This window comes from Sciurus carolinensis, chromosome 8 (genome assembly GCF_902686445.1).
Source record: "Sciurus carolinensis chromosome 8, mSciCar1.2, whole genome shotgun sequence".
NCBI lineage: Eukaryota > Metazoa > Chordata > Mammalia > Rodentia > Sciuridae > Sciurus > Sciurus carolinensis.
The window spans coordinates 146,452,897-146,703,512 of NC_062220.1; the positions used below are offsets into that span (position 1 = coordinate 146,452,897).

General features: G+C 46.7%; 4 protein-coding genes, 1 long non-coding RNA gene, 2 other non-coding genes and 2 pseudogenes across 26 annotated transcripts; 5 read left to right on the forward strand and 4 right to left on the reverse strand.

The window, feature by feature from the left end:
• Nucleotides 1-28,597: 28,597 nt before the first annotated feature.
• On the forward strand, nt 28,598-28,838 carry LOC124991139 (40S ribosomal protein S27-like; annotated as a pseudogene).
• A 1,306-nt stretch (nt 28,839-30,144) lies between these two features.
• Nucleotides 30,145-52,467, forward strand: Rnf34 (ring finger protein 34). 2 transcript variants are annotated; one of them, XM_047561176.1, is made up of 6 exons: nt 30,145-30,271; nt 40,770-40,988; nt 42,064-42,471; nt 45,197-45,286; nt 45,566-45,767; nt 48,075-52,464. In XM_047561176.1, exons 1-6 carry the CDS (start codon nt 30,266-30,268, stop codon nt 48,263-48,265), a joined length of 1,116 nt encoding a protein of 371 aa, XP_047417132.1. In that variant the 5' UTR covers nt 30,145-30,265; the 3' UTR covers nt 48,266-52,464. The 2 variants fall into 2 exon arrangements, with proteins under 2 accessions (XP_047417132.1, XP_047417133.1); XM_047561177.1 differs by lacking the exon at nt 40,770-40,988 and having other exon boundaries at nt 30,181-30,271; nt 48,075-52,467.
• Nucleotides 52,468-53,071: 604 nt separating this feature from the next.
• Nucleotides 53,072-168,637, reverse strand: Kdm2b (lysine demethylase 2B). 11 transcript variants are annotated; one of them, XM_047561163.1, is made up of 23 exons: nt 168,484-168,637; nt 167,075-167,219; nt 164,127-164,205; nt 162,737-162,783; nt 139,391-139,569; nt 139,008-139,114; nt 128,693-128,786; nt 127,551-127,704; nt 121,050-121,165; nt 115,386-115,512; nt 112,234-112,706; nt 98,936-99,022; nt 71,631-71,855; nt 66,474-66,617; nt 65,259-65,345; nt 64,823-65,092; nt 64,500-64,613; nt 63,871-63,909; nt 63,023-63,702; nt 62,286-62,449; nt 62,038-62,199; nt 61,168-61,386; nt 53,072-53,785 (listed from the first exon to the last, which is right to left on the reverse strand). In XM_047561163.1, exons 1-23 carry the CDS (start codon nt 168,556-168,558, stop codon nt 53,604-53,606), a joined length of 3,969 nt encoding a protein of 1,322 aa, XP_047417119.1. In that variant the 5' UTR covers nt 168,559-168,637; the 3' UTR covers nt 53,072-53,603. The 11 variants fall into 11 exon arrangements, with proteins under 11 accessions (XP_047417119.1, XP_047417121.1, XP_047417123.1 ...); XM_047561165.1 differs by having other exon boundaries at nt 64,823-65,083; nt 168,484-168,636; XM_047561167.1 differs by having other exon boundaries at nt 64,823-65,083; nt 168,302-168,613.
• Nucleotides 168,638-169,231: 594 nt separating this feature from the next.
• Orai1 (ORAI calcium release-activated calcium modulator 1) lies at nt 169,232-207,296 on the forward strand. Of its 2 annotated transcripts, XM_047561179.1 has the most exons (6): nt 169,232-169,584; nt 173,255-173,327; nt 176,362-176,600; nt 185,754-185,824; nt 186,287-186,504; nt 206,311-207,296. In XM_047561179.1, the coding sequence occupies exons 5-6, from the start codon at nt 186,310-186,312 to the stop codon at nt 206,908-206,910; spliced, it is 795 nt and encodes a 264-aa protein (XP_047417135.1). In that variant the 5' UTR covers nt 169,232-169,584; nt 173,255-173,327; nt 176,362-176,600; nt 185,754-185,824; nt 186,287-186,309; the 3' UTR covers nt 206,911-207,296. The 2 variants fall into 2 exon arrangements, with proteins under 2 accessions (XP_047417135.1, XP_047417134.1); XM_047561178.1 differs by lacking the exons at nt 169,232-169,584; nt 173,255-173,327; nt 176,362-176,600; nt 185,754-185,824; nt 186,287-186,504 and adding an exon at nt 194,470-195,006.
• Nucleotides 182,042-182,148, reverse strand: LOC124991993 (U6 spliceosomal RNA). The gene has a single exon (XR_007110008.1). It is a non-coding gene; the product is annotated as a U6 spliceosomal RNA (small nuclear RNA).
• Nucleotides 197,724-202,417, reverse strand: LOC124990790 (uncharacterized). 3 transcript variants are annotated; one of them, XR_007109807.1, is made up of 5 exons: nt 202,340-202,387; nt 201,919-201,953; nt 201,091-201,232; nt 199,341-199,650; nt 197,724-198,128 (listed from the first exon to the last, which is right to left on the reverse strand). It is a non-coding gene; the product is annotated as an uncharacterized LOC124990790 (long non-coding RNA). The 3 variants fall into 3 exon arrangements; XR_007109805.1 differs by lacking the exon at nt 199,341-199,650 and having other exon boundaries at nt 197,724-198,305; XR_007109806.1 differs by lacking the exons at nt 199,341-199,650; nt 201,091-201,232 and having other exon boundaries at nt 197,724-198,305; nt 202,340-202,417.
• Nucleotides 207,297-210,062: 2,766 nt separating the features above from the next.
• On the forward strand, nt 210,063-210,133 carry Trnaa-agc (transfer RNA alanine (anticodon AGC)). Its single transcript has one exon. It is a non-coding gene; the product is annotated as a tRNA-Ala (tRNA).
• Nucleotides 210,134-210,161: 28 nt separating this feature from the next.
• Morn3 (MORN repeat containing 3) lies at nt 210,162-223,062 on the reverse strand. 6 transcript variants are annotated; one of them, XM_047561185.1, is made up of 7 exons: nt 222,973-223,053; nt 219,983-220,156; nt 216,631-216,788; nt 215,554-215,713; nt 212,792-212,976; nt 212,538-212,624; nt 210,162-211,618 (listed from the first exon to the last, which is right to left on the reverse strand). In XM_047561185.1, exons 2-6 carry the CDS (start codon nt 220,125-220,127, stop codon nt 212,544-212,546), a joined length of 729 nt encoding a protein of 242 aa, XP_047417141.1. In that variant the 5' UTR covers nt 220,128-220,156; nt 222,973-223,053; the 3' UTR covers nt 210,162-211,618; nt 212,538-212,543. The 6 variants fall into 6 exon arrangements, with proteins under 6 accessions (XP_047417141.1, XP_047417140.1, XP_047417139.1 ...); XM_047561184.1 differs by having other exon boundaries at nt 210,162-212,113; XM_047561183.1 differs by having other exon boundaries at nt 210,162-212,624; nt 219,983-220,138; nt 222,983-223,062.
• Nucleotides 223,063-232,756: 9,694 nt separating this feature from the next.
• On the forward strand, nt 232,757-243,527 carry LOC124991735 (40S ribosomal protein S6-like; annotated as a pseudogene).
• The last annotated feature ends 7,089 nt before the right edge of the window (nt 243,528-250,616 follow it).

Here is a 250,616-nt window from a genome sequence, read left to right on the forward strand (position 1 = left end):
AAATGCCATTTGCACACAGCCAAGTCAGGTTACATCATATATCCTTACATGAAAGTGAAGGTAAAGAACAACACCTCCACACCTCCCTGTTGTACATGTTTCCTGACTAACAAATTACAAACTTCTTAGTCTGGTATTCAAAATCCTCCAAAATCAAGCCCCAACCAATATTTCAATCCCATTTTTCATAATTCCCCTTCATCTGCACTTCTCAAGACTCTTGGTTCTCTGTAGCCTGAATTATTACTACTAATGGTTTACCTTTCCTAATCGTTTTCATGGCCCTTGAAAGAAAAAGGATGTACTCTTTGACTTGGGCTACACACAAACAAACACTTGTGCCTGACTTTTGTTGCCTCAATCCCATTTGTTTATGAATCAAGAATTTAGATATAACTATCATGAGCAGTGAAATGTGAACTGATAACACAGCCCTTAATGAACAATGGCGTTAACTGTAGAACACCAAACAGGTGTACTAACCTGCCAATAAACAAGGGGAAACAATTAAGATATAGTCAGAGAAAAAAGATCAGTGGAGTTAATTCCTGGCAGGGTCTGCAGAGGTCATTGAAAATTCAGGATTTGTGGCCATGGGTTTCCCAATGAATTTCAGAAGTGAAATCTTATTATTGGTGCAGGAGCAGTAAGATAAAGTCTGCCTGGCCATTGACCCCAGCACCCACTTTCACATAGAATTGACTTGTAGATGAAGTCCTCCTGAATAGGAAGGTCACCATGACAATTCCAGAGAAGATCCTAGATGCATGTGAAGGAGAAGTTATACCTCTGACTGGGAAGACTGCCGAAGATGACCCAGCTCTCGGGACTAGCATCAAACTTGGAGGCAGCATTGTTTCCTTAGTGGCTCTCAGCTGACTGTTTTTTGCTTGGCCTTTGCTTTCACTCATAATAAAATTCTCTTTTCATGTCTGACTGTAAGTGTTCTTTCTTCAGGACACAGGAACTGAGGTTTGGAGCTTCAGCTTCCCACTCTCCTGTGACAGATATGTGGGATTCACAGCAACAGAAAAGGAGGCGAATACATATGGGCTAAAACACACAGAAAGAAAGCTGCGATGGCTTGGAATACAAGCGAACTTCCATATCTTGAGAACTCTATATTTTAGTTACCTTACACAATTATGATATAACTGTCTTTTATTTGTAAATGGAGAAGCTGGCTTTTCGCAGGAAATTAAATATTTAAATAACTTTTTTTTGTTTTGTTTTGCCTCAGTTTAATTCCCTCCCCTTTTTATGAAAAAAGCATACAAACTCACAGCTCTCAGGATCTCTTTGTTTGTATTTGGCATTAAATAAAGTTTGACAAAAGGTATCTGTGGGACAGACATCTAGGCAACCTTAAAATCATGAATAGAAACACTTAACAAATGGAAAGAGAAAAGTAATTTTACAAAATCTTAAATAATTTTAACTCACTTATAAGACTTTCAATTTTTTAAATTAATTAATTAATTAATTAATTGTACTGGGGATTGAACCCTAACCACTGAGCTACATCCCCAGCAGGTTTAATTTTTTTTATTTTGAGACAGGGTCTCACTAAATTGCTTAGGGCCTTGCTAAATTGCTGAGGCCACCCTTTAACTTGCGATCCTCCTGCCTCGGCCTTCCCAGCAATGGGATTACAAGCAAGGGCCACCAGGCCTGGCCATTCACTCATTTAATCAATAAATATGTGCTGAGTTTCTATTGTATTCAAGTCTGTTCTAGGTGTTGGGGACCAAAAAGGAGTGAATTTCTAGATCAGAAATTGCAAACTGGTGATCTCTGAACCAAATGTGACCTATTCAACATTTTTATTTGCCTTATATAATGTTTCCAACACTTAAAATTGGGAAATTTCAGTTCCCCTCCCACCAGATCTGTATGTCCAACTTCACTTGAAAAATTAGAAAATGTGGCAAGATGGTTCATTCCTCTATGGTTAACAATTGACTGATATAAGCAGTAAAAGAAATCTTTATTCAAGGCTCCTGTTCCCATCTGACCACAGTCCTCATTATTCTTTATGGTTCCCCAAGAGAGAGCTTGCTTCACACATTTACCCTATGTTACCCACTGACTAGCTTCACCAGCCATCACTGGAGTTGGTAACTCCTGTTTTATACTTCTCTGTTTGTATATACAGTAGCCCCCCTTTATCAAGACCTCTAGTAGATGCCTGAAAACTCAGATACTGCCAAATGAAGTATACAAGTACAGTAATACTTGACCGTTGATCTAGCAACAGAGACAGCTATTATATTAGTAACAGGAAGGTAGCCTATACAGTGTGGATACCCAGGACAATGGGATGATTCATGCCGCCATTGGGATGGAGCAGGATGGTGAGAGATTTTATCACACTACCCAGAACAGTGCACACTTTTAAACTTATGAATTGTTTATTTCTAGAACTTTCTTTCTTTTTTTTTTTTTTGGGGGGGGGGTGCTGGGCATCGAACCCAGGGCCTTGTGCTTGCAAGGCAAGCACTCAACCAACTGAGCTATCTCCCCAACCCCTATTTCTGGAACTTTCTATTTGGTATTTTCAAACTATGGTTGACCATAAGTAACTGAAACTGCAGAAAGCAAAACCACAGGTAAGTAGAGACTCTTCTGTCTGATTTTAAGAACATTAAATATTACCAAAAGTCTGAAAAAAGCCTGGTGCAATGGCACACACCTATAATCCCAGCAGCTCAGGAGGCTGAGGCAGGAGGATTAGCCAACCTCAGCAACTTAGGGAGGCGCTAAGCAACTCAGAGAGACCCTGTCTCTAAATAAAATATAAAATAGGACTGGGGATGTGACTCAGTGGTCAAGTGCCCCTGAGTTCAATTCCCTATATCCACCCTCCAAAAAAACTCTGAAAATATTTTAACTCCTAGAAATACACTCTATTTCCTTAGAGATTATTGAGCATCTTTCTATAATTTTTTCATGTTTCATTTATTATGTGCATAATTTTATAAAATTGGTTGTATAAGTAACTACCTCCTCTGATGGACTGTGAGTGCCTCAAGGACAAGAACTTGGTTTTGCTTTTGTTTTTCAGTCCTTGCATCTAGGATACGCTCAACTATTGCCAAGATTCCTTTGAGTCAGATGTGCTACAAATCCTCACTATTCACTCAACCAATATTTTGGAGTAAATACTATGTGCTCGACATTGTGTTCAGTTCTAGGAACACAGCAGTGAATATACAAACTAGGTACTTGACCTCACAGAGGAAAGACAGTGTCATAGGACATCAGCCAAAAGTGCCTTGACGAGCCAGTCTCTGTCTCCACAAGCCTAAGGAGGACCTGCTGCCAGAGCAGCTCTTCAAGGCAATAAAGGAAACAAGGCTTTGCAACTGGTAGTGGACTTTAACGTGTGTTAATTTTATCTGCCTACCATGCCCTACCATCCTCCTTGAAAATGTGTTGTCTTTAATTTGCATAATTCCAGAATATTCCCCTCTGGATATAAGGATGAGCATGTGGCCCTACCACAACCAATCAGATATTTCTCTGGGATTGCTCTGTGGACTCTGGAGAAAGAAGTGCTCTCTTTCTTCTGAGATTTCTAAGCAGGTATATAGACGCCATATTCTTTGCTGCCTGAAAAAGACCTACCATAGAAAGAGCAAGGCCAGTCCACAAAGAGAAACAAAAGCAGGCATACTAAGAAAAAATGTGATTCAAAGAGTTTTCTTGTTCTTATTGTTTGTTTTTGGTACTGGGGATTTAACCCAGGGGGGCTTTACCACTGAGCTTACATCTCCAACCCCCTTGTAATGTTTTATTTTTAGACAGGGTTTTGCTAAGTTGTTAGGAGCTTGCTAAATTGCTAAGGCTAACCTTGAACTTGTAATCTTCCTGCCTCAGCCTCCAAAGTCACTGGGATTACAGGTCTGCATAGATTATTATTATTTTTTTTTAGACCTACATAGATCCTTGACTGATGAGAGAGCAGAGAACCCATCTGAGAATCAGAACCATTTGGTTTTAGTCTTGGTCTTGAAACTAGCTCTGATTCAGGGGACCACTTAGTCTTCTCTTGAATATAAGTTAGATACATTAACAATGAAAGCTTTGGACTAAATGATATGTTAAATCCTCTTTAGTGCTAAAATTCTGTGACTCGTTATTCTATTTTTTTTTTTTTTTGGCAGTGCTGGGGATTGAACCCAGGGCCTTGTGCTTGCAAGGCAAGCACTCTACCAGCTGAGCTATCTCCCCAGCACTATTTTTATTCAAACTTTTTATTGTGAAAAAATACATGTAGCATAAAATTACCATTTCCACACCTTGACATGTACAATTGAGCCTCACTTAATACCTTCACACAATGTACAACCTTCACTACTACTTACTACTGGCACGTTTTTAACACTCCAAAGGAAAATCATACACATTAGGAATAACTCCCCATGCTCCCCACTCTCCAGTCCCCGGCCACCTTGAGCCACTTTTCTTCTCTATGAATTTGCCTATTTGAGATATTTAGTATAAACGGAATCCTACAACATGCGACCTTGGGAGTCTGATTTTTTAAATTTGTGTAGGAGGGGCAGGCACTGGGGACAACCCAGGAGCACTCGACCACTGAGCTACATCCCCAACCCATTTTATTTTTATTTTAAGACAGGGTCGTGAGAAGGTTAGCCTCAAATTTGCTATCCTCCTGCCTCAGCCAAGTAGCTGGGATTACAGAAGTACCCCATACCCAGTACATCATTCATTCCTTTTAGTAGCTGAATAATATTCCATTGTGAGGATAAACCCCATTCTGTTTATGCACTTATTAGTTGGTGGAAATTTGTGAATTTTGATGCTATGAAGCTACTTCTACAAATTTCAGAAATATTTAATCTTCTCAAAGGGCCGAAAAAGAAAGTAGTGCTTAACAAAATTTGAATGGCTGAATTTCAACCATTGGGATGGAGCTTTTTGAATACCCTTTAGACCACCCTCCCCTTGGCACATATTAGACAATCAGTACCTGTTGGTTGAGTGTTTACTCTCTCTCTCTCTATATTTGCCTCCTCTGCATTTTAATGAGGACCAGGAACCTAGCTCACTATTTAATCATGCATCATATTCAGAAATGTCATGGTTATAAAATAAATAAAAAATATCAAAGATTTAAAGATATTCTGAGGGGCTGGTGTTGTGGCTCAGTGCTAGAGCACTTGCCTAGCATGAGTGAGGCACTGGGTTCAGTTCTCAACACCACATAAAAATAAATGAACAAAATAAAGGTCTATCAACATCAAAAAAATATTTTAAAAATAAAGATATTGTGAGTAATGGATGCTTATAGTCATGATCTCATGTATCTCTGAACACGGTATATCCTGGTGAGGACTGTGGTGAGTAGAAACCATTTTCTCCGTGGCTCGCCAGAAGTTGAATGCTGACTTGACACATGCAGCTCCCACTACAGATGGCAAGCCAACAGCGTCACAGAACAGCACGCGTTAGCTGCTGCTAATCAGATCTAAAACTTCTGAGAGTGGCAGTCTCTACCCACGGTGGTTGTGCAATTTTAAGACATCACGTTAGAGAAAACGGGCGAGGGCTCTGATTTCTCCAAACAAGGGGAATGTAAGTGAGCCAGTTCTCCTGCGAGCATACGTAAGCGCTGCCTTTTGATAATCCAAAAGAACCCAGCTGAGAGGGAAGAAAATAACTCCTACTGAATAAAATGAGCCCTGATTTTGAGGGAGTCGTGCAGAGTCTCATGGCTCAATCAATACAGAAAGTTCTGGATGACTAACTGAACTGCTAGGGAAACTTGATGGCTAGCCTGGCAAGTGTTACTAAGTGTTTCCAGATCCAAGGTAACATTCCAGCTTCTCAAACTCAGTGGACCCCACTCCTGGGGAAGAGAACTCCTCATTGTCTCCGGACTTCCTATTTCATCCAAAGTGGACATCGCCATCTGCAGTTGGGAGGATCAATGCACATCAATGCACAAATCAATTTTGTCACTTGCTTGTTTGAACCCCCTTCCGGTATCTCTTCAGTGAATATCTGCGAAAGAGAATTCACAATTTTCACAATTTTTTTAATGGGCATCCTGACTTATTCTCAATATTAGAGTAACTGGCAGCATCCAGTGGAAGTAAAAGCATTATTTGATCCTTGCCTTTGCTTATTTATGGGATGTTAATTCCCTGGTTTGTAAAAAATTTCAGACATTTCACCTTGGAAGTTTCTGGACCTGTGAAGTCTGGTGAATGTCTAGTGCCAAATAGTGGCAACATGTCAGTTCTCTGCTCCCACAATAATGCTGTGTAACAGCCGTGACAAACGTCAGGGGTATAACAAAGAGCTTGCTTGCTGGCGAGGAAGCCCTGCTGCTCTTGATGGGAGGACTTGATCACAGATCTGGAGGCTGGCTGACTGGATGATCTAGTTTGGATGTGGTTAGGGACAACTGGGGTGACTTTCTTCCTCCAGCCAGGGAGTGTCTTGTAGTGAAGGCGGCTCAGCCCAGCCACACTTCTGCCGTTCTCCGGTTTAAAGTGTAAGTCAGCCCAGATTCAAGGATTGGGAAAACAGACTCTGTGTCCTTAGCTAGAGGAGCTGCAAAGTCACATGGCAAAAAGCCCAGATACAGGGAAAGATGAAGAATTGTCAAAAGTCCAACATACTCAAGATAAGTTCCTTTTCATCTTTTTTTTTTTTTTTTTCTTTAGCAGCGCTTGGAACGGAACCGAGGTCCTCCAGCACACTGGGCAAGTGCTCTACCATTGAGTTACATCCCAAGGCCCCGCTCATTGCTGGTTCCCAAAATGGAACTTTTTTTCCTCTTATTTTTTATTTTGAAGCAGGGTCTCATTAAGTTGCTAAGGGCCTTACCAAGTTGGTGAGGCTGGCCTCTAACTTGCTATGCACCTGCCTCAGCCTCCAGAGTCTCCCAGCAGTTAGTCCATTCTTAAACCTCAGCTGGTTTAAGCAAAGCAAAGGGTTGGAGCCAAAAGAAAAAGATGAAACTATTTTTTAATCACAAAAATATTTGCATAAATAGATTTGTGGGATAAATTTCATCACTTTAGATTTACTGTCCTAATTCCTTTTTGATTCTTTCCCCCAAATATATTCCTTACTTCTAATTGGGGTCAGCTGTGAATAAAACTTCATAATATTAGAAATCAAAGTCAGAATTTAACTTTGCAAAGTCTTAGTAATAAATCAGAACAAATTGGAAACGTGTCCATAGCCTTTATACATAGTCTTTAAAAACACCCTTATTGGGGCTGGGGAGATAGCTCAGTTGGTAGAGTGCTTGCCTTGTAAGCACAAGGCCCTGAGTTTGATCCCCAGCACCCAAAAAAAAAAAAAAAAAAACACCCTTATTTTTATAGCGCTCAGGATCTAATATGTGCTTGATCTAATGCCTAACCTAATTTTGAGGGAAACATTAACAAGTTCTTGTGAAATCACATTTATTAGAATATTCAAAATGATTTCATGTTTCCAAAGCAAAGCATTGGAGCCCCTGTTTCTCATAAGGTTCTGGAACTTCTGAGCCTTATTCATTCCATCTTCAAAGCTGAATGATTCTTGTCGGGCATGTGGCACACATCTGTAATTTTTGTGACTCAGGAACCTGAGGGAGGAGGATCACAAGTTCAAGGTCAGCCTCAGCAACTTACAGAGGTCCTAAGCAACTTAGAGAGACCCTGACTCAAAATAAAAAGGGCTGGGGATGTAGCTCAGTGGTAAAGTGCCCCTGGTTCAATCTCCAGTACCAAAAAAAAAAAGAAAGAAAGAAAGAAAGAAAGAAAGAAAGAAAGAAAGAAAGAAAGAAAGAAAGAAAGAAAGAAAGAAAAAGACCTGAATGATTCTTTCACTGCTTATTTTCACACCTCCAATGGTCTTAAACCACAAAAGCAATTAAGTTGCCAGAGAACCTTTCAAGTACTGTACTCATTTTAAGTTCTTTGAGAGGTATTTTATTCATTTTGTGTGTAAAGCTCAAAGGATGGGAACTTTGTTTCAGGAAATTAATTTGTGTCAATTGATGAATAAAAAAATGAACTCCTCCCCCCCTTTTGTAGTGATGTGGATCAAGTCTAGAACTTCATGCATGCTAGGCAAATTCTCTACCACTCAGCTACACCTCTCACCCCAAGAATGAACATTTTTTTAAAAAGGGAGAAATCTTCAGAGAAGGAACTCTTTAACTGAGAGGGGAGAAAAAATGAGATTAATTTGTTCAGAGAGTGCTTTAAAGATGGACTCCTATTTATGGAATCCTTCAAGCCTGGCTTTCCACCATCCACATGTCTGGAGAAGAATAATCCTGGGAACAGACATTCAGGGAAGCTATTCTCAGGGCAAAAGCTTTATTGATAAATTTTAATGAGCAAAAGAAAATGTTAGAGTTTTCTAGTACAGGATTAGGGATGTAGTTCAGTGGTAGAGAGTTTCTGGACTCAACCCCCAGTACTGAAAACACAGTTTTGGAATCATTAAACAAATACGTTTAATAATACTAATATTTTTATAAGGAATGAATGTATGAAATAAGACCTGGATTTGGTGGTGGTTTTTTGTTGTTGTTTGTTATTTTTTGTTTTGTTTTTAGTAATGGGCATTGAAGCCAGGGGCACTCTACAACTGAGCTTTAATTTTTATTTTTTTTATTTTGAGACAGAGTCTCACTAAATTGCCCAGGCTGACCTCGAACTTGCCTCAGGTTCCCAGGTATCTAGAATTGCAGGTGTGGGCCACCATGACCAACTGGATTTGGTGACTTTAATGCCAAAATTCATTCCTTTCATCAACTGTTTCATGTTTTAAAATATTTCTGATTCGTCCTGGCAAAATATACGTGTGTTGGAGAGGATTTTACACACACACACACACACACACACACATGGCTTGTCAAACAGTGGTGCCAAGTTCAGCCCAGGTTTTTACTAAATTCACAATCTAGTTCAGACATGGACAAATCATAAACAGGTACACTCACACCAGTGAAATGACCAAAGTAAATTATGCAGACAGTAACAACTGTTGGCAAGGATGTGGAGAAACTAGAACATTTGTATATTGTTGGTGGGAATGCAAAATGGTGTAGCACTGTTGGAAGAGCCAGATGCAGTGGTGCGCACTATAATCCCAACAACTTGGGTGGCCGAGGCAGGAGGATGGCAAGTTCGAGGCCAGCCTCAGCAAATTAGTGAGACCCTGTTTCAAAATAAAAAATAAAAAGGGCTGGGAATCTAGTTCAGCAGTAACGCCCCCTGAGTTCCCCAGCACTCCCCTGCCACATACAAAGCTAAAGGCAGAGTTTACAATCTAAACATAGAATTGACACAGCAATTTCACTCTTTGGTATATAACAAAGAAAAATGAAAGCATATGTCCACAAAAATCCTTTACACGAATGGTCACAGTAACATTATTTATAATAGTCAAAAAGCAGGAATGATTTAGCTGCACATTAGTAGAGGAATGGATGAAGTGGGGTCAATCCACACAGTGGATTATTATTCAGGAACAAAAAGACAAGAAAGTTCTGATACACATACAACAAGGATTAACCTCCAAAACATTATATAAATGAAAGAAGCCAACACAATAAAGCACTAGTGTTTAATTCCACTGTTTGGAATGTCCAGAATAGGCAAACCCATAGAGATAGAAAGTAGATGGTTTTTTTTTTTTTTTTTAAATTGGTGCATCATAGTTGTACATAGATGGGGGTTTTCTTTTTAAGAAGATTTTTTTTAGTTGTAGATGAGCATAATATCTTTATTTTATTTATTTATTTATATGCAGTGCTGAGGATCCAACCCAGTGCCTCACCCATGCTAGGTAAGCACTCTAGTGCTGAGCCTCAGCCCCACCCCCAGCCCCACCCCCACATGGGTTCTTTCTACCTTTTCACTATTGTGAATAATGCTGTTTGAGCACTCATGTGTGCTTTTTTGGGTGAACATGTTTTTCCCTTGTGGTTGTTTTTATTTTGCTATTGTTGTTTTGGGTTTTGGTGGTGCTGGGGATTGAACCCAGGGTCTTGTGCTGCCAGGCAAGCGATCCACCACTGAGCCGGCCCCTGATCAGACGTTTCCAGTTCTCTTGATTGTATACCTAGAAGCCAAGGTTGTATACCTGTATCTTGGTTGCAACCCTAGATAGGGGTTTTTGATGGATGGAAGAAAGGAAAACTGTCTAACAGTACAATGTTTCCTTTTGGGTTGATGAAAAATGTTCTGAAAGTTAGAGGTAACTGAACTGTGTGATTTAAAATGGTGAATTTGGGGCTGGGGTTGTGGCTCAGTGGTAGAGCACTTACCTGGCATGTGTGAGGCACTGGGTTCCATCCTCAGCACCACATATAAACAAATGAATATAATAAAGGTCTACCAACATTTAAAAATAAATAAGTAAAATAAAGGTATTGTGTCCAGCTACAACTGAAAGAAAAAATTTTGACATATAGGAAAGGATTAAGCAGAATAGTAAAACTGACTGTCATTCCACAATCCAGTGATAAATTCCATGTCGTCCTGATATTTCCTTTACCTCTGCTCAGTGTTCCACATCCACATTTATACCAGCATCTAGCATGCAGTTGGTGTAAGCTCGGGGGGCATGGTTAGCGGCCAAATATAATTGGACAGAAAGTGGCTGAAGCAAGCTTTATTGGAATTTGGCTCTCGGTTGAAATTCCCAGACCCCCGGGGTACAGCTCAAGTAGGGACCCAGAGAAAATCGCGCTTGGCCCTGGCTGCCCAGGGTTTTTATAGGCTGGAATGGGAGGGGGTCCTGCTGAGTGACAGGTGGATGTTAAGAGTCAGTGGAATTTTCTAGCCCACTTGACCGGTCACCATTTGGTGGGCTGGCCTTTGTCTCAGCTGCTCTGCTCTGCCCCCTACAGTCGCCTAAATTCCAATCTAACAGTCGGCTTGCAATGATTACTTGTTATTGGATCCCTATTGAGGGAAAGTTAAACCGAGCAAAGTCTACTATAAAGACAGTTGGAATATAGGTATTATTGTGTTGACTTTGGATCTTCTGATTTTCAATTCCACAGGCTGGAGGAAGTACTAGAGAGAAGCCCAAGACACACAGAAGAGGTGGGGGTATTCCGTGCCAAGGAAGGAGTCTTCTTGAAGTTATTTGTTTGCTGTGGTACTGGGGATTGAACCCAGGAGACTCTACCATCTGAGCTACATTCCCACCCCTTTCTCTTTTTTTCTTTCAAGACAGGGTCTTGCTAAATTGCCAAGGCTGGCCTCACATTTGTAATTCTGCTTTGGTCTCCCAGGTAAAATTCATTCATTTAGAATCCTATTCAGAGGTGGAACTCTAAAATGTTTGCTTTTTTTCTTTAATATGGTATTTTTTAAGAGACAGGGCTGGCTGTATGGCTCAGGCTGCTTTGGAACTCCTGGTCTCCAACAATTCTCCTGCATGAGCCTCCTGAGAATACCGCTGAGACCACAGAGGTGTACTTTCTTGAATGTACTCAAGCTGTAGCTCACATAAGAAAACAGTCTCTTGCTGATTTGGAAGCTACATTAACTTTCTCTGGACTCTGGAGCATGATTTGAATTATTAAGGCTCTTTTTCTGAAAGCTGAGTTCCTCAAGCATAATGGACAGATCTTTTGATGGTGAATAAATTTTCCAGTGCCTGAAGGAGATCACAAATTATGACTGATGGAAAGTTGTTAAGTAGGTAAACATGATGCAACACAAATTTTTTGTAAAGGCCTGAATTTATATTTATTGGGTTGTCTAGGGTGGGATAAGGTTGAACTACTTCAGTCATCTGATAACTGTGATTTTTAAACTTTAAAGTGCAAATGAACAGCCTGGAAAGTGTATTAAAATACCGATTCTGATTTAGTGGGTCTGGGATAGGCTGGGATTGTGAACGACTAGCAAGTCCCCAGGTGATATTGAAGTTGCTGATTCTCTGACCAAATTTGAGAAGTAAGGTACTATCACACAAAGCTGAAGAATAGCCTAACTGATGTCCACTATTAAAATTTCAGGACAACAAATAAATAAAAACCTCAGGGTTCTGTGCTATAGATTCAACAGAAGCATCTGGCTGGGTTTCATATTAAGTTATCTCTTTAACTGACCTAAATCATCTCTGTGCATTTTTTTTTTTTTTTTTTTTTTTTTTGGTGGTGGTGCTGGGGACTGAACCCAGGGCCTTGTGCATGAAAGGCAAGCGCTCTATGAACTGAGCTATATTTCCAGTCCCTGTCCAGTTTTGAAGTGCTAATGAGTAAACAAAGCCACATAGTTATTTTCTCTCTTTCTTCATCTCTTCTTGAATTGAGGTGAAATTTCATAACATGAAATAAATCATTTTATTTTTAATGGTGCTGCATCAAACCCAGGTTCTTGCAGATGCAAAGCACAGGCTCTGTCAGGGAGCTACAACCCCAGACCAAATTAACCCCATCAAAATGAACAATTCAGCCAAATGCAGTGGTGCACACCTGTAATCCTAGTTATTCAGGAGGCTGACGCAGGAGGATCATGAGTTCAAGGCCAGCCTCAGCAATGTAGCGAGACTCTAACTCAAAAAAAAAAAAAAAAAAAAAAAAAAAAAAAAAAAAAAAAAAAGAACTTTAAAAAGGGTTCCGGATAAAGCTCAATGAGAGCACCCAATACCAAAATGAAAAAAGAAAAAAAAAAAAAAAGAACCATTCAGTAACCTTTAGTGCAATGTGGGGCAACCATGACCTCTATTTTATTCCAAAACATTATCTTGACCCCAGAAGGAAACCTCATACCCAGTAAATAAACTTCTTCATTCCTACCTCACTCCAGCCCCTGCCAACCAACAATTTGCTTCCCATCTCTATGGATTTACCTATTGTGGATACAGTATTCCATATCCAGATGAAAATGAACTGAAACTAGATAGAGGTAACGGTTCCACAACACTGCGAAGGTTCTAAATGCCACCAAATTGCACACTCCATATGGCTAACATGGTGAACTTTATGTTATGTGAATTTTACCATGGCAGGAAAATATGGACATCTGCACTTTCTAACTAAAGTCTCTTTCTGATGATCTTTTAAGAAACAATTTGAGGTCTACATGATGAGGAACCTAGATTCCTTATTCCCTGAGTCCTGCTTATTTTCAGTCAATGGGGTATACGCATATATGTATATATATTTATATGTATATAAATTGTATATATATATTAATTGTAGATGGACACAATATCTTCATTTATTTATTTTTATGCGGTGCTGAGGCTCAAACCCAGCATGTGTGAGGCAAGCGCTCTACCACCGAGCTACAGCCCCAGCCCAACGATGCACTTTTGACACAATACTTTATTGCATAGCAAAGAAACCAAAGATCAAGATCTACTCTTCAAGGTTTGCAATCTAATTGGAGAAACGAAATTGTCACATGAGAGCAAACAACCTATCAGCAGATGTAAAATAATAATATATGCAAATAGAAAACAGGTAAACATTAACACAGTCTGTGAACCCTGCATGTGTAGCTCCAAGGATTCTGTCAGCTCGGAGGATTCTTTCCTCCCTGCCTGGGAAGCAGATAAAAGGGAATAAACCACGTAAACCAGAATAGGCAATGTGTTAGCCTATTCAAAATGCAACATCTCTGCTCTGAAATCAGTGATGAACTTACTACTTGTAGTGTTGTACTTAGAAGTAGGGGCCATGTAATTGGACTGCCTGCGTTTGAAGCTGGCCTTCCCACTTACTGTGTGGGATTTGGACAACTTCTTAATCCTCTGTACATGAATAACTCAGAGTTATTACACAAACTTGACTCTACTGAAAATCATGTCTCTTTCAAAATTATCATAATTCAGACTTTTCGCTAGTTCAGATAGACTTTTTCCCAATCAACACAAATTATTGGGATTTTATTTCATGTTAAAAGAAACTAATGTGTTGCTGGGTACAGTGGTACATACCTGTAATCCCAGTGACTTGGGGGCTAAAGCAGGAGGATTTTAAGTTGGAAGCCAACTTTGGCAACATGATGAGTCTCTGCCTCAAAATAAAAAATAAAGACTGGGAATATAGCTCAGCAGTAAAGTGTCCTTGGGTTCAATCCCCAGTACCAGGCGGAAAAAAAAAGATACTAGTGTGCATTTTTGCTCTTCCAGGAATTGAACAAGATTTTCTAAGTCTCTTTCAAAATCAGGTTGAAGGAACCCAGACACCCCCTCCCCAAAAAAAGACCTTATAAATATGATGGCATCAAATTAGAAAGCTTCTGTACAGCAAAAGAAACAAGAATGTGAAGAAAATACCTACAGAATGGGAGAAAATCTTTGCTAGCTACTCTTCTGACAGAGGATTAATATCCAGAATATATTTTTAAAAACTAAGAACACTTAACAGCAAAAAAATCCCCCCAAAAAAGCAAAATAATAACCCAATTAATAAATAGGCAAATGAATCAAAAGATACTTCTTTTTTTTTTTTTTTTGGTACTGGGGATTGAACTCAGGGGCACTTTACCACTGAGCCACATCCCCAGCCCTACCCCATCCCTATTTTGTGTTTTATTTAGAGACAGGGTCTCACTGAGTTGCTTAGCACCTCACCATTGCTGAGGCTGGCTTGAAACTCACAGTCCTCCTGTCTCGGCCTCCTTAGCCACTGGGATTATAGGTGTGCCCCACTGTGCCCGGCTCAAAAGACACTTCTCAAAAGAAGAAATACAAAGAGCCAGGAAGTACATGAAAAAATGTCCAATGTCATTAGCAATTAGGGAAATGCAAATCTAAACTACACTGAGAGTTCATCTCCAAACAGAATGGTAGCCATCAAGAATCCAAACGATAAGGGGCTGTGGCAGAGCGCTTGCCTAGCATGTGTGAGGCCCTGGGTTTGATCCTCAGCACCACATAAAAATAAACAAAAATAAAGGTATTGTGTCCATCTACAACTAAAAAAAATTTTCTTTTTTTTTTTTTTTTTGTGGTACTGGGGATTGAACCCAGGGCCTCATGCTTGCAGGGCAAGCACTCTACCAGCTGAGCTATCTCCCCAGCTCAAAAAAAATTTTTTTTTTTTTTTTTTTTTTTTTTTTTTTTGTGGTACTGGAGATCGAACTCAGGGCCTTGTGCTTGCGAGACAAGCACTCTACCAGCTGAGCTATCTCCCCAGCTCACCCAAAAATTTTTTTTTAGAAAGAACATAAACAATAATAAATGCTGGAGATGAGGTGGAGAAAAAGGAACAATTTTACATGGAAATCAGCATGGAGTTTCCTCAAAATATTAGGCATAGAACCACCATATGATCCAGCTATACTACTCCTCAGTATTTATCCTGAAGAATTAAAATCATCATACAGTGAAACATGCATACTCATGTTTATAGCAATCCAGTTCACAATAGCCAAACTATGGAACCAGCCTAGGTGTCCATCAACAGATGAATGGATAAAGAAAACATGGTATAGCATGGATTGTGGTGCATGCCTGCAATCCCAGTGACTTGGGGGGTTGAGGCAGGAGGATCCCATGTTCAAAGCCAGCCTCAGGAACTTAGTGAGGTTCTATCTCAAAATAAAAAATAAAAAAGGGTCTGGGTATGTGGCTCAGTGGTTAAGTGCCCCTGGGTTCAATTCCAGAGTTGGGGGAGGAACTGGGTGGACTAGGTGAATATGATCAGGAAAAATATTTTAGGTAAAAGATCTGTTATTTGGGAAAAAATGGGGAAGCGTAAGAGGGCCAAGACAAGAATGATAGTAGGGAGAGAAAAAAAAAATCGGCAACAATTGTGTTATCTCTTCAAAGGTTCTGGAGTAATATCCATTTTCTTCTTAGATGTTGTAATTAGTCATTTTCTGATGACACAGCTTGGGGGTTTAAGCAAAAGAAATGTACTTTCTTCCAGTTCTAGAGGCTAGGAAGGTCAAGGCCAAAGTACTGGTCAGTTCAGGTTCTCCTGAGAACTCTCTTCCTAGCTGCAGAGGGCTGTCTTCTCACCATGTTCTTACACTGTGGGGAGTGAGAGTTTGCTTTCTCCTGGTCTTCTTCTAGGGACATCAATCCTCATATATCCTGTTAGATCAGAGCTGTCCCCCATGACCTCATTTGACCTTAATTTCTTATTAAAAGACTTATCTACAAATATAGTTAGAGCTTCAATCTATGGATGGGCGAGGCACAGTTCAGTTTATAGTATTTTCCAAATTTTTCTGTGGGAGGGAGTGGGTACTGGGAATCCAACCCAGGGGCGCTTGACCACTGAGCTATATCCCCAGTCCTTTTTATTTTTCATTTTGGAACAGGGTCTCTATAAGTTGCCTTGAACTTGCTATCCTCCTGCCTAGGTCACCCAAGTGGTGTTTACAGGCATGCACCATCATGTCCAGCAACATTTTCCAAGATTCTGTGAGGAGCATTCATTACTTTTATGAGTGTTTGCTTTCTGCAGTGCTAGGGTTTGAACCCAGAGCTTCAAGCATGCTAGGCAAGTGCTCTACCACTGAGTTAGATCCACAGCCCTGTTTGAATATTTTAAAAGACTGAAATGGAAGGAAAGGGGGTACTCCTAGAGGTACTCAAAGGAGTTGGTGATCCAGAAGAATGTGAAATTACTGCCTAAAGTTAAACTTAGGGACAGGGAGCCTTTTAGATGTACAGGTCAGGCAAGAGTCCCAATTCGAAGGATAGGGTGGTGAGTTTCTCTGTTTCACCTGAAGCAATGACAAGGTCTCAAGTGTCTGCAAGAAAAGTCATGAGGATGACCATAAAAACAAGGCTGGGGACACTGGACAGGTCAGATTATCTCAGAATCTCCCCAGAAAGATCAGGTTGAAAGCAGATCTGACCACTCCAACTAGGATGATTACTTCCTCCTTGGAATTAATGGACTATCAGTCCTTGCCACTCATTTGGCACATCTGCATGTATTTATTCATTCATTCTGGAATACTTTATGAATACCCTTGGTTCAGTATCACTCAGGGTGGGGAGTACATAGACCAGATTTGGGGTTCAGCAGTGAGTAGGGAGGAGAAAGAAGAGATGGAGATTAATGCAAGAACCATTTGGGGATTTTCCCCCTGACAAATTTCAGACACCTTCAAAATTATGCCATTGATGGCTAATATGTCTCACACAAACGATAACTATTCCTTCTTCATGCAAAAATAAAAGATGTCAATATAAAAATGAAGATAAAATGTATTGGCAAACAGGTGCCAAGCACTGGCTGTGAAGATAACTGAGCATTTCATGCTTTTCCCCATTGATGATGAAAGTAAATGTTCAGCTAATCTCTTAATTCCTCTACAGTCACCCTAGAGTGATAGGAAAAAGATGGTAATCATCTGAATTTGATTCTTCCTTCCAAGTACAAATTATCTTGTGAACATCAATTACAGGACTTTATCTTTTTTTTTTCAGATAAAGCATTGAGGAGGAAATTTAAGTTGGAAAACATTATGTCAGTAATTTTCTTTTTCTTTTTTTCATTTTTTTTTTTTTTTTTGCAGTGCTGGGGATTGAACCCAGGGCCTTGTGCATGTGAGGCAAGCACTCTACCAACTGAGCTATATCCCCAGCCCCAGTAATTTTCTACATATAAACATTAGTGATTAAATAAGCTTGAAAACATAAACATGTTAGGGAAAGTTAGAATATTATGACCACACTATATGGAAGAGTTTGGCAAACTTTTCCTAAGACCAAAATGAAAGACTAATTCTTTAGTTCGTAATTTTTCAAAAAATTGAGATGAAGTTCACATAATATGAAACTAACCATTTTAAAGTGATCAATTCAGTGATATTTAATATATTCATCATGTTGTACAACCCCCACCTATATATCTTATTCCAAAACATCTCTATCACCCAAAAAAGGAAACCCTAGACCCATTAAACTCCCGCTCTCCAGAGCACCTAGAAACCGCCAATTGACTTTCTGTCTTTGTGGATTTACCTATTGTGGATGTTTCATACAACTGGACTCATACACTATATCATTATGTGTAATATTTTGTGTCTGGCTTCTTTGACCTAGCATGTTTCCTATGTTCATTCATGTTGTAACATATATCTGTATTCATTCCTTTTATGGCTGCATAGTATTCCATAATGTATCTACAACAACTTTTTATTCCACTCCTCAACTGATGGACATTTGTGTTACAAGTATCTTTTTGGCTATTATTTTAGTGCTGCAAATAACTTTTACAAACAAGGACTTGAGTAGCTGTTTTCAATTTTGGGGTTATATACCTAGGAGTGGAATTGGTAATTCTCTAAAGAATTTCTCATTGCTCTTAGAATATAGCATAGTCTAGGCCTGAGCTGCTTGATGAAGCAATTTTTTTGACATAAGCAAATTCCTTTAGCAGGGTAGAGGAATTCTGTATATCAAGAGCTTCAGTCTAATATATTCATCAGATAGAAAAAAAAATTATCAAGAGATCTGCATGCAATATATTTAAGAAGATATTTGAACTGGATGTGGTGGAGCACACCTGTAGTCTCAGCCTGGGAAACTTATCGAGACACTGTTCTAAATAAAAATAAATAAAAATACGTTTGAAAATGTACATTTGAAAGGTTGTTGCTGTTTTGGGTGTCAGGCACTTAACCACTGAGCTATACCCCCGGCCCTTTTTATTCTTTATTTTGAGACAGAGTCACACTAAGTTGCTTAGGGCTTTGCAAAGTTGCTGAGGCTGGCTTTGAACCATGATCCTCCTACCTCAGCCTCTCAAGTTGCTGGATTTACAGGCATAAGCCTCTACACACAGCCACTTTTGATAGTCATAGTAGCTACCTTTCATATTCAACAATCAGTTCCAAACTAGACACTGTTGAAAACATGTTTATTTATTAAAACACTATTTGTCCCTCGCATATGTAACACATTTAGCTTGGTGAAAAAATGTTCAACTCAAGACAAATAATGCATAATTTCATTATATACAGAATCTAAAGAAATTGAACTGATAGAAACAGCAGAAAGTTGATTGACCAGATGGGGTGGAAAAATAGGGAGGGTCAAATGATACAAAGTTTCAGATATAGGAGGAATAAATTTTGGACATCAAACATATAGCATGGTAACTCTAGCTAATAATAATGGATTGTGAATCTGAAATTTGCTCAGAGAACAGATCCTAAGTATTCTCAACACACACACACACACACACACACACACACACACACCCGCACATGCGCGCAAAGGAGCTCAATGGGATGATGGACGTGTTAAATAGTTTGTGATGATCATTATAAATGTATATGTATACCAAAACATCACAGCATAACCTCGAGTATATACAATTTATTTGTCCATTATACTCTAATGAAGATGAAGGAAAAGAAAAAGAAAAAATAATCAGCTCTGGGCTGGGGTTGTGGCTCAGTGGGAGAGTGCTTGCCTATCATGTGCCGTGTTTGATCCTCAGCACCACATAAAAATAAATAAACAAAATCAAGATATTGTGTCCAACTACAACTAAAAATATATTTTTTAAAATCAGCTCTACTAAAAATAAAGGAGATGCAAACCAAATCATGAAAGATGATATTAATTAGATGTAATATTAGTCAAGATATAAATAAACTGATGAGTAAGTGATAATCATGGCACAAAGAATCATGTTAGCTGGGGGCAAGCTTGTAATTCTAACTACTCTGAAGACTGAGGCAAGAGGATCTCAAGTTTGAAGGAGCCTGGGCAATTTAGGGAGACCCAGTCTCAAAATAAAATTCAAAAAGGGTGTACACCTGTAATCCCAGTGACTCAGGAGGCTGAAACAGGAGGATCATAAATTCAAAGCCAGCCCAGGCAAAGTAGCAAGACCCTGTCTCAAAATAAAAAAAATAAAAACAGCTGGGGATATAGCTCAGTGGTTGAGTACTCCTGTGTTCAAGCCCCAGCATAAAAAAGAGAGTATTGGGTCCTTTCTTTGCAAAATTGATAGGTTGATAGGAATGCAAATTGATACAAACTTTCCCTGGACAAACTCTATAGTTCATATCAAATTCCTAAAAAATGTTTATATTCTTTGAGTCCATTTTCCTTTCTGGGCTTTAAGAGAATAATCATGAATATTTATGACACTTTATGAATTCATCATTCATTGAAGTGTTCATTATAATGAAAAATTGGAGGCTATCTAGAGTCCATAAATAGGGACTTGGTGACATAAATTATGGTTCATTCATAGGAAGGAATATGGTGAGGCCAAACTATTTTGTATAAAATATGTAATGACTTGGAATAATGTTAATGTCATGATATACTTCTTTTTTTGGGGTGGGTACCAGGGATTGAACTCAGGGACACTTGACCACTGAACCACATCCTCAGCCCTCTTTTATATTTGATTTAGAGACAGGGTCTCACTGAGTTGCTTAGCACCTCACTTTTGCTGAGGTTGTCTTTAAACTCACCATCCTCCTGCCTCAGCCTCCCGAGCTGCTGTAATTGCAGGTGTGCTGCACAGTGCTTGGCATGACATATTTTTCTAGGATATATATATATATATATATATATATATATATACACACACATATATATACATATATATATTTAAATATATAAATATTTTAAAGTTGTCACTGGACCTTTATTTTACTTATTTATTTATACGTGGTGCTGAGAATCAAACCCAGTGCCCCACACATACTAGACAAGCGCTCTACCACTGAGCTACAACCCCTGCCCCATGATATACTTTTAAACAGAAAATAATACGTACACTACTATAACAAAATTTTCCAAATGGATCTATGCATAGAAAAAAGTCAGCTTCCCTGCTCTAGAATAACACTATGCACCTCATGTAATGGTTAGAAGAATAAAATGAAAATATCCAAGTTCTAATGCTTCTCCTGGTGCTTAGGTTATCTAAAGAACTCTATATATATCCTGAGTATCTGGAACTACAGGTGTGAGACCCTCAGTAAATGTTAACTGTCACTATTATAGTTGTCAAAGGATGTACATCAACATGCTAACAGAAGTTATCTTTAAGTGGTGGACTTGTGATTTTTTTTTTTTTGGGTGCTAGGGATTGAACCCAGAACCTTGTGCTTACAAGGCAAGCACTCTACCAACTGAGCTATCTCCCCAGCCCCTGGACTTGTGATTTTTTAATTTTCTTTTGTATGCTTTTCAGTAGTTTTCACAATTAACATTTTAATTTCATAATCAGAAAAGTAAAAGAAAGCATTAAAAGAAAAAAATAAGACTTTAGTCTTAATTACTATCTTTACAGCCATCTCTTCCAGCAAGATAATTCTGTTCAGGATAAATCTCATTTCCCAGGGAGAGTGATTTCATAGTGGACACCATCAGGTTTGGATATTTTGGAACAGCACCCTAATGTCTGCTAGTGCCTCTTCAGGTAAGAGTAGATGTAAACAGCTCTATCAAACAACTGAAAAATACTTCTATCAAGACAGTTCTCCAGCACACACACACACACACACACACACACACACACACACACACTGGAATGCAGATTAAACCCAGGGACACTCTATCACTGAACTACATCCCCAGCCCTCCAATCCTTTTTATTTTTATTTTGAGGCAGGGTCTTGCTGAGTGGACCAGGCTGCCTCGAGCTTGCAATTCTCCTGTCTCAGTCTCCCGAGCAGGGGGATTACAGGCATGTGCCACCAAGCTCGGCTTCTGTGTGATATTTTTATTCCTAGACATTAAAAAAAAAAAAAAAAAAAAAAAAAAAAAAAAAAAAAAAAAAAAGACGTGCAGAGTACTGCTTTAGAGGCTGATCAAGAATTTTAGAAATTCAGGGATTAGGACAGATCTGGATATTCCTTCCCGCACCTCCCAGTAAGCACTAGGAACTAAAAAACTCAATGATGAGTCACAATTTACAGAAAAAAACAAAAAGCAAGAGAGTTGCATTATATCATTCACCGACTTTTTTGACACCCTCTTTGCCTATTCTAGTAACTCTGTATGACTCAGCCAGGCATTTGAGGTCGATTCAAAGATATTTTTCAGAGTGACTACAGATGTGGATTTTTCTGAACCTAAGTATTGGAGTTTCAGTTTTGAGACTTTAAGTTCACACCCAGAAATAAAAGCGTCAAGGGAAAATTCCAAGAACTTTTCTCTGGTTTTCACTTCCAATGCATGTACTTCAAAGGAAAATGCACAAACCATTCACGGAGATTCCTCTACTTAACATTGGGTAAGGTGGGGAAGTCCCCAGATTTCCCAGCATTTTGGTTGGGTGAGACGGGCACTATTTTCAGCCAATGAAACAGCTCCTATTTCTCAGCCACAGTGATTGGTCCAGTCATAGGCACATGACCCTTGTTAGGCCAATCAGGAGCAACCAGATTCAGTCATGGGAGTTTTTGGACACTATTTCCCATTGAACAAGAATGGGAAATGTTGTGGGCTCAGAGCTGGTGGCTCCCATCTAGACCCTTGCGTGGGAAAAATTTACTCGAAACTGGAACCTACATGGCGAACTTGGAACTTGCGAAATTGGGAAATAAATTGAATTCTGGTCTCAGTGTGAAAGCGCTATTTTAAGCTTGGCCTCAACGAGTCTTGCTGAATTGGCCTGTTAGTCAGTTCTTCCACCCTCTGTTTTTGGTGCAAGCATATTTGGATCGGTCACTTACAACTAAACAATTCTAACTGACATAGAAGGAAAGAGTGTAAAAATTCATAATCATGGGCAGGGGTAGCTCAGTGATAGAGCACTTGCCTCACATTTATGAGGCACTGGGTTCAATCCTCAGCACCACATAAATAAACAAAATAAAGGTACAAAAATTAATAATCATAATTAATTGAAAATACACTTCATTATTTAAAATCAGATAGAACTGTTTCCCTATATTGATAATGTATACATATCTCCAATTGTGGCTACTTGAACAATGTGCTGTATCATAAATAATTTTAACATTCTTCTCTTAAGTCTATTCTTCACTGCTTTAAGCAACCTAACCTGGGTTCATTCCCAGTACCAAAAATAAATTTAAAATAGACTTAACCTAGAACTCTTTCTACTTTAGTGTTTTTTCAAGTGTCAAATGGTGGAATAATAAAAGAGGCCATTCTAAAGAGCTAACTCAGAACTGAGGCAGTTAAAACAAAAACATCTTCAATGCAAGGCTGGAAGAGCTATATGTTGGAAATCTTGCCAAGGGTGCTCAAAAGAAAAAAACCATTTTATTTTGGCAAAGACATAGTCAGATATGAATATGATATTTGGGAATATCATTCAAATTCATGGTCTATAATCATGGTATATAAAATTGCTACAAGTATTGTGATCCTAGAAGGTGTAAGGGTTTCAGAATGAGGCTGGATAAAAGCTTGACATTTGGGGGAACAATTAGGAGATGTGTATATACTTGTATGACTAAATGAATGTGGTGATTGAGTACTAATCTTTTTAGCTTGTACAACCTGAAACTGGAATTTTTAAAGCAACTCTCCTTATTACAATATATTCATCCTACTGTTTGCCTTGTTCCTTTATCAATTGACTTAATGTTTGTATTTCAGTGTGTCTATCCAGTTTGGCTATAAACAGGCATGAGCGTCAGCCTGTCTGCCTTGGATTGTAAACTTTAGAGGGGAGAGACAGGGTTTAGCTAATTCTCTCTGTGAATCATTTAGCATGACATAGCAGGGCACACAATTATGGATTTAATAAGGGTGTTGATTTTGATCTTTAGAATGAGGCTTAGTCCCATTTATTATCTTCTTGATCCTGCCAGTACTTCCCAAGAGTGTGGGGCAAGTTGACTTGATGTACTTTTAATACATTGTAAAGCTTATGTTAAATAGGGTAACAGATCTGTCAGTGATGTCTATTGGTAAATGTCTGAAGTTTTGTATTTTCCCACTTCTGTAGCTGTTTGATGTGATATTTATATGTATATAAACTTGAAATAAATGTTTTAAATTTTGATTCACTTCACGTGAAACTCAAAATTTGTGTTATTCAAAGTGATAATGTTTAAATAGAGAATTACAAATCTTCATCTGAACTTTTACCAATTGTTGTTGGGAATGGAATGCTTAACCTTTGAAACTTGAAAATTACTTATTCCTATGATTAGAGTTATTCTGGAAATTGGACCCAGGGCCTTGTGCATGTTAAACAAGCACTCTATCCCTAAGTTACAACCAAAGGCTTTTAGTTTATTTTTTTTTAACATATTTTTTTAAATAGTTTAAAGTTATCAATGGACCTTTATTTATTTGTGGTACTGAGGACTGAACCCAGTGCCTCACACATGCTGGGCAAGTGCTCTACCACTGAGCCACATCCCCAGCCCTTAATATCTTTTTTAGTTGTTGATGGACACAATACCTTTTATTTATCTATTTATTTTCATGCGGTGCTGAGGATCAAACCCAATGCCTCACACATGCTAGGCAAGTGCTCAACCACTGACCTACAACCCTAGTCCATAACCAAAGGATTTTAAACAGGAAAAGACAAGGTCCAACTATGGTATAGGAAGCTAATTTGTTCTCAGGGTGGAGCATGGATTGTCAGAGTAGGACTAGCAGAGGAAGGAAGGAGAGTGGAGCTGTTGCAAGAGACATGGCCTGAGCAAAGGTCAGAGGCCAAGGGGATGAAGAAGTGGATCGATGTGGGTGGCACAGAGGGGATGGAGTTGCCTGGACATGGGATTTAGGGAGAAAGTGAAGGATGACACTCAGATCCTTGGTATGGTTTCTATACACCAAGATGAGGCACCCAGAAAAAACAGCAGAGTAGGAGGGAGGCGGGGTAAAGAGAGGATGGATTTATAGGCAGCTGAAGATGTGGATGGTTAGGACATAGGAGACTGGTTGACAGATCTAGACTTGGGGGCTAGGGGTGTGGCTCAGTGGCAGAACATTTGCCTAGCATGTGTGAGGTCCTGGGTTTTATCCCTAGTACTACCAAAAAGAAATAAAAAAATCAAAACAAAACAAAACACCCAGATCTAGACTTGGAATTCTTGAGAATGATTATGGTATCTGGAGTATCAGGGCCCACTGGATGAGGTCATCCAGGGAGAATCTATAGAGTGAGAAGTGGAGAGGCCCAAAGAATTCATGTGAAGATCACAGGTCAAAGGATGCGTGGAGGGCTGGGGATATAGCTCAGTTGGTAGAGTGCTTGCCTTGCATGCACAAGACCCTGGGTTCAATCCCCAGCACCGCAAAAACAAAACAAAACAAAACTACACAAAGGATGCGTGGAGGAGACCGAGGAGAAACCACTGAGAGATCGAGAGGAGACATTGAGAGAGAAGAGGACCAAGACAGCAGGTGACAACAACATCCAAGGGAAGAGACATTGTTTGCATATGTGCTGATTGTTTGCATCAATGGTTCTCAACTGGAGTGATTTTGCCTTTTAGGGCACATTTGGCAATGTCTGGGGACATTTTAGATGGTCACAACAGGGAAGGGTGCTACTGGAATCTAGTTTTTAGAGACAGGGATGGTGCTAAATATCCTATAACACACAGGACGGCCCCTCCCCTCTCAACAAAGTATCAGTATTGCCAACATTGAGAACCCTGGTGAAAATGTTCATATTTTCCTTAGTATAATGCTATGTACAGCATTATTTCAGAACCATATTATTTTGTTTTGTAGTAGCTAACAGTCTATTATGTGCCAGGTACTTTTGAACGCACTTTTAAAAACAAACACTTAGCCAGATATGGTGGTGCACACCTGTAATCCCAGCGACTGGGGAGGCCAAGGTAGGAGAATCACAATTTCAAGGTTGGCTTCAGCAACTTAGCAAGGCCCTTAGCAACTTAGTGAGACCATGTTTCAAAATAAAAAATAAAAGGGGCAGGGGATGTGCCTCAGCGATAGAGCATCCCTGGGTTCCAGCCCCAGTTAAAAAAAAAAAATCTGAATTCCATGGAGGAAGTGTTCTGACCCTGCATTTATTTCATGGGAAGTGAATTGTTTCTCTGTACTCTTCATTGTTGACAATCACCATTAAGAGGTTGTGAATGCAGATTTACTGTACAAGAGTAAACTTGTTTTGCAAGATCTCTATATTAGAAGAATAAAAGTACAAGTGAACCTGACGTTGGACTGGGGATAAGAGAGTTGGCAGCTATTCTCACTTTCATCACTGCTCACTGTTCACTACGCCTCAGGGAAGAGAGTTCAGTAGTGGTTCAATTTCCCAAGATATATATATATATATATATATATATATATATATATATATATATATATATATGAGAAACCCTGTTGTGCCTAAGGAGGATCATGGAGGGGGAGCTTGTAAAATTGTCTCTACCTTATTTCTTTTATTCTCTGGAAACCACTTTAAAGTTCTGTTTCATTTTCAATTTTTTTCAACCATTCAGCAAAGTTGAAGACATGGGCTGCCAGTTAATAATCCTTATCTCCATTTTACAGATGGAAAAATTTAAGGCAGAAAATTACAGTTTCAAGGCAACGAAGTAATTCACTGGCAGAATTCCACAAAGATTCCATGAGCCCAAACCAAAATGATTCTCTGGAGCCATCTGTTCTCCAGTGGCAGAGATGGTTCTCTAAAGTGCAATAAGTATTTGTTGAAGCCATTTTTAATGTAGTGGAAGTCCAACAACCCCTCCAGGATTCAGATGAGTCCTGGCTTAAGCAATCAAAATGAAGGGGTACATTTTCATTCTACCAGTGAGTAGACTTTTAGGACTTGTCTACAACTTTGCCAATGCAAACTCAGGTTAAACCAGGATGGTCTTTTAAATCATAAAAGTTAAGCAATAGCTACAAAGAAGATGGATCATTGTGACTAAATTAAATAGTTATGCTTGTGAAAGTGACCAAGGACAAATAGAACATCGTGAACTAGCTCAAATTCTCAGATACCTTCATCTGGCTCATATCTAGGCAACCAGAGTCATGCACCCATTTAACGATGTGATTTAACTCAGATGGGGGGTGGGTGGGGAGTGGGTAGAGAGCCACAAGTTCTGGAGATGAGACAAGAATGACAGAATGTAGAGAACTGTTAAATCAGGTGATGGGTACATGGGGGTTTCATTATACTAATCCATTTACTTCATATATATTTGAAATTTTCCACACTAAGTTTAGTGCAGCAAATTGTTAACCAACTTGCAAAAGACTCATATCTTTCTCCTGTGACTTAATATTTTGAGGGATTCAGTTGCTAGACTAATAATGGTGAGGGTTCTGCCCTATTAGCTTATGAAGACATGAGATGTAGAAAGAGATTATTCAGTAACTTAAAAATTAAAACAATAAAATTTCTGCTTCTTCTTTAATGTGTAATAGGGTTCTAATTTTTTTTGTTATTTTTGTTCTTTTGTTTTTGAGACCAGCTCTCCCTATATTGCAAAGGCTGGGATCAAGCAATCCTCTTGCCTCAAGTAGCTGGGACTATTGGTACATGCCACTGTGCCCTGAAGTTATTTAATTGGTTTTTCGAACATTGTGAATTCAATAAAATAATTTTCAGGAATACATGTTTAAACACATCACACAGTACCCCATGTATATGGACACTATTTATATTTTAGCGTATCAGTGAAAATTAATTTAAGTTAAAAAAAATAAAAGGAATGATTTTAGGGATTAAATAACAAAGCAATTCAAAGAACAGCCCTACAACAACCTAAACAAATAGTTGAGCTGCAATAAATTATCCCACATGTTTTGGCAATTCAGTTTTTTGTTCCTGAAATACAATGTATTAGGTTGTTATGATTATAAGCCAGCGAGCCAAATTTTCCTGAACTACAATTGGTACAATTAGTACAAATTTAAAAGAAGGCTGTTGTTCCACAAAGTTTAAAACAAAGACAATAATTTTGATTACATAAGACATCTCTTTTATTGAAATTGTGTGCTGTTTAAGCACAAAAATTTTTCAAGCTTCAGGTCTCCAAGTACTTAAGAATTTTGAACTCGTGTGTACTCTATTTACATCCTTATGACTTAAAAAAATATTCCTTCTCCAATCTTCCAGAAAAGAATAATTAATTCAGACACTGGGGTCTTGTTTTATGCTAGGCACAGATCTAATTATTTCCCAATAATTGCACTGTTTTAAAATGTTCCCCAATACTTACATCTCTCCCTGCCCTTGGTTGTTTTAATCCCTTTCCGGTGGCCGCTCTTCAGCTGCATTACATTTTTGTATTGGCGTCACTCAGTAGTAGTGTGCTTATCATGCTTGAGGTCCTGGGTTCAATCCCCAGCACCAAAACAAAACAAAACAAAACAAAACAAAATTTCATATTAATTGTTCTTCAATGTTATTATTATAACAGCTTTATTGATGTATAATTCACATAGCATAAAATTCACTCATTTAAATTGCACAATTCAAATTTTTACTATATTCACAGTTTGGCAACCATTCCCACAGCCAATTTTAGAACACTTTTATCATTCAAACAGAAATGTGAGCTGGCCAGTCGTGCATGCCTATAATCTCAACTACTTGGGAGTCTAACCCAGGAGGATTGAAAGTTCAAGGCCAGTCTGGGCAGCTTGACAAGACTCTGTTTCAAAAACAAAATTTAAAAAAGTGTTGGGGGGACCTTTCTGGTGGTGATGATCTCCCCATGAGAACATGCCTCTTGCAAAAGACTCCTTCATCCCTCTCCAGAAGAAAAGAGGAAACACAAGAAGCGCCTGGTACAGAGCCCCAATTCCTATTTCATGGATGTGAAATGCCCTGGATGCTATAAAATAACCACAGTTTGTAGCCACGCACAGTTTTGTGTGTTGGCTGCTCCACTGTCCTCTGCCAGCCTACAGGAGGAAAAGCAAGACTTACAGAAGCATGTTTCTTCGGGAGGAAGCAGCATTAAAAACAGCCAGAGTCAAGATGAGTGGGAAAACATCCCAATAAACAGATTTTGGATTAAAAAAAAAAAAAAAAAAGTCGGGGGCAAAATGTTGGGCATAGTGATGCACTTCTGTAATCCCAGTGATTTAGAAGGCTGAGGCAGGAGGATAGCAGGTTTGAGACCAGCTTCAGAAATTTGGCAAGACCCTGTCTCAAAATTAAAAACAAAAAAGATAAGAATGGATGTGGCTCTGTTTTTAAGCGCCCCTGATTTCCATCCCTAGTACCAAAAATAAATAGATTTAAAAAAAAAATGCAAGCCAGGAACACACATGTAATCCCAGTGGCTCGGGAAGCTGAGGCAGGAGGATCGAGAGTTCATAGCCAGCCTTGGCAACCGCGAGGTGCTAAACAACTCAGTGAGACCCTGTCTCTAAATAAAATACAAAATAGGACTGGGGATGTGGCTCAGTGGTTGCATGCTCCTGAGTTCAATCCCCGGTATTCCCCACCTCCGCCACAAACGACAATAACAAAAACCAAAAACAAAAAAACAAAAAAGGATCCTCGCTGAGAGAAAGAAAAGGGTAGGAAATACAACCGAGGGCCTCAATTGAGTCCAGCTGAGATACTGATACCTTAACTTACAACCTCAATTTTTCTGCCCCGCAAAAATCAATTCTGAGGGATGACACAAATTCTTCTGTGCTAGGATTTTGGCTATTTTGAACATCACTTTAAAAGGGCACCTGGGATTTGAGAACCCATGGTTGTCCAAGTGTTTCCAATAAACCTTGTTTTTAAAGCTCAGCCTCCCACGTGCAGTTTCGCTACCTGAAGAGACCCTAGGTCACTATCCGGTGTGTGCGGTGTGAACTACGCCGCGACCCCCTACGCTCGGGCGGGGTGGGACAGGGGAGACCTGAGGCCCTGCTCTCAGGGTTGTAACAAAAGCCTTCCAACCTAAGGCGCTTTCATATTCACCACGGCCCTTCCAGCCCTCCCGGTCCTGGAAACTTGACCACCCACTCCAGCGAGCGGACGGCTGAAGTAGGATCCTCAGCAGACGAGGACTCCCATTTCAGCCTCGTAAGAAAGAGACTACGGAAAGCGCCTTCCGCCACGCCCACACCCGCTCATCTCCGCTCAGGACAGAACAGAGTCCCCCTGGGTCCTCCCGGCTGTGCTGGAGGCCCCGCCCCTCCCCTCCCCTTCATTGGCTCTGTTGACCAGCCCCCCTCTTTTTGGCTGCCTATTGGTCGACAAGGCCGCCGCTCATCTTTCTTCCCGGGCGCGCGGCGAGCGTGACCACGCCTCTTACGTCCGGACGCTGGGTCGCCTCGGGAGGCGCCGTAATCACCGCCTAGGAGGAAGGAGGTCGGCTGTTCCAGGAGCTGCTATGGTGTTGAGTTCCTCGGTAGCGCCGGCCGAGCCGAGGCGGTCGCGGCCATGAAGGTGAGGGGCTGGTGGAGCCGGGCAGGCCCTCCTCACCCCTCCTGTACGACCCGGAGCGCCTCCTGTCTTTCCGCTTTGGCGGGCACCCCGCCGGCTCCTCGGAGACCTCAGCGGAGGGTGGTCGCCGGCCGGCGTCTGGGGCCCTGGGCTGAAAGCCTGGTCTCCCGGACCCTCGAGCTCGCCCCGCACCTCGCACCGGCGAGTCCAGGGAGCGGGGAGAGGCCGGGTGGGCCCTTCTCTGCGCCGGGCCCTGGATGCTTTCCTCGGGGGCCGGAGGCAGAACCAGTCGTGCCCGCTCCAGCCCTCCGTGGCTCTGCCCACGGCGTGCCCTCTCCCGCCCCGAGTCCTTGAACTAACCCAAATGTCGGGAACATCACGGGACCGAAGGGAGAAGGAGTGCCGGGAGCGAGGAGGCTGGGCCAGGCCAACAGGCTGGAAATGCCTGGGGTAGGGGATCCCACCCTCAAGGAGTTCTTGGTAGGCTTAAATGGGGACCGAGACCTGGAGCGCCTGCACGGTAGATGCATCGCCACTAGGTACGCAGCAAGTAATTGACAGCTTCTCTCCCAGGTGGGAGTGACAGCGTGGGTGCATCCTTGATGAGAAGTTTGAGAAAAGGGGGCAGAGGGGAGATTCTGGCCTACTTTTCAGAGACGATTCTCCCAACTTGGTCGCTGAGAGTTCTAAAGAGCTCCTCCATACAGCGATCAATTCAGGTATTAATCACTTGCCGAACTCAGACCGAATGGGATGAGTCATAAGGTGGAGATAGCTTCCACCAAGGACGGTTTCGTTCATCTCAATGAACAGTGTTTGATGTGGGTAAAGAAAATAACTGTGAGCTGTTAGGTTAACTCTGCCTTCACAAAGCGTCAGAGATTTACTGGGGAAGATTGAAAAGGGGTAAAGACATTAAGCAAATATTTTCTTGAGCATTGTTTTGGCCAAGAGGAAGACATGGTGAGTAGAAACCAAAATACAATCTCATCTTTTAGTAAAGAAGGATTTTGCCAGTAGAAAGGGAAGAGACATTCACTTTGCAGCTAATTACATTACAAGGCAGAATGATGTAAGTTATTAAAAAAAAAATCCTCAGAAGCATGAAAAGATACCTCTGATTGCAGGAAACAAGATATTTGGAATAGGTAACTTTTGAACTGTGCCTTGAGGTATGAGGATATTGTAAGAGTATTTTTAATTCCCATTTTAGTTATATTTCAACTTAGGATACTATTAAAATATCTAGATGTACTTTATTTCCTGAAAATCATCATCTTACTGTTAAGATTCAAAAAGCAGGAAAGAATAAAGCAATAATAAATTAGGAGATATATAATATACATACATATATAACACACACACACACACACACATATATATATATATACACCTCAAAAATGTCACTGACATTAAATTTGTGTTAAGGAACTAGATATGGAAGGAGAAATTTTTAAGTATGTTCTTTAAAAACAAGTGCTTTTGAACTTAGGTGGAAGATACTAAGTTGAAATTTTTCGAAATTTACTTCAATGATAATTGAAAATGTAGAAAAGGTATTTTCTGAAGCCAATTACAAGCTTGAGTAGTTATCAATCTATGCAAGATGACAGGAATCTGGCTTTCATTTTTGGTTTTGTGAAACGATTCACAAAATTTAGGATTGGACTTTGTAATTGTTATTACTTTGTATTGACTTATTGATAACTGTATAATTGTGGATATTCTCATCTAGATTTCTGGGCAAGATCAGTGACTCTTGATGTCATGGAGTTCTAACATGAATATTCATGTAAGCAGATACTTTGAGTAGGATTAAAATCATTTCAAAAGCTGATCAACTAGATAAGTACATCTTCATTCAAACCCAGGAATATGTGGAATGGGTATTTAATTTTTGTTGGTTTATTTAGAATCTGATGTTTTGGAATGGGTTTACTTCTTAGGTGTATGTAGCTGTTTTAACTCTAGAATTCGTTTACTTATCTTCCCACAAAGAATTTTTTTAAAAATCCAAATTATTGTCCTATGTTAATTTGATTTGCTTCTCCTTCCTGTTTTTCCATGTTTGTATTGATCTTATTCTTAATTGTGCTAATCATGTTCATTATTCCTAGCTCAAAATGAGGTATTGACGATAAAGTAATCTACTGACTGTAATTCCCTTTTTTTTTTTCTCTGAAAGGTGGGGGAGTGGTGTTAAGGGTCAAGTGTACTGTTTTAAAAGAAGACAACCCAACATGAGGAAGGCAAGATTTATGGTTTATACTCAGATTATTGTAAAAATCTATCAATTTGACCAATGTCTTGCCTATAAATGTTACATTTTAAAGGTCTACATCTGTTTTAGGATGTAGAATTTCTTTTCTTGTGGTTAGCTATTTGGTTGTTAAAAAGGCAGAGTTCCAATCCTCTCTCTGGGTGGACATGGCATTTTAGAACTATTTACCAGAGAATGAGTTGACTACTAAAAATTTCCCCAATTTTTATGAACTGTTAATTACTTGAGTATTTTATAAAATGCCTATAGCTCGGTTTTAAAAAAAGGCAGAGGGCTGGGAAGATAGCTCAGCTGGTAGAGTGCTTGCCTTGCAAGCACAAGGCCCTGAGTTTGATCCCCAGTACCACAAAAAAAAAAAAAAAAAAAAGCAGAGTAGTAAGTCCTTCATATTCTAAGGACTATGTTTCTCAGCTGGCTCTAAATAGGGTAAAGATTTTTTTTTTTTTTTTTTTTTGGTGCTGGGGATTTGAACCCAGGGCCTTCTGCTTGCAAGGCAAGCACTCTACCAACTGAGCTATATCCCCAGCTCAAGATTTTGTTTATCCCTACTGCTTTTTTCTGTTTTTCTTTAAATTCTTTAGGAAGGTTTAACCATACTGAAATTTAAACTATAAAATGTGTCCTTTTATATCACTGGTGCTAAGATTTGAAACATCTTATTTTTTTTGGTGCTGGGTATTGAACTCAGGGGCACTCAACCACTAAGCCCCAGCCCCAGCCCTATTTTGTATTTTATTTAGAGAAGGGGTCTCACTGAGTTGCTTAGCGCCTGGCCATTGCTGAGACAGACTTTGAATCGCAATCCTCCTGTCTCAGCCTCCAGAGCCGCTGGGATTACAAGTGTGTGCCACCACACCTGATCTTTGAAATGTCTTTTACTTATCTTTTAACAGAAGTGCATTCATGAATTTTAGCAAATTTAAAGTTGTCCAGAATTTAAAACAACCTGTAGGGAATGAATTCTCTGAGGAAGCTTTTCTTGGTGGAAGAACAATCCTTGTATGGCTTTTGTAACGTCTTAATATCTGAGCCGGGCATGGTGGCGCACGCCTGTAATCCCAGCGGTTTGGAAGGCTGAAACAGGAGGATCGCGAGGTTAAAGCCAGCCTCAGCAAGAGCGAGGGGCTAAGCAACTCAGTGAGACCCTGTCTCTAAAATACAGAATAGATCTGGGGATGTGGCTCAGTGGTCGAGTTCCTCTGAGTTCAATGCTTGGTATCCCCCCCTCCCAAAGAAAAACTGAGAAAATTAATATTCCTGAATATGAAACTAATATGTTCATCCTTAAAAAAACTGTAAAATATTACTGTATTAAAATTTAGAATTTTAGCAAGCAAAAAACACTCTTAGGAGCTGGCATTATTACTGCTGTTTACTTAATGAAAAGCAAATGACTTAGATATTTTGTTTTCATACCCAGCTTTCCCTGCCCTCTGGGCATGTGTGCTCTCTCCTGTCAGTCTTCATGGAACCCACCATATCCTTTCTAATTCTTCATTCTAGTCCGGGTAGTTAATATTATAGTTGATGAAATCATTAAAAGGGATCCTGTACCAATGCATTTGAGAATAGGATCCAAAATTTGTAGTAAACTTTAGTTAATTCTTTAGATTATTTTGGAATACTTCCCCCTCTCCCCCACATGAATTTTAAAAGGACATTAGATCATACACACAATCAAAACCTGTAGAACCTTGAGGCCATTTGAAAACTGGCACTCTGCCAGAAAGAGGGCTGGTCTTCTGCTCTCGTAAACAAACAACACATTTCCTCTTGGTTTGTTTGATTGAAATGATATAGAATGAGTTCATCTTGTTTGAATCTAACTGAGGAACCTGAGAGAGTACTTATAACTTTGGTGGTTTATTGTCCTGGAAATGAGTCACAGTGCTGGCAACTGTCACCTTCATGCAAATTATATGGGTTTGTGGGTAGTACCTTTCTTTCCCTCCTGCTGAGGGGAAGACTAGTTTGGGAGGAACACTTTTAGGTTTCCTGCTACCTTGAGATTATAGAGGGACTTTGATGTTGGTGAGTTTGAGAGAAGGACTAAATATGTTTGGCTCAGAACTTTCAGGATCTGCTTATATCTGCCTTCCCAGAGAGGATGACATTTTGATTTCCACTCAGCTAGGTGGTAAACTGGCCTTGATTAATTATGCCAGTGGCTAGATGGCATATCATCAAGACCAGTTAGTTGGCTGCAGAGCTAAAGTCATGTTCTCCAATTGATGTTTACAGTACAAATGCAAACATTTTAATTTCCATTTGTTTATCTGTTCACACTGGGAGTTAAAAAAAGGTGTTATGGGCTGCTTTAAAATCTTGGTGCATGGGCTTTAGAAAAAAAAAGATGAGAAATGTCATTGGATGCTAGAATAACATAAAGAGGTCTAAGTGTCAGGGGCACTCCAGGTAGGTTTTAGAATTTCTCACTACAAAGCCATGTAAGTTTTTAATATGATGTCTGGTTCTTAACTGATACTTAAGTCAGGCAGACAGACCATGGTCCCATGACTGATTTATCAGAAGCAGTTTTGGTCAAAAGCTTTAGGCAGAAAATAAGCTGCAAACACAGCTAAATATTCTGAGGTTGGGATTTTGTGCCAGGCATAAATTATTATGTTTCAAACTACATTCGTGGTCAAGGGAGGAAATTTAGCATCTTTGCAGATTCCTGTCTAACATCTTGGACTCATGTGGTATAGCCTATATAGCCCTGCTGTCAGCCCTGAGTAGGGCATGTCAGTTCCAATCATGACTTCAGTTTCCAGTGATCCTGACTTTGGTTTCACAAATAAAGAATAAATTTTTTTTAAAAGAATAGATTTTTTTTTTTTGATAGTGGGGATTGAACTCCCGAGTGCTGTACCACTGAGCCACATCCTTTTCCCTTATTTATTTATTTGTTTGTTCGTTTATTTGTCGCTAGCTGGGATTGAACCCAGAGGCGCTTAACCACTGAGCCACATCCCCAGCCCTTCTTAAAAAATGTTTTATTTTGAGACAGAGTCTTGCTAAGTTCTTAGGGCCTCAGTAAATACTCTGGATCCTCCTGCCTCAGCCTCCCAGGTCGCTGGGAATAGGGGCATGTGCTACCACGCCCGCCTTATTTTATTTTGAAACAGGAACTCGCTCAGTTCCCAAGGCTGTCCTTGAACTTGCACTCCTCTTGCCTTAGCTTCCTGAGTTGCTGTGATCACAAGTATATGCCACTGAGCCTGGCAAAATGAAAGGTGTACAGGGGAGCCAGGTAGAGGGAGTTGAAGCCTGGGGATATTTTCTTTTGGGTGGATTCTTCTACTTAGAGGTGAAGGACAAAAATAGTTTGAACTGTGGGGTTGAACCCGGTGGTGCTCTACTGCTGAGCTCCATTCCCAGCCCTTCTATTTTTTAACACGGGGTCTCGCTGAGTTGCCTCAGCCTCCTGAGCAGGAAAGCACCACCATGCCGGGCCAGTGGCTGCTTTTGATAGACCCTGAAGTAGCTTACTTGCTCTGCATAGTGGAGATTTCATACAAGAAAACAGGCAGGAGGGTTAGGAAACAAAGGTTGGGGCAAAGAGCAAAGAAAATGAAGAAAGTCACCAAATTTCAACAGAAGAGGGAAAGGAACTACTTAATCAGATTAAATTGTTAAAAAGTCAGCTGAGCATATCTGCAGGGACTGAGGGCAACTGTAGACTGAAGTGAAACTCTAGGGACACGTCCCTTAACTGCAGACATGGCTGAGATATTTGTCTCGGAAAGCTAGAGGCATAGACCTCAGAAGTACCTGTAGCCCCTTTTGTTCAGGAGTCTGGAGGGTGATATTCTGGGGGAAATAGTGTAAGCAGGAAGGAGAAATTGTCCTCTGACTGAATGGCGTTGACCTTGGCTCTATATCAGAATCACCTGCTTCCCCCCAAGACTGTACTCCAGACCAGCAAAATTGGTCTCTAGGGCTGAGACCCAGTCATCGGTAATTTTAAGGACCTCCTCGTGAGACCACCACTCGCTGTTTTTAGGGTAGTTACCTAGCCAGAGGCAGGGACCACAGCCACTGAGGTACAGGACTAAAACCATCTACTCCAAAGTTGGGAGGTCAGATCACTCATGAAATCACTTCCATGACCTCATCGGGATGCCAGGAAACAAGGGGTTTAATAGGGAAGTGGAAATAAGTTTTTCAAACACACTTAATGGGAAAAAAAGGTATTTCACATAAAACTGGTGACTGGGTCTTCCCGTTTGAAATTTATGAACTCTCAAGAAGGTTGGAGTGGCCTGGGGTGTGGCTCAGTGGTACAGCGCTTGCTTAGTATGCGTGAGTCACTGGGTTCGATCCCCAGCATCACATAAAAAAACAAATAAACTAAATAGAAGTGTTGTGTCCATCTACAACTAAAAGTATTTTTTTTAAAAGCTTGGCGTGTTGCAGATGCCATGAGGAGGAGAGCGGTGTGTAGATGCACCCTGTCAGTATTCTGCTAAGTTATATTCCTAGTGCGAGATTTGTTTTCTTATTGGGATATTTTGTCCAAATTTAAATTCACAGATCCTAATGAGGCTGCAACCTAGATTTCCTGGTGTTGTTTCTTGTATTCCGGGATGTCTTTGGCGAGCAGCAGTAATGGACATCTGCACTGTACTGAGTATTGGGTTTAGCAACATACTCTTGCCTGGGATATTTTGGAGTTTATCTTGGGCTTTTTTGTTTTTAAATTCATATATGACTGACAAGAGATAGAAGTATTCTTTTTTGTTATTTTCCTTCTGGGGATGCAGAGGAAATTCCCCTTCTCTTGTAGAAACATGAAGAAAGGGGACTGGGGATGTGGCTCAGCAGTTAAGCGTACCTGGGTTCAATCCCCAGGACCACCTTTCAAAAAAACAAAAAGATGAAGAATGGGACAACATTGTTATCTTCCATGCATTGTTGACCTCTGCATAGAGATTCCACCTGTTTTCCCAAAATAAATTCTCTGTTCCCTTCACTAGACCTGTGTAGATTAAAAAATATTTTTAGCTTGAAGAATTTTGATGATCATTCTCGTTAACATGGTCTGAAAATTGTATCCTTCCTTAACTCCTGAGATTATCTCTGGTAGAAAGGGCGAAAATTATGACTTTTTAGAAGTACTGCCTTTAAGAGGAAGTTTCATTGAGATTCTCACCTGCTAAACCATAATCTTTTACCTTAATCGTTTTTTACCAGGAAAACAATTTGAACTGCTTAATAGTGTGCAAAATTTAAATAATGTTACGTTAGTGGATAAGAGGTAATTCAAAGAAACCCTTTACACAGTTGTCAGCCATGTGGAAATAGAGGCCTTTGGAGAAAGAAGTTTGTGCAGAAGATAGTTTGCTGTGGTCGAGGAAAGGCAGGGAAGAAGGGGAATAAAAGCAAAAGGCCAAGTAGCCAATCAGTAGCTGCATCCGCAGGGGGCTAAAGCTTCCTTAAGACTTTGCTGCTTTTGGCTCCTAAAATGAAGTGAAATTTACCCCAGTGGTAGTTCTGCAGTTGAGGTATTCCCTCCTCTCTTCCAAATTTTTGTGCAAACTGCATTTAAAAAATTTTTTTTTAGTGTTGACAGACCTTTATTTTATTTATTTTATGTGGTGCTGAGGATTGAACCCAGTGCCTCACACATGCTAGGCAAGCACTCTACCACTGAGCCACAACCCCAAACCCTGCAAATTGCATTTTCAAAAACAAAATGTTTTTAGTTGTTTTAAGAGGGCTTACTTTTTTTTTTTTTTTTTTTTTTTGGTACTAGAGATTAAACCCAGGGACTCTCTAGCACTGAGCTCCATTCCCAGCCTTTCCTTCCTCCCTCCCTCCCTCCCTCCTGTTGTAGGTGGACGCAGTACCCCTATTTTATTACTTTTATGTGGTGCTGAGGATCGAACCCAGTGTCTCACATGCTAGGCAAGTGCTCTGCCACTGAGCCAGATCCCCAGCCCCCATTCTCAGCCTTTTCTTTTCTTTTCTTTTCTTTTCTTTTCTTTTCTTTTCTTTTCTTTTCTTTTCTTTTCTTTTCTTTTCTTTTCTTTTTTTCTTTTCTTTTCTTTCTTTCTTTCTTTCTTTCTTTCTTTTTAATATTTTTTTGATTGGGTTATTTTTTGGGGGGGAGTTCCTCTTTTGGAACTAGGGGTGGAAACCAGGGCTTTGTGAATATGCGGTAAAGGCTCCCTTTCTCAGCCCTTTATATTTTTCATTTTGAAATACAGTCTCACCAAGTTGCCCGTGCTAGTTTTGAACTTGTGATCCTTCTGCCTCAGCCTTCAGAGCAGTTGGGATTACAGGTGTGTGCCACTATGCCAGGCCAGATAGCTTACTTTAAAGGAGTGCACACAAATCCTTAGAAGAACAATCACTCTAACTTTTATTAATTGGAATGCTTTTAAGTAACCATGGTTCTAGAGTCTGAGGTCTAGTGTCTGAGGTGTAAACTATTAATTATCATTTTACCTGAATTTCAAAGGCATCACTTTCTTGAATTACAGAATTACAGGGTATGAAGCCATATAGTACTTAAATCAGTGATCCTGATACTAAAATTGTTGAGCTTGTATTGTGGTTACTTATTACTTTACCTACTTCATGCATGCTAGACAAGCATTCTACTACTGAGCTACATCTGCAGTTCCCTTTAAGGTTGATTCTTTTTTTAAAGAGCTTGTTGAACAATCAGTGTATAACAGATAAGTAAAATAAATGGAACTGTGTTATTTTCTGTCATTTTGACTAATAATACCTCAGTTGCGTGAACTTCCATCACCTATCACACTATCTAAATTGTAGAAAATGCTCAAGAATTAGGACAAGGCGCAAAAACCTACTGGTACCAAACACTGTTGCTTTTATACATTAAGCAAGGGAAAATGCCTTTGGTCCTCATATATGAACATTTAAATCTATTTTTTAAAGTCGTAGTTATTACATTTCTGAGACTGCAATGGAAAAGGAGATAGGTTGCTGTAGGTAGGTATAGCTTCACCACGGAGGGTTCACAGAGAGGGAAGAGGCAAGGAAAAAGACACAAAGGCAGCATAATAGTTATGGGGCATTTAGCAGAGTGGCAAATGACCTTTTATACCTTGGGAGGTCATCAAGGTTATCAAGTATTTTCAGTTTGAAAAGGTAGAGTAACGACTGTTTTAAAAGTACTTTCCATGAAGTCAAATTAGCATTTTCTTTATGAAGAATTTGGAAAGTAGAGAAAAACTCAAAGGAGAAAATAAATTACACAAGATTATAATTCATTTGTCATTTTGATGTTTCTCTCTTGGTCTGCGTCTCCCTGCCCCAGTTGCTGGGGCTGGAACAGGGCCTCACAAATCCCAGGCAAACACTCTTACTGCCAAGCTATAACCCCAGACCTTCCCTGTGTCTTTCAGTAAAAATATGATGCCACAGTACATATAGCCAAGCCACTAATGAGAGAATAGGATTAATGAAGTCAATTTGAAGTTATGTTCTTTCTGCTAAATAATACCTGGGAAAATCTGCCTCAGCCTGTAGTGCTGTCTAGTACAGTAATCTCCATCAGCCAACATTGCCAGAGAAAATACTCAGGTGCCCAGGAAATTTGAATTTCAGATTAAAAATGAATAATTTTTTAGTATTAACATATCCCTATTATTTCATAGGACATGCCTTTTTCCCCCTTCAAAATTTGGATCATGTTGTCTATTTTTGTTGTTGTTGTAGATTGACATAATACCTTTATTTTTTATTTTTATGTGGTGCTGAGGATCGAATCCAGTACCCACACATGCTAGGCAAGTGTGCTAGCCATGACTGCAGCCCCCATTTTCTTTTTATTTAACAAGAGTATTGTCAGTGCCAGATATTCTTTGGTAATACCAGAAAATTATCTTTCCAAATAGCTTGAAATTTTGGTGCCTAGAGGAATGCAGGTTGAGCGTCTCTTACCCAGAATGCGGGGGCCAACGTGTTTCAGATTTTGGTGTTATCTGTGTAGGCTTCTGTCGAGTATCTCCTATTCGAAAATTCTTTGAGCATCTCTTATTTGAAAATCCAAAGTCTGAAACTTTGAGCATCGTGTTGGTGGTTTCACATTTTCAGATTAGAGATGCTCATCTCTAGATGTGAGAACTGTGTTCTCGCAGTTATTTAGGGCAAACGTACCCCTCCAGAATGGCATTCCCTGAGGATCCCGGACAGCCCAGGTTCCACTTGGCTTTAAACTGTGGCACTTGTGTTCCTTTTCAGGCGGGTGCCACATCTATGTGGGCTTCGTGCTGTGGGCTGCTGAATGAAGTCATGGGAACCGGAGCTGTCAGGGGCCAGCAGTCAGGATTTGCAGGAGGCACTGGCCCTTTCAGATTTACACCAAACTCTGATTTTTCCACCTACCCACCAGCAACTACGGAAGGGCCTAATATAGTTTGCAAAGCCTGTGGACTTTCATTTTCAGTCTTTAGAAAGAAGGTGAGTTGGATAAAATGTTACATACAAGACACATGGGATGAGAATTATTAATCATAGTTTATTTTGAATAGGTAATGAATTTTCTTTCTTATAAAAGTATGAAGAATTAGTCCCACTAACTTTTTCCCATTTAGAGAAGTATGCAGTTGAAGGGATTACATTCCCGTCACGTTTTCTGCGCAGACATCCTTGTGTCTCATGTTGAGCTCTGACCTTTCGTCTGAGCTCTGACCTGTTTGTACCATTTCATTCTTCCTGATTGCACTTATTTTTTGAAGCAAGAGATTTAATTAGCCTGCGGTTTTTTTCAGAGATGATTTACTGTAACTGTGATCTCAAGTTTCAAAAAATTTGTCTCTAACCATGCTCTTAACTCTCACATGAAGAAATAAGTGTGATAAGCTAACTATTTAGAGGCTCAACATAAAATAGGCTAAAAACAGCTATTTTCACTTTTCTTTGATCTTCATTTCAGTCCTTTGAATATGCAGAGAAAAAAATATGTTAGCTCTTGAGAACAGTGCACCAGGCTAAAGTGACAGCTTAGTGTCCTGTGAGGTCCCTAGAAGAATGGCGTGGATTGTGATTAAGGTGTGTGGGTGACAGCTTACTGGGGTCCTCTCTCTTAAATTGACTTGGAGAGATCAAGGGCCTTTCTCTTTATTTTCTGTGTTATACTTTTTCTCTTTTCCTCTTTAAGTGGGGAAGTCATTCACATAGGAGAAGACCCGGCAGAGAGTTCGTGGCTGTGCTTCCTGCTCCTTGTGGTTCAAGTCAGCTGTGTTCTGCTAATTACATGTTTGCACCAGGGGGTGGGAAGGTTTTAATTCATTAGCACAAGAGTGTATGTTTTCCTTAAAGTGCAGTATTTGTTGAACTTCAGTGAATCCAACTGCCTTGGTGTGGTCCGTTTTGATTTTCATGGCTTTTGGAACATTAAAATTCCTGTGAAAATAGTGCCACAGGGGATTTCATAGGAACTAAAGTTTAAATGTTAATAAAGGCAAGAAGCAGCCCGGGTCTGCATGCTGGCTTGTATCTTGTATCAGTAAATGCTTCCCTTCTGTCTCTTCAGCATGTGTGTTGTGACTGCAAGAAGGATTTTTGCTCCGTTTGTTCAGTCCTGCAAGAAAATCATCGTAGATGTTCTACTTGTCACTTATTACAAGAGACAGCCTTTCAGCGCCCTCGGTTGATGCGACTAAAAGTGAAGGATCTTCGGCAGTATCTCATTCTTAGAAACATACCGATAGATACTTGTCGAGAGAAGGAAGACTTGGTAGATCTAGTACTGTGCCATCATGGACTAGGCTCTGAGGATGACCTGGACACAAGCAGTCTGAATTCTTCACAGTCGCAGACTTCTAGCTTTTTTACACAGTCATTTTTTTCAAACTATACAGCCCCCTCTGCTACGGTGTCTTCCTTTCAGGGGGAGCTTATGGATGGAGACCGTACCTCCAGACCCGGAGCGCTGGCACAGGTATGAGGGTGATGGGTTGCCAGGGAGCCCTGCGTGCTTACTCTTGGTTGTACGTGGTGGCCTATAGTGTCTAATGACCTCAGATAAACCGGAAGTTAGGATTCAGAGCAGTGGTGTCGCACGGGGCTGAACCCGTGCACTTGCAGCCTCCTGCTGTATGGTCTTGGTATGTCCATGTGAGTTGGCCCCAGAGTCCACTTCCTGAAGGGTCCAAAAATAGCTCATCGATCTTGACCTCAGTTGGGCACTAAAAAGTAATGACTGAAGCTGGGCGTGGTGGCACACTTGGGTAATTCCATTACACTGGAAGCTGAGGCAGGAGGATTGCAGGTTTGAGACCAACCTGGGCAACTTAGATCTTGTCTCAGAATATAAAATGGAAAGGGCTGTGGGAATAGCCAAGTGGTAGAGTGCCCCTGGACTCAGTCCCCGGTACCAGGTGCACACACACACGATGACTGAAAAAGTAGCATGTACATACTTGCACAACTATTTGTACAAGTGTCAGTGACCATAGAAACGATCAGTATATATATTAACCTGATGCCCAGCTACCTTGGCATTAAGGAAATTTTTCTAGTTTAGATAATGAAAGAACCATCTAAATAAGTGAAAAAATGTGGTTATTTACTAATTTTAATTTGAATAGTGTTCTAATGAGGTCCTTGAATATCCTGATTGAATAACATATAAAGACTTGTAGTTGATATTCCCTGTGTGTGTGTGATTCTAAGTAGTTGATATTCCCTGTGTGTGTGATTCTAAAACATTGAATTAAGCTGGGCGTGGTGACATGCACCTGTAATTCTGCTACTTGGGAGACTGAGGCAGGAGGATTGGGAGTTTGAGGCCAGCCTGGGCAACTTACCAAGACCTTTCTCAAAAAAATCTCCAAACATAAAACGCTGAACTGTTTTGAAAAATTTTCTCCACATTTAATTTTCTTCCCTGAAGAAAGGGGTTATTCAAAGTAGATTTTGGGCTGGCGTTGTAGCTCAGTGGTAGAGCACTTGCCTAGCATGTGTGAGGCACTGGGTTTGATTCTCAGTACCAAATATAAATAAATAAATAAATAAAATAAAGGTCTACTGACAACTAAAAAAAATTAAAAAGATTTTAATCTGCACTTCAAATACTCAAAAGTAAGTCAAGTTTAAACTGGGAAATTTTATTATTTTCTCAAATGAAAACTGGAACAAGACACTTCTGACTTTTGTACCACTTCTGGATATAAGATGCCATTTGGGAAACGTGGGTGTTTGGGTGCTACAGAATGGTGCCTGTGAATCGGTCAACTGGGAATCGACCTAGACTATTGTAGAGCTGTGGTCGAAATATATTCAAAAGAAGAGATGAGCTAGGTGTCGTGGCATATGTCTGTAATCTCAGTGACTTGGGAGACTAAGGCAGGAGGTTGGCAAGTTCCAGATCAGCCTCAGTAACTTAGTGAGACCCTGTCTCAAAAAAAAAAAAAAAAAAAAAAAAAAAAAGCTCAGTGGTAGAATCTGTGTTAAAAGAACAGGGCTGGGGCTCAGTGGTAGAGCGCTGCCTAGCACATGTGAGGCACTGGGTTCAATCTTTGGCACCACACAACTAAGTAAATTAAAGGTATTATGTCCATATACAACTTAAAAAAAAAAGATGTGGAAGCTATACAATCCAAATTAAAGGGATTTGTTTTCCTTAAAGCAGACTGATTGTTGAGGATTTTTAAAAACTAGAACCAGCACAAACCCTCCGTGAAACAGCTTAGAAAGCCTTCTTTGGAATTAGAAGTGTGACCCAGTGGGATTGAGACCTTTCAAATTGGATGCTTATGACACAGGGGCTGATCTTGGTCAAATTTAGCTTTTTTTCTGTCAAGTTAAACCAGCCTTTTCGCATAATGTAGTGCCACCCCATATCCTTGGGGGCTTTGGCATTCCATGATGGGACCTTTCTCAGGGAGTTAGTCCTTTGGTTTTATTACAAATTGACACACACAGGAATTTGTGTTTCCGGATAACTCGATGGAAGGTAAATTCTTTTTTTTTTTCTTTAATATTTTCTTAGTTGTAGCTGGACACAATACCTTTATTTTATTCATTTTTATGTGGTGCTAAGGATCAAACCCAGGGTCTCACATGTGCTAGGCAAGTGCTCTATCACTGAGCCACAACCCCAACCTGGAAGGTAAATTCTTTACAAAGTCATTAGGGCCCAACTCTTTGGTGGGGCAGCAGCCTTAAGGATCCATAGATGTGGGGTGTGCAAGGTGTTTGGGTCATTCTTTTTTTATATTTTTGGTACCAGGGCTTGAACCCAGGGGCATTCTATCACTGAGCTACATCCCCATCCCTTTATTGTTTTTATTTATTTTTTAAAATATTTTTTAGTTGTAGATGGACACAATATATTTATTTATTTTTATGTGGTGCTGAGGATTGAACCCAGGGACTCACATGTGAGGGGCAAGTGCTCTAGCGCTGAGCTACCGCCCAACCTTATTGTTTTTATTTTGAGACGGTCTCAGTTGCCTAGAGCCTCCTGGCTGAGTTGTGGAGGCTGGCCAGGAACTTGCCACCTTCCTGCCTCAGGCCTCAAGAACTGTGTTACAGGCCTGCTCCACCACACCCAGCTCGGCTCACTCTTGAGGATGATCATTGGAAAACTTTTCTCTTAAATGTGGGTTGATAATGTTGGCAAGCTAGGATTCCTGACCTAACCAGATGCATTGTGTGTATAGGTACAAAGTGAAATAGCTTCAGCGAACACAGAAGATGATGATGATGATGAGGAGGAGGAGGAGGAGGAAGAGGATGATTTGCAGGATCGGGTGAGACCACTTATAAAATTTTTCCCTAGGGCTGGGGACTAGCCGGAGGTACGTCGCTTGCCTAGCATGCATTCTCTAATATTAGTGAGCCAGCAGGAAGGGCAGATGGATGCCCATGGATTTTCTCTAGGTTAGCACTAGTTTGAATGTAGGACAATACATTAAAACCCTTCAAGGTCTTCTGAGAAGTCTGGGAAGAACATCCAAGGCCAGTGGGGACTGTCCAGTAATAGGGGTCGGATTCATGGGAATAGAGGTAATGAGACACTCTGATTTCAGACCCTTGGGCTCTCCAGGAAGAGAGTAAGAGCTTCGCTGTCTGACCTGTCGAGCCTGGAAGAGGTGGAGGGGATGAGCGTACGCCAGCTGAAGGAGATCCTGGCTCGGAATTTTGTCAACTATTCCGGCTGTTGTGAAAAATGGGAACTGGTAGAGAAAGTTAACCGTTTATACAAAGAGAATGAAGAAAACCAAAAGTCATGTAGGTTTACTTTTTCATTTTTTCTCTACAGTATCTTTCCTTAGGCTTTAAAAAACTGGGTTATGTCAGATTTAGTTTTGAGAAAACTATTCACTTTTTACTGAGTCTGAACTAGTTATATGAGCCTATTTATAGAACTGTCAAATATAGTAAGTTCATTGTGTGATGTTGGCACTGAGACCACCCTTACCAGGTGAATTAGATAAATCCTTTGTTGAGTTTGGTTTTTCCTACCATAATTAACTATTAGAACTCTAATGAAACTATGTCTGTAAGACGCTCATCTTCTCATTAATCTCTGATTTTCTCAGTTGTAGCTTGTAATCCTCACCTAACAGTGAGGGAAAAATTCACTGTATCTAGGTTATAAATAGTTCTTAGCATCAGGTAAATCTATTAGATTTACTCAGAAAACTTCTGAGATGAGAACTTCTGTTTATTGATGAATTGTTTATTAATGAGAACTGTTTATTGATGAAGGGTGGCACAGAAATCCTCAACTGGTAACAGAGCCAAGCCACAGAGCATTTTGGGCAAGAAAATAATAATTGGGAGGTGTACAGACCGAAAGAGCTTATGTTCTCTAGACTTGAGGGTCCTTTCATCATTCACTTTATCATCTAATCTTAAAACCTGGCTGTGATACAGCATCTGTTAACAAATTTTATGCCCATAATAGGCAGAAAGTCCTTTAGCACATTTACCTCCAGGACAGTGCCACAGTGGCAGGCTCAGGAACCAGCCAGCCCACAGAGCCTTTGGAGGCCGGAGGCTGCTGGCTGAGGAATGGCATCCTGGCAGTGCAGGGTAGGCGGGTCACTTCTTCAGTGTAAGTACCTGTGTAGTGCTTGATGGAAATGCGTGGAAGCCCCACCTTCGGGAGTTTTTAGTTTTTAGTCTTTCTTGGTTAACTGCTTACTCTAACCCTGGGTCAGTCTGTTTCGTGAACACACACATTTTGTTTTGAGCACAGCTGGGACTCTCCTAGCCTGACTGACTTGAAGCCACTTATGCCAGTCTCACCTCATAGCCCTGGTGGACTCTCTTAGGCCTATAAGTTGTAAAGAGTTGGGAGGAAACTTCCTACCCAGGAGAGGGGGGGCCAAGGTCCAGGTTCTGATCTTACCTAGAGTACTCAGATGTCTTCTCCACCCACTCATCTGCCGTTTCATCCCACAGACCTTCCCCCAGACCCACACCAGTCATGGGCCATGAACTAAGACCCCACATTACAAAGATCCTTTGACATGGCAGGCTGTGAAGTTTCTCTCTCTCAAATCCAGATACTTCAGGTCCTTCAAGTTTGAATTCCTGTTCTGTCCTACCCATGATTCCCCTCCCTGACCTATAGAAAGGGAAGCCTCCAAATCTGTCGCTGAAGTTAACTTTTTAAGCTCATTCTTTGCCTTTCTTACTCAAAGCCTATATTTTCTCAAAATCTGAGTATGGGCCATGGAGCCAGAAAGGTCCTTCCTATTTTAGGTAGATGGACTCCAAGAGTAAAATAACAAGAAATATTTCTCAGGCTGCAGGGGAGGGGGCCTTCCACTACTTGATATGTGATTACTCCCAACTTTCCTGAAATGTGGAGATAAGGCTCCCAGCTGGGCAGGTGCCTGAGGCAGTAGGGTCACAAGTTTAAGGCCAAGACTGGAGATGTAGCTCACTGGTAGAGCACTCCTGGATTTGATGTCCAGTACTAAAAAGAAAAAAAGAGAAGGAAAAAAGAAAAAGGCTCCTTTTTCTACTGAGATGAAATTCCAAAGTGGCCCGATTCTAAAGTGGTCAGGTGCATGGTGTTGCACACCTGTAATCTCAGCAACTTGGGAGGCTGAGGCAGGAGGGTTGCAAGTTGAAGGCCAGCCTCAGCAATTTAGTCTCAAGGGATGAAGTGTGGTGGTAGAGTGCTCTGAGCTTCGTTCACAGTACCGAAAAAAGGAAAAAAACCCAGTGTGGCCTCACTCCTTGGCGAGGGTTTGTTTCTTTTTGCTAAGCACAGAATCAGTATATTCCTACTCAAACTCGCAAGTTGTACCAAGCTGTAAAATAGCAACAAGTAGCTCACAGTCGTCATGCATTTCTTACCTGGCTCCAAGCCAAGCACTTCTCATTAAACACAAAACCCTGAGGAGTGGCATTGCCATTTCTAGTGAAAAGAACCCAAGTTCAGAGAGGTTAGGGATGGTCCCTCGGACAGCACAGGGCTGGTAGTGGGCCCGCGGCCGTCAGCCAGCAGATGGCGGCTGGCTTTGGGCAGGGCGGCAGGGCGGAGGCCTTGCGCAGGTCTCCAGCTCCGTTGCCTTTCAGATGGCGAGCGGCTGCAGCTGCAGGACGAAGAGGACGACAGCCTGTGCCGCATCTGCATGGATGCCGTCATCGATTGCGTCCTACTGGAGTGCGGCCACATGGTCACCTGCACCAAGTGCGGCAAGCGCATGAGTGAGTGTCCCATCTGCCGGCAGTACGTGGTGCGAGCTGTGCACGTGTTCAAGTCCTGAAACCGAGGCTCTCCCCAGTGGGACACGCACCCCAGACTCCATCCCAAACATTTCAGTGCACAGAAGGGACTGGAAACGTGCAGTTCAGAGGCAGAAGCTATTTTTAAAAAATATTTTCATTACTAACTGGGGGCATAAAGGTTCATCCTAAGTTGAAGAAACATTGGTCCGCGCCACCACCTGCCTGCCTGCGGACACGAGCGTCCCAGGTTTTGCCGGGCTTTATCACGTGTCCCTGGTGAGCACTAATTGTTGAAGTCAGACTGTCCATATGTGGGCATCAGCTCCTGCTCTCTGGAGTACTTACCCCATTCTCGTATTTCCCCTTCATCCTGTGTTCACCACTTCTTTTCTCTTCGGGTGAGGTAAGCTGTCTACGGTGGCTGATGTGGAACATGCTGAGCAGCGGCCCCTCTGAATGTTCACTTTATTAGTTATGTATATTTTAAATGCTAATATTTGATGAATGTAAGTTTCCACATTATTGCTATTTCTGCGTTTAAACATAATTGGGAACAACTGACACTCTAGTCAACTGTAAGGGCCTTAGATTAAAAATGTCCATTTTTGTTCAGGAACAGTGTTTTATAGCAAGGGCTGCATCTAGCTTCGGACATTAGGAGTGTGTGTGCTAGAGTCTTTATTAATGTGTAATCAGTTTACACTGTTTTGTATAGTGAAGGTGTATTTTTAGTGCTACCTGCTAGCTAATTTCAACTTTAGGAATAAAATTAGATTTAAAGAAAATGCTTTAGTTTACATCGTCTCAGTCAGTTCGTGATTCACTTGCATAGTCTGAATGGTATTTGCAACCTGGTCTTAGCACCCTCTTCAGAAGAGATGAGAGCACCTTCAATCATAACAAAGTGCAATGCTTATCTTTGCTGCTTACTTAAACCAGAAAAGGTCAAGTAATGCTTAGCTATTTGCTATAACCAGGTATTGTGCTGGATGCTACGTAGTTTCCAGCAGTTCTCAGCATCAATCTGAATAGAAGATTAAAGGACTGAGAAGTTAAAGGACTGTACAAAATCTCAGTTAAAAGGTGGCTGTGTCAGGAGCTGGGGTGCAGTTCAGTAGTGGAGCACTGTGGTTTAGCATGCACAAGGCCCTGGGTTCCATCTGACACTACCAGGGAAAAAAAAGTGGTCATGTCAGAATTTGAACCTAGCTTGGATGTTAGTTTATTTTAACCTCTCAGTACCACACAGCAAATAAGAAAGTTGAGATATTAGCTTATGTAGACAAGGTTCTAGAATCTTTCCTCTCAGGTCTAGTTTGAATCAGGGTGTGCTTTTGGTTGAGACCAGTTGTGGATTCTTCCCATTAGTAAGGGGCAGATGTTTTTAAGAAATGGCCTTCTCATGAAGTCTCAGGTTGCTTACTGACTGTGCAGTTGTTAACTCATGCCCTTATGTACTGGGGGACCTATTTACTAGTAGACCTGAAAATAGCTCTGGACTCAGGGAGGCAGAGAGTCTGTCCTGGAGCTTAGGGCAGAAGTTTGGCTAACTGAAGAAAAACATGCTCTTCTGCCTTTTTTACTTTTGAGGGTCAAAGCATGTAAATCAAGGCCTTGAGGGTATTTTCAAATGCAGAGCCCAGGCTGGGTATCTGCCTGCCACAGTCAGCAGATCATTTCCTGTGCTTTGCTGCTCACTCCTTGCTATAGCTGCAGGGGCACTGATGCCTTGTCTACATGTCAACAGTGAACTCTTGAAATTTAATATTTTCTCCCAAATCCCTAACTCGGTGGTGGGAAGCCTTTAAATTCAGGCCAGCAAACAATGATACCTAAATTTAAATAGAAGCATAGAAGCAAAACAGCATGTGCTGGTTTTGTCTAAAGTTAAATTTAAAAATTCAGATTTATTTAAGTCTCAACTTAAAACAGGCTTTTTACTGTTTCCTTTTGGATTTATATATTAAGTCTTAGGTTTAGTGGTGGATTTGTTTTTTTAAGGTAGTGCTGAAGTCACTTAGTTTAGTGACAAGCTGACAGAGCTGTTTAGTGCAACAGGATTGACAAGGTACAGACAGCCCTTTGTATCTGTGGATTCAACCAACTGAGAATGGAAAATATTTGAAAAATTATACTAAACATATACAGACTATTTTTTCCTTGTCATTAGTTCCAAAACAACTAGTTGTTACAGCATAACAACTATTATGTAGCATTTACGTTGCATTAGGTATCATAAGCCATCCAGAGATGATTGGGAATGTATAGGAGGATGTGTGCAAGTTATGTGCAGTTGCCACACCATTTTAGTAAGGGACCTGTGTCCCTGCAGACACCAAGGGATGACTGCAAATTTGTTTGGCAAAGGCAAGTTGCATGTTTGAAATGGCATGCCTCTTTACATTAATTTCTTGAATAGATAATGTCATAAGGATAAAATTCTGCAGGTCCACAATGGGATACAGTGAAGCACACTAACTTTCTCCTCACAGTGGGAGAGCAGTCATTTGAAGCTCACTGTACCTTCCTTTGCCAACATCAGAGCAGAGCCTCTCCCAGGCTGGGGTTAGGTTAGGGTTCCATGCGGCAAGCCTACTCAACACGTGAGCCTTGGGCTTTTGCTACTATATCCGGCCAGTGTGCGTGCCCACAGCTGTTGGCAGCGTGTAGCTTAGGTTAGCCTCATCTGAAGCTTATTTTTAAAAGGTCTGTACACAGAGACCTCGGACTTGCATTGGGGTGAATCTTTCAGGGCTGTTCAGTGCTCTTGGGGGGAAGCTCTCCTGTGGCCTCCCTTGCGTACCTGGAAATATGGTGCATCATTACTGTCTGTCCCAGTGGTGGCGTGGCCCTCTAGCAATTGGCAGCCCCTCTAGAGGCACCTTTTGTAGAGCTGTGTGCTTCAAGAAGCCTTCCAGGAGAGGAGCTGCCTTCTAACCTGCTATATTGTAAGCAGTCACAGCTGCAGCCATAAGCCTCAATGTTGGCTGCTGACAACTAACTACAAGGGCCTCTGAAAACCACACTTACCCTTCAAGCTATCCCCAAGGAAGAGAATAACCCAAATAGCAAAGTAACTAACTGTCTTATTTGGAAGTCCAGAGAACTAAGGCTATCAAGGAAACAGAACTTGTACCTTTCCATATTGAACCATCAGAACAGCAAAGGTAAGTTACATTTTCATAAATAAACCATAGAGCGTTGACCAACCTTGATTCTGTTAAGCGGATCACCCGAGTTACACTGAGGGTGCAGTGGCTTCAGTGTCAATTTGCCAGAATGGCAAAATAAAGTAAAGGTGGGGCAAATAAAAAACCAGACTTGCTGGGCATTGTGGCACACACCTTTAGTGCCAGAGACAGGGGAGGCTGATGCAGGAGGGGCTTGTCTCACGGGCCAAGGTTTTATGTTGTTTTGATTACTGAGAAAAGAAGCTGGTTATCTTCCTCATCTTCAGATTTGCCACAGCAGTCATTTCTGTATGTGATTATGAGGTTATAAGACCCTGTTTAAAAGAAAATTCTGCGATCTAAAATTAGTTCTCACTAAGAAGCCAGGTGTGGTGGAATACACCTATAATCTCAGTGACTTGGAGGCTGAGGCAGGAAGATGACAAATTTGAGGCCAGATTCAGCAACTTAGTGAGACTTTGTCTAAAAAAAAAAATAAAGGCTGGGGACGTGGCTTAGTGGTTAAGCACCTCTGGATTCAATCCTTGGTACCAAAATTAAAAAAAATTATTCCTCACTAGTTTTTCTGCCTGTCACCTGGGTAGGTCACCAGATAACCAAGTGTCTTCCAGCCACTCTGCAGGAGGGGAACCTCTCCTTGAGTTGTCTTCAGTGGGAGACTGAGGAGATGACGCCCAAATCTGGGAAACTTCTAGGGACAGGTGATGCCATGCTGCCACGGATGTTGTCTGGCACAGGTATGACAGGAGGCCTCCACACAGGAGAGCCACCCCGACCCTTAGAGAAACTCTGTTCCCTGATTTCTACATTTGGCCATTATTGTAGCGTAGTTCCTTCCTGCGACCTTTACAGGCCAGAAACAGCTGAAGAAGAAAAAATCATGTACTATGAGGTTGCTACATTTTTCAGATTAATGAGAAATTATTTATTTGGTCTCAAAACAACGTATAATAGTATTGAGACTCTATTGACCCTGGGATTTTCAATTAAAACTTCTAGTCCTCTCCTCAAACAAAAACCCCCAAACACCAAGAGTGATTTTTTTTTTTTTTTTTTTTTTTTTTTGTACAACTGTTTATACAAATTCAACAAAGGTAAAATCGCATCAGGGAAGGTCTAGGAATCACCACCACACGACAATGGCACTTATGAATGCAGAACATTACAACTAGGAAACAGCCAGGTTACGAACCTAAATGAGAACTCAACTCACTTCAAAGGAGGGAAAAAAGGAAAGGAGGCTGTGTGGGCGTGTTTATTCTACTTCTTGGCTCACGGTATAAATTAGGTCTGTGTGGAGTACAAGAGCTCATGCTGGAGCAAAACCCTCCTGAGTGAAAAGGCTGAAGTCTGAATTGTAAAAATTTCGAGGAAAAGGTGAATTCTCTACAGAGGAAACTTGGCAAAGTGTCTGACTTCGACTGTAGTTAGGTCTGTTCACACCATGCTTGTGCAGCTTCTTGACACACCAAGCAGGCTCAACTTCCAGCTAAACATGCTTTTAAGCGGAAGGTCTTGGCCCACTCTGTCAGATCTGGGCACATCTGTAGATGAGTTCTTTGTGTTGATGAAGTAGAGGTTAAGTTCTCTCCTACCTGAAGGAAACCAGGAAAGTTGGCAATCTCAAACAATAAAAACACTGGTATGCATTCAAACCTTGCATAAATAACTTTTAAACAATTTGTACAAAAATAGTTCTGCATAATGTAAGATGTAACAAAACCAACCAAACAAAATGTGTCAAGACGTCAGCAGATGTGGTGTGTGGTCCACTTTTATGTTGACACCAAAAACCTCGGCATTTCAAGGAACAAGGTGTCCAAAACAAAAACACCACAGGGGTTGGGGGCAGGGAGAACCCCTAAAGCTCATGCTTCTAAGAAAATTCCTCCAAAGCCCATCTTCCTCTGACGGGAATGTCTTCTTATAAAGGCCGCTTAGACGTGGTCCAGAAAGCAGTGCAGTTACAATGCAGGAAGTCCAGAGGAAAGAGTCTGGCTCACGCATCCCCAAAAAGGGTGGTTGAACGGCTTCTCCCTTGGCAAGACTTGCAAACTGGAATCATTCTGTGATCTGTTGTTCCAAGTTCCATGAGAAATAAAAGCCCTCGTGTTTTTGTGAAGTCTTTCCCCTCCCCGGCTGCGCCCACCCCCACCTACCCCATATTTACATACTTGTCCTTGGACTAACTCAGTTTTTGCAGGAGTTTTTCTTCCACTTGCCCAAACTGGACACTCACAGACATTTCAGCTATGAACTGCTCACAGCCTTCCTTGGTGACTTGCTTGCAGTACCTCAGGTCAATATGACAGATATTTCCACAGCGTTTGAAGAAGGACAGGCACTGATCAGTGACCTTATTGCAGTCTGCAGGAAAGACAATCATGTTTTAAAAAAAAAAAAAAGGGAGCTGGGGTTGTGGCTCAGTGGTAGAGCAGTTGCCTAGCACATGTGAGGCCCTGGGTTTGATCCTCAGCACCACATAAAAATAAATCAAGGTATTATGTCCATCTACAACTAAATATTTAAAAAAAAAAAAAAAAGGTGTGGGGGGAAGAAGTGCAGTGTCCAAAGGCTCCCAGACCCAGCCACAGCTCTTTCTCGCTCTGCAGTCTCTGATGCCCTAAAGGAAAATATTATTTCATCAAAAGCTCTCTCCAAATGGGCATGGTTTCATCCACCAGTTATAAAAGTTTCATTCAGACTGGGCTGGGGATGTAGCTCAGTGGCAGAGCACTTGCCTAGCATGCTCAAGGCCCCTAGGTTCAACCCCCCAGCACCACACACACACACACACAAAAAAAATCGGACTACATCAAGTAAAAACCACTTAGACCACAGTAAAAACCACTGCCTCTTCATGTACATTCAAATAAATCTCCTGCCTAACCTGTCTTAGGCACGTCAAGAAGTTTTTCCATCTAATATAGTTTTATATTTCTATATGCATTATTGTACACTCATCTGCCTGTTCCCTTCAGATAAATGCTTAGGGGGACATGGCTGGATCAGAGAGAACATTCCATAAGGCCATCTTAGGATCCTCTGCTCCTCTGCTTCCTGGTGCATTCCTGACGCACAGCCCCTGTGCTGTTTTTCCCCTTAATTCTGAATGTCTACGTGTGCAAAAGACCAATATGTATGCCCAATATGCTGGAAGGGGATGGCAAGATTCTGTCCAGAGAGCAAGAGAGAATGCGTAACCCTTCACATTAGGCACACCCTTCAAATGCACGTGTCCATCAATTTACACTTTTCTTTCCTCCTGCTATTTTCCTTTAGAACCAAATCCACAGTCAACTGGCTTAAATGCCAATCAACACCTAATTGAGATTCACCCTCCAGCAAGAGGACTGATTTCTTCTGGGGCAAATCAAATGGAGGAGACAGTGATTCCTACCTTCCTCTAAATGGCATCAACCCACTAAGTCTCAAGCTTTCAATTCCACAAATACTGCAACAATTGACACAGGTGCATTAAAATAGGTTGGGAACCATAAACAGAACACAGGGCCAACATGGTATCTTTTACACACATCAGCTGTCCTATAAAGAGGACACGGCAAATGATCCCTGGGATGCTGAGATAGACTGGCGTTTTGCTTATTGCTAATACCAGCACTTTTGTTTTTCTATTGAGTGGGAATAAAAATAATGGTAAAGTGACAATGCATGGGAGGCCTGTGCAGCAGAGATGGGTGAGGAAGAAGCACCACACAAGTCAAGTACCCCAGGGGCTGACCAACCTCTACACCATCAGCCTTGGCAGAGGAGCCCATGGCAGGACACCTTCACACAGATGCCCACCAATTCTTGGATGCACAGTTCAGATCATGTGAAGAGAACTCTTGTCTCAAAAAGGCAGTAGGAATTCATGAACATGGAACAGGGGCAGCTGGGAAGCTGCCTGCACCACCTGCAGAGACACTGACAGTGAAGGACCCTGGCCAGAGGCTGCCTCTCACGCTCTCTAGGGCATCCCTTAATCTAACTAATCCATCAGACACTTCCTCAAGACGGCTGACCCACTTTATAATCAAATGAAGGGTGTTATATATGCTAGCATGTTATTCCTTCAGAAAAATCATGCCCTCAAATCAATACTTGATTAAGTGTAAATAAGGGATTTTGCCAGTAATAAAATATACTTCATTTTTGCTCCAGTTTTCACTACTCATTTTGACATGAGGCCCCATATTGGATGGGTCTTTTTTTCTAAGATCCAATTGTCCTAGTAAGAGTTGTTTACAGTGTTCACCTAACATGAACAACATGAGCACACTCAATGGGTAACCAGGCAGTCAGGGGCTCTAGTGGGGAATGTTGTCAGCAGGTAGGGCGCACCTGTCCGTGGAAGGTCTGAGAAACCAGGCTGCAGTGAAGTCTAATGTACAAAAGGAACCAAGGGACTCCCCACAGGAGAGTCCTTTCTATCCAGCTTTTTTAGGCTCCAGCTTCAGGGACTTCAGTGATCCTCCAAGGAGGGGCCAAGGCTGTCTGCAGGAGCCGAGAGGACCACAGAAAGGTAAGTGCCAAGACACAGCTGAGGCCCTCCCAACCACCTGACAGCTGTGGGACTTGTCCAGCAGGCCTCTCTAGCTAGGGACTGGGGGGACCATTTCATGGGAAGAATGGTGATGGAAGTGGGACTGGGGGTGGGAGTATAGCAGAGCAGGGCCTAGCAGGGAAGGAGACACATTCTGGGGGTGCAACTGACAGCTCTGGGAAGGCCCTTCTGGAGGAAGGTGGGTGAGGCTGGAAGATTCTCAGGAGGGAGAGAGGGAGGGGCCAAAACAAGGTGCCTGAAAGTGTCAGGAATGGCAACCAGGATAAGGGACCGCCTGCAGGGGTGGGGCCATCCTCCTAGGTCATGTTCCATGGCTGGGAACTCACCCTAAAGAACGCAGTATACAACTATCACCTGCAATGTTTTCTTGTCAAAAATATCCAAATTGAATTTAAGCAAGCCTAACTACAGTTCATAGGAAAAATAAAAACAGAACAAGTTAAAACACCATGAAGTCAACAAATTCTAAATGTGCACATTCTTCTAAGAAAACCATGGAAAGACTAGGGGGGACTGTAAGGTCAATGTCAAAAGTAGTGTTTGTTTTTTTAATATTTTTAGTTGTAGATTGACATGGTACTTTTATCTTTATGTGGTGCTGAGGAACATACACAGTGGCTCACCCGTGTCAGGCAAGCGCCCTGCCACTGAGCCGTAACCCCAGTCCTAAGCCCTCTTTTGAGAATGATTTTTTTAAGGGCTGGAGATAGAACCCAGGTGTCATGCATGCTAGCAAAGGCTCTATCACCGGGCTCATCCCCAAGTTCCTTATCTAAGGACAACTGACTGATAACAGGAAGAGGCCTGTTCATTGTGGATGAATAGTGAAAAACAACAACAAAAAAATACGGACATAAGCATATTTCATCAACAGTTACGATCCCTCTCCCAGTCATGCTTTTTGTCATTTGACCTTTGCAGTCAGATTATAAACAGGGCCAGTCATCTTGGGGGGCTGTGGGGGACTCATTAGAAGAGTGAGGGACGCCTTTAGAAAAAGTGGTAGGTGACATCTTGAAGCATCTCTTTAAGTCAGTTTTCCTGTCTTCAGTTTTACTGAGGAACAGAAGGGGTACATTTTGTGACTTTTAGTCTTCTGAGGTGTGGTGGTACTGTAGTTAAATGCCCTATTCTTAGCAAGTGTACACAGAAGTATTTAGAGATGTTTGGGGATGAAGGGGTGAAGTGATGTTTCTAACCCTTCAAACAACTAAACAGAAAAAAGCGAATGGAGAAATAAAGCAAACGTGACACAGTATCCACACTGCTGTGTCTAGCTGGAAGGAACATGACTGTTTATTATACCATCTTCGTTTCTCTGTGTTTGAACGTGTTCGAAGCATAGACTGGTGGTGCGGGGAACCCTATGGATAGGCCACAGTAGGCTGAAGGAAGATGGTTTTTCCTCAGCCTTTTTAACAGTGAGAAGTATAATTCCAACGAAAGGAAGATGAGTAAGACTTAGGAACCTCCAGCAGTGGAGTCCGTAACAGATACACTCCTACATGATAGCAAAATTCTAGACAAAGCAGCAAGTGTGAAAAGGTGCACTTACAGAAGTGAATAAAAATGATCTGTTTGCAGATGACATGGACTTACACAAAGAAGACCCTAAGGATTCCACCCAAGAGGTGTGAAGGAGGGACCCTGTTCTTTTCTAATAAAGGTTCAACAAAGTTGCAGGATACAAAAACCACACAGAATGATACCAATGAACGATTATGAAAGGAAATGAAGAAAACATTTATAATAGCATCAAGAAGAAGAAAAACTTAGAAGTAAATTTAAACAAGGAAGTGAAAGATTTGTACAATGAAAACCATAGAACAGTGATGAAATTAAAAAAATAACGCATTCCATATTCATGGACTGTTCATATTTGTGGATTAGAAGACTTAATACTGTGAAGATATCAATGTTACCCAAAGAGATCTACAAATGAAATGAAATTCCTGTAAAATCCCCAATGTGTTTTTTGCAGAAATAGAAAAATCCATTCTAAAATTGATGTGCAATGCAATGGACTCCAAATTGCCCCAAACTCTTGAAAAAGCTAATTTAGGAGACTCTTACTTCCTGATTATGAAACTTAACTGCAAAGCTAAAGCAATCAAAACACTTGGTACTGGCATAAGGACACCAAGGAACTATAACTGAGAACTCAGAAATAAACTTAACTGTATAGTCAAATGATTTTGACAAGGGTGTCGACAACATTCAGTGAAGGAACAGACAAGTCTTTTCAGCAAACAATACTGAGAAAACTGAATATCCACATGCAAATGCATGAAGCTGGACTCCCTACCACACACCATACACAAAAATTTAACTCAAAATGACCTAAACATAAAACCTTATAAAGATGTAAAACTCTTAGAAGAAAACAGAAAATCTTCATAAGATTTGGTAACAATTTCTTCTATATGACAAAGTGGGTGTGTGTGTTTAGGGGAAGTGGATTTCATCAAAATTTAAAACTATTCTATGTAAAGGACACTATTGCCGGGCATGGTGGTACACGCCTGTAATCCCAGCAGCTCAGGAGGCTGAGGCAGGAGGATTGCGAGTTCAAAGCCAGCCTCAGCAATGGCAAGGCGTTAAGCAACTCAGTGAGACCCTGTCTCTAAATAAAATACAAAACAGGGCTGGGGGTGTGGCTCAGTGGTTGAGTGCCCCTGAGTTCAATCCCCAGTACCCACCCCCCCACCCAAAATAATGGGAGTAAATATTTGCAAGTTATTTTATCTGATAAGAGGTTAATATCCAGAATACATAAAAAAACTAGATTACCTGATTAAAAAGTAGACAAATGACTTGAAGACTTTTTGCCAAGAAAGACACACAAATGGGCTTATGAGCATGTAAAATGATGTTCAATGTCTAAATATCATCAGGGAAAAATGAAAGTCAAAACCATAGTGAGATACCACTTCACACCCAGTAGGGTGGTTATTACTAAAAAATGAAGGAAGTGTTGACAAAGATGTGGAGAATCTGAAACCTTGGTGCGCTACTGTGGGAATGTAAAGTGGTACAGTTACCATAGAAAAGGGATCAGCAGTTTCTCAAAAAAAAAAAACAAAAACAAAAACAAAACCACATAATCTAGCTAGCAATTCCACTTCTTTAAATTTAAAAAAAATTCAAAGGAGAGGATCACACATATGAACAAAATATGCTATATGTATGACATGTAAAATAATACTTTTTGTCCTTAGAAAGGAAGGAAATCCTATCCTATGCACCACCATGAATGAACCCTGAAGGCATTATACCAAGTGAAATAAACCAGTCGGCCACAGAAGGACTGTGTGATTCTACTTCTTTGGGGTGTCTATAGCAGTGGAATAGGGTTGTTATGGGGACTGCCTAACGGGTACAGCCTTTTGAGTGGGGTGATGAGAAAGTTCTGAAAATGGATAGTGATGATGGTTGCAAAACTGAATGTACTCATAATAAGTATACAGCAACTTAACCAAAAATGAGAAAGAAAAGAAAAAAGGGGGAGTGGCTACCAAGAGGATACAGCAGCAGTAAATCTTCATGTTCTATAATATCAAGTTAATGAAGACATAATGTCTAAATGGAAATGGCAGCAGAGGTTTATTCTGGAAATATGGTGGTAAAAACTGGGATAGAGAACTTGAGCTAAGGATCGCCTCAGAGGGAGGATGAGGGGGTGGAGAAGGCAAGGAACTGCCTTGAGCATTCAAAAAAATACTTCTAGGATGAAATATGGCCTGAGTGACAGCAGCGAGAATTGCAGTGTCATTTATCATGAGACCAGATCTTCCAACCACATTTATGGATTATGAACATGTCAACTGCCATCTATTTTGTGGCAGAGACTTATTTTATAATCAACTAGTTACTGATAGAAGAGGAGGGGGGGAACACCAGAAGAGACTCCAGAGATATACCTGAATATGCTTCACAGCTACTAAGAGCAATGCAGATCCATCTGTGTGTACTGAGATGAAAAGAAGACCTCAGTGGTGGAAAAATAAAATGCCCAAGATGATGGACACCCCCCACCCCTTTTATGAGCTACACCCTTAAGGGAGGATTTAGACTGAGATCTCCGCAGCACATCCACAATAACTCAACTAGAACACAGTGAAGAGTCACTATCATATCAATCACTTAGAACAAGACACCTTCCAGGCCCTTCTCCAAGAGGCAGGTTCATCACCAGTTCAAGTCAATGAATAGAACTTTGAGCTGGTGTCACTAAGGAGAATCCTCACTTCAGCACAGCTCTCTTCTTTGCCTCTAGGAGTGGGACAATCCCTGTCACCAAAGTTTCACGAGGAGGAAGGATGACCTCCAAGGGACCTTGGTACAGTGATCTCACCCAGCAGGCAGGCCTGGTGCGCAGCATGCATGGTGGGGAGGTGTTCATCTGTCATGAACAGGGGATGTAAAGATAGGTGACAGTTAAGGAGCATGAGAACCCTGATGGAGCAAAATACCAAATGGAGTCGCGTCAAAATGGAACTTAAATGAAGTGAGGGTATGCTTTAATACTTAATAATTTGATGGGAGAAAAAATAAAGACTCAAGTTTCTTCTTCTTCCTCTTCTTCTTTTTTTAAAAAATCTCATCCAAATGTGACATCCCAACCCAGACCAGACCATCCTAAGCCATCAAACCAAAACTGGGTTAGCTGGGATAAGGACAGGCAGCGCCGCCTCTGTCCACTGTCCCGGTCCTTCAGAAGCAACTCCCACCCCATTAGTAAGTGAAGGAGTGGGGATTCTGTGGTGTGTGACAGACAAGGAACAACAATGGAACTAACTGTGGATTTTTTTCTCTCCAACAACAGGCCCTTGATAGCAGGGTCATGAGGGGTTCACACAAGCGACAACAACAAAGGCAGAGACGGTTTCACTGTTTCCGCCTGGCCACTGGTCTGCAGGTAGAAGCCCTGCCACTGTGACCCTTGCCCATGGCCTATCACTGTCCCCACGCCCTGGTTGGCAGGCATCAACTCAGCTGCCTGCCTGTCTTTGGGTCAGAAACCACTGCCATCAATACTATTTTTTTGTACATTTCCCCTCTAGACTAGGCTGTCTCATTCCCTGGGATATCCTAGCACCCAACACTGAGAACAGTGGGCACAACGTTTTCAACAAATATGAAACTCCACTGTTCCACAGACCTGGGGGGAGGGGAATCTCACCTGACAGGTTGATCTCGGTTAGAGAGTCTCGGGTGGTGGTGCCGACAGCGGTGAGCAAGTTGATGGACTGGTCGGTGACGTGGTTACAGTAGCTAAGATGGAGCTTGGAGAGCAGGGGCATGTGGCGGATGATGAGCCGCAGGGAGGCATCTGTGATGTCCAGCCCTGCCAGGCGCAGTTCCACAATGTTCCGGAGCTTGCTCCGATTGTCCATCTGACCTGGTGGGACAGAAAGGAGAGGGGCAACCCATCAGCCTGACCAGATCAGGTCATGCTGACATGACACTTGAAAAGGCCTATAGCCAGATGTAACGTTACATATTTCATTTAGCCACAAAGTGCTTCCTCCTAAAACCAGAATTCTAACATTTAAAAATCAGATGAGTGTTAGACTTTTAGATTTCCTAGAAAAAGCAGATCTAGAAACCTGAGTCCACCTTACACTCAGCAACAATCAGCCAACTGGAACAGCGATGGCCCAGTATCCCTGCCTCCAATACGCTGTGCACCATGTAAACTATAAGGGTCACTAACCCAGACAGTGGACAGGAGTGGGCTCTTCTGCAAGCCCTCCCCCAACGACCTGACCCAAGGCTCCACAAGGTCAAACCAGCAAAAAGGCAAGTTAACATGAAAGCAGCCAGTGTGCTGAGCCACGTGCGAGTCTTGGCATGTGCAAAGGAGTCTCTGCCTCCTCCTGGATTCCCTCTGAGCCCAAAGCGGACTTAGAACACAGCAGCAGGGACTCTTCCCTGTGTCCTCCAGAGAAGGGCTGAGACTTCAGGAGACTTTAGGACACATTCACAGGATCCAACAGCACGAGTCACCCCATCCACAGGCCCTCCTGGGCATTCCCAGCCTGGAGCTCACCTGGCCTATTATCTGTGGGTGGAGACAGAAGATCCCGCATCTGGGCATCCTTTAGTCCTTCTACCCACTGAACATCCAGAGTCCGGAGCAATGGACAACTGGAGCTACAGAGGGCTGAGACTGCGATCCACGAGCAGCCTGACAGCACCAAGTCTCGGAGCCCTGGAGGGACAGGGAAGGAGTCATGGGCCAGGTAATACACCCCAGCACCCACTACTTCACATTTGGGTCCCTTGTCCAGAGCTCACCAGGCAACCGGTTGATGAGCCAGCTCAGCTGCTTCTTGGAGATATTGGTCCAGCTGAGGTCAAGGGAGACGGGCTGTCGCCGAATGATGCCACTCAGCATCAAGGGTGTGATGGACTTGCAGTGGTTCAGGTCTATGCGGGTCCACAACCGCTTATCGCAGCACCTGGGGGCCCAGCAGGAAGGACATCATCAGAGGCAGGGGCTCATTTGGGGAGCCCCAGCATGGCCACCAAATTCAATGAAATCTCAGTCCTCTGCACTTTCTGTTTAGTACTCATCCTGTCCACATCTGGATACCTCTGCTCTGATGGCCACAGACCCCCAGAGGAAGGAGCTGGCATCCTCTCTGCATCAGATACTTCCTGTAGGCCTTACTATGTTCTCCAAACCACCCTGTGAAGCAGGTACCATGCCTGTTCATACATGAGGGTAAGAACTTGGCCAAGCCTAGAAAGTGGATAAATATCAAGCTGGGATTAAAGCTAGTACCAGCACACCCACTCTGAACCTAGGCTAACTCTAGAGGCAAGGACTCCACTTGGTCCTTACTGAGCTCCAGGGAGTTCAATCAGGAAAGAACAGGCTGAGAGGGAATCTGTGGTGGGTAACAATTAGGCTCTAGGCTCAGAAGGAGAGAGCACCATAAGTGACTGAACTAGGGGCACACACCCACGTGGGCCATTCTGCGCTGAGCCAAGCCTTAACCTAGAGTCCCCGACACAGGGCAGCCCCTCACCAGCGGTTCCAGGTCCGGCAGACCCGCATGCAGACACACAGGTCTTGGTGGCTGAGGTAGCTGAAGACGGCCATCCACACCTCCCTGTGCATGACATGGGCTGCCCCATCGTCCAGGGGCAGCGAGTCGGGCGGGGGGCTGATAGGGGGTGGCCGGATCACGTGGCGCTCCATCTGGATGCACTTGGGCGGGGACACGGAGGGCGGGGGCCGGGAGATGACTCGGGGTGGACTGCGCAGGCTGGGACCTAGCGGGTGCCGTAGCTCCCGTGGGGTACCATTGAGCCCCTTGCTGAAGCGGTGGGGGCGCTCACAGAGGCCCAGGGGCCGCTTGGGCTCCTCGTTCTCACTCTCCGGTTCTGACTTGATAGGCTGGTGGTTCTCGTGGGCCAGGCTGCTCTCTGTCTTCTGGATCTCATGGTTGAGCTCCTTGCTCAGCTCCTTGCTCAGCTCCTTGTTGGGAAGTCGCCGTTTCCGGCGCATCTTCACCTTCTTCTTCTCCTCTGGGCCCTCAGCCCCCTCATTGCTAGGCCCAGCAGTGGGCGAGCTGGAGCGTGAATGGTCACTCTCCCTGGTCTTAGGGGGCGCTTCAGGCAGATCATCCTCTGGTTCCTGCTTGAAGCGCCTGAGGGGCTTGTTGGCCAGTGCCATCCGGTCCTCTGAGTTTTTCCAGGACCTCCGCTGCAGAAGAGAGGGGCCAAGGGCCAGTGGTCAGCCCAGAGTTCAGGAAGTTGCCCACTACAGACCTCCCAACGCTCTGCTGCGGGACTCATGGACCACCCAGATGATGCCTACAGCTCTGACAGCTGGGAGTGGCCCAGGGCACAGGGAGGAAGGGGAAGATGGTACCTTTTTCCTGAAAAGCTTATCTTCTTTGCCAGGTTTTAGCTGTCACAGGGAAGAAAAGATGCAGAGTTTGCTCTTGGGCTAGAGGAATATAGTCCCCTTTATATCCAACCCCACCACAAGCCAGACTAGAGCAGGGGCTGGAGGGATGCCTTTCCCACAAATGCCATTTCCTCCTTCCCATCTGACTTTCAGCGGGCCTTGCCTGCTGCTTTCAAGGAGGAAGCTGGAAGTAGTTTGGCCAACCATTCCCACCCAGCTGACATCCCACCCCGGACAGACCCAGAGAATGCAGTCACCCATCATATTAGCCTCGGCTGCAGGAGCAGGCCTATGAATATCCCACAGCCAAGACAGTGGACTGAAGCCAGGAGAGGTTCCAGGCGCCACCTTGTGGCCAGTGAAGGCAAGGCCAGTGGTTTGAGCAGGGCCATTAGGATCCTCTGAGGTTCCTGGGACTTCAGGGCTTCCTGGGCAGCCACGGCTTCAGCTTCGATCCCAACCAACCAAGGCTCTCCTCAAAGAGAGCTCCCACAGACCTTGGGGGTCAGACCTTGGCAGGGGGGCAGGGAGGGGGGCAGCCCGGGACTCGCAAGTCTCCAGGGCCCTGGGAGGGTGGGGCATGGGAGCACCTGCTGCTGGAAGTAAGTGAGACTGGATCTCCACCAAGGGCTGAGGCTGCTGCCTAGAGGGGGCCTCGGCGAGAGGTGAGAGGAGGAACCGGGGGACGTTTGAAGCGTCGAGGCCTAAAGGGGGTGGGAAGAGGAGTGACTTGCTGGTTTTTCTCTCCCTTTTGGGATGGGCTCTCAGGACTTGGGTGACCTGCTCAGGGCAACAAGAGGCCAGGACCCAGACCCTGAGTCCTACCCTCTGCCCATCCCTACCCCCACCCTCCGCCCTGCACCCAGGACTAGTCAGGTCACCCCTCCACTGCCCAGGGTCTGCCCATTCGTACTCGTTTGCGTCCACTCAGCTCTTGGGGCTTCTCGTATTTCCGCTTCCTCCTCAGGTGTACGTCGTCAGATTTTCGGCGCAGGATGCCATCCGGGGGCACCTTCTTGGGGTGCTCATCCGACCTACGCCGGGGAGCCTCTTCACACTCACTCCTCCGCTTGACAGGCTCCTGCCCTTCCTTGTTGTCCCGGTTCATCTTCTGCTCCTTGAGCAGGGAGCCGGGCAGGTTGGAGGCATACTTAAAGCCAGGGCCACGCTTTTGCTTGTAGGCCAAAAAGAAAGAAGAAACAACCCCACTGTATATCTTTGGACTTGCTCTTCCTCCTCCCCAGGCTGCCGCACCCCACCTGCCTGACCACCCAGGGACAGGTTGGTCCTGACAAGGCCCTGCCGGCCCGCCCCTCTCCCGCAGATTGGGACTTGGTGCCCGCACTCACTTTCCCGGTCTTGCCGGCATGGTTACACTTCGGACACTCCCAGCAGTTTGGAAGCTCGTCGTTGACCACACCCTCTGACTCCTTAATCTGGAAGGACAGGCCAGGACTCAGCAGGCAGGGAAGGGTGCTGAGATGGGGCCTGGAGGCACGGGGTCTGTGTGTCTTCCACCCCTCCCAAAAGCCATGTCCATCCCATTTATAGCCAAAAGAAAATTCAGCTGTATAGAGCTGGCCGAGATGGGCAGTTCTGGGTTCAAATGCTCACCCTTTTCCCTCTGAACAGCTCAGCCATCCTGAGCCAAGCACCTCATCTGTGGCCCAGTCCCCTCGACCATGAGATGGAGTTAGCGTGCTCATCTCACTGGGGTTTGAGAGAATTCAATGAGGGTAGGTTAATCAACAGCTCAGGGTCTGGCACCCAGGGCTTAATGCAAGTTGCATCATGTGTACGAGCTGGGGCAAAAGCGAAATGAGCAGGTGATTAACAGGAAGGGCTAACTTCTGAAGCCCCAGAAATCACAGCACCCCTGTAGAGAGGACTGTGTGTGTGAGAGTGAGAGTGATGGGGGACTGATGCAGAGCTGAAGGACTGTCCTGGGCAGACTCACACAGACACACAGGTTCTGACACTGCATTCTCTTGGGACAGAGGCCACAGCCCAGAGTGGGCTCTTCCTTTCCAAAGCAAAACCTACTGCCTGAGTCGGGAAGGTACAGAGGTCACCCAGAAGGCAGCCCTGCCCTGGAACCACCAAGGGAACCGGTTCTTGGTGCAGAGGCACAAGAAGGCAACCATCTGTCATTCAGGATTCACCCTTCTTGGCCCAGGCATGGTTCTCCCAGAAGCCAGGAGCCAGAACTCCAGTGAATAGCCACCTCACATCTGCCCCTGGCCAAGGGGCAAACAGGTAGCCCATGTTTTCTGTCTGCCGAAATGCTGGGATCCCTCTGTGGGTCTGAGGCACTAGAAGGTGTTGTGGTGAGGGGTTCTTCCCCTAGGATTCTGCTCCTGACTCTTCCTGCCCTGGGCCTATCACTTGACACAGAATCGCCCAGATTCAGGGTCCTCTAGGAATTCAGCATGCTACCTGCATCCCACCACCTCACCAGTGCTCTCCAGGAAGGAAATCTAACCCTACCCCACCATGTCATCACCACCAGACACCCCAGAGTGGGGTGAGGAGACGCATGCCCAGTGCCCCCCAGGGCCACTCACCTTAAGGCATCCAGGGTGGATGATCTCATTGCAGATGGAGCACTCCATGAGCATGAGGTTAAACTTTCCCTCTTCCTCTTCCACTGTGTCCTCCTTCCCCGCCTCGCCACACACGAGGCACACAGCAGTGTGGGGCAGCACTGGCTGAGGAGCCGGGAGACACACAAGTCAGCAGGAAGGGAAGACACACCCTCCTGAGGACTCAGTCAAGGGCACTAAGCTACTCTCCTGTGCCTGCCAGGAGACTCCAGAAAGCTAGCCTAGGCACATTCGTTTATTCATTCACACTTACCAGACTGTTACCTCTACATGCCAGGTACTCTGTAAGAGCCAGGAATATAGCAATGAAATAGATAGATCAATATGTCTGCCATCCTGAGCTCTCAGGTGAGGGAGGCACGCAAAATGAATAATGGAGTATGTTAGATGGAACAAGAGATACCAGGGAAGACCGGAGTAAGGATTAAAGGGAGACTGATTTTAAATGTGGCGGTCTCCCATTTGGAAAAGACCTGAAGGAGGTGGGGTGTGAGCCTAGTACAGATGCCCTGAGGGCTGAGATTTACCTCACCAGCAGGTATCAGAGCACAGTCCAGAGTCTGGAGGTCCCTGAGACCTTCACAGGGAAGGTTGTTAGGTCAAAATTGTCTTTAGAACAAAAGTAAGAAATGTATTTCCCTCTGCACTGTGTTGATTTTTGCACTAATGGTGTAAAAGCACAGGTGGGTGAAACCACTGGCTCCTCCGTCAGCAGGCCAGGCCCAGCTATCCTGGCAATGCTGACTACTCAGGGTCACATGCACAGTGAGAAGACCACCAGCTCCATTCAGGAATTGCTGTGATTATTAATTTTATAAAAACCTCAACCCTTGAGCATATACCTCTTGCACAGGAAGTACACACACAGCACTTCTGCACACTGAGGAACTGTTACTCAAGGAAACACATTTGTGGCTTAACTTGTGAGCTCAACTGACCATCTTCTGCACAGAACATCATTTTTTAATTGAAATAAAGACTGAATAAACCCCTGGATATTGGAATATTCTCCTGAAGACAAAATAAGTGAAAATCTGTTGTTCCCAGGGGAGGAGGATGGGAAAAAAAAAAACGGCAGCATTTGGTGCAAACAACAAAATTCAAGTATTTGAAGGAAAATGAGAACTTTGGAAAACTTACATGAGCCACCACAAACTGGAAGGCTTCTCAATACTGAAAGGCTTTTCTGATGAGACTGGTGGTGGTATTAACAAATGTTACATATCTATATATCTATAGATAGATAATATAATGGCATGCACCAGTATTTTGGAAATCTGCCTCAGTGAACCAATACTTTACAAGTGACCAATGAATAATGTTACAACATCCTGCATGAACAGATGAGCTAGTCAAAGGGTAAGACTAATGACTTGTAATGTAACAGTATGAAAAGTCCTTGATACAGTTTCAGACTCTGCATTGCAACTAACCTTTAAGAAACTGCCACCTGTTCTAATGGAGTATCAGAGTATCCATGATTATGAAGGGCTTTTAATATACTCCTCCCTTATTCAACTACTTATTTGTGTAAGGTTGAATTTTCCTCATCCTCCTTCTAAAACAACGTATCCCAACAGACACAATATATAAGCAAACATGAAAATCCAGGTCTCTTCTAATGAACCAGACTTAAGAGAGTTATAAAAACAATGCCATTCTTCCTCTAGTTATTTTAGTTATGGAAAAATGTAATCGGTCCTCATAAAAATGTGATTTTGGTTAACATATAACAGGTTTTTATTTTTTAAATGAACTTAAAATATGTAAAATTTTTGTTTTAATTTTTTTATGTAACAAGAGATTTATCTTTATTTTTAATCTGAGAAACAAGTTCCTTTATATAATTGTGTGACTTCTCAAAAGTTTCTATTCAATAAGTGGAAACTGTTACCCATCTATGACAGAAGCATATGTAGTGAAGACTTTAAGGTCCATGCCTACCACCTCTTAGACTAGTTCCATGGTAGCTCCCACACATACAGTGATTTTTTTTTCATGTTCTTTTTGTTGTTGTTCTTTTGAGACATACATGACAGAAGAGTGTACTTTGACATATTATACATATACAGAGTATAACTTATTCTAATTAGTATCCTATTCTGGTGTTTATACGTGATGTGGAGTTTCACTGGTGGTATATTCATATATAAATCAGTTTTAATTTTAAAAACAGCAAATATTAGTAAGTAAATACCTCACATGAAAACGAGCTCTTTGGAGCCCTCATAAATTTTAAGTCCACAAAGTCTGAGTACTATGTACCTGATGATATGCTCCCTAAGGAGAGGGGCCAGTTCAGAACTACTCTCCTTTCTGTTCTTGCCTGGCCTCCTAGCACTGATTAGTGTCTGGAATGTAGATGAACCACACGGTCGGTTTTTATTAAACTTCAAATAAGCTTGGATATACTCCACCAATAAGTGTGCTGAAGATGAACCCAACTAGGGCCTTACATAGGTTAGGCGAGTGCTCTACTTTAAGTCACATCCCCAGGTGTGACATGGATATTTGAATTCAAAGAGAACACTAAAGGCAAGAGCACCATCAACTGTTCACCAAATACTCAGGGAACACTTGCAGCCTGAGCAAGGTACCCAGGGGCACAAGAACCTAGGAGACAGCTGCTCTCCTGGAGATACCTGGGCAGACAAAGACATAACTCACCAAAATCCAAGGAAACTTGGAAAAGTTATGTTCAAGGGCTACCTGAAGCAGCAGAAGCTGATTTCTGCAGAACAAGAAAGGCAGAAGGAACCTCAAGGTGAATAAGGCTGGAGAAGGCTGTGCAAGAAACCTTCAGCATGGGGAGCAGGCCAGAAAGCAGACCCAGAGAAAATGGAATTAGGGGTGCAGGGTGAAGAACAGCCTGTGGCGTAAGAAGAGAGTCTGAGACAGGGGACTGACTGAGATGGGTATAGGATGAGAAGAAGCACCAAAGAGGAAACTATTGCAGAAATCCATGAGGGAAGCCCAGCCTAGGCAGGGAAGGCAAGGTCATGAAGGAAGCCAGTGGGGACAGGGAGCCAAAGCAGGGAAGGCTGGCACATCAAGAAAGAAGGGCCAGAAAAGGGGTGGGGGCCAGTGGGGGACACTGACAAGGCATAAAAACTGGAAGAAGAGTCAGAAGGGTTTGAGTGGTCGCAAACAGCTGAACAGGAGACAAGCAGAGTGGGGTATCCACTTCCCACACGACCAAACAGGTCAGGCCCCCTGGTTACAAAGACAAGGTAACACATCATACAGATCCCCTATGACTAGGTCTGAGGCAAGGGGTAGAACAGAAAAGACGGTCCTGGCTTCACTGCCAACAGGCTAAACTTTAGGTGACACTGTCCTCAAGGCTAACCGTTTGTTTCTATAGGCAAACCCCTTAAAATCCTGACAGAATCTGATGGGTCACCTCAACTCTCTCTCCAGAAAAATGCACATATACAGACAAAAATCTATATTTAATCTAGGGGGTTAATACTCAGAAAAAAAAACTTCTATAACTCATCAACAACAAAATACCAAAAGATCCTATTTAAAAAGGGGCAAAGGAATTAAATGGACATTTCTCCAAAGAAGATACACAAATAGCCAAGAAGCACAAGCTAATGTTCTAGGTATGGTGGCACACACCTATAACCAAAGCTATCAGGGAGGCTGAGGCATAAGGATCACAAGCTGGAGGCCACTCTGTGCAACTCAGTGAGACCCTGCCTCAAAATAAAATAAAAATTGTAAAGGCTGGGGATATAGTGCTTGCCTAGCATGTGTAAGGTCCTGGGTTTAATCCCCTGGAACCCCTCTGCCCCAAAAAATTCTGTCACAAATTACAACAGGGAAGAACCTTGAGGATATTATACTAAGTGAAACAAACCAGTCACAAAAGACAAACACTGCAAGGTTCCATTAAAATGAGGTACCTCGATTCGTTAAACTCTTAGCATCTGAAAATGGAACAGTGGTTGCTGGGGGCTATGCAGAGGGAGAAGGGCAGTAGTTGTTCAATGGCTGCAGTGTTTTGGTTTTGAAAGATGAAAAAGTTCTAGCCAGGCATGGTGGTGCACATCTGTAACCCTAACAACTCAGGAGGCTGAGCCAGGAGCATCTAAGTTAGAGGCTGGCTGGGCAACATAGCTGGAGATGTAGCTCTAGCAGAGTGCTCCTGGGTTACTCACCCCCACCAAAAAAAACAAAACAAAACAAAACAAAACAGGAGATCAGCTACGCAAGTGTGAATATATGGTTACCACCACTGTGTCCTTAGACATGGTTACGAAGATAAATCTTACGGTATGTTTTTTGACCACAAATAACAAAAAACACAAGCAGAGGGTGTGTGCAGGGTGAAGGAGAAGGTGCTGCTGGGCTTGGAGGGGCATCAGTACCTAGGGAGAAAGGGGTCATCCTCTGCCAGGCTGGGCCTGCAGATGAGCTCACCAGGGCCAAGGAATCCTGTCCCTCCAGCTGAGCCGGCTTTTCCAGGGAGCAGGGGGATGATCACTCCCACAGGGAGGACCACTAGGCCCCAGGGAGCAGTGCCCCAGGGAAGGCAAACTGTGTGGGCATGTGGAGGAGGGAATCCTGAGCAAATCCCTTGCCAGTCCACTCTAAGTGGCCAAAGGCTGCATCCACAGCCTGATCCCAGGTAAGGCCAGTGGCCCTAGGCCACTGCAGAAGTGGCAAGGCAGTTTGGAGGGGCCTGCTCTGCATTACTCCTCTTTGGGGCAACCCCCTCCGGAGGGACAAGCACCTTCTACATAGACTCATGTCTCTGAAGGCAGGACAGGAAGAAGAAAGGGCCCAGACCCATCAAGAACTGGACCACAAATGTTGGCAACAGAGTCAGAACTAAGACAGGCTGCCCTCACAACTTCAAGGGGAGGGACTTTGAGGTTCTCGGCTACCTCAGGAAGGGAGGAGTTACAAGACCATCAGACCATGAAGACACAAGAACCTGATGTGTGTTCAGCAATGGGGGTCTCAAGAGCCCTGGCCTGAGCCCCTTCCCACCCACAGGGAGCACCTCTTGGTGGACAGGCCAACGCCCGTGGGCTATAAAGGCTCCAAGCAGCGGGGTGACCCAGGGCTTGAGGCCAAGAGCTGCGCCTTCGCTGCCGCCGCACTCACCGCGATGCACTGCCGCATGATGCAGCTCTGCTTCATCCGCCCGGGGCCCCCGAACTTCTTCATGTCCTTGCAGAAGTGGCACTCTCCGCACTCGGTCCGCAGGCAGGCCTCGCACTTGCGGCATCGCGTCCGGCGCCTGCGAGCTCCTGCTGTGGTCCTGTTGGCGGCCAATTTCACCGCGGAGGCTGGGCCCAGCTTGCCCTTGGGCCGACCCACTGCCCGGTTCTGCAGGAGAACAGACAGGATGGGTGAAATGGGAGGCTACTGGGGTGGCTGGTCCCCCAGGAGAGAAGTTTCCAGATTGAGCTGGATTTCTCAGAAAGAGATGCTTTAGTCCTAAGCCCTGAGGATCTCAGAACATGACCTTATTTGGACAAAGGGGTCCTACAGAGGTAATAAGGCTCAAGGTCATGAAGGTGAACTCTAACTCTGTATGACTGGTATTCTGAAAAGGGGAAAATTTGGACACAGGCAGACACACCGGGTGGGAACACATGTGAAGACATAAGGAGAAGTGGCCATGTGACTGCAGCCTTGTCTATAAGCCAAGAAACACCAAGTATTACTGGCCAAAACCAGAAGTCGGAGAGACAAGGAAGGTTCCTTCTCTAGAGCCTTCACAGCAAGCTTTTCCCTGCCTGCGACACCTTGATTCAGGCTTCTGGCCTCTAGAACTGTGAGAGAACAAAGGTCTGTTAGGACAGCTCTAGGAAACCTACAGGGAGCCTCCATCTCTGCTGGCAGCAGGCCCTGCCTTAAGACCCTTCAGGCCCCATACCTCAAGACAGGCCCCCAACAACCCTCCGGCCCAGGCTGTGCTTCCCCAGAAAGGCAGCAAGGAGCCACCCAGTTGTCCTCTGTTCCCGCTGCAAAGGACACCAGCCCCCTCCCCACAGCACCTGGCTAAGCCACACAATTCTGCAGGACCAGTTCATACACTGCTTTCTTCTGGAAGCCTTCCTTGCCCGCCTGTGCTCATTCAGGGACCCTGCCATGGGCCCCATCACAGCACTCATGAGCAGTGAGCAACTGTCTCGAGCAGATCTTCCCTCTGAGATGGGGCACAGGAGAACAGTCATCACTGGAATCTCAAACACAGCTATATTTCCATGAGATGGCCTGTCACCCCAACTCCTGGGAAAACAGGAACCTCCAGGGTCCCTAACTACTAAGACCACAGAGCAGATCACAGAAAATGATGCTAAATGGTAAACAGTGAACGGAGAGATCCACAGTTCCTGCCTCCAGTCCCTGCCTCCAGTCCCTGCATGCTGGCCCCAGCCTCAGAGCCTCCTGCAAACCAGGACGCATGTTGGAGCTGCTAAGCTGGTGGATGCTGTCCACCAAAGATCTGAGGTGGGCAAACCAAGATGACAGAGTTAGATCTGTCTGAAGCATCCTTCTCAAGACCATATCTTTGCTAGGACATGATTCCTCTGTAGGGGATACACAGCACTTAGGCCGAAATCCTCTAATTGGCATCTAATGCTAAAGCCTGTTTTAGTCAACTGATCACCCTTCAGTACACTGCTATCCTTTCAACTTTCATTGTTTATCGTACTTGGATGGGGCACCTTCTGTTAAAACTCAAATTCCTAAGAGTTGTAACTGCCCACAACACAAACAACTCCCCAGATACCCTGGAGGCAATGTCATTTGTATGAAGGGTACAAGAGGTACAGAGAACATGGCTGCTCCAGAGCAGAAGCCCATGGAGGTTCTCTGCTCTGTGCAGCCCACCATGCTTTCTGCTTTCCCCCCTATGAGGCTGGTGTCCTGTTACCAACTCAGTTCTCAAACCTCTGAAAACTAGGCAATGACATGGGCTCTTCTGAGAGCCTCAAATTAGATACAGAGAGGGTAGAGTACTGTCCAGCTCTAAGGACAAACCCTGAAGGAAAGGGCTCAAACTCAGAACCTTAGAGCAGGAGATGCCAAAGACCAAAGGTGGAAAACTGAAGAAATTCCCAAAGTCCAAATGTCTCGTATCAAGAACCAGCGAGGCCAAGGGGCTCACCTCCCCTCACTTCTCAAAGTACATTCCCATCCAAAGAAGAACATTTCCAACCTATGGAAAACAAATCCGCCTAGATTTCACTGACAGCAGAGACATTCTGGAAAATGACAAAGCAAATGACAGGCAATGCTTTGAAAGCAGTCCTGTTTCCAAAGGTCTTTACTTCTGCCCACCAAATCAAGCTAGAAATGCTTTCCCTGCAGTCACCAGTTGGCTTGTCAGGAAGAAACTGAGCAACAGTGAAGTGCAGCTGCTAATAAAAACCAATGAAAAAAAATCGACAGGTGAGAAAGTCATTAGAGGGTCTTCATTAAAAAGTCCAACTAGAACTCTGATGACCCACCCGGAAATCTGGTTAGGGCAGAATAACAGACAATAGTGACACAAAAGGAATAAAAAGGAAGGTGAATTGGTCAAAATCATCTCATTCTGCCATGAAGCTTCTGTCTTAATATCTTTGGTATGGTACCCAAAGTTTCAAACACCAATTCTAACTTGCCCCAGCAAAAGGAAGGATGGCAACCAGACGTTCACTCACAAACCTGTACCGTGACCCAAGGCCACTTAATGATCTTACCCAGCCCAGCTGGTAGAATACTTGTCTCACAAGCACAAGGCCCGGGGTTCAATCCCCAGCACCGAGAGGAGAAAAAAAAAAAAAAAAAAAAAAAAAAGCATCTCCATTAAAAGAAATATTATCAAGGTCATTCACTCATTCGTTCACTCATCCCACCAATACTTACTGAGTTCCTCTCAGATAGGGTCCTCTAGAAAATTTATGGGTAGAACCTCCTCAATCCCTCCCCTCATCTCAAAAGTACGGTGCCATGGTGCACACATGTAACCCCAGTAACTCAGGAGGCTGAGGCAGGACGATCACAAGTTCAAGGCCTGCCTTAGCAATTTAGTGGGACCCTGTCTCAAAAAAATAGAAAGGGCTGGGGATATAGTCAGTTGATAAAACTCCCCTGGGTTCAATTCCCAGTACCAAATGGAAACAAAAACAACAACAAAAAAGTCAGGGCTGGGAGTGTAGCTCAGTGTTGGAGTACACATGTAGCATTAGTGAGGTTCTGGGTTCAGCCTCCAGTGCACAGAAACACACACACACACACACACACACACACACACAAGGAGAAAAGCCAAGGGCTCAAACTTCCCAGTTTCAAAACTAACTACAAAGGTACAGTAAATGAGATAGTAAGACATAGGGACCAACATGGATTGATGGAGAGAGATCCGAATCCAGAAATAAACTCACTTTTTGACCAACTGATTTTCAATAAAGGGTGGGTGCCAAAATAATTCAATGGGGAAAAGAATGACCTTTTCAACATATGGTGTTGAGACAAATGGACATCTACATGCAAAAGAATGAAGGCAGAACCCTACCTCACACCATATACAAAAATTCTCTCAAAAATGGATCAAAGACCTAATGCAAAGCTAAAATGACAACATTTTTACAAGAAAATATAGGTGTGAATCTTCATGACTCTGAATTGTCTTGGATGTGACACCAAAAGCAAAAGTAGCAAAAAGAAAAAAAAATAAGGTAGCTTAGACTTCAAAGGACACTACACAACATGATTAAAGAGCCCATCAAATGGGGGACATATTTGCAAATCATCTATCTAGTAAAGGGCCTGAATCCAGAATATAAAAAGAACTCTAACAACTCAGCAATAAAAAGACAAAAATGCCAACTTAAAAATGGGCCAAGGATTTAAATAGCTATTTCTTCAAAAAAGTTATACAAATGGTCAATAAATACATGAAAAGATGCTCAACACCACTAGCCAACAGAGTGCGATCTGCACATGGGATTCATTCATTAACCCCCTCATTCACACATTCACCCACCTACCCACCCACCCAAGGGCTTTCTGGCTCTGAATTATATGCCAGATTCAATGCTAAATGCTGGGACTACAGAGATGAGTAAGATGTGTTCCCTACTCTTAAAGGCATTACAGCCTGAAAGACATGTGACTACATAAATACAATGCAGTGTGATTATGAGATTACAAGTTAATGCTGATTGAAGTACTAATCAATCTTCACTGTTTGTATCAACAACCAGTGAGGTAGGAATTACTACTCTCTCCATTTATAAATGAGGAAACTGAGGCACTACACTGTTTAGTAATCTGTCCAATGTCACCCTGCCAATAAATGAGGAAGTTGAAATATGAGCCCAGGCAGATAGGAGATATGGGGGCAGATATGATTGCACATCATAGGGAAGGCAGGTTGGGAAAAGTACCCCAGACCACAGGAGCTGGTGATTAGGCAGACCTTGGAGAGAGAACAGAACTCTGCAGGCCAAGGCTGGGGGTGGGGTTAGAATGGATATTCTGGGCAGAGGGAAGAGTAAGATAGAGATGTGAAACTACATGACACATTCAAGGAACTGCAAATAGCTCAACAGAGCTGCTGGAAAACAGCTTTGAGGCAGCAGGAGCCTAACCTGCAGGGCCTTATATGTCACACTAGGGAAACGCACCCTGTACGACTATGAAACAAGCACAAATGCACAGGAGCAATAGGACTGTGTTCAGGCAGCAGTGTGGGAAGTGGGTATTTTTTGGATAGTGAACGAAAGGCAGATCAGATGAAGATTATGAAGGTATGAACGGAAGCAACAGGACGACAAGAGGGGATGATTCAGGAGACATTTTAGAGCACAGTGGCAGAGCCCTTGCCAGGTTTGTACAAGGCCCTGAGTTCAATTCTTAGTACCATAAAAACAAAACAAAACAAATAAACAAACAACAACAACAAAAAAAACAGGAACTATTTTAAAGAAGACCTTGATTTAGACTCAAGTGACTGAGGGAATATGGGAATGCAGACAGGAAAAATCCTGGAAGACTGAGATTTTTGGCTTAAGGAACATGGGGGGCTCAGGAAAGGAAGGGAACAGTGAGTCTGTAGTGGACCTGTGGAATCTAAGGGACGCATGAACATCCAAGGAGGGCGAGAGACCAAAGCTAAGATACAATCTGGGAATCAACATCACATAGATGTTGTGTTAAAGCTGGGCAGACCGATGAGGCTGTCTGAGGAAGTGGGCAGAGTTAAGTCTCATGGAACCCTCAAGACTGAAAACATTCAAGATGAAGGCCAGAAAGGCTGCGCAAAGGCCAGAAAAGCAGGAGAAGCAGCAGGAGGCTATGCAATGGCAAGGGCCAGGGAAGCGTCTCCAGAAGGGAGTGGTCAGGAGTTTCCACTTCAAGAGTAGTGAGAAAAACAATAAAACGTTACTAAATGTTTTTACAGTTAAGATGGTTCAAAGTTTCCCGCCAAACTACCCCTAAGGACAGCACACCTTCAGTCCCATGGCTTTCTCCAAACATGTTAATGTTGCCTCCTGCTGCTTGACAGTCATATTTATTTCAACACTGTCTGTCCTCAAATCCTCCAGCATAATGGACATCCCAGAAAAGCCTGGATGTGACCAGTGTTGCAGGCCCTGAATATACCTGCCAGACTCCAGGGAAGGTTCTGGTTTGTTTATGTACTAACAGTAGGAAGAGAATAAAAACACAACAGTTACCAGAATCCTCAAGGGATGGGGATCTCAGGAGAATCTGGGGAAAGATAAGGACTTTTTCCCCAGAAAAATGCACATGGGCACAAAGTCACAAAAGTTTTACACACATTTTTGGAAAGGTTCAAGGACCTCTGTCTTAAAATTTTATTATTTAAGAAGCTATGATGGATAAGACAATAGTATGACCACATAAATTTCTGAGGGATTTTCTTCTCCATAATTCCCCAATTATTATTTTCAGTGACAAGTTGCAGTCATTTTTATTTGGGGGGTGGGGAGGTACTTTTACTTCAGGGTTAAAAAAATGTATACTCCAAGATGGAACAAAAATTCTTCTCTGAGCTGGGGAGATAGCTCAGTTGGTAGTGTGCTCGCCTTTCAAGCACAAGGCCCTGGGTTCAATCCCCATCACAGCAAAATAAATAAATAAATAAATAAATAAATAAATAAATAAATAAATAACTTCTTCTCACCAACAGCTCTTCTTTAAATGTGCGGGGGCTGGGGGCCGGGGTGGTGCACCTCTTCAACCTAAAAAGCAGAGCTTAAGATTTTTCCAACACATTCTGTACCATAAGTGCCCATGAGCAGAGTAGGCAAGGGATCTCCTACCAACGTGGTTCACTGATCATCACCCTCTGGCTATTCCACAAGCTGTGACACTCGGGAAAACCCAGGAGGCTAAGAGAGGGCATGGGGCAGAGTCCAGCCTAAGGAAGCCCGATGCTGCCCAGGGTTGAATGCTAGTCTCAGGTGGGGATGAGAGAAGAGCAGACTTTAGAGGTGGGGCGGCCAGAACTCTGATGAGGAATAGGCCCTGGGCTCCACCCAGCTGCAGGGATGTCCAGAGCAACACCAACTCCCCTGGAGGGTCTGTGGTCAGCAGGGGGTTGATACTCATGCACTTCCACACTCCAGGACTTGCACCACCTCCTCAAGAAGTACCTTGTCCTTTGGTGCCAAATCCGTCAAGAGCACAGGGTGGGGCAGACAGGGAGAAAGATTCAGGAAAGAGCCAGGTCTAGGGCCTATGAACATGGAAGTTGAAAATACCTTTGCCGTTCTCAGGGGAAGCACCTGTTCTCAGGCCCAAAATCCCTCAATGGGGAAAAACTGCAGAGCAAAATGGGTAAGGCAAAGGGCAGGTGAGCTACAGCCTGCAGTGTCGCCATGTGTCGGGTACCTGAGCTGACAAAAGCTCTGAGACTGAGAAAAACTGCTGCTTAGTTGCTGGGCTTGGACGTCATCTCCCTCCAAGAAACCTAAGCGGGGGGAAAAACAACGACCTTAAAGTGAATATCAAAACCCAGAGAGAATTTCTGTTGCTAAACGCTATGGAAGTACCACGATCTGGCAGACCATGGGAACAGGAGGAAAAGTACCTGGCTACAGGAGTGCAGGTCCCCTCCTAATGGCAGTCTTGCTCAGGAGTGGTAGGACTTGAAAACATTTTTTTAAGCCCAGACACATAAGTCTTATCCTGTGCAGTGTCAAAAACTTATCTACCACGGGTCAGAGGGTGGGATCAATTTTTTTAAAAACAGGTAAGAAGTCATGCACAGTGGCACACACCTGTAATCCCAGCTACTCGGAAGGCTGAGGCAAGAGGATTGACACCTCAAGTCCAGCCTGGGCAAGGTAATGAGACCATGTCTCAAAAAAAAATATAAAAAGGGCTGGGGGTATAGCTCAAGTGGTAGCATCCCTGGATTAAATCACCAGTACTACCAAAAAAAAAAAAAAAAAAAAAAAAAAAAAAAAAAAAAAAAACGTAAGGAGCAGTTCAGTCCTGACACACCAAAGCCCACTGGATACTGACCAACAACACCCTATGAATGACCAGATACCACGGGAATAGTAAACTATTGGCAGGTTAGGCAGACCCAAACCATACTGCAAATGTTCAAACCAAGAATAGAGATGTGAAGGATGTCACAGAATTTGAGAGACGTTCACACACTGTGCTACAGAAGCAACAGAAGTTCCAAGGCAAAATCGCTTTCCTGGGTTAATCCAGCCAAAAGACCAGTGAGATTCAGGACCACTGAGAAGGTGCATATGCTGAAAAATGTACAGCTCAGCCCAGAAACCAAAAGAAAGAATTTAACTTTGTTAAATAAAACCACTTAACAACAGGCATGATACGATTTAAGTGCAGTCTATGTAGTACTTCCTCGATGACGTCTAATGTTAGGAAAAAAGAGTTCCCACATTTTTGATTGAACATTCCACAACATCTTTATTCCACCAAGGAAATGCAGCAGGATTATAAATAAGCATCTTATTCACCCAGTCCATCCAAGGCCCTCAAGATAACCCATCCTATTAATTCCCTGCATAGTCCACCTGGCCTGCGTCTTGTTACAAGTATTATTTCGCTGATCATACTTGGTAAAACCTCAACTTTCTTCCCCCGCGTCCTAAACACGAACCTTCCTGGAGTAAATCCACGCCGTAAACACACCCAGGGCTTTGTTTTACACACAGATTTCTCCCGTGGTCCCGGGAGATGTTCCTTTCCTTCCGAACCCCACCGAGGCCGAAGCCTGCCATCTGGGGTCAGGGCTTCCTCCGCCGCCGCCGCCCGGGCGCACTCGCCGGGTTCCGGATGGCCCGCGCCGGCCGCGGCTCGCACCCCTTCCTGTCTCCGCTGCCCACGGCGGGCCGGCGGACGGACGGCGAGCGCGCGGTGCCCAGACAAAAGCTCGGGCCGTCGGGCCCACGGGCCGCGGGCGTCCTCCAGGCAGAGGCCGAGGGTCCCGGCGCAACTTTGCCAACAGGGAGGAAGGTGGCGCCGGCGCCGGCAGGTCCGGGTGCGCCCGGGGCGCCGGCACGCGCGTGGGCCGCGGGCGAGGGCGCCGGGGAGGGCGCGGCGCGCCCCGCGGCCGCCCGCAACTTGCCCGCGGGCCGTGGCCCGCGCCCGGCAGGCCGGCCCGACGGCGAGGCCCGGCGGCCCACATTGTCCCCGCGGCGCCCGGCGGCCACCCGTGCGCACGCCCGCCCGCACACGCCCCCTGCCCGCGCCGGCTGCGGGGCCCGCCCGCCGCGCTCCTCCATGCCCCGCTCGGGCCCGGCCCTGGCGGCCCCGCCGCCGGCGGCTGCAAAACTTTCTCCTCATCGCCGCAGTGGCGGCGTCGCGGCCGCCCTCGGCGCGTCAGGCAGGCGGTCGGGAGGTCTGGCGGCGGGTCCCTCCCTCAGCCCCACCCCGGGCCGCCGACCTGGTCCGGCTCCGATTCATAGTCGTCGTCCTCGGCGCTCACGGACATGGCCATGGCTCATGGTGGGCCCAGGCTCGCGCGCGCTGACATGGCTGGAGCGGCGCCGCCGCCGCCGCCCGCCGGGAGCAGGCTCGGCTCGCCCTGGCTCGGGCTCGGGCTCGGGCTCCCGCTGCCGCGAGGAGGGAGCCGCCGCGCGCCTCGCACGCCCGCGCGGGAGGGGGCGGGAGGGGCCGGCGCGGGGAGGGCCAGGGCGCTCATGCATATGCATGAGGCGAGCCAGGAAGGGGCTGGCCCCCCGGGCGGGCGGGCCAATGGCGCGGCTGCGGCGCTCGGGCCGCACACAAAGGGAACCCGGCCTGCGGTGACACGGGGGCGGGCCCGCCGAGGGCGGCCCCTCGCGGCCGGCGCGCGGGGACTGGGGCTGCGTGGGGGCGTGCCCCGCGCGCCGCGGGATGCACATGGGTGGCTGCACGCCGCCGCCGCCGCTGCAACAGGAAATGCACGCCCGGCCTGGGGTGGGGTCTTTTGTGTAGTCCTGCGGGGCGTTGCACTGGAGCCCCCAGGCGCACGGGCTACGGGGGGGCGAGGGGGTGGCCCAGCAGGCGATGCCAGGCGCGGGTCTCTAGACCCCCTGCAGCAGGCACACGGGCTACCAGGTTTGCACACGCTCGGGGAGCAGGACCTGATGCCTGCCGGTCTAGGCGTCCTCTACCCAGAGCCTGCGGGCCGGCCTGCCTGGATAAAATCTGAGGACCTGGGAACTCTGTCCCCAGGGTTGCGTTTCAACGTCAAAAAGTGGGGTGGTGCAGGCTCAAGCCCTCTGCCGTGGGAGCTGTCAGAACGCCCGGACTCTTCCCTGAGGTGCTTTCTGGCAGGAACCTCGCTACCTTCCTCCTGCCTCGGAAGGGTTGAAGGCGCTGCAGACCAGAGCCCAGTGCTCCTAGGAGACTGGCAGGTCCCTAGGCTGGCCCGGAAGGTGTGGGTTTCTTAATTCTTAGGCCGTAAAGGTTCCCTGTGCCTACTTCAAAAGCAGCCCACTCCTGCAGAAAATTGTTGCTAGAAATCCAGATTGATCTTCATTCCAAAAGAAAGTAAGTCTATCCAGCACTTATGCCAGCAATCCTTACTGTGAAAGAGCTCATGACCCCCTGAATGGCAAATGAATCAAAACCATGGTTAAACACCACCTATGGAGAGGGTGACTTAGCTGGAGAGATGGCACACATATCCATCTGTTCATAGTGACAGTAAATGTGCACACCTGTACCTACTCAGTTTCTCCACCTATGAAATGGGAAGGATTTATGGAGAGATGGGTAACTTCTGTAAGAGATCAGAGTGTATCCGAAGAATAAGTCTATTAGCTGTGAAATCTGGTGACAGCTCTGCAACAGCCATCCAACACTTACTCATGCTTAGGCCACTGGTCAAGAAATTCAGCGGACAGAAGGGACTGGCAGACTGGTCATGGCCTGGGCTTTCAAAGAAGGAAGAATGTGTGTGGAGACCTTGTAAATAAAACTTGGGAGGCTTCTAACAGAGTCGGCAGGAGTGAATAAGCAGGGATGTCAGTTTTACTGAGTGGATTTTGAAAGTCTGTCTGAAATTTATACACCCAATGACACTATGGAAAAAAACCCAGTACACTTGCTCTTTACTGAAACGTCTCTCTTCTGAGTTTCCTTCCTAATCTCTTTTATTTTTCAAAATCCACTCAAAGTTACAACAAAAACAGCTGCAAAAGAATACCACCCTTCCCCAAAAGGTAATCAACTTTTTAAAAACTACTTTTTCTGTGCTAAAGTCTATCTTCTGAGCTCTTAGGTACCACTCCACCCAGGAGGGAGCCTTCTGAAGAAATTGGAAGGATCTGATAAAATGCAAACCATTGGGTTGGGGGGCAGGGAGCTAGCTTCAATTCCCAGCACTGCAAACAAAAATCAACTAACCAAGGACTTTGGTTGTGGCTCAGTGGTAGAGTACTTGCCTTGCACATGTGAGGCACTGGGTTCAATCCTCAGCACCATATAAAAATAAGTAAATAAAATAAAGGTATCTACAACTAAAAACTTTTTTAATTAAAAAATCAACTAATCATGCTTTCTCTTCATTATAATGAGTCCAATCTTCAAGGGCACAGAGGCATCCAGATGATATAATATATCATGAGAAAAGCATGGAAGCAGGAATTTATCCCACAGGTCTCTCCTGTTACAAATCAGGAATGCAAATCTATTTAATAGAATTGTCCTTTGAGGACATTCAAAAGCTCACTCCTGTATTTAAGGCAGTAAAATGACATTGGCACCGTTCTCAAGGATCATGGTTCAAAGAAGAGAAAGGGAAAGTGTGGACAAACAGAAGCTGCAGAGAATATAAACACCCTTCCCCATGTTACAGCATTTCAGAGCTAGAAGAGGCCTTACCAGACACCACCCCCCAACTTCACAGGTAAGGAAATGGAGACCCCCCAAATTATGAAATAGCTCACAAGCCCAGAGACCCTCATATAACACCATCCAGAGACAGCCCCCCTCCAGGAATCCAGGCAATAATAACAGCTAACAGTACCTAAGCAGGCTTAAGGGCTAGACCTGGCACTTTGTAATGATCATGATCTCACTGAAGGCCATAGGAAGGTATAGTTTAAACCACCCTGTGAGCTGTGCACTTGTTCATCCACTTTGCAGATAAAGACACTGAGGCATGTTGCTGTTATGAAGTGAAAGGACCTGGATCTGACCCTGCGGGCCACCCCAGCTCTTCACCATGCCACTCTAGTGCCTCATGCCAGAGGCAAGAGAGGAGGATGCCAAATAAGATCACTGTCATAATTGAAGTGACACACTCAGACTTGCAAATTCTGTATTCTCGGTTCAAATCCAGTTCCTTCCAAGGTGGGTAGATACGGCTTGGATGGTCAGCCTGCTGTCTTAATCTGGCCAGGATCAATGGTGGAAACAGGAAGCTATGATTAGGACTGGACAATGCACTGGGTTCTCTCCAAACAGCAAGAAGGTGCCTGCCAGCCATTATTCTAACATCTCCCACAAATCTTCCTGATGCTGGCCAAAAGTTTCTTCCCTCCTCTATCTGCCTTAACCAAGTTTCCTTTAGTTAACTGGTACACACAATTATCCAACATCTGTCTTGTATTGATAGCGAGCTGCGCTGTATGTAAAATATAAATTATGCTACCCCATCTGGTACGATTGCCACCTTAAAATGCCTTGTTTACGCTGAGTCTTCGGCTGGTCCTTTATGAAACCCTCTTGATCTCAACATGAGTGACCCTAAGGACTGAAAGCTCTCCCTGCTCACAGGGCCAAAACTTCCTGATGTTCTTAGACAGAGCTCCCCAAAGCAGATGCCACCCAGGCAGTTGTGCTTGCCCTGAGCCAGTAGGATCCAGAACTTTCACCATGTGGTGAGGAAATAAGCAAGAACAGACAGAGGCCAAGTCCTCCTTGGTCACAGGTGCCACCCACTTCCCTGCTTTCTCTCTGGATGTCACTTAACTTTTCTGGACTGCCTATCAGATCGTGAGACCTCAGGAATGGCCCCTTGTTGCCCAGAGGTTCTGTTCAGACAGCCTTGCCCCAAGGGCAGGGACAGACAATATGTTAAGATGAAAAGAGAAGAGAAGAGGTAGTGTGATCCCCACAACAGGGACGGTTGTATGTGCACGGCAGCATAGCCATGATGTGGAACACGAGGCAGCAGCCTCTACGCCCAGATTTATCACTATACTTAAAAAGCAAGTTACAGAAAGATATGCACAAAATGTATCATTTTACATTAAATATGCATCTATAAATGATACCATATATTCTGGTGATTCATATTTGGTATATGTATGTGAATCTACAGTCAAACACCTGGAAACATCAACTCCAAAGTAATTACAATGAAGAAAGATTGAGGGTAATGAATGAGGGTAAGACCAGAATGGGAAGTGATAGGACAGGGGGATTTGGGTCTACGCAATGTTTCACTCCTCTTAATAATTCAGATATTCGTGAATTCTTTTTAACATTACAAATAATAAGAAGTCATCATATAGGTTTATTCATATTCTACTTTATTTTTTTCTCATAAAAAAGGGAGGAAAGGCTGGGTGCAGTAGCGCACGCCTGTAATCCCAGAGGTTTGAGAGGCTGAGGCCCTAAGCAACTCAGCAAGACCCTGTCTCTAAATAAAACATAAAAAGGGCTGAGGATGTGGCTCAGTGGTTAAGTGCCCCTGGGTTCAACTCTGGTACCAAAAAAAAAAAAAAAAAAGAGGAAATGAAAAAAACCCCTCTTCATCTTCCTAAGGCTTTGTCCTAAGGACAAGTGCCTCCCTCCTCTGGGATAACACAGTGTTTAGTTTACACTCCTCTAAGGGTCCCACTCTGGTTTTATCACAGTTACGTGCCTTATTTTTTTTTTTTTTTTAATTATTTTGGTGGTGCTTAGGATTGATCCCAGGGCCCTGTGCCTGACAGGAAAGCACTCTACCAACTGAGCTACATCCCCAGCCCCCTGGTTACACGCTTTGTTTAGCTTTTTCCTTTGGTGCTAGGGATGGGACCCCATCCTTGCACATGCTAAGCATGTACTCTGCTGAGCTTTGGCCCCAGCCCGTACAGTTATGTGTGTTCTGCCTATTTCAGTAGCCTGTGAATTAATGTTCCATCCCTTTTTATATGTTCTTACGTCCCAGCAAATTATAGTAAAACATCAATAAATGTTTATGGATTTATTTTGAATAATAAACTAAAGAAATCATGTAAGTAGCCAAAAAATGAACTATGAGGCCCAGTGAAGTGTTGTACCTCTGAGTCACACTCCACCCTGACACGCACCGCAATCCTCATCCTCTCCTACCCTCTAGAATGGGCAGGGAAAGGCAGACTAGTCAAGGCCCCACCCCTACCTGGACTTTGGGCTTACTGAAGCGGGAGGGTCTCTCCAGTGTGTGTCCCCTTTCCTTGTACCCACGACCCAAAGGCCACAGTCAAAGCTTGTGAACATTATTTTCCAGAGATTCAGGGAAAGAGAATGAATTCTCTTTGTGTCAAGTCCGATGACTACCCTCCTGAGTCAATGAAAACCATTTGCAAACGTGTCCCTCAGGAGGGGACAGAAATGACAGAAACACACCTGCAGAAGACCACTTCCTGACGCAAATCACCGTTCAAGCTTAGCAAGCAGTCGAGAATGCATTTTTCAGTTGTTTTATTGCAGCATTTGTCTCTCTGTTCTTCAATAGGTTTCCCCTGGCTTAAGAGCAAAAGCAAAAGGTCTTTTGGGGAGATGTTATTCTTCAAATCTCACAGGAGGAAGAGGAATTTTTGAATCTCATCTTGTAAGAAGTTAGGATGGAAGGGTTACCTGGATAAAACTGTGGTTCACTTGTATGGTAGGGGTTGCAGTGAATCTTATTTAGGAAACTACTAACACTACTTAATTACTAACACTATTTAATTGCTTTTTGTATTCACCCTGCAGAGTCATTCCATGAGCATTTAAAAACTTGTCCTGCAGGTCCCTCTATACAACTGAGCCTTCTATTCAATGGGAGTTCTTCTCCTCATCATGTCTCCTCACATCACCAAATCAACCAATAAATATTTACAATAAAGGAAGATGCGTGACTATGCACAGGATGTTTTAAAACATCAACTCATTTAACAGGCCACTGGACTGACCTGGGAAACGTTTCTCTACCATTCACTGATGCCCTCAGTAACCTTAGAAAGTTACTTCCCTTCTTCATTCATTCCCCCACCAAACTCCTCACCAAGCATGAGTGCTCACATGATTTGAATGAAATTAATGAGTTTACTTTAAAATCCCCCCCTCCAGAAGATGCAGGTGTGGCAGAGGGCAGAGTGTGAGGTCTCAGTTCCATCCCAAAACTATAAAGAGGGAAAGAAAGAAAAAAAAAATACACAAAATGTTTTTGTGTATATATATATATATATATATATATATATATATATATATATATAAACTCATGTATATATTTACAGACCAAAGCTGCCCTTGGTTTCCTTGCTAATTGGAATGCCTCTCACACTGTCTTGCCTAACCTCCCCAAAGAAAGAAACAGGATCTTGAAGAAACAGGATCTAAAGTTCTATGGAACTTGGATTCAAAACTAAAAGACTGAGTCCAAAGATCACCCCAAATGGGACGATACAGGAGACAGTAAAGGAGCAGAAGTGTGAGTAAAATATGTTGATCACTTACACCCCAAAGATGGACATCACTCAAATGCTCATCAGTTAACAAAGGATAACAAAGCCTGGCACCACAGGGCTCCACTCTACCCAGCCTGGAGGTACTTTGGTTGTGGCTCAGTGGTAGAGTACTTGCCTTGCACATGTGAGGCACTGGGTTCAATCCTCAGCACCATATAAAAATAAGTAAATAAATGAGCCCTGAGGGAAAGAAGCCGGTCACAGACAAGCATGTACCGCATGATCCTGTGTTTATGAACTGCCCACAGCAGGCAGATCCAGAGGCAGAAAGCTGACCATGGGTGCTGGTGCCAGGGGACAGGAGGAGCAGGTAGGATGGACAGCTGATGGGTCCAGGCTTTCCTTTAGAGGGTGATGAAAATACCTGAATTTAGATAGAAATGGTTGTGCAACATTGAGAATGTACTAAATGCACCAAAATGTTCACAGTGACATGGCTAATTTTGTGTTAGGTAAATTTTGCTTTAAGAAGAGGCACATTGTATATGTATATGCATACGTATACATATACACGATACATATCATATATATGTAGACTTTTTTTTTTCATCAGCCACGTTTTCCCTCGCTTTATTAGCTAAACTGGTCAAAATGGAAGCAAAAAAAGTTGTATTCAAATTTGGGGATGAGGATTAGCCTGATTCCTGGGCCTCCTCCACCTCCAGGTCTTTGAATGAACTTCCTTTGCTTCTCCCTAGGGTTCTGTCAACACCATTCCCATTTCTATTCCCGTTCCTGAAAGGAACCCGGCTAGGAAGGCTCACCTCCTAAAGAGCTGCTAACAGTCACCGTGGGGGGCTGGAAGGGATAGACTGCACCTGCAGGGCTCAAAGACACACAGGTCAGTACAGCCAGGAGCCAGGATCCGAGAACACACCCTCACGCATGCGCTCTAGCTCCTCTCTCCCCCATCATGACCTTTCTTCATCTACCATTATTATGCTTAGTCTTTAAAAAAAGGCTCTAGTGGGACAATTTGCCTCAACAAACTCCCCAGACCTATGAAAAACCATGAGTTCATCATGACAGCCAAAACAGAAAAAGCCACCAATCTCATCTGTCACTATGTGAAGCAGCCACTAAACCCCTTTGAAAATTGGCATTTAAGGGGGGGGAAATCAAACATGCCTACTGCCTTTGCAGGAGGAACTATATTTGGGGGCAACCTTGATCAATGAGGGAACACTCTGCAAAAGAATGTCCTCTGGGGGCTGGGGTTGTGGCTCCGTGGAAGAGCGCTTGCCTGCCTGGCATGTGTGAGGCCCTGGGTTCGATTCTCAGCACTGCATATAAATAAATAAATAAATGAATAAATGAATAAATGAATGAATGAATAAAGTAAAGGTATTGTTATCATGTGATCTGGCAATTACACCTGTGGGCCTACACCAAACAGAATGGAAAGAACTCGAAAAGATGTTTGTGGTAGAAGAAATCCGAGTGTCCAGGGACAGATGAACCGATCAACAAAAAGTGGTACCTATACACACCAAGGCATTCACACCAGGGAATTCAGCCTTGAAAATGGAAACTCGGACACAAGCTACACAGTAGAGGAATTTGGGTATGAAATAAGTCAGGAAAAGTGGAGAGAACTGTATGAGTCCACCTATAGGTGGTCACCAGCGCTGGCAAATACATAGGGCCAAAAAGTGGAACGGTGAGCTGGGGTTGTGGCTCTGTGGTAGAGCACTTGCCTAGCACATGTGAGGCCCTGGGTTCGATCCTCAGCACCACATAAAAATAAACGAATAAAATAAAGGTATTGTGCCCATCTACACCTAAAAGTATTAAAAAAAAAAAAAAAGGTGGAATGGTGGGTGCCGGGGTCTGGGAGAGGGGTGGGGAACAACGTGATGGGGACAGAGTTTCCACTTGGGAGATGGATAGTGGTGACAGCTCAATGTCAATGTACTTAAATGAGGCTGAAAGACTCACTAAAGATGGTTATGTTATGTGTATTTCACCACAATTTCTTTAAAAATGTGATAAAAAAGAATTAACAGTAACTCCCACCAGAAGATCAGTTGGGAATGCTCAGGTTCATTCCCAGACATGCTCCTGTCACTAAATGAGAGGAAAAAAAGAAGCTACCAGGCAGAGAAACGAATAATAAAATAAAACTTCCTTTTATATGAGAGATTCCCTGGGAACCTCCTTGACGCTTTGCTGCTGAGTTATTTGCATTGATATTTCCAGTGATTTCCAGCTGGTCTGACTGTCACTTAAACTCCTGACCCAAGGCTCCTTTCCTGAGTAATTCAGGATCCCTCCTCCCATCAAGAGCATTCCTCTTCCCCACCTTTGATAAATGAAGCCACATGAGACAAAACATTTGGGGGCTGGGGTGTCGTTCCACAGCAGGGCACAGGAGTGGCATGCTCACGCTCAGCATGCTCCTGCCGCAGGATTCTGTCACCAGCACCACAAAACAAATAAATAAATTTCCTGTCTTCACCCAATCTTGCCCTTTTTGTCTTTAGATCACATAAAGTGGAAGGATTATCTAAAGGTATCATGTGGCCAAACATACACCCATTTTCAAGACAACTAATTTGCAATATAGTTGGCATTTGATGACCTCCTCCCCAAAGTCTGAAGAACAGGTCTTTGTAATGGCGAATAATCACCTCCAGTGCCCTGTGGGCTTTCTAGTAACTCCATCAAAGGCAGAAACACTCAGCATCTCAGTGGCTCTCCAAGAATTTGTCCCTGGCATTATTAACACAAGACAGCTGAACAGGTTATCAGACTGAAAAAGAAATCTTTGTGTACAGACTTTAATTATAGGTTATTTCAGCTGAACTCTATCTTAAAGTTCCAATAACATGGTTCTAAAGGATACAAATAATGGCTGGCTGAAAAATCCCAGATGTGATAAGATCTTTGTAAGTCCAGTAGGATAAAGGGAAATGCCTCTGTTTGAGGGACAACAGGGGTTAGGAAGTTAGAGATGTCTTCTTACTTCTCTTCCAATTAGTGTCCTTTTAGCAGCTGGCTGGGACTAGGACAGAAAAGTTCAGGTATGGAGTAAGTAAAGTCAACAAAGAGGACACAGAAGCATTGGAGAAGCAGTGGAAAAAGAAGAGATGGAAATGAATTTGACTTCATCTTTTAGAAACTCCAGGAAAATTTTGCTATTGAGTTAATTCATTCATTCAAATATCTCCCAGGCCTTGCTACTGTGAGCAATCTTGCATTAATAGGATATAAAACGGATAAGGAACAAATATATATAAGAGCTCAAGTCTCAAAAGCTAGGGGATGCTTAGCACAGGAGACATCGACAGTGAACTAAAACACAGAGGAGAATGTGAAAGTCAAGAGGGAATAGAAATTGGGGAAATCTCTCCACCAGGATCTTGGCCGGAAACAGAGGACTAATGTCATGGAGGAGCATTTAATAGAGGCTCAACTTCTAGAACATGAATAAGGTTAAAGGAAACCCACAGGGGCTAGTTCCCATGCCCAGGGACAATGATGAGCCGTCACCTCCCCTTGCCCAGTGAGGAAGAGAAAGCGACTATTAACAAAAACACGGGAAGAGTTGAGAATGTCACATGGTAGAAGCTGTTGTCGTCCATAGTGGGAGAGTCGATCTGCAATGATCCTACAGGAAGGAAGCCGCCATCTCCATCCTACCTTCCCTCAGCTGCTGGTGCCTCCTGCCCACTGGCTGCACCCAACCAGAAGCCAAAGGCAGGGAAGCCCTTTGTGGCAGCCTACAGAGCAGGTGAAGGAGGAATCTGGCTGGGCTGGAGCAGAGGAGTCTGTTCATGGGGAAATGAGGAAGACTTTTTTTGGGGGGGGGGGCAAGGGTACCGGGGATTGAAGTCAGGGGCCCTTGACCACTGAGCCCTGTTTTGTGTTTTATTTAGAGACAGGGTCTCGCCGAGTTGCTTAGAGCCTCACCATTGCTGAGGCTGCCTTTGAACTCATGATCCTCTTGCCTCAGCCTCCCAAGCCGCTGGGATCACAGGCGTGTGACACTGTGCCCGGCTATGTTTTTGAGAAGAGAAATAGTATGAGCAAAGAGAGGGGCAGGCAAGGCAATGGAAACCATGGAGAATCTGGTTGCGCTGCGATGGGGGGGAAGGTAAGAGGCAATCCTGAGACCCTACTGCAGAGCTCCAGCTGGTGACAGGGGCACTCAGGGATAGGCTGAGGACTCGGGAGGTGATTTTAGAGAAGACAGAGATTGGATAACAAGGCTAAGGGCTGACTGTGTTGGCCTCAGAAATTCCCAGGGTGAATTCTCATCCCTGGAACCTCACAAGGTGACTGTGTTCAGACAACTTCACAGAGGTGACTAAGTTAAAGTGAGCTCATCAAGGTGCTTGGAACCCAAAGACAGGTGTCCTTGTACGAAGAGGAAGTGAGGACCGAGATGCGTACGGAGGAGAGATGATGCAGAGACACAGGGAGGTAAGGGCCACAGACGGGCCAAGCGCGGCCTGGAGATCCTCCCTCACAGCCCTTGGCAGGAACCGGCCCGGCCAGTGCCTTGAACAGCTGTCATCTGAGCCTCGCGATCTGTAGTGTTCTGCTACTGTGGCCCTGGCTAACGAACAAGGTTCAGATCAGATCCAAACTTTGGAGGTTTAGACAAAGAGCTGGGGGGAAGCAAAGGAGCGGCTTTCAGGATGTTGAAAATCATCCCATGGTGGAGTTTCCAGGGAGAAGAGAGGACACGAACCCCAAGTACCTCCAGCCTCAGCAAATGGAACACCGGGGAGCCATGTGACGCTCCCCCTACCCTAAGAGCAAAATAAATCAACCCTGGTCCTGTCCATCCATCCCCAATAAGCCAGCACCCTAACCCAGTCCAGACCTTGAGCCATGGTCTCCTAACTGGCCACAGCTCCAAACTGTTCAGTCTTCCTGGCCCAGGGGGGTCCCACCACTGAGCTCCAGCCCTTTCTAATCTCAGTCTTCAAGAAGTTTCAGTGCAGGGCCCAGGGGAAGGGAAGAAGGGGGAGTGAGCGTGAAATGGTCCAGTGTCTGAGTCCAGGGCATGAAAAGTCACAGAGATGGACGGTGGCGACAGCTGTGCAGCACGGCAAAGGCTAACACCAGCTAACTCTACACTCGACAACACTGAAAACAGAACTTTTATGCGACATACACTTTACCACCATTCATAAAAATCACCTCTCCAAAAAATAATCTAATTATATCCTTATTTGTGTGGCATAAAACCTCTACGTTCCATGAGGACAAAGAATAAATCTGTTTCTTCTTCACCCAATATCTAACCCCGGGCCGTGTACAGGTAAAGGTGAGTCACTCATTCATTTGGGAAGGCAAGCAATAAAGAACGACAGTCTGGAGCTGGGCTGTGGCTCAGTGGTGGAGCTCTTGCCTAGCACGAGTGAGGCGCTGGGTCCCATCCTCCCCACCACATAAAAATAAATAAATAAAGGTACTGTGTCTATCTACAACTAAAAAAAAAAAAAAAAAAAAAAAAAAGAATCACAGCTGATTCTCTGAACTCGCGGCTGCTGCATTCTATAAAGTCACTGCAAATGCTAGGTTAGCGAACCCCAGGCTCTCTCCAAGGGGAAATACAGAATTAAGTGCCTTCCAGCCTCTGGTCCCAACATTTTCCTCAATCAATCAACGCATAACCTTGTTTTTGAGTTTCTGGTTTCTTTGTTTTTTTTTTTTGTTTTGTTTTGTTTTTTTGAGTTTCTGTTTGAAGATGCCTTTTAAATATATATTGCTGATCCAACACCATTGAACTCAGGACCAACAGCACCATAACCCATGCCTGAACGAGGCTCACCTGACACCTGGCTTCTCTGCACCGCAGAACCTTCTTGTACTCAAGAACAATAGACACCACCACAGCACCATGGCTGGGGGGCACTTTCATTGGGGAAAACACCAACCACAACAACAACAACAACAACAACAACAACAACAACAACAAAAGAAATTTTGGAAAATGGGGCACTAAAAGGACACTTCTTGACAGCAGGAGGCCTGCTTGACTCAGCTTGAACGCACACGTCAGTGGGTTCAAATTCTCCCTCCTCACAGTTTCTGGGCGTGTCTGCAAGTGACTACAAAAGTGCTCTGGATATTGGTTTGGGGGCAACAGATAAATTTTATGAAGTATGTGAGTTCCCAAATATAAAATCCACAAACGATGAGCCTTGGCTATGCTTGAAAATAAGCCACGACCTTGCTGATTCCAAGGCTAGAAATCTCACCTGCAGAGTCAGCAGGTAGAGCTACTGCCCATCCTGCCTCAGTTTCACACATGCTGTGACCCCACAGACTTCCACTTTCTGGGTTTTTTTTTTTTTTTTTTTTTTTTGTGGTGCTGGGGATCGAACCCAGGGCCTTGTGCTTGAGAGGCGAGCACTCTACCAACTGAGCTAACTCCCCAGCCCCCACTTTCTGGGTTTAGTTCACTCCACTAGAAGGGCCTGAAGAGATCTTCTTCTTCTTCTTTTTTTTTAATTTTTTTGGTTGTTGTTGTTGATAGATCATTATTTTATTTATTTACATGCAGTGCTAAGGATCGAACCCAGTGCCTCACACGTGCTACGCCAGCGCTCTGCCGCGGAGCCACAACCCCAGCCCTGAAGAGATCTTTGATGGGGCTCTGTCTAGCAGACTTGCCAGCAGGTTCAAAATAACGGGGTTTCCCACTAACAAATCTGGAACTGGAGCCGACAGGGACCACCAGAGTCCTGAGTCTCAGCTCCTCAGAAACTGGGGTGTTCCAGGGTGGCTCTGGGATGTCCCCTAATGGTCCATGTGTTACAGGCTTGGTCCCCAGCTTGGCACTGTGGGAAGGTGGTGGAAATTTTAAGAAGTAGGGCTTAGTGGGCAATATTCCAGTCACTGGGCTGTGCCCTTGAGAGGGACATTAGGACCTGACCCCTTCCTCTCTCTCCCACGTCCAGCCATGAGGTGAGCAGCTTTGCTCCACCAGGGCCATGATGCATGACTGCACTGTAGACCCAAAAGCAATGGGAACAAGTGATCATGGCCTGGGACCTCCCAAACTGTGAGCCAAAATAAACTATCCCTCTTTTTAAGTGGACAATCTCGGTATCTGTTACCTGCACGGGAGGCTGGCACATGGGGTATCCCTTTACCACCGATGACTTCCTCTCAACTGGATTTCTGTGTGGTTCATGTTCACATGTGAAGGTCTTGCGGGTTGCAGATCAGAGCCCCTCACAGCCCCCTCCCAGGGTTGGCTTGCTCTGCCTGCCTGCCTTAGCCCTCCTGGGCTCCCCAGTTCTGGCCCAGCTACTTCTGTTGCGTGCCTCTTCCCTGCATGTTGAACTACGCGGTCCCCCTCAGAGGTTGCTCTCCCGAAAGACGCACAGGGCCTGTCCCGCTCCCTGGAGGCTGCAAGGACAGGGCAGCTGAAACCCCTGGCCCTTCATGCCCCTTCCTCCTACCTGGACCCCACAGCACAGCCTGTGGCCTGGGCTGCCTCAAGCCCCCAGGGGCACCCTCCTCCTGGAAGGGCCTGGGGCTTCTCCCTGCTGGGCCAGTGTGGCAGGGAGGAAGGAGGAATGGCTTTTTAAACCCGTCCCCATCCCCCCAGGAAATATCAGTCCATTTCAGCACAGCCACAACTGTTTCAAAGAAATGAAGCCATCGAAGTGACCACTCGGGATCAAGAGTTGCACAGGCAAATCACAATCCAGGGATGTGAGCTGTCTCTGTGCCCTCCGACCCCACTTTGGTGTTCTCTATTTCTATAGGAAGCTGGGGTGGGGGGCAGATTCAGGGTTACCAGTCACATATAAATCATAATTCTGAAAAATTACAATAGCTACCACTGCCCGATGGCCACTGCAGAGGCATTTCACAGAGAGCATCTCAGGGATCCTGCCAGGATCACTCTGTGAGCCCCTTTAACAGATGAGTAAACTGAGTTTTAGACTTGCCCAAGACCGAATAGCCAGTCAATCCCCTGGTACCTCTGACCACAAAGCAAGCACACCCTGGTCATGCATGAGAAAGAGCTGGAAGCTTTCAGAAAGCCTACTTCAAATCTACTGGATCACCATGCTTGGGGCAGGTCCCAGGAAGTTATATTTTTTAAAACAAGGTCCTGGTGAAGTGGACGCCACCAGCCTGAGGACTGGTCGTCATTAGACCACAGGCCTTCCTAGGAAAGGATAAGCCCTGCATAGGGGACATTACAGGGCAGCGGCTGCCACAGCTGCCCCTCCTCCTTGTCAACTGTACATCGTCAACCTAATGGCTCTGTGACAGGAATTGAGAGGAGGGCACAGTGTGAGACAGGAAGTATACTCGGGGGCCTCTCACTGAATGATGTGCCTCCTCTTCTGGGACAGGCTGCGTGTCACACCTACGGGACCCCAGCTGGATCAGGCCTCCCAGGTCTCCCTGCCCCACTGCAGAGGAAGGGAAGAGAAACACACCAAGACCACAGGTGGCTGGGCAGCGGGACGTGTGTCGCTTCTTCCTGTAGCCTGCCATGTCCCCATAAGAAATCTAATTCAGTAACCACTGGAGAGGGTTGTCCCACGCCCTGCAGGGCCCCTGTCCTACCCCGGCCCCTCTGCTCCTTTACTCCAGAAAAACTGCCAATAATCGAAATTCAGGCGGCACCTGGTTTGGCCGCAGTGACGATGGATGAAGAAGCAGCCACCTCGCCCCGCTCACTTGCCAGCGGCAGCCCCGGCCCAGCCCCTCCTTCCTCAGTCCACTCCTTTGGGAATGAACCAGCAAGCCGCCCGAGCAGGTCAGCTTGCTAATAAGGCCAAGGTCAGAGGCCGGGCTTCAAATAAGCCCAGCTCCCTTGCTTTGCCTCTGGTGTCACGACAGGCCCCGAAAATCCTGCCACCTGGTCATAAAAGGAAGCGGCCGGAGTGTAGACAGATCAAAACAAATCCAACGCCACTCGTGAAAGCAGCCAATCCGGTGAAGGGTGATGGACGGTGACTCGGTGGCATCATGGATGTGAAGGACACCGCATCAGAAATGACCTCAGAGCCTAATCAGTTCCAGAAAAGGGCTTTGTTCTCCGGGGGGCAAGGTGGGAGATCAAAGCATTTCTTGCTAATCACCACTGGGCATTAATTACTCGTTAAGAAACCCGACCCTGCGCAGCACCGCGCCGCCCCGCGTCCTGGCAGCCTCACGAGCACCCTTGATCTTTCAACCCAACCTGCATCAAATAGGAGGAAGCAGACGGCAGCCCTGGGAACCCAGAGACCCCGGCGGCCCAGGCGGCCAGTCCATCAGTTACTTCTTCCTTTCCTGTTAACTTTTTAACCCCACCAGCCAGGAAGTGCATAAGCATAATGGCTTCCCCTCCCCCTCCCACCGCCACATTTCATTAGGTTCTCACAGAAAGCGTGACAGAAGCGGGCAGATCCGGGACAAACACCTCACTAAGCTGTGTGGCTGAGGCATACCCAGGAGCCTCTCTGAGACCCTCGGTCTCCTTGACTGGACTGTGAAGCTGAGATTATTCAGCACCTAGCCTCATTGTAAGGATGAAGTAAAATCTAAAAACTGCATCTAACACTTGGTGCAGGGCTGGAGGTGTAGCTCAGTAGAAAAGCACTTCCCTAGCATGCATGAGTGAGGCTCTGGTTCCATGCCCAGCACCACAAAACAAAAGAGAGAGAGAGAGAGAGAGAGAAACACAAAACAACATGGTCTATCCAGGTAATGGAATATTATGTGGCCGTAAAGGAGGAGGACTGGTCCATGCTACTTGACGGTAAACCTTGAGAACATGAGGCCAGATACAAAGACACCTCCCATGTGAGTCCATTTATGAGAAATGTCCGCAACAGGTAAACCCATGTTTTGTTTTTTTTTTTTTTTTTTGCGGTACTGGGGATTGAACTCAGGGCCTTGTGCTTGCAAGGCAAGCACTCTACCAGCTGAGCTATCTCCCCAGCCCCAAACCCATGAATGAGACAGAAAGTAGAGGAGAGGCAGCAGGAGGAGACCGAGAGGGAGGGGCCGAGTACTGATGAGGTTCCCTTTTCCTTTTGAGGTGCTGAGGATGGAGCTCGGGGCCTCACACACCCCAGGCAGGTGCTCTGCCCCTGAGCTCCACCCCAGCCAACTGATGAGGTTTCTTTTTAGGGGTACGAATGTGGCCTGACACTAGATCACGGTGATGGTCACATAAATCTCTGACTGTGCCAAGAAAACACTGAAAACAGGTGAATCCCCTGTTTTAGTAAGCTAAATAAAAAGGGCTGCTGGACACCCGCAGCCCTCCCTCCTCCTGCCCGCTTCTCTCCCACCAGGCCAAGAGCTCCCGCTCCTGGGTCCTCCCTGCAGCTTGACCACTCCAGCCAGGCCCAGGCGCACACAGCCACGGCCAGAACCCCAGAATCCTGGATAAGGTCTGCATTACCAGAAGTCATCTTCCGATTCTAAGCTTTTGGAGAAAAGGGAACAAAGGTTTGTTTGTCTGTTTGTTTTAATGCTTATAAAGCCCTTGGCAGGTGGGCTAGGGTGTCAGCTCTCAGAGGTCCACTGGGCCCCTCTATTAATTGTCAGATGATAGTGGACGAAGGCGGGTTTGTCCTTTCAAAATCCTGCGTTCCACAGGCCCGAATGCCCCTCCAGAACACCTGACAGCCGCGGGGGCAGGCAGAGCCTTGCTTTCCTCTTTAGCTGCACCGCACCCGTGGCCCGGCCAGCTGGTTTCAGGATGCTGTCTGCAGGCCTTTGTGGCCTGATCAACGGCCGGGTGCTATTGCAAATGGAGGGGAAGCTAGCTTTGTAACCCCCTGCACCCCACAAACCGGCAGGAGCAAAAGGCAGAAGACACAGAGGGGAAGCCCTTTCCACGCCCACCTCCACCTGAGGTCCCACTGGGCTTCGGAGAGAACTCATACCCGCAAGTAATAGGCTCCTTTCCAGCCACTTCCACACCCAGAACATATCCTCTAAGGAGACCTTCAAAAAAAAGTGAATCATCTAGAATAGCACTCTCCAAAAGAGATATAAGGTGAGCCACGCAGGTGCTTTTGAATTGTTTTTTAGCCACATTTTAGAAAAATAAAAAGAACCAGAAGAAATTAATCATATTTGGTTGAACCAATATATCAGAAATATTGCCTTTTCAACTATGGTTGCAACTAGAAATACAGTGTGTACTTCATGACATTCCACGTAAATGAGGAATTCTTTTGAACACAAGCATAGCCCATGCTACATTTGGGATATACTTATACAAAAAAAAAAATTATTTTGTTTATCTAAAATTCACACTTATTTATTGATTTATTTTTGTTGGTACTGGGGATTGAAATCACCTCGGGCACTCTACTACTGAGCTACACCCCCAACCTGTTCTAATTCTTATTCTATTTGAGATAAGGTCTTCACTCAATTGCCAGCTTGACCTCAAATTTGCTATCCTCCTGTTGCAGCCTCCCAAGTAGCTAGGATTACAAATTTAAGCCCAAACCTCCTCTTACACATGAGGAAAGTCAGGTTCAGGAAGTTTACGTAACTTGCCCAAGAAAAGGGCGAAGCCGAGTTGCAGACGGATGGATGGTAGCTGGAACCATCTATTCACATGCCACCCAGTGTGGCCTGTGGAAGACTGCTCAGCAATACATCACTGTTTTCTCTGCCTGGTGGATTCTGAGGTGGACGCCCACCTACCATCAAGCACTTGACTAGTCCCAATAAGTGACTTTACCTTTTTAAGTCTTAGTTCCCTTTTCTATAAAATCAAAGTCACTATGGTCTACAACCCCAGAACTGCTGGAGTCCACAAAACACAAGGGATGCAGAGATTCAGACAGCAGCAACTTGCTCTTAATAAGTCAGTGATGTAAATGTCATTATTCTTCCTAGTCTCTTCATCCTTTTCTGTTTGACTAGATATTTTTATGTTGTGCATTGATCAGTTAAATGAAAAGAAAGAAGTTATATTCAAAATAAGGGAAAACAGTCCATGGACCAGCTGGAGGAAAAGGGATGATGGAAAGAAACACGTAAAGGAGAGAGTGAAAGAGAGGATTAAAATCCACTTAATGACCAAGTAGACATTGCTTCCCCGCAATTATCAAGGTGACCACCAGGGGGCACTGCTCGCAGCTTTCACAGTAAAAATGAACCCTTTCAAAAAAGAAAAACTTGAGATGAACAAACATATCACTGAAATCATTCATGGTTAACTGGGGTGCACTCTCCCAAGAGGCCCCTGGACAGATGTCGACATTCACAGAAGGTGTAAAAGGCAGTGGGAAATGGTCTCCCTGATGTGCACAGTCTGCATCTTACCTTTGGAGTCTTCTTTGGCCAACTGACCACAGGGACACCAGTGATGGCCAGATTGGGGTCGTCATCTGCATGTTCCTTCAGGACATTCTGTGGCCAAACAAAGGAGCCATATTAGCCCAGGGTGAGGGGAGGTCTCTGAAAGGAGATGAAGGCTGAACCTAACCCAGTAGAAGGCTGAAAACTCTCAACAACAACAACAAAAATCAGTGCCTACCCACCACCACCCACTATGCAATAAAAACCAAGTCACCAGGGTCCCACACAATATCCTCTGGGCACAGTGGTGCACGCCTGTAATCCCAGTGGCTTGGGAGGCTGTGGCAGGAGGATCATGAGTTCAACGTCAGCCTCAGCAACTTAGCAAGACTATCTTTTTTTTTTTTTTTTTTTTTTTTTTGTGGTGCTAGGGATTGAACCCAGGGCCTTGTGATGCAAGGCAAGCACTCTACCAACTGAGCTATATCCCCAGCCCAAGACTATCTTAAAATAAAAAATTTAAAAGGTCTAGAAATGTGGCTCAACGGTTAAGCACCCCTGGGTTCAACCTCTGGTACCAAAAAAAAAAAAAAAGACTGTGAGGATGGAATTCCCCAGACAAATGCTGGCAGAGAAGTGGCTGCTCTGGACACACTAGGAGGGGTCTCTCATGTGGTGCACTGTGTGCATTCCTTTGTGATCGATTTGAAGGTTCCGCACAGGTAACCCATTCGACCAGATTTTGGCCTTGTGTGCAGCCTACTTTAGAACCTCTTTCAGGAGTAGGATGCCATTCTACTGGGTTGTCCCTAACTTGCAGCTAAGATGACCATGACTCAAGGAAAGGTTCAAAAGACTGGGATGCCGCCCCAGGCAAGGAAGGGCCGCATTCACAGTACACCAGAAAAAGGTGTGTAGACACAGGCCTGTCATTACACACCATGAATGCTGGACTGTACAAAAGCATTATTACCAGGACATTTAAGACAGAGTAGGGCTGGGGATATGGCTCAGTTGGTAGAGTGTTTGCCTTGCAAGCACAAGGCCCTGGGTTCAAATCCCCAGCACCGCAAAAAAAAAAAAAACAGAGTAAATCACACATGAGCACTTGACAGGAACAACAGAGGAACCCAAGATAAATGTAGACAAAGATCATTTTAACTCACTTTCTCTAATCCACTTCCCCAGAAATGACTCCAATTCATTTCTAATTTACTCTATTTACTGTCCTATTTTCTCGATTGTCATTTGGCTGCCTCATTTGTCAAGATGTGCCTAATAATATCTCAGACCAGCATGAACAACTCCCCACAGGAGGTAGTGACAGCACAGTGGCGGAGGGTGTTGGCTCTAGGTCTCGCTGCCTAGGTTCAAATCCCAGCCCCGGCACACACAGCTTTCTTGAAGCCCTTTGGTCAACAACAATGGCATGTGAATGCTCGATTCGCTGGCATGTACCCAAGGCCCAGCCCAGGAAGCGAAATTTAAGAGAAAGCAAGCCACAAATCCCAAAGAAAAACCTGACCGGTATTCCTCAAAACAGTCAAGGTTCTCAAAAACAAGGAAAGGCTGAGAAACTGTCGCAGTCGCGGAAAGCCTAAGGACACTCAATTCAAGAAGGTATCCCAACTGGAATCCTGGGACAGAGGTCAGTCAGCCCGGGCAACTGAGCAAGACCAGCAACAACTTAGCGAGACCCTGTATCAAATTAAAACATAAAATGGGCTGAGGATGTGGCTTAGAGGCTAAGCGCCCCTGGGTTCAATTCCCATACCACATGCAGTTGCTCCTTGGTATCCATGGGGACTGGTTCCAAGAAGCCCCCTGGATACCAGAATCCATGAAGGTTCAACTCCCTTATAAAAAGTGTAGTATTTGCATATAACTATACGTATCCCCCATACTTTGTGTGTTGATTTTTTGGTACTAGGGAATGAACTCAGGGGCACTTTACCACTGAGTTACATACCCAGCCCTTTATAAAAAAAATTTATATTTTAAGATAGGGTTTTGCTATGTTGTCCGGCTGGCGTCAAATTTGCGATCCTCCTGCCTCAATCCCCCTAGTCACTGGGATTACAGGCATGCACCACCATGCCCAGATCAACCCTCCCTACCTCTAGAATATTTTAATACCTAATACAATGCAAATGCTAGGTAAATAACTGTTACACAGTACTTTTTGTTTGTGCTAGTTTTTACTATTATATTTTATTTTTTAAATTAGTTTTTAAAATACCATTTATTTTATTTTTAAAATAGTTTTTATTTGTAGACAAACACAATACCTTTTATTTGTATTTTATTTATTTATTTTTATGTGGTGCTGAGGTTCGAACCCAGTGCCTTACAGGTACCAGGCAAGCGCTCTGCCGTTCAACCCAGTCGGGTTTTATTTTTTATTCTCTCCTCCCCCCCCTATTTTCAATGCAAGCTAGGCTGAATCCATACATGCAGAACATGCAGATACAGGAGGCCCCCGGTACCTCACTGAGGAATCAAGACTAGACATGGCCCAGCTCAGGTATGATCCTTCCACCGTGGGAAGGAAAAGCCTACCAAAACGTTTGGGAGTGGGAATGACCCACTGGGGACAGAAGTATTTCATCACTGATATTTAAAACTGGCAGCCTGTGAAGATAAAAAGCAGATTCACTTTTAATTGGCTTGATTTTTCAATTATTTTGTGTTTGTGCATGCTCGACCACGGAGCTACATCCCGGCCTAATGATCGGTTTTGAGTGTCCTGCAATGTACTTCTTTCTACTTGCCGATCCCCAGTCCCATCTCCACCGTGACCCACCACTCAGGGTGAGCTGGACTGGCCAGAGGGGGGAGCGCAGGGCTGCGCCTTCTGCCGAGTGACTTCCCGAGTTAGAAGCTCTGAGTGTGTGCTCTGTCCCGACAACCCTAGTAACAGTCTCCTGTCACTCTCGTTCGACACTGACCACTTCCGTGTCACAGATGAGGAAACTGCAGTTTAGGCAGACGGAGACAGCTGTCCATGACGACGCAGCTGGTAAGACGTGGAACAAGGCTTAATCCTGATGGAGCCAAACCCAACGCCTTGAGGGTGGGGCTCAGTGCTGGGGGTTTGCCTCGCATGCAGGAGGGCCTGGGCTCATCCCCAGTACCACACACACACACACACACACACACACAGTGTCTATGCTAGCCTACATTAAAAAAAAAAAAAAAGAAAGGAGTGGGGGAGAAGCCCATGTTCAGAGCCCCGCTACTCCTAAAGCCAAAAGGAGGAGCGTCGGCTGGTGGACAAGCAGATCCGTGAACTGTGGTCTATCCACACGACAGAGTATTAGTCAGCCTAAAAAAAGAATATGCTGATCCAAGCTACAACCTGGGTGAACCATGAGGACAGACAAAAAAAGGAGCAACGCTGTCCGATCCTACTTGCATTCAGGACCCAGAACAGGCGAAGGTACAGAATGGTGTTGGCAGGGCCGCGTGGGGGGCGGCGTGTGCACAGAATAAGGGGTTTGGTGCGAACAGTTTCAGGTCCGTAAGATGAAACAAGTTTTGGGTTCATGTACGGGTGCTCACTCAAGACAGAGAGAACAAGTTCTGGAGAAGGACAGTGGTGACAGTTGTTCAACAAAGGACACGAACTTAAGGACCCTGAACTGCCACCTGAACGTGGTTGGGATGGACAATTTAATAATACGGTGTCTTATACGATTTTTACAAAGTGGTGAGGGCAGTGAGGGTTCTAAACCAGGGACTCAGGTTCTAGAAAGCACAGGGTAGGGATCTGACACTTCACTAGTCAAACTGGTACAGTTCTAGACTCTGAAGACCTGGGGTCAAGTTCTGCAACTTCCGTTTCCTATAGTCCACCAGGGGTAGAACACTGACATCAACTATGAAGCTACCTGTAATTTCACTGCCATTCTTAGGCGCATTTAAGTCCCTGCTCTGCATAATGATGTCATCCTACCTGTGAGGCAGGATGGATCGGACCCACTTTCCAAATTCAAGAGAGGGAATTTGCCCAAGGTCACGCAGTTAGGAGGTGGTAGAACCTGAGGTTGATCAACAACAACAACAAAATCATTAATACTCAGGAGGCCAAGTCAGGAGGATTGCAAAGGCCAGCTTGGGTAACTTAAGAGACTCCATCTTGAAAGTTGTAAAAAGGGATGGGGATGTGGCTCAGTGGTAGAGGGCTTGCCTCACACGCAGGAGGACCTACGTTCAATCCATAGCACCCCCTTCCCTATAAAATCATGAAGAAAAGGCTTACTAGTAAGATGCCCCACTTTGGGTCAAAGCCTTAACTCTCCCTTATGTATGGGCCACTTGTGGCTGGGAGAGGGCCAACACTTCCACTGGGCTTTGTGCCCCCTTAGCCCTATCCTGGACTCTAGCGGGGAGACAGGATATCAACCTCAAAGGCCTCCAGGATTCATGCGGTAAAGTTAAAGATGTAAATGGACTAAGGCAAAAGGGAATGGTGAGGCTTGTGGCAAACATGCCCCATTTAAAGAAGTCACAGGCTGGGCTGGGTCTGTATAGCTCAGTGGTAGAGCGCTTGCCTAGCACATGTGAGGTGCTGGGTTCGATCCTCAGCACCACATGAAAATAAATAAACTAAAAGCATTCTGTCCATCTAAAACTACAAAGAATTTTTTTTTAAAAAAACAAGGTCATAGGCTACTCAACTATAACCCACTCACTTCCCATGGAAAGGAAAGTACACCAGATTGCTGATTTTCCCAAAAAAATCAAAGATCTAGAGTTTTACTTGAAATCTCTGTATTTTAAAATGTTGAAATTCTTTAAAAATATTTTTATTTTAGTAGATGGACACAATACCTTTATTTTATTTACTCATTTTCATGTGGTGCTGAGGACAGAACCCAGTGCCTCACACATGCTAGGCCAGTGCTCTACCACTGAGCTACTGGGAAGCCTGATGAAATTAAAAGAAGAAAAAAAAAAAATCAACCAAAGTAAGTCAAACGTATGAGAACAATGCCAACTTGTCTTGTATTCTTTGAGTTTCCCTCTGAGTTGTCTCAAGATTTCTTGTGATTTCAGTATCAGAGCTGGAGTCAGTAACTCACAAGTGCAAGATAGAGGGAAGTCTGGTTACAAAAAGTTATAATTGGATTAAGTGTGAATAATAACTAATGAATTATCAATAATAATTTAAGGGGGCTGGGGATGTAGCTCTGTTGGCAGAGTGCCTGCCTAGCATACACAAAGCCCTGGGTTCAATCCCCAGTACCACCAAAAATAATAATAATAATTTAAATTATTTTTAATACATTTATTTATTTATTCTTTAACTTCCCCCAAGGGCCCTGGAGCCGGGATCTCCCTAAGTACTTCAGGGAGACCTTCCTCTCCAGGTGTGGCCCTCTATGGCCACCAGGTGGCGCCCTCGGTTCTTCCCTCAGGGAAGTATTTTCTTTTGTAGGTGACGGGGTGGTGTGTGTGGGGGGGTATCCTAATAGGAGATTTTGTCTCTGAGAAGTAGATGGTTCTGGAAGGAATCTTCCAGACGCTCTGCCTGAATTTATACATTCCCTGGGGCTCTTGGAAGCACAGATATTTGCAGCCTGGGCGCCTGCAGCTCAGCCCCCTAAGCCTTCAAGCCTTGGGCTGGGAAGAGCCCAGGGCAGGTTTTCGAAAAGAGAGGACCTCTCTGCTAGAAACTGCCCTGAATTTGACCTGTGGAAGAGAACCACAGACCGTGGGTGGCTGGGCCTTGGCTCCCCCTTATGCCAACTTCTCTCAAAGAGCTTAATTAGTTAAAAATGGATTCGGGCCCCACTGCTCCCCAGGGTGGGGTGTTAATAATTAGAAACTCCATCTATGCAGTGACTAAAAATACCACCACTGTGATAACAAGGCAGAGACAGGCCGCAGGAAAGCAGCACCAACCCCGGCTGGTAAGAGAGAGCAGCAGGCTCGGTTGGCTGCTCTGAGGAACCCAGCCGCCTCAGGGCCCCCCACTGCTGCCAGCAAGGGCCAGTGCCAGATATCAATGGGCCTTGGCTATCTGGACCCCTCTCTCTGTTCCAGCCTAACCATCCTGTGCCTGCCCCCAAAAGCCCATCTGTAGTGGGTTAAACTGTGTCCCCCTGAAAAGACATGGTCAAGTACTCATCCCAGGTACCCAGGAATGCAAGCTTACTGGGAAAGCGTCTCTGAATGGAAGGCAGGCCCTAAACGCAACGGCTACCTAGTCATCAGGTATGGAGCAGGCCCAGGTGTCGGGATCTGAGCCCTGAGTCCCTCTCTTCTTTGTTCTGAGATTTTATGGCTTGTTCTGTAATCAAACTGGGAGCCAGTCCCCCGCCACTGGCTCCCTGCCTTCTGGTTTCTTGGAAGTGGATAGGCAGCAGGGGGCTGGGGCTGCAGCTCAGTGGAGAGCCTGTGCCCTGGGTTCAGTCCCCAAGCAGGGCAAGAAAATAGAAAATATAGAATCCGAACATGATGTCTGGGCTCTGCACCTCACTGTTCTGCAAATCAGCGGGACCTGAGGGGGGCAGCTTAAATGAGCAGATGTGTTCCAGAATCGGGACTCCGTGGCCCCAATAGAAAAGCTAAGCACACTTGGCCTCTATGGTCTTGAGTTTGTCACAGGCTCTTCCGTGTGATTCTAAGCCAGGCTGTTTTTCATTCCGTGGTGAAAGACTGATGCAAACAACACCAGTGCTAGTTTACTGAGCATTTGGCCCGGTGTGACGGCTTTACACCTGTCCACGACGCAAGGATTCCCGGGTGTTCTCCAGGGCACTCAGCCACGTGATGGGCGGCACAGGGAATTCTGCTCCCTCCAGAACTTTTGGGCTTAAAAGATGATACCTGTTTGACTAATGGACTCTTTTGCTGGGGATCAAAACCCGCACCTCACACATGCCAGGCGAGCGTTCTACCACTGAGCTACATCCTCAGCCCAATAATGTGCTCTTAATTTAGGATTATTTTCATATTATGTTTGGAGTTTGATGTAAGAACAATACAACCAATCTCTGTTTTGGTGTTAAGAAAAAGAACATTTGGAGCTGGGGTTGTGGCCCAGTGGTGGAGTGCTTGCCTAGCATGTGTGAGGCACTGGGTTCCATCCTCAGCACCACACACAAATAAATACTTCAATTAAAGGTATTGTATCCATCTACAACAAAAAAATATTAAAAAAAAACAACAACAACAACAATACTTGAAAACAGCGGCTCCTATCTCTTCAGCCCCATAATTCCATGTAGCTCCATAATTTCCTGTGGCCCCCTAAGTCTATACAACCCTAAAATTCCATGCAATAAGAAAGGTGGATGTGCTAGGTGCAGTGGCTCACGTCTATAATTCCAGCCACTCAGGAGGCTGAGGCAGGAGGATTGTAAGCTTGAGGACAGCCTCAGCAACTTAGCAAGACCCTATCTCAAAATAAAAAAAATTTAAAAGGGCTAGGGATATGGCTCAGTGGTAAAGCGCCCCTGGGTTCAATTCCTAGCACCAATGGAAAAAAAAGAAAGAAGGGTGGTTGTCCACAGTGAGTGGACATTTCCACCCCAAGCAGACACTATGGCAGCCGGAGGAGTGTGTCATCTTAGAAGGAGAATGTAGCATGGCATTATCTCAATGATCAGGCCTGCTGCACTCATGGAAGCGGATGCCCAATCGCCTTGCAAAGAGGTATCTGACAACGTCCCTCCCACCTCCAAGCCCTGGTGGTCTCTGGCCCCTCAGGCCTGCGTCCTTCACAAACCTTGCCATCTGTCCAGTTAATTTTTTTTTTTTTAAGGTACAGATTATTTCTTTGAACTTTTTTTTAACCTTTATTTTATTTAACTTTATGTGGAGCTGAGGATGGAACCCAGTGCCTCACACGCGCCAGACAAACGATCTACCACTGAGCCACAAACCCAGCCCATGTCCAGTTATTTTTAAGTTATTCAGAATCGATGTGAAGACTAGACCCGTCCTTGAAGAGCTCCATGCCCTCCTTCGCTGCCATCAGGAGCCACAGCTTTCTCCCCGAGTTCTAGTTGAAAACAGAGATGCTTCTTGGAGGGACAGTTCACAAGACGACGCCCACAGATCAATGGTGGTCAAGCCAAGTAGGAAAAGATGATGTCTAGGCTTAAGAGTGTGAACCTCCAACATCCTGTGCACCCAGGGCCTCGGAATCCAAGTGCAGGGTCTGTGTAGAGTGAATCAAGTTGAAATGAGGTCATAATGGATTAGTCTGGGCCTCAATCCAATGACTGGTGTCAGCCATTGACAGCGCACAGAGAAGGCAGCCTCTACAGTCACCCGGCCCCAAGAGGAGATAGAAGTGATGCAGCTATAAGCCACGGAGGATGGCCAGGGATGGCCTGCGGCCACCAAGAGCTAGAGAAGACAAGGAAGGGACCCCCAAGAACCTCTGGAGGGAGCATGACCCTGGCCACAAGGCAAGTAGACTTGGGAGGCAGAGGCAGGAGGATCACAAGTTGAAGGCCAGCCTTGGCAATTTAGTGAGAATCTGTCTCAAAAAATAAAAAGGGCTGGGGATGTAGCTCAGTGGTACAGCACCCCTGGGTCCAATCCCCAGCACCAAAACAGAACAGAAAGAAAGAAAGAAACCAAATGCGACTCCTGATTTCCTGCTCTTCCTACTTTGTACCGGTCAATGTCCTGACACCTCTGTCAGAGCAGTGTCTTTAAAGAAGGGAGTCACTAAAGGCGCCCAGTGCCAACTTCCGGGAGATTTCCACAAAGAGAGGAACGAGAATGGCTTTCTTAAGACGTTTACAAAAATGCTGGAATCTCCTTTCCTTTCATAAAACCAAATTAAATAAGATGGTTACTTCAGCTTGAATCTAAACAAACACCAATCTAGGCAAGTCACCAAGGTACTGTCCGCCCACAGTTTGAAGGGACAAACTCAACTTTCACAAAAGTTCCACAAAAACAGAGTAAGATAGATTTATAGGTATGAACACAGAAGAGAGAGTTTTCAGGGAGAAAAAGAAATCACAGAGCAGTACAAACTAATTATTATTATTATTATTATTATTACTTTGGTACTATGGATTGAACCCAGGGATGCTTAACCACTGAGCCACATTCCAGCTCATTTTTAAAAATATTTTATTTAGAGACAGGATCTCGCTGAGTTGCTTAGCGCCTTGCTAAGTTGCTGAGGCTGGCTTTGAACTCGAAATCCTCCTGCCTCAGCCTCCCCAGCCACTGGGGTTATAGGTGTGCGCCATTGCACCAGGTCACAAAAATAATATTTAGAAGCAAATGTCAGAATTCAAAATGGAGTCACAATAAAATATCCCAAACAGGTAAACCCACAGACAGAAAGAGGGTTGAGGCTGGCAGGGGGAATTGATCTCCAGGGGGCATGGGATTCTGTCTGAGGTGGTGAAAGATTCTGGAACTAGACAGAGGTGACGACTGCAGTACATTGCATACTTAACACCGCCCAGCTGGACACTTCAAATGGTAAAGCCTGTGTTAGCTCTATTTTCCTATGATAGGGAAAAAAAAAAAAAAATCAAAAATGAAACAAAAAATGGGCTTTGGGTAAAGCCCAAACTAGCTACAGAGGAACTGAGCTGGGGTCAGAAAGAGCCCCTCCAATCCTGAGGGCTCTGGTTACCATGAGCCACCATGAGCAGCACCTCTGAGATTCCAGAGGAAGGCAGAGGACAAGCACTATTCTCTGGACACAAGCCAAAGATGGAAGCCGGTCACTCTGGGGGAACCACCTGTGGCCAGGAGCGGGGGAAGTGGCATTGGCAGTGAATCGGCCTCCAACCCACATTCCTGAGCTGGTTTTTTTTTTTTTTTCCCCCTCAGTGGAGGCCCGAGAATCCCCAGCAGCTAAGAGGGAACAAAAGGGGCCAGGGCACACAGCTGGAAAGAAGGGGCTGCCCACTCTTGGTGACAACACTCCCCAAGGTGAGTCCCAGGCTCAGAACCTTGTCAGGGTTTCTGGATAGTGGGAGGCTGAGACCCAGGAACTCTGCTCCTGAAGATGCCTAGACCCACTTGCCCCACACAGGCACCCAGCCACACGGCATGTTGACATTAGCAGAGCTTCTGTTTTCCTGGGGCCCAAAGGAGGGCTGTCCACCCAGTTGAGAAGCTCTTCAACCTGGAAAGAGCCGCTCAGACAATGCTCAGGAACATAAATCTCTCTAAAGACCGCTAAGTTCAATAAATGAGCTAAGCCGCTAGGGTATGTGAAAAAGAGACTTTGCAAAACTAATGGTAAATGGCAAGTGTCACTCAGGGAGGCAGAAGGGAGTGGTGGGGACTGGGACACATGGGGCCAGCTGCTACCCTCTCCCCATGATCACAGCCAACCAGGAACGTGGACCAGGAGACTCACATGACCTCCTCATATTTCTTTTGTTTGTCTCTTTCTTTCTTTTTGGCACCAGGGATTGAACTCAGGGGCACTCAACCACTGAGTCACATTCCCAGCTCTTTTTAGTATTTTATTTAAAGACAGGGTCTCACTGAGTTGCTCAGGACCTCGCTAAATGCTGAGGTTGGCTTTGAACTTGTGATCCTTCTGTCTCAGAGTCCTGAGCTGCTGGGATGACAGGCATGCCCCATGGCGACTGGTTGGCCAAATTTCTTAATGTTGGCAATTATTATTATTTTTTATTTATTTGTATGTGGTGCCAAGGATCGAACCCAGTGCCTTACACATGCCATGCAAGCACTCCACCACTGAGCCACAATCCCAGCCCCTTAATGTTGGCAATTATTTACAAAATATGTTTCATACTCTGTAGGCAAATGCAATGCCTGGAGTCTGAATCTGGCCCAAGGACCTGCTGATATGCAACTTATGTTCTTGGACCAAATCTGTTGCTTGTTCTGTAGAGAAGCCCAAGCAGCCACCTCGAAATATCCTCCCTGAATGTGGGTGACCTCTTGAGATGTGAGAACATCTCTTTATATTCACTAAAACGATACAGCAGCGGCTGGCACTCGCCCTTCCTGACTGAACGGCACGCGCAGCCTAGGACCACTCACTTTTAACCTCTCTTGTCCCTCCTGTGTCATCTGTAAGATGGGGATAATAAAAGTACCACCAAAGTTGCCGGGAGGCTTGAACGCATTTACACAAGGAAACACCTGCACTGCACAGTCCCCGGTGAAATCACATACACGGTCACGAGCTGTCACTGAACCCCGGGGCAGAGCGGGGCGGGCTTGCATTTTGTCCAAGTCCCTGCCTGCCCCCTGCCTCCTCCACACCATTGAGGGGTCTGTCTAGGCCTGATCCAGCCTCAGAGATGCGTCTGGAGGTATATGTGAGAGCGGCAGGTCTCACCTCTAGAGAGAAATCTGACCACTAAGCTACCAGGAACAGGACACAAGCAGGTCAGACACAAGAGGTATTTTTAAAATAACAATATAAATAAATAAAGGGGTTTTCAAAAGCATGGGCCATTTCTTCTTCAGATGAATCGGTTTTTTAAATCATTTGCAACAGTTCAGGAACTCAATGCTACTCATTATTTTATAACTGATGAAAATACGTTGTTTTCACTTTAAAGGATCTCAGAAGGAAAAAAAAGTAGCCACATGACAGAATCCCAAGGTTTCCTTTGGGAAATCTAACATTAAAGAAAGCACAGTTAGAGCCACATACAGTGGCACATGCCTATAATGCCCGTGTCTCAGAAGGCTGAGATAGGAGGATCTCAAGTTCAAGGACAGCCTCAGCAACTTAAGAGCCTGTCTCAAAATAAAATTTCAAAAGGGCTGGGGATATAGTTCAGTGGAAGAGTGCCCACTCAGCATACAGGAGGCCCCAAGTTTGATCACCACTACTACAAACAAATTTTTTTAAAAGTACAGTTAGGAATGGGGCCACTGTAGCTCTGCCACTGAGCTACAGGGTGAGGAGGGCGGGAGGGGGGTATGGGTGACACGCAGCACAGGGAATCTCACTCCAGGAATGGGTTACAAGTCCTAGATCTCTTAATGTTGTATGTGAAATTTAACAAATTTTTGGAGGGTGGAGAGAGTCCATTATTTTCATAAAATTCTCAAATGAGGTTAGCAGCCTCCAAAAGTCATGAATCAATGAGAGAGACCCATTCACAAGTAAAGATCTGCTTTGTGTGTGTGTGTGTGTGTGTGTGTGTGTGTGTGTGTGTGGCAGAGGAGGAGAGGAAAAGCAGGGGAAGTCAATTTCTATACGTGTATGAGTTTGTCGGGATGATCCACTACTATGTATAACCATTAGGCTCTAATTTTTTTTAAAAAAAGATCTGCTAGGGCTGGGGAGATAGCTCAGCTGGTAGAGAGCTTGCCTCGCAAACACAAGGCCCTGAGTTCAATCCCCAGTACCGCAAAAAAAAAAAAGAAAAAAGAAAAAAGAAAAGAAAAGATCTGCTTGGTAAGGAGCTCTTTTACCTGCCAACTTCCCCTGAATTATAAGTTTTTAACGCCACAGTATCTTTAGGGGAAAATGTCTGCTACTTAAAGTGAAGGACAAAGGCTAGGGATGTGGCTCACTGGTAGAGCACCTGCTTAGCATGCACGAAGCCCTGGGTTCCATCGCCAGCACTTCAAGAAATAAAAATAAATAAAGGTTCGAGTTAGTGGTTTCGTACACCAGCACCCTCTACTGGAGCACCTGCCAGGCCACTTGATGTGGTCCCCGGCGCCCAACGCAACGTTTCCTGAAAGAACAAATGAATGACCAATTCTTGAAGAAGAGGCAAGTTCAGTTAGCAGCTTCAGCAGGCAGGTGGCTTCCTGTGGGCATCAGACATTATGGGAGGAAGCCCAAATGCCTCCACGGCCTCACACCAGAGCCTTAGCCACGCCAGGACAGGAGGCAGTTCTGTGTGGTGGGATACTCTCTCCTGCATCCTCATCTCAGCTCTGAGACTTCAGGAAAGTCCCTTAACCTTCTGAGCCTACACTCTCATCAGTTAAATGAAGATGACAATGGAGACCTCTGAACTCAGGCCACCATGTGGTACCCACATTAGCTGCTCACGAGGAGGACCGCTGGGATATCCAGCATGGCACATGACACAGAAGCACACCACAGGGAATCAACCATTACTACTGTCACACCTTCTACCAGGGAGGCCTCAGTATTCCAACAAGAGCTGAGAAAGAACCTGCTGCCAACCAGAGTCAGCTGCTACCAGGAGCTCCCTCTGCAGCAATTAGTGGTGGCCCCTGCTCAGACGGCCTAGGTAGTCTGCCTGGACAGAGGCCCTCCCTGAGCCCAGGTGGACCTCTGAACATCTGACCTGAGCTGGGCTGCCCACTGTCAGTGGAAAGAGCCCGCCCTGCTCCCCAGCCACACCCCTGCCTACCTTCACGCCCTCCAGGAGGGCCTGGGGGTCCTCGATGCCCTCGGGGACACACTTCTTGTTCTCTGGGAGGGATTCAAGTTTCTCCACGAGGGCTTTCAGGCCCTTCAGTTCAAACTCTGTGAGGTGGGTCCATTTGGTGGAGACCTCGGTGGCAGGAGAGCCGCTGGGTGTCTTGGGGTAGTCTACGGGCATCGTGGAGGACTTCACGCTGTCCTCCGACTCATTAGACAAGGTCCTTTTGAGGAACTGCATGGCAGGTGCTTTGGGCTTCTTGCCGAGGCTCTCCTGCTCCTCTGAGGGGGTGCTGGTGGGGGAGGCGGGGCCATCGGCTGGCAGCTTGGGTACCTTATCTGCCCCATCCCCCTCCTCCTCCTTCTCCTCCTCCTCCTGGGGCTGCTGCTCACAGGACTCCTCCTCCATGTCCAACCAGGAATCAGATGAGAAGCCGTCTACGCTGGCCTTTCTTGGGGCATCTGTGGGGATAAGAGACGATGATTACCTAAACTCTGTGGAAGTTCTGGAACCTCCTTTTTCTGTACCTCCCACTGCAGAATTTTCTCTGAAGATCCTGAGGGCCTCCACCTCCCGACCTCCAGAAAGACTGCGGTCAGCCGGATATAGTTCACAGCCCAACTCTGCTTCCTGCCTGCTCTGGGCTGAGAGCACCTAGTGTTGAGAGAGGTTGCTCCGCCCCTCAATGTACCTGGCACTTTACTGAATGTATAAAAAAGACCATGTGGGTTCAATCCAGAGTCCCTAAAGCATAAATCTCTACAGACAGAAAGTAGATCAGAGCCTGGTGCAGTGGCACATGCCTGTCATCCCAGTAACTCAAGAGGCTGAGGCAGGAGGATCACAAGTTCCAAGGATCATAACACAGTAAGGCCCTCAAAGTAAAAAAATTTAAAAATGGGTTGGGGGTGAAGCCCAGTGGTAGATTGCTTAACCAGCATGCAGGGGACCCAGGGTTTAATCCCTAACACCACAAAAACAAAAAGAAAAGAAGCAAAAAAGATAAAGTAGATTAGTAGCCTAGGGCTGGGGTACAGAAGGAGAGATAAGAGATGAAAGCTAAATAGGACAGCTTTCTCTTTGGGTGATGAAAATGTTGTGAAACTGATTGTCATGACAGTCGTCCATACACTTGTGGATACACTAAAAATCACTGTATGCACAGTAAGTGGGCAAATCATATGATATGTGAACCACACCCCAATAGAGTTGTTGTGAAACGTAAGGTATAGCACAGTGCTAGAGCCCTTGCCTACCACATATGCGGTCCCAGGTTTGATCCCCAGCTCTGTGGGAGAAGAAAAAAAAAAGGCAGCTGAGCTCCGTGGCCCACACCTGCAATCCCAGGTGCTTGGGAGGCTGAGGCAGGAGGACTGCAGGTTCCAGGCCAGTCTGGTAACTTAGCAAGCCTCTGTTTCAGAATAAATAAATAGCTGAGGATGTAGCTCAGTGGCAAAGCACTGTGGGTTTGATCCCCAGTCCCAATACCATGGAGAGGAGAATAAATGTGAGGCAAAGGATGCTTTCTCTGAGGGCTGAGGATCAAATAAGCAGCGCCGAGCCAGCTCCAGCATGCGAGTCAGCTGATAAGCCAGGCGTCTCCCTAAGTCCTCTCCCTGTCTTTGGCAGAGGGACCAGAAGGGCCCGGGGCAAAACAGCAGCAAGAAAACATAAACCAGGAGTGGGCACTGATTACCCCGACGGGCCTTGAGATTCCTCTGTGTCTGCTAACAGAAATGTTCTACTGCCCTAAATATCCAAGCAAGAGAACGGACCCTGTTTCCAGGTTTGCGAACCGTCACAAATCAGAAGTCTTTGCACTCCCCAGCTTCTGGTCCCCACAGGAACACGGAGCCTCTGCAGTCGCAGGGCCATCCTGCTTGTTCTGGGTTATTTCCCATTTCTGCTACACAACTTGGAGCCCCAGAAGAGCAGGTTGTGAGGTTTTGGTGTTTTCCAACACACTGATGCTGCCATCACCTGACATGAACGGCCCCCACAGACAAAGCTGACGTCCCAGGTGGCAAAGGAGTGCCTCCCCGTAATGACCCCAGCGGAAACATTCGTTGCCATCCCATGCCCAGTATGGAACCCTTGGAAGTCGACAAGGAAGGGAGCCAGGGGAACGAAGGAAGAAGGGTTACAGGTGTGTGTGTGTGTGTATGTGTGTGTGTGTGCGCGCGCGCGCACGCACACACACACGCGCTAAAAATCAGAGGCTGCAGGAGAAATCACAAGACCCTAAGAGAGACAGACCAATCTCATGTCTGGGATGGGACGTTTGATATCCAGGAAAACCCTTCAGCACACGCAGCCCCGTGACACAGATGGGAAGAACTGCCTCTTACACATTGTGGGTCAGGGCTCACTGGACACTACTCCAGAGCTGGTGTCTATGAGCCAAGACTCAAGGACAAGCTGGGTGCGGTGGTGCACACCTGTAATCCAGTCATCTGGGAGGCTGAGGCAGGAGGATCGCAGGTTCAAGGCCAGTCTTAGCAACTCAGGGAGACCTTTGTCTCAAAAAAATAAAAAGGGCTGGGAGGTAAAGTGCCCCTGAGTTCAATCCCCAGTACCAAAAAAAATTAAAAGATTAAAAGACAGCCATGCAGCAGGGATGATGTCCCTTTAAGTACCAGTAGCAGTGCAGGGCACAGCAGCTGCGGCTCCGGAAGTTCCCCCGCACCTCCAAGCTAGCTTTGCCATCACCCCTGCTGGGACAAAGGTGGCCTGGGTCACACAGGCCTGCTCATTCAGATAGAAACCCAACCTCCAGGAGGAGGGGGGAGGGGGGAGGGGGAGGGTGTGTCAGCTGGTGACCACAGAGGAAGAAAAAGAACCAGGATTCTTTGCTCTGAAGGATGGTCCTGCCTCAGCGACCTGCGGGTGACCAGCTAGTCCCCACATCTGCAGAGTCATGAGCTGGAGGTGACTCCTTGGGGGTCATGGGTTCCTTTTCTTGGACTGTGTATTCCAGACAAGAACCTGACAGGTTGCCTTCCCCTGAGAGACGTCTAGCATTCCACCCAACACTCTGGTTCAAAAGAATCCCCTGAATCCCAGACTGCCTCCAGTCCCCACTGAAGAAACAACTTTAGCGCTAGCCGTGAGGCCTGGCCGAGGGCCCCGGGGTCACTCACCAATGAGCATGGACTCTCTCTGGTATTCCTGAGTGAGGTAGGAGCGCTGGGTCACACAGTACACGTATCTCTCCAACACATACCAGCACATCTCATAGTAGAAGGGGTAACGGAATTTGGGCTGCACCTAGAAGCAGAGAGCAGGCGGGTGGAGGTCAGCTTCTGAGGACAATGGGGACAGGAGGAAGAGATGCGGGGCAGGCTCCCTGGGGCGGGGTCACTCTTATCATCTTAGTAAGAGCACAAATGGCAGCAGGGAAAAATGGGGGGTGTTGCTGAAGGGGAGGTAGGAGGGAGCCTGGCAGGGAAGGATGCCAGCAGCATGCACCGATGAGGCGGAGGAAGAAGCCCGAGTGAGCACACCATTCAAAGGCCCGAGCCGCACGCCAGGAAGGTGGAGGGGTCGACTGCGTGCTTCTGTGAGATGCAGACGGAGCTCTTCCCCGCCCTGCGGATAGTGACTGTGGGTATCTGCAGGTGGGAGCCCTGTCTGACCCCAGCTATGACAGACCTGGGCTCCTCATTCTAGAATATTCTTGCACAGACTCTGTTATCCCTCCCTCCCTTTTTAAAGACAGAAATCCATCCCCAAGCCTTACCTATTTGCAGACAGGCTATGGAGCACCCTCCTCCTGCACTCTGGGAGGGAGGCCATGGGGAGGGCCAACGAGGGTGGAGTGTGGCCTCAACTACCTCCAGGGGTGGGGCCTCAGGTGTCCACCTCCTGCTCCTCCCCACACCACCTGTGCTGCCCCAGCCTGTATCTTCACCAAGGGCTCCCTGGAGCACAAGTCCCTGACACCAGGGAGCACACACCTAAGTCTGGAGGTTCACGTGGAGATCCCTCTGGGCTGTTTCATGGCAGGAGTAAAGGTGGAAAGGCGTGTACGGAAACTATTAAAGGGCTTGGTGCGCGGGGGATTCCAATGGGTGGCAGTGTGGGGTCTGCAGAGGGGAAATGGCAGCAGAAGACGGGAAGGAAGCAATACCACCAAAGGCTCTGGCACCGAGGAACCTCTGGGAACTGCATCGTGAGTGGGCGAAGGAGGAGCAAGGATAGGGAAGGGCGGTCCAGGGTAGTCCCTGTCTCTCATGGCAGGGTCTCTTCTCCAGACACTACACGAGTCGCACTCAACCACGCTAGCCCCTGGCCTGCTCTCTCGCCCTCTTGCCAAGGGTGTGTCTGTGCCATCAGAAGCCCCCTCACCTCTTTCACCCTCCAGGAACTCATGGAGTTGGAAGTTAAGCAAGCACGCTGTCAGCCCAGCTGCCCTGGTCTCTCTGCTGACAACACTGGACAGCACTGGACCTCTCGACGAAGACAAATACAAGCAGACCTGCCGTTCTCCAAGTGCCCACCTGCCCTCTGCTCCTTGCCCACTCCTGCCACCTCAGGTTCTGAGGCCCCTTTTCCACCTGGGGCCTCGCGCTGGGTCCATTCGCTCTCCCTGCCTCTGGTGGGTGGTATGCTTTGGAATGAGGTCATGGCCGTCATGCTTTCCAGCTCCTTGGGGAGATGCATGGAGTTGGGATCATAACCTAGCGTTTTCCTTGGCTCCAGCTACTTTCTGAGAAACCCAGTTTTATTACTGTGGTATTCATCTTTTTGCACAGTTACTGGATCAGTGTCCCCTGGAGTTTACAAGAGAGGGGCTCTTCAGCATGAAGCAGACCTTGACCACCTGTGACAAAGGGTTGGGGGGGTGTCTTCAGCTCCTCCCCCACATTCCAGAACAAGGGCAGAATGATTTTTAAACGAATCACCAATCCTTCAAATGCAAGCTGAGGAAGACAGACCCCCACTTGAGGTATCTCTTTACTCGACGGGTAAAACTCTGAAGTTCATTTCGACTTTTCTAATTTTTTGAACGTCATCTGAGTCACTGTGCCAAGGATGGGCACCATGATGCCTGAGAATCTTTCTAGATTAGGAAAAAAAAATTGGGGGGGGGGGGCTGCATTTCAGGAAGGAAAGATAAATCTTCCCTCTTTGTTGCTGAACCCAAGGGAAACCGGCTGGGTGAAAATAAATGCTGATGAAGGAATTAGAGTTCCTTTGGTGGTTTTGTGTGTGTGTGTGTGTGTTTTTTTTTTTTTTTATTTTTTTTTTCCAAGAGAGGAGACTGTGGGAAACAAAATTTGCAAAGAATTGACTTACAAACGGGTTGTCGCCTTCCACCCTTCGCCTTCAAAAGGTTTCAGCCACATGCCTGGGAACATTAAACACATGATTGCTCAATATTATTTGGTGACAAACTGAGAGCCTCACCAAACTGAGTTGTTAACCGACCTCAGTTCAAAACGCAGGGCAAGGCAGTCAGAGAAAGCATGCACGGCTCCCAGCCTGCGGGGTGATCCGTCTATCAGTGGACCGCAGGGTTCAATTTGAGTTCCAAGGGCCCAGTGGAGTGGCACCTGGCCTGAGAGTCTCCCTTGGAGGCCCCAGTCATCTGAGACCCGAGAGGCCTTTGGAGATGACAGCTGAGGTGTCTCAGAGCATCTAGAACTCCCAGGTCTCAAGGAATCAAAAAAGTCAAACACAAGGGTGGGTGGAAGGGCCTTAAAATTTGTTTTTCTCCTGGAAAAAAAAAATCAATGGGGGAAAAAAAATCCAATGGCGGGGGTGGGGAAGGGCAGAGGAAGGGTAAATTATTTGCAATTTCCAAACAGATTCACTGGCTTCGAGGGAACAGGTGTGTCGGCATTACCTTTTCTGGGAAGGCTGCTTTCACTAAAACCATTAAGGGGGGGAAAAAAAGGTAAGCATAAGAGACGGCGGTTTGATGAGCGATCATCTGGACCATCCCTGTCCCTTATGAACCTACCCGGAGTTAAAAGCACATCATGATGGTGGTGACAGTATCTTAGAGGACCACATGGGCACTTCTTCCATCATACTTATTTTCAGGATGGGGGAGCGCTCATCTACACCGGGAGGGAGCAGAAATCCACCAGGCCCCAAAGGCCTGTACCTGTTCCTGCCACCTCACAGGCAGTAACACTGCCAGGTGAAGTCACCTAGCGTCCAGCCCAGAAAAATTACAACAGTGAGGGCAAGACATGGCCTCCTGAATTGGAGAGAATCTCAGGGCTTCCTGGCCTGGATGGGGTCTCCCACTTTGAGCCACAAAGGCAAATTCCTCTTCTACACCATCGGCCTTTCAGACTGAGAATCCCCTGGCTCATCTCCTGCATGTGGTTTCTGCAGCAAAGCCAGGTTTTAGGACTCTTGGAAAAACTACTTTTATTTTTATTTATTTATTACTTTGCAGTACTGGGGACTGAACCCAGGGCCTTACGCATGCTAGGTAAGGGCTCCACCACTGAGCTATATCCCCAGCCTGGGAAAAACTATTTTTAAATGATGATAACCTTCTTAAAGGAGCTCAGGGGGATGCAAAGAATTAAGCTGTAGCGAGCTGACAAGGAGCCCTGGCATTTTATCTGGCTTCCAGGACTCTCTCTGCAGCGCCTTTTGTCTGCCTTGGCTCCTAAGACATAAACAATTGAGCCTTGTAGCCAAGCCCCTCTCTCCAAAGACCAGAAATCAAAGCAGATTAAAAAGCCTGCCGCTGGTTCCAGCCCAGCCTGCCCATCAGCCAGTCCCCATCCCCCCACCTGGCAACCTGCTCCAGGGAAACCAGATGGGGTGTCCACTCGGAGGACAGGGACAGGGGGTCTTGAAGGAGGGGCCGGGCCACACAGTTCAATATGGACACAATATTCCACAGGAGCTAAGCGTGAAGGCTGCCTCCTGCCTCGAGAGCTGCCAGTCGGGGAGGGAGGCCGGCTTCTCTGGGAAGGATGGGGCCCAGATCCTCTGAGATGCATGCTCAGATTCCCAGGGGAGGGGACGGCTGCCCAGCAAGTTGCCAAGTCTTTAGAAATCCCAGCCTGATTCTGGCTTTCAGGAATTGCCTGGAAAGTCCTAGGCTTGACTTCTTACTCTAGATTGTTCTGTTTCTCTCCACACCTGCTGCTCTACTCACAAACTGGCCTGCTCTTCAGGGCCGGTCAAAGAACAATTGGCCTGAGCCCCAGACAGCACTGACCTGGATTGTGAGACAATCACCTGGGCCCCAACTGTGCCTTCTCCTGGACAGTCCAGAGCGGCACACCCCAGACCAAGGCTGGGCTGGCCTTTCTCCAGGCCCGGACAGGAGAGGAGGGTGGGTAACAGGGGAGAAAGCCCACAAACAAGGGGTTTGTCCAGGGTCACAGACACCAGGCTCTGCAGACCTGGGCTCACAGGCAGCCACACAACAGCTGCAAATGCACGCACGCCCTTGCAGCACGCATGACTGCCGATCAGGGCTTCAGGGAGTCTCCAGGGAACCCTGGACCAGGTCCCTCACGTCAGGACTGTTGAGGGGCCAGATTCACACAGTGGCTAAGACTTTGACCCAGGTGTGTGATTCCCTGAAAACAAGATCAGGAAGATGACTTGGCCCAGAGCTGCTCTTTTGTGAGATGCTTCTTTAGGATCCAGGCACATCAATGCCTCTCTGAGTCTAAAAAAGGCAATTTCAAGGCAAATCCCGAGAAATGGTGCGTTCTACCCATACAACGGAGGGCACTGAGCCCTAAGAAGGAATCATGCATTGGTACACACTACAATGTAGGTTGACCTTGAACACACCATGCCAAGTGAAAGCCAGACACAAAAGAACACATATTGTACAATTCCATCCATATCCGATGTCCAGAATAGGCAGATCTATACAGAGAGTAGATTAGGGGCTGCTGGAGTGGAAAGGGTGAGATGGGGAGTGACTGCTGATGGGTACGAGGCTTCTTTTTAGGGTGATGGAATGTTCTGGAATTAGTGGCGATGGTTACACAACCTTGTGAAGATACTAAAAACCGCTGATTTGTGCACTTCAAATGTGAATTTTATGGTTATATGGATTATATCTCAAATATTGAAATAGCCATGTTAAAAAAAAAAGAGGAAGAAAGAAAGAGAGGAAGAAGTGGCCCCTCTTTGTCACAGGGCTCTAGTTCCGACCCTTCTCTCAGATACCTGGAGATATTGCTCAAGCCCAACATGGGGAAAGCAGGTGGCCAGTTCCCAGCCACCAGAGCTTTGTAGGGGAAACTCATAGAACAGAGGGCACGCACAGACCCTAGGTCCTGGGACATGGGAGACCTGAGACCGGAGAAGCTCTCACTGTCGAAGCAGAGGAAAGTCTTGGCCTCAAAGAGTTTGAGACGCCCCAGCAGGCGCTGAGGTTAGCTCAGAGATGGGACCTGGAGGACTCAGGGAATCAGGCTTCCTTTCGATCAGATCAGATCCCAAGGGAGAATGCATGGCCAATACCAAATTTGGACCAGGGTGGGCCCTCTTTCCAAGGCCTCCACCTACGCCAAACACTGGCAGCAATAAGATCCCCCAGCCCCTTTCCTCACAGGAGGAAAGGGCTCGCGAGGTTCCTGATATCTCATGCTGTCTCAAAAGACACTTCCCCTTCCACAAGGGGGTTTAGCTGCCTCTTGTCTGGAGATGAACAGAAATTGAGGGGCTCTTTTTGGGGATACCCCCCTTCACCCTGCAGAACCAGGACCCAGGCCTGGCTCGAGACAGGGAGCAGGAGGGACAGGGGGACTGTAAAGGACTTCATAATGGCCGGGCACACCCCCCAGGAGAGAAGGAAGCCTCCTTACCCGGGTTCTGTCCTCGATTTCGTAGATTCGCAGCTGCATGGGCACGTTAAAGCTATGCAGGATGTTCCCGCCGAAGACCAGAGAGTCTACAGGGGTGTAGACTGCATGGATCCAACCTGGGGTGGAGAGGGTAAAGGGAGATGAGCTGCCAGCCCCCTGGGGACCCCTCTCCACACAAGGCCCGAGGGAGGGAAAGATGGCACTCAAGAGGGCCTGGTGGGGGGTACCCAAGGTGTGGGCCTAAGGCTGGGTGCCAATACACACAGAGAGTTGATGCAGAAAGCCAAGACTCCTGGCTCACCTAGGGCACCCAGGCTGGCAGCCACAATGGTCCCTGGCTACTTCAAGTCAAGTGGTAGAAGCTGCAGACCAGCCCCCACCTTGAGGACCTTGATGACCAAGTCTTTCTCCCAGGTCTCAGCTACAGCAGCCAACAGCGTCAGGCCCTGTTCCCGGCTTCCACACTGGCTAGGCAGCTGGAAACACCCCTCCCAGGCTACACATCTGTCCAGAGTCTCTTTTCCATCATCGCCACGAGCACCAGACAGCTCAGAGGCACGACAAAGGAGTAACATCTTGCCAGAGCAGCAGGACCCAGACGCGTCCCCCTGTAGAGTACACCTTGTCATCGATCCTCCCAGGCACATTTCCAGGGGGCCTCCTTAGCCACACAAGGCCTGTGCCCCGTCCCAGCTCTGCTTCCACTCTGTCCCCGAGGCTGAAGCTTCAAGCGCATGGGCCATGGCTTAGCAGTCACCAAGGTAAGGATACCAAAGTGCTCACCTTGTGCCAGGCACGGCCTGGAGACTTTCCAGACCTTTCCTCGGCTCTCACAGAAGCCCTATAAAGGACATATATTCCACCCCGATTTACAAGTGAAGAAACCAAGGCGCAGAAAAGTAAAGTCACCATCAAGATTCTGAACACATGCCTCTGCTGGATTCACAAAAAGTAGGGACAAAGAAAGCTGTAGAATTCATTCGACAGCCACAACTCAGTTCAGACTGGGTATCCTGGCAAGCACTTGAGAGACCGACATGGCTCCTGGTTGCTGGACCAGAGGCAGAGCGAGGGGACAGAGAGTTTTATGTGGAGTCCAATTCACAGATGCTGAAACTGAGGCTCAGAGAGGGCCAGCCACTGGCTGAGTAAAGTCACAGCTGGCAAGGGAAGCAGCTCTTCTTTTAGCTGCGAAGTCCCAGGGGACAGGCATGGAAACACAGGAGAGGCAAAAGGAGAAACACAGAAATAAGAGACAGAGGCAAAGACAAGAGCAGACAGAGGCAGAACAAGCCATAGTGGGAGACAGAGGGAGATCAGTCGGGGCAAGGGCAGTGGCCACCTGAGCCTCTCCTCCTGTCCATCTGTGTGCCCGCTGCTGTTTCTTTTTGCGTTTGCTCTGTTTGTTTGCTTTTGCAGTGCTGGGAATCCAAGCCAGGGCCGCCCCCCTGCTAGGCAAGTGCTCTACCACTGAGCTACACCCCCAGACCCCATGTGCCTAAGGCTTTTGCTCAAAAGAAAATTACAGAGAGAGACCCAACCCACCTCCCCCCACAAGCCCAAGCAGTTCCAGTCTCTTCCCTGTGAGCTGAGACATGCCAGCCCTGAGTCACAGGCGGCCACCGCTGCTGGGAGCAGAGCTGCCACCTGGGAAGGGAACAGGGAGGCTAAGATCTCGGCTGGACACTCAGCCACTGGCCCTTTCTGCCAGGCGCAGGGCTGGCGGTTCTCAGAGGAGAGCGAGGGAGAGCTGGTTTAGGAGCCAGCCGCCGCCATGCGCAGGAGCAGAGGCTTGGCTTTCATAGCCTCGCTCTGCCTTTCACTTCCAGGCCTCTGGTCTGGGCCATCAGAGGCAGCTGCTCTGTGGGCCAGGTGTGCCACTGCGAGCCACCTGGGTCCTCACACCCTCAGAGAGACAAAGGCTGTGCCTCTGAAAAGCCTCGGCTTCCACAGTTGCTTCAGTCTCCTGCCTCTGCTGCCTGCTGGCTGGGTTTCCTGGCGACACTTCTGCTTCCATCAAGGGGGGCTATGCGGCCAGTTGCTACTGTGGCCGCTCCATCAGTGTTATTAAAGCCACACTTCTGAAGACCACCTGAGCCTCAAGGTCCTGGTCCCACACTTCCTCCCATGCCCACCCACCTCCCTACACAAAGCCCAACCCAGGGTCTGAGTTCCAGGCTGCCCTCAGCACTGATCACCATGCTACTGCCCCCTCTCCTGGCCTCTGTGTCTCTGCCTGACGTGCAGAAACTCCCTCCCTTGTGGGGAACTCACTGAGAAGGGAACTTGTCATTGATATTCCTGATGTTCTCGACAATTCCAAGGGTTTGGGAAAGGCTGGTGCCCAGGCAAACCTATATTAATCAGCTTCAGACTCTCCCTGTTCCTGGCAGGTGGAGATGCAGATGCACCTGGCTTTCATCTATTACCCCGTGTGTGAGCAAAGAGGGAGTTGCCATTGCAGGTAGGGAGGAGGGATTCTGGAAGCTTCTTCCCACCGGGGCCTCTCTGGTAGGTCAGGCAGCCTCCCCTGGATTACAGAGGCTGCTCAGTCCCTCCCCTGCCCATTCACATCTGCTTCATCCCCTGAACACTGGCTCCAGGAAGAACCGGGGAGGGGAAGGCACAGCACTCCTGAGCCCTGTCCGTGACCACCCTCCCAATGTCAGCTCCCTCGTGACAACGCTCCAGGAAGCCTGAGAGCAGGTGTCCGGGGCTGGTGACTGGGCAGGGGAGGTTGGCATCTGCCACCTGCTTCCAGCTCGGAGCCATTAGCAATATGAAGGCAATAAACGAAGGCTATTCAGGCCAAGTGACAAGGGACAGATGCACTCATGGAAGGAGAGCAGCAACCCACAAAATCCACCGCCAGGCTGATCTCTGGGGCCCGAGGAAGTCGAGAAGGACGGGGAGGCATAGGGAGTCTCACCCAAAACCTAGGTGTTCAGGATTCAGAATCCAGCAGCCCCCGCCTCACAGCTGCCTCCTCCTGTGCAGGTGCTTCAGGGACAACCCCACCGACGCCCACTTCCCGCCCCGGCCCCAGTGAGCATCCTATGCAGGGTCAGGACCTGGTAGCTGTACCAAGAACCCAAACTGGCACTCCACAGACGGCGTCAGACCCGGGACACGTTGAGTTTGATGCAGCACTTTCATGCCACGAGGGTCAAAGTTCTCCTCAGTCACCCTCAACCGTCTTCCTCTCCCAGACTGTCCAGGAAGGAGTGAGGCCTGAAGACTCACAGGCCTGACCCATGGCCCCTTCACCCTGAGACTCAAGCCGAAAAGCTCAATCACATCTCACAAAAACCGTGTACCAGTTAAAATCTTCCTAACGCGTCGGTGTCCCATGAGCGTTCAGGGAACTGAGGAAGACTCGCTGAAGACAGCTGGGGGGGGCTTGAGGGCAGTGTGAGGTAGGACACTCCCCTAAAGTCACACCAGGGGAACAAGAACCCAGGTCAGCAGCAGGAAACACCCAAATTCGATTCTCCCACAAAGAAAAGCTCATCTCAGGAGCCCTGGACCCCCAAGGTTCTCTCTCCCCACAAAGCCACAAACCAGCTACCCCAAATCTCAGATGTGTGGGTGCATCCTGTGTGCCATGCCCAAGGCTGTGGACGCCAGAGAAAATCCCAAGTCCCCGAAACATTCGTCAACGGCCGTGGAATCCATAACTTTGGTCTTTGGGTTTTCACTGCTTGGCAACAGAACGAGGAAACTAAAGGTGGCATGGATTTCATACACAGAAACACCACCGAAAGTAAGTGCTGTCCCTGACGCTCAAGCTTCTTCCCGTCAGCCCTGCCATCCACACATCCTGCAGCTACGCTTTCAACCAACTGCAGATCAGGAACCCAAGCAAACCGCACCGAGACAAGGCCCTCCTCGTCGTCACTCCTTAAACAACCCAGCGCAGCAACTCTGCTGACACAGGTTACGCCACACCAGGTACTGCCGGTCGTCTGGAGCCGGAGCTTGGTATCCACTGGGGGTACTGGAACCAACCACCAGGGATGCCACGGTGCAGCTGGACGTGCACCTGCTTTACTGTCAGAACCGTCATGGAACAGCAGCCTCAGAGGAGGGGGTTTTTTGCCCCTGGTTTTGTTGGTTTTGCAGGGCTGGGAATGGAACCCTAGGCCTCATGCACTCTAAGCAGGTGCTCTACCGGGAGCTGCAGTCCTCGTGTTTTTAATTAATGTCCATCTTTAGCAAAATTGCAATTCTATATCAGTTCCCAACTTTTTTTTTTTTTTTTTTTTTTTTTTTTTGTGGTGCTGGGAATTGAACCCACGGCCTTGTGCTTGCAAGGCAAGCACTTTACCAACTGAGCTATCTCCCCAGCCCCCAACTTTTTTTTTTTTAATTCATTGGTCCAACACGTGATGCCTGGAAACCCGTCTTATGCTGCCACTACCCCTCCTGCACAACCACCAGAGGCAGGTGGTACATTTCAGGGGTCCCTTTTCTTTCTTTCTTTTTCTTCCTTTTTTTCTTCTCTTTTGTGGTACCAGGGATGGAACCCAGGGGGCCTTGAACTATATCCTCAGCCCTTTTTACTTTTTTATTTCTGAGACAGGGTCTCAGCTAAATTGCTTGGGGCCTTGCTAAGTTACTGAGGCTAACCTCAAACATACAATCCTCCTGTCTCAGCCTCCCTAGTCATTGGGATGATGGGCATGAGCGACCACACTGGGCCAATGGTCCCTTGTCTATTTCTCAAAAATCTGGGGGACAAAAAAACAAACAAACCCATATCTTCCTCAACACCCCCAGGGCCAGAAGTCTTTGCTGGGGTCTAACTTCCTGCTTGCTGGGGTTCAAATCCACAACTCTTCCTGCCCTCGGGACAGTTATATACCTGCTGTGGCTGTGGTGCTGCTTCCCAGGACCCTCCCCAACTTGCTGAAGTCACCAGTCAACAGAAGGATCAGCCTCCTCCCACCCAGTTCTACACAGGGCCCAGTGCGGAAGGGACAGGGATGGAGGGATCTTGAGGGTCCCAGAGTGCAGCCCCTCTGTACAGATTTGATAGTTGAGACACAGAGATAGGAAGGTCACAGAAAGCAACCAGGGCTGTCTCGCCAACCCCTGCATGGGCTAGAACACACTTCAGGACCCACCTCCTGCCCAAGGTTCCACACCACATCGGCGAGGGTCTACATACCTGCTGCCCACCAGGTACAATCCCTTCTAACTCAAGCAGGGGCCTGGGGCCATGGTAACAGAGTCACCCCCACTAAACCCTGCCACCCCCAATTTCCACATTTTCCTAAAAGGTCAGTGTCTACCTTCTGCCCAATTTGCTAGAAGAGCCCAGGTGTGCAGGCCTCTCCCTCCACTGTGGGAACTACTACCACATCCACCACCCCTGTTCCATGTCTAGACCCGAAGTCAATGCTCAGCAACCTAAATGTAGCCAATTTTTTCATGTAATGGATCTTAGTGGCTTCAAAGGATACACATCTTCTGGTAAAGCTTCCACCCTGTGGCAGTTCCCCTATAATCTCCTCAACACACCCATAGCTAGTTTCTACTTGTATACCTCCAATGATGGGGAGCTCACTACCAGCAGAGCAAGTTATTCCAAAACCACTCAGCTATACCTTCTTTCAGGAAGAACTATAGTTACCTGGCTAACTATAGCTACCACACACCTGTTTCTCAGGTTAAAAAACAAAACAAAAAAACCTCCTTCAAACTCATCTCACCTGATGTGATTTCCAGATTTTTCTTTCTTAATATTAACCTCCCCTCCAAAGTATAATGACCAAGAGGTACACAACCTCCCACATGTGGCCTGACCCCTTCACTCTGGGCACAGGTCAGCCTGTTACCTCCCTCATGGGTAGAATCCTTCTGTTAATGCAGCCTACGACCCAGAAAATGACTCCTAGGTCAGCAGCCACATCCACTAGAGACTCAGCCTATAACCAGCTGAAAGCCCTCAGTCCACCTCCAAAGAACTGCAGGCAAGCGGGTCTCAGCTTTCTCAGTCCTCGCATCCCCCGTGTCTTACTCCCTTCCTACAGATGGGAACAGAGGCCCAGAGAGGCAGTCTCAGCTCATAAGTCACACACCAAAATTTCAACTGATCAATTTTCGCTGCCCTTCCCCAGAGCTCGCATCCCAAATCTTTGGGGTGCACCCACCCCTGGTATCCAAAGGGCCCGTGTCATCATATCACACAGAAACCTCCCGAGGAAGTCCTGGGGCAGACATGAAGACGCTGCCTGAGGGAAGGCCTGAGTCTTCTCAGAGGACAGAGAATTCCAGCCCACAGGCACAGAGGTGCAGGCTAGATGTTCCCTTCCACCTGAAGCCCACCACCCTCAGGAACTGCACACTGCACGGCCACCAGCCAGACCCACCAGGCTCAGACAACCCTCCCCTGGCCTCAAACCTCAGTTGAGGCCACTGAGCTGCAAGGACCCTGCTCTGAATGCTGGGGGAGCCAGTGGCAGAACAGAGCCCAAGGCCAGCCACACCAGAACCTACCGGAAGGGATGAAGAATGTGTAGCCCTGTTTCAGCTCAATTCTTTGGCATCGTTCCACACGGTCTCCCAGGAAGATGTCGCTCTGTTTGCCTGAGAGCACCCACTCCTCATACAGCGCCAAGTTGTGCAGGGTTGGCGGGATCAGCCAAAAGATCTTGGGGAGAAAAGATGTCATCAGCTCGTCTCCAATTTCTTCCAGGCCCTGACACAACCCAGACAGCCACATCAGCCCGGGGCGAGGAGGACAACCAGGGGAGAGAATCCATGCCCCAACCCCCTGCATCTCCTCCAAGACCAGGTCCAAAGGGCCTCTGAGGAGGCAGGGAGGGCTGAGGCCAGCTTTAGGGAATCTCCATTCCCGCTGAAATGCCAGGAAAGGAATACTGCCTCTGCTGGGGCGGGGGCACAGTCTCCCGAGCCACAAGAGAATGTGAGGTGGGGGAAGGAGAGGAAGGGAATTTCCTAAGCTGTATGATAAAATGCCCCAATAAATAAACCCAGCTTGCTCTCACTTTGGAGAAGGAGAAAAAACATCTGGAATCAAGTGGGTTGACTTCCTCCCAGACTCTCTTCCAACATGTTCTTTCAAAACAAATGCACATGCTGACCCAGACGAGCAGGGAGGCACAAGGGCATTCTCCAGAGGCACATGTGTCTCCCCAGGGACACTGACATCCCCGCATGGACACACACAGAAGAGACACATGGGAGCACCCTGAACACACACCCCACTTCCCTTAGGCAGTGAGAGCCTTTTTGGAGGCAGGTGGTGCTGGCACAAGACTCTGAAGTTGAAAGATCCCAGTGTTGGGGCTGAGATGACAGCCAGCGGGAATGCACTCGGGAGATTCTTGGGAGTCAGGCCCAGCTCCAAACTGGCCAAAGGTGTTTAGGACACTGGACTGGGCAAGCGGGAATGAATGGGAACCAGATATGATGCCAAACAACTGGCATTGACCTTGCCTTCCAGAAGGAAGCAGGGAGCCAACAGATGACCCCAGGAGATGGAGTGGCCCTGAAGGTACTCACAGGGCAGGACTGGCTGAAGGAAAGGGACAAAAGGAAGGGGACAGGTCAGCGAGCCCCTCCATGCTCAAAAAGTCAGAGGGACACAGAAAGTTGTAGAGTCGGCTGGAACTCACCTTCCCACCCCGGAAAACATGGTACCACACGGAAGTGCCTCCAAAGTCGATGTGGAAATCAGTGAAACAACCCTTCACGCTCATCAGACAGTACCTGCAGCATGGAAGCGGGGGAACAGGAGTTTAATGCGATCGCAGGAGGTGAGCAACCCTTTGGAGCTGCCTGACCTGGTGCCCTTTTACAAACGCTGATGCTGGGAAATTGCCTTTCCTTTTTTTAAAAATTCAAATCTAAATGGGAGTTCCCCCAAGGGGATGCCCCGGGATCAGGTGACGAATCTCAAGCATGGGCCACTCCCCCACCCAAGGCTGGGGATGGCATTTTTGTTGTCAGGTTTCCGAGAGAGCTGCCAACCCACAGGCCCCTCCGTTGTCAGTGTCCACCCCTGCCCCACCCGCAACCAGCTAAGAGGCTTTCCCTCTGCTGCTTCACAGATCTGATACCTACAGCTTTCCCAAGCTGCCAGCCCCCTCAGCAGCAGCTGGGCCCCCTGGAATTCGCTCGTGAACCACCTGCACAGCTTGCCAATTACTAGTTCCCATTCATCTCATTCATTCGACCAGTGGTCCAGCCCGAGCCAGACAGGCTACTGAGAGAAATGAACCAGAATGTACAGATCCTGCCCCTGTGGATGGAGCCAGGCCCAGGGACAACCACACAGCAAGAGGATCTGCAACTGATCTCCAAGTAAGCAACACAGCTAGAAGCCAAGAGGGACTTGGCCACCTACGAAGGTCCAGGCAGTGTGATTCCACCTATGAAATGTCCCAAGTAGGCAAATCCACAGAGGTGGCAGATAGATGGGTCGGGGCCAGGGGCTGGGGTGGGAGGGATGGGGACAAGGCTAAGAGTACAAGGGTCGCACTGGTTCTAAAATGGATTGTGGTCGCACAACTCTGCGAACACACTGAAACCACCGGACGGCACACTTTCCACGGGCGAACGGTATGGGAATTTTATCTCAATAAAGCCGTTTAAAAAAAAAAAAAGTAAAGAGATTTAACAGAAGCCCCTGGGGGTGTTGGCCAGGCAGAGAAGCAGAGAGGAGCTGGACCTTCAGGTTGGGGTGGAGGGCAAGCGCTGGGGGGAAGGAGAGGACCCGCCAGCAGCTCCCCTCCCTCCCCAGCCCCAGGGAGAGCCAGAGTCCACCCTTCCTTACAGGATGGCACCAGCCCCTCTCCGCTGCCACACGCTGCCCTCCTAGGGGTCGGCAGAGTTTGAGGAGGGGGCACAGAGCAGGCTTCCAAGTCCAGGCCTGGAGGACAACAGTGCCAGGGCCCCCCCACCACTAACCCCTTCCCACAAGAGCCCCGGGTGGCACAGATGGGGGCAGCCTCCCTCCGCTCTTGCCCATCCACCTTGGCACCTCCAGAGGCCCGCGCAGGCTTACCCCACTGACCTCTTTTCCCTGCCGCACTTTGCTTTTCGTGGTTTGGGGAAGAGAGGAGGAATGGGGCGGGGACGGGCTGGGAGGAGCCGGCAGCAAGCCCGAGTGCAGGAGTGGGGGGGGCGTGGGGCTGAGCTGGGTAGCAGGCGGCAGGGTTCGGCCCCCTCCTTCTGGCTGCCTTTTGCACCTTGCGTTCAGGTGGACCCGGGGCTCGGCAGTATGCAGGCGGCGTGCCCGCGTCCCTCCTCCGGATAGGCTGGAAGGAGCCTTAACCATGTGTCTGCAGGAGGCTGACAAATCAGAAGGCCTTCCCGTACATCAGAGCCCCGCTGCCTAGCAACCCCATCGGAGGGGTGTAGTTGACAGCCCAGGACGCAGGCTGTCACGAAGCTGGCACTAGGGCTGTTGAAGTCCTCACTCTGGGTTCCACACCCTCCCTCCTGTCCGCCCTGGGCCAGCCCTGTCCCTAGACTGAAGGCCTCTGAGTTCCTCTTCTCTCCAAGGAATGGGGGGTCCTGAAGCCCTCACCCACCCCACCCCCACGGACCACACCGGCCTCTTCTAAGCACCACTTCAAAATATTAGTCCTCATTTCCCTAAAACCACCTCTTCATCTAGGTTTGGTTTTTTCCTTTTCTTTTTTTAATCTAACCTTGGTTTCCACCCCCTCCAGGCCTCAGCTGAACACAGTTTAGAGAAAACAATTTAAGTGTGTGCAGGGTGGAGCCAGGAGAACCTGGGAGCTTCCCTCAGCCTGCAGCTAGAACCACCCGGGTACCCACAGCTGAGAGGGCAGGAAGGGAGCCCCAGCTCCAAGCCCCAGGGCTGCCTGGCCAAACCCTCACCCCCACTCAGCTTATCCTCCAGCCTCCAGCCCCAACCTCCACAGCACGTGGAAAATGGGAATTCCTGGTTGCTGTGTGCAGGGAAAGTTCTCCAAGTTGAGTCTGATCTGTCTGATCTATCTTATCTGCCTTCAGGGTCACCCTCCAGCATCAACGGAGGCCCCTTGGGGCCAAGGGAGGCCAATTCCAGACCAGCCTCTCCTGAAGTGGCCCCTCCTTCCAATGTCCCTTATTTCCTGGCCGCCAGCCCTGGGCTGCCCCTCCCACCCTGTGACTGCAAGCATTAGAACAGCCGGGGTGGCTGTGACAGGGTGGTTTTGCTCTGGCCCCTGCAGGCCACCCCAGACTCCCGCTGCACCGACTTGGGGCTCCCCGCTAGCTCCTGCTCGCTCTGGCGTGACGCCTTTGCACTGACCTCTACGGCTTCCTCTTCCCAAGCACACCGCAGTCACATGGGCACCCCGGCTCGGTGCCACGGCCGCCGAGCTCTCCGCGCCGCCGGCCAGCTAGCCCAGCTTCCGCAACAGCCTCGGCGGCCCCCTGCCCGCACAACCTTCCACCCGGCACGCCCCTGCCCAGGTGGCTTCTGTGCAGGAGGGCACCCAAGTTGGCGACCGAAAATCAGGAAGCCCCCCTCCAGCTGAGCCCTGGAGGGGTTCCCGCCCTCCAAGGCCCAAGGTGGCGGGGAGGAGGCTGGAAGGAGGGGGCGCTGCACCTGCAGCACCAACTTCGGGGCGCTGCCTAGGGCTGCGCAGGCGGGCGGCCTCACCCCGCCCTTTTCCTCCAACTTGGAGAAACTCCCCCTGGGTGGCCCAGCCGGTGTCCCCTCGGGCAAAGGTCTGGCGGGGAGGGCCCTGGAAAACTGGCACCGGGCGGCGGGCTGGAGGCGCCGTGCGGGCGCGAACGCACACTCCACGCCTGCACCCGCCCCGGGAGACACAAAGAGCAGCTCCGCGACGCCGGCCGCGCAGCCCGCGGCTGGAGGCCACCCACACCCCGCCCGGAGCGCCACAAAGGAGCGGGGCGCCGCGCAGGAACGCCCGCCCGGCCCGCCCGGCGCGCCCGCGGTTACCCTCGGCGGCGGCGGCGCGGCTCCCGGGCGTCCCCTTCGGCGGCGGAGGCTCGACGCGCGCCCGGCCCCGGCGGCAACGGGAGCCGAGCCCCCTCCACGGCGCTGCCAGGCCCCGGCCGAGGACGCTGGGGCCCTCGCGCGCCGCCTTCCTTCCTCGGGGAGCCGGGCGCAGCCTGCGCTCATCCCCGCGCTGAAACTGAACACCCGCGCGGCGCGGCCGCCGCCAGGGAGGCGGAGGGAGGCCTCGGCGGCGACGGGGAAGCGCACCCGGCCAGCGCCAGGGGACGCCGCCGCCGCCCACGCTGCCCCCTGGCCCCGGCTAGGTGGCTGCACGGTGTTAGCTCTCCCGGCTTGGCCTGGGTTTTCCCGGAGTGTAGACGCCACCCTGCTGCCGGGGTGACGACCAGCAAAGCCACCTTATTTAAATGTGCACCTCCAGGCACAGCTGAAGGAAGGAGCAGTGCTAGGGGACCGGGAAGTGTCAGACCCGAGAGCGGGAACCAAGAAGGGAAGGAGGAGGCTCTGATCCCTAAGAGACCCTAAAAGGCTAAGAGCTGTGTGACCTAGGGCAGCTTACTTTCCTTCTCTGAGCCCTTTCTTGATCCTTCTAACATGGAAAGAAGTGCCCTGAAGTTCAACTCTGCATTCTACCGAGGCTCTTTTGCTGCCCCTTCCCCTAGCTGGCTCCTTAGCTGTGGCACCATAGAATTATGCAAATTGAAATAAATACCCATTAACAGAAAGCGAGGGTATTTGGATTAGTTAATCCAAACTTCACAGCAACCGTATGAGGATATTCCCAGGATTACCCCCACATTTCAGAAGCGGAGGCTCGGAGGCTCTTTCTCATCCTGATCGGGGAGACTGTTAGGTGGTAGGGCTTACCTGTCACCGCCCGTCTTGGGAGTCTCTCACCCCTTCTGCTTGGCAAATCCCAAGGGTGTAGAAGATACAGTTGAACCTCAACCACTGACTTCCGCGGAAGGAGGTGATCCAACTCAAATCAGAAGTCCCCCCCTACAGGTCACCAGGGTCACCGCCCTCCCACTGGGTCCCCACACCCTCCCCCTAAACCACAAGGGTGCAGGAGACAAGTCTCCTCTGCAGGGGCAGAAACCAAGCTTCTCCATTCTTTGGCCAAACACCATTCACTGGGGCTACCCAGCAATATTTATGGGTTCCAGTTACATAATCATTAATAATAACACAGCTATTTACACACACAATCTCATTTCACCCTTCAGACAACCCCATCGTCCACATTTTGGGGATGCAAAGGCTGAAGCCATTTCAAGGTGATCCTCCACCTGGGCAGGGAGCTGCTTCCTGGTGCTGTAGGTGGCCAAGTTCACCACTTTTAGTACCTGGCAGTGGTCTGCCATGAAGTTAGACTATAAACTCTTTTTAACTGGTTGGATTTACTCAGCAGGTGTATGTTTTGCCTATTTAAAAGAAAAATTAACAAGTCTGAGAAATGGGCTCCATCTTGGATTTAAGCAACAATCACTGGGAGGTAGCCTAGAGCAAGAATTTCATCATACTTATGAAATGGACGTGAGGTTAAATAAGCCAACAGAGACCACCCTAACAGCTGGACCAGGCTGTCCACATGAAAGATTTATCTTTGTGAGTCACAAATGCCTCAGCTCCTTGTTGGCAGGGACAGTATCTGATTCCTCTGTGTAAGCGCAGCACCAGCAACAACTCTATCGTTATTCTAATCAGCTGTGCAACCTGGGACAGATCTTCCCCCTTTCAGAAATTCAGCCTCCCCATCTGTAGAACTAGTCAAGGGCCTCTAACTGGTGGCCTCAAGGGTCAAACCAGGATGTATTCGCTTTGGCTGACAATGCTTTTTTTTTTTTTTTTTTTAAAGAATTTCTAAAGACCAGCCTCTCTAGTTATCCACAAGCCCCACTGGTCTCTACTGTCTTACACTCATCTGTTACATTACCTTCACTGAACCACTATGAGCTTCAGTTTCCTTATCTGCAAAATAAGGATACTACATCTGCCAGCAGGACTGCTGAAATATTCATACCAGTGCCTAACACAGAGCATTGGGAATCCAAAGGCCTGGCCTTCCTGTTTGACACTGGCGGCTTCTTAGGCTGGCTTTCCTGTCTGATAGGATACAGGGGTGATGATTTATGAAGCCAGGAGGAAACACAGATGATGAGAGGAGGTCTTGGGGTTAAAAAGGGAATGTGGCTGTAGAGAAAAGCTCTATGCTGAACAGCAGAGAAGCCAGACTCCGGCAGGCCACATGGACACACATTCTGTCCCACAGGGGGACCGCACTCCACATTTCACATCCACTCCCCCACCAGGGGAGGGAGGCAGGCTAGGGAGGACAGAACTGCCACTTCGCAGAAGGTAAAACCGAATCTGAGAAAAGACTTGCAGGGGCCAGAGAATGGCAGAAGCAGCCCCTGCAAGCTGCTCCGCCCAATGCCCATTTTCATCCTGTCCTTCAGCTTCTTGCCCATCTATTTGCCCCCAGGTTTTCCTACTGCCCCCACAAACTAAGAAAAAAAGGGGGTGCATTGAACTCTCAAACATAGGGCCAAACATGATTTACGTGAAGTCCCCTTTTGGCTGGGCTTCTGAGTTCCTCCGCGGCTTCTCGCCCCCAGCACATCTTCATTACACCAGCCAACCTCATTTCTGCAAACCCTGGTGTTACAGAGCAGCAGAGAAGGGGAGGGGACTCCCAATACCTTCCCGGAATGCATTCCAATGCCCAGTCTTCCTTAGTGAAAAGGGTACACCCATGTCATCGGGGATTGTGGAGGCTTTGAAATGTGTCCACAAATTCTTCTATGCTCCTCTCTTCAAGAGGTAGAACCAAATTCCTATCCCCTTGAGAAGGGGCTGGACTAATCAACAGAAGATGGCAGAAGCAAACAGGATGTGACTTTCAAAATTAGGTCATGAAAAGCACTGTGTCCCCCTCCTTGGTCTTTCTTGAACCACTCACTCTGGGGAAGAGTTGTAAGTGAACCTGTGGAGAGGTCCCTGTAGCAAGAAACTGAGGCCTCCTGCCAATAGTCACGTAAATGCCCATCTTGGAAGTGGATCCTTCAGTCCCTCCATTGAGCCTTCAGATAAATGCAACCCAGGCTTAAATCTTTTTGGTTTTGTTTTTGCAGTACGGGGCAATAAACCGAGCAGAGTTCTATCACTGAGCCTTGCCCAGTCCTTTTAATTTTGAGACGGAGTCTTGCTAAATTGCCAAGGCTGGCCTCATAGTTGTGATCCTCCTGCCTCAGCCTCCAGAACAGCTGCGATTACAGGGTGTCCAGTAACCTGTCTTGACACAGATCATAAGAGAGCCTGGGCCAAACCACCCTACTCAGTTGCTTTCAGATTTCTGACCTGCAGAAATCTCTTGTTTAAGCTGCTAAAAATTGTATTTTTAGCTGTGAAGTTTTAGGGTCATGGTTATGCAGCAATAAAGAACTAAAGCAGCTGAGCACTGTAGCTCATACCTGTAATCCCAGAGACTAGGAGGCTGAGGCAGGAGGACTGCAGGCTCCAGGCCAGCCTGGGCAACTTAATGAGACCCTGTCTCAAAATAAAAAATAAAAAGGGCTGGGGATGTGGCTCAGTGGTAAAGCGCCCAGGGGATCAATCCTCAGCACCACCAAAAAAAAAAAAAAAAACCTAATGCAGGGATAGTCCCAAATAATTGTCAATTGCTTAAACATCAAGGGAATCTCAAGACAAATAGTTCTACACAAAGCATTTCTACAGCGTAGAGATGGAGAAAGAGGCAATGGCCAAGATGTAGGGTGAGATCAGTGTCGGGTTGCCACCCACGATTCTCTTTCCCCTTCATCATGCTTTATGGTTTTGTTGTCGGCGTTTGTTTGTTTTGTTTTGTTTTGTTGTACTGGGGATTGAACCCAGGGGTCCTTTTCCACTGAGCCACATCCCCAGCCCTTTTTTCAATTCTGTTTTTTTTAGTTTGAGACAGGCTCTCACTAAGTTGCTTAGAGCCTCACTAAACTGCCCAAGCTGAACTCGAACTTGCAATCCTCTTGCCTCAGACTTCCAGATTGCGGGGATGACAGGTGTGCACCACTGCACTTGCCTGCTTCACGTCTCTCTGAGACCCTTATCACCAAATTATTGCCGTTTGCTTGCCTGCCTCTTCTCCCCAGCTCCGAACATCCCCCACGAGGGCGGGGCCTGACCGTATCCACTGTGATCTACCAGCCGCCTGGAGGCGAGCCTCGCACCCTAAGGTAACACAGGTTGCGTGTACTCCCTGGACTCCGGTCGCCTTCCCTTGCCTTAGATATCTCAACCAAAACCTGCTGAAATCCCTAAAGCACCCCCAGACCCCAAGTGAATGGCATAAATCCTGGAGCCAGGGAGAAAGCTGCGGTGCCTCACTGTCCCCCTCCACGCCCGCAACCCTTTGATTCAGGAGGGCCGTCAGCTGTCTCTGCTCCGCAGGCGCCTCCAGCAAGAAAGCGCTGCAATTTCCAGAAACAATGTCATTTTAATTAAATTCCACAGAACCATTCCACGGTCCCAGAGGACGTTACCGTGGTGGGATTTTTACCTTGCTTATGAACATCTGAAATCAGCATTCTTCTCAGCCAAACAAATGGATTATTTCCAAGGTGACAATTTCCTTCTTAACAAGGTTCAAATCCTGTAACAAGTTTCTGTGGCTGCTGACAGAGTTCAGAAATCTATTTGCTACACCATCCAACCGATGCCTCCAGACACGCGGTCCTAGCAAACTGTGTGAGCTCGGTTTTGGGGTCCTAAGAAAGGACTCGAAATGTGTTTTTAGAGCTTGCTATTTAAAGGAATCTCGGGAAGGTAAGACAGACCTTAACTAATTGATATGGACATCACCCCTATTCTACTTCCTATCTATGTGTCCAAGTGTCCTCTCCTGTCTTCTCTCCCCACCCCATCCTTCTTTATCTAGGCCAGACAGGGCCTCCTCCCTTCTGCTCGGCCCCGCCCACTTCAATCCACACGGAGGATTTGCAGAATAAAACCCTGAACACATCCTGTCCACTTAGAATCTCAGAGAGGTTTCTGACTCTTTTCAGGGGAAACTGGGACTCTATTCTGTCTGGCTCACCACCATCCTGCTTCCATATCCCCAGCTGTCCCCCGGTCCCTCCCAGCCAGCCCAGGCCCTCTGAACCCAGCCAGGAAAACCCCCAGTCCTCATCGCCTAAGGAACCCCCTAAACCCTTTAGAACCCAGTTCAGGATTTGTTCCCTGTCCTCCCTGACCAGGTAAGTCCCCTGGTGCCAGAACCAAAGCACCACACGCCTCTTTGCCTGGCGGCCTCATCTCAAACGCGTGCTTCCAAGTGTGTCTCTCATTACAGGATGAACATCTGTCTCCTCCATAAACTGGACACTTTGTGTGGGAAGGGGCCTCATCAGCCCCCCTCCCCCCAGTGCTCACCACCAATCGGATGCTCAGTACGCAGTTGCTGAATGAATCAATCAAACGATGGGTCAGTCCAGGGGCGTGATTTGCCTCTAACGAGCCCCACATCCTCTCTTGCAATCCCAACCTGACGCGCTTCCCCTCCTCCATCCTCCCCCTTCCTCCCACAGCCACTGTCACCTAAAGCCCAGGTTCACCTCCTCTCCAAGCTTTCCTGACGGCATCAGCCCTGAAGGACTCCTCCTTCCCAATCCTCCTCCCAAGAATCTGCTTCCCTGGGCCCAGGATCAGAGCCCACCGTCCTGTGCTGCAGGGCACTTTCTCCACAGGGTGGGGCCTTTGGTCTTTTTTTTCTCTCTCTACTTCCCCTCCCAGGGGCTCTGCAAATTTTGCTGCAGTCAGAAAAGAATGGAATTGGAAAGAAACCCTGCTACTCTCCCTCCCCACCTGGAGCCGGGTCTCTCCCATCGATGCAACCCCAATCCAAGCGCCATATGAAGCTTCAGGGGAAGGGGAGGAAAAATGTCGACCAGGCCATTAGAGAGGGGGCGCCGAGGGAGTTGCTGAAAGCAAAACCTTTAGAAGCCGGGCCCAGTGTACTGGCCTCCCCTAGGAAGCCTGGCAGGCACGCTGCATTCAATACGCTCTGAATGGAAGGGAATGGAGGGAATGGAAAGTTCACAGCCTGGAAGCTCCTGGGGGCATTGCTGGCAGCAGGGAGAGCAGAGATGCTAATGGATCCAGGCCACCAGCTCTTCTAGGAAGCCCAGAGCACTAGCCCTGCCTGCGACAGCCAGCGTCTCCTTCCCCTTTAAGGGATGGAAACCTGGAGGGCCTGAGCTGGTGGAAATCCCAAGCGGGGCTACTTCTGCCCAGAAGGGGTCCATTTATCAAGTCCCTGAACATGGAGAGGCACAGAGGTGCTTCTGCTGGTGCCGAACAATCAATCACAGGCTATGCTGCTGGTCATGCTGCACCTCCAAGGTCTCTGCTATTGACCATGGTCACCTTCCTGCCCTGCACCAACATCCTGCTGGAAGGGTACCCTCTAAGACACTCCTGGTGAGTAAGATGACCCCAAGCTTTGCTCAGGAAAGGTTCTGCTGGGTCAGAGACCCCAGGTCTCAACACCAAGGAAAAGAGAAACACTAGGCCCCTCCCCTGCTCCGGCCTAAAACAGTGTCCACCGTGGGCAGTGAAAATACCCATTCCCAGGACAGGCTGTCACACCGAGGGAGCAGACACAGGTCTGCACAGATGCACAAACACACAGGTGTACAAGGAATCGTCTCCCGTGGCCCCTCCTTCTCAGATCCTGTTCTCCCTGGGGGAGCTGTGGGGAGCCCCGAGGGCCAGCTGGAATCAGAAGCATTCCAGAGAAGCAAGATGCCAACCGGCCCAAACCAAGGTCCACACGCTTCATGTCCCAACAGTGCCCCCGTGCAGGCACAGTCCTTCAGCTCCGAAGGGGGCAGCTGCAACGTGACACTCAAACTCACGTAGACAGCCAGGCATGCCCCTCCAGCCCCCAAGGCTGGGGGCCCCCCTCCCCTCTCCCACCACCAACCAGGCAGTCTTACTTCTTCACTTTCGGGTACTTCATCTCTGCGATGGCATTCGTGGCTTCCGTCTGCTTTTCCTTCAGGTGCTGGGGCCACATGTTGTCCACCCAGTCCACCAGGTCCACCTGAAACCCAGGCCGCTCTAAGCGTTCCTGGCCTCACTACCAGGACAGAAGCAAATGCCCCTCTGCCCCCGGGAAGTCTCTGGGTGCCCTGAGCAGCTGCCCCGGCCCACTCCACCCTTCCTCCTGCCTCAGCCAACACAAGGCAAACCCACTCCCAACATCTCCTCCCTCAGCACCCAGGGGACCAGCCTTGGCCTTGCCCACACCAGCCATTCCCTTCTCGGGGGCGGGGCGGGCGGGACAGGGTGGAGGGCAGGTGCGGGGAGCCAGGCCTACCACGGTGGGCCGCTTCACCAGGTGCTCCAGCTTGGTGTGGCTGAACTCCAGGCTGATGACATTGTACAGCTTGTCCCGCTGGGCCTCAGGTGTCTCATAGTAGCGCACGAACTGGGACATGCTCATCTCGGTCCCCTTCTGGGTGTTCACGTCCATCACATCCACCAGCCGCCGGCTCCCTGGGGGCACAATCCATGTGCTGGTCCCTCCTGTCCGCACAGGCTCCACGACCCACTGGAAGCCCCCGCCCGCAAAGCAACACCTGCTCTTCCTCCAGGGTTCCTGCTCTCCTGGCCTCTGCGCCACGTCCACTCAATGCCCCCGTTTTCCCGACCCGACCTCTCTCCACCCTGCCTGCCTCCCTCCACCTGAGACTGCTTTCTAAGGTGTCCTCAAAGGCTTCCTAAAGGGGCTGTAGACCACCCCTTCCACTGAGCCCATACTGTGGCCAGGGTGAGCTTTCCAATCAGTGCCACTGGTTAACGACCCTAGAGGCACTCTCCACCCTTTGCGACACTCTGTTTGCCCGTTTGTGAAATGGGAACAACTGTCTCCAGAACTTCAGTCACAAGGGGAGGAATGACTAGGGGAGAGAAGGACTCTGAAAGGGGAGACAACACAGACTGCCAAGTTCAGGGCGACTTATTAAGAAGGCTGGCACTCCCGCGTGTCACAGGCAAAATGAGTATTATGACCGCCAGGGGAACTCATCATCTCATCTGGACAGACTCCAGCTCCCCAACAGCTCAGTGACAAACGCATGGTCCATGGACACTTAGAAATACCGAACAAAACAAAACAAAACGTGGGCTGGGTACAGAGAACCCATGCCTGGACTGTGATCCCAACAAACTGGGAGAGTAAGGCAGAAGAATCACAAGTTCATGGTCATCCCAGGCAACTCAGCAAGACTCTGTCTCAAAAAAGAAAATAAAAAGAGTGGTCCCAGGTTCAATCCCCAGAGCCAGGGGGCAGAAAAAGAAGAGAGAAAGAAACGAAATGAAACAGGTGACCCCTTATTCACCTGCGGTGAAACTTGAGGGGTTCGTCACTAGGGGTCAGCAAATGACAGCCCCCCAGGGCCAATCCAGCCCGATGCCTAGTAAAGCTCACAAGCTAAGAATGCTTTTTTGTTGTTGTTGTTGTTTTTATTATTGTAAACAAATGGGATACATGTTGTTTCTCTGTTTGTACATGGCGTAAAGGCATACCATTTGTGTAATCACAAATTTACATAGGGTAATGTTGTTTGATTCATTCTGTTATTTTTTTCCCCTTCCCCCCCAACCCCTCCCACCCCTCTTTTCCCTCTATACAGTCCTTCCTTCCTCCATTCTTGCCCCCCTCCCTAACCCTAACTCTAACCCTAACACTAACCCCTCCCACCCCCCATTATGTGTCATCATCCACTTATTAGCGATATCATTCGTCCATTGGTTTTTTGAGATTGGCTTATCTCACTTAGCATGATATTCTCCAGTTTCATCCATTTGCCTGCAAATGCCATAATTTTGTCATTCTTTACGGAAGAATGCTTTTTTTAAAATTTTTAAATGCAATGGTAGAAATCAAATAGTATTTCTTGATGTGAAAATTGTATGAAATTCTAATTCTCAGATGCACATATAAAACTGGCTTGGTGCCCAGCCATGTTCCTCGGCTTCCATATTGTCTAGGGCCACCTGCATGTTCCAGGAGTGGCACTGAGTAGTGGTCACCAGAAGTGCATGGCCTGCAAAGTCCGAAATGCTTCCTCTTTGGCTCCTTACAGAGAAAAGTTTGCCACTTCTTCAACTAGACAAAACTCTCAATGAACTTGGATGCTGATATAGGTTAACAGTCTCATCCCCTATCCCCACCCGAAAAAAAAGAACGATCTCATCCTGTTCACTGCTACATGCCCAGCTCTGGGCTCGGAACCTGCCCTATAACAGGCCCTGGGTCAATATTTGTTGAATAAATAAACAGCACCATTCACACAGTAGGAACTAAGTCATAAAATTAACCTCTTAAGTGTGTAGCAGAACTTAGACGTTCCTGCCTTTGAGTTCAAGGTCTAATTTTCGTAACCACCCTGGAAGCTATATTAGATTGACCCTACCTTACAAAGGGGGAAACCAAGGCCCAGAGATGATAACCAGCTACCGTTCCCTGGAAGACGCTCTTTGTGCCGTCACATGCACACTCACTGGGTGCTCCAGCATGACCCCGCCCTCTACAGAGCTCTCAAGGCCACGGCTCTTCGAGGCAGAACTTCAGTTATGCCCATTTGATGGATGAGAAATTGAAGCTCAGACAACTAACTAGATGTAGAAAGTCCAGTTAGTGAGGGATAGCTGATACATGAAGCCAATTCGATCAAACACCAGAGCCCAGGCTCTTAGCCTTCATCCTGCGATAAACACTGCACACTCTGATCACATGGTGAAACACAACAAAACAAAAAGAACCCCAGACTTCAGTGGTCACGGTGCCAGCCTACAGATCCTGGGAAGCAGATCCAAAAACCAGCTTTGTTTTTGCATCTGGAGGGTGTGGATCCACCAGGGGGCATCCCTGGCCTTTGCTGGAAATTCTGGCTGTGATCTTGGCAGTGTGCTGGTGCTTCCTTAACTGAAACAGGTGGCTCCATTCAGGTTTTCTGGGAGGCCCGCCTGGCAGACAAACCTGCTGCTTGAGCCCCCAAGGTCTCCCCCTTCTCTGACCAACCTCCCATCTCTGCCCACCTGTCAGTCCTAACCTTGCTCAAGGTCAAATTCAAGAAGGTTGCTGGGGAGGTAAGAGCTGGAATAAAGGTCCTAAAATCACAGGCTCAACACTGTGTGGTGGTGCACATCTGTAACCCTAGCAACTGGGGAGGCTGAGGCAGAAGGATCACAAGTTCGAGGCCAGCCTCAGTCACTTAGTGAGCACCTTAGTCAGTTAGTAAGACCCTGTCTCAGAATAAAAAATAAAAATACTAAGGATGTGACTCAGTGGTTAAGCAACCCGGGGTCTAATCCCCAGTACCGAGAAATAAAATAAGATGAAATAAAATCATAGCCCCAGAGTTTCCTCCAAGTCAGCATGGAAGGCCAGAACTCAGCTGCCTGTGCCAGCACCACACTAAGATTTGTGAATTCAAATCCCAGCTGGACTTCCAACTCTGCCTTCGACCACTAGGCTTCTCTGAGCGTAAGTTTCCCTGCTTGCAATACAAAAATAATAGCCATCACAGGGGATGATGTCCTGAGACGTAAATGATTTAATGCACATAAAATACGAGAAGTGCCTGCAGGGAGGTGGTATTACCCAGTCAGTCCATTTCATTTATAATTAGTCATCCCTCAGTATCTGAGAGGGAAGAGTTTCAGGAACCCCCAAAGACACCAAAATCCAAGAACACTCAAGTCCCTTATAGAAAGTGACACGATATTTGCATATTAGGTATGTCCTTGCTCCCATATACATTAAATCATATTCCTATAATACCTAATACAATGTAAATGCTGTGTACATTTGTTGATATACCACACTATTCAGGGAATAATGACTACAGAAATTCTGTACATGTTCAGTAGGGACCCATCTTTTTTCCCCAAATATATTCAATCCATGGTGGGTTGAATCTTCAGATGCAGAACAAACAGGTGATGAGGATCAACTACACAGGTGGAGAAATTGGGGTGATGTGAAGTTTATAACTGCTAGGTTATAAATTTATATATATCATATATATATTTATAACTGCTAGATGCCACTGATCACACCTGTAATTCCAATACCTTTGGAGGCTGAGGCAGGAGAATTGCAAGTTTGAGGCCAGTGTGAGCAACTTAAGAGAGACATGCCTCAAAATAAAATATAGAAAAAAGGGACTGGGGATATAACTCAGTGGTAGTGTGTCCCTGGGTTCAATTCTGGAATCAAAATATATATATATATATATTTATTACTAAACTGTCTTTGGTAGAAGATTAGGCTGTCAGGAATGCTTATGAATATATAGTAACATGGTGATGATGGTTACATGGTGAAATATGCTATTATTATCTAAAAATAAAAAAGATCTCGAGGCCAGCCTCAGCAATGTAGAGAGGTCCTAAGCAACTTAGTGAGAGTTCTCAAAATAAAAAACAAGGACTGGGGATATGGCTCAGTTGTTGGAGTGCTTGCTTTGCACGCACGAGGTCCTAGGTTCAATCCCTAGTACCAAAAAAAAAAAAAAAAATTGAAATAAATAAATAAAAAGGGCTGGAGATGTAAGGCAGCGATTGAGCACTTACTTAGTGGGCACAAAACCTTATGTTCAACCCCCAGAAGGACAAGAGGGAATGAAGTACTGACACATGCTGAAACACAGACAAGCCTCAGAAACATTATGCAAAGTCAAAGGCAGACTCAAAAAGCCGCAAGCTGTATGACAGCACGCATGTAAAATGTCAAGAACAGGGAAATCCACAGAGATAGAAAGCGGTAGGAGCCAGGTGTGGCAGTGCAGGCAGCTCAGGAGGCTGATACAGGAGGATTGCAAGTTCAAAGCCAGCCTCAGCAACTCAGTGAGGCCCTGTCTCTAAATAAAATACAAAAAAGGGCTGCGAATATGGCTCAGTGGCTAAGCACTTCTGGGTTCAATCCTGGGAAAGGGAGGGAGGGAAGGCAGGAATGAAGGAAGGAAGGAAGGAAGGGAGTGGAGGAAAGCAGCTGCTTAATGGGCCCAGGATGTTCGGAATGCCACTGAATTGTTCAGTTTAAAATGGTTAATTTTTACTTCATGTGAGTTCCCTAAATTACTTTTTAATACAGAAATTTAAAACATTATTTTAAATTCCATAAAATCCCTCCACTCTGACAAGAAGAAGAACTTCATGTCTTCCAGTCTCTTTCTCCCGATCTGTGTCTGAGCTGTGGATCTCTCCCTTCTCAGGGCTCAAGAACTGGGGTGGCCACTGACTGTCCCAGCTGATCTCTCCAAGGAAACTTCACCCAGACCCCAGGCGTGTACTTGGGTTCTATTCTTCAAATTTTAACCTGTAGCTTGGGAACATGTCCCAGTGGCAAACGCTGGGCCAGGAAATGAGAAACATAATCAAGGAATGGAAGAATCTAACAGTAGCCCCCAAAATATATGTAAACCCAGAACCTGTAATAGGACCGTATTTGGAAAAAGGGTCCATGCAGCCAGGCATGGTGGTGCACACCTAATCCCAGTGCCTTAGGAGGCTGAGGCAGAAGGATCGCGAGTTCTAAGCCAGCCTCAGCAAAAGTGAGGTGCTAAGAAACTCAGTGAGCCCCTACAAAATAGGGCTGGGGATATGGCTGAGTGGTCAAGTATCCCTAAATTCAATCCCTGGTACCACCACCCCCCCCCAAAAAAAAAAAAAAAACAAGGGTCCAGGCAAATATAACTGAGGTAAGGATCATGCCAGATTCAAGGGAGGCCCTAAATCCAATGACTAGTGTCCATTATAGGAAGAACAGACACGCAGAGAGAAGGCCATGTGAAGACAGAAAGAGACTGGAATGACGTGTCTCTGTGCCAAGGAATTCTGGGGTCACCAAAAGCTGGAAGGGGAAAGAGAGCCGCCAGAGGGAACCAAAACTGCCAACTTCTTACTCTGGACTTATGGCCTCCAAAAACCAAGCAAGAATAAATTTCTGTTGCTTGAAGCCTCCCAGTCTGTGACCCTGTTATGGCAGCCCGAGGAATAGAATACAAGGTTAGTAGTCCCCTCCAGAACAAGGAAGACCTCACGGGAACTCCCAAGGAATGGTAAGATTTCTTAACTTCAATGGCAGGTATTACTTCATAATTGTTCTGCAAAGTCTTCCACATACGTCATCGATTTTGCATTCCTGCAGACCCCACAGTGCCATACAGCCCTGAGAAGGAGAGAGCCAGACCCCTAACAGTGAAGGAGTCAAAGCTTCAGCTATTTCAGGTTCCTCACTCCACAGGATAAGATCTTTAGACAAGGTACCTCAGTTTCCTTGTCAGCAACGTGAAGAAAAGATCACCTACCTAAAAAAAATTTGTAAAAAAATAACTTAAAGAGTAATATATATTCAGGTTGTTAATGCTGGAATCAAATGAACGGCCTTTCAGGGAACCAAGTGGCATCTTGCTGCACAGAGGCTCCAGATCTGTGCCCAGAACGCGCCTTCCTGTCTCTACCAAGCCACAACAAGACTGCGTGGACCCCTTTCTTCGCTTCGAGGACAATTCTGACTCACCCACCTGGTTCCCAAACTTGCACAAATAAATATAATTAAGAAAACCAATACCCAATAAATATGAGATTTTGACCATTCTGCAATGGTAGATCATTTTCAATGTTATTGTCAAGTTGGGATTATATACAATTATATATAATGCCAATTTATATACCCAAATCAAAGAAGACTACAATAAGATTTCAAAAAATAGGCCAGACACAGTGGCACACACCTGATCCCAGACATTTGGGAGGCTAAGGCAGCCCAAATCTAGTTCTAAAATAAGCTTCCTAAAGCAATGTAAATTTATCAGTTTTACTAATGTATAATATATATGTATATATACACTATATATATATATATATATTCATGTCATTACATAATGACATAATGCATGTAACAAGTATATATGAATATATCATATGCAATATTGATATAGAATATATTTGTTATATATACATGCATTCAGAATTAAATGTCATATATCTAGTTGTTCATGATTAATACAAAGCAATGTACAAATAACTGATATCTTAAGACACATACGGGGCTGGGGCATGGCTCAATGGCTTAAGGGTTGACCCAGGCTGAGCATGCTCAAGGCCCTTGGTTTGATCCAAAAAAAAAAAAAAAAAAAACCTAACACCTTTTTTACAGCACATATATATTCACATGCAATTGTGAGTCAAATTTAGATAAAATGTGCTTTCAAATAAATGTATACCTTGTGTACCTTGTGACACTTGTCCTTTATGAGATACTTTAAGACTTATATACTATGACTTAATTCCAGGTATATTCCCTTCCACGTGCACACAAATATAAATCCACAAGTTATTATTTTCAATCTCAGTCCAAACGTAGACCAAAAAAAAATAATAATAATCCAAGATTCATCAGACACTCAAATATCTGATAAATCCAAGAATAAATGACAAATTGTATTTTGTGAAAAAAGGACACAGCCTAATAATCAGTTTGGGCCTCAGGTGTAGCTCAGTAGTACAGCACTTGCCTAGTACACATGAGCCCCAGCACGGCAAAATATAAAAATAAAAGGTTTAGTAGTATCATTTAGTTACAACGATGTAGTCATTTACAAAATTGCATGTAACTACCCTCAAAATGTTACTTATTTTTAATGTGTCAAGGTTACAAAAAATAATAATAATAAAATAAAACTCGCATGGATTAAGAATGCTTCAGTTGGGCTGGGGTTGTGGCTCAGTGGTAAAGTGCTTGTCTCATGCGTGGGGCACTGGGTTCAATTCTCAGCACCATGAATAAATAAAATAAAGACATTGTGTCTATCTACAATGAAAAAAAGTAAAAAAAAAAAAAAAAAAGAATGCTTCAGTAATAATAACAACAACAACAAAGAAAACAACCAAACAAAAAACAAAACTAAAAATTAAAATAGAAAGAAAAACACAGTTGTGAATTTTAGTGAAAGGACCCATATAAAATGCTAGATGTTTCAATCCCTGGCACCAAAAAATAAATTAATTAACTTAAAGTAATTGATAAATAAATGTTGAACACAAAGAAGGCACTAGGGGGAAATCGGCTTCCCCTTCCCGGGCCAACCCCAATTATTCTGCTAATGTGTCTCTGGCTACTCAGGCACCTCCAGAGGTCCTGGGAGTAGAATGGCCATGCCCCAAAATGACACATCCAAGTCCAAACACCTGACACCTGGGCATGTGACCCTGTTTGAAAACAGGATCATTACAGAAGTCAGGAAACCAAAATGAAGTCATGCTGGATTAGGTGGGCCCGAAACCAGCAACTGTCGTCCCTATGAGACAAGGGAACTTTGTACACGGACACACAGAAGGAAGACAGTCACGTGAGGAGAAGGCCGAGACTGGAGGGATGCAGACACCAGCAAGGGACACGGGAGGAGCCAGCAGCTACCAGAAGCTGAGGGAGGCAGGTCCTCCCCAGGACCCTTCAAGACACCTTGATTTCAGACTTTTAGGCTCCAGAACCATGAGAAGATAACTTCTGTGGTCTTTTGTTATTGTTCTTGTGGTTTGTTTGTTTGTTTTGGGTTCTGAGGATTGAATTCAGGGACACTTGACCACTGGCTTTACCACTGAGCGAAATCCCTGGCCCTTTTCTTATTTTGAGACAGTTGCTTAGGGCCTTGCTAAGTTGCTGAGGCTGGCTTTGAACTTGCAATCCTCCTGCCTCAGCCTCCTGAGCTGCTGGGATTATAGGCAAGTGCCATGGGGCCCAGCACACTTGTGTGGTCTTAAGCCGCCCAGTGTGTACTGTTACCGCAGCCTAGGAAACCAATAAAACAGCTGATGAAGGAATTACTGGGAAAGTCTTACAAGCCTCCATAAATGTCAAATATTCAGGCAGGAAAGAGTTATGCCACTATTCACCTCCCTCAGGAGCCTAGCAAGCTGCAACCGGGCAGACACTCCACATATCCAAACTGCAAAGTACACCTAGTAGATTCACAAAGAGAAAAACACAGTCCCATAGATGACATCATAACATTTTGCCCTCAACGTGTGCTTGCTGTTGTCTGGTGGAGCTGGAGGTTGAACTTAGGGCCTCACACATGCTAGGCAAGACTCTACCACTGAGCCACACCCCCAACATGCCTGTCTGTCTGTCTGTCTGTCCCTCTCCCTTTCTCTCAGGGACTGAACCCAGGGGCATTCCATTTGCCTAGCACAATTAGTCCTGAGTTCCATCCCTAACACCAGGGCTATGTCCCTAGCCCTTTTTACTTTTTGTGAAATCTAAATTGCGATCCTCCTCTTGAGCTGCTGGGATTACAGATGTGAACACTTTAACTCTGCTATTCAATAAATTTTTCTTGTCTCTTGTTTCTTGTCTTTCTCTCCTACCATTCTATAAGTACTGTGAGTTGTATCTGGCTAGCTCATTCCTCTATTCCAGATTTCTAGACAGGAGCCTCGCACGTACTAGGAGCTCAGTAAGTATTTGATGAATGAATCAATGCATGTTGTTATTGACTCTTATGTCCTGCCTGGTGTAGGACACATGTCTTCACATGTAAATTACAGATGACCTGAAGAAATGGCCTGAGGACCTGTGGGTGGCTGTGTGTAGCCCTGCCTGTGGCAAGGAAGACAAACCCCGCCACTACTGCTGAGAAAATACACAGCAGTTCTGAGCAGCCAGGAGCCCCAGCTCTGGAAGCACGTGAGTAAACACAGGACAGACACCATTTTACTCTTGGGGGCACTAACCAGTCCCCCAGGTCCTCCATTGCAATCCTGGTCTCCCATGCTCCCTCCCTGCCCTCTGCTCCTCTGTAGCTTTCCACTGTCACAGAGGCCACTGGGAACCAAAGCTGGAAGATTCATCCCCAGGCCCAGGTCCCCAGCTGACCCCACCTCTCAGCCTGCCCCGCCCGCTGGTGAAAGAGGAGTCTGGACTTGGAGTGGCTGAACTCAGTCACATTCCTGCCTCAGACGCGGGCAGAGCTGTGGGGAGCAGCTGGGACAGAATGACAGCATTAGGAGCAGAAGGCTGGGACACTTTGTTCTAAGAATAGCTTCCTTAGTGTGCTGGGAGTTCGGTCCAGCTCCCCAGGTGTCCCGGAAGTCACAATCTGTGGGAGGGGTCAGGGTGGGGGTCGAGGGAGGGAGAAAGGAAGAGGCGTCTGGGTGCTCTGGGTCCCATGGACCACCCCGGCCCCAGGGAAACGATGGCAGCACTGCAGGTCCCAGCCCTGGCAGGCAGCGGGAAATGCAGGCCCCGCGGCAGCTGCCTGCAGAGGCAGGTGATTTGGGTAGAAGCAACTGTGCATTTGGGAGTCTCCTCTGGGGTAAGGGCCAACTTTAGCCCAAAGAGCAGACATGGGGAAGTTTCTCTCCACAGACAGATCCCAGCCAATGAATGACAAAGAGTGACAGAATCAGACCATCACCACGGTGCAGCTGCTGAGGAACGAATGGCGCTAGACACAGAGCATCAAAGGCTGCTCACATCAGAGAGAATGAGGCCCGACATTTCGAGCCTCCTAATGGAAGAACAGAACACCAACAATGAAGCAGTCCTGCTAGACGTGAATGAATGAGAGAAAGACAGAGGCCTTGAACCGGGCTTTCCTTCCTTCTTTCTTTCTTTCTTTATTTTTTTTTTTTCTTTTTTGGTGGTGCAAGGCATTGGGCATGCGTGGTAATGCCCTACCACTGAGCTGTACCCTAAGAGGGACCATCACATGCAACTATCAACTCACAGGAATGTCAGAGGATAGAAGGGCATGTTACACAACTCTACAGGATGCCACCAGAGACTTCGAACACTTAACGGTTCAAAGTAGTCACCTTATTAATATTTCTGATTCATATGACTATCAGAAAAAAAAGAAAAAAGAAAAGGGTTGGAGCTGTTGCTCAGTGGCAGAGGTCTTGCCTAGCATGGGTGAGGCACTACTGGGTTTGATCCTTAGCACAGCTTAAAAAAAAAAACATAAAATAAAGGCATATTGTCCATCTACAACAACAACAACAACAAAAGTTGGGCAAGGTAGCACACACCTATATAATCCCAGAGGCTGAGAGGCTGAGGCAGGAGGATTGCAAGTTCCAGGCAATTCAGTGAGACCCTGTCTCAAAATAAAACATGAAAAAGGGGCTGGGGATGTAGCTCAGTGGTTAAGTAAGTGCTCCTGGGTTCAATTCCTGGTATCGAAACAAAAGAAGTAGTATTTTAAAAGATTAGGGGTGATCTTAGTAATGTGCTTATTTCTTAAAATTCCTTCTCATTTAGAATTGTAAACTGAAAAGCACGCAATGGTGTAATGTCTGGATAAGCTTCTAACACTGCAGGTAAGGAGGAAGTAGACGTAACTGCGATGGGGCAGGATGGACCATGGAGGATCAGGTACCAGGCCCAGGTGATGGGTACATCGGAGTTCATGATACTTTGTCTACTCTTGTGTGTTATTTTAAATTCTCAGGCTGAGGAGCTAGCTCAGTGGTACAGCATTTGCCTGCCACGTACAAGGTTCTGTGTTCCATCCCTAAGCTCTGGGGGAAAAAAAGGAAAATTCTGCAATAGAAAATTTTCATTTTTTTTTAAACTCCAGTTCTGCTACTTACTAGACCTGGCTTAAAGAACTCACAAATTCTTTCTAGAATTAAAAGAACTTTATTTATAAAAAGGGTCATAATGTTAAGCACCTAACACAGCAACTGGCACAGGTTAGGGTCTGTAATATACTTAGCCACCTAGGAAGTCTGGGCCTATGGGAAGTTCTGAAAACAGGGGAGGTGCCCCAGGTTGACCAAAAGGGAAAGGGGGCTCTTTCTCCCCTTATGTGAACTTCCTGGCACCCCGATTTTAACACGAGTCACCAACCCCACCAGGGCCCCTTCATTCCCCTGTGAAGAACCAGGCTGGAGGCAGGAGTGCCTAACCTCTTCCCATAATCGAGGCCCACAGGAGGCCACGGATTGCACCAAGGCTGCCTACAAGGAGGGCACCCGGGCCAGTGCCAAGAGCCCTAGACTGAGTTCTAGGCTCAGCAACCTGAAAGACCCCTTTCTAGGCTTCAGTTGGCTCCTGTGTAAAGGCAGGAAGAAGCCTTTATACTTATTTTTTTCCCTTTGCCAAAGAACTATTTCTTCAAACAGAAGCTTTGCCAAAAGTCAAATTCATAAATGACAACAAGTCGTTCAGGATGGAGCAGAAGGCAGCGACCTCGGAATTCAGACCAGGTTCCCGGGACTTCCCTGACAGTCACTGGGTGGTTTTTAGGTCCTTTCTCAGGGCTGACATACTGACTGTTGGTCCAGTTCCTGAATACTCACTTCCTTTCCCGTCAGTGTTAACTGGAGGAAATTTGGGCCAGGTCTTTCAGCAAGAGGCTCAGCACCAGGAGGAGGAGGTAAGTGCCCCAAAGGGACAAAAGGGACAGATTGCTGGGGTGGGAGAAGTCACCCCTGGAGCAGGTGACAGGGAAAAGCTGCCCGTTGGAACCAGTAAAGGATCCACAATACTGGAACTCTTGGGCCCTGAAATCAATGTGTTCCTGGGGGAAATGTTCCACCTGCAAGCAAAGCTGGGAGTTCCTAAGTAGGCCAGCAGCTTCCCTGTTCCTTCTCCCTCTGCCCCATCCCTCCCTCGCTCCCTCCAGGTCTCACAGTGCACACATGCAACAGACTCCAGCTACAGAAATTAATCCAGGGCCCTGTGGCCCGTGCTCTGAAGCCATCTGTCGGCTCCAAGAGCCAAGGACGCAGAGCCAGAGGACACTGCTCAAAGTCACCTTGAAGGCTAACAGGAAGCATACACAAGCACTGACCCCAAACTCCCCCTCAAACCTGCTTCTTCAGAAAGGTCACAGAGCTGTTCCCCTCTGCAGTCCTGGAATGCCATTTGTCACTCCCAGGCTTCTGATCTGGTTTTACGTCCTGCTCCTTGGGAGTAGCTCCACGACCATCTAACACTAGCAGCATGTGTTGGGGGAATAACTGGCTCCGGGTTCAAATCCACCTCAACCCTACTGTTTCTGGCAATGAGGCCTTGGGTATGTCCCTGAACCTCTCTGGGCCTCAGTCTCCTCTGTAAAGCAGAGATACAAGACCCAACACCATTATTGAAAGTCCTTAGTAAACTTGATAGCAGGGGTTCTCTTGAAGACCCTGTTCCAAACTGAGAGTTCAAGAACACAGGAAAGGAGAAGCAATGAGATCAGGAGTCACTGCACAACAAAGGACAAGCCTCCCCAGTCAAGAGCTCAGTTTCCTCATTATGAAAGGAGAGAACGGGTGCCAACGCGCTCGAGTGTTCCTAGGCCCTGCAGTTTTCAGGTTCCCCACCTCGACACCTGTTTGCTTTTGTTGTTGTTTTTGTTTTCTCAGAACTGGGAGTTGAACATAGGGGCTCTATACCATGAGCCCCAGCCCCAGCCCTTTCTATTTATATTTTATTTGAGACAGAGTCTCACTAAGTTGCCAAGGCTGGCCTTGAACTTGCGAGCCTCCTGTAGCTGGGACTATGAGCATGTGCCATCATGACTAGCATCTCAGCACCTTTTTAAATGACCCCAGACTGATCTCTGTGGCAAAACCCTGACCATCACAGGGGCTCAGGGGACACAAATGTAGACTGACAAATCTGAGTAAACCCAACCAAGCAAGAAAATCTACAAAGTTACCCAAGACAACAAACAGCAAGGGAAACCTGGATGAGGAGAGAATGAGAGCCAGCCACAGTGCCGCGCACAAGGTAAGATGGCCGGTGCTGCGGCCAGTCAGATCCGGAACACACTCACTACCTACATGACCACGGTCAAGACACCCTGAGCCTCAGGGTTTGTTTCTGGTGCTTTTGTGGTAATGGGCACCAAAGCCCCAGGACTCATGAATGCTAGGCAAGCACTCTACCACCAAGCTATATCCCCTGGCCCTGAGCCTCGGTTCTGATATCTATAAAATGGGAAACGGGTTGGGCATACCTCAGTGATAGAGAGCTTGTCCTAGGTTCAATTCCCAGCACCACCCAAAACAAACAAACAAAAACCAAGAAAAACTAAAGCAAAAAAAAAAAAAAAAATACCATTTTACCTTCTAAAAGGTTAACTTCAGTGACCTTTAGTACATATATGTATGCATATACATACATATATAACTCATATTGACCAACACAAAGGGTTTAAAATATCCCTTCAACACTGAATTTCCTTGGCGTCTTTGTCAATTTTCAACTTGCCATAAATTTATTTTTGAACACACTATTCTGTTCCATTGATCTGTAGTCTGTCCTTAAGTCAATACCACATGTTCTGATTACTGTGGCTTTATGTATAAGTTTAAAGTCTGTTTTTTTTTTTTTTTTTTGCCTACTTCAAGTCTTTTGCAGGTCCATGTAATGCATGATCCCAAAGTTGATTTCAGGATCAATGTGTCAATTTCTATCAAAAAAGAAAAAAAGGGCTTGCTGAGGTTTTGATTAGGATTGTTCAATTTACAGACCAATTTGAAGAAATTAAAACTTGACAATATGTTAAAAAAAAAAAGAGGGCTGGGGAGATAGCTCAGCTGGTAGAGTGCTTGCCTCGAAAGCACAAGGCCCTGAGTTCGATCCCCAGTACCAAAAAAAAAAAAAAAAAAAAAAAAAAAAAAAAAAAAAAAAAAAAAGAAAAGAAAAGAAAGACTAAGGGAGGAGGATCACAAGTTCAAGGCCAGTCTCAGCAACTCAAGGAGACCCTGTCTTGAAATAAAAAAAAAAAAAAAAAAACAAGGGCTGGGGAATGTAGCTAGGTGGAAAGTGCCCCTGAGGATCCAATCCCCAGTACTTAAAAAAAAAAAAAAAAGTCAGAGTGGCACCGGCTTCAGGATAGGCAGATGGATAAATGGAACAAATTAGAGCATCCAGAAACAGCCCCACAAATGCAGCCACCTGATACAGGAGAAAAGAGCACTCCAGTGCCAGGGGAGAGGGTATCCCTTTCAGTAATGGTGCTGGGTCAACTGGATATCCATATGGGGAGGAAAAAAGAATCCTGACTCCCATCTCCTACCAAACATGAAAATCAATTCCAGATGAACTACGGATTTCAATGTGAGGGTTCAGGGCTGGGGATGTAACTCAGTAACAGAGCACTTGCCTATCATGCGTGAGGCTCTGGGTTCAATCCCAGCATCACATTAATAAAAAAGTGAGGGTTCAAACAATAAAGCTTTTTGAGAAAAATATGTGAACATCTTTTTGACCTTGGAGTAAGCAAATTTTTCAGAAGAACTAAAGGACAAAGCAAAGCTAAGTAGTATCTGTTAAAATTAAGAACTTTGAGCTGGATGTGATGGCATACCCCTATGACCCCAGCGACTCTGAGGCTGAGACAGGAGGATCAAAAGTTCAAAGCCAGCCTCTGCAATTTAGGAAGGCCCAAAGCAACTTAGTGAGACCCTGTCTCAAAATAAAAAGAACTGGAAATGTTGCTCAGAGGCAAGGTGCTACTGGGTTAAATTGCTAATACCCTAATACCCCCTTCCCCACAAGAAAGAACTTCTTTGGGGCACATGCTCCTGTATCCCAGTTTACTTGGGAGGCTGAGGCAGGAGGATTACTTGAGCCCAGGAGCCCAGGGTCAGTCTAGGCAACATAGTAAGAACCTGTCTCAAAAAGGAGAATTTTCCAGCGACTCAGGAGGTTGAGGCAGAAGGATTGTGAGTTCAAAGCTGACCGTGGCAACTTAGCAAGGCACTTAGCAACTCAGCAAGATTCTCTCTAAATAAAATACAAAAAAGGGCTGGGAATGTGGCTCAGTGGTTAAGCATCCCTGGGTACAATCGCTGGTACCAAAAAGAGAGAAAGAGAGAGAATTTTAGGAAGCTGGGTTATAGTTCAATTTTTAGGAGGCTGGGGTAAGGCCCTGGGCTCAATCACCAGCAGCACAAAAATAATAAACAATAAATAATAGCTAACAGCCAGGCATGGTAGCACATGCCTGTAATGCCAGCAATTCAGGGGCCTGAAGCAGAAGATTCCAAATTCAAAGCCAGCCTCTGCAAACATGTAAGACCCTCAGCAAAGTATGGAGAACCTGTCTCAAAACAAAAAATAAAGAGGTCTGTGGGTATGGGTGTAGCTCAGCAGTAGAGTACCCCTCGGTTCAATCCCCAGCACAAAAAAAGAAAGAAAGAATGTTAAAAGACAGCCCATAAAATTAGAGAAGATTCTTTAATATACATATCTAGTAAAAAATTCATATCCAGAATACATAAAAAATCCTAATGATAAGGGCTAAATCCTGTCTTCCCCCAAAATTCACATGTTGAAGTTCTAACCTAAGGGAGTCAGGAATAGGCAAAAATTTCTTAAATAAGACAAAAAAATCTGAATGGACTTGCGGAGTGCAGTGGTACACGCCTGTAATCACTGCAGTTTGTTGGGGGAACAGGGCTGAGGCAAGAAGATCGCAGGTCCAAGGCCAGTATCAGCAATTTAGCAAGACCCTATCCCTAAACAAAAATAAAAAGCTCAGCAGTAGAATGCTCAGGGGTCAATCCCCAGAACTGCAAAAGAAACAAAAAAGGAACCAAGAAAAGTTACATTGTCTCTGTTAAGAATTAAAATTAAGGGCTGGGCTATAGCTCAGAGGCAGAGCACTTGCCTAGCATGTATGAGGCCCTGGGTTCCATCCTCAGCACCAAATAAAAATAAACAAATAAAGGCATGCTGTCCATACACAACTACAAAAACAGTAAAAAAAAAAAAAAGGAATTAAAATTAAGTGCCAGGTCAGGCAAAATGGTGAGTGTCTGTAATGCCAGCATCTCAGGCACCTGAGGCAGGAGGATCATAGGTTCAAAACCAGCCTCAGCAACTTAGTGAGGCCCTAAGCAACTTAGCAAGACCCTGCCTCAAAAAAAAAAAAAAAAAAAATTAAAAAGAGCTGGGGATGGGGCTCAGTGGTTAAGTGTCCCTGGGTTCAATCCCTGGTACCAAAAAAAAAAAAAAAAAGAAAAAGAAAAAGAAATTGTGCCAGGTCCAAGATTACTTTCAAATTACCCAGGAGAACCTCAGAATATAACTGTGTTTGAGAATAGGGTCACTGAAGAGGTGATTAAGTGCTGGGCCTGTAATTCCAGCAGCTCAGGAGCCTGAGACAGGAGAATCGAGAGTTCAAAGACAGTCAGCAATTTATCAAGACCCTGAGCAACTCAGAGAGACCCTGTCTCTAACAAAATACAAAATGGGGCTGGGGATGTGGCTCAGTGGTCAAGTGCCCCTGGTTCAATTCCTGGTACAAAAAAAAAAAAAGAGAGATAATTAAGTGAAAATGAAATATTTCAGGGCAGGCCCTCATCCAAAATGACTGGAGTCCTAAGAAGAAGAGGAGATGAAGACAAAGATACATGTAGAGGAAAAACCATGTGAAGCAGGAATAAAATGGTCAACAAGAGGCCAAGAAGAGAGGCCTGAAAGAAACCCAACCTGCTAATATCTTGATCTCAGACTTTTCAGGCTCCCAAACTGTGAGAAAATGAATTTCTGCTATTAAAGGCCTCCCAGTCTATGATACATTGTTATGGCAACTCTAGCAAATAAATGTACCTTCTAATCAATAAGAGCCTACTGGGCTGGGGTTGTGGCTCAGGGGTAGAGTGCCTGCCTGGCATGTGTGAGGCACTGGGTTTGATTCTTAGCACCACATAAATAAGTAAAAGCACCGTATCCATCTACAACTAAAAAATAATAAGAGAGGGCTGGGGAGATAGCTCAGTTGGTAGAGTGCTTGCCTTGCAAGCACAAGGCCCTGGGTTCAATCCCCAGCACCGCAAAAAAATAAAATAAAATAAAATAATAAGCGCCTACTCCAGGCATAGGAGGCATGCACCTATAATCCCAGTTACTCAGGAGGCCAAGGCAGGAGGAACACAAGTTCAAGGCCAGTCTATGCAATTTAGGGAGAGCCTATCTTGAATAAAAGGGGCTGGGGGTGTAGTTCAGTGGACAGCACTTGCCTAGCATGCCTGAGGCCCTGAGTTCAATTCCTAGGATCAAAAAAATAGTAATAAAACATAAAATATAAAATAGTATTTATTTAAAATAATGGGGGAAAGGCTTGATCAAACATTTCACAAAAGAGCACAGCCAAAGAGCCATTAAACATATGAAGTGGAGTTCAATTACATCAGTCATTAGTGAAATGCAAAAAAACACAGTGATACAACTCTACACCCACCAGCTGGGGAGCACAGCTAAAATAAGAATATCGGCACTAATTCCTTAGGATGATTATTTGACAGTATCAGCGAAAACTGAACATACGTACACACTCTATGCCTAATGGTAGTTCATGCGTATGTTCACTAAAATCATGTTTTACAATCCTCTCAGCAACACTCTACATATAGCCTTAAACTGGCAGCTACCCAGGTGCCCATCAATAGTAGAATGAATAAATCGTAAAATATTCACATAATGGAGAACTACACAGCAATAACAATATCAACACCCAGACACAACAAATAATGTAGGTGAATCTCATAAGGGCAAGGTTGATTGCCAGGTGCACACCTGTAATCCCAGACTCCAGAGGCTGAGGTGGGAGCATGGCAAATTCAAGGCTAGCCATAGCAATTCAGCAACGCTCTTGAGCAATTTAGCAAGACCCTATCTCAAAATAAACAGGGCTGACGATGTGACTCAGTAGTGAAGCCCTTGGGTTCAATCCCCAGTACCAAAAAAAAGCAAAGTGGACAAAGTTGAGTGACAAGAAGCCAAAAGCAAAAGAGGGCATACAGGATGATTCCACCAAACATAAAGCAGGAAAACGGCAGAACTCACTCCTGCCCTAGGGGGACAGAGGAGGGGAGGGGTCAGATGAGGCCGAAGGCGGATTCTGGTGTGCTGGCTACCCTGTTGTGTTGGCTTAAAATGACTCCAGCGGCCAGGCGTGGTGGTACATGCCTACAGTCCCAGCTGCTCAGGAGGCGAAAAAGTTTGAGCCAGTCAGGGCAACTTAGCAAGACCCTATCTCAAAATTAAGAAAAAAAAAATTTTTTTTAAAGGGCTAGGGATGTAGCTCATTGTAAAGCACTTGCCTACTGTGGGCAAAGCCCTGGGTTCAATCTCTAATACTGAAAAAAGAAAAAAATTAACACCTATCTATACATACATTTTACTTTAAGTGTTTTTTGGGTTTTTTTTTTTTTTTTTTTTTAATGTAATGTTATGGAAAGGGAAACTATTTTTTGTTTTTTTTGTTTTTTTCCTTGTGTTACTAGAGATTGAACTCAGGGCCCCAAGCTGAACTCTATCTCCAGCCCCCTTTTAAATTTTATTTTGAGACAAGTTCCCAATAAAATGCCCAGGATGGCCTTAAACTTGCCCTCCTCCTCCCTGAGCAGAGTCTACAGCCCACACTGTGGCCTGAACAGCTAGCCAAGCACCTTTCTCACACAGCCACCTGGCTGGGCCAGCCTTCCCACACTGCCCTCCTGAGCAGAACTCCTGGTTTATGTTAGGGACACTTCTGTCACCCAGAAACCCTGGAGAACTGTTGCTTCCCCAACTCAGTTGGCCTGGTTCTGCTGGGGCTGACCTAGGCCCCAGCACAAGCTGTGGGGTTGTGCTAAGTCTATCAGCGCCAAGCCAGACACACTGCATGGAAGTCTCTGGGTCGGGGAAGGAGGACCTGAGCGGGGATGATGTTAACCTGGAGCCACTGGCTCTAGCTTTTTGCCCACATGGGGCGAAACCTGCCTGAAACCAAAAGAGTCAGAAAGAGGAAGCAAAGCAGGACTCAGGAAAAGACAGGCAACCTCCTGGAATCATCTTGGAGCACCTAAGTCTAGTTGTGCCTGTAGATTACGCACTGGACTTACGTAAGTCAATAAATTCCGTTTTGCTTAGGTCAGCTTGAGTTACATTTGTCACTTCTGTCAAATGTGCCTATCACCACTCTCCAGAAGCCTGCGTACACTCAGATGGAAGTGGACACTTGACACCCCACACTGGCTGCAGCCAGGGGCACCCCTCACAGCATCAGAGCGCACCACGCCTGCCCAAAGCACTTACGATTTATCGTGTATTTGATCATGACAGATGCCAAGAGAGATGGAGCTGGCTTACTGTTCCTGCTTTCTGTGCCCTCCTACAAAATAGCACTGACAAGGATGTTGGAACCATCTAACTGGATCCTTCTGTATCCTCCATGATAAGAATGAGGCTCAAGGGAAGAAGAGATAGGCTGGACACATCCAGAGTAAAACAAAAACCTCAAAAGCCTTGAGAAGCTGTCCAAAGGGCCAGGTGAGGAACGTTATTTGAGAAATCTTGCCGGGTGCACTGGCACACATCTGTAATTCCAGTGACCTGGGAAATTGAGGCAGAAGGTTGAGACAGAAGATTCATAAGACATTGGTGCAAAATAAAAAAGGGTTGGGGAGGTAGCTCAGTGCAAGAGCAACCCTGGGTTCCATCCCCAGTATAGAAAAAAAAAAAAAAAAGCTGCTATTACTGAAGTTGTGAAGAAGCCTCAACCCCAGATTTGAGAACTTGGCTTTAATACTTGCTCATACACATTATAATAATAACAATAGGGCCTTATCGGGCATAATGCTAAGAATTCATTCATTTTCTTATAATCCTTCTTCAAAGTAGATTCTGTTATTAGCTCCATTATCAGAGGAAGAAACTAAGAGCTAGTCAAATTAGCTTCCCCAAATCACTCGGTTAAGTAGCAAAGGTGGCCTCAAAGCAAGGTTGTCACACAACAAAGGCTGGGCTGAGCTGGATGGCACCAGTTCAAGTTCCTGTACACAGAGCTGATTTAAAGGGTGCATGGGGGCTGGGGCTGGGGCTCAGGGGCGGAACGCTCGCCTAGCACACGTGAGGTCCCAGGTTCGATCCTCAGCACCACATGAAAATAAATAAAGGTACTGCGCCCACCCACAAAAAAATAAATAATAAATAAGGGGCACACTGTCCCATCTTCTGCCCTTGATGGAATAGTTTGTCCCCTTCAGCTCTGATGTTCACTTCTTCAGCATATCTAGAAATCCAGTTTTAAGAAAAAATAAAAATTGCCAGGTATGGTGGCACATGCCTGTAATCCCAGTGATGTGGGAGACTGAGGCAGGAGGATTTCAAGTTTGAGGCCAGTCTCAGCAACTAAGCAAGACCTCATCTCAAAAATTCATTGTTCTATTTATTTATTTATTTTTGGTGCCAGGGATTAAACCCAGAGGTGTTAACCACTGAGCAACATCCCCAGCCCTTTTTATTATTTACTTTAAGACAGGGTCTCACTAAGTTGTTGAAGGCCTTGCTAAATTGCAGAGGCTGTCCTGGAATTTGGGACCTTCCTGCCTCAGCCTCCGGAGCTGCTGGGATTATAGGCGTATACCACTGCACTCAACAACAACAAAAAAATTTAAAAAATGGCTGGGGATGTAGCTCAGTGGGTAGAGCATCCCTAGAGTCAATCCACAGTTTGGGGGCTTGGGGGGCAGACAATAATAAGTGTTGGTGAGGATGAGGAAAAACGAAAACCCTCATACATAGCTGATGAGAGTGTACAATGGCAGAGCTGCTGTGCGAAGCCGGGCTGATAGTTCCTCAGGAAGCCTAACACTGTCACCATATGTTATGGTTTCCATGTACCACAGAAGTTCCTTGGTGCAGCAGTATTGGGAGGTGGGACACAGTGGAAAATGTTTGGGTCATGGGAGTGAAGTCCTCAAGATTGGATTAAAGCTTTTCACATGGGACTGGATTAGTTACTATGATAGAGGTAAAGTAGTATGATGCTCTCACTAGAAGCCAAGCAGATGCCAATACCATGCTCCTGAACTTCCCAGCCTCTAGTACCATGAACCAAAACAAACCTCTCTTCTTTATAAATTATCCAGTCTCGGGTATTCTGTTACAGCAACAGAAAATGGACTAAACCACCACATGACCCAGTAATTCCACTCCTTAGTACTATAGAGAATTAAGAGAAATGAAAATGTAAGTTTACATAAAACCTTTTATATGAATATTCCTTGCATTATTCATAACTTCCCAAAATGGAAACAACCAAAATGTGTATCAGTGCATGAGTAGATCAACAGAACATGGTCAATCCATACAATGGATGTACTGAATACACCCCTAATGTGTTAGATATGTTATAACACACGCTTAGCATGTGTTAAGGTGCTGGGTGCAATCCCTAGTACCAAAAAAAAAAAAAAAAAAAGGAACGAAGCACTGATTCATGCTGGGTGAAAGCACCCAGTTACAAAAGATCAGTATTATTTGATTCCAGCTGGGCTTGTTGACACACACCTATGATCCCAATCACACCAGAGGCTGAGGCAAGAGAAGCACAAGTTCTAGGCCAGCCTGGGCAACTTAGCAAGACCCTGTCTCAAAATAAAAATAAAAGGGCTGGCTGAGGATGAAGCTCAGTTGTAGAGCAACTGAGTCAAACCCAAATTCCCTCCTGGGCCTATAAGACCCTAATGACCTAGCCCTGCAACTTCCACCATCTCTCCCATTACTTTCCCCTCACTCTCTCAGGTCCTCCACACACTGAGCTTATCCTCACCTCCTGGCATTTGCACTTGCTCATCTCTCAACCTAGAATATTCTAGAATGTTCTTTTGGGGGGGGGGGGGGGTGGGGATATAGCTTGGTGGTAGAGTGCTTGCCTACCAAGTGGGAGACCTTGGGTTCAATCCCTAAAACTGCCAAAGGAAAAGGAAAAAAAAAAAAAAAAGACCTTGGATGTTGGGATGTGTAGAATGCTTGCTTAGCACCCAGGAGGCCCTGGGTTTTGATCTCCAGACCTGCCCCACCCCACTAAAAAAGTGCCTTTGAATGTTCTTTCCCAAGGCTGATTCTTGTCAGTCAGGTTTTTGTCCAAATGCCCCCCAGCCACTCAGAGGCTCTTCCCAACTACCTTGCCTAAAATAAGCCCCACCATGCTCCGTCACATTAAGGGTGGCAATAGCTCTTATCACACTGGAAAAGATAGGCAGTTTACTTTTTTGTTGCCTGTTGCCGTAACCAAAAGGGCAGGAACCATAGCTGTCATATTCAAGGTCCACCACATTGGCAAGGAAAGATTTTCCAGAAAGAATGGATTTAATGGAAGACTTCTTTTAAGATCTGAAATGCCACCTGCTGCCTAATCCAGAGTTCAGAGCACCAAGTCTTCAGCCACACTCTGCAGGTGCCCAGGGAGTTAACAGGCATTTGCTGAGCCTGGTGTGGCTTACAAGCTCCGCCCTAGGCTTGTCTAGAACCCTGAAGAAGCAGGAGGACTAATCCCTCCCCTGGAAAGAGCCTGAAAGTCTTTAGGGGTCACAAAGCACCCAGTGTTTACCCAGTAACTCACAAACAAACGCAAAACAGAGATCTAAGATTGCAATGCTGACACCCAAGCTGGAGGCTAGGGTCCAAATCAGCCTCATAAAAGCATGTAATGGCAAACACACTCTGATCCAGGGCTCCTTAGGACTTTGCAACCTGACCTGTCCTCCACAATGAGAGGGTTGCAAGCTCCCGCCTGCCCCTGCCCCCTCCCAAGAGGAGTTTCTTTTTAGAGGCAGTTAAAAGTCTAAGTGGGCAGGTGGTAGTGAAGGCCTCTCCCTTTTCCCTTCTGTTGCCTAGTTCAGCATCTCTGAGTCACGCACACAGCCAGCAACTCACCCACTAGGAGTTTGACGTCTCGGACTGTGAAATCAGGGTCTGGCATCCTAGAGAAAGAGAAGCACAGACATTGGTGAGAAGCCAGAAACAACAGAGCCAGACTCTACCCTGCCCAGGTTGAAGCCATTTTTCCAAGAGGGGTCCTTGCTCTCTGTTTGGAATCCAAAATAAGATAACCTGGATAGAGGGCAGCAGATCAGGCAGTATCTCAAAGGAGGGTCACTCAGAAACCATGGTGCCCCCTCTCTCCACCCCTAAAAGCACATCAAACCTGAACCTCAGCCAGCACTGTGCCCGCCTATAATACCAGTGACTCGGGAGGCTGAGGCAGGAGGATCACAAGTTCAAAGCCAGCCTCAGCAAATTAGTGAGACCCTAAACCACTTAGTGAGACCCTGTCTCAAAATAAAAAAGGGCTGGGGATGTTTCTCAGTGGTTAAGCACTCCTGGATTCAATCCGTGGTGTCCAAAAACAAAAACAAAAACAAAGAAGCAAAAAACCCTGAAGCTCCACAGAGGATAGGACATCTACATTCGCCCAACCCTCACTGCTGCAGAAGACTCAAGTGTGGGGTCAAGGGCCAAACACCTGCTGTCTTTTAGGGGCAGGCGGCCCTCTCTGTACCTCTTTTCTCCCTCTAAAAATTACTCTCCACAGTTGTATGGAAAGTGGGAAGAACCCCTTTAAGTTCAGAGGGAAAAGAAGACAGACATCAGACCATTTCCAGGGATTTGATATCACTGCGCAATGACTGGGAACTACTGAGGAATGAAGATGCTGAAGGTTTAATTTGGACTCCTAGGAGCATGACTGGTGGGCAAGTCCGGCTGTAGACGCTGGAAAGGAGATGGCCTAGGATGACACCCGGAGCGTTCTCCTCTGTCCCTGCCCAAGGGGCCGGAACCTGTTCTTCCAGCCTGTCTCTGATCTCTCCCCTACTTGGAATTCTGGCAGATCTCAGCCAGAATGTAAATCAGACATAGAGGCAGGCAGAGAAAGGGGAGATGCTGGCTCCCAGGGAAACACACCCTCCACAGGAAGGGAGCCATTTCCCACACACAGGGGCGTCTCAGCTCAGGGTCTAGGGTTGAGGAGGTGGACGGGTACGATTCTCAGTAAGAGGTTGCAACATGAAGCCAGATGGATGGCAGGGGAGGGTCGTTACTGCTCAAGTACCCTAAGTCCTCTCTGCCCAAATTCTTAAAAAGATGTCTTTAGAGAGCTTTTCCCCTTGGCCAGGCCTTGAACAAGGAGCTGCTGCTATTCCCAGATCATGAAAAAGTTCCCTTAGTGATGAGCGGTAGGAAGAGGGTAGAAGAAATCCACCCAAGCTAGAAACTGAGTTAGGGAGGAAGACAGGGGAAGAGGCAATTAGTGTCAGCAACTTACTTAATTCCTAGTCCGTCCTTTTCTCGAAATATCAGGGGAACCCTGAGAGCTTCTCTCTGTACGTACTCATAGTTGAAATCTGTTTTGGATATTTGAATTAAACAAGTTGGTTAAGTTATTCAGGAGCAAATGATCCACGAGCCATTGGTGCAGGGAAGAAAAACGGCAGAGGAGGAGGTGAGGGTACGCTAGAGGGAGGCGTGGGCTCGGTGGCAGAAGCTCCCTGGAAAATGACAGAGAAATGGATAGGGCCTAGTCAGAGAGAAGCCTTGCCAGTGATAGCTCCTCTGCCTACTCAGTCATTCTCCGCATGCCCCACGGGTCCGAACTGTCAATGAACAGCCCAAGGCTAGCCAGGGTTGGGGAGGAGACGTAGAAGAGTTCCACACTGAAGAGACCCAGCTATTGCTGAGAAAAGGGGGACAGACAGAAAAACGCATCCCTGGCTGAGCTCAGAGAGTAAAGGGACTGCAGAACTGAAGAATGCCACCTGGGAGGATCTGAAGCCCCAGAGAGGAGGTTGGGAGGAGGGCTCTCACTGTAGCTGAGCATCAGTGAAAATCTTATTGTAATATCCTGCATCGTGAAGGGGGCGGGGGGAGCCGGTTTCCCTGGAAACTGTGTATTTGGTGCCAAAATAACTAGGGAACTGGGCACAGCTTTGTTGTCTTCATAGTGAAATTCTGCTGGAGCCATCACAAGGCTTGCTTCCGCTGGATAACCAAGAAGGATGCTCTCCAGGTAGACTGCGCAAAGCAGGCACAGCAAGGCCCGAAGAAAAATCCACCAGGTAGTTTCCTAACTGGGATTTGTCTGGTATAGACCCCCAAATCCTTATCCAAAGCCCTAGAGAATGAAGGGAGCCTTTGAATCTCTTTCCTTCCTCAATTCCCAAAAAAATCAATGGATCTGACTCAACCATAGCCATGAATATGGAGGTGTGGGGGGCTGAGATCAAACCCGCAAAGTCCAAATCATGTCCCCCAAGTTTTCAGGTGACTAAAGTATCCCACAAGGCCACAAGGCCTCTCTGGCTGGTCAGAGGGAAAGAGAAGAATCCTCAGGCCACTGAAGCCTGCTGCCCCCGGCAAACAGTTCACCAGGGCCTTGGGGGAGGAGGCCAAAGCTGCTGGCTCAGAAGAGAACAAAACCATCGCCGGGAAAGCCCTGACCTCAGTGGCTCGGATCCCCAGGGGCTCACAGTGAATGGGGATTCCTAAGGATTTAAAGGAAGGGAAGTTTAAGAAGCTTCTATTTTTGAATCCAGGCAAGGGCTCCTTCTGTTTCTCAGCTCCTCCCTCGAGTTTTGGGGCCCTATCTGAATTAACTAGCAAAACCTAAGGCCCTGTCCTTTGAAAGGAGCCAGGACAGCAAATTGAAGGATGCCATTTAAAGCCCCTGGCTGGTCACCTTCCCTGCTCACACACCCAAGGCCCCGCAACATCCCACCCCCGATTCAACTCCCTCAGATGAGCCTGAGAAAAACTGCTGAAATCCTGGGCTGAGGATTCCTGACAAATGACTAGGACAAGTTTGCATATTGTTTTCTCACGGACTCTGCCAAACGGCTCCATAAAACGGGGGGGGGGGGGGGGGGGGATTAAAATCCCATTTATGTGGAGGAAATGTAAATGTAGTTGGGACTGGCACCCTGCTCTTGGACCTGGCAGGCTGGAAAAAATATCTTCTTCCCTCCCCCCATTTCTTCCCAACACCACCACAGCCAAGCGCCCAGGAGGCAAGGAGCACAAAAGAGACTTCAAAAATGCAAAGCCAGAGGGGTCTCTCCTCCTGGAGGACTCAAGGCCCAGCCGCTCATCCAGAACCCACAGGGAGGCACTTCCCCTCCTGTCAGCTCCTGGAGAGGGAAAGGTTTCCAAGGGGGTGGGGATACACAAATGGAAACTGAGTAATTGAAAGGACACTCAAACAGCTGAGGGGAGGGAAAAATAAAGGAAAAAAAAACCACACATGCCCCAGGAAGGCCTGGGGTAGCAAGGGCATCTCCGAAACCCCCACCCTTCAGGCTGGGGTGGGTCATGGCTCCTAAGGCCTCAGACCTACAGGGCAACACCCCAAATCTGTCTGGAGGATACTCGGAGACACTCCTAGTAGAACGGTCAGGGAGAAAGGCAGATCCCAGGCTAGGCTGCACTCTGAGCTTCCCCAACTTCTGCTCCAAACTGGGAGGGCTCACAGGAAACAAGTTTCAGGCCCCGGAAGAGACCCTATATCCCGGAAAAGTGCCCCAAGACTTTACCAGAAAACAGGAATCTCTCAGCATTAAGCCTAAGGGGAGTCACCCTTATCCCTACTCCAGCTTCAAACATGTCAAGGCTGCAGACCTCAGGCTTATGGGGGTTCAGGCCAACAACTCAGAGTGAACCCAGCCAGGCCTGTGAGGGGATGCGAGATAGGGCTCCAGAGACCCGAAGCCTGAAGGGGTGTAACCCCAATGACTCAAGGCGTTCCATCACCAGTTCCTAACTAGCAGAGCCGGAGATGACAGCAGTTTAGGAGGCTTCGAGCCTGGGGGGGCCTCACCCCGATGTCTCTGGAGGACCCCAGAAGCCGGCTCCAGCCAGACGACTGCACCTCGGGCAGCGCAGGAACCGGACCGGCTGGGGAGGTGGAGGACGCGGCGCTCACGCCCTCCCTCGGTCCACTGTCTGTCCCCAGGTCCCTCTCTGTCCACCAGCCCCTGGTTCTGCCCACCGTGATGCTGGTGGTGGGCGCAGACCAGGCCTAGGCCTGCGCCCGGCCCCCTTCCCGCCTGCCCTCCTCCCTCGCCACCCCACCCCACCCCCCCAGTGCTCGGCCTCGTTTCGTCACCGGATCCCCTGGAATGGGGGACGCGGGCGCGAAATACGAACCCAGCCACCGGCAGCTCCCTCCCCACGTGCGCGCGGCCCGCGGTGTGGAGGGCGGCCCGGAGAGGGGCGCCTCACCTTTGCCCTCCATGGCGTGCACGAAGTCCCCCTGGTACAGCTGACTGCGCAGCTTCTCCTCCAGGCTGAAGCCGCGGACGCTGACAATCTCCTCCACGTCCGACAAGTCTTCGTTCTCGTCGTATCTCTGGCGATCAATCGGGCGCTGCGAGGACCCAACCAGAGAGCCCGCGATATTATTGAGGGAACCGGGGGGGTCGCCCCTTACCCTGGGCCCAACACGAACAGGTGCAGGAGCTGCGCGCCCCCTGTACCCCACCACAGCAATCTGAGCAACTTAGCGCAAATGCCAAAGATGATGAAAAGCAGGAAAAGGAGAGGGGCCCGCACCCCCAGGGTCCGACTGCGCCCTACACGACGAAGCACTCTCCTCCTGCATCTTTGGAAGCCATGCAAGGAGTGTCTGGGGGCTCTCCCCTGTCCCCCATCCCAGTGAGGTGTTGAGCTTTGCCCACTCAGCCGGGAGCCTGGTTATGTAACCCGCGAAGGGGGCTCCGGACACGGGCTGGCGGGGCAGATGTAGGCCCCGGGAGGAGCCGCTGCAGCTCCGGGCTCCGCGGTAACAGCAGCCCCGGCCGCCGCGGAGGCAGAGCCGGGAAGCCGGAACCGGGGGCCGGCGGCGTTTCTAAGGCTGGAGCCGCTCCCGAGCTACCGGGGAAGCTGAAAAGCTGAAATGGAAGGGCTGAGACCCCGGCCGCCCCCGCCGATCGCCCGCCAGTGCAAGAAGAGGAGGTGAGGGGAGGAGGTGAGGGGCTTGGGAGGGGGAGAGGCAGACGACCCGCCACAAAGCTCCCATCGGAGACCCCAAAACGCACCAGCAGCTGCCTCATCTCCCCACAAGCGCGCGCGCACACTCACTTCCTAAGGAGACTCCCCCACCACTCCCCGCATCCCCCTGCCTCCTCCCTCCACCACCCAGCGCCCGGCCCGGCAGCCCCCCAGATTCCGGGCGAACCCCGAGCCCGCTTACCACCCCCTACGCCTCTCCAAGCTACCATCTCCCCACTTAAGTGTCTGAGACTCTGAGCCTCACAAGGGACTGGAGGAGTAAGCTGCTTGCTTCCTTTTGCATGCAATTTATTATTTTTTTCCGGTCCTCTTGTAAAATACAGAAAAGGAAAGAAAAGGCAGCAAGAAACAACCAAAAAAAAAAAAAAAATACAACTATCATATACCAGATACAGATTTTGAAAAAAAAAAAAAAAAAAAAAAAAAAAAGCTACACACCAATCTTCTTCCAGAGTCTTTCTCTGCCTCCATTTTTTTAGGAGAGTTCACCAATTAATTGTCAACACTCCTGCCCCCTGCATTTTGGCGGAGGGGGGAAGGAGGGAAGACCAAAGAAAACAAACCAAAAAATAAATAAATAAAGCAAGCCAGAGCCGAGATCTACAAAGTTTTGCACCAACACTTAGGCAGATCCGTTTGCAAAGTCCTAGGAAACCATTTTCAGCAGTTGTGGGGGGGGGAGGCGTCGACGTCATAATCCCCGGAACGTAAACATTGTTGCCGATCGCGCTCTGAGCCCGCGGCCGGGCTAGTTGGGGGGGCACTCGGCCTGGGATGGGGGGGCGGGGGCAGCGGCCCGAGGAGGTGTGGGGCTGGGAGGGAGCTCGCGAGGCACCGGGCGCCGTTAGCGCCCTGGCATCGCTGTTTTGTTGTTGGGTCACGAGTGCGCCTCTGCACGCAGGCGCCGCCGCCGCCCGGGAGTTGTGTGCAGAGCTGACTTTTGGAGGGCTGAGTTGCAGGCGGCTGGCGCATCCCGGAGATGGCGGGGCAGGGAGGGAGGGAAGGAGGAGGGGGTGGGGAGGGAGGTGCAGATTTGCACGGCTGGCCTCAGCGGGAGGCGCGGAAATGCAAGCCGAGCATGCTGGCGTGAAAGCCCCCGGGGCCTGGCACCCCCAAAACGACCCCCACCTCAGTCCCTGCCCCCACTGCCCACGTCTGTCCCTCTTCCTTTTCCTTCATCCATCCTACCCCACAACCTGCGTTGGCGACCCAAATTCAAAGCATTTGGTATATGTGTGTGTATATATATATATATATATATATATATATATATATATGGGGTTTTTTTTCTTTTTTTGGTTTTTTACTGCATGTCTTTTTTCGTGGGGGGAGGGGCGACCCCCACTTGCGAACCTGCCAATGGAGGAGGCCTTTGAGGGGCTCAGAAGGAAATTAGTACAGCTCCATATCTGCATGGACTTCATAACTTTTAAACTCTCGGACTGAAAGATATGGGGACACACACACACAAACACAGGTACAGGAAGTACAGCCAGACCAGAGCCTTTTCAGACCGCAGGTGACCCGAAGACCGTTGCCTTTCATTCATTCGTCTGCTCGCCTCGGTGGAGTTCTTTACTAGCCTACGATCCCTGAAAGAGAAATTGGACATATTTTTTAAAGGTCCTTGCGCCCTCCCAGAGGAGGAAATTGATGCTCTGGAGAGAAATACCCAGAGTCGGATCTGGCGTCTTCTAACGCAGCTCGCAAACAAGCGAAAGGTAAGCCCTTGTTGGCCGTTTATTAGGAGAAAAGTGGTGGAAAGGCGCGTGGCTCTTGGGATGGGGACAGAAACCTTAAGTGCACCTTGATTGAGCCTATACGACTTTTTAGCGGAGAAATGGCCATCCTCTAAGCATATATGGAATGTCATTAGGTCCGGGAGGGCTCCAGTGTCCTCCTACCCAGTGCTTGTGACTACCTCCAGAATTGGTCCTGGGGTGTCCTGTAATTGCCTCATGAACATAGAGAAACGCTTTCCTCCAGACCAACTCCTGTGCCCTGCAAGGCCTGGTCTTAGGGGTTAAACTCCTCAGAAGATGACATAGCACCAGGACTACAATAAGGGACATCGTAGGTGCTCACAGCTGGTAACCACGTGCTATTTTATTTCTGCGCTAACCCTGTGGGCTAGTTGAAGCAGGTTATTTTGCAAATTGGGAAACTGAGGCTTGGAGAAATTATGAATCTGGGTAACTACTCAGCCTCCAGGTCATTCCCATGTCAACATTAGTCGTGGAGAAGAAGTGCGACCCCAACTCCTAACAGATGTAAAAGGTCAGCCAAGTATTAGTCGCCTGAGACAGCTTCACCCTCACTCGCCTTAAAGTGCCCTGTCATTTCATTCCTATAGTCTTTCCACCTGACCCCAAAGGCTGAGCTTTATTTAAAGTTTGCTTTAATCTGTGTTCACCAACTGTAAAGATCTTTTAAAGTAGGTATGAAGCTAGCAAACATCAAACTTCTGTCTCCAAACTGAAATGGCCCGTGTGGTTGTGCTACATCCGGTCAACAGCCCTTAGTATGTGGAGGGCTCTTTAGCCCTCTACCAAGACCTGGGACTATTTTATTTGTTTCTGTCTTGAAGAGAGACCCCTTTTGGGAAACCATCTGGCTATTTCCTATTTTGCAAATGAGGAAATTGGAACTCAGAAAGGCAAAGCCACTTACCCAAGATCACACAGCTTTCATGTGGGCTATTGGGGCTCCAATTGGAACCTGGCTTGGCTATCACATGCCTTTTCAGATATTCCCCAGTGTCACTGCCCCCACATAATGAAAAAACAGGACACTCAAAGGAGGGCTCCTGTGCTGGAGGGTGGTGAGAAGCGAATTAAGTGAAATAAAGCAAAATTGGCAAGTAGGACGCATGATCTTCATCCTTCACCTTTCTTCCCTGGGATTCCTCTCTCTTTCCGGGGCTTGGTGGTGCCCCCCAAAGCTGGCTTTAGGAAAATGACTGAGGGCAGCCACCTTAGTGTAAAAACAGTTAAGCCCATATATCATGTCTATGGGGAGTTCCTGGCCTGTCAGAGCAGGAAGGGGTTGACTAGTCACCTAATTTAATCCCCTCCCTTTACAAACCTCGAGGAAAACCGCAAACCCCAGAGAAGAATAGGCCAGCCAGGGTCTTGTTCCCCTTTGACTCCCCCAGAATGCCTGTCCTGCCACCAGGCCCTGAGTGGTCACTCCATAAATGCTGGACCCTTGACGGATCACCTTCCCAGCATATTTGCATTTTCTCTTTATCAGTAATTGGCAGATGAAAGGCTTTGTCCTCCTGTTGAAAGAATTCCAAGCATTTGCTGGAAGTGGGGGAGGAGGTTATTTTGGGCCAAAGGGGGAAGGGCCAAGACCCTTGAGCTCCAGCTTGGCCAATTGTCCCTGAGGAGCTGAGAGTAGGTGAGGGAGGCAAGAGAAGCCTAAGGTGCTTATTCAAGAGATCAACTTCTCTTGTAGGAAAACACCAGGCCAGTTGTGTTGGAGACTAAATAATAATGACTTTCCTGGACTCTGGCGATTGTTCTTGCAAGGGCAGTCAAATCCTGCCTGTCATCCCCATTCATTCATTTCTTCCACCCTGAAAAGTTGGTGGTGCAGCTCTGGGCCCAGAGACAGAGAAGACACAGCCACACTCCAGGCAGGGCCGGAGATGGACTAACAGCTTCCCAAGAAAGAGGCTGACTCGGGATGGAGCCCTCAGCAATCAGAAGCCAGGATTTGAGACTATTAAGACACTGAAGCTCCTGACTTTTGAGAACTTAATATGCCTTCGAGCAAAGTCCCTCATGTTTGCTATCTCTTTGAATGCTTGCCAAAACTCTGAGGGAGGAGCAATGGTATAATTCCCCACTTGTATAGCTGAGGCTCAAAGAGATGTCAAGTTACTTGGCCAAATTTTACAGCTGTGAAATAACCGTAACAGGATTTGAACCCAGAGCTTGTAGGAATCCAGAGCCCACAGGATTGACAACTCTGTAAGCCATAGAGCGAGATAATAGATATTGTATATCTGTACTAAAACACTTGTCTCTAGCCACATCTGACTACTGAGCCTGTGAAATATGGATACTGGGGTTAAGGAATTAAAATATTTACTTATTATTTTTGGTACTGGGAATTTAAGCCAGGGGCACTTTATCACTAAGCTACACCCCCAGTTCTTTTTAATTTTTATTTTGAGACAGAATCTCAAAAAGATGCTTAGGACCTCACTAAGTTGCTGAGGCCAGCCTCGAACTTGCAATCCTCCTGACTCAGCCTCCCTGTTCACTGGGATTATAGGTGTGCACCACCACACCCGTCAAGGAATTGAATTGTACATTGTGAATATGAATGTGATGTGTGCATGTTCGGAGGGTTAAACCTGGGGCCTCAGGCATGCCAAGCACTACTTCACCACTGAGCTGCACCTGCAGCCCAAATTTTAATTAAAAAATTAAAATCACCCCAGAGTGTTTTCCACCATTTGTCTTATTGTGCTTACTAATCTATATATACATCAAGGTCTGATTTGGCCCTGGATTCCATAATTAGCCTCCAGGAAACATTTGTGGAGTGAGCGCAAGGTCCATAGGGGAAAGAGGTTACCAATATCAGTAACCTCTGAAACTAACCCCTGGAAGAGGCCAGCTGTACAATGTGTTAGCCTTTAAGCCACTTACTCCGAGAGCCTGCCAGGAACGTGGCACTGTGCAGGAGCCTGGGGATACCAGTGGATATGAGACTGGCCCACCTGCCCAAATCTGGCAAATTCTCAAGGACGAATAATTGATGATGGAGCAAGGATCCTAAAACATGGGAAACCACTTCCAGACATACATTTCACGGACAGATCAGGCCTGGTGACACACCTGTAATCCCAGCTGCTCAGGAGGCTGAGGCAGGGGGATCACGCGTTCTAGGCCAGCCTCCATAATTTAGTGAGACCCTGTCTCAAAAAAAAAAAAAAAAAAGAGGTAGGACTGGGAATGTAGCTCAGTAGGGGAGCACTTGCCGAGCATGCCCAGGGCTCCGCTCCCAGCACTGAAAAAAGAAGAAGAATCCTTTATGCTAATGTGGAATGATTTCGTGATGTCCTTATAATCAAATAAGATGCAGAGTACTAAATTGTGTTGACCGCTTGCATAATCCAAAAGGGATATGTCTATATACCTAATTTTTATAAGCATAGAATTTCCTTTGGAAAGACCGAGAAAGGTGGTTGGGGTGGGGATAGAACTGGGGAAAAATTAAAAGGAGCTGTTCTTTGGTAGAACATATATATATATATGGCTGTTGCCTAAGTTTGAACCTGACAAATTCAAGTGTTATTTTTTCACCAGTATGGGAATTGAAGACAGGGACACCCTACCACTGAACTGCTTCCCCTTTTTATTTTTTATCTTTCAGACAGGGTCTGGATAAGTTGCCGAGGCTGGTCTGGAACTTGAGATCCTTCTGCATCAGCCTCCTGAGATGACAGGTATGTGCCACCTTGCCCGGCCCTTTCTTTTTTTTTTTTTTTTTTGGGGGGTGGGGTGGGGCAGATTACTGGGGATTGGATCCCCAAATGGCACTTTGCCACTGAGCTGCTAAATCCCCAGTCCCTTTTATTTTTTATTTTGAGACAGGGTCTCTCTCTCGAAGTTGCTGAAGGTCTAGCTAAATTGCCAAGCCTGGAATTTTTATTTTCCTGCCTTGGCTTCCTCAAATTATAGGAGTGTGCCACTGCACCCACCTGAGTTAATTTGACTTTATATACTGTAGTGCCTTTTGAATTTTGTGGGTTTTTTTTTTTTTGTTTGTTTGTTTTTAGTGTTGTCTACTCAAAAAATGGATTCTAGGACTGGAGATGTAGCTTAGAGGTAAGGCACTTGTCTGGAATGAGGGCCTGGGTTCATTCCCCAGCATTACAATAAAAAGAAGAAAGAAAATAAATATAGCAAAGAGTTGTATATTCAGCATTCAGCATTGCCAAATCTTAAAGAGTTTTGCCCTATTTGGTATCACTTTTGCAATTTAAAATATAAAAACTTTTATTAACTTTATCCTACAGAAACAATAGGCTGCCATTTATGTTAAAGTGATTGTTCTCAAAGATCAAAGATCTTTTTTGTTTGTTTGTTGTTTGGTTGATTGATTTTTTTTTCTCCTCAGTCCCTTGTGTATTAAAGTGAAAAAGTAAGAAAGAACAAATTATATACACAGACCAGTCTTCAGGCCTTAATTATTTTAGGAAGGCTTGATTTTCTATTTAGAATTCAGCATTTCATATTCTCTTCTTCCTATGTGAGGACTGGAAAGAACCTTGGAATTAACAGGTGAGTTAATTAAAGGGTTAATGCCAGGAAGAGAGTCATAAAAGTTCAAAGATTCTTTTATAAACTTACATCTTTGGATTGATGAACAAGTGTGTAAGCCAATGGAAATGAAAATCCAGGCATTACTTCATCATGCTCAATTGTCATTGGCTGACAGTCCCCGAGGGAAGGGAAGAGGGCTGGCAGTTAACCCATTCAGGGACGGTCTTGCCCTTTGCATTCATTTTAATTTCAAAGATGAAGCAGGGACAGAAGGAAAGTCTAGAAAAGTCCTCAGATCTTTAAGTGCCAAGTTTGGATCTAACCCCAGAAGGCAGACTTCACCTAGCAAAGAAATACTCAGGGACAGATTTTCTGGAGAAAAAAGTTTTGAACTTTTTTAAAATGAGGAAATCAGCTGACCTTGCTGAGTGGGAGGAGAGGGGAGGAGAGAAGTTTGATGCACCTTTTGTGCTCTTAGTACAGAGACCCAGGTTGGAGACGATTCCATTAATCTTGCAAAGTGATCAGTCACTGGGAGGATTGAATTGCATTTCCTGCCCAGAGATGTAGAGACAGATGACCTTTGCAGCAGCCCTCAGACCCCCAGCTCACAGCTGGAGAGAGGATGTGTCAGCATCTACTTTCGGGTCTCACCCTGCCCTTTGTTCAAAACTCAAGCCCTTTGTGTTGGGGCTGCTCAGGGGTTTCGCTCTTGTTGATGCTGCTGATTTTTTTAACCGCCCACATCTTGCGACTTCTGAGAAGCAAACTCTCTATTTGGCAGAAGATAATATCTGGAGGTGCCCCAAAGAGAGAACCGGAACAGACATGGGGAATTTTGAGAGGCCATTGGACCTTTTGGCTTTAATTGTTGCCCTTTCCTGGGCTTCCTGAATGCTGCAGGATGAACTGAAGGAGCCAGGAGTCCAGCAAACCTAACCACGCCTCACGTTTAGATGGTTCTGTTAAAAAAGCTTTTGCGTACATGTACATTACCCCACGTAAAAGGCATTACTAAAACAAAAGCATTTGCATAAAGAAACATTCTAAATTCCCCAATAGAATAGTGAGATACCAGACTTTGAACAAAACATTTAAACCGAGTCTCAGTTTCCTCATCTGTGAAATGGGGGTGGTGATATGCAGTGACTTGGGGATTGCTGAGCCAGTGAAAGGGCTCGGTCAGCAGCCTGTCTTCATTCAGACAAAGTGGACCACCTGGGTTCCATGATCCTGACAAGCAGCTTACACCCAGCAGTTTAGCTCTCCCCAAGTTTAAGGCTGAGGGGGGGATGGCTGCCTGAGAGGGATGGCAGAGCCCTGACTCCCCAGCAGGGCTCCTTCCAAGCCTGACCATGCTGGGCCATGAATTTGGACTAAATGTGCTCTTCTCCTTTAGGCCTTTGCACATGCTAATCCCGTCCCCAGCACCCAGGCCTCCCCTCCAGACCAGCGGCGCTTCCTAGAATCTGCTTAGATGGAGCCTCTTTTCCTGCCCCCTCCTAATACTGGTCACTTTACTGGCTTTGCTAGGTATGGGGGGGGGGGGGTTCCAGGACCCCCATGGATTCCAAAACCCAAGGATGCTCCTGGCTCTTTTATAAAATGGCATAGCGTTAACATAACCTACCCACATCTTCCCACCCTCCCCTAGCCTTTAAATCATCTCTGGAATACTTACTAACTAAACATTCTGTAAACAGTTGCTGCACTCTAGTTATTGACTAACACTTGTATTTAGGGAATAATGACATGGGGTGGGGGTGGGGGAGAAGGGAAAAGAAAAACTGCAGAAGTCTGTACGTTCAGTACAGATGGAGTTTTTCGAAATATGTTTTCTAGGGCTGGGGACAGAGTTCAGTGGTGCTTAGCTTGTGGGAGTCTTGGGTTCCATCTCAGAATCACTTTACAAAAAAATTCCATCCTCAGATGCTGAACCTGCAGATCCGGATAGCTGACCATATATTCTTGTTGATGTTCTCACCAGGCAGGGAGCTCAGGTCTCGAGGGACTCTGCCGGTCCCCTTCTTTGTAACTTCTATCTTGCACAGCACCACTATGTACTTACTCTAGACATACTTGTTGAATGGTGGCCCAGTTCCCCGGTGGTTCCCCAACAAGTCCCAAAATTCGTCACCTTTCCAAAAATCTAAAAGTCACAGTGCCGAAGATTTTCTTTTTCATGGCTTAACCATATTATAATGCTCTTTGCAGACGATGTCAGCGGCTTCTCCAAAGGTCATTAACCAGTGATACATCAAGTGCAACCTTGATTCATACAGAGCAGCCTTGATAGGAAATCCCCTCTTCTTCACCTGGCAGCATTGATTCCTGGCAGAAACCAGGGCTTCCCCTCCCTGGTGAGGAAGGAATGTCATGAATGAGGATCCTTGGCTCTTCTCTCTAGCACTAAGAAATCTCTGCACCGCCTCTTGCAAATAAATTGAGAGCAGGTAGGTTTTTGCAGTTTTCCCTCACACCAAACTTCTCATTGGGAACTTGTGTTAACCATCTGACATCTGTCTCTCATTAAAAGGCAAAGTCCCTGAGAACATTGGCCTCCTCCATCTTATTACTGTCTTCAGCCCTTAGGACCAGCCTTCTATAACTACTCAAAAAACATTTGGTGAATGAATGAGTGAATTCCTCAAACACCAAACTATGTTTCTTAACTTAATCAACAAAACCTTAAATTGTACCTCTTTGAAGAAGATACAAACATTCTTGGAGGCCCTCTTGAAGTACAAAAGACTAATATTAGTGTGTGCAGAAGGGAAGGGGAATGATGCTGTACACCTATCTAGCTCCACAGCCTAGATCTTCCACACACTCTTCCAGACTGCCTCTGAGGATCACGAGATCAGCTGGGCAGAAATTGAGCCACAAGGTCACCTGGAGGCAGAGGACCAGATATCATCACCTCCAGCTGAAACCTGAAAACATGTACCCTGCATCCTCTTCCAGGATCCCCAAGCTTAGGGATGCTGAGTAGGAGAGGAGAGGCCACTATTGGCAATGGCTTCCCTAGGGCCAGGCCTGGAATTAATCACTGGATCTCTGGGGTCTCCCTAGCTATGGCCTGGGGGCTGGAGACAGAGGGTTAAAAGGAGCAAGAAGCAGGGCCAGCTTTTAGGGCAGACTGGGGGCCTTGTTGGAGGAAGGAAATTAAGACTATGGAAACCATAGTGTCATGCACCTTGGTTCCTTTTTCTGCCTTTCTTCCCCCTGAAGCAGTGGTTATCTTTTTCTTTTCTTCTTTTGGTACTGGGGATTGTACCACTGACCCACATCTCCACCCCCGACTTTTTTATTTTGGGATGCAGTCTTGCTAAATTGCCCAGGCTGGCCTCAAACTTTGCAATCCTCCCAAGTAGCTGGGATTACAGGTGTGCTTACCGCACCTGCCTCCATCTATTATTTATGTTTTTTACCTATTTTAATTCTTTTTCTTTTTCCACTAGGATGTCAACTCCACAAAGCAGTGATTTTATTCTGTTTTGTTCATCTCCATATTCCCAGCCCCCAAACAGAGCTTGGCACATTATAAGTTCTCAGTAAATTTGTGGAATAAAATGAATAGTTGATAAGTGCTGAATAATGGTAGACATTGTTGATTATCTATGACAATATTGTGATTAAGAACTCAGTATTGGGGGGGTGGAGGAAGGAAAGATAGTGGACTGGGACAGACATTATTACCTTATGTACATGTATGATTACATGAATGGTGTGAATCTATGTTGTGTACAACCATAGAAATGAAAAGTTGTACCCCATTTGTGTACAGTGAATCAAAATGCAGTCTGTAGGGCTGGGGAGATAGCTCAGCTGGTAGAGTGCTTGCCTTGCAAGCACAAGGCCCTGAGTTCGATCCCCAGTACCGCAAAAAAAAAAAAAAAAAAAAAAATCCTTTGCAAAATGCAGTCTGTAAAAATAAAAATTAAAAAAAAAAAAAAAACTCAGTATTGGGTTGGGATGGTGGTTCAGTGGTAGAGTACTTGCCTAGCATGTGTGAGCCTCTAGGTTCAATTCTTAGCACCACATATAAATAAATAAAATAAAGGTCCATCAACAACTAAAAAATGTTTAAAAAAAAAAAAAAAAAAGAACTCAGTATCACCAGGCACAGTGGCACATGCCTTTAGTCCTAGCTTATTCAGGAGGATTGAAAGTTTGAGGCCAAGGGCTGGCGATATAGCTTAGTTCGTAGAGTGCTTGCCTCACGAGCTCAAGGCCCCAGGTTCAATCCCCAGCACCACAAAAATAAAGAAAGAAAGAAAAGAAAGTTTGAGGCCAACCTGGGCAACTTATCAAGACACCCTGTCCAAAATATAGGGCTGGGGGTGCATCTCAGTGGTAGAGCACTTGCCTACCATGTGAGGAACCCCAAGTTAAATCCCCAGTATTGAAAGAAAGAAAAAAAAAAAAAAAAAAAAAAAAAACAAACCTATATTTAGTCTCTGGAATTTAACTGAAAGTAGTATGATTGGGACAGAAATGTAGCAGCATGATAAGAGGCACAAATTAAGAGCTCAGACTGAGAAGGCCTGTATGTACCATTTACTTCCTATGTGCAGCCTGGAACAACTGACCTTACCTTCTTGAGGCAGTTTCCTTACCTGTGAAATGGAGGTAACAACAGACTCCCAGGTAGGATGTGAGGATGGGTGAGAGGGTAAGCGTAAAGCCCTTGGCAGGGTCAGTGTGCAACAAAAACACCATTGCTGTTGTAGCACTACTCAGTCTAGCGGGGACCTCCCAGTTAAAAGTTGCTAAGCACTTCAAACATGCCGTGCTCTCGCAAGCTCAGGGTTTTTTTAATAAATTGTCCCAGAATGATTTTTTTATAACTTTATTTTATTTATTTATTTATTATGTGGTGCTGAGGATCGAACCCAGGGCCTCACACGTTCTAGGCAGGCGCCCCACCCTAAGCCACCACCCCAGCCCAAGCTCAGTGTTTACTGATGTGAATCTGTAAGCCCATGGAGAGAGACTATGTCTTCATTGTCATAATCTTGGCCCCGGTAGATTCTAAGTCATATTAAAACATGCTGGGAGGGGCTGGGGATGTGGCTCAGTGACTTCAATCCCCAGTACCAAAAAAAACATGCTGGAAGATTCACCAGATTGTTCTGTGTATGTTCAAATATGGCATAATAAATCCCACTATTACATATAATTATAATGCATCAATAAGTAAATAAATACCCCAAAATGCTGGAAACTACACACTGAATTAGGAGTTAGAACAGAATAGCTAGTAGATGCATGTCCACTGCCTACTACATGCCAGGCACTGGGTTGGGTGCTGCAGATTGAGCATGAGCTGAAGTAAGTGGTACTCACTGTTCTTGGGGAATACCATTAGGTGGAGCAGAGAGACCTTGTTCCCACAGCTTCACGGAACATTGTGACCGCTAAGTATCACAAAGGAGAAGCATATATGGATTTTTTGCAGGGGGAGGCAGGCACGGTGCTGGGTATCAAACCTAAGACCTCACTTATGCTAGGGGAGTTCTGTTCCATTGAGCTACATCCCTAGCAGAAGTAGCATGTGATACTTTTTGATCCTTTTTATTTTTTCTGTTTTTTGTTTTTTTATTGTTGTTGGTGGGTTTTTTTGTTTGTTTGTTTGTTTGTTTTGTTTTGGTACTGGTGATTAAACCCAGGAGCTCTTTACCAGTAAGCTACTCCCCAGACCTCTTATTTTTTATTTTGAGACAGAGCCTTGCTGAGTTGCGGAGGCTAGCCTCAAACTTGCAATTCTGCCTCAGCCTCCCAGATTTCTGGGATTAGGGGCACGTACCACCACTCCCCGGCAGCATACGATACCTTGAGGGACATGATCTAGGAGGAGGTTATCTGTCTGCAGCTGGGAGGGAGTCAGGGAAAACTGTCCAAGGAAACCCAGCCATGAGGGAAGAGGAGAGTTTAGCTAGCTGCTGTTGGGGTGGTGCAGAGACAAATAGCAAATACAGAGGTCTCGTGATTGGTGTGCCTGTGTGCTAAAGGAACTGAAAGAAGGACACTCTAGAAGAGACACAAGTCATTGGGAAGCATGGACAGGGAGGCTGGCCCTAGTAGCATCCTTTGCAAACATCAAAAAAAAAAAAAAAAACATGGACCAACTTAAATGCTCATAAACAGCAGAGTGCACAAATTGCAGAGCATTTCTTAAGCTTGGAATCCTCAGAAAATAGCCTGACTCAAAAATGTTGGGAGTGAAGTGCCAGGGAAGGAGAATGAGGCAGCAGGAGGGTTCTGAGGAGAGGCCATACCATGGTGGCACCTAAGGAGGAAAAAGGGAGAATTTATTCATTAGCTCCTGGTCGAAGGCTTGCTCCATGGTGTGTTAACTGCCTCCTACTTCAGTACCCTGTGGAAATCTGCTAGGACCCTCCGCACTTCATACCACAGCCAGCAGAGAAGGCCCAGACAGTTAAGAGGCAATTAACACTGACTGGCAGGTTGGCTAGAGTCCACGGAACTGGGTCCTGGAACAAGTGGCCAGGGGAGCTCACCTGGGGAAGGGCAGAAACTGTATGGCTAAGGCATCCACATGCATGACTTAACAAAAAATCTTGAACAAAAAGGCAGGTTGCAAACAGGCAAGGTGGTGCCTGCTGGAAATCCCAGCACCTTTGGAGGTTGAAGCAGGAGGAGTGCGAGTTCAAAGCCAGCCTCAGCAGTTTAGAGAAACCCTAAGCAAATTAGTGGGATCATGTCTCAAAATAAAAAAGTAAACAGCACTGGGATTGTGACTCAATGGGTAAACACTCCTGGGTTCAATCCTCGATGCCAGAAGAAATAAAAAAAGGCAGGTTGCAGAAGTCCATTTGGGACTGAGTCACACACAACATAAATATCTCTCAGTTCTGGGGGCTGGGACATCTTTTGGCAAAGGCTCAGGTGGCACCCTGTCACTACATCTTCATGGGTTGGAAGGGGTCTAGCTAGTACTTTCCCAGCCTTTTTTTTTTTTTTTTTTCCAGTTGTTGATGGACCTTTATTTAATTTGTTTATTTATATGTAGTGCTAAGGATCAAACCCAGTGCCTCACACATTCCAGGCAAGTGCTCTCTACTTCTGAGCCATAACCCCAGCCCCTCCCAGCCTCTTTTATAAAGCAATTCATGAGGACAAAATCCTCATGATTTAATCACTTCCTAAATGTCCCCACCTCTCAATATTATCACGTTGACTATTGTAGTCTGACATAGGATATTGGACTGACATCAACATTCACACTGTGACCTATGTGTACAGTTCAAAAACAGCCCAGTACAAACTGGTAACTATAGGGGTGACACGTGTTCATCTGAGACCAGAGTAATCAGTGCACGATGTCTATGTACATTGTACACCTTGACTGTACACATTTTATCAAATAAGAAATGAGGCTGCACGTTTATAGCTCAGTGGTGGAGCACAGGCTTAGCATGTATGAGGGCCAGGACTCAATTCCTAGCACCCCAAAATGAGTATATTTTTTTAAAAAGGAAAACGGGGCTGGGTGAAGCTCAGGGGTGGGACACTTGGGTTTGATCCCCAGCATCACAAAATATACATGAACAAAATGATGGATGGCTCGGGGGAGGTGGCGGGAAGGACAAAGTAAAGTATAAGAAAGCAGGTGCTGGGGTGTGGCCCAGTGTTAGAGCGCATGCTTAGCAAGCACAAGCTCCTGGGCTCCAGCTGCAGCACCAAACACAAGGGGACAATAAGAGGTAAATACAAAACTCAGCATGGCAGCTGCTTCCGGGGTCAGAAGATTGGTGCCAGCCATGGACAATTTCAAAGAAAGAAGCTGGTACTGCTAGCCTGTGGTAGAGGGCTTGCCTGGCCTGCCCAAGGCCCTGGGCTCCATTCTGGTGTGTGTTGGGCAGGGTGGCTCAATAAGGAATGCTTCACAAGTTCGCCCACCATCCTTTCCCAAGAGCCCTGCTAATCTTATCTGTTTTATTCCAATTTTAGTATTCATGCTGACAAAGGGACCACTGTTGTTTATTTTTTTGTGACAAAATTTATATAACAAATTTACTATTTTAACCATTTTTCAATGGACCCTTAGGTGGCATGAAGTACATTTGCGTTATTGTAAAGCCTTCACATCAATCTCCAGGAAATCCTGTTCACGTGAAACATTTAACTGTCCACGATTCCTCCTCCCCAGCCCCTGGCTCCCACAATTCTACTTTCTGTCTCTAAGAATTAACAGCTCTGGGGACTTCACGTAACTGGAATCATCCTGTATTTGTTCTTCCTGTCTGGCTTATTTCACTTAACACATCTTCAGGGTTCATTGACATTGTAGCATGTGTCAGAATTTCCTTTTTGAGGCTGAATATTCCATTGTAAAGATGGACCCCATGTTATTCTTTCATTCATCCACTGAGGACATCTGAGCTATTTCCACCTTTGTGGCTGTTGGGAAAAGACACTGTATGAAACTGACAATGTTCTCTTAGGCTGTTGGTGATCACAGTAAATTTTATTATTTTTTAGACCATACATATGTTTATATCCTAATGTTTAATTAGTACTTGTGATGTTGCTAAATATGTGGTCTTCATCTCGTAAGTCATAAGACTTCTAAAGTCCTTGGAATTTCGGAGGTGGTTTGTCTTTTCATGTGCTGATGAGTTGGCTGGTGACTGACCACCCCTAAGTAGCTTCGGGATGGAGGCTGGTCAAGGAAAGACCCAGGCTGGCTTAGAGGGTGGGGACTTTCAGCCCCAATCCCCAAACCTGGAAGGGGAGAGGGGTGAGGAGCTAGAGGTTAAGTTGAACAGCAAGGGCCAGTGATTTGACCAATCATGCCTAAGTAATGAAGTCTCCTGTAACAAAAACAAAAAGCAGGCTGGGAATGTAGCTCGCTGGTGGAATCTTGCCTAGCATGTGCAAGGCCCTGGGTTCAGTCCCCAGCACCACAAGAACAATCAAAAAGGGGTTGAGGATGGAAGTGAGTGGTAGAATACCTTTCTGCCATGCACAAGGCCCTTGGTTCCAACTCCAACTATGGAAAACAAATAACCCAAAAGGACAGGTAGCCCTGCACCAGATCTGGCTTCAATCCCCAGTGCTACAAAATAAAAGGAAAAAGAAGACAAAGGATCTGAGGGTGTAGGTCAGTAATAAAACACTTGCCTAGCAGATCGGAGGCCATGGGAGGGGAGGGAAGTATCAGATGGGGCAAAACTTTGTGCTTATGGTGGGGATCTGAGTCTCTAATCATTTCTATACATTGTCTTAAGGTATTACAAGAATAGTTATGTTACTACCTCTATAATTTTTTTTTTTTGATATCGAGATTGGACCCATGGGTGCTTAACCACTGAGCCATATCCCCAGCCCGTTTTTGTATTTTATTTAGAGACAGGGTCTCACTGAGTTGCTTAGGGCCTCAATAAGTTGCTGAGGCTTGCTTTGAACTTGCAATCCTCCTGCTTCAGCTTCCTGAGCTGCTGGGATTGCAGGCATGTGCCACCATGCCTGGCCCACTACCTCTATAATTTAAAAAAAAATTTTAAATTTTCTATTATAAAAGTCCAGGCAAGGGGCTGGGGAGATAGCTCAGTCGGTAGAGTGCTTGCCTTGCAAGCACAAGGCCCTGGGTTCGATCCCCAGCACCCAAAAAAAAAAAAAGTCCAGGCAAGGGGTTTTAACGAGGAAGAAGAGTAAAGATCCACCCCCACCCCCAGCACTGGGGCTCAAACCTAGGGCCTTGCACATGCTAGACATATGCTGTACCACTGAGCTACATCTCCAGTCCTTTTATTTTGAGACAGGGTCTCACAGATTTGCCAAGGCTGCCTCCATCTTGCCATCCTCCTACCTCAGGTCCCTGAGTAGCTGGAATTACAGGCGTTTACCACCATGCTGGGCTCAAGTCCTTTATTTGACACCTGGACAAGTCAGGACAAATGGAGGGTAGGCAGCCTGCTGGGATGTGGGCTTACCACCAGCAGCTTCAGGTATAGAGCCCAGCTGCTGCCCTCTTGCCAAGTAAGGGGAAAGTGGCAGTTCTCAGAGCCCAGGCCTTGATGTACAACAAGCTACACGGGCAGAGTCCTGAGGTGCCAGGGGATGGCCAAGCAAATGAGAGGGACCGGTAGGACCTCACCTTCAAAGAGCTGTTGCCAGGAGAGCAGATAAGTTTCTGAGAAAGGTACCTGGCCATACAAGGTGATAAGGGGCCCCTCTGTACTCTGAACACACCCACGCTATAGCCTTATCTTTGTATGTGAGAGTTATTTATTTACAGGCAGGAAGACTGGGGACGACTCAGGGACATACATTCATGCAGACTTTACTGAGCTACTGTATACCCAGGCATTGACTGGGGACAGTGACATCCAGTAGATGCTTGATAAAATGTACACTGCAATGAATGACAAAGACTCAGCACTCAACAGTCCTTCAATACCTGTTCCTCAGATTGAATAAATAATACATGAATCAATCAATCACTTCTTTCAGGCCTGGCACAGTAGGCATTTGATAAATTTGAATTTACTGGGCACAGTGGTACACACCACTGTGTGCCAGCTACTTGGGAGACTGAGGCAGGAGGATCTCAAGTTTGAGACCAACCTGGATCTTGGAATGTAAAACCCTGGAATTTTTTTTTTTTTTTTTGAGGGAGGTACTGGGACTTGAACGCAGGGGAACTCAACTACTGAGCCACATCCGCAGCTCTATTTAGAGACAGGGTCTCAGCTGCTTAGCGCTTCACTTTTGCTGAGACTGGCTTTGAACTTGTGATCCTCCTGCCTCAGCCTCCTGAGCCTCTGGGATATAGGTGTGTGCCACAGCACCTGGCGAAACCCTGGAATTTTTTAAGAGAGCTAGGGGTACAGTTGGGTGGTAAAGCACTTGTCTATCATGCATAGGGCCCTGGGTTTTATTTCCAGTACTTCAAACAAAATTAAATAAGTATATGCCGAATTACATGCAGGAAGGCCTGGCATGCAGGAAGGCCTGGCATGCAGGAAGTCCTCAACTTGCATGAGCCTGCTTTTCTGACCTACTCCATCCTGATTCTGAGTCCCAGACACTTAAACTCTGAGTTTAAATTCTGAGTCCCAGACCACATTGGAAGTCTAAGCCATCCACCCATTCATCCATTCACCCACATGAACACACACACACTTCCTTCCATCTACCTCTTCACTCAACCATACATCCACCTCCCTTCCACTCAGCTGTATATGCGTACATATACCCATACGTCCACCCTGCCCTCCTCCACCCACCCAGCAAGCCCTGGTCGAGAGACCAGTGCACCAGTCACTGGGGATATAGTAGTGAACAAGGCAAGAGAGAGCTTTCCTCTCGGGCTCACATCCTAATGGGGAAGAGAAACCAAGCATAAACAAAAATGTTAAAGGCAAGTAACAAAAAGGACTTATATTGACACTAAGTGACCGAGAGAGGCTACAGGGAGGGTAGGTGAGATGGATTCACCAGGGAAAGGCCCCTCTGCCTAGATGACTTCTGAGCTGACATCCGAAAGGGAAGCAGCCAGCCGAGTACCTTTGTGCTGCCACAGCAAACTACCATAGACTGGGTGGCTTACCAAAGCAAATTTATTTTTCTCACAGTTCTGGAAGTTTCAAGTCCAAGATGCAGCAGATTCAGTGTTTGGTGAGGACCTACTTCCTGGTTCACAGAGGTACCTTCTTGCTTTGTTCCTTAGGCGATGGAAGGGATGAGGGTCCCTGGGACCTCTTTTGTAGGGAGACAAATCTCACTCATGAGGACCCCTCATGACCTAATCACCATTCAAGGGCCCTACCTACTAATGATCTGCCTTTGGGAATTAGGCTCCAACATAGAATTTTAGGGGGACCATAAACATCCAGTCTGTACTGTCACATGAAATCTGGGGATAGAACGTTACAGGCACAGGGAGCCATACACCTCAAGGCCTTGAGATAATAATGAACTTAACCTGTGGAAAGAAAAGTGAGGGCATCGAGAGCACCTGTGTAAGAGAGAGGAAGAGGAAAGAGACCATGGTTTGAGGACATAGTAAGGGACTTAGATCAGACAAGTCTTCCCAGGTAAAGAGCTTGGGCAGGTCTTCCACAGTAAAGCAGGCTGAATGATGGCCTTGTGATGTCCTATTCCCTAGAACCTGTGACTGTGTGACCTTATATGGAGAGAGTGCTCTGCAGCTGCGAAGGATCTCAAGACGTGGAGATTATCCTGGGCCTGGTGTCATCACAAGGGCCCGTGCAAGAGACAGACAAGGAGGTGTGTCAATGGAAACAGACTGGAGTGATGTGCTTTGAAGATACTGGACAGGGCCACAAGCCAAGGAATACTGGCATCCACTCAAAGGTGAAAAAGGTAAGGAACAGAATTTTCCTCTTAGAGCCTCCAAAAGCAACCAGCCCTGCCGTCACCTGACTTCCAGAACTCTAGAGAATAAATTTGTGCTGTGTTGAACCACTACATTTGTGATCACTGGTTACAGCAGCAATGGGAAACTAATACAACCAGAGAAGGGACAGGATGACATGTAGGTTATTGAAAGATTTTTCTGGCTGCTGTTACAGAATGGGCTTCAGGAGGATCAAGAGCAGCCAGTATCTGGGGGCAGGTGACAGCAGACACGTGGATGAGCCATGATGGCAGTCTGGATGGGGTGGAGGAAAGGATGCTGGAGGGAAGAGCTCAGATCTGGAGGTATTAGTGCCAAAGCTGGCGAGCGCTTCGGGTGGGCTGGACGTGGTGGGGGAGGGCATGGTGAAGGAACAGGGTGTCTCAGTAATGAGCGCTCCAATTTCCCCACTTTCCCTGGGGCCTCACAAGCCACACTGCGCTTGACAGGCTGTTCCCTGGACGCCGCGCGTTTTTATGTGATTATCCTGGAACAGTTCGCTGGGAAATAAATGCCCTCGGTCTAAAAGGCTTTTATGAGCCAGGGCAGGGGATTAAAGGCGGCTAGGCAGTGGAGAAATCCCAGGGTCAGGAGACAGCCGAGCACCGAGACTTTTAATCTAAACCTTAAACGTTTTTATTTTTCACTCCCTGAACTCAGAGTGTCACTTTAAATACATGTTTGGCAACATCGGCTGTTCTATTTTTCTTTTTAATTATACAAAGAGAGATCCTGGAAATGGCTCAGCCCCAGGCTGGGGGAGGCAAGGCAAGTTTGGCAGCAGCAGTTGGAGGCAGAGACACCAACTAAGAATTGAGTGGATTTAAAATCCTTTGGAGGGAGCAAGGAGCCCAAACTTCAAACTACCCTGAACTTGGAGTGGCCTGCCCTGACTCAGGACTTCTAAAAGGAGTCTGATAAACTCACCAGCTTAGAATGGACACAGGACAGATGGACGCATCTCCAGGATAAAAATATCACCCACACTAGCACTGCCCCTGTATCTTGAATTTATTCCCAGGCCCAGTCTCTCCCCTGCTTGCTTCCTCGGAGTGGAAAACAGTTCACTCCATAGGTCATTCCTCTGCATCCATACTGCCTACCGTGTGCCAGGCACTGGGCCAAACCACTAATATGCACTCTCCTTTTATGTTCACAACTGCTCTGTGTGAGTAGGTACTATTATCATGCCCAATTTCTAGATGGGAAATCTGAGGCTCAATAGAGTAAATGGAACCTCACTCCCCAGTCCTGGTTCTGGGTTTCTTTGCCCTCAAAGGCATCCCTTGCCCTTCCCCTGCTGTGATCTGGATCACAGGGAGGCCAACCCCTGGGGCTGCCAAATCAGGGGACATACTGTGCCTACCCACCAGCAAGGATAGGAGCCTGGCAGGTGGGAGGAACCAGGGTATTTTCCTACCTCTACCTCATCTCCTGTTTCTCTATCTCTCCCACCAGACAGGCCCACTGTGGGTCTGGCTTCTACCTGGTGACTCCAGTCCCTCCTCGGTACCAGGAACGCCACCTCCTGTCTCCATCCTTCCACCAGCAGAAGTGGTGGAAGACTCCCTGCTCTTGCTAACTGTAGGCCTTCACCCTCTGCTTCGCCCTCCTCCGTGGGCCTTCCACTGCTGGTGGGCAGATCTGTGTTAATCCCTCTGTTCTGGTACCTGTTTTTCCTAGTTGGATTCTCAGGAATATACGGCCTTTGGTAACGACAGATCAGCCAATTCACAGAGTTGGAATGAGGCAGTCCTCTTTGAGCACAGTACATCCCGCAAGAGGGAAAATAGTAGCCGCCACTTATTGAGCATTGTGCTGAATGCCAGACAAATGTTCTTTCGTGGAACGCTCAACAGTCCTGGTGCCAAGTGCCATCACTGTTGCCACTTGACAGATGGGGCTTAGAGAGGCTGGGTTGCTTGCCCAAAGTGGCACTGTTGTAAACTGACAAATCAGGGGTTCAAATCCAGGTGTCTCTCGTGACATCCCAAACACACTGACAGCCCCCACCCACAAATACACTGAGACCCTGCTTTCTTGGTTAGCTAAGACCCCCGCAGCTCGCTCCAGGGTTCTTACAGAAACCTAAGGGCTGCTCTAACAGCCCTTCATGTCACAATCTAGGGGCTTAGAACTACAGAAGTTTATTTTCTCTTAGTTCTGGAGACCAGACATCCGAAATCGACTGACATCTACAGCCATACCCCTGAAGTTGCACAGTCTTGCCCAAAATCACTGTGTCAGTGGGACCACCCCCTCTAAGGGGTCTAGGCAAGGATCTGTTCTGGGCTTTTCTCCCAGCTTCTGGCAGCCTCACGTGCTCACTGTCTTGTAGACAGCTCTCTTCTCCAATGCTGTCTCCTCATGTCACCTTCCCTCTCTATGTGTCTGCCTGGGTTTTTGTTGTTGTTGTTGTTTATTTTTGTTTCAGTTTTTGTTTTGGTTTTTGTACTGGTAGAACCCAGGGGCACTTTATCACTGAGCTACATCCCCAGCCCTTTTTTATTTTTTATTTTGCTAAATTGTTGAGGAGGCTGGCCTTGAACTTGCAATCCTCCTGCCTCAGCTTCCAGAGTCCCTGGGATTACAGGCACGCACTACCATGCTTGACCAAATTTCATCCTTCTTATAAGGGCACTATTCCTTTTGGATTAGGGCCCACTTTGATGATGACCTCACTTCAATTTGATTATCTCTGTAAAGACCCTGTTCCCCAAAATGGTCACATTCTGAGGTACTGAGGATTAGGACTTTGACATATTTTGGGCTTCGGGGGGACACAATTCAACCCATAATAGTACTTGCTGATCTCAGTTGCTTAATCTCTACCATGTGGCCTGGCTGGTTCTATTTTCCCGGAGGATGCTAGACTTTCCAGGAAGTCTTTGTGTGTGTGTGTGTGTTGGGGACTGAACCCAGGAGCACATTGTCCTGAGCTACACCCCCAGCCCTTTTTATTTTTTATTTTGGGACAGGGTATTGCTAAGTTACTGAGGCTGGCCTTGAACTTGGAATCCTTCCTCCTCAGCCTCCCAAGTCATCAGGATTAGATTACAGGCATGTGCCACTGCACCTGGTTCATTTTTTATTTGACTCGGGGCCTTTGCTAAATTGTAAAGGGTCTCACTAAATTGCCAAGGCTGGCCTCACACTTGCAATCCTGCTGCCTCAGCCTTCTGAGTTGCTGGGATTACAGGCCTGGGATACTGTGCCCAGTTTCCAGGAAGACCTTTCACCCCTTTAAAGGATGCCTGGATTCTCCAAGGCATTTATGCACTGACAAAATTTATCCCAATATTTTACTACAAAACATATAGAAAGTACTTGACACCACTAATTTTAAAAAGGCTTACCTCTACTTCCATATTTATTTTATTAAAAAGAATTTTTATTTAATTTTGCCAGGTGGGGCTGGGGAGATAGGTCAGTCGGTAGAGTGGTTGCCTTGCAAGCACAAGGCCCTGGGTTCAATCCCCAGCACCCAAAAAAAAAAAAAAAAAAAAAAAAAAAATTTGCCAGGCATGGTGGCACATGCCCATAGTAATCCCAGTGGCTTGGAAGGCTGGGGCAAGGGGGATCACAGGTTCAAAGCCAGCTTCAGCAACTTGGCAAGGCTCCAAGCAACTTAGTAAGAACCTGTTTCTAAGTAAAATTAAAAAAAAAAAAAAAAAAAAGCCGAGGTGTGGCTTAGTGGAGGAGTGTTTCTGGGTCCAATCCCTGGTATCAAAAAAAAAAAAAATCAGTTTGATTGGGAGGATGAAGCAAAGGATCACAAGTCTGAGTCCAACCTGGGCAACTTAGTAAGACCCTGTCTTAAAAGAAAAAGGTTGGGGATGCCAGGCACAGTGGCACACACCTGTAATCCCAGTGGCTAGGGAGGCCCAGGCAGGAGGATCCCAAGTTCAAAGCCAGTCTAGGCAAAAGCAAGGTGCTAAGCAACTCAGTGAGACCCTGTCTCTAAATAAAATACAAAATAGGGCTGGGGATGCAGCTTAGTGGTCCCTGGTATCGCCCCCCCCCAAAAAAAAAATAAATAAATAAAAGGTTGGGGATGTAGCTCAGTAGTAGAGTACCCACCTACCACCACCAAAAAAAAAAAAAAAAAAAAAGATATGAACACAAACCCATAAACCCAGAGAATTTTCTGATGGGGACAGGGGCATGGGACTGGACTGAGCCCTACAAGCTAAGGAACTGGGGAGCAGGGAGGCAGAGCATATGCTCCCCACAGAATGGTCTTTAAGCTCCCAGTCCAGAGAATCATTTTGAGATCAACACCAGAATCTGCAAACCCTAATTCTAATTTTGCAACTAGTCTCTTGACAGTCTAACTTTTTTCCCAGTCTCTTTCACTCCAGTTCATTGACCATGAAAATGTGGCTCAGTCACAACTGCCTTCCAAATGACTTGCAAAGCTGACTCTGGGGTGGGGCAGAGAAGGATTTCACACATTCTATGTGATACATAGAGGGACTCACTAACAGGGAGGCTGATACCAGCTCCACAGGACAACTCTTAAACCATTAGAAAGTGACACAGACGTGCGTGCTTTTCAGAATGAATGAGCTTCCCATCACCCAGGGCATACAAGTACTGTTCTGTAAGAGCACAAGATCAAGAAATGGTAGCTCTTTTATTATTACTAATTTGGGGGTTTCTAGCCATACAGCCATCAGAGGAGAGGCAAGCCACCATGGTGACTCCAAGAGAGCACTCCTTTTAAACAAAATGAAAATGAACATTACTTTGAGAACTTGTTGGGCAAGAGGAGCCAGAGGGTTTCTCCAGAGCTGGATATCAGATTGACCTCTGCTGACGATCTGAGTGAAGGGCCTGGGTGTCCAACCTCAGGGTCCATGAGTAGATGTATGTAATATCTCATCTTTGCTTCCAGAATCAGGGCTCAGACAGGTTGGGTAATTTGCCCAAAGTCACATTGCAATTGAGCGGCCAAGGGGACACACACAATCTTAAACACCCTAAAAGACTCAAACTAAGCTGGGCGCTTACTAGATGGTCTTGAACCCTAAAGACCATCTAGTTCAGTGGTTTCAGACTTTGCCTGAAAAACCTGCTAAAATTAAACTGCTTGGATGGGTTTTCATAACTTGCATTTTGACAAACATACCTCTGGAGACTCTGATGTTGGGGGCAGGGATGATCAGGGTTGTGGAGAAGATCCAGACTCTGGAGACCCATCAACTGGTTAAAAGACCTATCCTACTACTTCTTCTGGGTCTCATTTTTCTCATCTGTAAAATAGTGACATTAACACCGTAGGATTATTGTGAAGAATTCCTTAGTTTAACATATTTAATAAATTAATAAATAATTTGGTGTACCTATCATAATCTTACATATTTAATATGCCACAGGGCTTAGAATAGTGCCTGTCATTCGGAAGCACTAGTTTAGTGTTAACTACTTTTTTACCCCATGTGATGGAGAGCTTGCTACCTCCCAAAGCAGCTCATGACATCTTTGATCAGCCCTGGACTGTGGCCATTGGTCAGCATGGGCCAGGTAACCACAGTCCTTTCAGCTGATCTGTACACACTCATGCACAGAGTTGAGTGAAAAAAAAATTTGGCTTTTTCATATGTAAGCCCCAAAAGGAGAGCACACCTCCAGGCCAGAAGGGAGAGCCATGGTATGTGCTTGAAGGAATTGCAGGAATTAGAAGTCTGGGTTCCAAACCTTATTTTGTGCCCTTTGGCAAGGTGTGCGCTCGCGCTCTCTCTCTCTCTCTCTCTCTCTCTCTCTCTCTCTCAGGCCTCAGTTTCTCCATCTGTTAAATATGGGTTTGGTCTCTGCTGGCTCTAACAAGGTAAAGTTACTAAAAACTGGCCCTTCGGCACTCTGAGACAGGAGGCAGTCTGCCCAGACACTTCCCCCAGGTCTGGATATTTTTATTCTTATTTATTTGATGATGGGAGTGAACCTAGGTCCTTGCACAGGCTCTATCACCAAGCTTTATTCTGACCTTTTTTATCATTTCTGATTTGTGCAGATGGGGAGATTCAAAACCAGAGACTTAGAAGGGGGGAAGGGAATGATGTAGGAGCTAGGAAAGGAAACCATCCTCACCCCAGAACCCCTCTGAGTCACCACTACCAGATCCTTTTGCTCCTCCTAAGTCAGCAATTCTCTGCTCCTGGCTTTCAATCTCTTCCCCCTCCAGACCTTAGACACCACCCACCTGTGGATATTGTGTGTGCCCCATCCCTAGATGGGGTTTCTCTGAAATAAGGACATTCATTATTTTATTCATTGAACCGCTTTCTTTTGGGAAGCATGAACTCTTCTCAGGATGGCCATCTGCTAGTGGGGAACAGCGACAAAGGCCCACACATAAGCAAGCTAGGTGATTTCAGATACTGTGGTGATCCAGAGGTATGAAGGGAAGACATCAGTGTGAAGCAACAAATCCTGACATGAAGGCTGCTTAGGGAAAATCTCTACAAGTGACAACTGAGACAAATGGAAGGTGTAACAAATACAAAGACCCCCAGAGAAACAAGCCCAGTGGGGTGAGATTTCAAATCTCAAGTCTCTCATCTTCGTAAAAACACGGAGGACCATGTGTGGAGGAATCCCAGAAACTTGGGAAGAGGGGGCCTTCAGTTTTTCCCCATAATGCGGTTGGATGTAGGGACGCCCTCTAGTGGTAACAAGAGGTAAATGTCATCGCAGACCTGGAATGCTGGTAATTTGACTATAGGCTAATTCCGTCCCTCAGTCCTGTTTCTCCCATATTTATTCACTCAACAAATATTTCCTGAGTGCTGAATATGTGCCAAGGGGTCTTCTCAAAGGCTGGGGATGGTGCTGTGAAGCCAACAGGTTCCTGCCCTGGAGCTGATATCCTAGAGGACATTTTAACCCAGTATTCTAACTCACCTCACCTCTTCCCCACTCCCCACCAAGCCAAATTGGCTTTCTAATGCTCCAACAGCCAGACAGCTCAGCTTCAGGGCTTTTGCTTTTTGCACTTCCCTTCCCCTTGGAGTTCTAGGCCCTGCATTGCTGGCTCAGGTCTCAGCTCAAATGTGACCTAGTCAAGAAGGTGTGTATTTACTCATTGTCTGGCCCCCAGATATAAAATCCCAAGAAGGTTATTATTTTCCTGGAATCCCTTGTTCTAGTACTTAATATGTATTCAGAAGACACCAACTGAATGGGTTCAAGGATTCACTGTTAGGAAAATTATTAATGGGGTACTGTCAGGCCCAGTACATGTCAGGAGCTTGCCAGTGTAAGTGAACAAACCAAAAATCCCTGTCCTGAAAAAATATAAAAAGCTCCTCCCTAACATTCTAAAATTTAAATGGCATCCTAGATACTACCTCTCCCTACCCTATTTTATTTTTTTCCTACACATTTACAACCTTCTAAATTATTATAATGTACTCATTGATGTTTGTCTCTTCCGCTAAAATGTGAGCTCCAAGAGAGCAGGGGATTTTGTCCCTCTCGTTCACCAGCCTACCTGTCCTTAGCGCCAGGAAGAGTTTTGGCACTCAGTAGGTGCTCAATAAACACTGAAAGAACTCCAGACCTCAGCTTGCTGTTTTTCCAACAGACCTTGCGCCACCTTGTTCCAAGCGGGAAACGTGCCTCAGGAGGCGCTCAAAGGTGACCTCAGACGGCCCGACCCAGGAGTCTGAGCTCTGGGAGCAAGGCCATCGCAGCAGCTGCGAAGGGAGACGCCAGGGACAGGAGGGCAGCGACGCCTGCGGGCGTGCGGCGCTTCCAGGAAGAGGCGCGGGCTCGAGCTGCGGCGCGCAGGGACTGTGGGCGGTGCCGTCGGAGGTCACATGACCCACGCAGGCGACGCCCACCTAGTGGTGGGCGGGACCCCCGGGTGGGCGGGGCGCATGCAAATAACGCCGGGGGCGGCGGCCAATCACGGTACGCGCCGAGGGTCCGGACCGGGGACGGGACGCTGGCCCGCGCGCAGGCTCGGGTCGCGACCGCCTGGGGCTTTGGCGAGCGGCGCGACGGGCCTGAGGGCTGGAGTTGCAGCTGCCTACTCGACCTCCTCCTCGTCCTGTGCGGCCGGCCGGGTGAGGCCGGGCCCGCGTGGGGGCAGGCGGCGGTGCGGCGGGGCCCGACCGCTGCCTTCGCAGGCGCCCGGGCCGGCCCGCGCCTTTGCAGCGTGCTCCATGCATCCGGAGCCCGCCCCGCCCCCGAGCAGCAGCAGCCCCGAGCTTCCCCTCAGCGGCGGCAGCACCACCAGCGGCAGCCGCCGGAGCCGCCGCCGCAGCGGGGACGGGGAGCCCCCGGGTGCCCCACCGCCGCCGTCCGCCGTCAGCTATCCGGACTGGATCGGCCAGAGTTACTCCGAGGTGATGAGCCTCAACGAGCACTCGATGCAGGCGCTGTCCTGGCGCAAGCTCTACTTGAGCCGCGCCAAGCTCAAAGCCTCCAGCCGGACCTCGGCTCTGCTCTCCGGCTTCGCCATGGTGAGCTCGGGCCGCCCTGCCCTCCCCCTCCTGCCCGGCCGCTCCGCCCGCAGCCCCGACGGGGCCCACTGGGGAGCAGGCTGGGCGGGCCGCGGTGAGGGGAAGAGCTGGGAGACGCCGTCGTGGACGCAAGAGGGGGGCCAGAGGCGCTGGACGTGAGGAGAGGTGGGCGACAAGGGACACCCGATGTGGGGTGGTGACAGGTCGTGCAGATGTTCAGGCTTGGGGACACAAGTGCCTTCACATGAGCAGGTGGGGTGCTGCAAATGGACACAGGCCAGAGCAAGAATGATGCGTCCCCGAAGTTAGATCTGTAAGAAGACCGCCCCGCGCGTTGAGTTCAGGCAGGAAGGAGGGACTCAGCGTCCTGCCCATTTGAGGGCAGATGTCCGGAGGGAAGGATGGGGAGGCCCCGAGCTGTCTTGCGCCCCCACAACTGAGGCCGGAAGGTGTTGGCCAAGCTCTTTTATCAGTTAGTAGAGGGGATTTCCTGACACCCTTTTTTCCACCGCACTTTCCGAGAGCCTCAGCCAGGGAGTTTGACAACCGCTCCCCACCCTCAGTTTCTTCTCCTGAAACAAGCCACTGAGTCACTGGGTGTGGGGGAGGAGGTGGGACATGTTCCCCTTGAACAGGCTCTTGTATGATTGCAGGCATGTTTTCCTCCCCTTTGGTTCCCAGGGGCTGAAGTGAGAAGCCTCTGTGTGGGGTGGGGAAGGCTGCAGGTTTGGCCCCAGAAGTGGCTCTGGGGATACCTTCAGGCCTGGAATCTTGGCGTTTCTCTGGGGCAGGGCACTTCATGACAACTGCATCATTGCTTTCAGTGACATCAGCCTGCATTAATGGGGTCTGCCCTCCACCCCAGCACTCCTGCCTCCCTGGTGAGTGAGCTAAGCCCTTGCCCTTGAGAAGGGGAGTGGCAGCACCCCGGTGGTTTCTTGGGAAGGGAGTGTGTCTGGGTCTGTCCTGTGCTCTACAAACAAGTGGGCCAGTGCAGCGGAGCCCAGAGTACACTGGGCCACAGTGGAAAGGCTAGGAGATTAGGGGTCAGGAAGCAGCTCTCCAGCTCTGCCACTGGCGGCCTGTGTGACCTAAGGCAAACCACTATCCCTCTCTAGACCTTACTTATTTATTTATTATCTTTTTTGCAGCACTGGGGGTTGAACCTAGGGCCTTGCACATTGGTAGGTGAGCACTCTACCATTGAGCTACATTCCCAGCCCTTTCTAATTTTTATTAGTTGCCATCCTCCTGACTCTGTCCCTAGAGTAGCTGGGGTTGTAGGCCCATGCCCTGGTGCCTGACAGGATCCTGATTTCCGAAGTGATGAAAGAAGATTTCTCTTTCCAGTTGAGAATAAAATTGAGGGATCCCTTAAGAGGAGAACAGAGAGAGAAGGAAAGGAAAGGGGTAATTTCTAGCTTTTTTTTTTTTTTTTTTTTTTTTTTTAGTTTTTTCTTTAGGACAAAATATTGGTGTTCTGTCAGCCCCAAATTCTAAGTGACTGTCTTGTGCCTAAAGAATCTTTTCAGAATAGTTAGACATTACCAAATACTCACTATGTGCCAAGCACTGTGCGGGTTCCCTCCCTCCTAAGCTCACTCCTCAGCAATCTTTTTTGAGTTTTGTCAAGAGATTTTCCAAGGCTACACAGCTAGTCTGGTGGAGCTGGACTCGGACCCAGGTCTGCTGGCATTCAGAACTTGGGTAGGTATGTGTGCCATTTGTGGTGTACAGAGCTCTGATTAATGTCCAGCTAGGGATATGGTAGGACCAGGCCTAGGGAAAAGAAATAGATTAAAAGTTTCTTTGAAACCAGAGAAAGTTTTTTCCACCTTGCGGGGAGGGAGCCACCAACCATCTGCTTTTCCCTGCCCTGCTCTGGGTTTGAGATGGTGGGATGCCTGCTCCTTTTGCCTTGGGGTTATAAATCGTAGCTTCCCCAGACCCCCTCTTACCCCAGAAGGGGTGAGGATCAGATGGGTGGCACTCTCTGGCTTCTCAAATTCTCTTCCTCCTGAAGAACACAGGCCTTCTTCCTCTTGCTAAAAACAAGTGCGGGGGAAGTCTGGGGCAACAGGGACACTGGGTGGGCCTTGACTCACCCACACTCTCTTCAGGACCTTTATTTTCCTCAACCTGGGTGGAGAAGGTTTCCCGGCTCTGCTGAAGGAACCCCAGGTTCTATAGGCAGGGAAGGGCTGAACCCTGTGACAGCCTCCGTTTGGGGTAGTGGTTACTAAAGGGCAACTGTATTTGCCCTGCAGCTGGAATTCTATGGGAGAGAACTGGGTGCAGGCTGACCAAACTCCACCCTCACCAGTACCACCCAGTCCTTGAATGGGCCTCAGAGAAGAAGGGGTTCCTGGCAGCCCCAACACCATGGCAACTGAACGACAAGTTTCCTGGATTACCCTCCCTTGGCCTATGAGTCAGCACAACCAGCTTCCTGCCCCCAGAGGGCTTCCTTCCTACAGACCCGGAAAATCTAGGAGCTGACTTGAACTTTGAGCTCCAGGGGGCAGAATTTGGCCTAGAATGCCAAATTCACCTGCTCACCAGGTGAGGTTGAGGGAGGGTCTTCCAAAAAGCCTGGTGGGGATTGAATGATTCCCTATTCATGGGAAAGGGCCTGGCGCAGTGTCTGAAAAGTGTTGGGGATAGGCGGGGGGACCTGGGGCAAGACGCTTTACTGCTGAAGCTGGTTTTATCATTTATTCAAAAGTGGAAAGCGTCTCCCCTCGACTTCCATAAGGATTCATCGCAAGGCTAGATTGAGCCTGTGAAGCGTTGAGGACTTTCAGGCTCTGATGATGTACATTTGGCTGGATCCTCTGGTGGATAGACAGAGTTCCTGCTCGCGACAGCATTTCTGTAAGCAGCCACCTGTTCATAGAAATCTACCTGGGCTCTGCTAATGCAAAACGAGGGGCCCTGGATGTGCATTCTGCAGTGCTCCTGGAGCTGAGGATACCCTTGGGGACATTGCTTCATGCCTTCTGTGTCTCAGGTCATCTCTCAGCAACAGGTAACCAGTCCCAGCCTGTCCCTGTCCCCTGCAGGACTGTGGTAAGCAGGCGTGGCGATCCAGTCCACTGGCGAGGGCAGGCTGTAACGTTAACCTAAGCAGACGATAATTGGGAAGGTCGGCCTGCTGCCGTAAACAAAATGCTTTCCACGACCTGGGATCAATTATCTTTGGATTATCTGCCTCCTCAAGTTCTTTGCGCACCAGCACCCTTTTGTTCCCAGGTTCCAAAGCAGGTTCAGAAGTTAGTTGGGATTTCTGTGAAAACAAGCTGGAAGGAAGCACTCAAATCATGAGACGTTATTGAGCCTCCGGGACCTGATTTGAGTTCAAGAGGGCATGGAGATGAGCAAAATGGCTATTTCCACTCTGTAGTAATGGTTACTGCTGTGGTTGTTTGGGCTCCTGCACTAGGCTAGACACTGCCAGATGCTCCACGTGTATCATCTACATCATCTGTCTACAACCTGCTAAAGGTTGGTGGTCATCCCAGATGAATCATTTGCCTGAGGTCACCTGACTGGGAAGCCACAGAGCCTTGTGATTGAGGTAGAGGAAGAGAGGAAACATCGGAGAGTGATAGGAAGACAGAGCCGAGGAGCTATGTAGTAGAGGAGAGCAGAAAGGGGGACTCCAGCCAAATAACTTGGGTTCAAATCCCGGGTCTGCCTCTTATGACTGTGAGACCCTGGAGAAGTCACTTAAACTCTCTGGGCCTAAGATTCCTCATGCTTGTAATCCCAAGCAATGGGAAAGCTGAGGCAGGAGGATCTCAAGTTCAAAGCCAACCTGGGCAAGACTCTTGTCTCAGAATAAAAAGGGCTGGAGATGTAGCTTAGTGATAAAGTGCCTCAGCATTTGATCCCCAGTACCACCAATAAATAGATAGATAGAGAGAGAGAGAGAGAGAAATAATACAAAAAATAAAAAGTACTGGAGCTGGGCACGGTGGCACATGCTTATAATCCCAGCAGCTTAAGAGGCTGAGGCAGAAGGATCGCCAGTTCAAAGCCAGCCTCAGCAATGGGGAGGCGCTAAGCAACTCAGACCCTGTTTCTAAATAAAAATGCAAAATAGGACTGGGGATGTGGCTCAGTGGTTGAGTGCCCCTGAGTTCAATACCCAGTGCCAAAAAAAAAAAAAAAAGTACTGGGGATGTAGTTCAGTGGAGGAGTGCCCACCTAGCATGTGCAAGGCCCTACTGGGTTCTATCCCAGCTCCCATGGAAAAAGCATGAGTGATCATAGTGCCAACCTCATTGGAGTGAGGATTCAGCATGTTAGTGTTTGCAAAGCACTTCCAATACCTGACTTGGTATCCAGGAAACTTGCTCACCCTTGTACCCATGGTGTCAGGGCTGCTTCCCAAGAGTTGGGTTGGGAGAATGGAGTGCAGCTGAGCCTTGAGGGTGGTAGAGTGAGGGCTTGGAGAAGAGCCCTCCAGCCATGACATGGCAGGGACCGGTGCAGAATTGAGAAGCTGTAGTCTCAGGGAGAAGCAGGGAGTCTGATCCAGCTGGGGTTATGATGGAGGACCTTTGATTGGCTGTTTAAGAAGCTTAAACTCTTCTGCATGCAATGGGGAGCCATCAAAGATTTAGAGGAATCGTATGAATTCTGTAATAGGAACATGAAGGTGTTTACTATTTACCAAACCCCGTTGTGCCTGGCATGAGCCTCAACCCTTTTCTTTCTTTCTGTTTAATCCTCACAATAGCTCTTGGATGTATGTCCTGCAGACAGGAAAACTAAGACTCTTAGAGGCTGGGATCACCAGCTAGGAGGACTGAAGCGCTGGTCTGCCTGATTGTCAGTCTTCTCTCTCCCACCCTCTTGCCTCCACCCTGCTCAGCTGATTGATAACTAGATCCTTGGGGTCTTCCAGATTCCTGGTTTTGCATGCTAGATTTATACACAGGACTGTGTGTAGATGGAATTTTGCTGAATGCCCCAAGATGAAGGTGCCCTCCGCCCAGGAGAGAAGCCTTTTGTAAAACTTCATAAGTCCCCGTGGTGTATTTCTGGAATTCTCAGTGGGGAGCAATATAGAGAGCCCTGACAGCTGCTGGGTCCTGGCTGGAAAGAGGAGCATCCATGGTGGGCAGAGGTGGGGGTAGAGTTCCTTGGAGGAAGAAAACTGAATGTAAAATTTAAACATAAGTCAGCAGGTTACCCTCTGATGGAGCTTTTAAAAGTCCTTCAGTGTGCTCCAAGAAATGTCTCAGACTGATCTATCAGACCAGGTAGGGGTTTCTGGGGAGAGTCTTGTGGGGCCATGATTGAATGGTTGCCTTCAGAGAGCACTGGGCTAACCCAGGTATGGGCCATCCTGTCTGCCTTGCTCCTGGGGGTAACTTCACAACTTTGCCATTGACCAGTGGCTATATGTAAATTAATGGGCGTGTCTTGTGCCAATAAAATCTGATTTATGCTATGGTCCCCCAACTTTTTTTTTTTTCTTTTTGGTACTGGTATTCAAACCCAGGGCCTCACCCATGCAAGGCAGGTGCTCTACCCCTGAGCTACACCTCCAGCCCCAGTCTCCAAACTTTTGAGCTCATGTTCCTTTTTTTTGGTGGTGGTGCTGGGGATTGAACCCAGGGCCTTGTACTTGTGAGGCAAGCTCTCTACCAACTGAGCTATCTCCCCAGCCCCCTAACAAAAATTTTTATAAGGTGATAAATGATATATGTGCTGCAATATGTAAATAAAACATTCAGAAAAATAAAAAGTGGAAAGGATGAGGTAAATTATCAATAAGTGTTGTAGAAGGTCTAGTAGGATGTTCTGTTTCCCAGGGGATCACCTGTGATTGTCCTCCGAACACTTTGGAGACTCTGGGCTGAAATGGGCAAAGTCAGGCCTTCCGGCTTCTGTTCCTTCAGCCTCCCATACCGAGACCTCAGTGGAGAGGAGAGGGAGCAAGACTCTTTTTCCTGGTACTGGGGTTGAACCCAGGGCCTCACATGTGCTAGGCAAGTGCTCTACCACTGAGCTATACCCCTTTTTTTTATATTTTATTTTGAAGCAGTATATCACTAAGTTGCTGAGACTGACCTGGGACTTGCGATCCTCCTGTCTCAGCCTCTGGAGTAGCTGGGATTATAGGCATGCGCTGGCACACTGAACAAACTCCATTTAGGACATAGTTGGTAAATGTGGTGAAGGGGTAGCCTTGATTGAAGACACTTTGCACAGTCTGAAAATATTTAACTTTTTAGTGCCTGTCATCCTAATATCCCCACTACTGGGCAGGGATCTTGCGGTCTTATTTCCTACTTCCTCTCTAGCAGAGTTGCATAGTTTTTTAGACAGATAACTATTTTCCCTGAATGAACAAATGACCCTGGTCCTCACCTGGGAGGCCAGGGACTGCCGTGACTTGGAAGATAAAACCTGAAGAAATCAGAATTAAACAGATGAAGAGAAAGTCTAGGTCTGTCCCCATTTTCCCCATCTGCAGATTCTTTCTTTTTTGGTACCAGGGATTGAACCCCAGAGGCAATTAACCACTGAGCCACACTCCCAATCCATATATAATTATTTAGAGACAGGGTCTTGCTGAGTTACTTAGGGCCTTGCCAAGTTGCTGAGATTGACTTTGAACTTGTGATCCTCCTGCCTCAGCCTCCTGAGCCGCTGGGATCACGAGCATGTGCCACTGCTCCCAGCTGCAGATTCAGTTTTTTCAAATGAAACAGCAGCAGTGTGTGCAGTGTCTTGTAAGAATAGGCTATGGGCATGCTTCAGGGACAAGTGGTGTTTGGTGGAACTTTCATTTCTATTATAAAAGCGTGTGTATTTATAGAAACATTTGGGACTATGAGGCTTTGTTAGTCAAAGAGTTTGTAGAGCTGGGTTGTAATTCAGGGGTACAGAACTTACCTTGCATGCGTGAGGCCCTGGGTTTAATCCCCAGCCTAAAGATAAAAAAAAGAGAGTTTGTTAACCGCTGACTGAGGCCTCGGCTGTAGCTGCCCACCCTCCTAATAGGATGACAAGAGAAGGGCTGAGTGAGAGAGAAAAGTCATTTCCCCCAGCTGAGCGCTGGGATTAGGACCAGTATGGAATGAGGATCGCCTCAGAGGGGCCTGGACTGCCAGGGGCCCCCGGTCTCCATGGAGCCCAGCAGGAGTGAGGAGAGGTGGCTGGCATTCAGGTGGGTTGGGCAAACGCCTGGCCAAGCCACGTCAGCCAGGCCCTGCCTTCTGCAGAATCCTGTAATCTTCTTCAGCCCTCATTTGAGGTTTGGCACCTCCAGCAGGGGTCCATGGACCAGAGTGAGGTGGGGCCGGTGGTCTCTCACCCTTCCTGTCCCAGAGGAGGCCCAGTGTGTCCAGGTTCAAGGAAGCCCATGACTGACTTGCTGAGAGCTGTTTATTTTGGGTTTATGGGCCCAGCTCTCGGGCTATATTTACCTTGTGAAGCTGCATGCAATCTGATCTGATCTGATCTCTCTGGGACTCCTCTGGGGCCCTGGGAGTCAGCTGCCAGATTCTGTGAGGTCCCCCTGACTTTGCTCTCCCCGCCCGTGGGGACATTTCCCAAGCAGGAAGCTTTCTGGAAAAAGCAGCGACTTTTATGCCTGTGAATAGTTTTCATCAAGATCCATGGTTGACGCCAACTGTTCTTTCTTCTCACTCAGAGTCCCCATGGTATTGAACTTGGTTCCAAATGTGACAATGGAACATACAGCCAACCTGTGCAGCTGGAGTTCTAGGAATGGTAGGGTTCAGAGAGGGTGATGGGGTTTCTTCCGGAACACAGAAAAGGCCCCTTCCTCTTCCTCAGAGGGCCCAGCCTCTCCTCAGCCCAAGGAGGAGGGCTGGCTGGTTTTGGCACCTCCATGCCGGGTGTGTCCCAGCAGCTGGGGTTTTCTGGCGCTGGAGCCCGTGGGCGTGACAAGTGGTGTGTTGTGGAGTGGGCTCTGTCCTGCGGAGGTGGCCCTCTGGCCAGGTGTGGTGCAGGGTACACATTCTCCTGTGCCAGGGTTGGGTGACTTGGCTGCCTCAGAATGGCAGGTGAGGGGCAGCACTGGGGCACGTGGGCTCAGCCCTCTCCAGCCCCGGCCAGAGTGTCCAGGAGCTGTTTCTCTTCCGCTTCAAGCACTATTTTTCTTTTTAACTAAGATTGATGAAGCTTCTCCTGAGGCTGGTCCTCGGCTAAACATTTAGACATCAAACCTCATTTAACCTCCTCAGCGGCTGCGTGAGGGAGGCGCTCTGTGATTCCTGTTGCACACAGGCTTTGAGTGGCTTCCCCCCACCCCTGGTGCTGGGATTTGAACCCAGGACTTGTGCATATGAGGCAAGCACCCTACCAACTGAGTTGTATCTCCCCGAGTGGCTTTGAGTTGGAGTCCCCCATGCAACAGCAAGGGAGCTCTTTGGACAGCTAGTCATACTTCTCTGAGCCTCAGTTTCCTCATTTGCACAGGAGGAGTGATGCTATTACTAAGAATCATTGCATTTTAAGTTTATTACATTCCAGGTCTTGTGCAAAGGGCTATCTTTGTTAGGATCCTCATAATGACCATAAGAAGCAGGCCCTATCTTATAGATGTAGAACTGGGGCACAGAGAGGTTGAAATACTTGTCCAAGGTCACCAACTTTGTAAACGAAGGTGCCAGTGTCACACCCAGCTGTGTGGTTGTGAGTCTGGGTGCTGAAGGATTCTCCAGAGGGGGAGAGATGCCACCTGGAGGTGGCTGGGGTGCCAGGGAGGTGCCAGGTGGGTCGCAGATTGGGAGTTAACTGCGTTCGTCCCTCTGCTGAGACGCTGCAGTGCCCAGCTCAGGGCCTGCTCCACCGTCGACTCCAGATATTTCCAGTGAGTGGACCTGGGGCAGACCAGCAGCAGCTCTCCTGCTTGTCCTTTCTCAGATTTCAGGTTCCAAGACAGCAGGCCAAAACAGGAAGAGGAAGTGTGGGGAGGTGGCCAGAGGCCTGGCTGCAGAGGGTGCCCCCCTTTTCCAGGTGTGGGCAGCTTGGGGGCAGAGCAGGGAACCTTGGAATATGGCCCTTGACCTGCCTGCCCTGGTGGCCTGTCGTGCTGTCTCATGTCCCTCACCCGCATGGACTGAGATGCCTAGCACCCTCACCCGCATGGATTGAGAATGCTCAGCGTTGGCTCTAGGCCACCAGTGATCTTAAAAGAAAAACAGTCAAAATCCTGATGGCATTGCCCCAAATTTACATGAGCTTGAACTGTTTGGTAAACTCCCAGGCTGAAAAGTGTATATCCCTGTCAGATGTGGGAATTCTCAGGCACACGTCTGTGAATCCCGTGGAAAAGGCCCCTAAGGGGACGCTGGGTGTTTTGAAGACATCCCGCCCCTCTCACCCCTGTCCTCTCGAAGGTCAGCTCTAGACTAACCTTAATCCTGCTGCTTCCCTTCTTTACAGAAAGGGCAGAGTCTTTACCCAGGCCCCAGAGGGAAGCAGGAGCCAGGTGTGCTGATTGGCCTTGCTGCTTTCTGGCTGATCTGCCCCTCCAGCTGGAGGCTAGAGACCTGGGTGGGAGGGCGGTGGGTTTAGGGTTGAAGTTTCCAAACTGAACTCACTTTTACTGCCATTTACTGTGTGCCTGCCACTAAGTAGGTCACATGGATTAACTCAGTCCTCATGACAACCCTCCTAGGCATGTGCTCTTATTCCCATTTTACAGAAGTAGAAACTAGGGCATAGAAAGTTGAAGGAAACTGCTAAAGTCTCACAACCTAACGAAGGGCAGAGGAGTCAGGGGTCAAAGCCAGACAACCTGGCAGAGGAGAGCTGGGGGGAAAGAAAGAGCACACCTGCTACCCAGAGGTGAACGGAGCTCAGCCTGGGGCAGACACTGAGGCCAGGGGGCACGCTTCAGCGTCACACCCGCTCCAAGCCTGCCGCGTACACAGCAGATGCTTTAGAAAGAGCCCAGACTTTAACTGGGCCTGGCGAGCTCTGTAATCCCAGGTACTCTGGAGGCTGAAGTAGGAAAATTGCAGGTTCAAGCCCAGCCTCCATAACTTGGTGAGACATTCAGCAATTTAGCCAGACCCTCTCTCAAAGATTAAAAAAGGGACCGTGGGTGTGGTTCAGTGGTAGAGCGCCCCAGGATTCAATCCCCTATGCCACACACACACCAAAGACCCTCCCCTGGCTGAACTGTTGTCATTGGTGGCTGCTGCTCCCATCCCTCCAGCTCAGCGGGCAGACCCTGGCAGCCTGCCTGCTGCCCGCTGCCTCTGGCCCAAATCTGATGAACTGGCTCCTTCACATGGGGGTGATTGGCAAGGCCCAGGCAAGAGCGGGTGGCAGGTGTGGAGCATGCCCTGGGTGACCCCAGATCCGCAGGTCTCCAGGAATTGGGGGGCAGCCAGTGCACGGCCCTGGGGCCGGGTGAGGAGAAGGCCTCAGGGCACAGGGTTGAGTGCATCTCTTCTGGGAAGCCTCTTGGTTCCTTGTCCGTCTGTGCACTGTGTTCTCAGAAGGGGCCTGATGAGGGAGGGCCCTCACCTCTCCATCCCCCACCTTATTCCTTGTCCCCAGAGCAGGGTGTGAAGGAGAAGCCCTGCTGGGTGTGAGATGTGAGAGTTGGTGCCAACAGAGATGGTGCTGGTTGCCTCTTTGTTTTTTGGTGGTGCGCTGGGGATCAAACCCATGGCCTCAAACATGCTAAACAAGCATTCTATCCCTAAGCCACAATACCAGCCCCTATTTTTTTTTTTTTTAAATCATGGTAAAATATGCATAATGTAAAACTCAACCATGTTGGCCATCATGATGTTTGGTTGGTAATGTCATTTGAGAGGTGTGTATCACATACCCACAACTCTCGTTTAATTGTTAAAGTAACCCTGTGCATTAATACTATAGCCCTGTTTACAGGTGATCGAGTTGAGGCCCTGACAGGTTACGTGATCTGCCCAGGGACACACGGCTGATGGGCTCCCGGCTAGCTTTCTTCACCAGTTCTTTCTACTACCACTCAAAGCCAAATGGGTGGTCTTCATTATCCCCATTACATATATATGGAAACAGGCTCAGAGATACCAAGTGACTGACCCGACGTCCCACAGCCCAATGAGAGGAGAAGCAGGATTACTTATTTTTATTTTTATTTTTGATAGATTTTTTTTTCACTGGGTCTCACTGGCCATTTTCAGAGGGGTTTCCTGCCTCAGCCTCCCGGGCAGCTGGGACAACAGGTGTTTACCGCCATGCCTGACTTGGGGGAGGCAGGATTTGAGGGTGGCTCTTTCAGTCCTCACTCACGCCACCCGTGCCTCTCGCCAGGTGGCCATGGTGGAGGTGCAGCTGGATGCTGACCACGACTACCCGCCAGGCCTGCTCATCGCCTTCAGCGCCTGCACCACGGTGCTGGTGGCAGTGCACCTGTTCGCGCTCATGATCAGCACCTGCATCCTGCCCAACATCGAGGCCGTGAGCAATGTGCACAACCTCAATTCGGTCAAGGAGTCGCCGCACGAGCGCATGCACCGCCACATCGAGCTGGCCTGGGCCTTCTCCACCGTCATCGGCACGCTGCTCTTCCTGGCTGAGGTGGTGCTACTCTGCTGGGTCAAGTTCCTGCCCCTCAAGAAGCAGCCGGGCCAGCCACGCCCCACCAGCAAGCCCCCGGCCGGCGGGGTGCCCACCAACACCAGCAGTGGCATCACCCCAGGCCAGGCCGCAGCCATCGCCTCTACCACCATCATGGTCCCCTTCGGCCTGGTCTTCATCGTCTTCGCCGTCCACTTCTACCGCTCACTGGTCAGCCACAAGACGGACCGACAGTTCCAGGAGCTCAACGAGCTGGCCGAGTTTGCCCGCTTGCAGGACCAGCTGGACCACAGAGGGGACCACCCCCTGACGCCTGGCAGCCACTATGCCTAAGCCCTGCCACTGGGCCCCTCAGTGCTTTGGCCTTACGCCCTTCCCCATGACCTTGTCCTGCCCCGGCCTCGAGGACAGCCGCGCAGGAGGCTGGGCTTGATCAGGGCACAGAGTAGAGGGAAGGGGCTTTTTAAACAAGGAATTACTGCACTTTGAGACTTTCTTCCGAGAGAGTAAGCACTTCCTGTTCTTCCAGCTCCAGGTCCACCTCCTGGGAGGAGGCAGTGGGGGCCAGAGTGGGGACAGATGCTCTCTGTCCCTGTTCCATCCCTGTGCCAGTGCCACCCGGATGCTTCCTGTCCTTTCCGGCTCATCCTCCCTCCCTGTTCAGTGTCGAGTGTGTGCGTGTGTGTTAGCACATAAATATACTCGTAAGGGACACCTCTTCCTTGTGTCTGCATCTGCTGTGTCTGGGCCACCTGGTATTATTTCTCCTGGTGTCCCTGTCAGTTGAGCCTCTCATCCATTTTTTAAAATATTTTGGGGGGTCTGGGATGTAGAGTGCTTACCTAGCACTTGTGAGACCCATGATTTGATCCCCAGCACCAGAGAAAATATAAATAAGTTTTTAAGTTTTTTGTGTATGTGTCTGTCTGTGTGGTACTGGGGATGGAACCTAGGGTGTGGTGCGTGCTAGGTGAGCACCTAACCACTGAGCTACACCCCGGCCCCTTCTCCATTTCTTTATATTACTTATGTTTACGTGGTGCTGAGGATCAAACTACCGTGTGTCTCACATGCGGTAGGCAAGCGCTCTACCACTGAGCCACAACCCCAGCTCCTCCGTTTCATTTTGAAACAGGCTCTCACCGAGTTGCCCAGGCTGGCTTCAAACCTGTGATCCTCCTGCCTCAGCCTCTGAGACTACAGACATGTATGACCATTCCCAGCCAAAAGTTTTTTGGGTTTTGCTTTTGGGGTTTTTTTTTTTTTTTGAAAAAACTTTGCAACGTGCAGCAAACCTGCACGAATAGTAACTGAAATATTTATTTGAGATAGTTACATTCTGTAAATCACCATGAACTTTAGGTGAGCAGTACCAAGCCACTGCTCCCAGGGAAAATCCAGGGTTGGGTTCCTGCCAGCCTCTGGTATGATATTTTCATCATTTGATGAAAATATTACCTTGTTTGAGGTGTAATTCTGTTTCAAGACATCTTTATGTTGTTGATTCATTACCATTGAACTTACAGCCAACAGCACTATTAATTCATGCCTGAACAAAGCTTATTTAACACACATGTTGCCTCTGTAAGAGACATTATCAGCTGGTGTTTAGGGTTTAGGAATGCTAGGCAGATTTCTACTATTACACTTGGCAAGCTCTTTTTTTTTTTTTTTCCTTTTTCTTTCTTTCGTGCTGGGGATTGAACCCGGGGCCTCCGCCTCACTCCTTTACCACTGGATTACTACACCCTCAGCCCACTGGGGACCATTTTAAACAGCAAAATGGAAATGTAACACTAAATACTAGCCGGTGAAGCCAGGCACAGTGGTGCACACCTGTACTCCCAGCTTCTCAGGCTGAGGGAGGAGGATCTCAAGTTCCAGGTCAACCTGGGCAACTTAGCGAGAAATGGAAAAAGGGCTGGGGATGTAGCCTGGTAGAGCACCCCCTGGGTCACATCCCGAGTGCAGCAAAGAATTTAAAAGAGACACTTGTTTACAACGTGGAGGCCGACACTAGAGCAGAGCAGTGTTACTCTTCCTGTTAGCCCTCGGCGAGTAGGAGGTTCACAAATACTGAGACCACAACTGAGCCTGGACCGTGTAAAGCCCCCTACCCATGCCATATGCTCTAATTATAGATATCATGCTCCTTCAGCCTTAAATACAGACTCCTAAAACCAAGGACATTTCCCTACATAACCACAATTCAGTGATCACATTCAGGAAATTTGGCATTGGTATAAGGCAGTTATACTCAAGTTTGGTTTCCCACTTGTCCCAGGGATGTCCTTTTGGTGATGCTTTTCCCAATCCTGAACCATGCATAGCAATGAATTGTCATGTCTTAACCTCCTTTAGTTTGGAACAGTTCCTCAGCCTTTGTCTTCTGTAACATTAACATTTTCAGAGTCCAGGCCTGTGGTTTTATGTAGAATGTCCTACCAGGCTGGTTTCTCTGATATTTTCTCATTATTACAATCAGGTTGTGTATTTTGGCAGAAATATTGTACACATGAGATTGTGTCAGGGCCCATTTAAAACAAAAATGTTAGTTCATTATGTGCATAAGCTGCTCAGCACTGCATCAGCTCACTTAATTCTGAGCATCCTCACAAGACAGGTTCAAACCTGAAAAGTCTAGCTTAGGAACAAGGTCCTACCTGGGCTTATTCTGGCTTTGCTTGAAAAATGGGAAGATGCCGGAGCGCTGGGCTCACCTTGCAGGGAAGTAGCAGGAGCTGAGTTGCTGCCACCCTCTTTCCCCAAGGCCTAGTTTTATCACAGTCTCCACCTCTCCCTCTTGTCCCACACCAGACCAGCTTCACTTGTTACTTGCTTGGTCCCGATAGGCCCTGAGTTTGAGATTTTTGTGTCTCAGAAACTCAGTATATAAAGTGGTTTTAGAAAGTGCCCCGGCAAGTTGGGCATGGCGGTGCTCAGCTGTAATCCCAGCAGCTCCAGAGGCTGAGGCAGGAGGATCACAAATTCAAGGCCAGCCTCAGCAATTTATCAAGGCCCAATGCAACTTAGCAAGACTGTCTCAAAATAAAAAATAAAAACAGTTGGGGATGTGGCTCAGTGGTTAAGTGCCCCTAATTTTAACCATGGTCCAAGAAAAAAAATATTCTGACTGAAATAAAAGTTGGGTGGGGCATGATAAGCCTAATATTCATCTCCCTCCCATCACTCACATTCACCCTGCACCCTAAGATCTTTGCTTCACTACTGCAGAAACTCAGGATCTGGCTATAGTTATTTCTGCTGTGATCCTATAGTCTTAGGTTCTCTTTCCTGAGCTTGCTTAGACTTAAGAATCCCCAGCCTGGCTTGTAGATTGCAGATTTCCAAGTCCCTGCCGCCAGGAGATTCTGATTCAAGTTGGTCTGGGTGTGTCTCTGGAATCTATTTCTAAGAAGCACTCCAGGTGTCTCACACCCAGGCAACTTAGGCAAACACTGATAGGTAAGAGCACAATTTCAGGCTGGGTGTAGCTCAGTGGTAGAGCACCTGCTTAGCATGCGTGAGGCCCTGGGTTCAATCCCCAGCATCAAAATAAAAGAATAAATAAGAACATAGTCTTTAGTTATAATTTTATTTATATTTCGAATACAGCAGATAATACATTCAAAGGGTTCCAAATATAACAGTGAAAAGTTGCTCTCATGCCTGTTCCCAGATCCTTAGTTCTCCCCAGAGATAACCATTGTCACCAGTTTTTGCTCCCACCTAGCAATATTTTAGATATATACACATTCCCCTCCTCCTGCTTTTTCTAAAACAAAATGATAACCTGTACACACTCTCCCCTACCTTCACAGCAGATTCATGTTTAGGCACAGTACTAGCTTGATGACCTATGAGCTTCCCTGAACCTCAGTTTCCTCTTCCAAAATGGAACTAATAATAGCAGGACAACACAGATCTGGGGAAAGTCACTGGAGAGGAGGCACAGGAAGCTGTGGACACAAGACTGGGCACAGGGTAAACACTCTGCATCTGGCAGTTGATTCTGTACCCGTGATGGCCAGCCTTGACTGTGATGCCCCACATAGACAACCACACCCTGGGTCAAGCCACGTAGGGTTCGGGGAGCATAGAGCACCTTTACTGAGCTTCACTACGTGCCTGGCTCTTCCTGAGGGCTTTACAAACATCATTGAATTTCAGGGCTTCTCCACTGAGACACTGTCGACCTGGGCTACCGTCTCTACCCACCAGATCCCAGTAGCATGCTTCACAAATCATGCCAACTAAAAACGTCTCTAGATGTTACCAAATGTCTGAGGTGCTGGGGATAAAAATCCCACCAGGTCTGAAACCACTGCTTAGTTCCATCCTTGAAGTGACTAACCACAGTAACCCTGGTGGGTACAACCCAGGTTACAAGTGAGGAAACCCAGAGAACCAAGAGTTTGGGTGACACTCCCAAGAAGGCACAACCCTGAGACTCACACCCAGGCAGGCTGTCTCCAGGGTGCATTAAGCAAGAGTCCCTCTTATCACTCAGGAATGCTGCCTTAGAATTCTGCAGAACTCTTCCCGGGCATGTGGTCCAAAGTTAACTTCAATACATGCTATTGCACCAGGGCCTCCAAACACTCCTATGAAGCCTCTGAATTCCATTTTACAGATAGAACAACTAAGACCACTAGCTTAGGGATCCATGGTCAGTAAGTCAGGGGTTCTTGTCTCCAGCTCCACATCAGACACCCCTGGAGAACTGAATGCTTAGGTCCCATGGTAAATGGGAATCTGGGAATGGAATCTGGCATCCATAGCTTTTATTAATTTACTTATTTATTTAAGTACTGGGAAGTGAACCCATGGGTGCTTCACCACTGAACTATACCCCCAGTCCTTTTTATTTTTATTTTGAGACAGGGTCTTGTTAAGTTGCTGAGGCTGACCTCAAACTTGAGATCCTCCTGCCTCAGCCTCCCGCCTCAGCCTCCCAAGTTGCTGTGTTACAGGTGTGTGCCACTGCACCAGGCTGTCGATAGCTTTTAATGTTTCCATGGGATTCCAAGATTGAGAGCTCCTGTGTGACGATGAGAAGGTGGGTCAGGCTTTAATACCAAATCTTGGTGGCCAGTGTGGTAGGATGCAGGCTCACTCTCCTCTCTGGACTGACTGTCTGAGAGGTCAGAGACCAGGAGTTGTCTGCTTTTCTCCGCCCAGAGAAATTCATTCAACCGTGAGGCTGCCGTGCTCTCCTCTGCCCGACATCTCTCTGAGCCCTCCCACCCCTCCTCATACCACAGACCCTGGGCTAAGGCCACCAGGTTCTTTATTCTCGTGCACTCAATGATGAAGTCATAGGATGAAGGCCTGAATGACAGTCCCAAAGGCCAGCTGGGGAGGGAAGCACTGGTCCCCCATGGGCAAAAAATGACCTAATACTGGGAGGACTGAGGTGCCCTTTGAGGGTGCCAAGGGCATGCCCAGAGTCGCTGCTCACTCCTCCAGCAGGAGCTGCACCGGTCTGAGCAGTTGGGTGACATGGGCTTGAGTTTCTCCTGAGCCTTGGCACTCTCTGCGGGGGTGAGGGGGACATGGAGCTGGCATTTGAAAGACACACTACCCTCTCCTCAAGCCTCACTTACACCCACCCCAGGAGAGGCGACAGCCAAGGCCCCATTGGAGGCTTGGGACCCACCACCTCACTTCAAGGGCCTTTAGGAGTGAGTGAGCCACCTGACTCCAGCCCAGTGCCCACCTGGCAAGCCCAGCATGCAAGAGGGAAGATTCAGGCAGGGCCCAAATGCACTGGTCTTTGGAGAAATGGGTTTTGAAGGGGAGGAACCAAAAGGACCACCTGGACCACAGGAGGCAAGCGCCTTGCCTTCTCTGGTCTTGCCCTGCAGCTCTTTGGAGACCCCAGACCACCTGTGCATCGTTCTGGTCCCTGGAGCTGCCTCAGCCTCTTCAAAGGGTGTCAGTCGTGGCCACTTCCTCACCTGGCATCAATCTCCTTCTTGGTTTTCTGACTTCTGGAACGTGGCCAAGGCCTCCTTCAGCACACCATCAGGGTCTAGAAGTTTGACCTGAAAGGAAGCAGCCAGGGGTCGGTTTGGGGATAAGGGAGGCCTGAGCTGCCTTGCTGGGGATGCCCTGCCTGAAAACAAAACGCATCAGTTCCCTGGCTGGGTGCGGCCGGGTGCTGGTTTCTGTCTCTCTGGGTGTGGCTGTAGGGCCCTGGGAAGGTTCCCACCTCAGGAATAGGGAACCGAGTTGGCTCAGGGGCTTCATCACGGCCAAAGTCGATCATGGTGCCACACTTGGCCACATCATCCACCCAGAAGCCTTCAAACAGCTGACCACGGTCCAGGTGGAAGAAACGCCCTTGTCCATTCTTCATGCCTCTCTCCCAGTAACCTTCGTAGCGATTCCCATTCTCTGGGGAAACGACAGGGAGGTGAGGATGATGGACACATCAAACCAGCCTGAGCAGGGCACGGTGGTGCCCACCCATAACCCCAGCCCCAGGAGGCTGAGGCAAGAGGTTCTTAAATTCAAAGCCAGCCTCAGCAACTTAGTGAGGCTCTAAGCAACTCAGTGAGATTCTGTCTCAAATAAAATATTAGGATGTGGCTCAGTGGTTAAGAATTCCTGGGTTCATCTCTGTTACAAACAAACAAACAAAAAAATACAAACCGAAACTCAGGTTGGACCTTTCCCCAGTCTTAGTTTGCTGACAAGTATAAGCTAGTAGGATCATCTTTGAGTATCTAGCTGGGAATGGTGGCACAGGCCTGTAATCCCAGCAACTCTGGAGGCTGAGACAGGAGGATTTCAAGTTCAAGGCCAGCCTCAGCAATTCAGTAAGACCCTCAGCAACTTAGTAAGACCCTGTCTCAAAATAAAAATAAAAAGAACTGGGGATATAGTTGAGTGGTATAGGGCAACAGTTCAATCCCCAGGTTAAAGTTTAAAAAAAGAAAATTGAGCACTTACTAAAAGGTTTCAACCTTCATGCTAAAAGCACTTTACAAAACATAAACTTCGTTTGACCTTCACAATAACCCCAGAAAGTTTTATTTTATATTATTGTATTTTGATGCTGAGGATCAAACACAGGGCCTTGTACATGTTAAGCATGCACTCTGCCACTGAACTACAACCCCAGACTGATTTTATTTTTATCCACAAGTTATGGACAAGGAAACCAAAGCCCAGTTCAAGCAAATTGCCTGAGGTCCTAGCACTTGTACAAGCTCAGGACAGGATCTGAAACCAGGCAGGTTGGCCCAGAGTCCAGGCCATGACAATGACCCACTTATCTGGGCATGGTGGCACAGGCCTGTAATTCCAACTATTTGGGAGGCTGAGGCAAGAGGATTGCAAATTTGAGGTCAGCCTGGACAACTTAGTAAGAACTTGTCTCAAAATAAAAAAGAAAAAGAACCAGGATACAGTGACAGAGCATTGATCAACTCCTGGCACTGCAAAAAAAAAGGAAGGATACACTTAGGCTCTCTCCCACAGGCAGGCCGCAGCAGAACTATGTGCAGGCTATTACAGAAGGAGGTGCTTAGGCTCAGAGCTGGGGTGCAGGGAGGACTAGAAAGACAGACAAAATGGCCCAGCTTCCCAGTGGTCCTGAGGCCTCAGCTTGACTGACTCTCAATGGAAATTAGAATCTTGTGGCCACACAAGTTAGCACATGCCTATAATCCTACCCACTCTGGAGGCTGAAGCAGAAGGATTTCAAGTTTGAGGCCAGCCTCAGCAACTTGGTGAGGCCCTAAACAACCCAGTGAGACCCTGTCACAAAATAAAAAATGAAGAGGACTGGGGCTATAGCTCAGTGGTAATACAATCCCCAGTACAAAAAAATAAAAAAATAAGAAGAGCCTCTTGAGGATTAGATCCTGTTCTAAGTACTTTACACAGACTGATTCATCTTCTCCCAACACAACTCTATGAAATGGCATTGCTACTATCTCCATTTTACAGATGAGGAAACTGAGGCATAGAGAGGTGAAGTAACTTGCCCGAGACAATACACCTAGTGCTAGAAGGAAAGGAAACAGGTGCTGAGAATGATGAGAAGAACCTCTCAGAGAAGGAGATACTGCAAAGATCTAGGGGAAAGCATTCCAGACATAGGGAACAGTAGTGCAAGGTCCCCAAGGTGAAAAGTGTCCAAGAAACTGAAAGAAAGTCAGTATGGGAGCCAGGAATGGTGATGCATGGAGGGCAAAAACCACAGGAGGACCTTGAACTCAGTTTGAGGGTAACAGGGAACTATGAAAGGTTTAAAAACAGGTGAGGGGCTGGGGAGATAGCTCAGTCGGTAGAGTGCTTGCCTTGTAAGTACAAGGCCCTGGGTTCGATCCCCAGCACCAAAAAAACAAAACAACAACAAAAAAAAACAGGTGAGATCCAGTTTTCGCCTTTAAAAGCTCATTCTTGGCTGGGCGCCATGGCGCACGCCCGTAATCCCAGCGGCTCAGGAGGCTGAGACGGGGAGGATAGAGAGTTCAAAGACAGCTTTAGCAATGGCGAGGCACTAAGCAACTCGGGGAGACCCTGTCTCTAAATAAAAGACAAAATAAGGCTGGGGAGGTGGTTCAGTGGTCGAGTGCCCCTGAGTCCAAACCCCAGTACACACACACACAAATTCCTTAGGACCTTTGACCCACAACTAAGAGCCCATATGACCTTGAGCAAAGGACTTAGCTTCTCTGTACCTTCTGTTATAAGTTTCGAATTTACAGGATCGTGTGAGGACTAAATGAACTCAGTGCTATGATTACTATGGCAATACAAACAACTTATGTATCTGCTTATTGTTACGCTCCTTATTAGAGCATAAGATCCAAAAGTGGGAGGGATCCCAGCACCTTATTCACCCCATCCCACTAAGAGGCGCGGCCAGCAGGACGTCGGGGCGTGGCCACAGGCGCCAGGGCGGGGCCTGCTGGCGTGGGGCGGGGCCGGCGGGGCGGGGCCGGCGGGTCGAGCACTCACTCAGGCGCAGCATGCCTTCCCCGTCGGGTTTGTCCTTCCACCACTGGCCCTCATAGATGTCTCCGTTGCTGTAGTACATTCGGCCCCACCCGCTGCGCTGGTCGCCACACCACTCGCCCTCGTAATACTCCTTGGGTCCGAAAAACTGGATCCCATAGCCCTGGAAGCACAAAAGTGTTTAAAGTGCATCGCCTTCTCAGGCACCCAAGCCACGCAGCTGAGCTCTTTCCTCCCTCAGCTCTCCATCCAAGCGGAGGCAAGGCCACACCTTGAAAGACCTCGCACTGTCCATTTCACTCTATGCCTCTGCTACCGCTTCACACAGGTCACGGTCACCTCTCCCTCCTGTCGGGTCCCCCCAACCCCACCGTTCTGCTGGGGATTGAGTCCAGGGGTGCTCTACCACTGAGTTACATCCCTGGCCCTTTTTATTTTTTATTCTGAGACAGAATCTTGTTAAGTTGCCCAGGCTGGCCTTGAACTGTGCATCCTTCGACCTCAACTTCCTGAGTCCCTGGGACTCCAGGTGTATTGCCAAGTCTCACTTGCCTTACAGTCTCCATATGGCTTAAGGTGAAGATTCCTCCAAGTCTGTGAGAGTAACTTGAGGGAATCTGTCCCCACTAGGGAGTTCATGGCACTTCCAACTGGCTTCTACCCCCTTCTTCCTCTCTTGTCCTATGGCCAAGGGTGTGGCCCAACATTCTTGTTCCCAGTTTCCTACCCTCCCCTTTTATCCAGGCCCAACATCCCCCAAAAGGGGAATTCTCAGAAAGAGATGCCCAGGGAAAAGAAAGGCAGGAAATTACGGAGAGGAGGGTGGAGGAGACCTCAGGCCTCCATAGGCCTGCGGTCTCCTTGGCGCCTCAGGGTTTCATGGGCTCCTCCCTGGGCCTGCTCCTCTTGCTTCCTGTTTCCTGGGTTTTGCTCTGACAAGCCTTGACCCTCCTCCTACCGGCCAGCTACGGGGTCTTCCCCAGTGCAGGTCATCCTCCCCTGGCTCCAGGCCTCTCTGCTCCTACACACTGGCTCTCTCACACCCTGCCCCCATCCCAGGGCATGCTGGGAACCACTCACGGATTTCTTATCCTCTTTCCACCAGCCGGAGTAGACTCTCCTGAACTTCGCACTTCCTTTGTCAGGAAGGCTGAAGGTGCCATAGCCATCTCGCTTTCCAAACTTCCAGTCCCCTTCATAGATGGCTCCAGTCTTCTTCCAGACCTGTGTTCCTTTCCCTGGTGACACACAGATGGGTCAACATCACAGACATGGCCACCCTGGGGCTGGAGGCAATGTGCCCCCCGAGAACCCCAGGAAAGCTCTGTTTCTACAAATAGCTCTTCTCCAGCCCTTTGCCCTGAAGTTCGACTGATATAGCAAAACCCAAGTAGAAATCTGCCCCCCTCAGTGTTTTAGCCTTGCCTCTTAATAACACTGCATGAACATAAGTGACCAGGATTTCTAGAATATGCACTGCATGTCTTTCTCAGTTCTAAACATACATGGAGACCTAGCTCCTACTAATCCAGCCCCACCACCACTCCCACCTTCCGAATTACAATCCAGCCACTATGGCTTCATACCACCCACGCTCCTGCCTCAGGGCCTTTGCACCAGCTTGTCCCTTGTCTACAACACTCCTCTCCAGATACTCATCCCCTACTTTTAGCAAGCCTTGGTTGAAGCCTTATTTCCTCAATGAGTTCTTCCCTGACCATCCATCTAAAATTACAAAGCCTCTCCCATACCCTTACCTGCTCTGTTTCTTTCCATGCCCCTTATCAGTGCCTGACACAATAGATAATTCTTCTGTTATGGATTGTCTATTGTCTGTCTCTTCCAGGAGAATGCAAGCTCCTTGAGAGTACGCACTGTCTAAATGTTTTGGTCATCATGCCAAAGAACAGTGTCTGACATACATGACCAATATTTTTTGAACAAAATTTTTTGAATAAAATATTTGTGGAGAACCTATTACAGGCCAAATCATGGCTTGGTCTTTGATAAACTGGGAACGAACCCAACATTACCCCTGTGAGCTTTGTGACCTTGAGCAAGTAACTGAATTCTTTGGACCTCTCTAGGCCTCAGGTGCCTCATCTATAAAATGGAGATGAGGTTATCTCATGGGACAACCTAATTGTCTATCCTTGGCTGAATGAAGAAAGAAAATGTGGAGTTGTGCACGGAGGCACATGCCTGTAATCTCAGCTCCTCAGGAGGCCAAGGTCGGAGGGTTGAGAATTCGAGGTCAGCCTGGGCAACTTAGCAAGACTCTGTCTCAAAATTTAAACAATAAATAAAATGGGCAGGGGATATAGTTCAGTGCTACCGTGCCCCTGAGTGGTTCGGTCCACAACACTGAAAAAAACAAAAACAAAAACAGGATGTGTGTGTGTGTGTGTGTGTGTGTGTGTGTGTGTGTGTTTATGTATGAAGAGGGAGAGAAAGGAGCATTATTCGGCTTTAAAAAAAAAAAAATGGAAATCCTGCCATTTGGGGCAACATGGATGAACCCGGAACACATTATCTTTTTTCTTGCTTTTTTTTGGTAACAAGAATTAAACCCAGGGGCTGGGGAGATAGCTCAGTCGGTAGAGTGCTTGCCTTGTAAGCACAAGGCCCTGAGTTCAATCCCCAGCACCCAAAAAAAAAAAAAAAAAAAAAAAAAAAAGAATTAAACCCAGTTAACACATCCTCACCCTTGGGCCCAGCTCAAATATCACTCCTGCCCCGACTATCTGGGCTCTCAGGGCCCTTAGCTCTCCTCTCTGGTCCCCTTCGCATCCTGATGCCACCGTTTTTTTGTGTATGTGGGGTGGGGGTACCAGGGATTGAAGTCAGGGGCACTCGACCACTGAGCCGCCTCCCCAGCCCTGTGTTGTATTTTATTTAGAGACAGCGTCTCACGGAATTGCTCAGTGTCTCACTGTTGCCGAGGCTGGCTTTGGACTCTCAATCCCCCTGCCTCAGTCTCACGAGCTGCTGGGATTACAGGCATGCGCCACCGCACCCGGCACGATGCCACCACTTTTAGCTGCTCCATCTTGGGTAGTTACTTCCTCTCTCTGAATCCCAGTTACCCCGTTTGTAAGGCTTGATTCTATCTTATTATGCAGGTTCTTGGAAGACTGGAGAATCCCTGAGGATTGGAATTGTGTCAGTTGCCCCACATTGGGCCTGGAAGTGAGCAGTCTAAGGAACTTCTGGGCTGCCCAATCCTGGCCTTGCATGATCACTGTCTTTCTTTCTTTCTTTTCTTTGCCTTTTTTTTTTTTTTTTTTCCGGTGCTGTGATCGCACCCAGGGCCTCATGCATGCTAGGTGAGGGCTCTACCACCGAGCTACGCCCCACGCCAGTACTCGCTCTCCTAACTGCTACCAATCTGTTCATATTCATTTCAACTTGGTCAAATGTGTACCACAGAGAGGGGGTCTGGATTCTCCAACAGGTCTGCATTATGCAGCTCCAGGCTCATCAGCTCTGGGTATTCACCTCCAGGGCCTGAGGGGAGGTAGGACCCACAGAAAGTTGGGAGGGCAACGCCAGCCCACACTGTCGTTTCAGCAGGGGGAAAGCTGACATCTATGGAATGGGAGAGGATTTGCCACGGTAGAGCTGGGTGCAGAACCTCAGTGTCCCGACTGCTGGTCCAGGGCTCTGTCCATCCCACATGCCGTGACAGGCACTGCAGAATGGGCGCAGGTGTCTTCAGCGGCACATGGTTCAGCTCCAATGCACCATGCTCACCTTCAAGTAAGTGCCGAGAGTGGGTGCTGTCATGCGCTGAGTGGCGACAGCTTTGGAGGGCTTCCTGGACAAGGGAGGCTTGGAGTATAATCCCTGCTACACAGCCCTCGGAGAACGCTGCAGAGGTTCCCCTCTGCACAAGCCCTGGGCTACGCCATTGATAGATGCCATCTCTTTACAGATAGGCCTTGGGGGTGAGGCTCAGTGGTAGCGCGCTTACCTAGCACCCATGAGGCCCTGCGTTTAATCCCCAGCACAGGAAGGCAGGAGAGGGGAGTGATTGAGAGCTGGCAAAACGGAAGCGAGAAGCTCCATCAGGGTTTTGAATAGAGACTGCCTTTTCCTCCTGCCAACCAGTCCCAAGCTTGGCCCATGTCTCTCAGAGAGCAGGGGCCACGCTCAATACCCAGAGCCCCAGTGGCAGGCTGGCTTCTGAAGGCCCCCTTGTCCCCTGCCGGACCCAAGACCCTCACTCGGCTGAAGTCAGAGCTGAGGTAGGTTCCACAGCCCCAGTACAGGGAGACCCCTGGCTGGTCCAGGTCACCACCCCACTTGGAGAGCCTTAGGGTCACCTCCTATGTCCCCAATGAGTTCTGCACAGTTTTCTTGTCTCTATCACCTGCCCACCACAGCTCTGCCCCCACACTGGCTGCCTGAGTCCTTGAGGCCTCCCGCTCACCATGTTTTGTGTTGTCCTTCCACTCGCCCACATAGTGGTCACCATTCACAGCGTACACCTGGTGCCTCGGTCCGTTCTTCTGGGCCTTCTGGTCCCACCCCTTCCACAGGGGCTCTGACTTTTTCGGGCATTTGTAGACTGGCATGTAGGCTGCTTCTGTGGGGCCAGAAGGTGCTGAAAAAGGGTCAGGGACATGAGGGGTTCAGGGTGCCTAGTTTATAGGCTAGGATCCTAGGTCTTCCAGGGAGGTACCTGAGTGCAGTGGGGTGACTCATGTGTCTTCTGAGTCCTGAGGGCAGATGAACAGCCCATGGAAGGGGGTCCTTTTGTGCTGGATTAACCCTCAGTTGTCCCTTCCCTTCTCCTAGGGCTCCCTTCAGGGGAATCTGATGGAACAATTGCTTGGGAATCCAGGGAGACCATTAGGAACCCAGGGTTTATGATGGCGTCAGGGAGAGGCTGCCCCTTTGGAGGGATGACAGTCACCTATTTGATGACTAGAATGACCAATCAGAGTAGGTGCTGGTCCTGTGGCTGGAGGAACCCAGGGGGAAGGGCAAGGTGGTGGGGAGCACTAAGGTCCGTCCCAGGGGAGCAAAGGGGGATCTAGCCGACAGCTGGCTTTTGCATAGCTTGCAGGTATCCCCTCACCCTGGCCAAGCACTGGGTACCATGGCCCCATGGTCCCACCTCTAGCTGTGACAGGATGGTGGCAAAACCCAGGGGCTGAGCTTGATAATTAATGAGATGGCGGGGAGGGGGCTGGTGACCCACTGAGCAGGTTTCCTGGGGCTGAAGTGATTCCTGGGACCACAGATTTTTGGTGCTAAAACAGGGACAGTCCCAGGCACACCAGGACTGTTGGTCACCCTTAACTTCTGCCTGGTTAGGTTTTTTCACCAGACTGGGCTCTGCTCAGTGGAGTCACAGGGGGACTGTGGGGGGTGTGAGGCCTCCCTCTAGTGTCTGGGAGCCCCCATCTCTATTCCTTGGGTCCCCAGAATTTCCAACACAGACATTTGTGACCATTTGTCTGTCTCCGTGGGTCTTGTTCAGGGATGATAAAAATAGTCTTCTCCAAATCCTGGGGAGCCTTGTCTTCCCTCAGCAGCTGCATGGTTTCTGGGGCTACACACAGGCACCCCCGGGTACTGACACACTCAGGTATTGACCAATCAGAATGACCTCAGGGATGAGCAGATTCCAGGAGATCATGGTGTCCCAGCAACCACCCTTGGGGCCACCTGTGCAGCACTGGAGCCCAGTCCTCCTCAGAAGCCCGGAGCTATACTCTTGGTTTACTGTTCTGTTACCATTTAAAGATTCTTATACTTTCTGAGTAAAGGCCCTGTGTTCACATTTTGCACTGTGTATCCATCCCCTCTTTAGATAGTCTCGGTCCTGTATATACTCTTCAGTTGCTGTATTGTGTAGTAGGTGGAGCTCTGGGGGGGCCCCAAATAGGGAGAGGGAGACTGGCTCGTGTGAAAAGATTTTGCTACTAGCTGAATGTTAGGGTTGCCCATCTGCATTTGTAGTGTTTTTTGTTTTTTCCCCCAGTTCTGGGGACTGAACCCAGGAGCACTCTACTACTGAGTTATATCCTCAGTTCCCCTCACCCCTTACCTTTTTATTGAGACAGGGTCTTGCTAAGTTGCTGAGGCTGGCCTCTAACTTGCAATCCTTCTGCCTCGGCCTCCTGAGCTGCTGGGCTTCCAGGCATGCACCACCACAGTCAGTCTGTAGCATTCTTATATGTTCTTCAACATCAGTCTAAATTGCACCACATCTGAGCATGCCTGAGGTTGAAATCCCTCACTACTAAGCCCTCCACCCTGAGAGAAGGGTCTCCTTGGGACCACCAGGACTGTCTTTCCTCTTTCCCACCACTCCCTGTGCTTGACAATATAGTAGTATACTCTCAGCCAAGAAGAGCCAAAGGCTCTGAGGGTACTCTTTCTCTCTTCCTCTTTTCCTCCCTGTTCCATTTTTTCTTTTTAACCCAGATATGTGTTGGGGGGGGCAGTCACAATTTCTAGATAGAAAAACTGTCTCCCCAGAGTAGGAACTCCAGGATTTTTTTTTTTTTTTTTTTTTTTTTTTTTTTTTTTTGGTACTGGGGATTGAATTCAGGAGTGTTTTAGTACTGAGCTATATCCCCAGTCCTTTTTAATTTTTAATTGTGATACAGGGTCAAGCTAAATTGCTGAGGGTCTCATTAAGTTGCTGAGGTTAGCCTTGAACTTGGGATTCTCCTGCCTCAGCCTCCCAAGTAACTAGGATCACAGGTGTGTCCAAGAATGATTAATCTTTATGTTTAAGTTGGCTCACTTTAAACATTGATACATTTAATAATAAGTAGACTTTACATATCATTACTATAAGTAGAAAACACATACCAGGTATTCTAGGGTGAAGAGAATTAAAAATAAAAACACCCAAAATAACCAACTTAAATCTTAGCTAGCTTTGGTGGCTTATAGCTGGCTGTGTTCCAAGATCTCTGCTACCGTGAAAGATGATAAGCAAAAATTAAGAGAGGTGTTAATGCCACCTTAGCCCATATTGACACTTTCTCTTTGGCTGACTCAGAATTATGACAAACCCCCGATTCTAAACTTCTTTTTTGTTTCGTGGTGCTGGGGATGAACCCAGGGCCTTGCACATGCCAGGCAAGTCCTCTATCACTGAGCTACACCCCTGCACAAGACTAATAACTTTCTTATAATGTCACTGGCGTTATTTACTACTTCATGAGTGCAACATGAAGTCCACTACCCTTCCACACCTCAGGAACTTAGGTCTCCTCCAGGGAAGGTTGCAAGTCGTAAAACAATAGCTATTGATAGGAAAAGAAAAGTTTGCAAGCCTGCCCAGGCTGTTTTGATCCTAAATAACAATGAGGACCACAGAGGAAGGTGGAGGGGGTGGTGCTGAGGCCGCTGGGGGTTAGCTTGAGCCCCAGTCCACTTGCGCTCACCTGCGCTCACCTGTGCTCACCTGCGGTTGGTCAGTCACAGCCTCCAGCCGCCTCACCTTCAGCCTGCAAGTTTAGTCTGCGCAGGTGGCGGTGCGGCTGGGGTCGCTATGGCAACGCGACGCCGCAGCAAAGCAACCCTGCAGTGCCCACCTCTTCCTGCAGAGAAGCGGCAGCGGGAACTTTTGAAGGGCAAACTGTCCTCGCGCTGGTTCTCAGTCTCCTGGGGCTGGGGGTCTGGGCTGCTTCGAGCGTCTGCGGAGGCCCTGTGACCCCCAGCCCAGGCATTCGTCCCGCACAGCCCTCCTCCCGGATGAAGGTACAAAGCCACAGTTCTTACTGTGGCCTTCAAGACCTCGGTGACCTGCCCAGCCCCTCCCGTGTCCTCTGGGTCCTCGGATCCTCGCACCCAGTCTCTGCCCCCACACCCGCTGGCTTCCGTGCAGTTCCTGGAAAGTGCTGGGCACGTCCCGCCTCGGGCCTTCCCCTCTTTCTGCCCAGGGCCAGGACATCTCCCTCTGGAGAGCGGCAGGGCGCACTCCTTCCTCTCCTTCTGGGTTTTATTCAAGCGTCACATTCCCCCCAGAAGTTCCCGGAACAACCATCCTGTTTAAAATTGCAGTCTCCACCGGTACTTGTCAACCCTCATTCCGGTGTGATGTTCTGATAGCTTGGCGCAGGCCAAGATTTTTTCCTAACCACTTTTGTTTTCAATGAAAAACTTCAAACACACAAGAAAACGTAACTACAAGGAATACCTACTACCCCTTCTGCCTATATTCAACAATTACTGGCCTTTTACTTCTCCTTCCCCCGCCCCCAGGCATAATCCAGGGGGGACTCTAACCACTGTGCAACACCCCAGCCTTTTAAATTAATTAATTGATTTATTTTGGTACCAGGGATTGAACCCAAGGTTCAATCAACCAAGCCACCAAGCCACGTCCCCAGCCCTTTTTTGCATTTTATTTAGAGACAGGGTCTCACTGAGTTGCTTGGGGCTTTGCTAAATTGTGGAGGCTGGCTTTGAACTCATGATCCTCCTGCCTCAGCCTCTGGAGCCTCTGGGATTATAGGCATGTGTCACCATGCAGGGTTCCTAGTCTTTCTAATTTTGAAACAGGGTCTTGCTAAGTGGTTGTAACATCAAGTAGCTGTTATTACAGATGTGTGCCACCATACCCAGCATTTTGCCATATTTGAAAGCAGGAAAAGTTTTGTGTTTTTTCATTGCTGTCTCCATAGAATCCAGAAGACTGCCAGGAGCACAGTAGTTGCTCAGTAAATATTGTTAAATGAATGAATGGTGTGCATTCAGAAACTCCTGCTTTGGGAGCCTGTGGTCCTCAGGTAAAGACCCTTGCCAGAGACAAGCCAGAATCTCCAGGCACGGTTGTGTAATAAAAATAATATCCCGCCCAGGAATATCCAGCTTGTCCCATCTGCTGCTGTGGACCTGAGAGGCTGTGCTCTCCTGGAGGACCTGCTTTTTCTAATTTGCACAAAGGTGTGGTATGGGCCTGTCCTAGCCCTGAGAGGAACTGTGCAGGTGACCTGAGACTGGATTTCCCTGAGGCAGAGATGCCCCTGCTGTACCAAATCACCTCTGTCCTGCTCCCAACAGAGTTCTGTGCTGTTCCAGGTTGTGGCCCCAACCTTTCACACAATCCTAGCTCCTGGCAGGCACTTGGGAAGTCCTTCGGGTATAGGAAAATGGTTAAGGGGGCTGGTCCGCACGTGTTTGTCTTCAGAGTCATTCTTTGTTTTTTTTTTTGTTGTTGTTGTTTGGTACTGTGGATTGAACCAGGGATTTACCACGGAACTCTATCCCCAGTCCTTTTAATTTTTAATTTTGAGACAGGGTCTCACTAAGTTGCTGAGGGTCTCCCTTCATTGTTGAGTCAAGTCTCAAACTTGGAATCCTCCTGCCCCAGCCTCCAGAGTCATTGAGATTACAGCTGTGGGTTGCTGTGCCGGGGAGGTGGGATGATGGGGTGGGGGTGGATCATTTTCTTTTCCCCGACTGCTCTTTCAGTGAACCTAGCACTTTCCTAATGGGTCCAACTACCTGGCATGGACTTTGGTTTTCTACCTAGACCTTGACAGTGTGATCAGTGACCGGTTACACCAAAAATATATTCCTGATGAGGTTGCTGCCCAGTTAGTGCAGGTGCCCTGAGGTTGGATAACTGACCTCAAGGTGCTGGCCACCTTGATCTTCTCAGCTCTCTCCTGCAGTGCTGTGTGCTCATCCCCCAGCTTCTAAGTGCTTTGCATCTCCAAACTGGTTCTTCAGAGGACAGTCCCTGAGCTCCAGGACCTCCTCACCTGTCGGGGCAGGGAGCTGGAAAGGCCTGGGAATTGAGCCCCCAGGAAGGCCCCGGATGAGGACCGACTGACGTTGCAGCGTGAAGGGCCTTGCTTCACGACTACTCAAGCTCTCAGGTGAAGGGTTTTCCTGTTTTTGGTGATTTTGTTTATTGTGCTAATTAATACATAATGTGAAAGTTTCCATTTTAATCATTTGGGAGGTGTGCTGGGGATTGAACCCAGGGCCTTGTGCATTCGAAGCACACGCTTTACCACAGCTACCCCCCAGCCCCATTTTTTTTAACAGTCGAAGATGGACACAAGACTTTTATTTATTTTTATGTGGTGCTGAGGATGGAACCCAGTGCCCTACACATGGTAGGCAAGCGCTCCACCACTGGTCGACGGTCGCAGTCCCTTAATCATTTTTAAGTGTACAGTCGAGTGGCAGTAATACCTTCACATTATTATACAAATCATCACCACCATCATTTCCAGAACTCTTTTCCAGTCCCCATCAACTCCTTAGCCTCTGACAATCACCAGTTGACTTTGTGTCTCTATGAATCTGATTACTCTAGGGACCTCACATAGGGGGCTCTCTGGGTGCTGGTCGGAGGGGGATTTTCATGCTAGCCTTCCCTGAGGGATCAGGTCAAGGTAGGAAGCTCTCTGCACTCTTGTCTGGGCCTCCCCCTCACAGCACCCTTGGTCTATTAACCCGTTTTCCTGGGAGCACTCCTTAAAAAATCATATCGAGACACTAGATGCACTTTTGCTTTTTCACAAAACTTGAATCAATTTGTGACGGAAGGAGAAACATAACCAACCCAGAAAATGGCAGCGCCTTTCCCCATGAGCACTGTTTGTTGTTGTTGTTTGTTTGTTTTATTTTGCAGTGCTGGGAACCCGGGGCCTTGAGCAAGCGAGGCAAGTAGTCTACCACTGAGCTAAACCTCCCACCAAGAACAGTCTTAACCACCGCCATACTTCTTTCACCTGTCTCCCGTTGATGAGCACCAGATTTATTACCAGCATTCTGCATTGAACATGTTGCTTTGACAAATGTCCTTATACAGAAATGTGAGTGCCCAGAGAGAGGGGTATAGCTCAGTGGTAAAGCTCTTGTCTAGCATGTACAATGCCCTGGGTTTAATCCCCAGCATCATGAAAAAAAAAAAAAAAAGAAAAAAGAAAAGAAAAAGGAAAATAAATAAATAAATGTCAGTACCCATTTGTGCTTATTTCTTCAGGACAAATTTCTAAAAGCATAGTTATGTTTCCAAGAGCATGAGCATTTTTTTTCTCTCTTCTCTCTTTTTTAAAAAAAATTTATTTATTTATATGTGGTTTCTGAGGATTGAACTCAGGGCCTCACACATACTAGACAAGTGCTCTATCACTGAGCTACAACCTCAGCTCTCTACAACTCAACTCAGCTACAATCTCAATCTCTCTCTCTCTCTCTCTCTCTCTCTCTCTCTCTCTCTCTCTCTCTCTCTCTTTCTCTCTCTCTCTCTCAGTATTAAACCCAAGAACCACTAAGCTATATCCCCAGGCCCTTTTGAGTTCTTGATATCAATTGCCTAATTGCTCTCAAAAAACATTGCATCTGTTCCAACAACAGAATAAAAAGAATTTTTCCCCCATTGGGTATTATTGTTTAATAAAAAGTGCCTGACTTAACTGGGTGTGATGGCGCACACCTGTCAATCCAGCGCTCAGGAGGCTGAGGCAGGAGGATCACAAGTTTAAGGCCAGCCTCAGCAACTAGTGAGGCCCTAAGCAACTTAGACCCAGTCTCAAAAAGAGTGGGAGTGGCGGCTGGGGATGTCACTTAGTGGTAGAGTGCCACTGGGTTGAATCCCCAGAAACAAAAAACAAACAAACAAAAAGTGCCTCACTACTCTGATAGGGATAAGAAGTCTTGTTTTGATGGGCTTCTCTTTGATTACTGGTGGGTGGTTCTTCACTCTGCTCTCCACACTTCTCACATCATTTTATGTTGAGTTTGGTTTTCTGGACTGGGGATGGAACCCAGGACTCGCACCTGCTAAGCATGGCTCCACCTCTGGGAAATTCCCCCAGTCTGGCTGTATTGATTTTGTTCTCTCTGTGTCTCCCTCCTCCCCAGCAGGCTGTAGCTGAAGGACAGAGAATGTCCACACTGAATCTTCCTGACTTCTCCAAGGTTCTTTGGTTGCACGTAGAGAAACATCTCATGCTACCCAAAAAGGGAAATTAATTACAAGGAAATTGAGTGTTTTGTGGAGGCCAAGAACAGGAAATTCAACTGGTGTTTATAAGGAACTGGATTCCGGGACTGGAAGCTGTCAGCAAAGCATTCTCTCTCTCTCTCTCTCTCTCTCTCTCTCTCTCTCTCTCTCTCTGCCTTCCCTCCCCCATTCTCCTCCCCTCATTTCTCTGCATGTTTCCCTCATCTTTCTCATTCCACCATCAACTTCCTCATGCTCATGGTGGAAAATGGCTGCTCTTTTGGTGACTTCAATTCCAATTTCACACAAAAATTGACTGTTTCCCAATTCTAGTCCCAAATTCCTAGTGGCCCAGCTGGGCTTCTGGAGTCTATCCTGGCCGCTCATGCCACTGACACTATGGTTCTCCTTGTGACGTCCTCCTCTCCTCCTCAGGCATCTGGCCAGAAGCCCCAGCCAGCTTTTACCCTGGTACAAACTGTCCCTTGGCTAGTGTCCCTGTCCAGCGCCACCCTGCCACCTGCTGACTGGTACCTCATGGTCTAGAACCTCCATTCCCCCTTGGCCAGGCTACTACACTGAGCCTAAGAAACAGCTCCACACTGCAGTCCCACAGGACAAGGAGCCCTTTCCCAGTTCCTGATCAGACCCTGGCTCAGAGGAAGCAAGAACTGCCCCATCGAGAAGCACCTGGGCGATATCTTACCTGCATCAGCAGGCTGACTGGAAGGGCAGGTTACAAGTCTAAATGATTATTCTTTCTATGGGGTCAGAGTCTGGTGGCATTTTTCACAAACCCGCAGTAGGTGACTTGAACTGGCCACTCCCCAGCACACCACCTCTGAGGCTCTGACCCCAAATACCCTTCGAGTAATCACTTGGCAGATATGAATGGCTAGAAATTGTTTGGACGCCTCTCAAAAAACTTGTTTACAGCTTGGGGTGAAGGGAGTTGCCTGTGTAAGTCTGGGGTGAGAGGGACTCCCCCACATGCCACAGACAAATGTTCCCTTGGGAAGGTGTGGTCCTGTCCACATGTTTCTGGCCCCAGAGTTTTGGCTTGAGGCCTGGATGCACAGCCCTGGCAGGGAACCCCTGGGATTTCATCCAATGCCTGCTGAGTTGTCCAACTCCAGGGGGCGCCAGTCACACCGTAGTCCACTTCTGAGAGCACAACCTGAAATAAGAGGAGAGCCGTGCCTCCTGGGATGGAGCAACCTGGTCTCGACCTTCCCAGAAGGAGAAGGAAGGACCCACTTGTCAGGACCAGCAAGAGACTCCATTGCACACAATAGACAATGGTGGAAATGACCCAAGTGTCTGTCAACAGGTGGACGAATAAGCAAAATACAGTCTGTCTGTACAATAGGATATTCTTTGGCTAGAGAACGGAATGAAGTTCTGATACGTGCTACAGCACGGGTGAACCTGGAAAACATGATGCCGAGTGAAAGAATCCACACACGAAAGACTACTGATTTTTTTTTGTTAAAAAAAAAAAAAAAAAAAAAATATATATATATATATATATATATATATATATATGTATATATATTTGGTTTGGTTTGGTTTGGTTTGGTTTGGTTTTTGAGACAATGTCTCACTAAGCCTCCTAAAGAGGTTGCAGTTCTCCTGCCTCAGCCTCCTGAGTTGCTGGGATTACAGGCATGGGTCACTTGCACCTGGCTCCTGATCTTTCTTCAAACAGTTTAAAGACATTCTTTAAATTGATCAGCAAAATGCAGCAAACAATGTCTGTAGGTATAAACTGGTAGAGATTACAGTGCTTGAAAATGTATATATGTATATATATATATTTTTTTTTCAGTTGTCAATGGATCTTTTGTTTTATTTATTTATATATGGTGCTGAGGATTGAACCCAGAGCCTCACACATCCCAGGCAAGTGCTCTATCACTGAGATACAACCTCAGCCCAAGCCTAGTGATTTTGATTCTGTCATTTGAAATGCACAGAATAGTCAGATCCACAGTTAGAGAGGAGATCAGTGGGTACCAGAGAGTGGGAGAGGGGAGTAACAGCGAAGGGATACAGGGTTTCTTTTGGGGGCAATAAGATTGTTTTAAAATCGATTGAGGTGATGGTTGCCCAACTCTTTTCTGTGGGGGGCAGTATTAGGAATTGAATCCAGGGGTGCTTAACCACTGAGCCACATCCCCAGCCCTATTTTAATTTTTTATTTAGAGACAGGGTCTCACTAAGATGCCTAGGGCCTCACTAAATTACTGAGGCTGGCTTTGAACTTGCGGTCCTCCCGCCTCAGCCTCTGGAGGCGTTGGGATGACAGGTAGGTGCCACGGCTCCCAGTGGCTGCCCAACTCTTTGAATAGATTAAAAACCATTTGATTGTTCACTTGGGGTGAATATTGTGATATGTGAATTATATCTCAATAAAGCTATTTTTTAAGTCTCCCATGCAGAATGAGCGCCCTCTGGGGGCCTGCAGGTACCCAGAGCAGGTAACAGACCAGTTTTGTTGGTGGTGGTGCTAGAGGTTGAACCCTGGGCCAATTGTATGCTAAACAGTACTCTACACTAAGCTACATCCCAAGTGTTGTTTTTTAATTTTTTTAATTTTTATTTTTTTGATGTCTGATAAAAATTAGAGAAATTCCAAACAAGGGTGACACAAAGTTCAGTCAGGTTTTGGTTTGGTTTGGTTTGGTTTGGTTTTTGAGACAATGTCTCACTAAGCCTCCTAAAGAGGTTGCAGTTCTCCTGCCTCAGCCTCCTGAGTTGCTGGGATTACAGGCATGGGTCACTTGCACCTGGCTCCTGATCCTTCTTCAAACAGTTTAAAGACATTCTTTAAATTGATCAGCAAAATGCAGCAAACAATGTCTGTAGGTATAAACTGGTAGAGATTACAGTGCTTGAAAATAGTTGTTAAAGCAAAGCAATAAAACCCATAAATCATTCCAAGGGGAAAAAAATCACAGCCTCACTTACAATTAAATAAATGAAAGTTGAAATAACTCGGCCACACCATTACATACTGTCTAGACTAAGAAAAGTGTGTAAAAATTATGGTCTGTGATACTGGCTGCACTGTGGGCTAGGAGACATCATTCACATAGCTAGCCATCCGTGCAATTAGGTAAATCCTCCTGGAACCAGTGGAACTATCATACAGTAACTGTAGAGTCATTTTCTGATTGAAAAATGTCACTTAATGACTACTACTTATTTAACATATAGCTGGTATGAGACATATTGGTATGTTACCTATTTTTAAAAATTCTACTTCTCACAATCCTAAGGAACTGGTAGGGATTGTCATCCTCATTTTGAATATCAGAACACTTATAGGTTCACTGACATTAGGTAACATGTCCAGAGCAAAAGAGTAAGGAAGTGGAGGAACCAACATTTAGTCTCAAACCTCTTGGCATGGGAAGGCCTGCCCAGACCACCAACCTCACCTTCACAAACTGCCTTCAAAGACAAAGATCAGTTGGGTGGGGGAAGAAATATTTGCAAAAAATATACATATGAATGCAAGTGTTACACATTATTACATACGGAACAACAGGAAAACGCATATAAGAAACAATGTAAAGTTGGGCCTGGCACACAGTAGGCACGAATACATGATCAATATAAAAAAGGAATTTGGGCCAGCATGGTGGTGCACACCTATAATCCCAGCAGCTCGGAGCTGAGGCAGGTGGAGCGCGAGTTCAAAGCCAGCCTCAACAATTGAGGGAGACCCAAAGCAACTCCGGGAGACCTTGTCTCTAAATAAAATATTAAAATATTAAAAAGGGTCCGGTATTTGGCTCAGCGGTTAAGGGCCTCTGGGTTCAACACCCAGTATCCAAAAAAAAAAAAAAAAAAAAAAAAAAGAATTTGGGCCGCGTGCTGGGGCACAGACCATAAACCCAGCGATTTGAGTGGCTGAGGCAGGAGGATCACAAATTTGAGGCCAGCTTGGGTAACTCAGCGAGACTGTCTCAAAATAAAGCAAAAGGGTTAGGGATATAGCTCAGCGGCAGAGCGTTAAATGTTATTATCACATAATGTAAAATTATAAAAAACACACAATTGGGTGGAACAGCACTCTGTCCCTTTAAAAGTCAAAGGTGGGTGGGGAGAGCAAGGAGGCGGTTTATGAAACTGGCGTCACAAGTTTCCAGCCTTATTTAAATGAGCATGCGTAAAACTGGCACCCTTGCCTTCGCCACGTTCCTGTGCTCAGTGCGCGTGCGCCTCCTGAAGCCCCCGGGGGCTCTAGGCTCCGCCCTCCATTTGAATGGGCGGAGACAGTCGCGTGAGTTCGCGGGACCCACATTCTCCCGCGCAATTAACCAGCCTCGCCTCTTTGCACATGCGCACTCATCAGCACTAGACTGGGAGGTTCCTGAGTGGCAGCTAGAGTTGCGCCTGCGCTCTGGGCAACCCTGACGGAAGTGGGTGGGGTCGCGTTTCTACCCCAGAAGGGCGGAAGGAGAAAGAGCGGCAAAGGCTCTTGTCGCCTACTCCGGGGTGTAGGACGGTCTCAGACGCCCTCCAGCAGAATTGCTGCACCTAGAGACGTAGAGGCCGGGGCACTTTTCTTTTGAAACGAGGTTTCACCGAATTATTACTGGCTACATGTATGTTAAGTTTTTTAGGGAGAGGGAAGGTTATTTTAAAGTGTTCTTTTTTCCTCGTGAATTTTTATATTTCTAGAAGACTATGAGACTCAATAAGACACTGTCACTCCCCATTACCAAAGCGGAAAAAAAGAAAAAACACTGCATGCTTCCCTGCGCCCAGATAGAAGACAAAACGGAGGCCAGGTACTGTTAGGTCCTCAGACCAAAGTAACCACATTTTGAAATTCAGCACCTGCCCACCCTGGCATGACCTTCCTGGTAGGCCCACCCGAAAGAGTCTCTACCGGAACCACAGCGAAGACGCCAAATGAGAATCACAGGGCCAGACGGGTTATTTTTTAACTACTCCATTGTACATGACTATATAGTTAATTTTTTTCCAGCAGGTTGCTGCGCCTTGCAGAGGGGCAGCCTGGCAGACTCCTGTCCATGAACCTTTGCTTGAACTCAGAGCTGTCCCTCGTGGATATTTGCACCAGCTACCCTAACATTCTGGTGTGGAAGCCCGGGAACGGGTCCACAATCACTGCCTGCTGGCTGTCCCTTCACGGGGATCTGAGCTACCTTGACCGTGCCCCCTCCTCCCTGGCCAGTATCCATGATGGGGCATTTCTGCCACTTGCCGTTGCCCATCTCCTCGCCCACCACAGAATTCGATTCTCCACAGCCTTACCTCTACTAGTGGTGAGTTCTTGGAGCTCTACGGTGGCCCTGAGTGCAATCTCTCTTTCTCAGTAAATCCCAGCACTAGATCAGGGCCTCCCTTGGTTTTGACCCTTCTTCTCCTGCTTCCCTTCTCTGGGCTCCTGAGAACTCTTAGCCATGGGCTCTGCCCAATCTTAGTTTTTTTTTTTTTTTTTTTTTTCCTCCCTCTCATTTTCCCAGCAGGGGATTTGAACCGTGGTCCTTCGGCACACTAGGCAAGCGCTCTCCAATAGCAGCCATTTCTTCCGCTCTTCTGCTCAATCTTAAATTCCCTGCGACACCCCATCTTCGGCTGTCTTCTCAAAATCCTTCAGCCTCTCCATTTGACTCCAGATCTCAAGCCTCACGTGCCCATTTTCTGTTGCAACACAGTCTGGCCCCAATATAAGTTTGATAATGACTCATCTTGTGCAGAGAATGGGACTTTCAATCCCACCATTATACAGGATTTATATAATTTCTGTCATTGCAGTGGCAAGTGGCAGAGATTCCTTATGTTCAAACCTTCTCTTTTTGCTCTGGCAGCTCTTTGTGTCAGTCCTGCTTCCCTGCACAGCTACTCCTTGCTCGCTATACTGTAACCCTTTCACCTCCCAATCCTAACTACTTTCCCTCTTTCGACCCACAAGATCACTCTTCACTTCCTCGACCCCCACCCTAGGCTTCTTTGTCTTCTCGCCCAGCCAAACCTTCATCACCTCACTTGGACACATCTCCACTAAATGGGGACCTGTCTTCCCTGTCCAGTCCTGACCCTCACCACCCTTCCCCTTCTCTTGATCTCAACACCTCATCCCCTCTCCTGCCTCTTTTTTCTCTCCTTCTACGCACTCTCGTGAGCCCCACATGAAAGCTTCAGCAGCCCCTTTCTACCACTGCAGGAAGTAGCTGGAGCTGAGGGCATCCTGTGTGCTCACATCGTTCTCCTTCCCTGACCTCTCACAGATTGAGAAACATTTAGGTTCCTACTCTACTGTTCCTGATTCCTATACTAAAGAATTCCAGGACCGTTCCCAGTCCTACAATCTGACATGGCATGATATCTATATCATTCTTTCTTCTACCTTCCTCCTGGACGAGAGACAAGATTTGGACTGCCACAAGCACATGCAGATGAGACACACACAACCTAATGAGAATCCAGCCCACTTTCTCTTCCATCTTACAGAGGCTCTTCAACACTGTACTAAAGTAGACCCACAATTCCCAGATATCACTATCATCCTAATGACCCATTTTAACTCCCAATCTGCCCCAGATATTCTGAAAACACTTGAAGTTAGTGGAAGGCCCCCAGACTCCCTCATCAACCATTCTTAACTCTGCCTTTAAGGTTTTTAATTATAGAGAAGGACAACAAAAAATAGATAAAGAGAAAAGAGATAAAGACAAATTTCAACTTTTGGCCTGCAAGGCAAATCCAAGGGTATGGCTTCCAACAAAGGGCACTACAAGGCACCTCCTGGACATTGTCAACTGCAAACAGGAAGGACACTGGGTCACTGTGTACCTTAATCTCTAACACCTGGTTCTTACCCTAAATGCAAAAGGGACAGGCACTGGGGAACTGATTGTTCCTCTGCCCAACGAGGTGAGGGACCAAATTTTCCCTCTTCCTCCTCCCTGACTAGCCTCATAGGGTTGGTTTCTGAGGATTGAAGGTGCCCAGGACTCTCTGCTTTGAAGACCATCACCCACCGGGAGCCCAGGGTAACTGCCACTGTTGAAGGTAGGGCAGTCTCTTTCCTCTTTGGTACGGGAGCGATATTTTCAACTTTGCCCGAATTTTGGAGACCAACTCGGCCTTCCAAAACCTCTGTAGTTGGGGTAGAGGGAATAACTTCCAATCCACGCATAACAAATCCTCTACTATGCAGCATTGAGGGGACTCCTTTTACCCATTCCTTTTAATTATACCTCATTGCCCCACTTCCTTAATGGGAAGACACCTTCTCCCAAAACTTCAAGCCTTCCTCACCTTTTATTTCCCTTTCATAAGTCCCAGTATGGAACAGCCCACCCTGGGGGCTATAGATCTCTCTCCCTCCTCTTCTTGCCAATCCTGTTTTCCTATCCATACACATCACATTGCTTCTTTTTGGCCCTGGGTAACCCACCTCCTTCACCCCCTCTGCCTCCACACTTGGTCCATCCTCAAGTTTGGGATCTGACCCATCCAGCTATTGCATCTCACCATATGCCCATCCACATATCCCTGAAGGATCCCTCCTCTTTCCCATATCAGCCTCAATACTGACCTCCCTGACTCAGAGGGCTAAAACACATCATAGCAGATCTTAAAGATGCCTTTTTCTCTATCCCCATATGTCCTGACTCACAGAATATCTTTACCTTTACATGGACTGACTCCCAACAGCTCAGACAGTCGTCCCCCAGGGATTTTGAGACAGTCCCCATTTTTTGGCCAAGCACTTGCTAAGGATCTGTCACCCAGTCTGCTTCTGCAATAGGTGGATGATCTCTTCCTCTGCAGTCCCACACCAATTTCAGCCATGGATTTCATCCCTCCACCTACAAGCACCTCTCAAATTTCTTTCCAGAGAAATCTCATTTTTTTTCCTTACTTTTATTCTCTTTTTCTCACGTATGCATTCCAAAACTCCAAAACATTATTGGTCAGTCCCAGTTCCAAGACCTGGGGCATGCCAACTCTTCTCAACTCCACTGCTGGGATGGACCACCCCACACTTGTCATTCTCCAATCTGAAGCCTGTGCAATCACCATGCTGCAGAATTTCTTCACAGGGTGCTACTGTCTTGATTGGGAATGAGAATATGCTTCTCAGCACAAGTACCTGTGCTTCAAACACAAACAAATGCCAGCTTGCAGAGGTGACCCTGATGAGGCTTATTGTCCCTTTTGGTCTTGCCATCACATACCACAGGTACCCCAGGAAGTTACTTTCTCAAATTCCATCCCCCTCCAAACTGTAAGAGTAACCAGTATAACCCTGTATAATATACCATCCCTGACCCTTGAAACCCAATTTGGGACTCCATCATCGAGGCTGAGGTCCGAATAGATGGGTGAGGTAGAGATCTAGCAGGAATAATCAAAATTATTAAGGCCTACATCCAACCTGTTGATCAACCAATTCACAACATAGCTCAAACCATCACAAACACTACTAACTCCACACTCAGAACCTCTGCTCACATTTCCCATCACAACCTTGCAATTCCACAATTCTAACCCACCCTGTACTTCTGACTGCTGGCTGTGCATAGCTCCTACCCCCAGCTCATTGACAGCAAGTCCCATCCCTCCTCCACGGACTTCCAATCTAACCTCTCTTCACCCCTTCCTCCTGCAGTTCCTGGGGAACACTTTATTCCAGTGTCTCCTGCTTTTCTGCACCCTCCCCATCCTATGTCCCTACCCCACCGTGCTACCTAATGGTTCCCTATGCAACACAACTTACAATATCACTCAGCCACTCCAGAGCCAACCTGGCATCTTCTTCCTCTGTGGAAGCTCCATTTTTCACTGCCTGACACCCACTATTCCCACCTTCTGCCTCCCTGTCCTCCTCACACCTGGTATAACCATACACTCTGAGGGGGAGGTTGAACTGGCCCTTTCTTTCCCCTCCAGGGCTCTACTTCAATGTCCCAGACACAAAAGAGCAATCCTTGCCCCCAGTCCTCATTGGATCAGGCATATTGGCAGCAGCTGGCACGGGGGTGGCTGGAATAGGTACAGCCACCCGTCTTTATATAAACTCTCCCAAGAATTGAATGAGGACTTTGAACAGGTGGCAGATTCCCTACTCTCTTCAAATCCAAGTCACCTCCTTAGCCAGTGTAGTTCCCCAAAATAGGAGAGCCATTGACTTACTAACAGCAGAGAAAGGAGGCACTTGTGTCTTTTTAGGAGAGGAATGTTGTTATTTTGCCAACAAATCTGGAATAGTCCAAGGAAAAATAGCTGAACTCTGGGAGAATATCGAGAAAGGCTGCTGGAAACAGCAGCAGGCATCTCCCTGGAACCTTCTGGGCCAGACTCTCCCCTGGCTGCGCCTGTTAATAGACCCTCTTCTTACAATCATCATACTGCTTTTAATAGGACCTTGTCTGGTAAATTGCCTGAAATTTTTTTTTACAAGATTGAGTAAAGGCACTCACTAATCAGACTGTAAACCAACTCAATGAGCCAATATAGCCCCCTCCCCGAAGTTCTGGCCTAAACCCTTCTTTGCCCCCGTTCAGCTCCAAAAGCCAAAAACGAATAACACCCCTTATCATTATAAGACAAAAGGCTGGAATATTAGGTCCTTATACCAAAGTAACTCCATTTTGAAAATTACCACCGGCCCACCCAAAAGAGCCCCTAACTACCGAAACCACAGCAAAGACACCAAATGAGAATCACAAGACCAAACAGACAGGTTATTTCTTCACTACTCCACTGTACAGGACTATATATTTAAGAAGTTTTTCCAGCAGGCTGCTGCGCCTTGTAGAGGGGCAGCTGGTAGACTCCCTCTGTCAGTAACTCTTTGCTTGAACTCAGAGCTGTCCCTCGTGGATATTTGCAGCAGTTACCCTAACGGTAACTCAACCCACGTGAATATACATACCCTACTCAGGAAAAAGCTGGGAAGATTTCCTAAGAGCCTGGAAAGAAAAGAGTCTGCACAGAGTTGTGTGGTTTTGTGTCCCAAAGGTTGTAAATGCTTTGGAGGTCCATTGCACTGTTCACTAACGTTATTCTATAAACAGTTGAAAGCATCTACTTTGTCTATCTGTACCTTGAATGCCGGAGACTCCCAAGATGCCTGTAAAGAGTTCATGGAAGAAGGACCCTGTAGTTGTATAGGAATGGCCTGGAAAGCGTCTTGGAGGGAGGTGTGGCAGTGCAGGGTGACTCTAGAGACTGGACTAAATGGTAGGATGACATGAAAGAATATAAAGGTCAGGTCCTAAAAGAACAGTGGAGCCAGATGAGGGGAGGGGCCCTCCAGGTGCCAGCTGAAGAAAGTTATTTGACTGCAGGCAAAGTGGCCAGAAGCCATGTAGGGTTTGGGGGATTTGTTTGGTTTTTGTGTACCACCAGGGTGTTGCTGCGTTGCCCAGGGTGGTCTCGGACTCCTGGACTCCAGCGAGGCTCTTGTCCCAGCCTTCCGAGTGCAGGGACTACAGGTGCGCGCCGCCGCCCCCAGCTTTCCACGTGTTTTCTTGAATGTGCTGTGAAGGAAGGAAATGAGTAATTTTCACACCCAGATGACCTAGTAAAATAGGGAGAAGTTGGGGAACTGTTTAAGAAAGTCTTCAGCTGCTCTGTTCTTGGCCAAAAAACCTCTATCCAGGCCAAGAGTTATGAATTTCAAAAAGTTGAAAGAAAAGGAGTGGTGATTCTTCAGTACCCCAAAGAAGTCGCTCAGGCAGTCTACGGGGGAAGGCTTTTCTCATTTGGGTAGGCATCATCTCCCTAAACTATTTTCTCTTTGAGAGGTAGGGTCTTAGAAATGTCCTAGGCCCAGGATGGACAGGCTATCAAAGAATGAATTGTTTTGTAGATAATTCATAAAAAGCACACACACACACACACACACACACACACAGAGGAAATCCTTCAATGGATTAAAACCCCCCTATTATTCAGTACACTGCTTCCTATAGGGCCAGCTTTAGGGGCATGTGACCTGTGTGGTCCCACACATTTTTTTTGTATTGGACCCAACAAATAACATAGCTAGTCCTGCCTCTCACCTTCCAAAACACCATTATCTTGGGGTTTAGAATTTCAACATGCTGGGGAACACAAACATTCAGATCACACTAGAAGGCGATCCAGGGATGAGTAACAGTAGGAAGCCCCCACAGCAGTACTGGTGGGGTAGGAGGAGGCGGTGCAGCCACAGCTCAGGCCAGAGGCACTTGGAGGAGGCCATCATGATGCCAAGCCTGCTCAGGCACCTCAGCCGAAGATGCTCCTGGAGATACTGACCAAGCAAAGCGAAAGGGAGAGCAGTTCTCCCAGAATCTCCCCCTCCTGCCTTCCAGCCTCCAGCCATTGCCTTTGGAGGGCCGAGCCCAGCAGGAAGCCTGGAAAAACTCTGCCTGCATGTCCGCTGCCTTGGGACACAGAGCAGGCAGGTGTGTCATAGAGGTAAAAGACAGTACAGTAAATATGCATCCATCCCTTCAGTAAGTATTTACTGAGTGCCAGAAACCATGGTGCATGCTGGGGCTACAGCCTTGATCAAAATAGTTAAGGGCCCAGGTTTAGGATGAGAATTGTTTCAGAACCTCCCTGAGAATCCTAAACTGCAGGAAGACACAGGTCTCAAAAAGAGACCACGTAATTCTTTACCGTTTCCCTAACCAATCAAAATGCTGGTGTTGGCATATGTTAAGTTAACCAAACTGCTTTCCAGAGAGAAGCAGCTCCTTTACCCCAGGGGCACCCTACCACTGAGCTGCATCCCCAGTCCCTTTTTTAATTAATTTTTTTACGACAGGGGTCTTGCTGAGTTCCTGAGCCTCCCTAGTTGCTGGCATCACAGTTGTACAGTCACCACACCCAACTTCACGTTTTGACCCTATCCAGGGAAGTACTTGCGGGTTTGGCGTTAGACGTTCATTTAATTTCTGTGGTATAATTACACTTCAGGGATGCCTTCTTTCCTCCATTCTCCTTTCCTTCTTTCTTTTTTCTTCTCTTTTCTTTCTTGGTGCTGGGGATCGGGTCCAGGGCCTTGTGTTTTCTAGGCAAGTGCTGTGCCGCAGAGCTATACCGCAGCCCCAGGGATACATCTGGGGTTTTTGGTTCATTTATTTTTAAATATTTTTAGTTGTAGATGCACACAATACTTTTATTTTATTTATTTTTATGTGATGCTCAGGATTGAATCCAGTGCCTCGCATGTGCTAGGCGAGCCCTCTTACCACTGAGCCACAACCCCTGCCCTTTATTTTGTTTTTTAAGATAGGGTCTCATTGTTGCCCAGGCTGGCCTAGAACTACTGGACTCAACTGATCCTCCCATCTCAGCCTCTTGAGTAGCAGGGACCACAGGTACGTGCCATTGCTCTCGGCTTAGGACTCTTTTTTTTTTTTTTTTTTTTTTTTTTGAAACAGGGTCTCACTAAGTTGCTGACTTTGGCCTCAATCTTGTGATCCTCCTGCCTTAGCCTCCTGAGTAGCTAGGATTAAAGATTTTTACCACAGGGATTGGCAGAACTTGTAAGTAATTTAGAGTTAGATAGTGGCAGTTATACATAAAAAATTTTAACTGACTTTCTGAAATCAGGCAGCAGTAACAGTAACACAATTTACCGATTTCATTCGTCAAGATGTTGAACCCTAAATCGAAACCATTAATAAGAAAATCTCATGTACCATCCTATATACCATTCCAAAGAACTCTTTAGAAAAAGTCTGTTCACATGTACCAGACTGTGTCAGTTAGCTTTTGCTGTAAAACACACAGTAACTTATTGTGAGGTGCATACAGCAATAAACATTCCTGGGTGGCTTTGTACCAAGTGTCTCTCATTTCCTTTTTGGGGTTGAGGATAGTTGAGGAATATTCTCATTGCAGTGACAGATGAGCAAAACAGTGAGTATTCTCATTCAAGTGCTTTTGATACCTATGGCCAAAACAAGTTATGTGACCAAATCCCAAACTAAGAAGTAGCAAAGCAAATGCTTTAGAAATAAACTCAACTATAAGCTGCTGCATTGCAGTGCACCTGCTTATCTGGGTGGCTGTTACTCTTTGATGCTCAGTTTTATCATCTCAAAAATACACATTTATCACGTTTGCCTCTCAGGATTGTTATGAGGATTAAGTGAAGCAGTGTTTGTGAAAGCACGTTGTGAACAGTTAACTGCTTTTCACATTAAGGTGTGTGGGAAATGTCCGCGTGGTGGTGTTTGCCCTGTTGTCAAACACAGAGGAGAGCCAAGAGGCTTGAGTTGGCTGCAGTCTGTCAAGTGCTTTCTTTCGGCAAGTGGCACTCCTCTTTCCAGTGAAAATCAGCCCACCGTCAGCTTTCAGGAAGACCTGCTTTGATTGTTTTTAAACTATCAACAAAATGAAATATGCTTTTCAAAGGTAATTCAAAAAAGCCAAAGGTTTGGATTCTCTCAAGGGTGAACACAGTTTGATGTTACCTGAGAGGTTAAAGAGGGAAAGAAGCCTGCATCCCAAGTAGATACCGGAGAAAAGGACAGGGATGTCCCTGCAGCATTGTTCCTTAAATCCCAAACTGGAAGTGACCCAAATGTTTATCACTGATAGTGGGAGGGGCTCACCTGTGCACTCTTCATACAGCAGAAAGTCACAGCTGTGGAAATGAATGACTTTAGTTACAGGCCACAGTAGGTGGACCTGATAGTCGTAATACTGCATACAAGAATAAATTTTTCATTTATAATAGTTCCAAACAACGGCAACAAGACAAATCTAGGTAAGGTAGGGATGCAATTGTAAGTTATAAAACCACAAATAAAACAAGACAGAGGATGTAGCTCAGTGGTAGCGTGTGCTTGGAGGCTGGGAAGTGAAACCTCACACCCGTTAGCAGTTCCTCTCTTTCCTTCCTCAAGCCCCTGGCTCTGAACATTCTGCTTTATGCATCCATGAATCTAACTAATCTGGACCTTTCATAGAAATTGAATCATATAGTATATGGCGTTTGTTTGTGATTAGTGTCTTTTATTTAGCATGTTTTCAAGGTTTTTCCACATTGTGGTAAGTGTTAGTACATTATTTTATTGTAGAGCTGAATAATATTCTGTTGTATGGTATACCATTTTGTGTTTATTCATTCATCAGTTGATGGGTATTGGGTTGTTTCTACTTTGGGGCTATTATGGATAATGCTCCTCCGAGCATTTAGGTACAAGTTTTTGCGTGAACCTATGCTTTCGTTTCTTTTGGGGTTACACCTAGGAGTGGAATTGACAAGTCATATGGTAGCTCTCTGTTTCACATTTTTTTTTTTTTTTTTTTGGGTGCTGGGGATCGAACCCAGGGCCTTGTGCTTACAAGGCAATCGCTCTACTGACTGAGCTATCTCCCCAGCCCCTCTGTTTCACATTTTTAAGAACTGCCTGTTTTCCAAAGTGGCTGTACTCTTTTACATTCCCATCAATAATATATATGGATTTTAATTTTTCTACATCTTGACATTTGTTATTTTTATCTTTTTAACTTTAGACATCCTAGTAGGTGTGAAGTAGCAATTCACTATGAATTAGCACTTCCCTAATAACTAATATAGCTAATAACTGATAACTAATGATGTTGAACTCAATATATATTTGTTAAATGCAAGAATAACCAGGTAAATTTCCAAATTAAATTGTTATACTACATTTTATATTGTTCATTTTAGTTTTACTTATTTATTTATTTTTGCAAAGCTGGGAATTTAACCCAGAGTTACTCTACTATTGAGCTCCATCACCAGCCCTTTTTATTTTTTATTTTGAGACAGGGTCTTAGGTAGTTGCAGAGGCTGGCCTCAGATTTGGGATCCTTCTGCCTCCTGAATGACTGAGATTACAGGTGTGTGCCACCATGCCTGGCTATATTAATTTTAAAAATTAATACTTGCTCTTTTTCGTGGCGCCTTGTGGGTGATCAGCTGCTCCAAAATGAAGCTGAATATCTCCTTCCCAGCCATGGACTGCCAGAAACACATTGAAGTGGACGATGAACACAAACTTCGTACTTTTTATGAGAAGCATATGGCCACAGAAGTTGCTGCTGATGCTCTGGACGAAGAATGGAAGGGTCATTTGGTCTGGATCAGTGGCAGGAACAACAAACAGCGTTTCCCCATGAAGCAGGGTGTCTTGACTCGTGGCCGTGTTCACCTGCTACTGAGTAAGGGACGTTCCTGTTACAGACCAAGGCAAACTGGAGAGGGAAAGTGCAAATCTGTTCAAGGTGGCATTGTGGATGCCAATCTGAGCGTTCTCAACTTGGCTATTGTAAAAAAAAGGAGAAAAGGATATTTCTGGACTTCTGGATACTACTGTACCTTGTAGAATGGGACCCAAAAGAGCTAGTAGAATCTGCAAACTTTTCAATCTCTCTAAGGAAGATGATGTCCGCCAATATATTGTCAGAAAACCCTTAAACAAGGAAGGTAAAAACCCAGGACCGAGGGTGGGGAGAAGGTGCGGGGGAAGGAAAAATAACAGAATGAGACAAACATCATCACCCTATGCACATGTATGATTACACAAATGGTGCGACTCTTCTTCGTGTACAACCAGAGAAACAACAGTTGCACCCCATTTGTGTACAATGAATCAAAATAAATTCAAACAGGGCTGGGGAGGTAGCTCAGCTGGTAGAGTGCTTGCCTCACAAGCACAAGGCCCTAAGTTTGATCCCCAACACCGCAAAAAAAAAATAAATAAATAAAAAAATAAAATAAATTTAAACAAAACAAAACAAAAACAAAAAACCCAAAACAAAACAAAAAAACCCCAGAACCAGAGCACCCAAGATTGAGCGTCTTGTTACTCCATGTGTCCTGCAGCACAAGCGCCAGCTTATTGCTCTGAAGAAATAGCGTACTAAGAAAAATAAGGAAGAAGCTGCAGAATATGACAAACTTTTGGCCAAGAGAATGAAAGAAGCCAAAGAAAAATACCAGGAACAGATTGTGAAGAGACACAGGCTGTCCTCTCTGAGAGCTCCTACTTCTACGTCTGAGTCCAGTCAAAAATAATAATTTTTAAGAGTAACAAATAAGATCTGGCCTTCAAAAAATAATAATAATACTTTAGTTGTTTTCTAGTTTTAAAAGTAATACATACTGAAATGGTTATCCCAAAAATCAGAGTAGCGTCTATCTTATGGGGAGGGAGGGAGACAGATCATGGGGACAATGCTTTTTTCCTGATCTGGCTCATAGTTGTGCAGAATTACTTTGTAATTAGTGCTTAAACTATATATACAAATTGTCTGCACTTCTCTGTATGCATGTTCTATAATCTCATTGTTGAAATTTTGGAAAGCAAATGTTTTGTCTTATTAAGGACAAATTAACTTGAATTATTTTCACCACCCAAGCATATTAGTTGTTTTTTTCTGTAAGTGCTAGCTTTTGGGTGAGGGGAAAAAGAATATTTATTAATTATTGAATAAACCTTTTGCCTTTTGTTGGAGGAAAAAGAAATTCCAAAATGTTGCCAGCAGGTGGCGGAATGAAACAATATTTGCAGACCTAAAAACAAACCAAAACCAAAACAAAAAAGCAGCCAACACTTACTTGGTCACTAGAATACATTTCTTGTGAATTTCCTAGCCATATCTCCTATTATACAAAATAATAAATGTGGCTTAATTGAGGATCCATTAGACTTAATTCTTCAAATACATCAAAAGAGATAAAGAAAGGTACTGGGTGTTTTTTCTCTGCTGTTTGATTATTGCTTCAAAATAATGGGTTTGGGAGGCTACTGGAATTTTTGTGTCTACAGCAGATGAGAACAGCAAAGGTTTCTGGTTATAAATTTGTCCCTCAAAATGTTCTTAAGTAGCTTTTGAGATGAATTAGGAAATATTCAGTTCCTAAACTTTTTTCAAACAATTCCTTCATTTCCTATCTGGTTGAAAATGGCCATTGGAGGCTGGGGGAATTTTCAGAATAGTAAAAAAAGACATTTAAATTTGGATACAAAGCCAAAAGAAGGATCACCATTCTCATTATAACTTGCATTGAGATATATTTTTTGGGGGAGCCAGGCATGGTGGTGCACACCTGTAATCCCAGCAACTCAGGAGGCTGAGACAGGAGGATTACAAGTTCAAAGCCAACCTTAGCAACTTGGAGAGGCCCTAAGCAACATAGCAAGGTCCTGTCTCAAAATAAAATTAAAAAGGGCTAGGGATGTAGCTCAGTGACAAAATGCCCCTAGGTTTAATCTTTAGTACCAAAAAAAAAAAAAAAAAAAAAAAAAAAAGCAAAACAAAATAAAAGAAAAACCCATTTATTTGTTGCTGTGATGTAACTTAATGATAGAGTTCTTGCTTGACATGCAAGGTCCTGGGTTCAGTCCCCAGGACTGCCAAAAATAAAAATTAAAAGAGAGGGCTGGGGAGATAGCTCAGCTCATAGAGTGCTTGCCTCGAAAGCACAAAGCCCTGAGTTCGATCCCCAGTACCGCAAAAAAAAAAAAAAAAAAAAAAAAAAAAAAAAAAAAATTAAAAGAGATGTTCATTTGAGGTAAGCAAGGCATTTGCACTGGGGAGAGGATGGTGGTGGTAATGGAAGATGGACTGAATATAGAAGTTGTGATTGGATGAGTAAATACTCTATGGATAATGAACTTTTGCAATCCTCTTGGAGAAAGTAGCAAGTATAGAACAAGAAGGAAACTAGAATGAACCCTCTGAATTCGAATTGGATATTGGTTTAGTTTTCTAAATCTGTGGATAAAATAGTTATATAGTTATAAAGGTATAAATGTGTATAGGCACATACACACATGCACACATACACACAGGTACATCCATGTACACATACAAACAAAGTCCCTAGATTCATTCTCCGAGAGAGCCTGAGAGTAGTGACACCCACCAGGACGAAACATCTCCAAAGAATAAGGAAATGCTTACAGCAAGACGATATGTTGAGTGTGTCTCAGTGGCCAAGTCTGTGACAATTTAAGCATTAAAATACATGGTTATAGTAGCTGGTTACCATGATGTGTGCCTGTAGTTCCACTTAATCAGGGGACTGTCAGGAAGATTGCTTGAATCAGAGTTCAAGACCAACCTGGGCAATACAAGGACACTGGGTCCCCCCACATATAAAACAAGCAGGATGTGGTGGTGTACCCCTCTAATCCCAGGGACTTGGGAGGCTGAGGCAGGATAAGCACAAGTTCAAAGCCAGTCTCAGCAACTTAGTGAGGCCCTAAGCAACTCAGTGAGACCCTGCCTCTAAATAAAATATGTGACTTAGTGGTTAAGTGTCCCAGGGTTCAATTTCTGATACAAAAAAAAAAAAAAAGAAAAGAATAAAACCCATAGTTATAGTATTGGATTTTAAATCATCTACTAAGAGGAAATAATGAATTCATGTTGTTATGAATAAATGGCATGAAAAATGAAGAACAAAATACTTATTAAAGTGCCTCCCCATAAAATGCTTAAAGATTACAAAGGAAATAAGTGTTTCTAGCTGGGCGCGGTGACACACGCCTCTAATCCCAGTGGCTCAGGAGGCTGAGGCAGGAGGATCGAGAGTTCAAAGCCAGCCTCAGCAACGTGAGGTGCTAGGCAACTCAGTGAGACCCTGTCTCTAAATAAAAAAATATAAAATAGGGTCAGGGATGAGACTCAGTGGTTGAATGCTCCTGAGTCCAATCCAAAGTACAAAAAAAAAAAAAAAAATAGTATCTATAGTTGCGTGTGGTGCCAAACACCTATAATCCCAGTGACGTGGGAGGCTGGGATTGCAAGCTGAAAGCCAACCTCAGCAATTTAGTGAGGCCCTAGGTAATTTATTGAGACCTTGTCTCAAAAATAAAACCTAAAAATTTATGGGGATATGGCTTAGTGGTTAAGTGCCTCTGAGTTTAATCCCTGGTACCAAAGAGAAAAAGAAAAAAAAAAAAAACCCCACAATGTGATACCTATTTCACATGAAACCTCAAGGAGGGTTAAATTGAAAACACAGATAATAACAATAACCAGTGTTGGTGAGAATGTGGAGAAATGGAAACTTCGTGTTGTTGGTAAGGATGTAAGATGGTGTCTCCACTCTGGAATACAGTGTGACAATTCCTTAAAATGTCAAACACGGAGTTGCTGTATGACTCAGTAATTCCATTCTTAGATGTATACCCAAGACAAATGAGAACACAGGGCCACACAAAAACTCGTGCACGAATATTCATAGCAGTACTGTGCATAATAGCCAAACAGTGGAAACAACCCAAGTTTCCATCCACTGATGAATAGATTAGAAAGTGGAATGGAATATTATTCAGTGATCAGTGATAAAAGGAATAAGGTCCTGAAACATGCTATGGTGAAGATCAACCCTGTGATATATACTAAAGAAAAGAAAGAACCAGTCACACAAAGCCATATATGGTGAAATTCTGTTTACTATGAAATGTCTGGAATAGGCAAATCCTTAGAGACAGAAAGAGTAGTGCTGCCAGGCTGGTGGAAGGGTGGTACTGTTCGTGTGTCTAGATTTGTTTGAAGGAGTGATAAAAACATTGTAGAATTAGGTAGCAGGAATGGTGGTTCAGCCTGCGAATATACCAAAAACCACTGAATCATGGCTTCCAAGACAAGGGGTGAACTTTATGGTACATAAATGATATCTTAAAGCTGTTATCTTTAAAATATGCAAAAAGTGTCACGGTCATGAAAAACAAGGCAAGGCTGAGATACTCTCTGATAGACCAGAGAGGACCAAAGAGACAGAGTACCTAAATGCAGTGGGGGCACACAGATTGAATCCTGGGACAGAAGAGGATGTTAGTGGAGAAACTGAGCAAAATCTGAGCAAAGACTGATGTTTAGTTTATAATAATCTATTGTCATGAATTTTTTTTAAATACTTTTAGAAATATATTTATTTAGAATTCTCCTAAGGTTTATATCAATAAATTTCTCTTATAACAGCTCAAATACCTACATAGGAGAAGGAAGTCTCAAGGGAAAACAGATCACTTTGTTATTTAAAGTGCCAGGGATGTGGTTCAGTGGTTGAATACCCCTGAGTTCAATCCCTGATAACCCACTCCCCCACAAAAAAAAAAAGCAAGTTAAACTTTGTGATTTAAGAAACAAAACCCAGCCCCTGACCCATATAGAGTTCATGCTAGAATACTATTTCAAAAACAATGACTTATCCAACAAATAATAACAATATTAGAATGTTTAAGTCCAGTTAACTTCAAAACACAAATGTGTATACTTAAATTTAGCTGATTCTCTGAGAGTTCTAGCTTAAATAAGATGATGACAACAATAACAACAAAATGTTAAATTAAGTGGAGAGCAAACATCTCCAGCCATTTCCTGGGAAAGTAATTTTGATGTTGATCAATGTGCCATGGTTATGTAAACCATCAACATTATGGGAAGCTGGGCTAAGTGTAGATGGGAACTCTGTACTATCTTTGCAGACTTTTAGGTATATTTTAAAATATACCTAAACAAAATATTTATTTATTTTTTTTGCGGTGCTGGGGATTGAACCCTGGTCCTTGCGCATGAGAGGCAAGCACTCTACCAACTGAGCTATACCCCAGCCCCAAAATACTTGTTTTAAAGAAAACATGAATATGTAAGGCCAATACTTTTTAGTGCTGGGACTATATCCCCAGTTCTGTTTATTGCTAATTTTATTTATTTATTTATTTAGACACTGGGGATTGAACCCAGGGGTGCTTTATCATTGAGCTACATCACAGTCCTTTTTATTTTTCATTTTGAGATACAGTCTCGCTAAGTTATTGAGACTCTTGTAAATTGCCCAGGCTGGCCTTGAACTTGCGATCCTTCTGCATCAGCCTCTGGAGTCACTGGGATTTCAGATGTGCACCACCATGCCCAGCAAGAATTTACACTCTTTACAGAGAAAGTAAATGAGGTACAGGCTTACCCATCTAGTGAGTGGTGGGACTGAGATTTTATTTTATTTTATTTTATTTTGAGACAGAGTCTCATTATATTGCCCAGGTTAGCCTTGAACTCTTGGGCTCAGGCGATCCACCTGCCTCCATCTGTTTAGTAGCTATAGAGTTGAGCTCAGGTCTGACTGACTGGGCCAAGCCCCTACTCTGTCACATAACCCGTCACCAATGTGGAATTTAGTTACCCTCCCATAACCCCCCCACACCCAAGCTAAGTAACACAAATAACTGCATAAGGACATAAAGGACATTCTCATACTTGAACAATAAACCTTAATTGCATGACATTTAATAGAAATAGCTCTGAAGGTATAGAAGGAAACCCAACCCAAACTCAAGTTTTTCCTGCTGTACACTCAATCCAGCTCACCTCTGCCACTCCAAGAGGTGTGGGGTTTGCTTCTTACCAGCAAGGAAGCTATCATTTCTGTGGCCATTTTGACACCTGCTGGGTTTCCTCAAATCCCATTCAGCATTAATTCACTATCTACCTGGAGGGAGCATAGATCCTACAGATTGAGGGCTTAATCCCTAAGACTGCCACCTTATATGTCAATCATAAATCCTGTGTTTTCCCTGTGAAATCAAGGTTTTCCTAGTCCCCTTCTTGGGTTCGATTAATTTGTTTAAGTGACTCACAGAACTCGGAAACATTTACTGATATTTACTGGTTCATGATTACGCATATTACAAAGGAAACAGATGAATAAGGCAAGGTATGGGGGAAGGGACATGAGCTTCCACATCTTCTTTGGGGGCATCACACGTCAGGAACCTTCAATGTATTCAGCTACCTGAAAGCTCTCTGAACCTTGTCTTTTTTTTTTTTTTTTTTTTTTTTTTGTAACAGGGATTGAACCCAGGGACTCTTGCTGAGCCACATCCCAGCCTTTTTATTTTTTGAGACAGGGCCTAAGTTGCTTAGGAACTCTATAAGTTGCTGAGGCTGGCTGTGAACTTGTGATCCTCCTGCCTCAGCCTCCCAAGTCACTGGGATTACAGACGTGCACCACCACACCCACTTCTTTTTGGTTCTTTTAAGGAGACTGCATTGCATAGGCACGGTCGCTGATAGCCTGGGTGGGAAAACCCAGCAAAGCCTGCCGGTTCAGATCCTTGGCCTCTCCACGGAGCTTCCTTCCTCCAGGGCATAAGGCAGGACCCCTCTGGAATGAAGTGGGTCTTAGGACCTACTGCTGGACAAGGCAGGTCAGGGAATTTATTTACAAGCAGCTCCAAGTCAGAAAGGCAGAAGATTAGTTTCTATAACCTGCCCTGGGGAGGGAGTTATGAGCCAGGAATATGGTCAAAAGTCAAAAAAAAAAAAAAGAGGAGACGGAGAAAAACACAATATCTATTATTTACTTTATAAACCTGTGAACATAGCAAGGTGAGGGTTTTACATTTTCACTAAATATCTGGTAACTTTCCAAAAAACTGTTACCAATTTATGTACTAGGCCAATTCTGTTGCACTAAATTTACCCAGGCACATGAATTTCAGGGCACATGAATTATCATATAATTTTAGTCCTATTTTTTCTTTAACCAAATGTGATTTGTGTGTGTGTGTGTGTGGGACTGAACCCAGGGCCCAGGGGTGCATAAGCACTAAGCCACATCCGAGCTCTTTTTTTAAAAAAATTTTTATAAATTATTTGTTTGTTTTTATGTTGTGCTGAGGATGGAACTCAGTGCCTCACATGTGCTAGGCAAGTGCTCTACCACTGAGCCACAACCCCAGCACCCACATCTCAGCCCTTTTTAGTTTTTATTTTTGTGGCAGGGTCTCGCTAAGTAGCTTAGGGCCTTGCTAAATTGCTGAGATTGACCTTGAACTTGTGATCTGTGTTAGCCTACAGAGTCACTGGGATTACCATCATGTGCCACTGCACCTGGCCCACATGTGATTTCATATATCTGTTTACAGGTATCCATTTCCATTCCCACAATTGTCAGTTTAATAGCCACATAGTGTTACACAATATGGGAGACCAGAGATTATTCAACCATTTACCTAGAGTGGGGCATTTGGGATGATTCCAGTTTGTGGCTGATCTGAAAAGTGCTGCTGTTATCTGAACATAAATTGCTTGTTATGATCTTTGGGACTATTTTGAGCAAAGACATTTGTGGGAAGAAGATGAAAGAAAA

What these genes read in the sequence shown, in the direction of transcription:
- Morn3 (XM_047561183.1), bottom strand. Translation starts at nt 220,127, where the DNA reads ATGCCAGTCTACAAATGCCCGAAAAAGTCAGAGCCCCTGTGGAAGGGG. An exon ending in GGAAGGCATGCTGCGCCTGA is followed by an intron (nt 212,977 to 215,553) that starts GTGAGTGCTCGA and finishes TCGTTTCCCCAG; the next exon opens with AGAATGGGAATCGCTACGAA. An exon ending in CTCGGTTCCCTATTCCTGAG is followed by an intron (nt 212,625 to 212,791) that starts GTGGGAACCTTC and finishes GCTTCCTTTCAG; the next exon opens with GTCAAACTTCTAGACCCTGA.
- Orai1 (XM_047561178.1), top strand. Translation starts at nt 194,707, where the DNA reads ATGCATCCGGAGCCCGCCCCGCCCCCGAGCAGCAGCAGCCCCGAGCTT. An exon ending in TGCTCTCCGGCTTCGCCATG is followed by an intron (nt 195,007 to 206,310) that starts GTGAGCTCGGGC and finishes GCCTCTCGCCAG; the next exon opens with GTGGCCATGGTGGAGGTGCA.
- Kdm2b (XM_047561163.1), bottom strand. Translation starts at nt 168,558, where the DNA reads ATGACGTCGACGCCTCCCCCCCCCACAACTGCTGAAAATGGTTTCCTA. An exon ending in AAATCGAGGACAGAACCCGG is followed by an intron (nt 115,513 to 121,049) that starts GTAAGGAGGCTT and finishes CTCTGCTTCTAG; the next exon opens with GTGCAGCCCAAATTCCGTTA. An exon ending in GAGAGAGTCCATGCTCATTG is followed by an intron (nt 112,707 to 115,385) that starts GTGAGTGACCCC and finishes TTATCCCCACAG; the next exon opens with ATGCCCCAAGAAAGGCCAGC.
- Rnf34 (XM_047561176.1), top strand. An exon ending in TTTCAGTCTTTAGAAAGAAG is followed by an intron (nt 40,989 to 42,063) that starts GTGAGTTGGATA and finishes CTGTCTCTTCAG; the next exon opens with CATGTGTGTTGTGACTGCAA. An exon ending in GACCCGGAGCGCTGGCACAG is followed by an intron (nt 42,472 to 45,196) that starts GTATGAGGGTGA and finishes TTGTGTGTATAG; the next exon opens with GTACAAAGTGAAATAGCTTC.